The 242,942-nt window shown below is 40.5% G+C and overlaps 12 protein-coding genes across 18 annotated transcripts; 4 read left to right on the forward strand and 8 right to left on the reverse strand.

The window, feature by feature from the left end:
• The first annotated feature begins 35,400 nt into the window (after positions 1 to 35,400).
• Positions 35,401 to 93,825, forward strand: runx1t1 (RUNX1 partner transcriptional co-repressor 1). 5 transcript variants are annotated; one of them, XM_072370555.1, is made up of 11 exons: positions 35,401 to 35,994; positions 69,490 to 69,627; positions 71,433 to 71,674; positions 75,240 to 75,329; positions 78,844 to 79,025; positions 82,835 to 83,097; positions 84,381 to 84,469; positions 85,295 to 85,490; positions 86,073 to 86,141; positions 88,460 to 88,692; positions 89,532 to 93,825. In XM_072370555.1, exons 1-11 carry the CDS (start codon positions 35,967 to 35,969, stop codon positions 89,850 to 89,852), a joined length of 1,851 nt encoding a protein of 616 aa, XP_072226656.1. In that variant the 5' UTR covers positions 35,401 to 35,966; the 3' UTR covers positions 89,853 to 93,825. The 5 variants fall into 5 exon arrangements, with proteins under 5 accessions (XP_072226656.1, XP_072226655.1, XP_072226657.1 ...); XM_072370554.1 differs by having other exon boundaries at positions 35,402 to 35,994; positions 84,381 to 84,478; XM_072370556.1 differs by having other exon boundaries at positions 35,402 to 35,994; positions 84,381 to 84,478; positions 88,502 to 88,692.
• Positions 93,826 to 110,220: 16,395 nt separating this feature from the next.
• Positions 110,221 to 118,916, reverse strand: lrrc69 (leucine rich repeat containing 69). The gene is made up of 9 exons (XM_072370956.1): positions 118,585 to 118,916; positions 118,331 to 118,457; positions 118,183 to 118,255; positions 117,849 to 118,044; positions 117,500 to 117,571; positions 117,312 to 117,413; positions 117,034 to 117,213; positions 116,422 to 116,517; positions 110,221 to 110,822 (listed from the first exon to the last, which is right to left on the reverse strand). The coding sequence occupies exons 1-9, from the start codon at positions 118,777 to 118,779 to the stop codon at positions 110,808 to 110,810; spliced, it is 1,056 nt and encodes a 351-aa protein (XP_072227057.1). The 5' UTR covers positions 118,780 to 118,916; the 3' UTR covers positions 110,221 to 110,807.
• A 2,546-nt stretch (positions 118,917 to 121,462) lies between these two features.
• Positions 121,463 to 123,675, reverse strand: LOC140274705 (NAD(P)(+)--arginine ADP-ribosyltransferase 2-like). The gene is made up of 2 exons (XM_072370075.1): positions 123,604 to 123,675; positions 121,463 to 122,197 (listed from the first exon to the last, which is right to left on the reverse strand). Exons 1-2 carry the CDS (start codon positions 123,673 to 123,675, stop codon positions 121,463 to 121,465), a joined length of 807 nt encoding a protein of 268 aa, XP_072226176.1.
• Positions 123,676 to 124,454: 779 nt separating this feature from the next.
• On the reverse strand, positions 124,455 to 128,363 carry otud6b (OTU deubiquitinase 6B). Its single transcript, XM_072370741.1, has 8 exons — positions 128,103 to 128,363; positions 127,078 to 127,226; positions 126,671 to 126,769; positions 126,248 to 126,448; positions 125,941 to 126,061; positions 125,782 to 125,843; positions 125,584 to 125,690; positions 124,455 to 125,138 (listed from the first exon to the last, which is right to left on the reverse strand). The coding sequence occupies exons 1-8, from the start codon at positions 128,170 to 128,172 to the stop codon at positions 125,054 to 125,056; spliced, it is 894 nt and encodes a 297-aa protein (XP_072226842.1). The 5' UTR covers positions 128,173 to 128,363; the 3' UTR covers positions 124,455 to 125,053.
• A 918-nt stretch (positions 128,364 to 129,281) lies between these two features.
• On the forward strand, positions 129,282 to 136,615 carry LOC140275303 (ras-related protein Rab-5A). Of its 2 annotated transcripts, none has more exons than XM_072370742.1 (6): positions 129,282 to 129,541; positions 132,836 to 133,057; positions 133,302 to 133,453; positions 133,644 to 133,766; positions 133,981 to 134,074; positions 134,207 to 136,615. In XM_072370742.1, the coding sequence occupies exons 2-6, from the start codon at positions 132,892 to 132,894 to the stop codon at positions 134,320 to 134,322; spliced, it is 651 nt and encodes a 216-aa protein (XP_072226843.1). In that variant the 5' UTR covers positions 129,282 to 129,541; positions 132,836 to 132,891; the 3' UTR covers positions 134,323 to 136,615. The 2 variants fall into 2 exon arrangements, with proteins under 2 accessions (XP_072226843.1, XP_072226844.1); XM_072370743.1 differs by having other exon boundaries at positions 129,282 to 129,488.
• Positions 136,616 to 136,823: 208 nt separating this feature from the next.
• On the forward strand, positions 136,824 to 145,997 carry kat2b (K(lysine) acetyltransferase 2B). Its single transcript, XM_072370740.1, has 18 exons — positions 136,824 to 137,270; positions 138,226 to 138,352; positions 138,466 to 138,611; positions 138,706 to 138,792; positions 138,888 to 139,069; positions 139,156 to 139,347; positions 139,652 to 139,755; positions 139,837 to 139,962; positions 140,431 to 140,570; positions 141,652 to 141,860; positions 141,936 to 142,062; positions 142,144 to 142,254; positions 142,435 to 142,578; positions 142,671 to 142,785; positions 142,884 to 142,914; positions 143,237 to 143,300; positions 143,379 to 143,463; positions 144,735 to 145,997. The coding sequence occupies exons 1-18, from the start codon at positions 137,070 to 137,072 to the stop codon at positions 144,926 to 144,928; spliced, it is 2,385 nt and encodes a 794-aa protein (XP_072226841.1). The 5' UTR covers positions 136,824 to 137,069; the 3' UTR covers positions 144,929 to 145,997.
• A 437-nt stretch (positions 145,998 to 146,434) lies between these two features.
• On the reverse strand, positions 146,435 to 150,524 carry sgo1 (shugoshin 1). The gene is made up of 9 exons (XM_072370744.1): positions 150,372 to 150,524; positions 150,058 to 150,266; positions 149,862 to 149,914; positions 149,691 to 149,755; positions 148,019 to 148,855; positions 147,805 to 147,936; positions 147,189 to 147,359; positions 146,786 to 146,975; positions 146,435 to 146,700 (listed from the first exon to the last, which is right to left on the reverse strand). Exons 1-9 carry the CDS (start codon positions 150,514 to 150,516, stop codon positions 146,541 to 146,543), a joined length of 1,962 nt encoding a protein of 653 aa, XP_072226845.1. The 5' UTR covers positions 150,517 to 150,524; the 3' UTR covers positions 146,435 to 146,540.
• A 10,015-nt stretch (positions 150,525 to 160,539) lies between these two features.
• LOC140275290 (zinc finger protein 385D-like) lies at positions 160,540 to 177,370 on the reverse strand. The gene is made up of 8 exons (XM_072370724.1): positions 177,193 to 177,370; positions 174,912 to 175,027; positions 168,830 to 168,937; positions 168,061 to 168,229; positions 165,897 to 166,145; positions 165,632 to 165,813; positions 163,372 to 163,473; positions 160,540 to 162,999 (listed from the first exon to the last, which is right to left on the reverse strand). Exons 1-8 carry the CDS (start codon positions 177,200 to 177,202, stop codon positions 162,757 to 162,759), a joined length of 1,179 nt encoding a protein of 392 aa, XP_072226825.1. The 5' UTR covers positions 177,203 to 177,370; the 3' UTR covers positions 160,540 to 162,756.
• A 7,396-nt stretch (positions 177,371 to 184,766) lies between these two features.
• Positions 184,767 to 186,866, reverse strand: LOC140275271 (ras-related protein Rab-25-like). Its single transcript, XM_072370700.1, has 5 exons — positions 186,676 to 186,866; positions 185,975 to 186,170; positions 185,559 to 185,752; positions 185,344 to 185,424; positions 184,767 to 185,249 (listed from the first exon to the last, which is right to left on the reverse strand). The coding sequence occupies exons 1-5, from the start codon at positions 186,710 to 186,712 to the stop codon at positions 185,122 to 185,124; spliced, it is 636 nt and encodes a 211-aa protein (XP_072226801.1). The 5' UTR covers positions 186,713 to 186,866; the 3' UTR covers positions 184,767 to 185,121.
• Positions 186,867 to 187,746: 880 nt separating this feature from the next.
• Positions 187,747 to 196,391, reverse strand: ubqln4 (ubiquilin 4). 2 transcript variants are annotated; one of them, XM_072370027.1, is made up of 12 exons: positions 196,217 to 196,391; positions 193,794 to 193,945; positions 192,807 to 192,955; positions 192,446 to 192,708; positions 192,130 to 192,288; positions 191,763 to 191,988; positions 191,522 to 191,661; positions 191,139 to 191,222; positions 189,746 to 189,861; positions 189,479 to 189,647; positions 189,218 to 189,379; positions 187,747 to 189,009 (listed from the first exon to the last, which is right to left on the reverse strand). In XM_072370027.1, exons 1-11 carry the CDS (start codon positions 196,358 to 196,360, stop codon positions 189,227 to 189,229), a joined length of 1,755 nt encoding a protein of 584 aa, XP_072226128.1. In that variant the 5' UTR covers positions 196,361 to 196,391; the 3' UTR covers positions 187,747 to 189,009; positions 189,218 to 189,226. The 2 variants fall into 2 exon arrangements, with proteins under 2 accessions (XP_072226128.1, XP_072226127.1); XM_072370026.1 differs by having other exon boundaries at positions 187,747 to 189,379.
• Positions 196,392 to 200,334: 3,943 nt separating this feature from the next.
• Positions 200,335 to 201,709, forward strand: LOC140275155 (lens fiber membrane intrinsic protein-like). Its single transcript, XM_072370562.1, has 4 exons — positions 200,335 to 200,509; positions 200,809 to 200,958; positions 201,336 to 201,470; positions 201,572 to 201,709. The coding sequence occupies exons 1-4, from the start codon at positions 200,335 to 200,337 to the stop codon at positions 201,631 to 201,633; spliced, it is 522 nt and encodes a 173-aa protein (XP_072226663.1). The 3' UTR covers positions 201,634 to 201,709.
• A 3,357-nt stretch (positions 201,710 to 205,066) lies between these two features.
• Positions 205,067 to 228,091, reverse strand: tinagl1 (tubulointerstitial nephritis antigen-like 1). The gene is made up of 12 exons (XM_072370023.1): positions 227,920 to 228,091; positions 225,482 to 225,792; positions 222,242 to 222,308; positions 217,331 to 217,423; positions 217,105 to 217,219; positions 214,667 to 214,793; positions 214,380 to 214,530; positions 214,104 to 214,290; positions 212,866 to 212,911; positions 211,912 to 212,035; positions 208,288 to 208,333; positions 205,067 to 207,824 (listed from the first exon to the last, which is right to left on the reverse strand). The coding sequence occupies exons 2-12, from the start codon at positions 225,783 to 225,785 to the stop codon at positions 207,657 to 207,659; spliced, it is 1,428 nt and encodes a 475-aa protein (XP_072226124.1). The 5' UTR covers positions 225,786 to 225,792; positions 227,920 to 228,091; the 3' UTR covers positions 205,067 to 207,656.
• Positions 228,092 to 242,942: the final 14,851 nt, after the last annotated feature.

Below are 242,942 nucleotides of genomic sequence, written 5' to 3' on the forward strand. Positions count from 1 at the left end.
CCACTGCTTTGCTTTGCAAAATTTCCTTGCAAATATGGTAAGGGTTAAATGTTAATAAGTCACGCTACAACTCAGAAAAACAGATCATTGGGGGCTTGTGGTAAGTGCTCATGCTTGGACATCAATATACTAAAGCGGCCTCTTGTGAAACTAACACAGCCTGCTGATTATAAACTGAATTTGAATGAATGGCATGATTTCTACGCTGACAATGAATAAGGATGGGTGATAATTTTAACTCATAGAGCAATGACTGTACCTGTATTCAGAGTACTAAAAGAGGAAATACATACAGAGACAAGCTTGGATGGAGACACTGAGGGCATCAGAGGACATCATCCCAAACAGAGAGATGGGAGTCTGCCAGTGAGGTTACACCAACCAAAGAGAAAGTAGATACTGCCAGTAAAAAGAGTGATTTGTGGCTTTCTCATCCACTTTTGAGGACCATTTTAGATTTGAACCAGACATGCAAGTGTCTCCATTCATACCACAGTTTGAATACATGTCAGTCTACAATGCAGGAGAATTCCAGACATTGGAATTAGGAAGGAAAATGGTAACTTTATACCTTTGTGGCATGAAGAGGAACTCTTGTGCTGGGAGAAAAACAAGAGAAAGCAAAACCCTAACCCTTTTCTTCCAAAAATGAATAATAAAAGTGTGGATAAGGCAAACCACCTCACGCTGTCTTGTCAAAATGGGCTACAGACAGGTCCTTACAGAGCTGGATTTAATTTAGATCTCATTGACTAAATAGTACACACACATCTGTGATCTATGAACTATGGCCCTAGAACAGGAAAAAACCTCAACACTGTGCCTAAATTCCCACTATGGTGACATATGACCTCCTGCGGTCTCTGCTTTGCAAACTTACTCCTTTGTAAACAGTGTTAATCTCCACAAACTGAAATGCTGGCAAACCATCTGCATTTGTTTCCAAGACAAATCTCCAGGGAAACAGTAAACAGCAACTGATACAAATATGAACCCAGTCTTCACCCAACATTAAAGATTTAATCGCATTAATACACTGGATTGATTTAAATGTACCATAAACTGGTTGATGGCCCAATTCTCCAGTTAAAAGTTGGCTGACTGTAGCTCCTACGCAGTTTCAAACTGAAATTGGGTCCACAGCATTACTTATTTGAGAGGTGCATAGGGTGAGTGGAATCGCTTGAACAATGTTTCATCCAGCCTACATACTGGACGCCCAAATCAGATCAAGAGATGAAAGAGGGATATATTCCCACAATTGTTGTGTGCAAGGTAAAAAGAAATCAGAAATGTCTTGTTAATGATGCTGACACTGTTTACAATGCTCTATCTAATCTAAAGTCTGGAAATCACTGGATTTTTAAAAGACAGAACATTGATAAGGGGAGCAAACAAAAAGAGTTCAAGCAAAATTCTAAAAATGTCACAGTGCATACTGTGTATATTTCCTGTCGGTTTTTTGCATTTGCAGTAAATTGTGCAAATCACTTGCATATAGCATATTTCTAATATGAATTATAGTTGCACACGACCCCAACTTTTAAAAACACCTTTTTTTGGTATATTGCCATGTTTTTACTATTTTCTTGAGCGTGTACTTGTTTCCATTTTTGGCTACAAGCTAAACCAAATGCAACTTACAGATTTGAATTCTTGTGAAGCTGGCAAAATGGCAACTTGTGTCACGGAGATTTGAGTCAGATGCTATATGAGAGGTGCTGAAATGTGTGTGATTGGTGGTGAGAGGTGAGCAAAGGGCTGTGTGTATATGAATGTATCAGTGTTTGTGTGTTTGTGCATGTGTGGGTAGTTCCTGAGGTTTTACAGTGTTAAAACACTTTAAAAGATTGTGGCAGGTTATGTGTGTGTTGCTGAACACCGAATGTGTGTGCCCTCACAGCCATGTGTGCGTAACCTAACTGGAGGTTGGAGGCGATCAGTCTCTTGTGAATTCCTGTCAGCGCCGTGGAGCGGCAGTGTTTGACGGATCGGCCTCCCCCACACTCAGGACACTGCGTTCCTATACAGATGGCGCAATTAACAGGAGGCGAGCCAGGGAGGGAAATTTATCTTTGATCAGCACCTTCGCACCAGATTGTCTTCCATGTTAATATGATGATAGCATCAGAACGCACGTGTGTACACACACTCTCGAGCACAGGCAGCAAAAGATGGATGTACAGAAAAAAGATGCTAGACATCAGTCAGCCCTGAGGATATAGGGTTATATGTGCTGTCACACACACACACACACACACACACACATACTCACACATGGTCTTCTTCTAATCTTTTGTTCACAGCATGGTGCTGCACTCCCCCACTGTGAGGAGAGCTGGGAAGATCTTTGAAAGGTGGCGTATACAGAATACGTTCACACATTTTGAAGTATGAGTGCAATATTTGAGAAAATGTTACTAATTATAATGAACAACTGGGAAAGTGACCACTACATAGTTCTGAGATAATGTGTATATTAATGTGAAGTGAATGAAGCTGCAATCAAGACAGAAGTCTGAAGAAAATGTGATTTCATATGTTGTGATTCTACAAAGGTATTCTGATTTGAGAAGAATCAACCGAGATGAGGTCTGCCACGTACATACTCTCACCCCAGCGAGATATTAGGAGTAATGGTGTGTAGGGGCAATGGCATGTGCTGTGACATCTGGGCGTTGAGCGGCAATAAAGGGAAAATGAGAGAGATGGGGGGTCTACAAGTTCTCTAGGGACTGTAAGGGCTGTGGAGGTATAGAAGTACAGTTGATTGTGGATCTGCAAAGCCAGACAAGGACAGAATTACAAAAGGTGGGATGGAGAAGATTGTAAGAATATAACGCATTTTTAATGTTGTGTGGAAAAGGGTAAGATAAAGAGACTAAAGGAAGAGATACACTAGAAAATAAAAAGTAGAATATTTAGATGGAAGGCATGAGAACTAAAGACAGGAGAAAGGTCATGCAACAAACATGGAGAAGAAAAGAAGTTTAAACAGAAGGAGAGCATTTTGGTATCTCTAAAACATATCAGAACCAGGAGACAGGTTCACAGAAACGTAGGTACACATGCAGACAGACCGAATAACAAAAGAGACATACAGACATGCGGGAGAACAAAGGCTGTGTTCCTCTGCCTCGCTCCACTGCTCCCCAGTCCATCTGCTGCTTCTGCACACAGCCTCCAATCTGTTTCACACTCATTTTCAGCTCTCACCTTGCTCCATCCTTTCCTCCTTTCCCCTCTTTCACCTATTCTTTTTCTTGATGGTACCGACTTATAGTTTCTCTATGGTTCTGCTTCCATCTGTTATCTATTTTAGTGTAACAATTCAAACAGGTACGACTTTGAGAAGACAATGACCATCACAAGTCATCCGTGGAGAACATCTGTTGTTTTACAAAATTATTATCATTATTCAAAACTACTAGATCAGGCTGTACATCTTTCAATACATCTTTGTAGAATTCGGTATCATGACTGGAATAATTTGAGATTCCTACATGATTGCTTTAAGGCAAAACTAAGTTTAAAGTTCCCCATCAGACACAGATCTCAGCTATGATTAATATGATGTTGAAACACTGGTTTCTCAACAAAAGGGAGTGAACAAAACATTTTAAAGGGGCCTTGAACACATCTCCTTTTCCTCCCTCATTTCTGGATCATAATCATTTCCCACTTTCTACCGCTTCTACTCGGTTGCCAAGTAAAAGAGCACTAAGCATCAAGATGGAACTACCTGAGTGTCACCTGTCCTCATTGAAAAATTCAAATCAACAATCAACAATCCCATATGGGAAAAGAAAAGCCCCATGAACTTGTACTCTCCTAGTCACCCCATATAGTCTCCTGAGTGAAAGTCCAACATCTGACCTTTGGGACCAACAACCCCTCCCCTTGTCACTGTGGGTCGCCTTGCTCTACTTCATGATAATAAAGACCTAATGAACCTCCTATAAGGTGGAAAAGAGCACCAACTGGTCATATTTATGGGAGTGAAAACAGCCGTTTAACAGGCTGAGAGGCAGGTGAGATTAAAAGGTCTGCCGATCCTGTGTATCCGTAATTGCTTTTGAACATGTACACGGGTGAATTAGTACTGATATGCTTTTGCATTCATTTGACCTCTTGCATCATTTACTTGCTAGTAACTCTCTAAACAGGGTCGCCCCAGCTCATAACACAGCGAATAATAATGGGAGATTTGTTTTCATGAGCTAAGCTCCGGGAATGTTTGGACCTCCCATTAAGACTCAACAGGAGCTTGGCACAGGATCTGCACAGGTGCAGACTGAGGGAGAGATAGAGTGAATGAAAGGAGGAGGGAGAATTGGATCCTGCAAACAACACTGAACATCTGTGTCAGTGGCTGTTGCACAAATTTTTGCCAATAAAACGGAGAGCAAGGGAAAGGACAGAGTCAAACAGGGAGACAGGGATAAGGAGTAAAGCGGGGATTCAACATCTGTCACTGTCTGTTATGCTTTCTACTAAATTGAGAGAGAACCAAAGAAAAAAAGACGCATGAGCTTAAAATAGCAGAGCAAAATTTGGTGGCTGGCCAAACCTGGATTCCAGCTGTTTCAAAAGGAGGGAAGGCAGAGAGGAAAGAGTGGTAAGCAGATGGATGGTAGGTGGGTTGATTAAGAAAGTTGAGGTTAAAGTAATCTCGCTGGAGGTATTTACAGCACAATCATGTATAAGCACACACTTTTTTTCTTGTATATAGAAGCTGTATGTCTTGCACCTCTGGATGTAAATGTTTTAAATGCTGTCACATTCCATTTTTGCAAAGCAAAAATAAAGGGTTCCAAACTCTACTAGATGGGCTGCATTAGTCGTAGCACATACAGTCATTTCTCTGGTATAGACTCTGACTTCATCTACATCCTGGAGTTAACTTTATTTGTTTAACAATCAGTAGGATTTAACAGCTGGTTGAAAAATAATCTGCTATATGAATACTCTGGGAGAATAACCAGTTAGTCGGTGCCATAGATGGGATTAAAACTTTTGTAACGCTGTTGTCAAGCTGTTTGCTGTGAAAGAAATATCTCAGTGCCGCTCAAAACTTTTTGGCACTCTCTCTTTTGTGTGCCATTACACATCTGGCTCTAAATCAATCAGTGTTGGCGCTGATCTTTTTCTCATCTTTTATACATTTATCTTTTATAGTTTTAACATTTTCCGACAATCTTAATAGTTCTTTAAAATCTTTTACTGTTATGTTTTTGGGGATTTTGGGGGGGGGTTGCCCTCCTTCACTCTGCTGTAATACTACTTTCCTTCTACTACCACTACTTTCTACTGCCACTACCAGTACTTGATTTAGAATAGAGTAGTACACAATTAAATATTGTGTAATTCCTATAGGAAAGCTTTGATTCCATTTGTCCTATTGCCATGGCGACACAGATTATGATGTTACCAGAAACCCCATAGGTTCAAAAGTGACACTTTATGGGTATCCTTTGCATTCATAACTGACGCTTCTAACCAAGTGTTGGTATGAGACGAGTTGGGAGAGAATGGCCTGGTCTGACATAAGAAATGAATGACTTGATTCAGTTTAGGAAAAGACCATAAAACGACACCTTTCGTTTGCATAGTGAAAAACAACCCAGTGCATCACAGACTGATGCCAAAGAGTTCCTTAGCCGGTCCCTTTATACAAACAATAATCTATGATTTCTTTGGTGTGTAACAGCCCTCTGCATTCTCACTGGCCTTATGATGGCAGTGCAAGACTCTTTGGCAGGCGCATGGGTTCAATTGTTCTAATTTCCCTCAATGACTCCACCTGAGAAGGTATGCGTGCTTTGGCGGGAACAGTTAAACCCATCCACCACCTGAAGACTTCCCTGCCACTGCAAGGCTAATTAGGATGCATGCAGAGGGGCATAACAGGTGCAAGTGAATCTTTTTTTTTCTTCCCTTAACCACTTTCTAGGTTTGCTTGATAGATTCTGGAAGAGGCAGTTAAAGGGATGAAATGTTGCTCAGGCTGAAATCAACAGGCCTTTGAAATTGGCCAAATTGACAAGAATATGGACCGAACAGGTGGAAAGTAGTGCACTCGTACTGTGATTGCATGTGTCAGAATCAAAGCTCTTTTTATTTATTTTTTTGTGAAGAGGCAATTTATTTGAGACTCTTTATTTTATCGTCAAAAGGCTAAAATGAAGCAATTTACAAGCGGAGTAGACTTGAAGGGAAAAAGAACAGAGTAGCCACTGCAAAGAAGACATCTATAGACACAAACATAATAACGTAAGAAAGCATCCCCAGTGACATTATCTATAGGTTTTTATATTCACTATAGCATACAGCACTATTCATATAACAACAAATAGAAAAAAAATCGCTCTTGTTGTTGCTGTAAGATACCAGACTTATTTTCAGCAAAAGTCAAAATGCTGTCATTTGGTGTCAACAGTTCTCTTCTTCTAGTACCATTCATGGACAATACCAGCAAAAATTGGACTGCCGCAATGCTGTGGATTGCACCCAATGCATAGAAAGTAGATATCACTGTGTGCTATTTAAACATGCCTTGGAATCTGTCAACACTGAAAATGATGACTGATCCTTTGCAGGAGGGGAAAATGTGTATTTGTGTTGTTTTGTTTTTTTTGGAAAATATAGAAATCATTTTGCTTGCACCCAGTCTGAAGCAGACCAGCTATTGTGCTTTGTGCTATTGAAGAGCAATAAATCAAAGAGGTTGAGGGAAATATTATTTCAAAGATTAGTTTTGCATGGAATGAAATTGTAGTTTTTAATACCTTTTACAGTAGGAAAGTATGTTTACAAATCAAGTGTTACTGGGTGGTGGAGTTGCTGAGGGCCAGTGATTCCTGCATTGTGCAGTGCTTGGATGGATATTTGTGTTAAAAAATATTATTAAAAAATGAGGACATGCACTCACGCATTACAGAGTGAGTCAGTGTGATTACATGCACTGTTATGGTGGGCTGTGGGGGTGAGTTTGACCTGAACATTTAACTGGAACATCATCCTTGTAGCAGTATAGATGGTGAGGAGGGGTATCGGGAGTTACTGACTGAAGTCAAAACATACTGCGATTTCTAACTTTCTGTGGGAGATCTGGAAATACTTTAAATGACCACAAGATGACATGTTGTCTTAATAGGCTGGTTTTCAATAACAATTTTTCATGCCTTCAGCAATCTGACAAAAGAAACTGCGTTGTTCGGCTGTATTGACATAAACTTAGGACAGGAATATAGTTTTACTGTAATCACATGTTCATATAAGCAACTTGCTCATTAATGGGGGTAATTTTTCACATGTTTGCCTGTGTATTACACCTTTTACCAGAATTCCACTAAGGGCACAATCTAATTGGAGCATGTGTGAGCACCTTGTGTGCATACATGCAGGAATGATTCAAATCGAGAGGCATACGCAGAGGCACAAATTGTAAATGCCTCCTTCCACACACATCACCAGTTTAATGCATGGGTAATATTCTAAAATCAACAATATCAGGAAACAGGGCTCTCTTTATATGGAGAGAATGGGCTAAGTTTATTGTATTAAACTATGAAGAATCTAATGTTATTTTTAATGCATCTTCTCCCTCTGCATACTTCTATCCAATGTGTCTTTACCCTTTCACAAACAGTGGTCTCAGTGCACGCACTTTTCCAACACACACAATCTCCTGACTTCTTGTCAGGCTATTAACCTGTCTGCTTTGTGCAGATTCTCTATAATTTGGCCGTCAGTTTCTAAAATTCTACTGCTGGCACATGGAGAGAAAAGGGCCCCAGCATTCATTCTGGACACCAAAAGAAAAAAAGCACAAAGGCTAATGTGAGCGTGACATCCTGGGTACTGCCAGTTTGACACTGGACACATTGAGTGGATAATTGTAGATGTGATAAGAGGGGTGGGTGAGATGGAAGGGTTGCTGTTTGCTCAACAGTATGAATGTTGTTATCATAAGCCAATAAAATGGAAGGTAGTTGTGTTATTTTAATGAGTACAGACTTAATGTATTGCATACATTCTAAAGTTTTCTAATCAAAGCAAAGATACAGAAAGTCAGCGATAGAATGCGTTATGTTCTGAGTAGAACTGGTAGTTTGCACACAAAAAAAAACAGCCATAAATGCATTCATGCTCAAGTTACATCTGTAATCACTATCTTCTATCATAGAGAAAACATAAATATGTGTGCAATACTACATTACTTAGCTAAATTTACAACATGGGTCACTTTATACTAGCCCTCCCATTCAACGAATTTTCTTTAGAAAAAACTTTCAAACATCTGTATTTTCTTTCTAATGCTCTGTCATTTTTCAGCAGATTGGCTTAGATAGGTAAGGGAATAGTAAGGGAATGACTCATGGACTCAGAATGTAAAACAGTCCCTTTTTTCCCATTCCTAATGTGAATTAGTTGCCCTGCTGTGGATTGATCTCTACATGAAAAATCCAAACCGTGTGATGTTTAGCCTGCTGTCTAGTGCCTTATACCAGTTGCTGTTTTGATGTCCCTGAATAGAAAACATACATTGGGCATGTTTTCATGAACCGCTTTGGGACATCATAAAGTGTACATAACTGGTTAGGTTACGCATAATGTTAAACAGCAAAGACCACTATCTGGAAACAAAGACTTTTTTTTTTTCATTTCATTTCTAACTTTTTTTCATTAAGATTTATTGTGATCATTCGTTCATGTCAGCTCGTATTAGTCATGTTTCATCTCCTAAAGTGGAAGCAGCTGATTCTATGTGTAATCTGATGTTTGGAGGTTTGTCTCAGTTTAAGTCTGAATAATGCCAGTCAATCAGGTTTAGTGTCAGATTATGTACTGGCTGAGGCTTCAGATGGCTCCTTACATCATTTTGTTAGCGCATACAAAAGTTATTGTTAAATATGATGGAGCAAGTTGGAAAAAAAAAAATCAACATTTGCTAAAGCTAACTGGAAGATGAGCAAAAACATATCAAATTATTTAGGATTTTTTTTAACTCTACTTTCAATGAAGAAGTTATCGGAAGCTCCAGTTAATTCATGCAACAGCAGCACCCGTGCTAACCTTTATTGCAGCCACTCTTGTTCACTGTAGTCGCATATAAAAAAACTCACTTAATGGCCACCAGTGTCAATTATAACAAGGGTTTTCTCGAACTTACACTTGAACCTTTATGGATTGGCAGGAGCAGATATGTCTTTCATTAGCTGGTGAGTGGGTAAACAAACCTTGAGCTGATGTTGATGCCACAGTTGTCATGATCTCTAAACAACAAACTTCTCTCCAAAGAGTTTCTGTAATGCAGTTGCAAACTGAATTTGTGCCAAGTTTGAAAAGTGATTTAAACAGAAATCTAAAATGTGCACAGTGCATGAGGGCAATTTCAATTACTGTTTCATTTGTATACTGTTTACTGAACAAGATGTATAACATAATATTGTTTTGAAGAATTGGGAGTGACAGATCAAAGTTGCACAATAAGAAGAATCTCTTACATCAGAAACCTTATATTTTTGAGGTCAATGTGCGACCCACAGATGTGTGCAGGATTTTGTCATGTTTATTCACTGTGTTTATGTGTCTCCAAGTTTATACCCAAAAAAAAAAGAAAACTATGTACAAATCTTTATTCATTTTGAAAAAGGACTAACATTTCACTCTTTCCTTTCAGGCTAATATGAACCACATATTCCCTGGTGTCCACTCGCCAAGAACAAGACAGTAATGTTGGAACGTTGTGGGGGTGCTCTTTATTATTTATTTTTTGTTTCAACAGGGGAAACTGGAGCTCAGAAACCACTGTGTAGCTATGAGTCATAAAGCCTGTTTATTTAGAAACCAGAACTCGCTGCTCGGCAGGCTGTTACATCTGGTGGCAATTGTGTCATTCAACCCTTTATTCCAAATGCTGAATTTAAGTCGTATGCGAGAGTGTGTGTGTGTTGTACTGTATGACTGTGTGTGTTAAACATGCCTTACAACATGGCTTTATTTGTGATACAAAACATGTCGGTTCAGACACATTTTTGGCTTATTAAATGCAGAAGATTTTAAATCCAAACCGTCACGTTTTACGTGTTTCTGTTACTGAAAGATGAGTCTTTAATATTGACATCGATTTCACTGAGAATGCCCGTTTGTGTGATCTTCTGGGTCAAGCATGTTTCTGTTAACTTTTATTACTAAACTGACTGAGGACTGGATTTCAGAAGAATGGCAAATACTGTATTGTTGTTTCTTTTCTTATGGGCTCTGACTCAACAGCTGCTTCTAACCTTCACTTAAACTGGCTTTATCCCTTTAAAGGGAAAAGATCTTGTTTCATTTTAGCCGTTCTGTTGTTAAAGGACTTGAAACACACGCTCTCTCATCTCCCCACCACTCGTTCTTCCTGCCTCCCCCCCGACTCCCCTTTTCCTCACCTCAGGTCCTGTCAAACCTCTCACTGAGGGACAAATGGAAGGTGTGCAGCCACATGGTGTGGTGTGGGTTTCTGCATGGAAGTGTGTTTCTGCACATGCATACACCCTTGAGTGCATTCAAGTTTATTCAATCATGCGTGTGCATGTGCGTCTATGTGTCTCAGTATGTGCTCTGTTTAAACCCACTGTGTCCAAAGCCTTACAATGATCCCTGTGTATAATTGGTGACCTATTACTTTCTGCCCATTGCATTTGACAGTTATGAATTGGAGACTGCCATGCAGACATGCTGATTAATGACAACCACAATTGGTACCTTTTAATTGCAAAGGATGAGAACCCAGGCACGGCATTGAGAAAGAGAGTCGGAGTGATGAACATCACAAACACTTTTGCACACATCTGTGATTACAGGGTTGGTGTGTGTTTCTGCCTCATCTCTGTCTCTGTACATACAGGCCATTTATAGAGTGGAGTCCCTTTAATCAGCCAGTGGTACAGCTTGATGGTGCCAGCTGTTTGCCAGTGATGCTAATGTCTCTGTGTGTGAATGTGTCTGTGTGCTTTCTAATGTATGTGAACCTGTGAGGGGGGTTGGGTCTGACGGGGGGTGGCATTAGTAATATATGTGATTTAGCACACATCTGGTCATATGCACTCCACACAGGAGGGAAGGGTTATATTAGCACACAGCGCACACACTGGAGCAGATCTACACACTGCTAATTAACCTGGTGCTTCTCACAGCTGCTGGCCTCTGCTTTGCTCCTGCCAAGATGGACGTGGGTGGCTCCTCAACCTAAATCAATCTGAACTAATTGCTGGTCTGCGCTCCCCTGTGTCTTTACCTTGCTGCCTGTCAGCATCCTATCTACCTGTCTGATTTGACGAGTAACTCCCACATGTTTGAGCCACTGTGACGCTTTGGCAACTAAAAGGTCTCTGTGTTTGATTTTGCCATCATGTCAAGACATGGTACTGCAGAACTGGCCCCAAGCCGATCTAGGATTTCTTCCAGTCGTGCAGTAATTGAGTGAGGTAATGTACGGTTGAATTCATGCCTCGTTCCACTGTGACTATTCAACTTGCACGAGTTACTTTCTGTCACTTCACTACTGTGCAGAAATTTCTAACAGGAGTTCATGGTGAGGTTAAAGTCCCTTGTAAAATAGCACATTGATGCGGTAAAGCAATTTTTTTTTAATTAGGGTTAATGTTTGAAGAGAAATTAGGATTAGGACTTGTATTCAAAGGAGTCTCAACTCAGTTTTTTTTTTTACCTTTGTTAGAACTCTTCTGCTAAGCTAACTTATTCTTGTTACACATGCCTGTGATCAATTACTTCCTCTTAATTCACCACTTGCAAGCTAACTAGGAATGTTCTTGTCATTAATAAGCATGTTGCCAGGATCACTGGGCTGAGAATAGGACCAAGAATGGAATAGATTTATATTTACTTAAGCCACTCATAGCCACCAGAACCTTAAAAGGGAATATGAGGAGAAAGTAACTGTTCTTTCTCATTTCCTCAAAAGCAGACATCTGTCTTGTTTTGGCATTTCTCCCCATGCCGACACGGGTCAAGAGTTTATGTTGTGGAATCATGAGGATAACAAGTATTCTTTCAAACTCAATGGTATTATATGAATTTGATTAAAAAAGTAAATATTACAAATATAAAACAAGAAAATGTTGCCATTCTAAGCCTGAAAGACTAAAACCTAAATGTAAAATTTCAATTAAAAATGCAAAGAGATGATCAAATCAGCCATCAGTAAACACATGGCTGTGTTTAAATTGTTAATGTAGTTGCACCTGAACTGTTTGATAGCTGGTAGCATAGTAGCTTAGGATTGGGTGAAGATGTTTGACGTAGAGGAGGGTAATTATTGGAATGTATATAACAAAGGATGGCCTCTATGCCTCCCTCCCGAAGCCCTTCTCTCTGCTGTACTTTAAAGAGCTGGAGGAGGGTCACAGAGGGAATACTGAGGTGAAAAAAAACACAAAAGAAAGGTGGGGGTGTTGCGGGTGCTTTCACTCGAGCAGTTGTGTGAAGCTGCAAATCCATCTACTATGTTTTATGAGGCTGGTGGCAGTAAAAGACGCATCTGATTAATTTTTTATTAAGTGCATGATTTGTTACCACACGGTCATGCAGTTAAGAGGGAAAGTGTCAGTGTGTACATGAAGGAAGACTCATCCCATTACTCCAGAATTAATTGTACTGAGCAATTTTAATAGCCAAATCTGTGCAGGTATTTTGTGTCTAGGACAGTAAGACAAACATTTAAAACAAAAAAATAGAAGCTTTCTGGGAGAATTTAATTTTTTTTTCTGTCCTTTAACCAGCCATCTCATGATAAGAAAAAATCCAGATCGTACAACTGTTTCTATGATGGAGATTGTTGATTGAATATGAAATGCATTAGAGAAATGAATACACTAAGGATGGATATAAATTTGCATGTATTATGAGCACGCCTATGTGTATGCGTGAGTGTGTTCTCTCGGGTGGAAAGCATTACCATGCTGCACTTTTTCTGCCTCATAGACTCACAGCTGCTTTCTCTCATTTGTGGAGATTTGTCGAAACTGATACACAATCCTATCCATTTTGATTTTAACTCCTGGCACAGAAAGCGTTGCAAAAAAAAAAAAGGACGGTTGAGATTACAGATGTGTACACAGGAACACATGCACGCACACATGGAAGCTGTAAGAACCACTCTTACATGTACGAGCTCCTGCAGGAAACTGGGTCTTTAGGACATATTGTGTGTGCTTGTAAACATTGCATTCCGCTGAAAAAAGTACATGGTGTTGATGAATATTAAGGTAAGAAAACATACCCTCACTATTCATATAAACAGTAATTTTACAATTAGCAGCCTGATGATGGAGCCAACCAACTTGGAGTCAGGTAATGCTCTGTCTAACCACCTTGAGTCTTCCTAAGTCAAGGGGACGGGGATCAGCACGCTCTGGGGAGGTCATGGATGGCTATATACAGATTCTGTAGGATGGCTGGAAGGCCGAGAAAGACAGGCAGGCTTTGATGCAGACTCTGAACTGGTCCCTTGTTATCTAATAGATGGTGGCAAGAGAGAAATAGAGGAGGACAAGGGGGTGAAAGAGAGGGAGGAAGGAAGAGGAGAGAAGGCCAGGGGACTTTTTAAATCTAATGTGCTGGTATTGAGATCAAAGAAAAGTGGAAAGAAGGAAGGGAAAGGAAAAGACAGAGAAACCTTTTGCTCACAAGACTAATTTTATCTTGACTTTAACTCTACTAAGCTATAATACTTATAATACACAAAAAAAACTGCTTTGTGATAAATCAACTAAGCTGACTAGTAATTCAAAAGGGCTTTCAAGATATAGATTTTATGCTAAAAAACAGTTTTGCAGGCAATCAAATATCCCTCAAATATTTCATGTGGCTGTGACTTCAAACTGTGTGTGTGTGTGTTCTCCGTTAACCGGGTGCCAACATCTGTTTTGGGTGAATAAGCTGAATATGTCTTGGATGAACTTTGTGACTAACTGTCTGGCTCAAAGCACACAAATGCTTGACTCTGTGACCGGTCCATTGGACCAACTGAAAATATTCCATGCTAACTCAACTGTGTGTGTGGTATGTATTTATTACATTGTACTGGCAAATGTCTGTCAATGTTAGTGACTTACTTTATTTACAGCAAACTACAGCATGAATAAAACTGTATTTTTTACTTCCTTTTTACAGGAAGATATGTAAAGTTCTTAATACCTTGCTCGAAAGCAACTGTACAAAACATTACATGTGACATGATGGAAAAGAGGGGTTGCGGTGTAGAAACTGCGAATAAAAGGAACACTTGTTATCTCTTCATTGGAGTTGAACTTCCTTCTCTCTTGCCCCCTCTCTTATTTCCTCTCCTGTGCATGCATATTCAGTGTGAGTAGTGGTGGTGGGAGAAAATGTGATATCCAGATGCTAAACCTTCAATGCAGATGTGCTTATGTACAGACCAAGAAATGCTAAACTGTCACACCGTGCCCACGAACACACAAGAGCGAGAAACTGAGCTCCCACACATCACATGAACGCATAACTTAAAAAAAGAAAACTGCATGCACACTCATGGACAAGACTGCCCTTGACTTCAGAACAGATCAACAACCAGACAAACACAACGACCTAAAAGCACTGCAATCCCTGTGCATCAATGATTTTTGTACAATTACTCCCTGCTGCACTTTATTCACTTAACAGGACCGACCCCTTACTGCTTTCTGACCAGAAAAAAGACATATGACACACAAACACGGGACAAGCCTAATGGTTTTCTAAATGGTTTCAAATATTAATGTCTCCTCTGCTTACCGCTTACATGCCTTGTAGGCCATTACTGTAGCAACAAGCTGCATTCAGGAGACCTTGGTTATCCCAGTCCAAGGACAATGCTTATGAAATGAGTGGCAAATGGAAGAATTGAACCACTTTCATTAAGAGCATTCCAGAAATTAAATATGACAACAAACAGGAACAGGAGTCCATTTTCAACTGAAAACAGAGGGTGGATGAATAAAAAGAATTGAGGCAGTTACAGTGACCTCTTAAAATATCGTTTATTACAGTTAATAAAAAAATAAAAAAATTCAGACAATTATGACAAATTCACAAGCTCTATAAGCTGTGCAGATGATTCAATAGTTGTTTCTGCTCCAGTGTGCCGCTCATTGTGTAAACCATGAAAAACGACTCTGTTGTCATGCTGAAGTCAATAGACAGGAGCAAAACATTCATTTCTGTGTTAAGTTGTAAAATACTGAGAAGGGTAAGCACACTATCACAAAGAATGGATATATATGGATATATATAATGTATGTGCATTTATGTTAAATAGATGCTGTAGTAATATCCCCTGAGTCTGTTGGTTATTATTCTTCCTTGAGTCATCCCAGTCATTCTAAGTATTGGAGGGTCGATTCGATTATAATCACAGCTTCACTGGTGCTGCAAATTCTTGGCCTTTTTTTGAGAGGAGGCAGGGGAGGCAGACAGATGAGGGCAGGAAGATGTTCTGCACGTCCATGTAGGTGAAAATGTAGTAGGGTCAGATTAGAAGTGTCTCTACATGAGCAGGTGTAGGTGGGGGAAATTAAACTGTGTGTGTTAGAGGGACTCATAACTAGATTTGGGCGTGTGTGTTTTCATTTCTCTCACAGAGGCACATCAACAGATAGAGCTGCTTATGCCTACATAGTACTGTTCTTTTGTCTGAAAGAGGGCTGGGGGGAGGCTTTCAAATTTATCAAAACCCTGCTCTTTTCTGATTTTACTTTGTACAGTTCAGCATCCATTAGTCACTTGCGTAGAATAGGTGCCATTACAGTAATGACAGCATATAGAGGAGGTTAACCAGGGTAACTTGTGCTGTTATACTGACCTCCTGACTATTTCCAGGAAATGTGACAGTTGTAAGTGATTCACAAATGGTGAATTTTCTGTTAGACCATTTGTTCTTTTGATCTTACATTTTAGTGTCTTGTTATTCCATCTTGATAGCTCAGATATCCCAAATAAAATCTACATTAATAGAGAGCCTCAAGATCATTTCAAAGGAATTCACATAAATAGTAGACACATTTTCGACCTGCTGACTCACAGTCAGTGTCTTTCACAGCTCTTTAAAATAATCCCTGGAATCATTGTAATTGTATCATCTTACTTATCACATTATAACATACGTAAGACACGGGACTTATTTGCACAGGACTTTATTCATACATCTTTTATGGTCTGATTTATAGACCATTTATTCATTTCTAAAACTAAGTTTCTTTTTTGCCCACTGACAATATGAAACTGGATTTCTGCGGAGCATATATATGCAAATTATTTAATGCTGTCCACCAAAATGATTTTTTACATCCCTGTTCTTAACACTGCTTTTGTGTTCTGCTTTGTTGTTTGTGTTCCCTGTAGCTGAAGTGTGATAGGTTATGTAGCCATTTACAGATTCATGCATTGAATTAAAACTCTTCTCATAGGTAGTTTTCACCATTATTTGTAGTTACGTCCTCTGCTGTTCATCTTGCTTTGTCTCATCTTTTAGTTTAAAGCAGGTTAATGGATCTATTGTTACCTAATAAACCAATCCCTGCCAAAATCAAACCTGCTTTACGAAAACAACAACTAGCTCCTTAGACATCATGGCTATTTCTGCAGGGAAGGAAAATGTCAAACACTTGCAAAGGTGAGAGTACGATGCTTCTGAAAAACATAGTCCTCAGGCTCTGTTCAACACAACTACCAATACACAAGAATATGCATATATCTTAGAACAGGAGGGGTTTTAGTTTTAAAGAAATCCATAGCTCTACCCCTGCAGAATCTGTTCCTAATTTGCAAACCTAAACGTAAGCTCTCAATGGAATCTACATATGCCTTTGTGGCTTGATCACGATAGATAACTGCACACTTTTCCTTTTGTTGGTTCAGGAGTTGGAGTGCTGCCTGTTGGCTTGCATCAGTGCTCTCCTGTTTGTTTTCTCCAAAGGAGAAGATGAGTCAACTGATTGAGAGTCAGACGACACGCTAGATGATGCTAAACCTTGGCTGGGGTTAGCTGTTCAATTATATATACTGAAAGAGCAGGAAAGGCAGGGGGAGTGTGTGTCTCTTTGTAAGAAAAGAAGACAACTTAAGGGAAATAAAGAAGTCAAAGTGATCAGTTCAATTGGTGAAAATCATCTAATATTACCAACTGAAGAAGATTTACTTCTTATCATCACCCACCTTCAGTGGGAAAAGGACTGCCTAATGCCTTAATCTTGCTGCTAGCCACTGTCAGCAATGGCATTGTGGAGACACACAAACACAACAAGACAGCTCTACTGCCAACACTACACACATAAACACGCTGACACACACTCAAAACACGCCAGTATATGGGTCAGATCTAATCGCAATAATTTCATTTCCCCCCTCATCAGCTCCAAGCCAGATAGACTAAGTCCCATTTGTAACCACAGCAGCGCTACTGGAAGAAAATATGATAGATAAGAGGACTCTTGTAATAAGCCGGCTGTGTGGATCTGATAAATGAAGAGAGCTTTTGCCAGTTAGAAGAAGAAATATATTGTGGAAATGTGGAAACCCAAGTGTGGTAGCTTGAGGATTCATAAAAATAAATGGGGAAACAAATTAACTTTGTTGATTAGTGGCAAGACAGGGGAGCCGCTTGGGAAATCTTGCATGTACAAGACGGCATTCTGATATAGTGGAGAAAGCAAAGAAAAAAAAAGATGTGTAAGATACAGTAAATCCTCGTAGGCATCCTTTCAGAAGTTGCTCTTCTTTCAGTAATGAATCTACAGTATAATCATGCTGGCCCAAATACACGCTTCATGATAGAAAAAAAAAACCTTTTCCAGCTGTTCCTACTGTTTAAACACAGATATGCCACACTGCCTCTGAAGGAAATGTAACATTTGTTCTGAGCTCGGTCCTTCATTATACTCTTACTGCATAGAGATGGTGTTTTTGAAACATAAATAGAACAAAGAATTGTGGGAGGTCGTTAATTTTAGCTGTTACCATGGCAGGTAAGCTCCACTGGCAAGACTGATGTTTATTTGTGTGCAATTATTTCCCATCACAGCAAGTGGAATTATGTTTGACATGTTTCGCACGGTTTAAAAGTATACATAAAAAAGGATTGAATGAATCTGGAGTAAATGCGGACTTGCGCAGTGAGGAAATTGCAGCGTCGGTGATGGCTTTTAATAGGTGGATTGTTTAAACAGGTGAAGTTTTGCTCTGATGGAATGTTACCTGTATATTACGGTTTTGTACAGTCACCAAAGTGTCTGTCATGACGGAGACTTTCTCAATATTCATTGAGTTTTCATTAAGTGTATTTCACTCAAAGGTGTGCCAGGCGCTCTCCAGGGGAAATGCTTCAGTGCATCTACAAGAACCACTCATGCGAAACCCAACTCATAAACAGTCACCTTGTCTGCCACCTTGTGAATCAGTCGGTCGGTTGGTCAATAAGCCATTAGGCCAATTCACCATTCAGTCTCAAACTCAGTCATCCATCAGCCCATGAATCCAAGCCTGATTGTGTTTCCTTCTCAACTAACCACCTTTCATTCTCCAAACCAACTGAGCTCAATAGACCTGTAATGATCCAGCGTCTCCTCCACTTACTAATGCTTGGTCAGATTTCTTCCCCCTATACTTCCATTGTTTGGCCAAAATGTTTTTGTTTTTCTCTGTTAAATCAGTATGGGTTTTCAGATAAACATTCTATTTTTTTTTTTTTTTACTTAAACATGGTACAATTCTTCTTTTGAACTCAAAGAGCTTATAATATGCTTTTGAGACTTCCCCCTTACCTTCACTATTTCTTACAGTTTTGCATAGAAAAGGTCCAAAAGGGTTAAATATCCAAAGTCACAAGAGTTGCCTGAAATGCCTTGTTGTGGTCTTTTATTTGTTCAAAATTTTTTTCACAAGGCCATGTTACACAGATAGATAGTGAGCTGTTGTACAGCCTGATGGCCAGAGGGACAAAAGAGTTTTTGAGTGTGTTGGTGGAGTAGGATTGAAACAGGAGTCTGCCACTGAACACACTCCTGTTCCTGATGCATACTCTTGTGGATCCTTAAGAAAACCTCAAACTGAGAAAAAGAAATTGTCCCGTACTTTAAATTGTTTGATAAAACAGGGCAGATTGGGCCTTTCAGGAGTTGGGGACAGAGATGGGCGGCTTAATTAGACAAGAGCCAAAAGGACGCAACTCAGACAGAAGGTGAGAAGAGGTGTTTCAGCAAAAGATCCTTAAACTAAACGCACAATCCTCTAAAGGAGCATAATATGGGCTCTTTGATGGTTTAAAAGAATTTTAATTCCTTGTCAGGAACTTTTTATCCTTCAACATCATAGGAACAGCAGCTATGTTTCTGTTTCAATACAATAAACTACACGTTAGTTTGTTGTATAAAATAAACTACCACTGCATCTTCATTATTTAAAGCACTTTCCAAACTTTGCATATTGATTGAGAACCCAAAAAATTCAAATGAAGAAATTGTTTTTTGTCTCTTTTCTGAAAGAAAATTAGTGTGCTTTTGAGGCCAGTGAATTGGCATAATTACATGGGTTTAAATGCAAATTTACAATGTGCTTATTAATTCTATTCTGTTCATTTCAAATGACTGACTGCACTTAATTAAATCAGATTGATTAGACCTTTTCAAGACTTTCCCTTTACAACCACATAATTATGACAAATAGAGCCACTTGACACCAAATGCACAGGACTGGGCTCTCTTTTCTCTGCCATTCAGGGTCTTTCAGGTTATGCGTGGGGCTCTACAGGCAGCTGACCAGAATGTCGATATCAGTCGACACATTATCCCGAAGCAATGGTTTTTACTTTTATGGTGATTTAAGGCCACTGACCTGTTGTTCTCATTTTTTATCAAACCTTTAATGAAAGTGTTACCTCTGCCCACATACACCATCTTCACTCGAACACCTCCAGTCTCAATTCTCTTAACAGATTGTGCTCGTTCCATTTTATGAGTTTTTCATCAGCACACCCACATGTTCTGCAGAAAACAGTGACCACACCGGTTAATGAATATTGGTTACATGATGCTGACTCTGTCTATGTGTTATTATATTGAAACCAGGATGTAAAAACATCGAAGGATGTTCTTTGTGATGTCGACTGTCTGGCTGGTTGTACTTGGTCTCATTTTTGTTCCCTCCCTCTCTCATGGGCATGCATAATTTGTTTTCATTTTTCAGTGTCAAAACTCTTTCAGCCTTCATATTAATGGGGTTCTTTGCCTAATATAGGTGAGCAAGTTCATGCAAGAACTGACAAAAAATAACACTCTTTAATATTCTTTTGTCAAAGCGATTGCTCAGCTTGAATATCAATAATTCCAAAAACAATAGTGACATGAAGACAAAGAGAAATAGGTTTGATAATTAAGAGGGGGAAAAAAAAAACAATATGCACAAAACCCATTCAAGGAAATGTAATATTTAAAAAGCAGCACCCCAGGACCTGGCGAGTTAATGGCTGAAAGGGCTCCTGCTCCTCAAGTGTTTTTCTGAGCTTTGATTGCAATTTGGAGAAGGAATTATCTCGTTGGGGTGCGTGGGTGGAGGGAGGTCGGATCTGACTGTGAAGTGCTTGTCATTACCAGGAACTCTCCATTTCTATTTTCCCTTGTTTCCTTTGTCTAAATCTTTCCCACTCTCCTCTTTGTTGAAGTCTCTTGTTGTTCGGAAACTGCAGCTTGACAGTGTCAAAATATCGGTGAATCATGCAACACGACACACGTGTTGTGTTTACATATGCGACGCATGCAAAAGTGTATCCATGCTGTGTGAAACTATTGCACATTTCGTCTCATGGTGAAGAAAAACTTAAACATTTGTTCAAAGTTGTTGCTTCAGAATGTAGAAAAACAAGGCTATAAATCTGTGCATCTACACTAACACACACGAGTAAGTCCATTCACCTGTCTCTCGCATCACTGATGCTCTCCATCAAGACAGGTTCTTTCTCCACATTCCTTCTCCAGTTCTCGCCTCCACTGATTCAGCTGTTACTGTGTAATCATGGACTTAAATGATTCTTTTTAAAAATGCCATCGGCACAAGGGTCAGAATATTTCTCCTTAATTACTGTGCTGCGTTATAACCATAAAGCACGTCTGTTGCATTTCTAATTGCATTGTTCCAATTGCTCTGACACATCCCTTCATTTACTGATGCACTTTGCAAGCTAAGGCAGGCAAGAGCAGAAAAGAAGTCAAGAAAGGTCAGAAGAGTGAGAGAAAAGCTGCAACACATCCTTAATGATGAAATATTATAAATCGTTTCTACACTTACCACACATCACTATTCCCTCAAGGCCAGGACATTTAATATGAGGACTGCTTTCTATATGAACCGTCCAGCTTAAACACAGAATAAAGTGCCCACAAAACAACAAAGGAAGATGCTAAATACACAGGTGGAAATCACTGTAATCATTGTTCATATGCATAGCTGAATATGTGGCGAGAAACATTTCTATGCATATTTTCATTACTAGTACCAATGAATTCTTCCTCTTATGTATTTAAAACAGTTATAAGTCATTTCTCATACAGATGTTTTCTAGGCTTTTCTTCTTCAACGAAAAAATGAAAGGACAACGGGAATTACTAAAGATTTGGTATGAATACACATTTATAAATCCTGGTCTGTGACATGCCTGCTGCCACGCATTCTTAACATAAAGCATAGGTATGTGAATTAATGCTTGAAAGCAGCTCTGCTTCTCAGTGTAGTACTGAGTGGGGTTTTGCAGCCTGGTGTCTTTTGCATGTGATTTAATAAAAGTAAACACAGCCGGAGGTCTTGCTGCCTTCAGATGGCTGTAGAGATTTAATTATCTGGGGGAGAAGCCGTGCACACGATATAAAGCAGCTGTGCTTATAACAGGTACTATAAGAATAACATTACAGATCAATGCACACTGCTTCAACAACATAGCTACTTCAATCTTACTTAAGTGTACATCCGTCACCATCACTGAGCTGAGTAGTTTACACATACTGTTATTTTGTTTCAGCCAACAGATAATCTCTACAACTGTCTGTCTTCATTGACATCATTCATCATGCGTTCACATATGCACACAACTGTTTTATTCATTTTAACAATAGTATTCAACATTATAAATTGTATTTGACATCATCAAAATCCATCTTGCTGTCTTAATCCATAAATTTTTAACCTTTGAATGAATGTGACTGGTCATCACCACAGCATGTTATTATCATTATTATTAAGTATTAAATATGGTAGGTATATTCTTATTATCTGCTATATGGTCCTGAACTGGAAAAATAAATTAATTAAATTTATTCTTAAGCAACTATCTATCTATGCAACAATGGATGTGTTCCTTGTATGTAAAATGTTACTGAATAAAATTTTACAACACAGTTTTGACACAGCCAGTTTCATCTCCTAGCAGTGTTGTCTCACTGATATAATACCTAATCCCAGACAGAATGATGCAGATTGTTTAGTTTATTGTTACATTAGCATCATGGTGCTGCAGCTGGGTTAGAGGATTAGCTCAGTGTAGAATCATACGGTTTTGATGACAATGACTCTCTGAATGAGGCAAGTGATGACGAGGATTTCGGGGTTTTTTTGTGCCGCTCGTGGTTCAAATAATTTAAAAGTAGAACTATAGCAAAAAATATGCCATAATTCAGACTTGGCACAATTGTCAAAATGTATCCATTTACTGTCGTGGACTCAAGACGTCTAAACTATTCATACAGCAACTCCAACTACCTTTAGCCTGTTTGTATAAATGCACGATTACTGTAGTATTCCATGTTAAGTTCCCATCATCCTGCTGCTGAGGCCACAGATGGAGAAATATGTGCCATGACTTCCAAGTCCAAAAGTCAAATCCAGAATCAGATCGGCTTCAGCTTAAACACCAATACAAAGATTCTGGAGTTGCCCTCTCTGCTCATCCACACTGTACTGAAAAGAGGTAAAAGGCAAGATTTTTTTCGCCACTAGGCCTGTATGACGTAAGTTTTATCATCCTCACCAGGTCCAGCAGGTCCCCCCGCAGTGGAAAAAGTTCAGCCCAAATACCTGTAACTACACCTGTGCCTAGATTCATCTCCATTTTAAAAAACAACACACCAGACCACAAATAATGAGGAGCAAAAGATCAATGAGCTTTGATTATTTAGTGTTTTATTTAGGTCACTTCATGTAAAGAAATACACAATATACAGTGGTGACAAAGGACCATCTTCATCATTTAGAACCCCCTTTTCTTTGATAAATTCAATGTGTCATTGTGTTTAAGTTTCAGCACATGTTGCTTTATGACTTGACCAGCACCGCTTTTTTGTGTCATATTTTGTCCAAAGTAATTTGACATTTTCTCACATTTCTTTTTGTGAGGATTTCCATGTTAAAGAAAACACTCTCTTTACTGTTAAAGTCAACATGAAAATAAAGTCAGTTTATAGTTGTATAGAAGTAACTGGCCTGGGCTCTCCCATTTTAAACACTCTCTCATCGCCAGCCTATTTTACTTGTCACAGTGTTCAGTGCTCGCCATTACGGGCTATTTTATCAGGGTGTCAGAGTAGGATGGGGGAGGGCCTGGTGGCCACACATCCACCAGGTGGGCTCTTTGCTAAATGGCTGTTGCTCGTTTATTGTGCCTATTAAAGGCAGTGAAGTGGTGAAATTGTTGGACAACCCTTTTCCTGTGTGAACACTATTTGAACCCTTGTGGGTTTCCATTGGTGGTCTCCATTTCTCCTACTTCACCACTCTTTTTCTCCTCAAACCTCTATTATGTGCTAACAGTGAGAGCCCTGTTATATGATACATATCTCTTCAGTGCTTTGCATTTTACCAATGTGTCTGATGATCCACTGCAGAGAAAACTATAGTTGGCTCGTTTAGTAGAGACATTCAAGCGCAATCATCAAAAAATGTTTTTGTGACATTTGATTTATGCAAATGCACTGTTTTTAGCTTCCTCCTTCTTGGTATTTTTTTAGCTTAACATGTTCCTTCCTCTATGAGTTCCTACATTGGTCAGTACTGCAGTCTTCTGTAGTCTGGCAGACACCACGGTGTCTGGTTGGCCATCACCAGTTTATTGGCCTGGATCTAGAAGTGCTACAAAATCTTAGTCCTGCCATTCTGTACCACCTTTGGAGGTATCTCCCACTATGATTTTGGGACTTCCAGTCCATATTCTACCCTGAAACTATGTGTTGGACAGCCTCAGAGGCCTCTTTGCGCAGCCTGCACATGGGTTCCTGCCTGATGTGGTAGACCGCAGCCTCTATTGTTCTTGTGCTCAGGGCTTGTTCTGCCATGATTAGTGCCTCTGTACTGTCACAAACAAAGTCTGCCAGGTAATGATGAAACAACAGTGGAGGATTAAGTCACATGAATTCATGAGACCCAAGATTGAGATTAGGAGGAGTGGGGATATATACTCCCATTGATTATGTGAGTCACATAGTCAAGCACATTGAATCATGCACACAATACACTTTTGAAAATATTGTGATTTGATCTCAGCCAATAAGATCTAAACTTTATTGATTGCAAATTGTTATTTTTTAAATTATTTTTAATGATCCACAACTCCTTTTTTAAAATGTAATCTAATTGTCAAAAGAAAAATCTGTCTGGATCCGGCTGAAATAACAGTGGTTGTTTGGCGTAGCATCGATCTATGTTATGTTCAATTAAAAGTAGTCTGTTTTAGTTAATATGCTCTGAGTCAAGTAATTGATCTAAATATGACAGATGTGGATAAATCGATTTAAGCTCAGTATCTCTGCCTCAGTTTTTTTTTGTTTTGAATAATAATGAATGAAAATACAAAATGAAACATTATTATCAAAATTAGGAAGATTGTCTCAGGTAAATTGAACTCATACAATCTTTCTAATTTTGAAAAGATCCAGGAACTTATTTGAAGCAAAAATATTCAAGTAACCTGTATCAGCAGTTTGATAATCAACATTCATGCATTCCCATCACTGATTTGTTTTTCTATGTGCTATTATTCTCCTTTTGAATCGAAAATGAAGATGCACGGTCTTTCCATGTACTATTATAGACAAAACATTGAGGCCAACAGCCATGCTACTATGGTGTACTTATTAGATATCCGAATGCCATGGTTACTGTCCAAGGCCATTTACGGATATGCATATACAGTACATGCACAATATCCTCCTCATTAATATTCCACTTCCCATGATGGCTTGTACATGCTCCCACTGATGTAGAAAGAGATGAATTGTTTGAAAGGATGAGAAATAGATTAGTATAGCATGAGGTGGCAGGGTGTTTTGGAGTGTTATTGTCTGACTGTGTGGAAATGTGTGTGCATATCACTGCATATTGGAAGAAGTAAAAAGAAGAAGAAAAATAATCATGGTGTGTGTGAGCGGGTTGTGCGTGTTTTTTGTCCTTGTATCTGAATGTGACTTGGCTGTGAGTTGCTTTCAGCCTTTGATGACCTTTTCGTGTTGCTGCTGTGAGCAGAGTGACCCGGCTGTACTCATTAAAACCAATGGAACGGATCATTCCCCACTAATTGTTTTCCACTGACAAATGGCTCCTCTGACTCCTGAAGACTGCTGCGGGGGCCCTGCCTGCCTCGAGCACACCGACTTTACTAATGAGAACCGCCGATCTGTGTGTCTCTGTGTGTGTGTGTGAGTGGCAGTTTTAATCGAATGCCTGTCTTTGCGGCATGTGCGTTTGTGTATACTGTATTTGTCGTGCCAGTCTCCCTTGCTGTGCACCGGCATGTGTAAAGTCGGAAACACTGCTACATTAGGCTCAGCATAAGCCATTAAGGCATTTTTCTCTTGTCAATCATCCTAACACCATGACATTGTTAACAAGTAAAGTGTTGTATCTAACAGCTTAATAAGTCATTATTTACAACTGAACATGTTTCATACAAAGGTGTGGACGGAAGATAAAGCTTGTCGGAGTTTTTTCCCCAAATTATGTTGCTAAAACATCTCTGAAGTGAAGATTTAAGACAGTTGTTATAATATAATAAAAAAAAAACAAAAGAAAGATAAAAAATACTTTTCCTTAACCATCTCTCTTCTCTGTCATCCAATTATCTTAACAACTGTTTAATTCAAAGTCGTGCAAATATATAGAGGGAGAATTTTAACCAAAAGATTCACCAAATTATGTAAAAAGTACAACTGGCTACAACCGAATGATGCACATCCATAGAACCGTATGGTTTTGTGAAACACTTCCAAAATCATCACAACAAAAATAAAAGCACTCTCTTCCTTGTCACTGTAGTGGTTTAGCTTTGTTTAGGCTGGGTTCCAAAATGACACCTCCAAGTTTAAGAGATAAGGGATTGCCTTGCCTGGTCTCACCTGGCACCATCCAATATACCACACGCACTTCTCTTTCACTCTGTTGTCCCTCTCTCTCTGCTTCCACCTGTTCTATGGTCCACTGGGTGACTGTGAATCCTATTAGGGGACACCCCTCAGCACCCTCCTCCATCCCCTCCCCAGCCACACTACCTGGCACTAATCCATCAGATAGGTACTCAGGCTGTGCTTCACCCCACCGCCACCCATCCCTGATACCCGTCAGTGCCCAGTGCTGCAGCAGAGGCCCCAGCTGGGGGACCGCCAAAGCTTGGTCGTTATCAGATGACGGATAGCTTCATATCAGGTGTGTAATGCAAGCGAGCATTGGTGAGAGCCATCTGGGCTGATGATTTGGGGGAAGTTGGAAGTCAGGTCTGCAAGTGAGGCATAGCAAGGTGGGTGATGATGATGGATGGGGCCAGGAGCAACGCTGCCAATCATAGCAACCTTTAGCAGTACCTGTACATACAGTGTAGGTGTTTCACAGCTACATGTAAGCAGGCAGGGTGAAAAGATAGCCGTTGAGTATAGTTGCATACTCATTGTGTGGAATCTTTAATGTGTGTGCTTGTTCTCACTAAAGCCGACACAGTTAAAGACCATAAAAAAATTGTTTCTCTTCCTCAAGATAATTTCTACTATCCATGTCATATTTTTTCTTTTTCCTCCCTTTATTCTCAGGATAATCTGAAACATCACGATAACTCTAACAGATACGGCTGGGGATTGAACTGGAGTGGACAATCCGCTCATTCCCGCGAACAACTAAATACAGAATCAAAAACTACACACCAGTCAGTCAGAATATCAAAACCAGCTATCATTTGTCTCTCACCTGTTGGTGGAAAGACCTTTTTATACTGTTCCAGTATACAGTGTACTTTCAGTGTTTTAACTGCAGCTCAAAACTTTTATTTGAACTTGCTAACTATACCATCTAGATGAGCATTAAAACATATTCAAATTTGAGAGTAAGGCTGACATTTTAAAAGTGGATTCGTTGAGTCTACTCTGTACCTCAGGTGTTAAATGACTTGGCACATACTTACCTTTACCTAAATTTTAAAGTAATCTCAGTCTAATAGGATATTATGACATGTTTACGTGATGTGACCAGCATCACAACAAATCAAAGCCAACCAACAAATCTCACTGCCACTATCACTTTGTTCATAGGATTCTAATCAACTGACTCAAGTGTAAATTTGCTGCTTGCTAAATCATCTTCTTGTGTTCAATTCCAAGAAGTGACAGTAACATTACATAACTTATAATTACATAGTAACATACACATTTTGACATAAAAGAAAATATTTTGCTGTCACTGTTAGACTCATTTTTAATGAATGTTCATGAATAAAGTGTTTTATTTAATTAATCATGAATTCTAAAATAATAAATGTGACCTTGCTTGGTGAAAAAAAAAAAGTGAAATCAACAGGATGTCAAGAACACACAGGATGAACACGCATGTTAGGTGTTTAATTACTTTCTGAGTTGACAAGAAACTCGGTTGAATTCCAATGTAAAAACTTGTTGCCAATGTTAATGTGCTGCCAATGTGTTGCTAATGTTAAAAGGCTTTGAGCGGGATTTATCAGGAGCGTGACAACAAATGGATTAGATGCATGGATGGGATTAGATCTGGAATACAAATGGCAAAACCTTCACAGAAATGAAAATGCCTATATTGCATTTTTATAAATGCATTTCTTCTTATTGGATGAAAGCTATGAAGCTATAGTGGGAGCTTCTGTACAATTTATGTTTATATATGTATATACTGTAAGCTGTTAATGCATTTTTTGTGAGTTACTACACATATAAAAACCTAAGTGTATGCTAAGTAATCTGCCTCCTTAATATGCCCACGCTACAGGAAAATCCTCCAGAGTGTTGTTATAAAGGTCTCATTGACTGAGTAGTCTTCCAGTTGTTAAAACATGGTCTTTCCTTAGCAAATTAATTCACTCCATCATCCCCTGTGCAAAATCAGATCTCAGCTTTCAGAACTTGTGCTCACTTAAAAGAAAAAAAAAAAGACTTTGTGTGACTGCAGAGGAAAGCAAGAGAACTTTTCTTGCATCTGGCATCTCTTTTCCTTGTCCGACAACTTTTCTTTTTTCACTTCACGACCAGAGGGAGAATGAAGTGACGAGCAGGGGAGGAGATGGATGTGAAAACAGAAGAGGTGCGCTGGCAGAAAAGCAGGGGGATCAAATATGTTTGCAGGTTCAGATCAAACACACATGTGAAACTACTGCACCAGAGGATTATGGGAAATCCTCCAGAAGTATGATGGCAAACATGTGTATGTGCCATTATAAGATATGATGTGCACAAAGGGAATGTCCCTTTATTCTACGTTCTCAAAGGAAGTGTCTTGCTTGTCAAAATCTAATATACTGCTTAAGATGGCAACACTGCACATTTGAACATTCTACATTGAAGTTGCATCTAAATTCTACCATGACATAACAGGAGATCATTATCTGTTGTGTGCTTTAAAGTTGGTGTCTTTCAATGTTTGCATGCTGTCAGGGTATCTGGACAGCAACCTAAAAGTGGGAGGCACATTCTTATTCTCAACGAGTAAGGTGAGGCTGTCAGATTTTGCCCGCTTGCGTCTTCTTTGCTACAGGCCAGAAGTTGTGCTGAATTCTGTAGTAGCCTAGTGAGTGAATAAGATCCCTCTCTCGACACTGTAAATGTATAAGATGCCGCACTGCAGCTGTCGTATTGTGCATCTCAGTCTTCTTCTTTTTTTTTCTCTCCCCTACAATTAATTTCCATCTGGAGGGTTCAGGATAAGGTTTGAATGGCTAGATTTAAAGTAAGTTGTTTTCTCCTTGAGTTGTATAATAAGCATTTGGTGTCTCATTACAAAGTATTCTATGACTCCGTGACTTGAAATTTGACTGCATCTTATTAGCTACCGCATGTATGTGCAGGTTTAACTTAATATCCCAAAGAATTCATCCATGATTTGTTCAATGTAACCAATTAACCCTGCCAGGGCATTTCAAGAAAAGCCCGTGTTTTTCCCTTGACATCCTGGCATTCCTATCTCCATCAGTGCTCCTTCTCTTTCTTTTCTATCACAGATTCATCAAATAATCACTCCCTGGTGAATCACTGGAGGACAACTTCAAAAGTCGATGTTACCTTGGACATGACTCTAAAAAAGAATTTACTCGCTGGGGCACTTCAATTTTCTCTTGAGTAATGAGTTTTCAAAATAATTCAGTGTGCAGAGGAATTTTGCCGTTCAGGGCTGCACTAAAATGAAGGTCTTCTATCACAAAAGCACGCCTCTCCATTTGGTGATGTATGGAATTATATGCTCCATACAGTGCTGACACCCAATAACAGAGCGTTGATTCACAACCTTTTGTCACTGGATCGCATTTGATGCCTAAATTTACTACACCCATTTTCTTCAATACTTACAGAACACACACAGCAGTTCCCTTTTTAGTTGAGGCTTTCTAAAGGTTTTGAACAATTGGAATGTAGAACATCAACCAACAGCACCAACCAACAATTTTCATAGTCTCCTGTGTAGAGAGTTGTGTCAATTTTGTGTGTTGTAATTCCAGCTTCTCTCCGCTGACTTCATGGTGTGCATGCATCTCAGTACACAGAAATCTGACATGTCGCCTTATCGTTACATACATGGAGTATTTGGCTGCTGTTTAGCGGTAACTTATAAGCCTCCCAGAGTCAGGGTTGTCAATGACAGATAAGAGTATTGATGCAGTGAGATTAAATGTTTTTGACTGATCAATCATACATAAATCATTTGGATGCATAATGAATAATGTTGTATTACTATTTATAATTTAATTATTTTAATTAATTATAACGCCTGTGTAATAATATTTTTAGTTTTTTTAATCAAAAACAGTTTGACATTAATTTGGATGGCAGTTGTCATGGCAGTTGAAGCCTGAAATATTTAAAACAGACCTAGTTAATAGATTGATCTTTTTTTCTTTTTTTTTTTTTTAATTAACTATCATTTTGTTGCGGCTGCACGGCGGTGTGGTGGTTAGCACCGTCGCCTCTCAGCAAGAGGGTTCGTGGTTAATCCTGGTTGAATGGTTTTCTGTCAGAACTGACCAGCGATGTGTTGATCTGACTGAGAGCCTGAGGACACAATGAACATCTTTACACGGAAGCTGTGAACGAATGAGACAAATGTATGAGTAGTGACCTCTGGGCTGTTTTCATTTACGAGGTCATGAACACCATAAGAGGGAGGCATTTACACAGACTCTAAATAAGTTATTTTTTATTAGCTTTTTAACTTCAAAGACAGCAACAGAAACAGTGACAAAAAGGGGGCTTCGTAACCGGGGTATACAAAACTTCTTGTTATAGTCACACAATTTCTTTCCAACAATCAAAACATTTCAAATCTGGCAGTCAGTCAGGTCCTCTCTAATCACTGTGTCTGTTTTGAGAACACTTTAATTTCTAAGCTTATTTATTTTTTATGGGGTACCCTCTGGAAATTCTCTAACCAGTCCTCTTTGTATATTCATTTTGTAGGGAAGGTGGGTACCATTTCTTTTTTTTGGGGGGGGTTCTCATGTTTTTTCGCTTAAAGTGCCCTGGCCTAAATGCTACCAACAATCATAGTACTGAACAGAATTTCAGTTTTGTTTCATTTATTTATTTTTTTTTATTTGTTTTATTTGCATCGGGAAACAAGAGTGGACAGTGTGCTACATTGTGGTTTTTCTTTATCACTCTAATAGTACTGCAGGAAGGTGGAGTTGGACGAGGCAACTTCGCCCACTTTGGAAGCCAAGCCTACTAACCCATAACCCTTCCCCTAAACCCTAACCTAAATCTGTAGAATTTGTGTGGTTGGAGATGGACGATCCAGTCAGAGGTTGCGGTATCGCCCTTCGTATAATTCTCTTGTCGTCGCGGAACTTGAGCTAATGACATGTTACATGGTTTTTGAGCTGGACCAGGCCAGTGACTCAGGACCTCAAAAACTGTAACCCAAAATGGTTTCAATATTCTGTTTTCCTATATCTTCAAAAAATCTTTATTTCTGCAGCTCCTCTTAACTATGCATGTAAACGTATTCAGAAATTTAAAAGGGTCTCAGTTTGTAATGAGGATGGCAGGAATTTAGACTCTGTATGATAGACAAATATTACATGAAGTCTATGTTTTAAAATATTTTGATAGAAATAATAACATAGATCAATGCAGCCTATTAAGGTTCAGCTCCCCTTGCTCAACACTGATCTGTTTGTGTCGTTGTTTGACATAGGTCAGAAATACAACAATGCATAAGCTACTTTAATTGTTTCTCTTCCTCTAAACCTCTTTCTTTTGTCAGCAGTGGTATTGATGATGTTGATGGTCGGCAGCTTGGCCTCAAGCAATGTCGATCAAATGACAGGTAATTACAGGGATCTAAATGGCACTTGTTTACCGTCAACTCTCAACTTATATTTGCTGCCTCTTTATGCCTTTGTCCCACAGAATATTGTGTGTGTGTGTGGGGGGGGGACCATGTTACAGGTGGCCGCCCAGTAGGAGGGAAAATGCAGGAAGTCTGCTTGTCTGTGTGCACATGTATCAGACGCAGCATGTTTTTCCCTTTTAGAGGCGAGGTATCCTGTATGTGTGTATGTATGTCGCCGATCACACTGGCCGGCTGACTTCCAGGAACCCCTGAAGCAAAAACAGGCACTGTGTGTTTCCTCCGCTCACACACCATTATCACAGGACACACGCACGCACATACACGGATCATTGCCCTATTCTCTTTTCCCTTGCAGGTTTCCTCAACGCCTATCCTTGTGCCTCCGGCTGTCAAGATGTTTCGCTGTGATTGTCATGAGAGAACTTGCTCTCTGGGAGCAAACCAGAGGAAACAAATAGGTGAGGAGTGACGGCATCCTCACAGCTCTGCTGGTGTTTCTGACCACATTAGCTTGCTCACTTTGACTGGGGACATTGCTTCTGCACCTTTCCAAACCTCTCTTGTGTCCTACCCAGAGTCAATTTTTTTTCTCACATATGCACCACATTTCATCATGTGTCATTTTCTTTTCCACTCCTCTAACTATTAGATATTCTATCCTTTTCCATACTTCACCGTCTCTCAAATCTATTCACACATCCAGCCACCTATCTTGCAGCCTAGTGCCTTTGTTAGAGATTGACAAAAGGAGCCAGACAAGAAAATGTAAGGAGGGTCCAAGTGGTAGAGGTTGTATCTGTCCATATTGCCTTAGAGAGCACAATTTAACCTATAGCTGAAAAACTCCAAATAAAAGGAGAGAGATGAAGGAGAGAAACAGATAAGAAAGATAGAAATGCACAATGGCACTGTTGCAAACAATTGCCATTAATGGCATCATCCATTCCCCACAGAGACTGTACTGAGGGAACAATGAGAATTGTGTCGATGGTACACTAAAAAGGTCACTGAATGTCTACTGTACACAGGAGTAAAAAGTATTACTTTAGCTGTGACAATGCTTTACAAGCCTGAAACATCACATTCTTTAAATTAATATTTGGCAAATAAAACATTCACTGAAAGTTGGGATATTTTTTTTTTGTCTATTTCAATGTAATTTTGGTAATCCTAATATAGAATTACACCTATCAAACGTATTGTAGTTTGTTAATTAAAGAAAAATGACACATCACAACCTAAGTGAGGTTTATTTGTTTTTACCAAAATGACTTTAATGGTCACTTTCTTTAGACGAAAGCGCTACAAGCATATGACCAATAAAGAGCTGATAGAAATTTGAACACAATAGAATGTTTTATGAGATGTTATGAACAGGCAATGGTGCATAACTTGTTCAACCATGCAGTTCAAGTGGACCGGTTGTTATCACTGAGTTGTAAACGGAGCTTCTGCTCTGTGCTTTCACTGGCTCTGCGGGTGAGATGATTTCCAGATGGTCCAGGGAAAGTGTTTGCCTTAGGTTACTGCAGGCCAACACGCCTGTGCCTTTTTCAGCTGAGGTAAAGCTAGAGATTCTACAGAAGTGTGTGTGTGTTTGCGTGCAGACACCACGCATTCTTGCAGTTTTCTTTTTTCTTTTTGTGCAAACACCTGTACACAACAGTGTAGCAGATCCTCAAGCAATCAGCCGGTTGGTTCTAGTCAATGGCTCCACAACTGCGTGGGCAAGTGTATCTCAAAGAAAGATCTAAGGGTGATCACCTCAAGGGTGAAAAAACAAACTAACAGCATTACGAAATAATCTCGAAAGTAAAATGCTAATAATTTAATGTCACAATGCATTTTAGTTATTCACACTCCACTAACTTTTCCTAAATTTTCGAGTTAAACATAAAAAAGGTCTTGTTAATAATTTTTTTTTTCATTATCCAATTTTCATTGAGTTTTCTATGAATTTTCTGGGCCCAGGTCCAGTAATAGGACAGTTATACACACATGACATTTCATACTAATGACTTTGAAGACACCAAATTGATTTGTCCATCCTAAACCGCTGAAACCTATAACTGCCTGGGACACATGGCTGGATTATCCAAATTCGTCCACATCCAATATGACTGGTTAGAGTTAGGGATTAGTGGGTGTGGCCTCTAAATTGATATGAGAAACACCTTGGATGTTTGATGGGTGGATCAAACACCTGGCTGGATGGTTGAGTGGCGATGACTCCATGTTCCCACAGGTAGCAGCGAGAGGCTACTCCAAATCTGACTTCGACTTTGGTTAATCTTAAAAATGCATGTAATACATTATATGTTGGTAGCATGCAATGTGGGAAAATGTTGGTTAGTCTATACTCATCCATGGTTTCAAGAGACATTATATTGATTGCATGTTAAAACTCAGATTCTCTCCCAGATACAGTGGTGCTGGCCTCAGTGCCTGGGATGGGAAGTAGAACCCCGGTAACCAAGAGGAGCTTATTGTTTTTTGTTAGTGGAGCTGCAAACGGGCATTTCTGCATCTACCAATGATTTCAAAGTTTCTGAATCGTTGTTGACATACCAACAAGATAATTGGGGCACGTAAAGCAGAAACAAATTGTTTTGCATAGCACAGGAATGCCCACGCAGAGGAACATGACCTCAACAAATTGTGGACTTAGTTAACTAAGCTAACTGAGAACTTTTATAACATCTCTCACGAGTCAATCAAAGTCCAGTTATGACCATAATATAAGGGGATAATTCATTTATTTTGATGTGAGTGTGGTCTATAAACTACACAAAGTCACCTACAGTAGATCATAGTCAGCAAGCCCCCTGTTTTGCAGAAATATTGGACTGACAACCTCAGCAATGCTATAAACAACATAGCAAAACTTATTTTGATGACCTATAAGAAAAAGCCTGTAGTGAAATCTGTATCAGTTGAACCACATTCCATATCAAAATATCTGCTCTGCTTCACCTGCTGTCAGGGTCAGCCAGGGGTCCACTGACAAAATCTAGTATTGTGGGAAACCTTAGTTGCTGGTCTACTGCTGCCTTAATTGGTGTTTCAACATTAAAGTTTGACAACAGTCTAAAGTTTTAATGTTTTAAAGCTAGTAAGTCACACGGGTTGCAACATAGCCATGTGTGGGTTAAATTGTCCTCCACTTATACTGTAGTTGAATTGTAAAGGAATGTCCTCACAATTGCTGTGACCAATTATACTTTATTGGAGCCAACCTGCAAGCATATAAATATTGTTTCCAGAAACAAATGAAAAATAACTATCTAGCCTATGATTAACAGGTGAAGATGTATCTCTTAGAATAAGAACTCTGTGGTTATCCTTCTCACATATGAAAATGCTGCAGGATGTGAGAGGGATAAAGCCACAGGTACAAAAGAAAACAGCTCGACTTGCTCTGACCCTGATTTTTCCAACCTGTTTTAGGACTCGCAGATGCTGGCTGCTGCCCAGCCACCTCCTCCTCCTCCTCTTCCTCCTCCTCAGCTCATCAGTCCCGCCCATCGCCACCTGGCTCTGCTGCGCACCGCCGACTGGAGGCAGAGTACCGCTACTCCTCTTCCCCACGCCAACGGAGAAGCAGAACACAAGGACCCTGAGACCGAGGGAGTGTGATTCATCCTCAATTAAAACAACAGTATTTACGGAACCGAAACCAACGTTTATGGGAATTTGGAGGAAAGCACGAGGACCGGTTTAAAAAAAGAAAGAAAGAAAGAAAGCAGGCGGGTGCCCCTGCGCAGCAGCCTACAGCATCATCTCTTTGCATCTTTCTTATCTCTCCTCATTCTTTGCCACTGCGCCTCGACAAGACTCACGTCTTTCCCGTCCAGAATCTCCTCCGTGACTGATCTCTTAGTGCGAGCCGTGAGGTGCCCCTTTTTCTCTTGTCGGAGTTTGAACCCCATTTTTGAGCAGCTGGAAGTGTACCACCGCCACAGCCCCCGAGAGCTGTCTGGACTCTAGTTTTCGTCTTCCCGATATAGGCGGATCGTCGAGGGGACAGAGCGCGGAGTCAAACGGACTGGAAATTATTTATCCCTCTCAAATCGACGTGCCGCATGGTGGGAATTTCTGCCTCTTTTCAGTGTAAGTGTTCCCTCTCGCTCGAATATGTTTTCTATTTTTCTTCTCTGGAGTGTGTCCCCATGTTGGCATAATACGTGCCAAATAGTGGAAATATATATATATATATATATATATATATATATATATATATATATATATATATATTTAAAAAACAGGAAATACCTGCTGACCTACCAATCTAATTCATATTTGTATTTTCATTTTGTCTTCTTACATTGTAATACTAAGTAGGGTGACTTTGTTGCGCTCCAAAATACAAGAGCTGTAGGTTAGACTGCCTGCATTTGGACTGTATGATAGCCAAATATTACATGAAGTCAATGTTTTAAAATATTTTTATAGAAATAAAAACATAGGCTATTTTTCATTGCCTGACATGAGCTGCTATTGTACAAGAAAGCCAAGGGTTTGTGCGTAACAATGTTTCTTAGAGTATGGTTCCAAAACACTTTTTTTGGGGGGGGGGGGTATTGTTTTAATAAATTAACAGCCCTTAAATACATATGTTAAGAAAATTGAAAAACTTAACCTTTTGTTGAGGCTGGCCGGCTGCGCTCCAGAAGAAGAGTCCATAACTGAAGGAGACTGAATGAGCTTTCCATAATTTACATTTAGTTTAAATATTGACACCAGCGTGCAGCTGTGTGTGTCTCCTTAAAAGGCAGATGTCAGCTGATGTGAGTTAACAACCAGGACGCACAACTGTTCGTCGGCAACAGGTAATTTAAGTTTACGGATGGACTTTTGGATTAATTTCTAGTGGAGTAGCATCCACATCATATTCAGAAAATTTACACGCCAGCACTGGGCTCTCGCTGGAGATTTCTTGACAGAAATATTAGACGTTTTGTCAGCCCAAGATATTAGCTATAAAATGTAGCTGTTGATGTTTGCAGTTTTTTTTATGGAGATCTTTTTTTCCTTCCAACTCTGAAACTTTGACATTTCTCTGTTTTATGGAGAGCCGTCCGTGGCTCTCCGCCTCCCCGCTCATCACTGTTCGGGAGTCCTGGAAAGCATTGAGACAGATTTTGCATTTCGGAGTTTGCAGTCGCTGAAAACATCCCACGAAGCGCTGACAGAACTGTCAAACGCATCTCCTCAAAGTCACGTGAAGTTTCCATCTTCACCCGCTGCGACTTTGTCATCAAAACCGAAAAGCGCGGAGGAAAAACACAAGTGGCGTAGGGTTGAAATTAGAGGCTTTGGGCTATATTTTGCTCCGGTGGGAATCTTTTGCCCCGACTGGGAAAGGAGCAGACATGCGGGTTAGGGAGGGAGGCTGCCATGGCACAACCTGCTGTCTATGCCAGACTGTTCTCACGGCTCAGATTAGAGAGGGAGAGGGAAAATATCTCCAGGAGAACCACAGGGCTTTGGACATGTTTTTTTCTTTACGCGTGCCAAATAGTAAGCAAAGCTTTTGCAGGGATCCAAGAGAGTGATTGTTAACGCTTCCTAAAAACACGGCCCTTTACAAATGTCGTTGTAGATGAGTTTAAACATTTTTTCCACATGATAATATCTAATTCAAATCAGCAAAAAAAAAAGAAGCCTGTTTTTTCCCCTTATCAATGACGATCAGTCATCATTATTCATGATTAATTTACTACAGTGGTCGCACTTAGCAACATTAATATTCTCCCATCATTTATTGTGTCATATGTTGTTTTGTTTTACCACTGGGTCTTCCATTATAGTAGTGCCTTGACTAAAAGGACCATTACATGGAGTGCGCGCGCGCGCGTGTGTGTTAACAGAGATAAAAAGAGCAAGAGACAGGGAGAAAGAGGAGTAAATGAAAGGTAAACAAACCTGGTGATGAGGGGAGAGTAAACGACAAGTGCTGTTTGCAGGTTATCACTGTGTTTGTGCGCACGTGTGTGCACACTGTATAAACAGGCTTGTATTAACGATGGCTGCTCTGTGGTCCAGGCTCTGCAGCATCCGCTATAACTTCCAGGGGCCATCTGCCCAGCCACCAGCCTGCCTCACACCTGTTCTCCCTCCCTCCTCCTCCTCCCAGCTCTGAGGCTATGAGGTCAAATGCATCAGACCGCTGCTCACACACATGGATGGCCTTACAAAAATGATGGCAGCCATTTTATTCTCACCTTCACACACACGCAGAATTGCACAAAAACACTTACACACACATGCATATATATATATATGTATGTATATATACACACACATAGATATGTCCATGGCTGGTAATCTGAACTAGTGATGCTGAGAAAGACTGTGTTCTCTGCATACTCCCTCAATCTGGTGTGCAGATGACCCACTCACAGACATTCACTTTGGTTTGGTTATTTTCATTTCCCACACCCCCACCCCACCGCCACCATTGGCGCTTTTTGATGTTAACCACAGCTAATAGATTTCTAGTGGTTTATACTGCATCCAAACACAGCTTTCAGATTACAGCAACAAACAATGAATTACTATTATTTCTGGGTGTGGGGGGGGGCACACATTTTCCCTCCAGCACCGAGTCACATTGAGGCTCCAGTGCTGTCATGCAATTACAAAGCACTTCTTTTGAGTGTGACACACAGACATTTGGATACGGTCCAGGTTTGCTATACAGCGATTAGGCTATGTTGACTCTGTTAATCTTGAAGCCTGTTTGTATTTCTGTATCAGCTGTAAGGTTTTACTGCATCACATGTTGTTTCTCTGTATGGCTTCAACAACTTGTGTGATCAGAAAAGTGTATTCTTTGTTTGGTTGTTTGGTTATAGATTCTAATCAGAAACACAAGGTCTTTCATTTGTGGACTGCCTGCTACATGCCAGAGATTATGTATGTTCTCAAAACCTAGTGGTTGTTGGGTTATTTCAAAATTCATTTTATGAAATAACTGGTCTTCCTTTCATGAAAATGTATATGACTTCATCAATATGTCTTATTGGTTTATCATTGCTTACCTCATGGAAATTTAAAATCAGTTTACAATAATTTTTTTCTTTCATCTACATGTAAGACAACACCTTAGACTGAAGGATTGAGAAAGTTATTTTACATGTGCAGCGCACAGCTGCGGTCAGGCTGCAGCTGTTCTGCAGAGATGTGGGGAAGAAAAGCAAGTGCAGTTCTGGCGACCCTTTTGAAAGGGAACCAGTCAGGGTTTTCTCAACATATTGGTCATTTAAAACAAGTTGTTGTTTTGAAAAAGTAAGTGGACAAAGACGCAGAATTTCTGAAAATGAGGAGAAATTGTTAATAAGTTTGCAATGCAACCTCTCTCTGAGAAACACAGGAGGAGAGCAGGGCGTGGCTGCGTTGTGAGTGAGGAGAAATATTCTCACTAGCACAATCTTACAGGTTATCCAATGCAGCATCACATTATCTTGATACAAGCTAAATTGTATGATTGTCTATTTCAATGTAAGTGCGTTTGAATTAAAAGGTGGTTTTACTGCCCAGCCTTAACACAAACGCTGCAATTACATACAAGTGTATAAGAATCAAGATTGTCGAATATTTTCAATACATGTTGGATTTGTAGGGGGCCAGTTGTCATCTGCTAAACTGCATACTAAAACCAGTGTTCCATGAACTCCTCCAAGATGTATAGATCTGTTCTGATTATTCAGAACCGTCTGTTACAAAGTCCCAGAGTGAATTGTAAATGGAAACACGGTGTGTGTGTGTGTGTGTGTGCACACGCATACACACCCATGTCATTGTAGATCGATAAGTCCATTGATGGTTATCAGCGAGAGGGCAGTTCTCCTCACTGCTTATTGAATTTCATCACCCATGAAAGAGCGGCAGCGGTATGAAAAGGAGTTGCAGGTAGGTGTGTATGTGTGCCTGTGAATTCAAGAGGTCTTTATTTTATTGTGGTTGTGAGTTGGCCTTTTACGGGGGGTAATTTAATGTCAAAGTCAACAGTGAGCACTACGGACCGATTTTATCGGCCTTGTTCGTGTTTTTACTCCAGATACACGAGACTTATAGGGCATGCGAAGAAGAGGCTGAAAGGGCAGAGTCTGACGAGATGTCAAATTTCATGGAGGTTTTTATAAGTCAAGTCACTGAGGAAACAAACAATCAACCAGTCATCTTATTGGTAACTGATTGATTTCTGAACATGACCAAATACAATTTTTTATCTGAACAGTGCCACAGAGACAGCTGCACAAGCAGGGCCATTAAATACAGACAGCTGGGAAATGTAGTTTTTCAGCTAGACCACTAACTATATCTACCATTCTCGGGGCTAGATACACACTGATGGACGTGTGTATCGTGGACAGTATAAACACACATACTGTCTCACATTCACTGCTCATTCAGTCCTCTGTATATAGACTGGGATTGAGTCGCTAATTAACTTTACTTTCTCTCACTGTATCGCACACAAGCAGACTGTCTCTCTCACACACACACACGCACACACACATACCAAATCTCTCTCATAGCCTTCCTCTCACGATGTCTGTCCCCTAGCTCGCTCTCTTTCTCTCTCATCCACTGTTTATTTTCCTGCCTCCATCTGGAGTCGGCTGATATTGTAATCACCCTAATGCACATTGCCTTCCCCACACACACACTTGCACACAAACACGCACCCATACAATGTGCCATCCTGACAAGCCCCTTTTCTTATTTCAGAAGATAAGCCATTGGATGTGATTGTGTGTACGTGTGTGTTTGTGTGTATGTGCATGACGTAAGTGTATATGCAGGTGTCTATACAGTACAGTATGTCTCATGAATACAAAAGGACACACAAGAGTGTTTCTGGCTGCACTCTGCCACAGGTAATGATATTGAATAGGCACTCCGTAGTGATGTGGAGCGATGATAATGCGGTCGAGTGAAGATGTTACTCGTTATCGCTCGCCTCCTCAATATTCACCTGTCATCCAATTTACATTTAAAGATTAGACAGAGGAAGTGGGAGAGAAATTAAGGGGCAGTAGGGCAAAAAGTGTCTCTGTTTGTGTAGCTGCATAGCCCTCTGTGTGCGTTTCCGTTTGCATGCTTTTGAGAAGATTGGTCTGAAATGAAAAAAGAACACTATGTGTATAAACATGCTTGAGGAAGGAGATTACTGTGCTGTCGTCTCTAATAGCTTTTGTTTTTGTGATTCAGTGGCGGTTTAAGAGGTACAAAGGTGGGAAACGTGAACACTCACACAAATGCCACGGACACACTGGCAGGTTTGATTGATGGGAGGCGTGAGCTGTGAAAGGGTGCGATTAGGGGCCTTTTTTTTATTATTTTACTTGTTCATGAGAGAACAATTATTGAAGAATGGGCATGCTTGCTGTGCTACCAGTCCATAAAATCTGACCATAAAAGTCATTTTTGTCCTTGTTTGTGTAAAAGTGTGTGAAGTGGAGGAGACAGGCTCCCGAAACAAACAGCAGAAAACCAGATAAATTGACAAAGAGAGACATAAAGAAAGGGAAAGTAAGAAGGGGAGGTGGGGCGGGCCTCACCTCAGTCCGTCATGCTTTGATGGTTCTAATCACCTACACTAAGGTTCCTTCCTCCATAAAAACTCCATACTGTTCAGAGTAGACCTGCATGAAAATAATTATTCTTAAATCCTTTTCCTTCTGTCTTTTTTTCAAAAAGACTTCAATGCAATCACTGTCCCAGCTTATCAGTTTGAATATTCAAATTCCTGTTCTGATCACTCTCAATAATTTTGATGTATGGATTTGGATGGATGGTACACGTTTGTGAAAAGGGCAGCTGCACTGGCTAGCCTGGTAAAAAGAAGTGTAATTAAGAGCAGCAGACAGGGAGTGAGAGAAAGAGAAGAGCTTGGATCAATAGATGCAGACTGCGGACCTTCTGTTTTTTTCCTTCCTAGTATTGACATTTTCTGTCAATTACATCGAGAGAGAGAAGAAGAAAGGAGAGATGTGAGAGGCTGTGTGTTCAAAAATGTGTGTTAAAAAATGGGGCATGTGTTTATTTAAGTCATGTAAATCTCTACATGAATATCTAAAAATATAAGCAGACAAACAGTAGGCACGCATGAGACTTTATAAAGTGCTTCTTTGATATACATGTGGAAATCTAGTCAATAACTGCAGATCAGACACATCAACTGCTGTTTTAGTACTTCCAGTCGCTACAAGCCTTTTATCTACCATCAGCAGACACAATTAAATCATTGTTTCTTCTTCTTGTTAGTTAAAATTACACCACTATAGCCAAATAATAAGGTCCTTTTCGTTTGTGCTTCAATTTGACTTGCATGATGGGTGTTGTTGGAAGAGAGGGCTTCCAGCTGTTGTCATTTAGTGTCACAGACAAACAGAGAGCTGGGACAATGGGACGACGGTCGCTTGCTCCATCTGATTGTCTTGTTGTCAAACCGACAGCAGGTGCCCCAAGATGATAAACGCCGAGTGTCAATTATTTCGAGGAAGGGCCATTTTGGAAATTGGTTCAAAGAGAAAGAAGCAGAGTGGGAGAGGGAACAGCGGGGCTGTCAAAAAGAAATGAAAGGAGCTGCTCCATTTTCTCAAAATGGGGCCAAGTAAAAGCCCCATTTTGTTTAACTTATAGTGCATCCTGTCACAACATGTACCCCGTCATTCCACTCTCCAGTCTCCTGAATCATTGCTGGCCACCCTGCTAAGTGTTTGTTCACTCACAGTCAATATAGTCTTCAGTGGCGTCAAAATTACAGTCCATTTTTTCAAAACAAAATTGATATTTGATGGCATTTCCACCTTAAGAAAAAAAAGAAGACAAGATGCTCCAAACTATTACAACAGCTGTTATTTACTTATTTTATATAGAATTTTATTTTTGGTCGGAAAGGGATGAAAAGCCCAGATTTGTATCTATATATCCATCTAACCATCCAGCTATCTATCCATCTATCTATCTATACATATATCTTCATGTGTTACTGGTTCAGATTCATGCCCTGAGCTGCTCTTATGGATTTGCATATGACAGTCCTTTAATCAAAGCATCTGTTCCTTCCCTCTGCTGAGTTCTAACCATATGGACATGCCTTGCTCAACTGAGCATTATATAGTAGCTTCACTTTTTGAAATAGCATATGTATTATGTCTGCATTGTCTATATTGTAATGTAGCTTTACATTCACTGTGCTTCATTTGGAGTTAGTCTGCATGTTGGGGGATTTGTGTGGACTTGATCTCACCGCACCCTCTGAAGTTTTATGGCTCCTGCAGCGCACAGCAGTGTTTGTCTTCTCTGTGCGATAAAGCCATTTGTGGAAGAATCCAACTTTTTCCGAGAGTTAAACAGCTCCAGATTGTGGCGTAACTCTTTCGTCCTGTTAACACTGAGAGCAGGCGCAGTGCAGATGAGTGGGAGAGGCTCTCATGGAGCAATGAAAATCCATGCGAGAGAGAGAACATAAATCCATCTTTCCTTGTAAGGTCTGAAATTTTTCTGCAGATGTTTCAAGATGTTTGGCCCAAGAGATGGTAATTTCTTGCCCATCTGTCCTCTCTCCGCCCCCTATGTCTCTTTATCAACATCTGGTTTTTGGTGCAGCAGGGAAACAAGTATCCTTTATAAGCCAAGGGTTCCCAGTTCCCCCTCTGCTTGTACTATTAGCTTAACCTCAACTACTGCACTCTCTGTGTGCACACATATTCACATATGCTAACCATTAGGAAGTCATACCATTCAGAAAATGTAATAACTTTAAGTTAGAGGCATAGATAAAGTATTTTGGCTTTTTTCTTTTCACTTTTTCCATAACTGCAAAGAATTTGGGGTTCTGGTTTTTATGCCTCCCCTGCGAGTGGACAAATTACTACCTAGTTGTTAGTTTGAGGATGCTTTAGTGAGAGAAAAGTCCCCTCCCATCAAGCATTGCAGTAGAAACCCTGGGTTTCTTTCTTCTACATGCCTACGACTGAAGATGAAGATCAGCACTTCACTTAGCCGTCATTTTATTGATGCACGCAAACATTTTGCTGCACAGTTTAGCAGCACAAACAAACTCTTGATTCACCATTTCCTCTTTGGCAGTATTAAATTGTCCACAAAATAATTCACAGCTGCGAAGGGATCATGTGTAGTGGTGCAGCTGTGACTTTATGTTTGCAGATGTAACCATCTCACACATAAAACTGAACTATGATATATATATATATATATACACACATCTACAGATCCACAGTTGTGCACCCACCAAATTGGTCTCTCACAATCCCAAACAGAAGTTGGATATGCAAACACAGCTTTGCAGCACCATATGGCAGGGTTGTCAATCTAGAATGAAGAGCATGCTTTGAGTGTACCATGTAAGGTGGTGCACAACGATGTGTGTTTGATGGGCTGAACAGTAATATGAGAATTGTGTGGAATGGCAGATTAACAGACGGATACACACACACAAACACCAATTACGCATTTTTGCTGCTGTTTCTTGTATGCGTGAACACAACATACACACCCTCTTATTCTACCACATACCCATGTCCTACTTTTTGTCATTTAATCGCTTAGCAAAAGCATGCTGAGCTGATTGCTACTGCCAATTACGCTCTAAATCAGTTTTGTTCCTGTAACACAACAGTCTTGTAGAATTGTCAAATGTATTTTACAACCACAGCATGTGACTTTTTTTTTTTTTTACCATTTTATCAAAGAGAAAGCTTCTATACAAATTTAAGCAAGAGATGCTTTGGTTTTTGAACACTATATGCAACAACATTCAGCTCAGATGCATAAATAGAAAAAAGGAAAATAAGGTTGTCATTGTTCTTAATAGGTAAAACCTGACACGACAGAACTGGAAACTATTTGCATCACTTCCAAAGTCTCTGTATTTGGGTGGCAGCCCATTGTATTTAGCTTAGAATAAGAGTCGTTGTCTTTGCCATTTTGCTCAAGGCAACGAGATGCATTGAAAGAAAAGCATGTACCGACTCATGACAGATGCCCCCGACTACTAAAGAGACTAATGCATTAGTCGTGCACCGCCCCAGGCTTTGCCTTGTAGGACAACAACAAAACCAAGTCACCAGCTGATGAGGGTGGGACACACACACACACTCTTACATGTCTGTGTTTATCCTAATCTCACATTGATTTACCTTCATCCTATAAAAAGGATTAACACTAAATGTAGTCTGTCAGTTCTCCATCCTATAAAACATTTATCTGTTGTCTTTGTTCTTAGAACTCCTATATATTTCAGCTTGAAACGTTTGAATATGCTTTTAATTTAAGCGGTTGTAGTTGAAATGAATGAGCATGTTCACAGTCTGTTTGATCTAGCCATCTAGATGATTAAGCCTGCATGATGTATGGTGGCTTTTGGCCTCTGCTTGCTTGAATGTGGGTGTTGTTGTTGTTGGAGGCGGGTGGTATCGTCAGGTTGAATTGATTGCAAAGGATTAGATTGTGATTACAGAAGGAGAGACTGAGGAGAGAGAAAGGTGACAAGTGTAGCAAGGTGAAATTGGGAGAAGAGATCAGGAGAATAAGATATCAAGACAGGGGATATGGAAAATAAGGTGCAGACTGCAGACTAAAGCAGAAAAGACCAAAACCTTATTCTAAAAATTTTTAAAGAAGTAAACATTTGTATGTTGATTAATTTATCAGTAGATAGTCAGGATCTGCTATTGATTTGTCATAATTGTTGTGGACCTGGCATGTGACTTTAGGTACCCATGCCTGGTTAGAACAGTGGAAGCAATCCAAAATTGCATTGTTGTGTTTCAGATTGAAAACCACATTATTACACAGGGTGAACGAGGTCTGTAAGTTTGGGGCTCTGATGTCAGCCCGTGTGCCTGTGCCAGCTGGAGAACTCAACCCTAAAAATAGAGAAGGTGGGAAACTGTGCAAAGCTAGTTCATTTCTGAGCAACTCCTAACTGCCAGCGCCTGACACCAGATACCACAGAGTAAAGCGACCAAGATAGATGGAGGTAGTGACAGACAACCAAAGGAGAGGCAGCGGGAAACATCTCATATGTGATGCTAAATAACATTTTTGAGTTTCCAAGTTAGAGGGCTCTAATAGAAGCTTCTGCTTTTTGAGATGCCTCTTTTAGACAGTCGTTAACACAAAACTGCTTCTGTGGAGGAGAAAAGTAATATGAGTCTACCAATATTTAACTAGTCCCTGTCAAAAAGTCCACACTCCACAGCTACATATGAGCCAAAGTATATACTAAATATATAGCTACTCTACTGTAATAGGAAATTACAGTGCAACTGGGGATTATGAGGTTGGGAAAACTGCTGTATTCATGTGGAGGAAAACTTGTAAAATATGACAAAGCCTGCTGCTAAAAGAACTTCTTACTTTTCATATATGACAGAGTGAAGCTGGGTTGCTTCATGACACAGTTAGGAAAGACGTATATTTTTTTCCAGCAAATGAGAAAAGACAAATCAGCTCCGTGTTTGCACTTTGAGGGACGTGGTTTGGAATTTGATGCATTGATGCTTTTAATTCCAAACCTTTCATATTACATCTCGTAGGTAATGCCATTGACACATCCACATATGACATCCCTCCATCCTCTGAAAGCTATCAGTCTCTGTTTGTCAGTCTGTACTTTGTGGGATGGCAGCTGTTATGGTGCACCTCATACAGAGGAAGAGTAGACCCAGTGTTATATTTTGGCACCATGTGAGTGTGCCTTCAGGGCAAGACACATAAATAAGATAAGCTACTGAGAAAGTCATGTTGAACTTCAGATCTTTTGAAGTCTGTGTAAGTTTTATGAGTTACGGGACAAGCTTCCGTTTTGTTCCTTTTTGTTGTTTGCATTTGTCTTCTCACTTTCAGGTTTATTAGCATTTCATTATTGACTAAAAGAAACACCTAAGTTTGCTCTGCATGTGTAAAGTTGCATGAGCATTTGGTATGTGTGTGCCTACGTGTCCTTTGACGCCATCTCCTACACATGTTGTCATGGAAACAGTAGGAACCATCTCTATGTGTTTCACTGGAGACCCTCAAAATAGAGCATTGTGTAGGTCCGGTCAGGAGGAGCGGGACCACATTCCGACCTCTTCCTAACTCTCATATATTTCACTTCTTCCAGTTTGTCTCCATTCCTAACCCCCATCGTTGACTTACTGTTTGATGCTCCAGGCAGTGTCTGAGGAAGCCAGATAGGACAGTACACGTACCCAGGGCAGGAGCCAGGACAAATGGGGTCAGGACCAAGGCCACTGGTCCATCACCCTGCAGTCCTGCTTGCCTTATCTATCACTTATCCTCAGTCTGCCTTCCATCCCACAGTCACTGTTCCAGCTTTAATTACCTGAAAGCAAGTAAAAACATCCTGGCTTGGGAGAGAGGACTTGTGAATGTGTCTATAATGTGCTGCTGTGTGTGCTCGTGTGAACAAGTTGGAACATGTTCTTGCATGGGAACAAGACATTTATCCAAACAGCTCAATACTCTCTTCCACACAGACACAAACACTGTCCCTTTCACACACATCCTGACACCGACAAGCCAACCATACCCACCCTCCTCTCCCTTGCTGCCTGGGTTCCCATCCTCTGGGCTCCCACCCCCACCCCACCCTCAGGTTCCTTCTGGTTCCTGACCAGCAGGGCTATCTCTGGATGGCCGGCGGTTCCTCTCATTCTGCTGGCCCATTGTATGCTGAGTTGGGCTGGGCTCTGGGCCCCGGGGGCCGGGAGGGGAGCCAGGAATGGCCTGGTTCCTGTTGCTGGACTAGTTAAAGGAACTGTGGCACCATTTCCATTAGTCCTGCATAACTGCTGTGAAACGGATTTTAGAGCTATTTTTGCGGGAAATGTAAGCTGCTTCCTTCGTTTTAGGAGAACTGTTGCTTTGATAAGCGGAATTGGGTCATTTAATTGAATGCTACGGGTATTAAAATAACTTAATAACATATATTCTTCCACAAATGTTGCAGGAGAAATGTGTATCTAACATGTAAAAATGAACTTTCTCTGGGTCGAGATTTAGTGCGAGAAAAATACAATAGTAACAGAGTGAGAAGCAGGAATGATTACATATAATTCTAAATAATGTATATGTATTGAAAAGACGCTGCCTCTGTCAACATGTTTTCATATTATTTTAAACAAATCAAAGTATCAGCTTTGTCGTAGAAATAAATCTTACTATTTTACGATGAAATGCAATTTTCAATCTGATTCCAATACTCTTAATCACTAGCCAACACGTAATGTCCATCTTAAAGGAAGATAAAGCTTATTAATTTAGTTTTTAAAAAATTCCTTCATGTGTCATCATTCATTAAAAAAAAATGTGAAAAACTTGCATCAACTTAATTGTCAGTGTGGTAAGAAGCTGCTAACAGAACCCAATTTAACATGTGCTTCAAAGAGACCACACTGGTTTGGAGAAACACACACATTATTCATCACACATGCACAGCCATGACCATCATGCCTGGTGGCAGCTCTGTTCATGAGCAGTCCACTCTGTGGCTGTCTTGCTGTGGAGTGCTACACTAGCTAGTGCACCCGGTTAATTATGACTGCCGAGCCAGGCTGTCACAATGATTCACTATGGAAAGTGAAAAAGGGGGGGGGGGGGGGTGAGAGAGTTGGCATGTGTACAGATGCATCGCTAGCGCCACCTACTGATGCAGAGGAAGCTGAGTCACAAATCCTTGTCAGGAGAGGACTTGATTTTGACAAACTGAATGTCAATTTTTCTCTCCACTTGATTCCTTGTTCTCATTTGTTGTTTTTAAATGACTCCTCTCTGCTGTCGTCTCCTCTCTCCAGCTAATGTATTTCTTTTGAGTCTTTCAACACCCTGGCACTCCCCCTTGCCGTATCCTTGTTTTTTATTTTTTCGGCCTGTCATCGCATCTCCTACCAGTGTCAGTGGGGGTTTCTCGTGTACTGTTGTGAGAAATCAAGCGCCCCATTCATGTCATGTCATTTGTGTTTCCGAGAGCCGTAAATGTGCATGCGTTTCTTTCCTCTCTTCTGTCTCTTCTCCACTTTGTTATTACAAAATCAATCAGATTTGAACTGGTCTGGGTCACTCAGTGCTGGATAAATAGATGATGGCTGTGTGTAAGGACTTACAGTACTGGCAGAGGTTGCTCAAGCTGGAATGAAATGGTGTTGCCTCATATTGTTTTCACATACTTACTGTTAAAAGGGTTACTGGAGAGTTTACTCTTTTCAGTGCTCCAGAAATCAAGCATCTGTCAAATACATTAGATTATGTATTAGTTATTCATGTGAGACGACAGTTAAGCGAGTGCTTTGGAAGCTGGGATTGGAGGAATTCAGCTCACTCACCCACATGCATACATACACACACCAAAAGGCCCGGTACACATGCATGCACCCACAGCAAAAAAGTAATTTGTTCTACCTCATTAGCATGTATTGTGGCGAGCGGGCACAACACACTGAAAGGTGAAATGGGTCCGCCATGAATAGCACACCAGTCAGGAGAAAGAAGAAGAGGAAAAGGGGAACTTGGTGGGGAGGGGGGGGTGTCCAGATGGCTGGGGATCTGCTGCACACACAGGGAGTCTTGTTTTTTTTTTTCCTTTTTAACTCTGCTGATTGCACCTTTTTGACTGCACTCATTTTTGCTGGCTGTCTTTCTGCAGTTCCTTCTCCTTTTTCTCACTCCCGTCAACGCACACAAAGGCCAAGCCCATGTGTATCCTGCCTTCCTCTAGCGTTGCTGTTCACTTGCAGCCACTGTGCACATGCACACACAGTCACACGCTCGTTTATAGACTCTCAGAGATAATGTGGGACCAGGAGGCTGAGTGCAGTTGAATGCAGCCCAATGGAGCGGCTGGCATGGCCCACTGTGCTTCTAGGCAAGCTGGTCACCTTCTTTACTCCTTCTCTCTTTCAGTCACCTCTTCCCTTTCAATTAATTTAGTAATTTTGCCCTTGTTTTTCTACTCCTCTTCAATCCTTCTCCTCCTTCATATTGCTCATTTACTAAAATGACCCATTTGCAGACGCATCTACCACCATAAAGTACGAGACATTCTGTAAAGCTTTCGTACATGCCCCTCTTTTATTTTGATGACTGGACTTGGACTATGCTTGATATGGAGTACTGAGACTGTTTCTGGTGAGTTGCATCAGACTGCACTAAAGCCGAGGCCATCTTTTGTAGGTCGCTGGGAGGAAGAGTAGTGACGTTTGCCCTGATGTTCCCTTTCCATTTCTCTCAGTGTAACGTAGCGCTGCCAGAATATCTGCTCATTTATCTTCCATCTGTTTGTGTGTGTGTCTGTGTATCAGTGTGCCAGTCTGTCACTGACTGTCTCTTTCTGTCATCTGTCTTTTCTTGATTCTGCCCTCCCCATCCCTCCCCATCCCTCCCTCTCTCATCTATCTTCTCTACACTTTTGCCTCTTTGCCTGCATCTCTCTCAGACTGTGTCCTCCCAGAGTATCTAGTCAGGAATCGCTAATGGTCTCCACTGGGGTGAAAACTCTGTGAGGTTTTTTTGTCATTTGCATATTATGCAGAGACACTCACATATACTCATAGATGGCACACAAGCATGAAATAGAGATAGACATGTCTGGGGGTGTGCAGTGATGTGGGTTACTGCCATGTCCAAATGTAACCCTGTACTTCCTTGCATCTCCTTGCTTTTGGCATATCGCTAGTTCTTACATCCCTTCACCCTTTTTTTCTCTCACACATCACTCTGTGCCATTTAACCTGCACATTCAGAGTGACCAGAGGATGTCTCATGGTTCCTCAGTGTGTGTGTGTGTGTGTGGGTGTGTGTGTTTCATTTCATCACCCTTGCTATTCAAGTGCACCTCATTGACTCATCATTGAGTTGGCCCTCTAAAGACCCTTTGAGTTTACCAAGTCCTCCACAAAAGAGTCACTCCCATTCCTTTTTTTATGGACCCCCACCCCCCAACATGTTCTCACTGCATGATGCACACATGATGGCTCCTTCCCAAACGACACTGCCTTGGCGCTCCATTGAAATCCTCTTAGCAAAACGTTTTCGTCTCATCAGCATTGTGTGACTCTTAAATCTGTTAAAGTGCCTTTATAAATACAGCCGTTGATTTTGTCTGTTCAGATTTTGAGCATATATATTAACCTGCATACGTGAGATTTTTATAGCCTGTATAGAAGGGTGTTAGTAAAGAAGACAAAAGGAGAGAGATATGTGTGTGTTGCGCTGCAAGCTTTCGCAAAGCCACCGTGTTGCACCTTCTTGACAAGCTGACTTGTTTAAATCCTGAATAAAGTAAGCCCCATGATGCTTATTCACAGAGAGAGAGAGAGAGAGAGAGAGAGAGAGAGAGAGAGAGAGAGAGAGTCTCTAACGACTAACATTCAATACAGTTGCAAATGTGGTATTTGCAATGCTCGTGCCTCCAGTGTATTTGTCCCCTTTTACAAAAGTGTTCACATGGCAGGGAACACCATTGTAATAAACTGGCAAAATTGCAGGTATTACAAAATGTAGACCAATGCAAACAATCATTCACTATTTGGCTGTGCAGCTTTGCAGAGCTTTTGTTGCTGCCTGTTGGATTATGTATTTTGGCAAGCCTCTCCATAGAGTATTTGTTTGGTTGCCTGCGTCTGTTGCTGTTATTGCGTGTTTTTGTTGTGAATGAGATCGTGCAAGTGGGACTGATTCCAGACAATCTGGGGCAGAGGAGTGAGAGTAAAATGTTGTGAAAAGAGGCTTAAAGATCCTGCAACAGTGTGCTTTTACTCATATGAAGTGATTTCATTTGTTCTACCTGTGAGTCGTTAAATCCTTATGATGTAGAAGGCACTGCCACGCTGACAGATAAAGCTGCTTGACTGGCATGGGCTCATTCTGAGCAGCAAGGCAAGTCTTCCTGGAACCACTGCTGAACATAATCAATAATAGATCTCTGATTACAATAACTGAAGAGTGGGATATGAAATTAAGCTCCCAACTGTTTACTGAATGAAATAAATCCATTGTATCAATATCTGCAAATGAAACAAAATAGGGGCTTTAAAATAGAGTCTACATTTATATGAATGTGAGTAATTTTAAGGGCACAAGTCTCAGGGGAGCTTGTAAAGTTATGGCTGCACACACACACACTTTCAAACACACACATTCCCTCTCTTATCTGTCTTATTGTATTTCTTATCCTTTCCTCTCCCTCCTCTATTGCTGGCTTTTTAAGAGGCACACCGGGGAACATGAGGCTTGTTGTCTTGCAGTAATGTTAAGATGCTTTGTCTCTTATCCTCACTGTTGTGAGCTCACAAACACACTCAGACACACTCAGAGGGGGATGTAAATGCAGTTAAAAGGCGGATCAGGGGGATTTTGGTGCCTTTTTTTCTTTTTTTTTTCTTTTGTCCTTTACACTCCTGAACCTGAGACATGAGATTGTGTGAATGTGGGTGCCTGTGTGGGTTTCCAGATGCCTGCAAGCTGACAGGGAGTGAAAGCCCAGACATATGTTAATCAGATGTTGTGATGATGGCAGAGCAGAAGGAGAGAGCGGGTGAGAGCACTGGAGGGAGGAACGAGGAGTGAAAAAGAAAAGATTTTTTTACAGATGGGGCGAGAGAGGAGACAGAAGTGAGAGGCATAGTGCAGGAAAAGAGATGTGCAGAGGAGGAATGAGGAGTAGAACAGAGGAAAGGGCTGGAATCGCTGCTTAGATTAAATTCAGAACTTAAAAAAATGAACGAATCGATTAATCAGTTAGTTAAACTGGACTTTGAAGTTAAATAGTTTGAATAGCCATACACTCGTGTTTTTTTTATATCAGCATTGAAGCAGTTGCAATCATTATTTCTTGACAAACAGTGACAGATAAAATGACTATCACGTACATCTTCATTTGCCCTATCTATTTTAAGTGCTTAAGTGTGTTCACACTGGCAGATACAACCACATGCAATGCATTAGGTTCTCTGTGTGTTTGGTGTTAAACTGTTGGCTTCACTGCAGTATTAGATGTGTTGTCAGGGGCTTGAAAATGTGACAGCTTGCGTGACAATCAAGGTTAAATGTTGCTATCGTCTTTTCCGGCAAGTGTGAACTTGGCATGTTCGACTTGGGAAAACTCTAAACTGTCAAATGCACTCCACAGTGAATACAGTTTAATACATGCACATGCAGTGATGGGGGGGGACTCGAAATGAGACACAACCTATGCATTGTAACAGGGATGTCAACCACTGCTGAACCCATAAAGGATTGTCTCAACTCCAGAGTGTCCCTCAATGGGACCTTTAAGCATTTTCCCACACTATGTTAGGCTTCACAACCTACAAATTCATTACTGAAGCTCAGTCTCATAAAACTGTATCTGGAACTATCTGGTTTCTTTTTGTAAAGCATATGTAGAAAAAATATATATTGTCAATAGAGGTGGGAATCATTTTGAATATCTTCAATTTAGATAACATTTCTGCTTCTTACCATCAATTCCAATGCTAATATATATATATATATATATATATATAATCTCAAAAGATTAATTTTTTTAATTAATAAGAAACATCTTATTGAAATAAGATGAAGCATTTGCTGTTAATGTAGCTATTTACAATGTGCTGATGCATAGTGGAATCATGAAGGCTAGTCAAACAATAGTCTGCATCTGCGTCTTTGCTCTTATTTCTCTTATCCAGATATCTGCTTGCTACACAGGCAGCCAAAAAATGCTGGCTACAGAAGAAGGTTTTCAGCAATTGCTGGTAAACATGCCGAACCATTGAGGTGCCATGGAGCAGAAACGATCAGAGAGTGCTGTAGAGTTGAGATTGTACTTTCCTCCAACAAGTGAACAAAATCACAAATTCTAAGAACTGAAATGCTCTAGAGATATTATGGGGTTTTGCCATGTTAGAACGAAACTGTCCCTAACATTTGCTCCACTCGTCTTGTCGAGATTTTGCATCCAGCAACATCAGCTGGTGAGACGCACAAACCTAGAGAGAGTCATCTGCAATTTTTTTAACATGTTTAATAGAAAAAACCATCAATTTTCACTGACTAATGCGTCAAGTACTACCTCTTTGTATGCTTCAGATAGAAAAAAAACTCATCTGTCATAGTTATAAGCTAAGATCCTTCGAGTTGTTGTTTTTCAGTGTATTTCAACCTAACATTAGACACACTGAAGACTAAAGGTATCATAAATATGTTGGCGAAAGAGGAATGTGGTTGTTTTTCTCAGAAGACTGCTGTGTTTAAATTACTGTTGTGGATTTTTGTACATCATGTTTGTAAGATTGCATTTTAACATAATGTGAGTTGGCTGTTACCTTGGCCAGGTCTCTCTTGTTAAAGTGATTTTGTGTTGCAGTGAGACTTCCAAAAATCAAGGTGAATTGAGGAGATAGGAATGTTTGTGTTTTTTTGCTTATATTTTCCATATTGCCACGTAAAATGGTAATACACTTCATTTCAGTTTGGCAATATTGAGCCATGACCTGGTGTGTATAAACACAGATATGCAAACTGAGAAGCAGGGGAAACAGATAATATAGAGAAAACAAGAAATAGAAAGAAATTATTAGAGAGAGGGGGAAACCAGGAGGTAGTGGGGGGTCGAGATGTGGGCCATTTCCACTCAAGATAGTTCAGAGGGGGTCGCAGAAGCAGCGGACGGCTGCTCCAAATGGATTTTCCTTGTTTGTAATGAGGCTACTTCTTGCAGAGCAGGTCTTTCGGGGTGTTGGGTGGAAAGAAGGACAGAGAGGCACATGGAGATAGAGAAGTAGTGAAAATGGTTGGAAGTTGTATGAGAGGAGCATCAGGAGGAGGGAGGCAGTCAAGGGAAACAATATGAACAGGATTGGAAAAGTATCCAGTCATAGATCTTTCAGCTGGTGTTCTGCTGTTGCCAGAGGGAGGAAGGGAGTAGGAGAGGAAAGAAGATGGGAGAAACAATTATTGCAAGCAGAGTTGGTCATTTGGAGGCAAAGAAATGTATGGAACACAGAGTAGGAGGAGAGGGGAGATTTGTGATTCAAGATATTACAGCTGTTAATGAGTTAAGGAGGAAAATCATATCTATGCTGCATTCCAAAACTCAAGTTGTTAAACTGCTATATACACATGAAAAATATGAAGATAAACAGAACAACATCTGGAAAAGTATTTTTTTTTCTCTTTAAACTATGTTCATTAAATGATCTAGTTGCCTGAGGCACATATGAACCTATTCAGCAGAGTGAAAGCACAAGCTACATGCAGGGTACTTGTGTTCTTCCTTGGCCTTCATTTTCAAACAGTGGATCAGAGGGTTTAAATGAGAAACATATGAGAGAGAACTTCACCCAAGGAAAAACTCTGTAAAGACAGTGACCTGTTTTAGCTTTTCTTTGATGTGAATTCCACAGCTCTGCAATCATGTTACCTTCCTACTTCTCTTCTCCTTTCTTATTTTTCCTCTCTTGTCCCTTTTATTATGGTGAATTTAAAGGGCTCTCGCCACTATTTTCTTTCTTACATTGACTTTCACTCTTTTGTTCATTTCCTTTCTCTCTCCTCTGAAGAGGAACACTGTGTAATAAGATTGAGATGGATTTTTTTCTCCCCACTACCTTACATTCACTATTTTTTTTTTCGCTCTCTTTTCACCATTTTCTGGTTCTAGAAGTCCTATGAGGTGTGTCATGGGCTTTTATGTATCTGTCATGTGCAAATAATCAAACCTTTATTTACTTCATACAGATGTTTCAGTGTCAGTAAGGGGCACTTCTTAACTCATCTCATTTTCATATTTGAAAGGGAAGACTGGGAAAAACTAGGACAACTGGTTTATAGAGGGACTGTGGACACGCTCTTGTTTAGTTCAATGTAACCTGGAAATAAATGTAACACGTCTTCATCCTATATTTCATGATATAAAGACATATATGCTAAGCCTCAATCCACAGATGATCTGGACGAAACACTGAGGCTTTGAAATTAATACGATCAGATGACACACGATGCGACAATGTGAGTAAACTAGGAAAAGGACAGAGCATTTATGAGAGTGAAAATAAGGGCAGAGAATGAAGCAGAGGGAGAAGTCAGAGGCACCGCACAGATGGTGAGCTGTCAGTGGCCGGCTGTGTGTGTGCATGTTTGTGTGTGTGTGTGTATGTGTGCATTGTTCATACCGCACATATTTGTGGATGCTACATGAATGTGGAGTTGATGTCTGCCCTTGCTTTCTTGTGTGCATCCATGCATGCATGTGTGTCTGTGCCCTCTGAGCTGAGGAGAGGCGCTGTATGCGCGCAGAGCTGTTCTGCCCAGATGGCACAGGCAAACAGACACTGCAAGGCTGGTAGAGTTGGCTCGGCTACCCAGTGCACAGTTGGCACTGCCAGCCACCATGTTTCCCCTATGTACTGGGGCGAGAATACCTGCTGCCAGCCTCCTGAGCTCAATGACTGACTGTCTCACTACTGACTTACTTACTCCGCTGGTAAACTTTCTCTGTTTGTGAGGGCCCTTTGACCTTGTGCCAAGATTAAACTTTCTATTTTTTTTTTTTTAAATTCATTGTTCTGGAGCAGCACTTTGCGAGTAAACAGATGCATCTGCTCGAAAAGAAACTCACACAAGGCACAAAGCATCACCAAATTGCCTGTCACAAGAATTCACATCACATCTTACGCATTTTAAATGGTTTCAATTGTACACAGCTGCTTTTTAATTAATTTGGTTGCTTCTATTGTTCTGGCAAGAGCTTTCATATCTTAATTTCATTGTCAAATAACTAAATAGTGATGTGTCTTAACACGCTGCTAAGATGATGCTGATCTATAGGCCTTTCTCAATGCTTTCCAGCTGAACGGCTTGATGTTTTTACTCTGTGTGTGGAGTCAACAAGCTGAAACATGCATTACTAAATAACCATCAAGACAAAAGGTCTGCATGAGTGTGAGCGCTTGTTTGTGTCTGTGCAGCAGATGCACAGGAATGCATGAGTCTGCCTCTGTGTGGGCTGTGGTGATGGAGCAGTTGTGGTGGACTTTATATCTCACATTCAGGAAGTGTAAACTAACCAGAGATGCATGTATCTCTATGTGGGGGCGCGTTTATAACAGCAATCCTCTTTGGGTATGTGAGTCTATAAGTGTGTGTGCTTCTGAGAAAGCAGCTGTGCAAGCAGCAGCGTGTGCCAGGTCGGGAACACTTAAGCAGAACCAAGACACTATGTCTGTGTGTGTGTGTGTGTGTCTGCATGTGTGTCTCTATTCTGGAGCATATGTGTGCGCGCGTATCAGAGCATGCATGTGTCTGTGTTCCTGTGTATGGAGGAGGGCCGGGAGTGGTGAATTTGGCCACCCATCTGTGCTAGGCTATTTCGCTACTGTTTCTGCGGGCACTCACAGAAACACACACACACACACACATCGTCACGCTCACACAGGCAGAGCACTGTGCCAGGCAAGCTGTTCACTAGCTGGCGCTGGCAACGCTCCAGAGAGAGTGGTGGCATCCATCTGTAGCACCGGAGAGTGCTTGTGTGCGGCTGTGTATCTGAGTCTGTGTGTGTGTCTGTGTTTATGCTGCAGAAAAACAAAACAATGGATCTGTGATGATGCTATTAGTAGTATCAGTAGTGGGTGTGAGGACAGAGTTCAGAGTTGTGATGTTTGAAAAGCTGCTGTTGTTTGATGGATGGTGGGAGGTGGATGTTGGGAGGACAGTGATCTGAAGTGCCTCCTGGAGAACAAAGACTGCAACATGCAATGATACCACCCACTTTTTTTTTGATCGTCTTAGTCATTGTCGTAGATATGCAGCTGTTGCATATAACAAAGGTGACATATTCAGTTTTTCTTTACTTATGTCGTTCAAATCCAGAAATACTGGATATTTATCACATGTGGCCAAGGTTTCGAATTCTTTTTTTTACCATCGCATCCGACCCAGCATGCCAACAAATTCAAACTGCAGTCTTCTTGACAAATGCTTGTGCACATTCTCGCAAAACAGTCAACTGCAGCAGTATCGCGGGCATTTAATGTAGGCTTATTCCAGCTCAAAATAACATGGTGCAGAGGAATATTTTCATTTTCATTTTAATATTTCCAGACAGCATATGTTTCTCTCACGCACATCAATGAACAGACAAGCTTTGCTTGAAAGACTGTGAAATGTCACAGAACAAGCAGGCCATGAGTGTAATACTTACAAACCACATAAATTGTAATCTTTGTTCCAGTTGATGGTTCAGCTACTCTGCAATGTCTGATCAAGGGTTAAAAATCGTGTTACTTTGTAGGTTGACAGTTTTCTTTTGGAACTTATTTTGGAACTACCATTTTAGGCAGTAGCCGCCTCTCTGCAGGCTTCCAGAATCCGGCCAATCAGAAGAAAGTCAGCTCTGAGTATAATTTTTACAGATTAGTTTGATCAAAACAGAATCTGGGAAGATTGTTTTGTTGGTCGGGATCATTTGAAGAGGTGTGAATGCTGTAATTTATTTTCACGTTGAGACCTCTTGAATGTGGGTATTTTGGTCCTTTTCCACACAAACTCGGGGGCAGTTTGACATAAATATGATCGCAATACACAGCAAAGACATCCGAACATACAGTTGTGGATTCTTGTTTTCAAGATTGTTTACTTCTTTTAAATGTACGAGCTATGTTGCTCATTACAGCTAAGTACAGGTGTCGGATCCACTGTTTCCTTGCAGCTTATCTTTATTGCATTGTGTCGGGCATCTGTTTGTTTGATAGTAGGAAATGCCAGTGTGAATGACAAATCCAAAAAGGACTAAACTTCTGCTTTGGTACCAACCAAACTAAAGTGTGAACACACTATAAGAGAGGGTGATGCCTCAGAGCCTCGGAGCCACAAGCACAAGTTACTTGTTTTGGACAGAAGTTCTACTAAGAGCCAGCAAAAAAGGCAATAAACTTATGTTAGTTTGTTTTGTTTCTAACTTTGAATCTTCCAAAGGTGCCCTAGTAGAGTAAAAAATACTACATACAAGTAATATCGCTAACAGTCCAGTGTTTGATTAAACAATATTTCTGCATCCTGATTTGGCCCATTTTTTCTGATTGTATTTGTTGTTTACGGGTTTGAGATGTTAAGGTTGGAAAAAGGTACAGTTTTGTGTGTCACCATTGTTATTGCCATTATACGGTTTGTGTTTCTATCATTCTAGGTGTTTACCTTGTTTACCTTCTTTCTTCTTGTCTGTGAGTGGACTCAGACGACAGGGAGGTGAGACAGTGAAAGGAGGAATTATGATGGGAAAGAGCCGAGGAGAAAGCATGTAATGGGTAGATGAGAGGAGACAAGACGCATCACTGACCTGGGATGGGTCATGGTGGTACTGTGAGTGTGTTAGAGTGGCAAAGGCCATTCCTCTGCTGCCTGTGCCTCCGGCCATTCTCTACTCTCAGCCACTCAGAGCCATTAGCCAACCACTGTCACTTTGCCGTACGCAAAGCCACATGCACACACACACTATAGAAGGCTGGATATGCACAGATCCAAGGTCTCACCAACCACAGCTCTGACTCTCTGCTTACCAGATGTGACTAAGACCTTGTTTTTAAACATCTTCTCCTGCAGGGCAAAGGAGAGAGCAGTGGGGGAGAAGAAGAGGGAGTGTAAAACGAACAAGGAGTGTAAAACGAACAGGGAGTAGCGTTTTTTCGGAGAAGGGGGGGGGGTAAAGGGGAGAGGGTTTTTTTCTCTGTTTTACAAATCTGGTTCTACTTAACAGGGCCCTGGAACACATTTCATAAATTGCAGACATATTTTTTCAGAGCGGTTTTGGGGAAGATAGTTAACCGGCAGTAATTTCCAACACATGGCAGCCGTCATGTGATATTTTCAAAACACCAGGCCGAAGAGTTTGTTCCCTCCTTTACTGCCGCCCCAGGAACCCTTTCTCTCTTACTGTTAGCCTCGGCTCTCTTTTTTTTCTGGGCTTGTCCTCTGCCTCTCACATTTGATTTTCCCATCTGTCTTTCATCGGCACTTAACGTTATCTCTTGATTTTAAACTCTTCCTTCAGCATCCTCACTTCCCTTATCCCTGCTCTTCTCAAGCTCTGTTTTCCACATCTGTTTCAAACCATCATCTTCTCATCACTGTCTGGTTTCCTATGCTTCACACACAATAACTGCGCTCTCAGTTAGCCTACAACCATTAATCCTTCCATCAATCCTTCCTCTCTCTCTGTGCCTCCTGCTCTTATTTATATTAACTTAAGCATCTTTACTGTCTGTTACAAACTGATTTCGCTCCTGCAGACAGGGGTACAATTCTTTTACCACGGACATACAAAGTGGGTTCCAATGAGCATGTAGCCACATAAGAGCAACATTTTCAAGCTGAGTCTTTGTGTGTCAGTGAGTCTCATTGTGTTTTAGAGACTGAGTGGATGTACCAGCAATTTTAATTGTATTTATGCTGCAAAGCAAAGGTCAAGTTTGTGGAGGTTCTTTATCTAAGTCACCAGAAAATCTTTGTGTCTGTAGACACAGAAATCCATTTCCATAATGAGGTTGTTGTCCCAACCAATAGCGTTGCTATTGATACTACAGCAGCATTAATTCTCAGCCAGACAAGTATGATTTACTACACCAAAATGTGAACTAAGGTAAAATAACGACTGTGTGAGAAGCTTAAGAAAATAAAGCCATGCGTCATCGGCATCAGGATGTGTGATGAGAGTTTTGTGTGAGCCCTCTGCCGGCGTTGAGTCTTGACTGGGAAAATACCCAGACCCATTTGGGCTCACTTTGCTTTGTGTCAGCATGGCATTAGAAATGAACTAATCTCCGCAAAGAAAGCCAAACATGGCTTTGCAAGGCTTATATCTGCTATATATCTGCCTACTTTCCTGAACAGCTATATTATTATTATATCATTAGCTTCTATATGTATTGAGCCCTGCTTGGCTCTGGAAAACATTTCACTATGCCTATAACATTGGTACATCTCTGTGCCTCATTCTTTGCCTCACTTCACCTCCTGTTTCCTTTACCTCCCCCTGACCCTTTTCTTCTGCTCCCTTCACTGTTTTTCTGTAACTGTATTTTCTGTAACCCATTCCTTTTGTCTGCCTTTTTCTTTTACAAGACCCCATAGTTCAATTTTGAGTGGCAACAATATGTGGCAGGAGAGTGTTCGATTTGAGTGGATGCGTAACGGGTGCTGTGAATCATTTTTATTGTTGCTTAAACACTACCTTCCTCTCTTTCTGCAAGAGAGACTTTATTCCAACAGATGGATAAAACAGACATTACAATAAATCTGTTTTTTAACAGTTTTTTAAAAAAAAAAACACGGTCGGCTTCTAATGTTATACGCCACATATGTTTCAGTGTCCAATGTGTGTGTGTGTGTGCGTGTGTGTGCGAATGTGTTTGCAGCATTTTGCAGGATGCATGTGTTTAATTAGTGTATTGTTGTGCTTGTGTGCATTCGTGCCTGCGTGTGTGCGTCAACGTTTGTGTGCTTGAACAGATGGTGTTAAGACCTTTTTGTGCGACTGAGAAATCTCCTTATGTTACGCTGAGAGAGAAATGCAGATATGATGGGACATGCAGAGGACTGTCAGCATTGATCAGGACCAGATCTGTTCGGATTGTACCATGACTCTTTCAAGATCTGTTTCTGTGTCATCAAGACAAAAAACTGAGACAAAAGTATAAGACAAAATGAATGCAAAGCGGACTTCAATCTTAAGAATATGTATGAAAAACACAAATTTTGCATATAGCAATTTGTCATGCAGTCTTTTTCATTATATTATTGTATTATATTTCAGTTACTATACAGCATTCTGTTGTCTAAAATAAGAGAAATATGCGATTAAGGTTCCCCTCACTCATGATACCAAAGAAAAGCAACATTTAACCTAAAGTCAAAGTTCCCCATCAATAAGAATCTTCAGTCTTGCAAGTGATTAATAATTAGTACAATATATTACATATTACATACCATGTTACATACCATTACATACCATGTTGAGTCAGTGTCAGGCCCCAATATAAGATGGACAAAGTGGGCCTGCGCATCTCAATGTATAATGATGCTAAGCTTGCATATCCACAGTTACCATTACAGTGCATCCTTGATCCTCAAATAACCCATTAAACTATAATTCAAACTTTATTTTAAAAAAAATTAATATCGAGACATGTAAGTAAAGTATGTTCAATGAATAACATCAGGGAAAAAGCTTCCCATTTAAGCCTAGTTACATACGTCTGTTAGTCCTGGCCACTGAAAAAAAGTGAAATGGTGGCAACAAACATTAAACTCTGTATTGGTGCAAACAGGCTCATCAGAGCAGGCCCTACTTTACTTGTATATATAGTAGTTACACCTGTGGTTACTATGCACAAGATAATTAGCATTCATTAAATTAGTTCTTTTGCAGGAAGGCAACATTACAGAGGGAAGAAAGTACATTACATCCCACTCTCACAAGAAAACGTGTAACGTGTTTTTCCACATTTAAAGTCATTCTTTTGTATAGTGGGTTGTGATCCTGGAGCCTCGCATCTACCAATTTTTAAGCTTGACCGTTTGTTTTTATTCTTAACCCTAACCACTTATTTATTAATATTTACATATCACCACATATTTCTATGCATAATCCCAACCAGCTGTGACTGACAGCAAAATCCAAAAGTTAGAAGTTCTTAGGCTGTATAGGGTGAGATGAGACTCTTGGTTCTCTTGCATAATAGCTAATGGTGTAACAACACCATCAATCCCACCCTACCTCTTTATAAGCACTTTTAAACATGCAATACTTGTGGAATCTGACGTTTGTGACAACTTCATGTAATGCAAAACAAGCATGTTATAATTTGCAAAAGAAAGCATAGGAGTTGAATGCTTTGGGAGTGTTGACATTTTTTTTTTGGCAAGCATACTACAAAACGTAGGTGATCTTTTAGCCCAGGAAATGCACAACAGTTTAAAATTTTTTGGGCCTTTATGTTAAATTCTGAACCTGCTATATTTTGCATTGGGGACCAACATGACAATTACACAATCAGGTATTGAACATGAATGTTTGATCTATAAGAAGAGTTGAACATACACGTAAAGTAATGATATGATGAAATTACAAAGTCTGATACTGACTGCTAATACAGAATGCTAATTTCTCTGCAAATAGAAAGCACCCCGTGGCCAACGTCCCTGCATCATTCACTGTAATGTTACTGAGAGACAAAATGAAACAGCAGCCATGAATTACCTTTAGGGAACAAAGTATGATCACCAGCCCTTGTTCACAGATGGGAGGTGTGAATGTATAAAGAAAAGAGAGGAGAGAAAGGAAGGAGAGAGAAGGAGAAGAGGAACAGGAATGAGATGGTGAGAAGGAGTGAGAGAAGGGAAGAGCACTGATGCTTGTACTTCTCCCCTCTGCATCCCGCATCTGCTGGGGAGGGGAATAAATTTAAAGAGGATGGCAATTATATGTGTGTGTGTGCGTGCGTGTGTGTGAGAGAGAGAAAGAAAGTTATGTTGTTTTGCATGCAATGTGCATCCTTGCAGCTGTGTGTCTGTGTGTGTGTTTGTGTTTTTGTGGGCTTGCGGTAGGGCGTTGCATCCATACATCTTCTTGACAAGCGGGTGGAGTTTGACAGGACATGCTCTGCATACTGTTCCATCTGGCTGTGTGTGTGTATGTGTGTGTGGCATTCCTCTTGCATACAGATATATTTTTCTTCACTCTGTGTGGACTCGGTCTGAATCTCAATCATCCCACCTGTCCCTCAGCAGTGCTCTTTAACACACCTGCCCTTTCACTCTCTCAACTGTTATCTGTCTCTTGTGTCCGTCCACGGTCCCTCTCTCCACACCTGCACCCGGCACACAGGGCAGTCGCCACGAGCCACTATCACACCATCTCAGTATCGCTTTGTCTCTTCCATTACCTACTCCATCTCTTTGCACATTATTGCGTTCTGTGTGTTTGTAGGTATAACGCACCCAGAGGCTCCGCTCTGCACAGACACAGGCATGTTGTGGATGTTAGTGCTCAATTTACAGTCTCCCCGCAGCTTCAGCGCCTCACGGTTTTCACCTCACCACCTACATATCATCGTGTGCACAAAATGTGTTTGTTGCCTGCGTGTTTATGGCACAAGTAGTGTGTATATGCATTTTCCATTTGCCTTCATAATGATGGTATCTTTTGTCTGACAATCTAGTCTGATACAATCTGGAACTCGAATAGGCGCCAGCACATCGTAAATAGTTTGCCACAGTTGCCAGCTCTCAAAAATTCACCCAGCGAGACTGAAATTCATTGTCATTCTTTTGAAGAATGGTATTTGTCTATGTGAAGTACTCTCAAGTGGCGCCACCTTTATCACATAATTTTGTGGGTCTTCAGTGGTTTGACACCAGCGCTCACATAACAATATGGAGACAAACATATGTACAGGTAATTTAAGCTCATGAAGTGAAGCTCATGAGTTTGTTTGACTCTATCTCCTCATGATAGACTTTGAAGTCATCCTATCCTCGACGAGTGATCTAAAATATCAAAGTTAGGCAATGTTGTCTTCATTTCATAATGTAATTTGAATATGAAATGACCTCCTGGCTGGGTGTGTGATGATGAAATGAAAAGGATTTGGTCTAATGTTGCATTCTTGCTTTGAGCAGTGGGTTAGAAAAGTCCTCTCTGTGACATAGTGAACCGTTTCTCAGGGACCACGCTCCTCCTAGATATCGTTCATTGCAACAACCTTGTTTTAGGCAAGTGATGTAACTTGCATGTAACCTTAGAAAAGGCATGTATCTCAAGTCAGCGGGGGGATAAAATCTTCTTTCTTTGAGCTCGGCTGAAAGAGAGTACAAGCAACAGGGGGAGAAAGGCGAAGAAAGGGAGAAATAGAAGAAAGAGGGAGAGATTTTTGCAAACAGTGAGGATCACGTAATCATGGACTTTACAAATAGATGATGTAAGTGTGAAGACATACTTGTGAGTGGCAGGTAGTTGTCCAGGGTTCTGCCTCGTTACTTGAACTGATTAAAGAAGTAACATAACGGAGTGAGTCCACTTTTACTTTGTTAACATAACAGAGAGTCTTTGTGAGCGTCTTTGGAGAGATTAAAGACAGGTTAGTATTATTCAGATTCCTGTGTTGTATTATCAGCTGTTGACAGAGAGTACAGTAAAGCCCAAGATACCAGTGTGGTTGCTGGGAAGCTTTCTGGTAGGTCAAAAGATTAATTGAATAGATGTCCATCAGTCAGTGCATGACAGTGTAAGTAGGCACAGGGGTCACAGGCAAAATGCTTCTAAAGCTACGTAGTCAAAGCAAATACCAGTTATTTCCTTGTGGAATCTTGTGATTAATTCAGATATCAGTGTAATTACCTTTGACATATTCAATATGATAGCTGCGTAACAACATTCACTGACGTGACACCACAGCTCATGTATTCTCATGGGTTCCAAGCTAGCTCTTCCACGAGTATTTGCACTAAGAGCTTTTTTATGATGGTACAGATAAAAACATGCATGAAGTGGCTACTGTTAGACATTAATCACTGTCATCCACAGGCATAATCAATAGGTTTGGCACCTCTGCTTGCACAGAGTGAATCAACACACGTTGAAGAGGCTCTTCTGTTCCCTCATATCTAATTGCTTCCTCTTCAGCGACTGTTCTCATCCTCTTCAATCCATTAACGGCTGGACGACAGCACTTCTGAGAAGTCATAATGTGAGTTGGGTAAAGTCACAGCACTCATCACCCCCTTTTCCATTAAGGCTCCACACATCAATACTCGTCCAGTTCTGGAGTACGATTAACTGGCCGCAGATCTGCTGCTTTCCTTATGATTTTATGCAGGCAGGACAGTAACATGGATAATAAATGGACAATAGATGTGCATACAGCCATTAACTTTTAACAGATGTATTAGACTGGAGAATATGCCCTAGATTTCAAGGTTGTTTAAGGGTGCTTTTTGAACTGAATTATGCATGAGGAAGCAAGCAATTTATGTATTTCAGCTGTGTTCTATTGCTATAATAAAATGAGAGCTTTTCTGATTGTTTGTCTGCTCATGTGTTTTTTAGCTTAAGAAATAAATCCCATATTTACTCATGAAAATGGGTAGCAAACAAACATACGCTGTGGGTTGTTCAATCATATGCCTGAGTTGTAAGATATATATTTATTTTTTTCCAAAACAAAGTCATTGAAAAGGGAGAATTGCCATTGATTCAAGAGGCATAGCAGAGTTGCAGAGCAAATGGATGGATACAGCCCTTGCTGGTTAGTTTGAAACCATTGATTTTATTGTGCCTATATTCTGTGTGGCACTCTAAATCAAATAAGAAGCAGAGGCGATGCTGTGTATAAGTCACACACGTGTATGTGTGAGGGTTTGTGTGTGCAAGATCGTGTTTTTGTCTGGATGCCTGTGTGCATGGGTTTCAGACTAATTCATTCTTTATCCTTCATCTTCACCTGAGGGACTGCAGATGAGTTTCAAATGCTTTCAGGGTTTGTTTCTCTCATCTTCATCCAATCATAATTCTGACCCACGTGTTATTCCCCAATTACAAGCCTGTAACCAAGCCCAACTTTTCATACTACTGCAGGATCTGCAGTTGCAAGCAGGAGTTCAGGTGGATTTTAATTCCAGACATTCTGCTCTTTTTAAAAATATTTTTTTGACTGATGCAAAGCACTCCATATGTGTTTATATAGACTGGTGTAAAACAATGCCAGTTTACAGAATGATTTGAGGTGGGGTCGTCCTGAGATCTGATTTCCAATTGTATTGGAAATTGTATTGTTTTATCATTTGGTTTTGTCTGTTCGTTTTTTCAATCTAGTCACAAAGATTAAAGTAATTTCACAAGGATTTAAATCCTAATTGTATGTCCTTCTATCTACCATTTATAGATCATGTGAGCTGGACCAGAAATAACCACCTAATTACAAAAGGCAATATACACATCTAGGGAAAGATTGAGCTCAAAGATTCATTGAAACCGAATAAGCACAACCATGTGTGAAATGGTGACTTTACTCCATTTGATTTAGGCTTGTTGAGTAGAAACACCGTGAGATCTATGTGTTTGACTGGAAAATGATAAATTACCATGGCTTCTGTCACCCGGCCATCTGTATTTTCACAGATTATATTATAGGCAGGCACACAGGATATGATAGCTGGCAGCCAGAGGTAAGACTATGTTTCCACGAGCTATTCTGCTATGTCCTGAGTTTATAGAATAAATAGTTCAGACTCTTTTATGGTGCTGAAACTGGAGTGGTAAACCTTTCAGTCTGGCCAGGTTGGCAGGAACAGAGAAAGGTTCACTGTATTGTGAGGAAAGAGGTAGAGAGGGAAAGAAAAGGTTTGGATAGTCACACTTTTCTGTTTGCCCTTTTTTCATTCTGACTTGTCCCTCATCTCCTCGTCTATGCTTTCTAAATTACATCTCTCCACTAATCTCTAATCTTTATCCATTCACTCTGATGTCTGCATTTCATCCGTTTTTTTTTCCCCCAAATTCCATCCCTAGTCTCCTTTGCCAAACTAAAACCATGCATAAGTTAATGATAACCTTAACATCCATTAAATCTTTTTAACGGAGATAACTGAAAAGCATGTGAACATGTGATGTCCCAGTTAGCCTATCAGATTTTAGGTTCTACTTTTCAGTTGAGGTCTGCATCCCCCAGATCACTATAAAAGTCACCCAGTGTAGAATAAGTGCCAGTATACTCTGAGACTGATGAATTGATTCAGTTGCAGAGAGAGCTAGAGTGGGACAGTCGCTCATGGTTAAAAGCAGGAATTTGTCTGTGGAAGAGATTCAGTGATCATTTACCTCTCTTTTCTGGCAGTATGGATTGGCAACTTTTTTTTTCCATTTCCGTTTTTCATCATTTATACACCACAAGACAATAGACCAAGGGGCTCTCAGGCTGCCAGTGTCACTACATTTATTTGAATTATTTCTGCATGATGGCGTTTACCAATCCTCCAGCAGCAGCTCACAGGTCTTTGTCACCTCCTGCTTATCTTAAAGCTGCTTTAAAAAATAATTTCTCGGTGACGGTACAGTAACGATGGTAAGCCTTTAAAGCCCATAGAAGCTAATCATTACGGTTCTAGTATATTCTGTCAGTCTTGATGCATTGGACTGTAGTTGGTTTGGATTTACGTTGCATAGAAGTTGATTGTTTCACACAGTTACATCATACTCCCTCTGCGGTCTTCTCAAAGGGTGAACATCTACTATAAAATAAACAAAACTGTGTTAAATGGGATTCAGAGTTATGGAACGCCATATAGCGTTTCAGTGACATCTCCATCTCTTACTTGCCTGCCTGCAAAAGCCAAGTAAGCTTGACTAAAATTCTTAGTCACGGTGCACCTAGACTGCTGCAGCAAGGCAGAGTGATAAGGCCTAGCCTACCGGCTTAGGCTATCCTGTCTCTTTCATTTTACGTAAACTCTCAGGATGCTAAACAATCAAATACTAAAATGTAGGTTTTCTGTGCTTTACAGATTTGTATAGGCAAAAAAAAAATAAAGAAAGAACAATGAAAATTATAAGCCATTGCATATGCATCAGGTTTAAAATGCTCACACTCAAGGGTCCGGGAAAAAATGAACTACAGGCCCAGCACTGTTTGTGGAACACGCATCTTCACTACCCTGATTACAGAATGCCTTTGCCCTCACCGTGCAACACATGCACATGCATCCACACCATGCTTACACTAAAGTTTCCATTGTCACACACTGAACAGTTGTTTGCCTTGCAGCTCCTCCTTTCCCTCCTGTATCTCCTTTGTCCTTTCTCCCTCCACCCTTCTTCCTCTGTGTTCATTTTTTTTATAATCTCCTTTTTACAATGTGTCACATTATGTGATAATGGTCTGTTGACTCAGCGATAGACTTGTTACCGCTTTTGCTGAGAGAAGTTCTGTATCTCCTCTTGCACGATAAGGACTCTGCCCTTGTGCCACTGCAGGACTCTGATAATGCCTTGTTGTTGTTCCCGTATTTTTGATACGGTTGGTTATCTGCTGAGCACAAAGCAACTGAATTTGGTGAAAATAGGCCTATCATCAGAGAAAATGTTTTGATAAAATATTTTTATCTTGGAAATGTCTTCCTGTTGAACAGATGCGAATATAGTATCCAGAGATACAAGCATTAAGGTGTGAGAGCGACTGTGTGTATTCGTTTGAGTGTAATGAGCGCTGGAGTCATTAAGTCTGGTGACCATGTGGCTGTTCAGGGCAGCACAGATGGTTGTGGAATGAAACCAAGCTTCACTGTAGATTTACCATCCTGTGTCAGGTATCTGCTTGTGTCTGTGTATATGCAGTGTCACCGGGGCACAACAACAGGCATGCGCTGCATGTACATGTTCTGATGAGCCAACTATTTTCAGATCTAGTCTGCTCGTTACACTCTATCTCATCAAATTACACTTTACAGTTTTTGGTGGCACACACATGCAGAATGACTTTTCTTAAGCCCTGTTATTAAAATCTTTTTCTTACCTTCTTTGTCTTTCTTCAGATCGCACTGGGAAGCGCTCCACCATGCCCGACTCACCTGCGGACGTCAAGACACAGTCCAGGTTGACCCCCCCTACCATGCCACCCCCGCCCAGTACACAAGGAGCACCCCGAAACAGCTCCTACACACCCACAACATGTGAGTAAAGTAGGACTTTTGCTTGCCATCAGAGATGCACATAAACTACGACTCCTTAGAACCTGAAGAAGTCAACAGATTCCAATGCTGGAGACAAGTTGAAGAAAGGCACAGTTGTATTAGCTTGGCAGTAATTAAAGCCCTTTCCAGTGCAAACTTGCTGCAGTAATTACTGTGTGCCAAAGTGGATGAAAGAATGTAAATGACACTTGTTGAGCACATCCTGTGCCAGAGTTAATAGTGATGTCCTCACCAAAGCGTTATGGGTTACACTTTTGCCTGCACTCCATCAAGTCAGATGCTCAAAAAAATAGACCAGCAACGTTTGGTGATTTATCAAACAAATCTACGTAACGATTATGTGCTACACCTTGGTACGATCATTTGTTTTAACAGATCTAATGTTGAGACACACAATGACCAGTCCGGATCGAATAGTTTCTTTGTAATGTGTCAACTTGAAGAAGCATAACGACCCCAGGCCCCATGTTCATCCACATAGAACTATTGCAGTGTGGTATAGAGCTTTCAAAAGTGAAGGACTAAGTGTAAGCGGATAACCCTAAACCAGTCTTAAAGTAATGGCTAGACAGCAGTAAATCAGAAAACAGGGGTATAATTTTACCTCACGCCCAGAAGGAAAATATACACAGCAACTCAAGCCAAAAGAGAGCAGATCCATGAGAGCTCACACAAGGGAAGACTGTCACAATATGTAAATAATTAAACAAAAACTAAATGGGGAGCATCAGCATCACAAGACCCTCTTAACAAGTTGCATTGAGCCTTTCCAAATTGCAAACAACTCCCCCAACAAGTTCATTAACGCTCTTGCTTACAAACTATTTGAGCTTTGCCATGATGCGCACATTGCTTGTGATGAGCAAATTACACCCTAGTATTCTCTAAGAAGTAGATACTTAACCACTCGCATGAAGAGCACTAGAATCAAGGAAATCAGAGGCCCTGTGGCTCAGAATATTCAGAGCACTCAAGTTTGTCTTAGCGGTGCATTATTTTGTTCTTTTTCATCTGCATACTCTCCCTTTTTTCATCTCTGGTGCTTACTTTCTCCCTTTGTATCTGTCTTCCTCTTTCTGCTGCAAACACTCGTACTCCACAATTAACGTCTGGGCTTCCGTGCAATGAGGGAGGAAAGGCCCAGCTCTCTCATTACGCATGCCAAAGGTTTTAACAAAGCAGTATGCTTTGATTTCCATCCGACGTAATTGTTACCAGATGCAGTTTGAGTATCTCGTCTCTCTCCCCTCTTTACAGTGGCGGCTTTGGACGGCGGCCAGAGGGGGAGTGAGTGGATCGCTAGTCAAAACCTAATCTCATTAAAGAGAGAGCTTTATGCCGCCTTGTATCTCTTTGTACACTAACTCCCACAACACACACAGACACACACTGATCGTGTGCTCTTGCACGACGGGGGTCCTACTGTCCCTCCTTGTTTGGACTGTAGAGGAGAAGGGGAAAGGCGATGGAGGTGGAGGGAAGCAACGTGTCTCCAAACATAAAAATGTGTTTTTTTATGAGAGGATGCCGCAAGGGATCAAACGAGGCGCAACAATTGGAAACAAATGTGGAGGATGGGGAATGTTTTCAGGGGGAGTGTGGATCATTTCAAATCAGCTCTTCTGTCTCAATGAAGCCGATCTATGTTGCGCCTTTTGTTGGTGTTTGTTAAAGGGATTTTGGGTTATTTTATGAGTGGTTTCTTTCTGCAGAAAATAGAATATACACAAAAACTAAAATGTGCTAAAAATACATTTTTCTTCTTGTCATTGTTTCACACACAGTAACTAATGGAACTAGCCACTCCCCAACAGCCCTTAATGGCGCTCCATCTCCTCCAAATGGCTACAGCAACGGTCCAAGCTCGTCCTCCTCATCGTCTTTAGCCAACCAGCAGCTGCCGCCGGCCTGTGGCGCCCGGCAGCTCAGCAAGCTCAAGCGCTTCCTCACAACTCTTCAGCAGTTTGGAAACGACATCTCACCTGAAATTGGCGAGCGAGTCCGCACATTAGTGCTGGGGCTGGTGGTAAGTAGCTGTGGTATATATAAGTTTTGAATGTGTCAATGGGCTCCCAGAACACCTGTGTTAGCAAGATATCTGAGAATAATTCATTTAATGTGTTTAGCATTCCCAAAGAACCATTTAGAAGGAGTGAAGGGGAGGAGTGAAGATTCAATGATGTTATTTTACTTGTCAGTCACAGAAGAGACTGCTGCAATTACTTTGATGTTCTTATGGCTGAAAGTAAAAGTTGTTTTTTTTGTATTTTAGACCATAACCTTTGAGGAAGCTGTAAATTCTCTCCAAAACTCTGTAATTGTCTTCCTTCTCAAGAATTTAATAAAGTGTAACCTTTAAGTACGTTTATAGGTAGTTTACGTGGGTATTTCTGGTTCATGCTACGGAGTCCGTACACTGCATTTCAGAAGGAAATATTGTCATTTTTATGCTCTACTACATTTATTAAACAGCTTAAGTACCCAGCTACTTTTAAAACGTGGATAATATGAAGCAGAGTGTAGTTTGGGCCACATCTCAGACGTCTAAAAGTCGTTCTACCATAAAGTGATTTTTTTCTTATCTTAACCTGATTTCGGGACAGAATGTGTAACATCTATGTTGGCTGAAGTGCAAAACCTTATACTTTCCAAACTTAAAAGGCCTAAAAATTGCAAAATTACTATGCTCCCAACCAGAGATGTGTCTTACGCTGTAATATCATCACTTTGCCATTCAATGTTCAACATTTACGCTCAACATCTCACCATCATGTCCACTTTTCAGGCCTCACTTATAAGAAAGAAGGAATGAATGAATTGCAGAGGGTGCTATTTTGCAAACTTCCATGCAAGATGGCGCAATTTAGAGACCTATCCTGCACAATATTCTACACAGTCCTTTCATTTAGTTGACTACTTTCCTCTCATTCACAAATGTTTAGGTTTTGGGTTAGGAGTTAAATATACGTGGTTAGGATTAGAAAAATATACACGGTTACAACTTTGGCATTTTACCATTCGTGGATTGTGATTAATATTGTGTCACGGCTAAGAATCAGAAAACAAAGATATATCTGTTGCCATCTCACAGTTTGCATCCACAGATTTTGATACTCCCACTTTGCGTGGATGCAAATATACCCATTAAACCTTTTTTCTGGATCTGACTATCTCACTTTTAACCAGTAATTAGAGAAAAAGTTAAAATTTTAAAAAACCAAACAGTAGATTTGTGCATTAGAACCTACATTTTTCTTGTTTTCATATCATAACCCCTCAGATTTATCTGCTGTCCATGTATATAAAGTACTTTAAACTGTCTCTAGATCAAGCAGCAGATACAGATACTCCAATGTTATATACAATTATTTATCTAAAGGATAAATAACTAATCAAGCAATGTAGAAATACTTAAATAAATTCCACAAAATGTCCTTGTTCGATCAAGGACATTTTGTGGAATTTATTTAAGTATTTCTACATTGCTTGATTAGTACCGTTACTAAAATGGAGAATCTGAGCACTTCTTCTGTCACTGATACAACAATACCTGGCAAATCTAAGTCAGTACTGGTCCTTCTGTCTTTAGACGCTTGATCCATCATAGATTTAATGGCTATATATTTATTTCAAGGGAATTAAAACTACATTGGATTCATGAACCTCTTTATCTAAAAACAAACCATTGTTATGACTCAGCCTTATGACTTCCATTACTCATCTTATTGCATGTAAAATTTCATTTATTTATTTATTTAGTGAATTTTTAGATGCAACTGCAGTCAAATGATAATTGTAGCTTTGAGAAGCAAAAAATTTAGTTATATAGTGTTTGATAATCAACTGATGAATTAGAGTGGATGTAGAAGTGATCCAGTGCGTTAGCTTCATGAGCTGTATGACTGTGCTGGAGCCCGTAAATTGTCAAATCTTTTAGGTGCGATTTATTCTGCTGCAGAAATGTTCACATTCCCGATGCAACTCAACTTAAGCTGCAAACATGAAAATACAGTTCTTAATATTCATTTATTCACTTGATAAGACAGATGTGCTCTCCAGCTTAGCTGACATGGTTATGCCAAGGCTATAGCTGAAAAAATACATGTGTAAAATACATGTGCAAACCTGAAGATTTAGCACACATCTGTGTGATCAGAGAGAATTTGAGCCTAATGAGCAGGGGGATACAGAAATAGTGACTGAAAGTTGTGTAGAAGGGAGGAGGAGGAGGCTAAGAAGATGGAGGGAGGATTTTTTTTTTTTAATTAGTCACACAGAGCATAACCTGCTTTTGGCTTCACTATGTTTATTTTTCTCAGCGTCTGCATACGCACATGTCTCTCCTGTGTCCTTTTGGCTTGCACACCTCCCCACCATATCTCTCTGCTTCTCCCCCTCTTCCTCTCCCCTCCCACCGTCTCTCCGTCCCTCCTTCTGCCTTATTGAAAAGAGTGACACTGTTAATTAGCTAGTTGTGTGGAGGGGAGAGGGAGCCAGGGAGACTCAGGAGGTTTCACTAGCTGTCAAGAACAGCCCCGACACAATCTGGGCGAACAGATGTAAGACTGAGTGTAACAAAATTCAGGTCTGGGAAATAACGCGTAGAGTATGGGGAGGAAATAATAATAATAGTATCTGCTGCTTTTTTATGTTCTCTGTCTCGCTCGATCCCCGCCCCCCCCCCCTCATTTGTCTGTCATTTTTTCCTCTTTCATGTGCATGCTCAGCTCTTTGAAATGACGGAGGGGGGTAACATGTAATAGGCTCATGTACAGCACCATGCTGATAAATGCATAAATGCCAGCCACATCCAAATAGTAGCAATGGAAATGAAGAGAGGGCAATTAAGACAGAAATAAATCGTATCCTTTGTGAGATTAGGAGACTCTATTTCAGTTAAATAACCTTGACTTCACAAGATCCTGTTCAAAACTACAAGATATGTGCGGCTTTGTAAAAAAAAAAAACATGCATTTGGTAATGTGGTACACACATTAATTCACACTTATCTTTCAGATATGAAATATGTACAATTTTAGCAGGGTCTTGCTGGTATGAAATCAGACTGAAAAACCAACCAACTTGACTCAATAATGTAAATAAATAAAGGCAAGAGTCTGCACTCAGTCTAATTATCATGTAACCGAGACTTTATAAGAGAATCACAGCTCTATGCTACTTAAAGTGAATGAAGAAAGGATCAACTTGTAAAAATAATGACATTTTCTTTGTGGAGTACAGAGGAGTTCTTAGTAGTTCTTAGAGTGTAGTCTTAAAATCCACTTATTCTCAAGTGTAGCACACTTGTTAGAGCTTTATACATTCAAAAACTTAAAATGATCATTTGTTGCATATTTTACAACACGATAAGACTGCATGAGTGTTAGTTTTGTTAATTGAAGGAGATGGGTCTCCTTTTTTTTTGGGTAAGGCTCTTTTCACTGTGGCCTGCCACATATGGTTCCTATTACAACAGCCTAAACACTCACTCCAGGCCAGGATATAGCTTAGCTTCCAATAAGTAATATTATCGCTTAATGCCTTCCACATGGATTCATGTGTTTTCTCTCTGTCTCTCTCTTCTCCTCCAGAATTCCACGCTAACCATCGAAGAATTCCACTCCAAGCTTCAAGAAGCCACCAACTTCCCCCTGCGACCTTTTGTCATCCCCTTTCTGAAGGTAGATATTCAAATACAATTACAACAAATGGATTGCCTGCCTGTACGTCTGATCAGCCAAATCTGGAAAGCATTTAGTCAGCCCGGCTCCAGATGTGCATACTTATGTACATGATATTCGTCCTCATTTTATTCCGTTTTTGAACCTTTTAATCTGTTTTACGTCAAATAGTAATTTGCTGATTTCTTGCCTCTGTCTCAACAACAACAAAATATATTTTTTTCAATTTGGTAAAAAATACTTTTTAACACAGTAACAAAGCCAGCATCACTCTGTGAGAGCTAACAGCTGTGCCCAAATTATATTTGTGTCTGTGCAACATTTCAACAGAAACAAATCTGTTATTTTAAAGAAAATAAATCAATCCCAACAATTGTGGTTTCATATGCTCCTCTCCAGTCTTGTTCTCCCCTTCCTCTCATGCTTGTTTTGTCATTGATTCTTTATCCCTACCAAGCCACAGTTTCAGAAAGTACATCCCATTTTCAGCCATTAGAGCGCTGCATTTCTCGGGGAAGGGGCACTCTCCAAAGCATCCAGCCATGACCTTGCTTCAGCTCATTTGTCATCAGTTGCCTTGTTTCAGTCGTGACAGCGTTCCCCACATCTACTATCTCTATTCCAGTTTGGCACATAAAAAAATGAAGAGAGATGATAATACTTGTACCTGTTTGTACCTACAAATGGAACAGCGGCCATTTGTTTGTCAGATAGTTGCTTTTGCTGGATGTCAGTAGTTTGCATAGCTGCAGGTGAGACGGATGGAAGTGCTATGATTTATTTTTGGTAGTCAAAGATGACAAATGGGACAGGCTGGTGTTCAGATCATGTTATGGGGTTTAGGTGGAGCTAAAATCAATACCTTGAGTGGTAAGAGATAGAGTGCAGGGAGCAGTGTAACATTTAACACAGAGCTCATTTGTTTCTTTTACACACCTCTGCCAAGGCTGCTTTGCTTTCTTACTTTGTTTACTTGCCTTTTACTCTGTTTTATCTCAGTCCCATTCTTTATCTGTTCATCCACCTCTTCTTTATCTGTAGGTGTCCAAGTGACAGACAGATGGATGCTATTAAAAAGAACGCAATATATCACTTACACTGTCTGTGCACTCGCATATGTCTGCGTCTGCAGATGCGTGCATGTGTAAACTGACATTCACAAGCCTATATTATCGTCTAAGATCTGGCATAGTTATAGGCATCAGAAATTGCTCCCTCCAGAGCTGCCATTACTTGCTATTAAAGCTGCATGCCGAGACTTTGTGTTCTCCGTCTTTCCTTCACTGCATCACCTACTTATCCCTAACTTTTCTTCGTCTTTCATTTTGCCGTCACTCGCCTTCTCATTTTATCCCTCTGTCTCTTTTTCTTTCTTTGTGTTGTGACATTACTGCGCTCAGTCCCTCCATCCATCCTCCAGCTCTCTTTTCCATTTCTCGCCAGATGGTTAGTGTATCACTGGGATGGCTGTGGAATCAAAGATGCAACTCTCTTTTTTTCCTCCATCGCTCCTTCTCTGCCTCTCTCTCCCCAGTCTAATTTTAGTGTCTTCCCACTGCGGAGCCTTTAATGCCAGCTACCATATGGTAGCAGAGAGCAGTTGGAGGTGTGGGGAAGCTTTTATAGGTGCGCTGAAGCACAGCTGCAACAATGCACGTCAGGGCTTAAGGTTTCTCATTACATTTATGCTATACCAAGTCAACCCCACCAGCCCTCATACCCCCATTTCAAAACCGCTGGACTCCTTTTCCCTTTTCTCAATGCTTCACCACAAATTGGTTAGGAGTCTTTACTGGAAGGAGGCAATCACAAACCACACAATGCGTCTGACGTGATGTGCTGGCGGTACGCCCGCCTCGCAGTTCTTGCAACAGTGTTTTCTCTGTGTCCAGGGTGAAGTTCTGCTTTTGCTGTCAAAGTGCTTCACTCTTTCTGTGTCAAGCTTATGTAGAAGCTGTGCGGTGAGACAGAGGAGTAAACACATTTGGTGTCACGACTATGAGTCATGTACAATAGTTAAAATAGAAGAATTAAGACATTCAAAGACCGAGTCACTATTCTCCTCTGTTGGTAAATCACACAGAAACAGAAAGCTGATGGAGTGCAGCATATCCTCACTTTGGCGTATTCTGAATAGTTTTTGGCACCATTTGACAAAATGAGAAAATGAGTATTTGAACAATAAATCATCCTGAGCAGATTTTAGCTGCGGCTGCTGAGCACTGCATGAAAATCTCTCTCTTCTTTTTATAAGGTGCAAGTGCAGATGTTGGGTAACTGCACAGAAGCAAATCACTGCACTTTATCATATGAAAAATGAATCACTCTCTTCGCTGGTCCACGTTTCTTGACTCAGTCTTTTTTGTTAATGCCTCCCACATCGCTCTGGCAATTAGGATGACCTCTAATTAATAAAATATGAGTTCAGCAGGGTCAAAGCAATCTATTCTGGGCTCCTTTTTTTCAGAGGGTAATTATGATCATAAACCATTAACGGACCATTAACCCAGGCAGGTAAAGCGAAGGCCAGTGCATGGCATTTCTGTTACCGCAACCAATTACTGGAGGGAGATTTTCAAATGATTAAAGTATTAATATAAGTAAACAATTTGTGGTTGGATTCTACATTCTCTATTTTGTCTCTGGGGAGGACAAGGGTAAATGATCATAGAAGCAGAAGCAAAATCATCAGAAAAAGAATGAGAGCATAAAAGTTTATGGTATGGAGATTATAAACTGGGGAAAAAAGAAAAACGGATTATGTTTTTGAGGACAGAACAAAGATTAACTGACCTGAAATTTGCAAAGATGGCCCCTCCAAAGGCTCATGTGATGTACTTCGCTAAAGTAGCCTTCACTTTTAGTCTGAGCCTGCCTGACGCAACACTTTCATCTTCTTGCTCCGAAATGCACCCCATCACATGTCTTTGAAGTGGGTGCTCACATACCTGCCTGTCCCTGTAACTCAGCATAAGAAGGCAGACCCCCTTGTTGCAGGTGTGTCAAAGAGAATGAAAATTGCTGCTCTTCTGTTAAAAATGCATAAGGCATAGATAAACTTTATGGCTGTTAATGCACTGGGTCACAGGGAGCAGTGGTGTGTTGGCAGCAATGCAAAGAGGGGTGACATGAAACCGAAGAAACGGATCTCCTGTTACTTCAGATCTGTGCATTTAAATTCAGATCACATCACAACAAAATAAAGCAGGAGTATACTATAATTAAATTAAAGCCACAAGCACAACTAGTATATTCTAACAGCATATTGGATCTTCTGTAACAGCCTACGGTGACTTTAATTGCCTCAACTAGTTATTGCAAGGCCAAAGTTTAATTGCTATATTTTAATTTCAAGATGTAAGATTTTTTCAAAACTGCCAAGTGCAGAATCTGACAAATTGGTGTCACTTTTTCCCAAAGTAGCCACAAAAATTATAGACAACCTCTTCAAAAGATGTTAATTAGTGAAGTTAGTGAAACGGCATGATAATTCAGTGATGGTTTTTTCCCGTAGGCCAACCTGCCACTCCTCCAGAGGGAACTGCTGCACTGTGCTAGGCTAGCCAAGCAGAACCCGGCTCAGTACCTGGCCCAGCATGAGCAGCTACTCCTGGACACCAGCACCACGTCCCCTGTGGACTCCTCCGAACTCCTGCTGGACGTCAATGAGAACGGCAAGAGAAGGACACCAGACAGGTGGGAGAACCACAAATTCAGAACATCACTCTGGGTTATTTGGTTTTTGGTGAATCTTGATTTGATTCAGAATCGTTGCGCAATTACGGACAGGTCAGAATGTAGAGTTTCCAAATTGACCTGCTCTACATATAAAGTCGCTGTACCTTTTTCAAATTTTATATTTTTATTGTGCTCATGCATATAATATTATAATAATATTACTGTGCTCATGCATAAATCCCTTTGAGGCTGCCTGCATCACCATGAACTGGTACATTAGTCCACAGACATGAGCTGAGCCGATACAAGGCAAAAGTGAGGCATAAATGTATGTACGGGAAGTGTCTGTCAGTGCACCACCGGGCCTTGTGATGTGCTCTGCTGAACTTCTCAGCTCCTGGCTCCTGCTCTTAATGGGCCAGAACTGAGAAGTGGAAGAGATGGAAAAAGTAGAACCAGACAAACACTTTCATATAACAGGGAGAGAAAAAATAAGGAAGACAGTGGTGACTTTATATGAATCCTTCCACTTTGTATGCTTTTAATATGTCATACCATTTATGTCCATTTATGTATAACTATATTTATGGAGAATTTTACTTAGATTAGATTGGATTATTATCAGAGCCTATACTAGAGCACAGACTCATACATGCATTCTTCCATTCGACGTTATGAAGCATTTTTCTCAGCTTCTGTCACAGAACTTGAAGCACATTTATGTTATGTTGTGCATTTTTGTATGTGCTACAAGTACAATGTAAGTATTGTCTTTTGAGACAAAGTCCCACTGGTCTAGTTTTTTTTTTTTAATACAGGCAGGAGAAAGGAAAATTTACATTATTTGTACATTTATTTGCTGAGGGCCAAAAATGCTGAATGCGATATTAATAATTCTCACCTCTCTTTTCCCCCAACTGTGTGATAGGCAGACTTATTCTGTAATACCTGCATATTTGTAGGCCGTCTGGTGCATTGGGGAATGGGCTTAGGGGAAAAGATGTGTGTGTGAGAGGGAAAATATGTAGTGAGTGAAAAAGAAAGTAGGCACCCGTATTCAGTGAGAAAATACACTCTCCGAGTGTGAATATATGTGTGTGTATGAGTCTCTATCATGTGTGAAAGTGTGAGTCTGCTTCATGTATGTGAATCTGTGCGTCAGTGTGTGTGTGTGCGTGTGTGTGTATGTGGGTGTGTGTGTGTGTGTGTGTGTGCCCAGGGAGATGGGCTGATAACACATACAGATGAGGCTCCAGCATCAATATGGCTGGCTAAGCACCTCTTGTTTCTGCTTACCTCTGCTCTGCAATCCTACTTATTACAGTCTGTGTCAGAGTATTGGAATTTGAACAGGAATCCTTAATTACAGGCAACAATGCACTATCAATGCAACCTAATTAATACAACAGTTTGTTGAAAACTACACCACAAACAGCATGGTGTAGTGCGCATATAAGGGAAAGAAAAGAAAAGAAAAGAAAAGAAAAAGAGACACTGTTTAGTGTGTACGCAGAATATTCCCATACAAGGCAATATTTAAGAAATAGCTGATAATGCACAGTTAGTGGTACCTTTGCTATAACTGTTTGCATAGTAAATTCTGTCTAATTTAGCATATTTTAAGAAAAATTCCATCAGGAATATTCAATGTTAATGTTGAAAGTTAGTTTCCAGTGAATAATTAACTGAACAGAGGATGATCTGCTCTCCATCCTCCTTTTTTTGTTGGTGGGTTTTTTTGGGAGGGGAGTGGGGGGTTTGGTTTACCAAGGTGTCAGATTTTATTTAGCTTGTTAGTCTTCAAGTTGTTCGGAGCCATTGTAAGAAAAAACAAAGAGATAAAACATTCAATGAATATGAATATTCTGACTTCTCAAAACTCGTCTCATTAATAGGGAACCATGTACTCCTCTAAACACTTACTGTACCTATGGAAATTATTTCAATGCCCACTATACAGAGGCTTATATGAGGATAGAGAGTATGTGATGACCAGATGACAGTTAACATGAGCAATCAATTTCAACTTGTTGTTTGAAAGACCAATAAAACTTTCAGAGAGAACATCTCACTAGAAAAGGCAAATAGCCTTGCCTGCAGATATTTATTTTCATGCCAATATCTCAAGATCAAAAACAAATTGTTCTTAGGGGAGCCCCCATGTTTCAGAATTGTGTTACATTCAGTGGTGCCGACGATAAAAAAGTAGTCATCTTTTACTCCAGAATAAGCAAAGTCAAAATAGACTAACTTAAGAGGGGCAAACAACTGGTAGTCCCATGAACCCCCAACCTAAACATCATGAAAAATCTGTGGACAGACCTTAAAGAGCAGTACATGAAACACATCCCAAGAATGTCACAGAACTAGAAATCTTTTGCAGAAAGAAAGAGTGAAAATCCCACAAACAAGAGCCGAGGGACTCTTAGCTGCTACAAAAAGCTGTTTACAAGCTGTGATACTTGACAAAGGGAGTGTTACTAAGTAATGACCATGCAGGGAACCCAGACTTTTTTTTCAAACCCATTCATTTTTCCATTTTGAAACTGTGAGGCTGAAAACCTCATCCTACATAAAACATGAAACAAATGTGCAATCTGCAAGCCTTTTAGATATATGGCCTTCATTTGTAGCTGTTCGCAGAAACATGGCCAAACTTTTGCATGTCACTGAACACTGTATTTTACAGGCAGAAACTGTGAGTCCCATAGCTGAAAGCTTGGTGTCTACAGCATGTGCAGAGGTCCACACAGAAGGTTGTGGCATTCAATTTGTATCTTTATTTTTCAATGTGAACACAGTAAGTAGATAAAAGTATTGAAATGTCATAGTATTGGTACGTGCATGTGGATTGCAATGTGCTGTAATCATCGGTTAATTGTGTGCGCACACATCAGTGCTTTGCTGTGGAGACTGTGAATGTGTGTGCCTGTGTACACTCCGGTGCCTGTAGATATAAACATTGTTGCAGCAGCAAGGCCAGGGAGACAAGAGTGGGAGGGGGAGGATGGATGAGTCGAGGGAGACAGAGAGATGGACGGATGGAAGAAAAGAGCATATGGAGAGCTGTGGATGAGCATTAGGAGCCCATAAAAACAGCTCATTAAGAAGTTCAATCTGTTCATCGGAGAGAGAGATGGGAAAGAAGAGGAGTGAGACAGAGGGGGAGAGAGGAAACAGGGGGACTGCAGATAGCGGGGGAGGTTGGCAAGTTTTAACTGTGAACTGGCAAAGCTGAGAACACACACGCATACTGCAGAAATACAGACACACATGTGCAAGCATGCACACACACAAACACACCTGGCCGTATTAATCTGCGGAAGCAGGTGAACAAAAATCCATCTGATTCCCTCGAAGATGCTTGTGTGAGTATGCATGCGTGTGTCTGTCTGATGCGTGTGTGTGAGCGTGCACAGTCGAGTTTTAACTGTGTATGCATGAATGGGTCTGTTTCAGAAAAAAATGCCAGATAATTCTGGAAAAAGCAGCCTTTCATGGCAATTACTTTATCTGGTAGGAGGTTGGACTCAAACCACAGATAACAGCACCAGAGTGTGAACCACTTGTTGCGCTCTTGAATGAAATAACTGCAACAGAAAAATGTTGTACCAGTCATTTCGAGGAAATAGATGTGATGTAAACATAATCTGCACCTGCATCATCTGCTCTGCTCTCTTTTATTTCCTTTTACTTCCCCAAGAAATCTTATGTTATCTCCACGGCTATCACTCTTGCAAGAATATGTTGAAGACTGAAAACAGCAGCAAATATTTTAGCCATAACTGGTCTGGCCTCAAAACTCATCTTTCTGTATCTCCACTCAGAACCAAAGAGAACGGCTTTGAGCGAGATGGTGCCCTGCACCCCGACGTACACCCCAGCAAACGGCCTTGCACCATAAGCCCTGCCCAGCGTTTCAGCCCATCCAATGGCCTCTCCTATCAACCTAACGGCCTGCCCCACCCAGGCCCACTCCCGCCGCAGCACTACAGGCTAGACGACATGGCCATCGCCCATCACTACCGCGATACCTACAGACACCCCGCCTCCAATCATCGGGAGATCCGGGAGAGACCCAGGCCCATTGGTGAGGATATTGTGGTTACATGAGTGTTTTGGCCTCTGTCTATTTCAAAGAGAAACATGAGGATGACTTTATATTAAAGTAAAAATAACATACATCATTTCATGTACAGGGTTGATTTATAGATTTATTTATAGACATAGATAAGTCTTAAAAAAACACTGTTCTGTGGACAGAGGAAACCAAAGTGAGGCTATTTGGGAAGGCAGTGCTTCAGTTTTTATATGGGATAGTAAATGAGGCCCATAAGGAAAAGAATATTGTACATCAAGTCAAAGTCTGTGGATGTTCCTCTCTGCTGTGAGACTGCCTTGCTGTATCTTATACTAACTCCATTGTTTTGCGTCAAAGGAATGTTGAAATCAGACAATTACCAAGACATTTTCAAATCAGATGTTTAAGCCTGTGTCAGAAAACTGATTTGAGGTGATAATCTTGAGTCTCTTAGTAGAAAGACAGCAACTCAAAACACATTTCAGCTGCAGCAAAACAAAACAAAAAAAGGTTGAATTCGGCTGAATTAAATCATTGAAAAATATTTTGAGAGAGCTGAAATCTGTCATTGAAAAGGGATTCCTGAAAACCAAAAACAGATGGAATGCATAACAACGGAGGAGTGGCAGCAGCCAGTAACAGAGAGGGGCCAAGAAGCTTCTAGATACATGGCTACAAGAAACATTTCAAGTCTGTGATTGTTGCCAGAAATGTGTTGTCAAAGAACAGAGCTGTAATTTCTTTCTTTCTTTTCAAACCACTGAGATGTGTATTTATAAGCTTAATTATTACCCATCCCTGTCCATTTCAGCTTTGAGGATGCTTGCTGGAGAGCAAGAACTAATGCTACAACCGCTGATAGAAGTAGAGTGGTAATATGTATGAGCTCACCATAGATTTTGACACATTTTCGAGAAGTGTCAGATACATTTTCCCGAATAGACCAAGTCGTAATGAAGCTGTAATGAAGATTTTGGCTGTGTTCTAAATATAGGAGACATTTACCATGTCCCACCCTGTGATGGATGTTTACTGGGCTAAAAGTTCTGTAATTTGCCCTCGGGAGAGAGAAATGGATACTGCAGCGAAGAAGGCGGGAGTAAAGTAGGGGAGAAAGAAATGGATGGAGAGAGGGTGTTAAACATGGACCAAATGAAAGAGAGTGGAAAGAGAGAAGGAGGGAGTGATGGAGTAATAGTATATTTATACATCCAGTGTCACCCTGACTTTATCTTTGTCTTTTTTTTTCTCCATCTCTCCATTTGTTCCTCTGTCCATGTTTCTTACTATAGGTATGCATGCAGGGACCAGGCAGGAGGAGGTGATTGACCACAGGCTGACAGACAGAGAATGGGCTGAGGAGTGGAAGCACCTTGACCATGTAAGAAAAGTAATAACATTTTTTATTACTATACTCCTCTCTCTCTGTAAGTCACAGGTTATAGTAGTTATTATGTTATATTAAATGGTATATCACACAGTGACGTATGTTCATCATATATTTTAGATTCTGTTGTTATGGATTGCTTTATTTGTAAAAGTTTTTTTTTTAAATCATGTAAAAGGTTCACAAAGATGGCACACTTTGAAAAAATAAATAAAATAACTGCATTACAGTCGGCTCTTTTAGAACAGTTTTTTTAATTTAAAAATGTATGTTTATCAAAAAGAAAAGTTTGACATGTATATGTCAAGACTAACAATCAGACTTTTTATTCTTAAAAGAATTTGCAGACATGCATGACATGTGCTTGCGTGGTCGTTTGTTCCCTCGCCGTGTAAACTGAGAACGAAGAGTTGCATGTTTGCACACTGAGGCTGCTGTTCATAACTTTATCCAAGTTTGAAATACGTAAATTGTTCTTTTTCATGGCACATTTGTTTCACCTTGTTGTTGCTATGCAGCGATAATTTGATCGAGCAGGGACATAATGTGAACACAAATATGATGTCGAAGTGAAGCGATGAAGCAAGATGTTAGCTGGGAAGGTGTGATCTGACATACGTTTCAGCAATGAAAATTTGTCTCTGAAATATGCATCTATAATTCCACAACCACACTCTACAATAACATCCAAAAATAGCATGGCAGATGTTAGCTTTAATGTTCAACTCTCCACTATTGCATCCTTGCTGAATTTGAATCAACCCACCCATCCTTTCTACGTGTAAACTCAGCGTGATGTCTGCCTCTTGTCCCACCCAGCTGCTGAACTGTATCATGGACATGGTGGAGAAGACGAGGCGCTCACTGACGGTGCTGCGGCGGTGCCAGGAGGCCGACCGCGAGGAGCTCAACTACTGGATTAGACGATACAGCGATGCCGAAGAGCTAAAGAAGGGTGCTGCAAGTGGGCAGTCAAGGCAGCAGAGCCCCGCGGCACAGGAAAACGCAACACCAGGTGGGAGATCATATGTATCACATGCATGCTTTAGAGAGCAAAGGTGCCTAAAAAAAGCCGAAGAGTATTTTTTATTCTTTATTGTAGGTTTCTTTTTAATCCAACATCAGCAGCATATAATTGTTTAAAACTTTCATTTTCTCTTTTTACACTTCTTGCCACAATATAAAGGAGGTGGGAAGAGTGGTACTTTTCAAGTTTTCAAGCCCACTACTAAAGCAGCCAAATCCAAGAGCTTTGCTATTAATCCTTTAGCTTTCCCATTTTTATTCATACAAACTCTCCAGGTTTAATTTAGAGACCTCGTATTTTTCAGTTTGCCTTATAACACCGGCCATGTGACATAACTCCCTATTTTATCACACTATACTGATGGTCAGCACTTCTTTATGTACCATTAAAGCCATTTTCCAAAATATAGTTTATTATCCATGACAAATGATGGATGGTTGGCCTCAAGCCTTGGAAGAACTACCAAAAGGTTCTATATGATGTTAATTTGTTCAACAATATTTCCAGTAACCTATGTTGTGCAAAACAATGGCTGATTTCTTGTTACCATTGGTGTGTGTGTTCCCACAGAAATTCACAGGGAGCTGCTGCACAGGCCTGGGTCTGGCTACGTCCCTGAGGAGATCTGGAAGAAAGCTGGTGAGCAGCCGCTCCACAGCTTCAATCATCACATGTTCATCTCTCAGCAGTTTATAGGACTTTTTGCTTTGTAGAAATCAAGACCATCTGTGTCACCCAGATAACTCATCAGAGGAGCTCCTTCAAACCTTGAGCCCTGTTAAACTTGCATAAACAGGCAGGCAAATCCTTGGAAGACATGTATATCCGATAGAGTTACAGTTTACTGACTTTCACCACCACACTCCAAATACGATGTCCGCGATTTTATTACATCAGTCAAATAAGGAGCATGAGTGGCTTTTAAAGCTGGTCTTGTGATTCTGCTGTTATAAGTACAGCTGCAAGACATGGTTTTGACTTTGGCGTTTTAGTTTTTCCTTTAATGAGAGACATCTCAAGTACTGTACTTATGCCATACTTAAGAACTAGTCTTGAAAGATATCTATATCTGTAACAATGGTTTTAAAAGCAGAAGTTGTTATTACGTTAACACACTCAAACAACAGCCTTTAAACTTATTAGAGTTCTAAAAAACTGAAAAGAATTAGCTCTGAGAGTTCAGAGCTTAAGGAGTCCCTGTTGTATTCACCATCAGTGATAGAATATACCTGCCTTTTAAACCTGATGGAGAAAAGAAATTGTCTCTTTGCTTGACCAAGCATGATGTATGAGATACTCAGAACAAGTAATATGCATTTAAATTGAATTGAGTATCACCATCGGGACTCTGCCTACTCTCCGGTACTCTCCTTGTCCTCAGCAGCTTTGATTGATCTTCCATCTCAGGCATTTGGTGTGTAATCACAATTCCATGCACAAGGAATATATATCAAGGCTCCAGGGCAATTTCCATGACTTCAGTCAGCATAGTCGGTTAAAGACAAACCGGCCTGGTTTAAACATTTTTGCTCAGTCACAACGGAGAAAAAAATATCCCCGTTTTAATAGAAGCACACATTCTGTCTAATACTGAAAGCAGATTTTGCGTGTGTAATAGAGGTGTAATGTGTTCAAATCAAGCCAAGTGGGGCATATTATCAGACATAAAGCTGTATTTATTTCTGCTATTTTGCATTCTCCCTGCCTGCTTCTCGGTATTATCCTTTCCTTTTCAGTTTCTGAGGAGAGACTGATTTAAATGTGACCCGGGGAAGATTGCAAAATAGGATTTTTTAACACAATGGAGTGCAGCCGTGAATACATCTGTTTGAAAGGGGCAAAATGTTTACAGTTGGTGATAAATATTCAAGCACCTTGCACAGTGTCCTACCGCTTTCCTGCTTCCTCTCACCACATGGGCCTCTGGGATCACAATGGAAACGCATAATTTAAATGTAAATTGGCTGATTTGCATACGCAATTAGTCAAGTTACAGGCTTGATGGGAGCAAACAAAAAGCCCTCCTTTCGCTTTGACGTTCACTCAGAATTCCACTGCTTAATATCCATACACAAGGTCATTTATTCCACAAAAGTATAAAATAACACATTGCTCCAGCTTAAAAGCACAGTGTATGAGTGATAACCTGGAAGTAATTGGCTTATGCTGTTGCCTTCAGGAAATTCTTTATCCCCAAGTCAAATAAAAAGTAATTTTCCATTGAAATATCACATTCTCAACCACAGAACTGACTAATCATATTTCAGGAAATCATTTTTGCTATCACAGGCAAGCCCAATGTTCAGATGTCACTGTCATAATCTCCAGAACTGTAAAAAAATATCAGATTTAGTTTCAGGGGGGTGGTCTATGTCTTTCAGGTGTGTTCGATATTGAGCAAAAGAAACATTTCTGTTGATAATCTGTTGAAAGGCGCAACCTCAGAGTAATTTCAGTTTTTTTGCTGTTGAATACAGTTAAATGAGCCCAGTGTATCGATAAGCCCGCTTAATATGAGAGATAAGAATCCAGTCATATATTCATGGATCACAAGGTGTGTCTCTAAACAAGCCACTCAGATTTGCCACACTTTGTGATGTCATTAGGATGTAAGCGCTGCCTCCAATCGATGATCTGAGCAAGTAGAATCTGTATAAGCTGTATTGCTCCCAGTGGCTGCTCATCTCTATTACTTATTGAACTATAACTGAATGGGACGTGGGCAGCAGCTCCACTGGAAAAATAATCAAAGACAATGAAACCACCCATCTGAAACAAAGCTAAAGTCAGAGTGTAAAAGGAGTTCAATATGTACTCTTTAAAATTCAGATGTTGTAACATTTATGTCCCGAACAAAAGGAAAAACTCAACAGGGACACTTCAAATTTAGAAGTGCAATCACTAAAAAAAATAAAAAGACCCAACGACAGGTTGACATAATGCATACTACATTGCAGGTACGGCAGGCCTGACCTCCTCTGTCTCCACACTCTTTCCAGAGGAGGCCGTGAATGAAGTGAAGCGGCAGGCTGTGTCAGAGCTGCAGAAAGCCGTGTCTGAGGCTGAGCGTAAGGCTCATGAAATGATCAGCAGTGAGCGGGCCAAGATGGAGCGTACAGTAGCTGAGGCCAAGCGTCAAGCAGCTGAGGATGCACTCTCCATAATCAACCAACAGGAAGACTCCAGCGAGGTGAGAACATTAGCACACATCATCAGCTGTCAGTGTCCTCCTCTGGCTTGGTAGTTATGGCATTGTGGTTTGCTTTTCAGCATGTTCTCGTAACTCCCACAGCTGACGGCATCCGTGTCCTTTTTCAAAGAAGGTTCTCTTGTATTTCATTACCACCATGCATCAACTTTATGTGAAAGTCTGCTAATTATTCACAGCTTGAAACTGTTGCAGAGGATAGTCGAAAGTAGATCAGAATAAAGCAAAAGCATCACTGCCCACCTTTCTCTTTGTTCCTAACGCAGCAGTCAGAACATTAAAAAGGCTGTTATCAATTGAGCAGAAAGGAAATGAGAAGAGGAACTCTCATTGGCTAATGACCACTGGAAACCTTTATGTTTAATCAGCTAAGTGAGAGGGAAATATGTCTCACAGCTGACATTAATTGCAGGAGTTACGTTTGCATCCCAGAGGAGAACCTGTAGAGGCTGTTCATAACTTTGTTCTCCTGGTTTCTGCAAGTATCCGGCCTCCCTGTGATGTCCCTGATATATAAGAAGCCCAAAGTGTAATAAGATCTGTGGTATGGTATAAGCTTAAGGGCTGAATATAAAAGCAGCGGCTTGTTTTATTACGTGACCTGTACACACTGTATAAGTCAGTTCTATGTTTCGTGTGTTGATTTGTAAAACAAAATCAGAAATGACATCTCTGTGCTGTAAAATTATATAAACCAGGGCTACCAGTCACACCATAGTTCTATCGGTGAACGATGTTCCTAAACTGAATAATTATCTGTCTGACTGTGATTTCTTCCACTGTGTTTAATTGCATATTTCTGTCTCTGTTTCTCTGGTCAGAGCTGCTGGAACTGCGGTCGTAAGGCCAGCGAGACATGCAGTGGCTGCAACACAGCGCGTTACTGTGGCTCCTTCTGCCAGCATAAGGACTGGGAGAAACACCACCATGTCTGCGGTCAGACCCTCCAGGCCCAGCAGCAGCAGTCTAGCCAGCAGCAGGGAGGCATCCCGGGGTCAGAGACCCCTGCTCCCATCAGCTCCTCTGCCTGCACTCCAAGTAGTGGGACAGGGAGTCCAGCTGCAACCCCACCTGCTGCTACCCCACGTTCATCTACCCCCAGCACCCCGTCCTCCTCTGCCCTTGATGGCACACCACGCTAAGAGACACACAGAGAGTTTGGAGGCGAAAGCTTCCTGAGTGTTGTGGCCAGCCCTCGAACCCACAACTGTCTACATTGCCTTGCAAAGATGCTACGATAACATGGCTAACAGGAAGAGACGGCAATGCTTCTGTCTGTGTTGCAAAGAAGGAAGAAGACGAGGTCCATAATCAGGTCATATTGACTTGCCATGACTTTAAAGAAACACAAAGATATTCTTTGTTTTGAATGAATGAATTTAAATATTAACATCCTTTTATGGTTACACTTTCACTATTGTTGTTGTCCGTTTGTCGTTGTATCTGTTATTGATGATATTGTTGTCATTGTAGCTTATCTTGTTTTCTTCTGTAAATATGAAGACTCAGAGCAGACATAGCCGTGAACTCAAGAGAAATATGTCTGACCTTCCCTTTTTAAATGTTTTATTTTCGACTCTTGAATTAAAGCTTATTTCCCTCCTGTTCCTTGGACAAAAGCCTAGTCAACCTCAGACATTTTACCAAACAACATACCAAGGTAACATTACTAGCTAGCGGATTGACGGAACTCATCAATACTCATTGTAAGAGATTAGATTTAAATAACCTAAACAGCACAAAGACAGATAAATAAACAAGTTTCCTGTCTGCAGAAGGGAGAGGGATGGACGGAATCTCTGGCCCACAGACCGCCATGAAATGGGCAGATGCGCACCAGATTGCAAGCAGAGCCAGCTGTTCAGCTAATGTTATTTCCCTCTCACTTGTAATAATATCCAGGTCAGTGGGCTGGGAAATACAAATCCGCCCCCCTGAAGGATGTGAAAGGAAGAATTCTTGGACAAGATACAAAACTTTGCCCACGGCACACATGGAGGATGTACTGATTACAGTTCGCACATGCATGCTCAGTGGGTCACAAAAGCTCTCAAACAAACAGGAAGTAAGGTCATCATCCTGCCAGCGAGACTGTCAAATCACCTGGAAAGCAGCCGCTGGGCTGCTCAAGAGCAACCTACGGTGTGGAGGCCCCCCTTCTCTTTCATCTTTGAAAAACATTTTCATCTTTCTTCAGGTTCTTATTTGTTTTTCTGTAGATGTCACAGTGTTTAAGACTTCTGTCCTGTGGTGTCACCAATGGTTATTTATTGTATATGTGTTGGACAATTGTGACAATGCATAGTAATTCAACCAGTCACAACTGAAAGTCCTTCATAACTCTCTCCCTAGCTGGTGCAAAAAGAGATAAAAAAAAAGAGAAATGTTATCTTTTTTTCCAAGCTGCTTTTCTATTCTGTGTGTAAGTGGTAGATTCCTTGTAGTTCTATAAGTTTTATTCCTCCCCGTCCTCAAGAAAAGACACAAGCTATATCTCAGAGCTGCTACTTGAGTCCGACCCAGATCTTTTCTGAGAACTAGCATGTTGCGCGGAATGCTAACCTAAATGTTTTGTACAAGGGACATACATAAATGTATTTGCACTGTCACGGAGGTTATTTTGGCATGCTTCTTTTCAGCATATTTGTGTTGTCTGTATAGAGCCATAATTCATCAACCATTTTGTATGTAGTATTAACATTGTCAGTTTTTACATTCTTTTGAGGGATGACATTGGAAAAACATAGACGCACCGATTTCATGTTGTTTCTGTTTTTTTTCTACTCGACATGCGAAGAAAAGCAGCCATAAAGTCATGTTTTTGTTTGAATAGTTACAGACAGTGCATGCACATTACTGAACGTTTGTCAAATATTTGTTATTTTTTAGAAAAACTGCAAAAAACAACCAAAAAAAGTTAAAAAAAAAACACAAAAAAACACAAAAAAAATATTCTAACAAAGTAATTTTCCAAATGCAAAGGTGTAGACTCTGATTGACAGCTTTAACACTGCAAAGCACCAGGTAACACACACAGTATTAATACACGCGTTAAGCATGAAAACACAGAAAACAGCCAAAGACTGATACCAAGGACCAAAATCCCGATTTAAACAATTTCTGGGGAAAATAAAAAAGGTTTGTCTGCTCAAATAGTTGGTTATTTATTTCTGCAGGTTTTTGTTCGCACACAACCTGATTTATTTAGATCTTTTGTGGAAATCTGAGGCGCTCATCTTGTGTTGTGAAATGAGAAGGTGTCAGTTTGACATAAGAACAGCAGTGATACTTTTGAACTGGAGCAATAACAACTATTGGTGTGACGTTTGACATGATATTTAGCGACCTTGTTTGTGCACTTTCTCATTACACGGATGTCAGATTGAGTGTCCGATTCAGCTTGAACCGGTTAAGTTTTTGATCTGCGGTGAATGTGAGACAGGGCTTTCAAAATAGTGGGGTTTTTTGTTTGTTTTTCTTCTTTTCATTTGAGAAAAAAAAAAACGAAAAAAAAGTTTTGGACAGGTAATCAGTTGTAGCTTTGTTATAAACCTTCATTGTAAATCAAACCAACCTCTCATGTGCAGTAAGAGAGCGCTTATCCTGACACACACGAAGGCTCCTCACCCCATACACCTTGGTGCTACACAGAATTGCGTTACAAAAAATTCAGACCTCAAGGAACACGGGGAGGCCCACAAAAGTTTAGGGCAGTTTGTTCCCTCTAGCCTTCATCATCTCTCCCCTCTTCTCTAAACGACAAAAAAAAAACAACACACACACCTGCATTCTTGACTTTAAAGGGTTAAACAATCCAAAAAGGTGTCTAACACCCTACTTGCAACTTCTCAGAAGCTGTGAAGAGACAGCCAAGCTGTTTTAACACTAGTGTGTTTAGAAGTATACTACAAATAACTTGTTCATTATTATCAGGGCAAAATCTGGGTTTTCAAGACAAACACTATCGGTCAATGGCTCTTTGAAAAGCTCCCTTTTTTTCCCCCCTCTTCCCTCCTCTATGTGTGTTTTGCTGCAAATTCCTCGGTGGCAAACAAGTCTCACTCTACCTCTTACAGCACGATAAGAGCATCAGTCGTAGCGCTGATACTGGTCTAGTCGAAACCAAATGGGCACAAGAGAACAGGAAAATAAAAAAAAGTAAATAAAAAACCCAAAGTCGAAGCTCATACAGCTGCAAAACCATATCACTACTTGGTAACAATGCAGACCTCATAAGTAAAAGAAACATAAATGAACAGTAATGAGAAAAAAAAATGAAAAGAATGTTTTTGTTATGTTCCTTTATGCCTGTGGCGTTTCTAGAGTACATCAAGAGTTTGAATTGTTTTACCAGATCTAAAAAAAGTTGTGCTGATTTTTAGGTAAAGTGTCGTGGATTCCTATTTCAATGACACAAGCAAAGGTCACAGATAAGAAATGTTTCTCTTGCTTTTTCTTTCTCCGCTTTTTTTCTCCTCTTCTCTGTTGTGAAGACATGCTGATGTGCTTGTTGACCTGTCAGCTGGGGGATACACAAAAGGCGAAGCTTGTAAAAAAAAAAAAAGAATAAAAAAAGAATAAAAAAAATTGAACATGAAAATCAAGGCTGTGAATTTAGGCATGCCTGTTTTTACAAAAGGGGAAATCTTCTTTAAATGTCCTGCTTATTACGAAACATTGGGAGAATTGTCGGGGCCAGGAGTGAACAGCGTAGCATTAATCACAGGGAATGAGTTGAACTTCTGGGGTGGGTGGGGTTTTCTGTTCTTTTGAGAAAAACTATTGTGAAAAAAAGCTCAAATAATTTGAAGTTGTTGTGCAATACTTAATTGAGACATGAAAACCACAGGTTAGTGGTAGGCTGATGCTAAGTGGTCTTTACATCACTTAGGGTCAGTGAATTCTAGAGAGCTTTCCAGTCTACTATGTCAGAACTGTGGTTTCCTGTTGACTTTATTTCTTTTTGTTTCTTCTTTTGTTTTGTTTTGTTTTTTTGTTTTTTTTTTCTTTTTGGGCTGTAAACTATGATCTGTCAGTCTGTGAAACTTTGCAGTATAATTCTGGTATTGTTGTTCTCTTTACGGTGTAATAAATATGTTAATTCTTGCCCAGAGACTTGAGACTTGTATGCTTTGATTGCAACAGAAGATTAGCATTAGCACCGATAGCACTTCACAGCATGAAGTCGGCACTTAAGCGGACCGGTAGGTGAAATGCATTATGACATTAAGAGGTATAGGAAGGGTACAGCACTGCTTTGAAGCTTGACCCAAACTCGAAATTCAAGATGAACAATATTAGCTGCCACAATTGGCTGCCTAGATGGTTAATTATTGCTGCCTTTTGAAGAATCTGCACCAGTAATACATGCCGGTTAAACACATTTGTGATTTGTGATATCTTACATTCAATTACAACTCTGATAAACTATTAGGTAAGATGCTATGCAGCATTTACAGGCCAGCCCATCATGCTGTGAATCCTTGCGGAATTAGCATTCTCTTACTTTTAGACCAGTAAATTCAACTCCTTTTTTTAACTAGCAGATTAATACTGGGATGTTACTCAGTATGAATATCCCACCTATAAAATAATACATGGAGTGTAAAATTAGATCTGTACATGGATCAAAGCTGCTCTCTCCTACATTTTCTAGACAGCAGTGATTAACCCTACTTATGTTCTGTGCTCTTTTTTGCTGCTTTGCATATCAGACCACATAACAATAAATACAATAAAATGCCCAATCGTGTATAATTCACCAGTAAACAATTTCAATGTAGGCTATTTTTTCTCAAATTTGTTCAGCTGTTAGTGCTCTAAAGAGACACTATTAAAAAGTGAGGAATCAGTTATTGCTGAGTTCTGTACATCCAAAACCCCCAAATGACTGCTAAGTACATGCACAGCTTCTTCATTTTTCCAGAGTGATGACTATTCTTCCTGTTTCCACATGAAGACCTGACTTTTTTTTTTTTTTAAAGTGGCACTTTTCTTCTGGTGCAGTGTCTGCAAAATATATAATGGTTTGTCCAGTCTTCAGTTAAAGACACACGTTCCAATTTAGATTATATCTACAAACCTACAGTAAGGGACAGTTTTTGAAAAGGGAAACATTTTTTCAATTGATTTAATCTACAAAAACTCAAAGGTCAACATCGGAGGGCTTTAGTCATATTCACAGTCTACTCAAAAGACCTCCTCTATGCAGTACCCTCACAGTCATATGTGATACTGTAGAATAAAAAGTCATGTCGTCAAATGTACTTCATTCCTCTTTCCCAACACAGTGCTCACAAGTGTTGCAACAATTTAAGAACATGTAATAATCAAACATTCTCTTTCTCAGTCATAAATACATTCTGACAATATGTGAGATAAAGATTTCCAGGTGAAATATATTTGAGAGGTTTGGGGTTTTCATGGACTTGAACTGATGTGAGTATCACATATTTTCAACATATTTAAAAGACAACAACTCGGTGCACATGGACATGCAAAATGTTCGCTGACTGTGCTGCACTCTGGGCTAAAAGAGGGGCTACAGCTCTGGGGTTTTTTTTTTAACTGTAATATATAACATGGAGACTGTCAGCAAAAACCTGCCAAAAAAGACAACTAAAGAGGAAAGACTGACTGATTTCACCTGTCAGCAAGACAGCTGGCAACTCATTCTCAGTCCTGCTGTGTGTGGCTGACATCCGTGGTCCAGTCAAAAATAATGAACTGGTTTAATTATCGCAGTAAGTCATGATTACCAGAAACTGTGATTCCAAACACAGTTTGTAGAAAAGTTCTGGATATACTGAAGTCCCCAAAACACAGAGAGTAAACATACCACTAATGGCAAAGGGAAAGAATTGAATCAACTTATTTTAAACCAAAAGTAGAGAGCTTAAACATATTTTCAAGCATTAGCAGATCCACTGAAACAAGCTGAGTGAGCTGCCCAAAATGTCTTGCAAACAGATAAAGCTGATCAATCTCCTCTCATTTTTTTGGTCCTCGACTTGTAGCTGTCAGTTTCAGAGCCTTCGTGTGAGACGTTACGCTATGACGTTATGAGCTTTGACCAAAACTTTAGAACCAAAACAGCAGTTTGTGCAAAGGTGAAACCCAAAGACAAATGCAACACATTTGTGTGGACAGACGATAACGTAGAGTTTCAGATAAATGCGACATTGCAGTATAGGGCGATGAAACCCAAGGAAAAAAGCATACAGGCACCATTGTGGTTAAGAGTTTTCAGCGTATGCTCATTAAGCAAAGCAGCTGTGGGCGTTGCAGCTGAAACCCCAAGTTTGTGGTGTGCACACAGCTACACTGAGCAGTGAGTTATTTAAAATGTTAACTTTGGAAAGCATTTTTAAAATTCTTAGTTTTTTATGACTAAAAACACCATTTGCAAGGAGAAGTTCAGATGCAGCAGGAACGGGTTTTTTTTTTTTTATATCTGCGTTAGGGTGGAAAGGTCCTTAATACTGTCCTTAAACACTTTCTCAATGCCATCGAAAGTCAGAGGTTAGTATCATGGGATTTTTTTTTTTTTGACCAGAGTCAAAAGGGCAAATCATTAAAGGGTTGATGCAAAAAAAGTCTGAAATGCATTAATGTATATATGCCCATTTTAAGTCTAAAAATAACTTCCCTTCCAGGTAAAGTTGTTTGGGGGAGCCCAACCATACAGCAGAAATGACAATAGTAAAAGAAAAGTTGATCAATTGCTGTGCTTGTGTGAATGAAGTTCTTGTAAAATCTGTTTTCACAACAGCTGTGGTGAAGTCACCACCACCTGGGGCAGGATTCCTCATCTGGTAACCAAGACAACAGAGATTAAAACTTTTGTAAAAACATATTGCAGTCAGTGGTGCCAGCACTTTTTTTTTTCTTTTTGTGAAAAGATCATGGTAACTTTTATGTATGCCTATGATCAGACTGAGCTAGAGTTAATAATGGTTTTGTAAGCTGTGGTTATTATCATTTGAATGTATCTCTGGTATATATTTTTACTGCAAAAAAAAAAAACAGTTCAACCAACTCCAGTGTGTGACATGTAGTATCTCAGACACTTGACTAAACATCTGCCACTCCAACTAATTCATTAATATCACCAAACATAGTTACTGAGCTCAATGAACTGTTAGAATTAAGGAGTGTGATACATTACAACAAGCTGTTGAAGATATGAGCTTGTGATGGAACTAGTCATATGCTGCTCTGACACCAGTACAATTAACTCTCTCACAAACCTTTTTGCCAAACAAGATTGCGCTGATCCTCAAAGAGCTAGAATCAGCAGCTCCCATTCAAAATGAATGACAGTGAAGCCACAAAGCAGCTCGTCAGCTCTGGAAGCAATGCCTTTTTATGACCCCATCCCCTATCCTTATCTCTGTGTTGAACCACTTTGGAGTTGATAAAGCTCGGGGATGAGTTGGATGGCTGTGATATTCCTGCCACATTCTTCTACATAAAGTTCATTGTGACCAGGGCTCTTTTCCTCTTCTCCCCCTCATCTTCCACTTTCTTTGCGCCTGTATTTTCTCTCACTCTCTTATCAAGCCCGGCAGAAGGAGACAGTGACTTGAATTAAGCGCTACTTGGAAGGGGGGGGTGCTGCTTGGAGCTGATAACAATACAAAATGGATTTTCTCAAACAGAGAAAAACAGCTGTCTCCATTATTTGAATGCTTCACCTTTCCCCGCTTCATTAATTGGCTCTTTGATCAGAGGCAGAGGTGCACAGTGACTGATAAGGAGTAGGTTATTAGTAAAGTAGCCCGAAGGACCGAGAGCCGGCCGTCCGTGGCGGGCTGCAGGAGATGAGATAAAGGCATAGTAATGCTGGTGTGAGTGAGTGCCGGTGAGTGATAGGGCTGTGCCGTCTGGCCCTCATGCTAACGCCGCCTGGCTCACGGGTGGTGGGAGAAAGAGTAGCAGCAGGACGGAGGGTGATATAGCTGCTAATGCAGGATTGTGATTCAGCTTGTGGGGGATAGAGCGTGGGATCTGACTCTATGACGGCTTGCTCATTTAAGTGGTAGATCTCTCTCTGCCTTCCAATCTGTTCATTCCTCTCTCACCCACTCCAACAAAATCAAACTGTGTGACAGGAATTTCCTCTGCGCGTTTTATATTGGCCCGATATGTGGTAAACGTTAGGTCTATGATAGCCTGCAAGGAGAAGAACTAGAGGCAGGGGGAAAATGACATTACCCCATCTAGAAAAGATGTGCAGCTCCTTTGATGTTGTGCTGAGCTAAATTTACTGCACTAAATCTGATGGAATTTCCATTATAAGCCTGTTTATGTATTTTCTCACATTCATGGACAAGGGACGATTGGCCACACTTCTCTGCAGAGGAAAGGAATCTTTAAGAAGTCCCTATCTTGTAATCCCCCCCCTACCCTTATAGCTTCCTCTCTCCCTCCCTCATTTTTAAAAAGATACGACTGGAGGGGACAAGCGGGGTATTTGTGCGTTGTAAAGCGTGGTAAGAAAAGAGGGGAAGTGTTGATATTAAATTACAGAACACAAGGTTATCTAGTTCCTGCACATGGTTAGGCTGCCCTGGGCCAAGGGTAATCTTCTAATAGCTTTCACAACGAATGACATTATTAAGGAACTGGGCCTCCATATGTGTCAGGCCTCTCTCTGTCTGCCTCTCTGTGAGACACACAGCAAAACAGTGGAGAAGAAAAAGAAAAATAGCAAATGAGACTAGGGGTAGAGATGAATTAACACAACTGGTGGAGGAGATAGGAGTTGAGGAACCAGAGATTGAGTGGAAGGGTGAGGAAGTTAGGGATAAAGAATATGAGGCTGAAATGCCCTCCTTTTATCAATGACATTTGAAAAAAAAAAAGAAAGAAAGAAAAAGCCCTGCAAATATCAGAGTTCTAAATGATTTATGACTCCCTGAAACCACTTTGATTCTCTCTTGATCTAAGGAGAGACCTGCATCCCAGTTGTATCAGAGCAGTCAGTCCAACAGAATAGGATGGGGAGAGTCCATTCAGTTAAAATAGAAAAAAAAAATCATACCAGTTACAGCACAAACACTTTTTAGCCAAACCACTCAACAGAGTAATGGCTCTTGTTTGTGATGTGCCCTCTGTTGGGTTGAGTTCATTGTTTGGGGGAGGAAGAAACTTTGGACAGAAAATAGCTTTAACTTTTTTTTGCGGGAGTCACTTCATAATATACTGTATATTGTATTACAAATGGCCTGTCTATAACAGGCAGTTAGATCGCACCTGTTATACCCATTTAACCTGTTTCCAAGATGAAATCCAACATTCAAATCCAAATCCAAAACTGTGTTAAATAAATCAGGAGCAGACATAGAGTTTAACCATATCAGCCCTCCTTCATTCATGTTGGTTTCTGTTGCCTGAGGAGATATTTGTCACACTGAATGGCAGTCTGACATAAACTAAGTTTAACTTTCACCACTGCCTATGATAGTGTCATCCAGCAGCATTCTACTTTCTGCTTCAACAAGGGACAAATTGTCATTACATGGCACAAACTATTTGAATTAATGGGTACCGCCATGCTCTTGTCACATTTGGTGCAAAAACGGCCATTAAGCGTTGCTATTTTATATTTAAAGAAATAAAACATACATGTATAATCTCAACACTGTCAACCAGAATAGTCCAGTTTGATTGCTACGGCATGTTGTTTTGTCAGATATTTCAGGGTTCTAAAACCTGATGATGATATTTTTCTTACTTAGCTTTGGTGCCTAAACTGTTTAAACAAACAGTGAGGGATTGTGCCACTTCCACCCCTCCAACCTCAATATAATAGAAAGTGACCTCAGTTCAAATACATCCCCATGGGGCATTTTGCTCATTCAAATGAATATGCACCCTCTCATGGTCATGTCAGCAACAACATTTTTCAAATGCTGTCCATGGCTATACTGTTGCTTTGTCAAAAGTATGTATTTTAGCACTAACCATGATTGCTTTCTAACCCCAACCATGTGTTGTTGATTTCTAAACCTAAGCAAGTGACGTTATTGGCTAAACCTAACCAAAAGTGACAGATGGTTAGCATTTTGTGTTGTGTTTACATGTAACCAAGGAACCCTGCAAAATAGTTTCCATTAGGGATGTTATATAGTGTGTGTTATTAAGTAAAGGTCACCCAGAAGGGAAAAACACATTGTCATAAGCTGGTGTTGAACTTGTGACATGAATCAATGAATGATTAAAAGCCCTGAACATTACCTTGCCATCCAATCTCCTCCTCCTTACACCTTATGAAAATATTGTGGCTTGTTGAAGAAAAATCCATGCAAATATCTTATGTGGAAATGTTCATACGGATCATATTTCCTACTTGTAAAGGTTGTACTTTACAGGATTCCACTGTGGGTCATTAGGATATGAACAAACAACTGATATGATTGTTTCAGTTGGAGGACTTATGTGTCAAAAAAACAGAAAAATGCCAATTTGTCACACACTGATGTCATACAGTATATGATCAGTGATGTCTGTATGCAAACATTTTACTTTGTGACTGAGTATGTAGATATGAGAGGGAGCACCCTGCCCTCGTGTCTCACCATCACTACATTGTGTTCAGGCCAAGCACAATGTGGCAAACGTTGTCAAGTAATGGCCACCGTACACTTCCCAGCAGATGAAGTGGAGGAAAAAATATGCAAAGCTTCCTTATTACCCCAGGGGATAATAAAAACTCAGCAAAATAATTCAAAATCTCATTCAATGGAAGAAAAAAGAAAAAAAACGTTTTTCTTTTCATTACACTCAATCCCCCCTCCTCCTCCAAAACCATGGCAGTGTCCTGCACTCCAAAGTTTAGTTGTTACATTTCAAACAGCCAACTTTTTTCCCCTTCAAATGAAAGTATACATAGCTCCCAATCATATCCCACAATGCAAACGGTGAATCTTACAAAGTTCTTGCGCCAAATCAGATTACAAACTATAGTTCTCCTTATCGAAACTAGCTCAAAAGTCATTTTAAAATGGAAATGGCTGCCCTTTTTGCAGTGCTTGTAGTGCTGTCTGAGGGCTCCCCTTGACATTTCCAAATCCTCATTGAACTGTGCAGGATAAACAAGCAATTTAACTTCAAAAACTGGCACACCTTCATTCATCAGCTCTGCAATCTCACAGCGACTAACCTCTTAGAATCTAAGTATGTCTCTGAAGCTCCGTATTTGACATTGACTTCATGGTGTGTCTAAGTACACGTTATTACGACTATGCAAGTGAGTGTGTGCATTTGTGTGTGGATGAGTGTTTAAGTGCCAAAATGAACATCTTGCTATGATATGAAGTCAGGAGGTCTCTTCCCAAGCAGGCAGTCAGTGAAGAGGAGGTGATTGATGGCTAATGAGGGCTGAACGAGGAGCTGAGGCCAAACACACAGTATACTGCCTACTGTGGCTTTACCGCATGATGGATGGCACACTGAGATACAGTATCCACAGATACACATGATACTGTTCAAAGTGTGTGCAGTATGCTTTCTTGTGTGGTCTGACTCTAAGTGTTGCTGTAAGTCATTGAGACTGATCCAAGAACAGCTTATTATGACACACAGTGGGACATCACAGTCCATCAGTCACCTTGAACCCCACCGTCTTCCGGCTTGTTGAATCCATCCCAGATCACTCAAATACGGCACAGACCTCACCTATAGAAGCAGCACGAAGTCTCATATAAACCCTGCAACATATGGATAGCGTGGAAATTGTGCTTTATTCTCCAAGTTAATTTGATCAGCGATTAATTGGTCTGTATGGAGTTGATTAACCTTGACTGAGTTGTTTTAACTTCCAAGAAAACAAAAGTGCACATCCATGCCTTAAATACGTGTAATCAGGTACAATATTACCAGTAAGAAAATAATCAATAAGTAGCTATTATTGGCAAATAATTCTTAGAAAAACTGATCAAAATTATTCTTTTCAAATATAATGGTTTCAAATGGTTACATGTAAACACAACACAAAATGCTAACCATCTGTCATATGGATTTACATATGGATTTACATAAACACTAAATAAAGAGATCAGACGGATTTACAAAAGAGCATTTCTGCTCTCCTTTAACTGATGCCGCATCATATTACATTTTTCTACCGTCTGGAGTATGAAGCTTTTACTTGTGGGAGAAAGGTGAACGTAAGCAAAACTTCCAAATGACTCAATTGTCAATAATAGAATTCTTCACAATAATTGTGTGGTGCATTGCCCGAGGACAGATGGTGACCACATTTCAGTTCCTCTTGCACTGGGCAAACGTGCACAGGTAGAACTTTTATTCCAACAGCCCAGTCGTACCAGAAAGCATGTGGACAAATTGTCCAACGTAGCGGTGGCACAATTCATGGTTGCAAACAGTGTGATGGCTATGTAGAACTTGGCTGTCAGTTTCTGTTAATTTTTTAAGATCAAGATCTAAATATGTACAATAATCATCAGAAACTTTTGACTCCTATACCTAACTATTCACAGGAGAAGGGAAAGAGAAAAGAAAAGAATTACAGCTGGGAGGGAAGTAGAAAAATGTCACACTAACGATCTCTTGCATGAAGTTTTTTTTACCTAAAAGAAGAACAACAAGACCTGTAAAGTGGACGTCATCATGTAGGAATATGTGACCTTTGATAAAAGCTGGGCTCACCATCATAACGGCATCAGCGATTAGTTTTGTTGTCTGGGCAGACCACGAGTAGCCATTAGCATCCAAAGCACTCCAGAGGAAATTTATAACTAGTTCCTGAACATCCTTTACATCGCCTGGCCCTGCTTCCATCCACCCTGCCTCTCCATCCCTTCTCACCCAACACCCTCTGACTGGCTTCTCCAGCTGTTATGCACCTGGAAGCTGGCCGAGAGGAGAAATGGGGACACACGCCATCCATCTTTCTGAGAGAGCAGATGTGGTGTGTGGGTGTGTGTGTTGGGAGCAGAAAGGCACGGTTGGAGATGAGCTGCAAATTAAACTAAATGACAAGGTTTTAACTCGGTACTACTGCACTGTCCCTACATTTAATGGAGGTTTTCAATCCAAAATATACGTCATGACTTGACAAATAAAACAGGCAAGGTATGACAGAATGCTAAAGCAGTATTCACCTCCAGTTTAAGTAATATGAATGATTAATATTAGTAGTATAACATGCAGAAAATGTCCAACTCAACACTAACTTGAAATCAAACTGAACGTATTGTCTCAAATTCAGGCCTTAGATCCTGTTGCCTGCAAAAGACATAAAATAACAGTTAAGGCAAACTGGACTATCCTGTTGACATCCAAATATTTTGAATAAGATAATGTTAGCCACCTGGACTGTCTCGCAGGGCGCAGCAAGCCTGTTTCCAAAAGACTTGCGAGGCCATGAGAATGTAAATAAAAACATCATGGAATGATTTGCACATAATTCAAGCCAAGTTTTTTATTGTAAATAGAACATGTCAAATGTTGAGACTAAGAAAGGATATTGTTTGTATAGTTTTCAATGTGCTCAAATGTTTTCCAAAATGTTGACACATAAATAACCAAAAGATATTAAAAAATCTTTTTTAAAAAGACACTGATTAACCTTCTCAAATTCTGAGCATTTGTCCTAAAATGATAGTTTTCACCAATTCTGGAGATATTTGCTTCCTAAAAGAGAAATTTCCAACATCATGCACTGTATTACCTCTATTTGTCGTGACTGTTGTGAAAAAAAAAGCTTTAAAAGTTGCCAAAAGCTGAAAAGCATGATAAGGCTATTGAAATATTAATAGTTGAATACTTGATGAGGTTGTCTCTGTGGACAATACAAGATTAAGCTATTTCAGAGCTATACATTAATAAAACCATTAAAAGCGATAGAAGCACTGCAGGGATGTCAACCAAACATCTTAATTAAAAGCAATTTATTCGTGAAGGGCTTGTTTGTGAAATCAATTTTTCATTCTAAATGTCACATTGCTCCAAGTTTTGCAATGCAGATTGGCTGAGATATGCTGTTGAAATATACATGGGGACTTCTTTGCTCTCCCATGGCACAAGCATTTGATTGGTTTAAGAATGAAGGAAGATGGATAGAGATTGTCCGGGGTTAGTCGTCAGGGGAGCAGGAGAGGTTGCAAACGTTGTTCTTTATCTGCATGAAATGTCTCAAATCAGAAATGGCAGGTCCCATATGGATTTGAATCCAGACGCAAGCGGCATTCTAAATAACAATGCACGCGCAGGGAGAGACTTTCAGAGAGGACTTGGAGAGCAGTAAAACAGGAATTCTCTAACAAAGACATATCTGTTGTTGCAGTAAGCGTGTGTAAGGTGTCTGAAAGCAGATTTTGATCAATATGGGTTTAAACAGTCTGTTTGAATGTACATTAAGATGAATAAGCCGTTGGCATTTTTCATTTGAATATGAGATTTGGTCAAAAGCGAACAGGTTTTTTTCAGCAACTATTTCAGCATGTTGCTTTAACGTTCACCTTTAGCCCATATTTCATGCTCAGAAAAACTCAAATATTATAGAGCAGAGCTTATCATTGTTGGAACCAATATACATGTCCAAAGCTACCCAGTCAAATGTATACTACAGCTGTCCATTAATCATACTGAAAAGGTTAAAGAAGTTCTTATTTACACAAATGTGTACTACTGCTCGCATTCCTGAAATCTTCTTAGTGACAGCTCATAGTCTATATGATGCTATATAACGGAAATTTCTCACGAAAAAACAAATCAGTTTAGTTTTTACTCCAGAGTTCGCCGAATACGGTTTCACTTTGAAGAAATACCTTCGCACTTATCACTATCACCTCTCTTTGAGAAAAATGTTTTCACTTCTAACAGAATCAACTGACGTCCAACTGACGTCCACTTGAATTGGAAAAAAAAAGCAGCAATCCGTGCAGTTAATTTGCAGATGAAATCATGATATGGATGCATAAACTGTTAAAGCCAAAGGGACTTTCAGGAGGGGCTGTAGGAGAACCTACCGTTAAGTGAATACTGGACTTGATGGGAAGCAAGAAACGGAACTCCTGTGGCTTGTTTGTTTTACTCTGTTTCTGCTGAGCTGAGTATACGACATTAGATGTTTGCAGCATAGTGGGTGTTTTAGACTCAGCTCAATGGGAAATCAAGTCATAGTGAACCAGAGTTACGTTGCTACTTAGATGTGTTCAGAGCTATGTTCTTTTCATTTTTCCATATGCATTTGGGCATGGCACACTATTTAAATCACCAGTTTTTCTTCTATAGCCTTAGGATGTGATATCAAGCATTTTCAAATGCCTCAAATTACATGCCTTTTTCACTACAAACTGTTTATCTGATAAAGGGGAGAAGCACGAAAATGTTGCAAATTAATGTTTTATTGCAGGATGCATATTTTTTTTTAACCGTCTGTTTTACATCAATCTGCACAAATTGAAAAAGGCATACATTCAAAACCATATTTCATTAAAATTTATGTAATATTTTGTTTAATGATTGTTATGTTCCCTCCTAAAACAGGCCTACTTGTCAAGTCAGTTTTTGGCACTTAAACTAAACCATCATTTCACAGCAGTATATCTCCTGACATGTACCCATATACGCCACTATATGAGTCCAGCAACTCACTGCATCCCTGGATCAGGGCTTTGCAAATTAACATAAGGGTGAAGGCTTCATATAAAATACAGCTCTATGTTGGTAGGCTACAATTGTCTGCTGTTACTGGTTAACAGAATTCAGTAAATGTTTATTTACATTAAATCGATTTAATGTACAGTCATCAAATACAGTAAGACACTGTTGTAAATCTATTGTAAATGTCTAGCAATTGATGACAGTATACTAATTGTCCGTGTATTTGCCAAAAGCTGTTTATTGCCGCAATCATGAGTATTGTACTTTAAAATCCAAACTGTCAATAATGCCGTTGCTATTAGCAGGTCAAACTAAGTCTAATGTACAGCACTGAGGCAGAATGCATGAGATCAGTCTGAAGTGTGAATATTATATGTGACAGCATTAGATGTTTGCTCGATGAGTTCACTGAGCTTACACACAGGCCAAAGTCCCATGCAATTAAAAACCAAGAGGAAAACAGCATGTTTTCCTAAACAAGGAGTCCTAACCTCCTGTGTAGTAATTAAAGACACAGACATCTGAAGCACATCTGAAAAATAAATCGACCAAGTCACACAACTTTTCCTCTGCTCTTTACCAAACACACACACCACAGTGCACTGCTTTCACAGTTTTATCACAACTTAAGATCACTTCAGTACACCACTTTAACTTTGCTCCAAATGGTAATACCTGGACAACGAGATCAATTTAGATCCCATTGTATCCTGATTCCACTTCATCTCCTCTACACAGAGGTGGAACTCCATCAGTGTGAGGCTGCATTAGGTCAAATAGTTGCTGATAAACCATCATGAAACTATTTTCTCCCACAGACCCGTCTGGCTTTCTCCTTTCTCTGACATCTTGGATTCATTTTGTCTTTGCCGCTCGTCTTTCTCAGCAGTTCTTCTCTCTTCGGTAGCATCTTGTATTCATCATCCGATATGCTGATTTCTTTCTAACTGTCGTCTTATCAAATGGTATCTTGCATTTATCAATCCAGCACTCACTGGTCCAACATGTGGGATTCATCTATCCTTCATCACTTCCCTCTACAACAAATGTTTGACCAAGCTGTTCCCCACTGTATTATTCAGCGCTGTGTGTGAGCTGGTGTCAACAGAAATGTACGGCTGACATGATGCATTGGCTCCGTTTAATTATAGAGATACTGAATAAATATTTACAGATGGCTAATCTGTCTTCTTCAAGATGAATCCACAAGTGTGATTTATGAACTGTCAGTTAATGCAGAAAAAAAAAAAAAAAACGTCTGTCATTTCTTTATGAAGGCCGAATATAATACACAACATGTTTCATAACTGCTCAGGTCCAGAACGCTGCATTCAAGGAGCTGCTGGCTGCTGGATGGATTTTTCTCTGACTTGAATCAGGTTCTTGAGACAGCATTAACCTATGGCGGTACTGCCATGTTATTACTTTGAAAAGCTGCCAGGCCTGGTGAGATATGTGGACCTACAGGCAAAGTAGAGGAATATATTAAGGTTTTAAAGCTGTAATATAAGCCCACTCAACCCGCTTAGGATTCCATTTGAACCTGACCTGAACTTTATTGCAATAATATGTCACAATAACCCCGATTACAATAAATGACTGCAAAGTGATGGTTATTTCAGAGCGGAATTGAACGTGTTAGGCGACATCAGATTAGAATGGCTGTCGTATCTAAACTGTATTTCTATTACTTCATGAATAACTTTAAACAAAATAGGTTCTGTGATCTGGTTTAGGACGGGAATATTAAAATAAATTAAACCTGATCTAATTTGAGTTAGAGGGAATTAGATCCAGATTTTTTGGCTGAGATTGAAATCATTTAGCATCGTTATGCGTATACCAGACCTTCACATACAAGGCTTTCATGTCTTCAAAAAGCATGGCTTGGGGTTAATGGCCAGTTAAGTAAATAGAAGCAATTACAGTACGTGTCAACCAATCCTGACGCACACACATGTAGGTACATCAAAATAAAAATCAAGAAAACCTGGAAAAAAATGCTTCACACTGTATATTACTGTCTACACAATAACACATGCTATATGTGAACATATCCACATATAAACCCATTTTAGTACCTTTAGTGGAACAGTGTTCAAACTGTTGCAAAACTTTCCATTTGCAGCTTGACTCACGTGCCAAATTTGTTTTCAAGCAGCAAAACTGGAGAAGCATAAAGTTAAAAAATTCATGCTGATGCAGTCCAGCTCCGCAGTTTGTAAATGACATTTATGCGAGCTCTGAGGGGGAGAGCGTTGTGTATCGCTGTGTTGCGCGTGAGTTCTACCTCTGCTCCTGGGAGAGAGGTACAGTAAAAACACATTAAGCATTTCACTTACAAATTCACTGGAGGGCTGCAACGTTTCCTAATGCGCTCTTTTTTATTGCACACATCAGTGTCAGCATGCGTAGAAAAAGTAGGAGCGAGTTGCATGAGTAACTGTGCGTTCTCACATGTGTGTGTGTGTTAGTGTACTTGTCTGCCTGCTGCTGTTCTAAAGCCATCTGGTATCTGGTCAGTCTAGCGAGCCTCTGGAGGGCACCTGGCCAGCAGCTTGCTCACCTGGCTCTGCAAGCCCGTGCCAACTACAACACCTGGCCAGGCCAGCGCACAGGGAAAGCGAGCAGATTGCACAATGTAGTGAAAAGTGGTCCAGCGCCGAAGTGAGAAATGATGCTGTGATGCACTTGCAGCTTGTTATATAGTGCTGTAAAACTTCTGAATAAATGGCTCATAGAGAATATGTGCATATCTCAATATCAAAGACAGCATTGCCACACTCCTGGTTTTGCATTTCAGTGACCAGTAAGACTTCTGCACCTTAAGAAATGAAAAGCTTTACTCAAATCTCAGCATAACATATCCTCGACACACATAATGAGTAAAGTTGACTCTTTCTGCATTTGTTCCAACCAATCTGTGCCAAACCCATCAATTTAGCATATGATGGCACTCCCTTCCTGCAGGTTGTCCTCTGCTATCAATTACACCCTCCTCTCCTTGCAAGAAAGATGCTTTTTGTCCCCTTTTGGACACACACAAACAAGTGTGCACGCACACACCGTGGACACAGACACCTGCAGAGTGTTTGTCACCTCTTCCGTTGACATCTGCGACCGCATGGCATTGTGGGAGAGACGGCCATCTGTTGTCGGTAAGGCTGGATTAGAAGCGGGCAAGCGGGCGCGATGCATCCTGCTGCTCTTTTCTGTTGGTCTGAGGTATGTGACGAATTGTCCTATAATAGTGTTAGTTTTTGCTCCTACTGGTGTTCATACTCAAGCAAACGGGAAAAGGTGAACTACATTCTGCAACAAAAAGATGCAAATGAACTGCACTGCTGTTGCCACAATGTCAGAAGTAGCTGTAGCCAGTGATGAGGATATTTCAACCCTTTTTTTTTTGGTAATTCAACACGAGGTAATTACAGAAAGCAATATCCTATGAAGAATGTTTTGAGTTAATTAAAACCCACGTGTGAATGGTTGCTTTTTATGAAATTGAATTCTTTCCCAATTACCTTGGGAGCATTTACCCTTCTACGCTTCGGGAGAGCACATGAATGCTTGAGTGACTTGATAGTGACTGCAAAATAGTATTAATTTATCTCATCAAGGTTCAGGTGGCTGGCTCTGGTTTTACAGCAGGCTCTTGTCCTTCTGAATAAAAAGATGGGACTAAACTTTTGTCTTTCAATGCAGCTTCTGAAATGTACTCCTTTTAAATCTGTTTTGACTGTATATACATAAGACAAGAGCACGGAGTCTGAGCCACTGAAAGTTTTATTCAAAACGTGTTGGCCGAGCTTTTGTTGGTCAGTTGAGGACATCTCAGTTTACACTGCTCCTTAAAACTTCAATAACAACTGCACAGACAGGTGGGAAGTTTTGTACACGTTCCACAGAAGACAGATCCTTTTAAAGTAACTCATCGTTTAGCCGCGCCATCAAGTCACAAAGTTAAATGTTAATTATATATTTTCAGCTGTCAGCAGCAAACAAGTACTTGCTATTTAAAGATTTAGAGGAAGTCATTCTCCCATGTCTAATCCAAGCTTTTCAGTGCTTTTTGGGTGGCAGTTGGAGCACATTCCTGTTTGCGCATGAGAGTCTCTACTTTGCACTCCAGAGCGGGTCAATTTACGGGTTTTCCCCCACTGTGTTCTTTAACTAAACAGCCCCATAGGGGGACAGGACCAGGATCAATATTGTTTTGGTGTCCTATAGATCTACAAGTGGCTTGAAAGGCTAAAAGTTAGATTTCTATGATGCACAAGTTTGTTTTAGAATGGGATTCTGCCACTGGAGTGTGAAACCAAGTTGGATTTTAAGGTTGTATACTGCACCTTTAATTTGTAATTCAATAACAATGTTACACAAAACTGAAAAAAAAACATCCAAAATCAGTCACAGCCTTTAAGAATTGTCACCAAATAAAATGCTTTTAGGCTAACATGCTAACATGTAAGATCAACAAGGTGAGTGCTATAAGCTAACAATATGGGGAAGTTAGCTCATACTATAGGATTATTGTGCCAAAGTACAGCCAGAATTAACTGCTTGTAAGATTATAAGCATATGATTGGTACCTAAGACAGGAACCACAGACATGCAAATAGAATCATAAGAATTACCCACTGCAAGAAGAGCAAAGGCCCTACACTGGATTGTCCTAATTAACCCTGAACTGGAGCTGGTAAAGAACAAGTTTTAAAAAATGTAAAATCTTTCTAGAGTGCTGCATGTATGTGCAGAGATTCAGCAGCCACATCCACTGTGAGTCAAATTTGTGTAATGGCTCTGTCTACAACACTGAGTGTGCTTAAAAGGAACCAAAAAGAATAGAGAATAGAGTTTAGCAGCAGAAGCAACTTTTAAAGTACAATTTATTTCATTTAAAACATATACATTGCATCTTACTATGAAAACAAATAACTGTCTGAAAGTAGAAAGGAATAAAAGGCTAGAAGGTTAGAGGCAATTGGAGGATGCAATATCAAATGTCAAACTTCTTCAGGAATCACTGGAGAAAAAAGATGAACAATGGCAGCAGCTTTGGCAAAAAAAACGTCTCACAGACAGAAATAAGTAAAGTCCGATTAAGATAACAGAGACATTAACCCACATATTCTGAAGGACATCCGTGTGCGCTGGACGTTCATTTGGCTGGGTTGTGGGTCTGCTCATCCAGCCGGCCTGCACACGGCAGACAGATGTTCTGCAGTGCCACAGGCAGTGTGTGTTCAAGAAAAACCCAGAACAGATGCCGCTACCTGGTGTCCCACCCGCCTGGTGCTCAACTAAAGTGGGCATGCTCCAGTGGCCATCACATGACCTCAAAACTAGGTTTTGAGATTGTGAGCTGTCAGTCATATATGGATGATGGAGTGGAGCTGAAACTGAAAGACTTCCCGGGGACGAATCAGCATGTTCGTCACGGTTTAACTGACAGGCTGAATTCATTTGCCAGGCTGCTTTAAAAAATGGATGGAATAAGGAGGATATATAAGAACGTACCAAATCACATCAAAACAGAAAAATACCACATGGCATCGCACAAACTGAGCTATCTGTAGTAACATCAAAAGACATAATGCAGCATCTACAGACCTTTCAGCTTCATTTTCCCTCCAGTTTTGTTCCAGAAATAAATAAACAGCTACTCGCAGACATACACAAACACGGATTCCTCATCCCTCTCCACGGTCCCTGTTATTACCAAACCCGAGGAAACTTTCCAAGAGTTTCAAAGACACCCAAGATGAAAGATTTATTTGTTCTTTTGAAGTTACGGCAGCGTTTTTGCTGTATTTCTGCAACAAATGCAGCCTGGTAATGGTGTTTGCAGTGTGGTTGGTGGTGACCCAGAACTGCCAGAGAGAGGGAGCTGGCCTGACAGTCGGGCTCCTGTCCCCTAATGAGGAACGTTTCAGTAATGGCACCACCTTCTTTGAAACCTCAAAGGACAGTCAGTTTACTCGCCTGTTCTAAGACAGTTTTTTATATATATATATATAATTATGATGTGAAAAGCAAAGACTGAGAGGAAGGTAGGTTATTGCCTCTGGGTAGCTTTGTTTTGTAGCATGCTTTCATAGTCCCACCTCAGGTCAGGCATGTCTAGATTATTTCTTTATTTCTTATCTCTATAAGGGAAGCTCTTTTGTTCCATTGTGTTGATTTTGACGTAGAGATTCCACAGTTATTGTCTTTCACATCTGGTGCCTTGGCCCTCTTATTTTCTACTGATATGCAACAATGAGTATAATGAAACTTTCCCCTTCTTTTAACAAGAAATCTTTTAACTGAGTTAAATGGGCAAACGTATCTTAGAATGCTTTGATCTGATGCTTAGATTTCAATTAAGCTTTGATTCCAATAACAGCTCTTTGTTCTCGCTTTTATTAACTGCTCTATCTCTTAGATTCATCAGGCATATCACAGTGTGCTGTGCATCAGTGCTTCTTATTCCCATCTGCTCAAAGCCAGCAGAGAATCACACTGCCCCCTAGTGCCCACCGCCATTAACAACACAACAGAATTGACTGTGCAGCTGCCAACCAGACAATACACTGGTACTCTGCCAGGGGCTCGATACTAAGATCTGTCCCTAGCAGCGATGCACTACAATAGATTCAGCTATGTCACTGGCCTCCTATTGGCTTTCGAATGGCCGTTTCTCTCTCTGCAATCAATGCATCTCATTTTATTAGGACCGTTGCTGTTGACCCGAGACGAGAAGAGGGGGAAATCAGGGTGAGCTGGTGTCAAATCATTCCTCTGAGGTGAGGACCGCAATCATGGATGTCTGAAAATGACTGAGCGCTCTACAGTAGACACGCTGTACTTTGACTTCTCTCGACGGCATCAGTTGGAAATATTTGTTTAAGCACAATTCTGTGAAGCTTAAAAAGTGGCGTCACATTCAACAGGAAGCATTTTAGTTTCTGACCTACAGTATGTTGGCAGAACTGTGCCAGTGTTTTCTGTTTCGTTGCTATCTTTTGAGTTTTATACTTGTGTTCTCTGTTTTGTTGAGTTTCAGATTTTTTTTTCTTCTTTCTTTTTCTTTTTAAATGTCGTGTTACGCTGTCATTGCACCTCGGGGCCTAAATTCGGGGACACAGAGACTTGATGATGATGATACTCAAAGATAAAATGAAAGAAACCTTAGTTTAACCTCAGTTTAAAATAAGACCAAATCAATACAATAAAAGCCTCCAACCAGCTGTCCTCCTAGATGACACATCACTTGTCTTTCCGGCCTGAAGATGCAGTGCTAGCTTAAAGCAGCCAGTATCTCTGAAGACATCCTAAATGATCCAACTGACAAGACAGACTAAATACCGCCTTATACACGATATAAGACTGCAGAAGGCAGTGATGAACCCAAGGTGTCTTCTCCTCCATATATCATCCTGAGTGAATTTGCCAACCTCAATCTCTTTACTTACAAGGATGGTAAATGAGAACTTACGTACCCTCCATTTCATCATTCTTTACTTTTTCCTCCCCATGAGGTAGCCGTGCCATGCGAGACAGATATTTTCACCAAAGGCAATATCCCCTCACAGTAATTATATCAGAGTGAGAGAATGGCTCATTAACATATGTTAGGCATGTCAGGAATTTACAAGCGCCTTTCGTAGACGCCTCTCGCCAGCGTGCTTCTCCCATCCGTATGGTGTCTCCTTTGAGGATGGAACCTTCTTATTTCCATATGTGTCAATCATATTGTGTGTGGTTTTGAGAAACAGTTTGTAAAAAAGCAAGAAAAGAAAAAGGAATTAAAATAAGGGGGCTCTCTGAATGTGGCAGTCATTAGGGACGGCTCAGTGATGTGGAAAAAGTGTGTCTGTGCACGTGTGTGTGTGTGTGTGTGTGTGTGTGTGGGGGGGGGGGGGGGGGGGGGGGGGGTGACTTTGTGCTTATCAAACCAGCATAATAAAACAACTTTGACGACGTAGCATCAATTTCAGATCTGGCGAAGAGAGGGTTTTTTGTTGTTGTTGTTGTTTTCCTTTGCATTACAGATGTAAGTCCATGTGTGAATACGTGCATAAAGCTCGACATCAGACACCAGACCGACTAAAGTCCTGAGGCCGCTGAGCTGGTGCTGCCGCTGCTCAACTGCTGCAGGACCCAACATCTGCTGGCTGAAAGAAGGCATGTACTGTTGGCCTTTCACCCATCAGTTAGTGCCAGTGGAATGGAATGACCCATTTATTAGTCATGCTCATAAACACTCAGTCGGTTCACATGACAGAAGTAAGAAAAATGAACTAACGAAGATGAAATAACCCGACAAGATAATGAATTTTGGCTTATCGTGTTTACAGAGCTGTAGAGGGTGAAAAAAAAAAAGCTAAAAAGAAATCCCTATTTGACCTGGCACTTATTTGCCTAAGAGGAGTTTAACTTGCTTCGATCAAGAAATCAATTTAGCCGAGCTAAAACCGCAGCTCAACTTAACTGTAGATAAAAACATCCTGACTCCTTAAAAATAGCCATTGTGAGGTTGTGCTATATAAAGTCAGTGAATACTATGCGAAATCGTGCTTCATTTACGGAAAATCTAACTACGAAGGGAAATCCTCTTTGCTACGCTAACGTATTGTTAGTGGCACTTTTAAAACATTTTAAGTACATTTATGAAAATGAACTACTTCCTCGTGTTGGTAACAGGAGAGCACAGTCACTAGTGATGTAACCAGGCAACCGTTGCCTGTGAAAGACTGTATTTATAATTAGCCATGTTTGGACTTGATGGATTAATTAGCAATTATGTAACCCTTTTTTGTGGGTCTGAGAAAATGTGGATGCAGTCAGAAAGTTTCAATGAAGAGCTCATAAAATGCTCTTTAGTGGGCTGAATTTATCATTTTCATATTCTTACACTCTTCACTGTTGCAGTTAACTTTTCTGTGTGAAATGCTCAGGTTTTTGCGCCTATCTTAGCTTGCTGAACCTGATTCAGTCACATAATGATTTTTTTAAACATTACACACAGTGCTGACATCGCATTATAGCACTTTTTTTGGTGGAGCTTTCGATATCGATTGAACTTTTTGCTGAACTAATGAACACGAACATTTGGCTCTCACAAGAACTTCCACGGCTGCCAAGACACCCACCCATCACACAAAAACACCCACGGGCTGAATGAATGCATAGCTTTAAGCCTTAAGGCAGACCTTGGTAACTTGGAGTAAAACTAACTTTTTTAACATTACTCAAACTGCATGCCCTGACAGTAAGAGGCTTACATCAGACAGACGACCTGTGATCTTTTTAGTTGAAGCTGAAGCACAGCAGAGAGGTAACAGGAGGATTTCTGCTGTAAGTTGTTTAAATTTTAAAACCCATTTCTTATTCAAGGTTGCTGAGTTCATGAGTTCAGCTGTAAGACATTTTTAACAAGGGAATTACATTAAAATTCACCTTCTGTATATCACCGTGAGCAGGCTGTTTACAAGGATGTGTATTTCCTACAGTAAGTCTGGTATTTCAACATCAGGGTCTGTGAGGATGACTTCTCTTTTGGAGCCAGTCCCAAGTGGCCGTTCGCTTACCTGCAGTTTTTGGTGTCGAGGCTTCATTTTTCAGCCGTGGAGGTTGCTGCCTGATTGTGTTCTAGTAGCTCTGACTGCTGTTTCCCACCACATGTAAGGTGGGCTGCTTAGCTGTTTAATTCTGTAGCAGTGGCTGACTTTACCAGAAACACGTCAACTTAATTAGCTTCACCTTTCTGTCTGTCTTTCTCTCTTGATTTCTTTTTTTCTTTCTTAAAACAAATAAGGTGAGTGAAAAAAAAATCGTGAAAAGAATACAAATCCACTGGCTGGGAAGAACAAGTGACATAACAGTAATATAAAAAGGCTTTGGGCATAAATGAGAAGTAGATGGAGAGCAGAGTCATTTTATCCAGTCTTTCACCCCAGCAAAATGTCATTCCAGTGACTGAAGACACAACATCCATTTCTAACACCATCCACTCTCTGTATCTATCCCTCTTTCTTTCTCATTCATTGTCATTGCCTTTTCCCTTTAAGTGCACTTTCGCCCACACCACTTGGAAATTGATTGAAACAAAATGTCACAATTATGCCCTGTAGCTCGCCGCTTCAATTATTCATCAATTAGGGGCTAGGCTCCTTTTTTTCTTTCCTCTGAGCTGATTTTTCATTCAGTTTGCTCGAGATGTATGGCTCCCCTGCTGTTAACCAGTCCAAAGTCATTAGTTTCTGGGTTTGCAATTAAACCTGATGCATTATGCATGAGGCTCCGACTCAGCAGACACACGCAGCAGCGGCGGCCGCAGCAGCTAGCGAACGAGCTGGTAAGCTCTGGAGGCGTGGATGAGAAATTAATTTGCTCGCAATGAAGTTCTCTCTATCCCTCCCTCTCCCTGTCTTTCTCTTGTCTGGCAGGTTGGAACAGATGCCACTAGCTGGAGATGGAGACAGGGAGAGAGCAGGTAAGAGGACAAGGGAGGAGTTTCTCCCAAGTTTTATAGTGTCAAAATTTCAAGGATTCTCTCAGCAGTCGATTTACGAAATATTGGATTACTATATGTAACAGTTGGTCAATACGTTGGTCGAATGTTGAGCAAATTTGGTCAAATTTCCACCAGCAGAAACCAACAAATGTAAAGTAAACATCTGGGACATTTTCCAGTGCAAAGGTCTGTGTAAATCAACTCTATGAAATAATGGATCTTTAGTCAAACACCTTAAGCTTCAGTTTGTTCTATTATCAGGAACTCTAAGAAAGCTATTGTTGGGGGAAAAAGTACCAATTTTCTGTTCAGACTTCGGTCAGGAATAAGATGCCTTTGGTTCAGCCAAATGCAGAAATTGTTACGATCATCTGCTGCCACCCAGTGGCCACAGAGTCAAACGTCACATAAACGCATCTAACTCGTGCTAAAAGTGTCTTCAGAGGTTTATAGTAAAATGTGTGTATAAACAGATACAAGCAGTTTCTATGCACAAAATGACATGGGCTAGATAGAAGGTTTTCAAATTGTAGATGGTCCCTTTTAATGTACCATTAAAGGTGCTCGTGTTTAACGACACCGTAGTAGCCGTGTCCATCTCTATTAAAGCACTTGTATGAACAGAGCAGAGCCCGCACTGGAATAGTCTGCAAACTCTTCACCTTCACGTCCTGGAACACACAAACACGATTCACGTGGCACGCTACATACTTATCCTGCTTCAGATCAGTAACACACAGAGCAGGGTGTGTAAACTCTTCTGAATCTTCTCGGTTCACAGACACATCCCTGTTACACTATCCTCACATACTGGGGAAACGAGCCAGTATTACATATCTGTGACCGGTATGCGAAGCGTTTTGAAGACTAAATTTGACTCTATCAATGGGATGATGATCAGGAGACGCCCATTTGGCTGTAAAAAGGGACAAAAGCATCTCCAGACAGTTTGGATCGTGGAGGGAACGGGTTTCGGTGGCAGGACAACAAACATAATCACAAGTTTATCTTGTTAAAAAAAGAATAAAGTCAATATTTCAAATGAACATAGCGTTTGTCTTGTTATTCGATGAGATTTTCGATATCTAATTCAGTTATATATGCTTTACAAGGTGTCCTAGTGTTTGTGCAACAGGTTTTAAAGGAAATGTAAGCTGAGAGTAAGCTAAAACAGAAACGAACCTGACCTTTTTCAGATGTACAAAATGCACACACTCCAGCCAGGTGGTGAGAAAGGGACTCCTGCAAACAGCACAACAGCTGGCGCTGGCCAACAAGGTGGTCAGGTGCGGGTGGTGGGGAAGCATCGTGTGAATCAGGGAGAACTTATTTCTGTCCTCCTGCAAAACAAATCTTGCAACTTGTTCCTATTGAGAAGCAAAGGAGACACGAGCGCAATGGAACAACGGTATGAGAAACAGAACATTCATTATGACGGACAGAGTAAATATTCGGTGACACTTACCTTTAATGTAAGAACCTCAACGTCCTGCAGCGAAGACACCGGCTCACACTGCACAAATCTGTTCCCCTCGCAGTACAGTTCCTTCAGTGGCAGCAGGTGGAACTAGACGGTCACCACAGATAGACAGTGAGGAGGCATTTCGATTGATTTTGGTGCCGTTTGATGAAGGTAATACTTCACATTTGTACCTCAACAGGGAACACGGACAACTTGTTCCCAGCCACATCCAGAACTTGAAGTTTAGGCAGCTTAGTGATGCCCTGGACGAGAAGTCGAGTAAGTGTTTTTCTGTTTGCTCCTGAATAATTCAAAAGCTGAAGGTGAAGGTTTTAATTACAGATGTTGCTTAAAGTCTTAAAAGCTGCCGTTTTTTCTGGGTGTTACCTATTCGTTTAATGGAAACTAAGGTGGCTGAACTCATAGCAGCACATAAAATCAATCACTTTGCTCAAATGAGATTTTTTTGTTTAAAAAGAGAGACAGAAGGAGACCTATAGAAGTGTTGTCGCCCTAACAATCACATGAGTGAGGACCCACCTCGGGCAGACTGATCAGCTTGTTTCTGGCTGCATGCAGCTTCGTCAGCTCTCTGCACCGGTAAAGCTGCTGAGGTAGGCAAGGCAGCTCGTTGAAAGTTAAGTTCATCTCCGACAACTCAGTGAGCTGACCGACTTCGTCAGGAAGTTCCTCCAGCTTATTGTCCAGGACACTGAGGTGCTGGAGCTTGCTCAAGCTGAACAGGCAGACAGATGACAGAAAGGCATCATTCTCCATCTGCTCATCTCACAGGAGTTGAAATGTCTTTCTACCCATAAGCCCATAAGTGAGGGTGTGGAGAACCACTTTAGAAACCATGTTGCCAGTCATGTACCTGTAAATTTCTGGTGGAAGTCTTTGAATTTTGTTGTGATTTAGATTGAGAACAACAAGGTTCCGTAAGCGACCTGCAAAACATGTATATTACTACAATTGGAATCATTGAAGCTTTGAGTTAATCATGCAAAACAGTAAGAAGCTACCCATCACGTCGGGTGGCACCGCTGTAATTTGGTTTCTGAACAGGTACAGTTTTTTCAAGGACTCCAGATGGCCCAGAACAGCAGGAACCTCCTTCAGGGCGTTATTCCCCAAATTCAGTTCAGTCAGCTTGCAGGCGGTGCAGAAGGAAAAGAAGCGTATTTAATCACAAATCCGCGCGATGAGTTAAACATTTCAAGTGCTAATTTGGCAGTTTTCCAGCCAACGGATGAGCAAACAAACGAACAAGACTCACTTGTTGAAGAGAGAGCAGCTTGGCGGGGAGGCCACTGATGGAGTTGTAGCTCAACGACAGGACAGAAAGGTTTGTTAATCTGCAGACACACTCGGGAACATTGCTTAATTTCTTCGCATTTAAATTAAAAGACGTTGATCTGCCATATAAAGCTCTAACCACTTCGTCTTTGACTGAAAAAGGTTGATACGCCATTTTTCCCGACGTTTATCAGGTAGCCTACTCTTACTCTGTGAAGTTTCCATGGGGATGAAACGCTCTTCAACCCGTCAAACATGTACACAGCTAACGTGTGACCTCTAGTGGACAGTTGTGAGAACAGCAGGATCCACGTGGATTCGCTTTAATGATAAATGTTTTCATTTTCGTGTATATTTTTGATGCGATATGAGCTTGCAGTGTATTTTTTATAAGACGTACGCATGCAATGTATTGGTTATTTGATTAAACAGGTTTGATTTTTTTATGCTGTACAACAAAGTTATCTTGAATTACACTGAAAATAGAGCTTATGGTTGAAACATCATGAACATCATGAAACTTCATGAAACATGAATAAATAAAAGATGTTTTGATCTTCATGGTATTTATTCTTAATGGAATTTGGTAAATGTCTACGATTGCCTCCAAGATACAATCCTGTTTCCAAGCCAGCAACACAGAAAGGAAAGGTTGTGTAAAGCCTAGTAATGCATTTGTGTATAGTTCAACAACTTCAAGGTTGTTTTAAATCAACATAAATTCACAAATTATTTAGTCATTTTGGTGTATCAACAAATGCACAGAAAAAACTAACAAACTCCAGAAGCACTGCCACCTTTCTGAGCTCAAGCTCATTTAGGAACTGAGACAAAAAGGCTGTCTTGTGCTATGAAATTCTTCTTGAGAGTTAAAAAGTAAAGAGAACAATTCAGTTTGTCATCGCCTCAAACACCTATTTTTTTCACACTGCCTTGAAAGCTACTCGAAATTGAAAAAATTGAAAACACACAGCTTTCTTCAGAGTTTTCTGAAGTTTGTTGTGAAATGTACAGCAGGGCATCCAGCTTTAATCACTTCACTAACTGAAAATTGGGTGGATTCATGACCAAATAAACTAGGGTTTATTGTTTAGCAGCTCTTGTAGCAAGCAAAGATTAATATTTCACCTCCTCATGGTAAGGTTGAGAAATATGCAGCAACAGAAATATGACACTTTTCAAAACAAGGCAAACTTAGATTCTATCCGCCAGGTGAATCAATGGGTTATTGCTCTCCTGTAAAGTTTTAGCTTTGCAGATTCCCAACTTTTCCAGAAATAGAGTTACTATTTGCAAAATAGAATTTAACTGTATAAGGCTACTGTGGTTGACAGGAATGGCCTCGTGGCCACATTAAAGAAGAGCTGAAGAAGGCTAAGCATTTGTGGTGAGGTCCCTGCATGTTGCTGCATGTGTGGAAGCACATATATGAACATGTGATCAGAAGACTGCTGTGTAGCACAAGTGGTAAGTGGTGGAAGTACCCCTGGGAACCCCTCAGTTTAGTCTGCCTCACCACAGACAGCCTCTGTTTCCTCCTTTTATAGGTTCGAGGGCTATTTTGATATATTTGAAACATTTGAAAAACATTTTGAGCTTACAAAGGCCTTGTTTTAATTGTAGTAATAAAGATAATTCTAACTTCTTTTTTTTTTTTTTTGGTTTCTTCATTTTTGTTTTCTTTCCCTCAGGAGCTCCAGCCCAGATTAATTTATTTGTTTGGAATAAAAATCTTGATTTTTTTTTTGTGAAAGTACGTCTTTGCCTCTTCGGTGTGCCTTATTTTATACCAACCGGAAAGTATTTTTTGGGGTTCAATTCTTAAGGTGGCGTTGTCGACCCTGATTATTCTTACTGAATTACTTAGGTGGGATCGTTTCTCCGGGATAATCATTATGTGAGGTTTTAGGACAACCAGTCTAAAGTCATCGGGTGCAGATGGCTGAGATTATTTCAGGGACAAGACAGGCAGTCTTCCACAGCACTTGAACTTTTTCCTGGCTCAGGTCAAGTAGTGCTGTTGAAGCAATGGGTGCAGTGAGGGTGTGAAGTCTGTGTGGTTAGGGTTAGAGAAGGAGGCTGCTGAGCATCGTCCTAAAGAATTTAATGGAATAAATATTCGATGTAAACGCTGCATGGTCATGAAACAGAAATGTTTGTTTGTGCTGATGAATACAATGTTACCGGTTGGACATCTGCTTTTTATATGATGAGCCAAAGAGGCGGAATCAGCAGCTAATAATCCAGCAAAAGGATTTTTGGGTACAGTACATATTTAGTGTAGGTTTTTAACATGTGCCATGTTTAATGTTAACATTAAACAAATACTTTATGTGTAAATCAAAGTTACTGTAAAATGTAAGTGCTCAGGATGGGTTTTGAAATTAGCTCATCAGCTTGTATGTGTCCCTGCCAATCTGCCCCTCCAACCTGGAAATAAAGATTTTTTACTCAAATGTCATGTTGAATATTGTGAAACATGACTGGATTTTTTTTGGGGTTTTTTTTCACAAATTTTGACACAAATAGACTCAATTTTTGTGACCATTCGTAATCTTTTGCCACGAGGCTGCAGTTAGCTTCACATGTTTACTTCACTTCCATCCTGAGATCTTTTCCATCCGTAACAAGGCATCCCACACATTGTTTTGTTTTTTCTGTTCACCTCTTTGGTCTCTCTAGCTTTACTTTAATAACTTCATTATTTTAAATTTAGATGCAATGTGAAGACTCCAGACCCTTTTATCAATCTTGAATAAGAAATAAATAAATAAAAAGAAGAATACAAGCAGTCATAAAGCTGGTAATTCATGTTTATTGTTGTACAATATATGATTTAATTTTTGGTAACAAGAGATTTAGAGTTTAGCTTTATCTAGGAACTGGTTACAGTTATAGGTACTCTTATGCCCTGCACCCTTCAACACATAGACAAGTTTACAGTCTTTCAGTTCCTCAATGTCATGTGGATTTTTAACTACCTTTTCAATAGTGAATTTCTCATATGGTGGGATGAGCACTTCTTCTTCTTCCTCATGAACTGAATATTTTTTCAAAGATGCACCTAAACAGGTCTTAATTTTAAAGCAGGTCTTCGTACCATACGAAAACTGGTCATTTCTGAAAGAACTGGACGCAAACATACCAAATCGAATCTCTTCGTTGACTTTTCCAGAATATTCTCCATCAGTTCTTCTATAGGTAATGTAACAGACATTAGAAGGGTTCAAGATCTGAATGGCTGATGTCAGCAGGAAATGCAGTATGTGAAACTGGAATTCTTTTGTACCATATTCTTTGCCCTGTTCTCTGACTGCTTTGTTGAAAGCTGGATACACTTTATTTTTGTTTTCTGTGTACACACAGATTGCTTGCATATGATCTTTAGTCAGATCCTTGTTCTCCTTGCTCCACTTTTTAAAGTTTTCTGTTGCACATGTCTCTGCATTCTTCCAGGCTTCTGCAAATAATCCCTTTTTCAGCTCTTCCGGGTACAGACTATCCAGCTCCTTCATTTTTTTGTAATTGCAGCCATGGTACATGTCATCAACTGAGTCATCCATCATGGTTAAGTGCCTTGCGTCACGACGGATCTATGAATAATATAAAGAAAAAGAGAGATGTCAATGAAATTAAAAAGAGATTGTTTGATAAGTTTGATATTTCCAGTGTCTATTTAGAAAAGGGGTCGCTATGTTAAAAGTAAGAGTGACAATTTAGGTAAGAATCATTGTTAATATTAATGATACTTTCTTCATCTTCTTCTAAAGAAATGTTTGGGAAATCACATTTTGAGTTACAATGTTCCAGTTATCACGCTTAGAAACATATGGGGATTTTCTATTTATGCATGAGGCTTTGGTCATTTTTACAAAAACAACCAGAGTGCAATCTCTTCCTCGGGTACAACAGGGTCAAGCGGGTATGCATGGGAGGAAAACATGTCTCACATGCTCTCTTGACAACTGTGCATCACAAAGACTTTTTCGGAGTGGAGGGCAGTTTCTCCTGATAGTGTTTGGTAGACGAACTCAGGCTCAGTCATGTAGCATTTCCCAGATCAACGAGCAGAGTACTGGTACCAGATTACTTCAGTGAGTGAGTGAGTGAATTTATTTATTTATTATGTATTCATTACTTTATACATTAATTAATTCCCAGACAAAAGGAATATATATCATCAAATATATCATATCCAGAAGCGGATGTATTCCTCAATCTTTTTCATCTATGCCAAACAACATCCACATTGATGGAGTTTTAACAAGTACAACAGAAAAAAAATACCATATATCCCAGAGCAATGTGGAAAGAGAAAGTAAATGACAAAAAGATATTTAAGTTTAAAAGTAAAATGAGACCTGAACAACCATATAATGTTAAAATATTGCTTTAAATACATGGACTTTCTTCATAGAGCAGCAAAATCACCTAAATGAAATGTATAATGTGTCACAAAACAAAACAAAAAAATGGTTTAAGAAATAACCAAAACAATATACATATATAGCTATAGCAATGGAAATAGGATGCATTACAGCCAAAACAGAACAAAAAAATAACCTTGAATAGTGAGACCTTTAAAATGACCAAAATGAGACAACGTTAGCACAGAACACACATTTAAATAGACCAAATAACAATAATTACTCACAGACAAGCTGCAATTAAAAAAAAAATCAGTTAATCAAAAAAAAGAGATATAAAACCAACAAAACTAGCCTACAGAAAGCAAGCAGAGATGTGACAAACCCAAAAGATCAAATTAGACACATGATGACCAAATTGGGACAAAAAACAGCTACAAATACAGAGAACATTGACGGAGAATGGTAAGTCTAAACTGACAGGTGATCCAGAGTCCATATATCTTTGGCCATTTACAGCTATTCCCGGCTTGGTGCCGGTTTGGTTCGTTTGTTGCTCAAACCTAATTTGGTTAGGTCTACTCATCATCAACTACTGGCGAAATTTTGGGAAAGTCTTATGTTGCACTCACCCTCATGGAGTCGACAGACAGCAACCAGCAAAGGGTTGGACACAGCAGAGTGTAGATCAGCCCGTTCATCATGCTGTCAAGAACACTGTTCCAGAAAGTGAAGTTCTCGTGCAGAAGCCGAGTTTTATGCAGTACAGGAAATATGAGTCATAGATTATGTTATCAGACACGTTATGATTTTATCAACTACCGTTAGTAATCGCTCAGTTTTCAAATGCAAATGCAATTTGCATGACCAACTTATCTCATCTGCTTCATTGCTTATACAGACTCATTCTGTATATGGGCAGGTTTCTATCGTGTGGAAGACTTTTCCCTCTTCCACACGATAGAAACAAACTTTGTTTTACAGAATGTAATAATTGTAACGATTATTTTATCTTTTTTGCAGTTTTCTGATGAATTTTGGAATATGAAGTTGAAATATGTTCATGAAGACAAATCCATGAACATCTATGCTCCGATTCTCAAAATATTGCCACCAACACTGAAAAAAAGATGCAAGTATAAAACTTTTATGTATGATTCTCAAGTTGAAAATAGAAATTTACTCAGTTAAACTCAGGGCTTTCTCTTTTAAATAGTTAATCTGGTGTATATGGTCACTTAATTAGAACCACTTTTATTTATTTACTTTTCTTTGTCTTTTTCATTAAAGCTCCAGGCGGTTATGATAAGACCCTGGCTCCTTAGCACCAGTTGAGTAGTGCTATATTCATCCATTATGTTCATTAAATAGGATAGCTGCAAATTGCTCATAGGAAAAAAAAAAATAACTTGTAACAGTAGGAGTCAGTACTGATGTGTAGATCTGCTCATGTCTGGACAAAGTATGACAAATGGGGGACGGATTGAAGTTTAAACCATCAACTGTTTATTGGTGATTTGTCAAAACTGTCAGCAACAACATGACTGAATGATGAAAACAGGTGTAGTTCTGATAACTTTGCGTTGTAACAGTATTAGATGAGACCAATAAAAACAGTAGTCATCCTGGTTAACTCTCTAAATACATAACTTTTTGTGAAGTTTGGGCCCTGGTTCGAGAATGCTTTCGGAAAATTCCGGATATCAAGCAAGTCTAAACCAAATATGGTGAGAGCTGCAACGGGGATATCAAGCCAATTGGCCACACTCATGTCCAAGACCCATAAAATATAAAGGCCTAATACGTAGTGCACGAGGCTGAACTCCTAGGATCATTATTATAGGCCCGAGTTATTAAATGTGAGATACTTTGTCAGCTTTATTTTTATTTATTTTCATTATTTCTTCATGAGCACAATGTTTTCCGAAGAAAGGAACTCATTTTAATTTACAATTCCTGCTCAGTTTGGTTTTATTTTGAAACAGAGAAGTACCACACAAGCGTAACACCCTCCAAATAAGCTGATGTTAGTCCTCTGGTAGTCCTCAGTTGGTTGGTGTCACAGCAAAACTGCGCCGTTTCTCAGCTGTCCTCAACGCTGACTGGATCCTTTAGCCGCTCCACACTGTTGTAGTGCTCGCCTAAACCGTAGGCATGACGCATATATCTGCAGAGAAATACAGAAAAGGAACTGATGTTTCATGACTCAAGAGGTCTGAGAAAAATAAAACAGTTTATGCAGATAAAAGGGATAAAAGTATGTCTGTTTGTGGCTGTTTTCATCAGTTTACATGTGGTTAAAGGACGGTCCAAACTGTCACATGTGAATAATTACATGGTTGGAATATCCTTCACTCCAACTGGCACTTATCTCAACTGGTGAAATTGATAATACATGTTTAAGAGAAGAGTCTTTTGTTGAGATCAGTTTGCATGAATAGATTACATTACATTTGAATCATTAGTCAAAATCTGCTGCCATGAATGTCTTGGCTGAAATGGAAATCCAGTCATACTGCCTGATCTGAACTTCAAGTCGCTTCCAACCACATTACCCGTTCTTTTACATTTTACTACAGCAGATATCAAACCACATACACAGATGTTCTTACACTAGAGTGACGGGTTCACTGTCATATTCCTCGCCGATTTTTATAGAGGGGGAGTCCGCCTGGATCACTTCCATTGGCAAATGTAGAACCTGGGTCAAAGCTTGCAGCTATGAAAAGAAAACGTGGGCTTATTAAAAAGGTATTGTAGAAAAAGGAAAAACACCAGAGTGAGTATGGAGCAACTTCAGAGACACTCACTTCCAGCTGGCCACCCCAAGCTGCTGTGTGCTCCACATCGCTGCAGTATTTCTCAAACTCCTCTGGAAGCAAACACATTCCTACTGTAAACACCGTTACCTTTTCCACTCACAGCCGGGGCGGTTTGTTTATGGAAACCGCTATGAAAGACAGCTTTACCTGGCGTGAACGTGTCGCCAGTGCTGGGGTTGGTGAGGAAAGGCAGGAAGTCGTCAGCGTGGCTTCTCATGCGCTCAGCAGCGCGGGACCGCAGCTCCTTCACGCTCATGCTTAACCCAGGCTAAAACCGAGCAGAACACCACAGAATTTGAAGACTATGTGTCGAAAGTTGAAGTGTTTCATTGCCAAAAGCAAATGCGGAAATTCCGAACGGTGCAGGTGCAAAAGAGTGTTATCGATTTACGTTTTCCCATCACACCTCAGATCAAGCATTCAAACTATGACAAAACTCTTGGAAATGAGACACCTTTGATCGCTGCGCCAGCTGGTCTTCAATGGCACGATACATGCAGTGACCATCAGAGGGGATCTCCTTGATCTGTAGCTTTTGCTGGGCGAGCTTCTTAGCCAGCTTCAAGCCCTCCTGGTGCCTCATGCCTTGCAGGTTCTGCACCTCGGCCTCAGCTATCCTGGTCTCCCTCTCCTTCTCCTGTGCAGCCTTTTTGTCCTGAGAACCATTTAAAGAAAAAAAGATCGAATCGCTGCCTATGATAACGAGACGAAATAACCAACAATAGTGTCGCTGTATTTGAGTGACAATTGGACATGATTAAAAATGTGTGTTGTGAATGAGAATTCCAGAAAAGAAGGCTGCTTCATTTTGTACAGGAAGTGGACACATCAGGTACGCTGTTGGTGGTAACACGCTGCACTTTGAGCTGCGCCTCACCCTTCTCTTCTGCGCTTTGGTTACTCGTGGCTCCTTCACCTCTTGTTGTTCTCCACTTTCCATCCTCAGGCTCTCCACACCATTCACCGCCTCCTCCACCTTGCAAGATTGAGTTAACGGTAGCAATGGTTATGTTGCTGAAACTGATATGGTACAGAGCATGAAAGGTGAAACCAGTCATTTAATAAAGGCAAAGTTTGCTGTGTGTCACGGGGCATAACAAGTTACCTGTTCAATACACGCACATCTCTGCTTTAGTACAACAAATATATTCATAATTACACTCTCTTTAAATGTTATGCGAAGGAGAATGTCGAAGTTATTTGATTATTTGCAGACTTTCCTACTTTTTTCTACAATTAGTGAGCATCAAAAATAAAACCAGGTTATCGGACCATAAGCATTACCTCCGTGTCAGTTGCAGGTTTGAGCTGCCTGAACTCCTCCTCGTGTTTCTGATTCAGGTCAGCCTCCAGTTTTGCAATCTCCTCCGTCAGCTGCTTCCGTCTTTTCTTGTCATTCTTGGGGACCGCGTTTTTCATGCTCTGGATTTTACCTGAAAAACAAAGCAAAGGAGCAGACTGAGTGACAAAATAATATATAAACAAACAATACAGAATGCACAGCTCTCGGACGGCTTCTGGGCATCAGTTCGAAGAGCAAAGTCTTGTTGGCTTACCAACAAAAATATTCACGGCATAATGTTTTTGAAGGATTACTTAAATCCTAAAATGCATCTGAAAGAGAGAAGAGTATCCAGGAAAGAGGAGGCTTGTTGGAAGTTAAATGATGCAGTTGTGTAACACGTTATAGTAAGTTGACATCGGTTTGAAACGACATTCTGAAGCAAGGACATCTCATTTTGTTAAATGTCTGTGACTTTGTCTCCTCCCTCCAGTGTCTGAAGTATCTTCCTCTGCTCACATCTTTGGTGGGAAGGACCAAAGGACTAAGACACAAAAAGAGGAGTCAAGTGAAGGAATTCAGGATGTGTAAATTGGGCACTACTGGATTATGTACATCAACTGTAAGTGATTTAAAACATCCAGAAACGAGCTCTCCTCTGGCTAAACGACAGTTTGTATTTTAATCACATTCACATAAGATTTTGACATCAGTGGCCACAGAGAAAGGATCCTTCAAAGTTTCAACCAAACGTGAGCTGTGAAGCAGTGGTTGTATGCCCGCTTTGATGCCGTGCCAATGTCACTAATCAAATGCAATCGTTATGAGTTATAAGTGTGAAAACAAACAGCGCTGCCCCCCTTCAGGGCTGTCTCTGTCAAAATGACACCAGCCTTCCTGCGCTGTTAGCGGCCACATTTGGCTAACCCTCTAAATTATAACACAACATATGTGAATGCCAGCTTGCTGGTAACATGCAGGTAAAACTGTCACAGCACAAAGAAAGAAAGCAGGTAAAGGTAGATACCCTGCAGGTCCTTCTTCTCTTTGCGGTGCTGCTTCACCAGAAGCTCCTCTTGTGTCTCCACCTCCTCCATGGCTGGATGCCGCTGTTCACTTTGTTCAGAGAGCCTCCGTGAACTGCATGAATCTGACTGTATGTGTCGCGGGGTCACTCTTGCAACTTCCTGAACATTTCTACCAGAAGACCGCAAAACTATTGAGACAACCGTAAATAAAACGTGCTGTCATGGCCTCCGGGGGATGCGATGGGGTGTTGATGTTCTTCGTCGCCAGACCAAAAGAAACGACCGTTGGACTACAGCGACACATGCTGGCGGGTTCGTGTACTACAGCTCCACCATCACAGCACCCAGGTGTGAACTTTCACCCTCATCATTCGCATAACTATTTTCTCAGCCCATGTGATAAACGGAACACATGTAGCTCTGTATATAGAGGATTTGTATTGAGTCGGTTAATCTGAACCTTTTTATCTGAGATTACATTACACAGCGGAGACGAAACGTGTTTCACTTTTTCCTTTCTTCCTATCTCGTAGATACCCCCGCATTTCACAGTTCTTGTGATCACTGGTTTCCTACCTGGGTAATGCACAGCCCAAGCAGTCCCGAGAAGAAAAGGTTCAAAATATGATTTTAAAATAGGTATTAGAAAGAAAACAAATACTACCACTTACACAAAATTAAGTTTCCTTGTTCTGACTTAATTGATATGTATATTTTTTTCTCCTGTAAAATATTGGATCCAGTTTAATAATTACAAAAGTCAAATTTAAGAGGAAACCCACCCAAACCCTAACCCAAAAACAAACATCTTGGTTTGCACATCTGTGCGGGCTGAAAAAATTGATTTGAATCCGTTTCAGGCCAAAAAGGTGTTTGAGGACCAGGGCAATATGCACACACAGGGACATTTTGTCTTCACCATAAAGTCCAGATCTGCACTGATGTCTGTTCACGGACACATAACAGAGTGCTCCTATTCTCATATTGTTTCTCGTAAACCATGGTAAATGTGTATATTGTTCCAGAGAAAGTTTGTCCGATTTCTTGGACTCAACTTTTTATCATTTCAGCTGTTTAACCTAATCAAGTTATATAATGAACGTGGCCTCGACATAAACGTTCGGTTTTAAGTAGAGTATTATGATGTGTAAAAACCCTTGTGGCGTTATGACACGGCCTGTTTGAGGGGTCCTGTGGGTAGCTGGGCAGCTCATCCAGTTTGGCCGACGTGCCTTGTGACGTGGCACGGAGAGCGGAAGAGCTTGTTTGTGTTTTGGTTCTAAGGGGGAAGTTGCGAGAAGAAAGAAAGGAGGAGACGTGACGGGATTGTTGAAATTATTTTCTTGGCTGCCCACCACCTCATCCCAGTGCCCCCGGTTAAGCGGGTAAATACTACAGCGGTGATATTAGAGAGATCACCACATCGTCTGGTTCTCAGGTAGCGTACTTGTCAAGTTATCGTTTCCAGCTGGCTGAGTGACTTGCGCTAACGTTTGCTCAGTGGTCATCGGTGACTTCGTTAGCCAGCTGTCGCTAGCTGACTCCAGATATGTTGGTGATCTTTGATAGCTATGGGAATAACTACAGGCCTGTCATATTCCTCTGTGTTCGACTGTTTCTCCTCTGTGGTGACGGTGTGCTGTTAGCAAGCAGCTAAGGTTTCGCAGGTTACATGACAAGCACACTTGTTTAGCCGCCAGCTAAATGGGTGGGTGTACTGCTAAGTGCTAACAAGCTAATGTTGGTGAATTAAGGGTTTGGCTACTCCCCTTTAAGTAACATTGGTAAAGTGAGACTTGCAGCCGACATTCAAATTTTAAAAAATGATCTGAAAACGAGGACACTTAGTCAACGGGGTGGCTGTTCTTTTGTTTTCGTGCTTTTCTTGCCGTGGTTGTGGGGCTGTTTTTACTGAGCGTTTAAAAGGCAAAGGCTGGTTTGTAGCACTTTGGCTAACCTGCTTCTCAGTAAATTGAGAAGTGGTGCATCTATCCCGCTTAACACAACAGATGCAAGGCCACAGCTAGCACGAGTAAGTGTGTTTATGGTCCACAGATGATGATATATCCAGGTCTTGTGTTGGCATCGCAGCCATGGAGTGCGCAGTGTTTGTTGACAGTCCGGGTGAACACGGTGACTTCTCGCTGCACTTCATCATGTATCTTTGTGTGTTTTCTTTTCAAAACTGTCCATTTTTTTCACGAATCAGGGTAAGGGAATTTGCAGTTTGACTCCTTCTTCTTTTTTTCTTTTTTTTTTTTTTACCTTTGTTGTTTTCATGTGTCCTAAGTTCTTTTTCAGACCTTTAATTGACAAGATACCCTATGATTTTATCATTTCTATTCAGTGGAAAGTTTATCTGCATGGTAGTTATCAAACTCAGGCCGTTGAACATCTATAAAATCTACATCTACAAAATAAAGCGCCCCTGGTCTCTGGACCATTTGAAAATGAATGGCTGTATATCCCACTTTATCTAGAATGGAAGTCACAAACCCACGTTTTTTCATGTCCTGCACATTAGTCAGTTTGCTTTGATGCAAAATAGTCTGTAGTCCATTGCCTACATTCCTATAGTTGGGAATTTTATCATTTGTGGTGAACTAACTTTTTAAGCATGTACTTAGTGCTGCTGGGAGATGATGGAGTAAGCTCTCAGGTCTCTCCTCAGTCTGTGGTGAAGAACTTCAGTGCATTGACTCGTGTCCCTAAGGGTTTCCTGTCAGTGTTGCGTCTGATTTGATTAGTGGTTTTAATGTGGCCTGCAACTTGAGTTAAAGAGATTGCGCCGGCATAATCTGGCTACATATACAGAGTGTGACCATTTCATCACAGAAGTTTGCTTCTCAGTTGTAAAACTAAAGCTGTCTTGTTTTAAAAAGCCTATATGCCAATGCTGCGACGAGTTGAACTTGTGTAACGTTTAATTAACGCTCTTGAGCCCAGAAGCTGACAGATTAGTGAGTTTCAGTCAGTTAAAGAGTCCTGTAGTATGGAATAAACTTTAAAGAGCTTAAAGTCGGGTCAATTTTATAGACTTTACAAGAATCTGAAGTCTTTGTTTTTCCATGCACAGATGAGAACCGGACAGTTACGATCATTCCTCTGCTTCTGAAAATAAGGACTGTTCTAATGTTCTAATGTTTAGAGTTTTGTCAAAGCGCATTAGGTTTGTATTCAGTGATAGGAGTCCACAAATCCTGATATGGACAACATTCTCCTTCTAAAGCCACACATAGGCTGTTATTATCTCTCGACAACAGCCATTTGTCTGGTTTTTTTTCTTCACAATTCATTCCTAAATAAGTCGGTATGCAATGCATAGAGCAGCTCTGGCAGCAGTAACAGGGCTGAGTTATGTGGGCGGGTCTTCGACTCGTTCAGTCTTGTCATAATTCAGTCGTGGTTAATGACAGGACTTCTTTAGCTCTCTGTTATTGGATGTGGTTCTGGTGGGCTTTCTTTGCCTCTTTGGTAATTAAATCTGTGCTAAACTGTTAGAAAGATGTTACTCCTTGTTGGCCGGCGAGAGATATCTCTCTGATATTGTTTCTTGTTATTTTGCTGCTCTCTGGCTGTTTTGGGGTGTAGCCTTTGGGCAGAAAGTGAGTAGAGAGCGACTAACTGCAGCGTGCTGGTGTGAGGAATGAAAAAGGATCATGTCCGCATCAAGCAGACATGAACACAGAATCTGGCAAAGCGGCAGCTTCCCACTGGGCTGTGTTCTTGTTTTTAACCTGAGTTTTTAGAATTAAATAGTTCAAAACTGGAGGTCAGCCTATAGACTGTGGAGTCGAGGCAAGTTAACTTTTTTTTATGCAACAACAAGGTGATTCAAAGTGCTTTACAAAGAAAATAAAACCATTTACAATAAAAAGGAAGATAGATGTGCTCAGCATTGTGGAAATGTGAAGCTGCTGCAGCCATGAAGCAAAGTATCACTGACCAGAGATAAAAATGTCAACTTCTCTCTGGAGTCAATAGATTCAGTCATCAGTCGTGATCATGTTGGGACTGACTTCATTCACTCCTTTTTCACAAATAATCGCATATCAGCCTTCAAAGGGAATAATTCTTATCCCGTCATGTTTCCTGTGTCGCTCCATTTCCAGCCTCTTCTCCAGTTGGGTTCAATTCTGGTTCAGAAAAGTCAAGATTTCAACAGAACCTGAGCCTTGAAAGCCTCACTTCTACGGATGTCTCGATGGTTTCTCCACCTTTTCCGTGCGCTCTACGATCACGCTTCAGTTTATGTGAAATGGCGCCTGCAGAACTGGTAGAAGACGCAGCATAGAGAAGTGATACCACCGGGCTGATGTTTGACTTTGTTGTGCGAGATGCATCACTTTTCATGTCTGTTCTCTGTTCATTACGAACAGACAACAGGGGCCACTATTTTTAATTTATTTTTAATAAGATAGATTTTTCAGTCTAGCTGCAGGTTGAATGCTTTTTGAGGTCTTCTCAGACCTTTCGAGTACTTAAATGCAATAGATCAGTCTTGCCACTGTTTTCAAAGTCAAGTTTTTGTGCTTTTTATGCACTTGTCAGATCAAGTGTTTTATCTTTAATTGCCTCTTAATGATCTTTGTTTTATTTTTAATAAATAAAACACTGGTGTGTCACATTGCAACGGAAGCTGCTGACTCATTGTAAGCAGATGTTTTTTTAGATATGGATGTTTATTACTATGTAATAAATGTTCCGTTTTTTTTTTTTTTTTTTCCTGCAGCAAAAGTCCAGATAGTGAAGTTTGGCACAAAGGCTACCATCTGATCTGATTAGGTCATGGCCAATCGAGGAGGAGCTACAAGACCCAATGGACCCAATGCAGGGAACAAGATCTGTCAGTTTAAGCTGGTTCTGTTGGGGGAATCGGCTGTCGGGAAGTCCAGCTTAGTGCTTCGCTTTGTCAAGGGTCAGTTCCACGAATTCCAGGAGAGCACAATAGGAGGTGAGCATCGTGTCTTCGGACCAGTCTGTTCCTCAAAAGAGGTTTTGTGTTGTGATCACCGGAGGCCATTTGCATTTTGATTTGAATTAATTTAAATGAATTATGTAAATGTTTGATACCTGGGGCATTTAGACACTTAACTCTGTCTTTTGGGGTATTCCTGACCTGTGTTGTTTAAATGGCTGTGAAAAGAGAAAGTTTGGTGTGGATGCTGACTCACTTCCTGTCTTCGTCCTATCCGCAGCGGCCTTTCTCACCCAGACAGTGTGTCTAGATGACACAACAGTGAAGTTTGAAATCTGGGACACTGCTGGTCAGGAGCGTTACCACAGTTTGGCCCCCATGTATTACAGAGGAGCCCAAGCCGCCATCGTGGTCTACGACATCACAAACGAGGCACGTTCATAGGTCACTGACTAAGTTTGGTAATGCTGTTTTCCCAATACATGTCTGGCTTCAAGTTGGATTGATGACACCGGCTTTTATTCAGGCCTGCAAGATGCCACTAGATCACATGCTCAACGAGTCGCTGAATGCAAGTCATCGCGAGAGTATTAACGAGTGGCGCGTCTTCTTCTTTTTGCAGGAGTCTTTTGCACGGGCAAAGAACTGGGTGAAGGAGCTCCAAAGACAAGCTAGCCCTAATATAGTCATTGCTCTGTCTGGCAACAAAGCTGACCTAGCCAGCAAGAGAGCTGTTGACTTTCAGGTTAGTCTGTTTGTTTTTGAACGTGTTTTGCCACTCTTATCGCTGTATTTTGTTTAATGTGATCCCATGCAGAACAAACATGAGAAAGATGTTGATTATTAATCTGCAGCCTTGACTTTCAGCCTTCTTATAACCTCTGATGGTCTTGCTCGTGTGTCTGCATGCATGTGCAGGGATGTCTCGAACGTTCACGCTGTTTACACTGTGTTAACAGGATGCCCAGTCCTACGCAGACGACAACAGCTTACTTTTCATGGAGACGTCGGCCAAGACATCTATGAATGTGAATGAGATATTTATGGCTATTGGTGGGTAACTCTCAACGCGTGTTTATAGGCTTTGCCCCGTGCATTTGCATGGAGATAATCAGTCTCCTCTGTGTTAAGGATTTAAACTGATGAATCTGCCCCTCATATTTTCATATTATATTTTCCCCTCAGCAAAGAGATTGCCAAAAAGTGAGCCTCAAGCCCCAGGCGCCAACAGTGGGCGGAACCGGGGAGTGGACCTGACGGAGGCCGCCCAGCCAGCCAAGGCCCCATGCTGCTCTAACTAACCAGAATGAAGAACACACTTTTTCCAGACCTATATACTAGTAACTAATGTGGTCAATGCCCCCCAGATGCCACTGCAGCTACTAATGCAATGTGTCACCAACCAAAACAAGAAAAGATGCCCTGTGTACCCCCCCCCCCCCCTTTTTTTTCTGCAATAGAGAAGTCTGGGTCATGTCGCTGATCTCTCTTCGTGGCTCTGCCTCTTTTCCTCCATCATGGTTCTGCTGCTACCTGTTGAAGCCTCCTAACCACTCTGTCTTACTTTCTGCCATCCATCATGTTACATCTATCAATTGTTATTGATAGATCAGTGATTGCAGGTGGTAGAAGCATAAGTACAACCTCCCCTCCGTTGTTTTCGTTCAAAATGTAGATAAGATAGAGTTTGAGTTTGAGGCGCTTCCCTTTTCTGAAATAGCTAAAGACTTTACGACTGTTTGTTTCGGGGGTTTTTTTTGCTATAATTTTAGTGAAATTATGGATGCACATAGCTGTATACTTACATGGGCTTGAATAGAATGAATAGTCTGACCTTTGGTCTGCAGTAGCACAAAAAAAAAAGTCTGTTAGAGATAGGGAGTCTGTGTTTGTGAGTCTCAGAGAAAGGAAAGGCAGAGGGGAGAGAGACGGAGAGGAATCCTTAAACCTGCACCCCTCTCTTGTCACTGGGACCCTTTTATCTTCAACTTAAAAAAAAAAAAAAGAGAGAGAGAGAATTGTGCACTACAGCCCTTTTAAAGTCTCTGCTATCCATCTCCTTTCTCCCCTGTTAAGCCCTATAAGCACTCGTGTACATTCTCCTTTTCCACCTGTGGGCTCCGCTCCGGGGGCCACGCCTGCTTGTAGCTGTCCATAGCGGCATCGTGCAATGTTTTTGCAGTCTGAGGAGCAGTGCATATCTCTCCACCCAGCTTGGCGCAGAGGTACACATCAGTGATGTGTTCTGTCCTTTCATAAATCACGTGTAGCTCATCCCTTTTTGGTCAGGGTTTTTGTTTTTGTTTTGGAGGTCTCTGCCATTTGATGATCACTTCCGTCGTCACCTGTTCCATTTTGTCAGCATTGCTGGACAGCTGCTGCGTTTGCACCATGTAAAAAAGCAAAGGTGAGATGGTCGTGAGTGGGGTGTTGCAATATGTGAGGGGTTCTTCATAATGATGTTGGCATTGTGAGTATTCGACATCTTCTCTTAATCAGATAGTGCTTTAGAGACACTTGTGTGTCAGTATGATCACTTTGAGCCTGGGCTGGCCGCTGACTGATTTCATCTGTGGACTTGGTCACATGCACATTGGAGTGTGTGTGTGTGTGTGTGTGCATGACTGAACACACATTTGCGCAATGATACACGCATTGACTTCTTTTTCCTCCTTTCTGACCTGAACTTCACTGTAGATCAGCGCACACGGTCTGTTACACCCCATCCACTCTTTTTTTTTTTTTTTACTCCTATGTCTAACTCATGCCTTGCACTAACAGATGCTCATGAATTTTTCTTGTCATAATTTCAGCCAGTGTGATATAAATATATACATAATATAAATATATAAATAATATACTGTAAATATGGTGTTGCAGTGTAGTCTACCTTTTTTGATTTACCTGTGACAGGACTAATGCTTGCTAGGGAGTTGTCTTGATAATCATTTATAAAAATTAATTAAAAAAAAAAAGAAAACTGTACAGTTGGCAGGAAAAAGGCCACAATCTGGGTTTGGAGTTTTGTTTCTGTTCCTTTTTTTTTTTTTTTTTTTCTCCCCACACATACGGTTGAATTATAATAAGTGGTGGTCTTTATAAATGTATGTAGTGTAATTAACAACAACGACAACAAAAAATCTAATTGCATTTATTTAGATGTCTCGTCTTGTACCTTTTTTTTTTTTTCTCAACAAAAGAAAAACTTGTTATAGACTTTTTCTTATTATTTGGTATGGACAATGATGCCTTGTTACTTAGTACTCCTCCTTGTTAGTAGCCTGAACGTCAACTTCCAAACGCACTTGGCGGGGAAAAGTTCCAGAGGAGTCGGGCATCCTTTAAAGTGGTCGGAGAATCAATATGCCTGCCTCTGCGCAACATTTCACATTTAGGAACAGCTGTCAGCTGGCACAACGGTGATTTAAAATGAAATGAGTTAACACATACTAGGGATGTAAATTGTATTGGGTTTTTTTTTTCTGCGTGAACACTTATTTGCAGCAGGAAACATTTAAAATGCAAACATTTTACAGTACTGTTATGTAATGACCAAATAATTACTGAAATAAATTTGATCATTTATCATTGTAATCGGGCTGTTGATGTGTGTATGGACTCACTTGCATTTTTCTCCAAACTTTGCACAACTTCGTCCGTTTTTATCTTTGTATCTTGCCCTCTTTGTGTCGTTTCGAGGAGCGAACTTGAAATATTAACGTGTGTCTCGTGGTGTCACGTCAAATAAATGTGCGCAGCCTGTTTGTAGCACGGTGTGCTGCGTTCAAGATGTGGCTCCGCACAACAATTTTCCCACTTCGTTTGACCTTGAAATTTTTGCTCCAATTGGTTGCATTTTGTGACCTCTCTGAATTATAGTTGAATTGGCCTATCCTATATGAGTCCCCTAGCGGAGGAAAATGGGCCTACAGCGAGAAATTGAAAATAAGGATGAGCGCCATGTCTGATCCTCCGCTTGTGGAATAGAGCGGACCGCGGGGCGAGCATTTCCCGGGGCCTACGGTCCCTTCGGGTTTCGGTGCGAATCATGGCCGACAGCGCTGGGATTCAGCAAGGTTCGCCGGCCATCGGAGCTGCGGGCCTGGTTCCGGCCGCTCCTGGAGCCGGGGGAACGGAGGGCTCCGGCGCCGCTGGAGGATCCGCACGTATTGCCGTGAAGAAGGCGCAACTCCGCTCGTCACCACGGCCGAAGAAACTGGAAAAACTCGGAGTGTATTCATCCTGCAAAGTATGCGCATTTTGCAGACGGTGTACTTTTGAAAACTTGACTTTTGAGGGCTGAATGTTTGTAGAGTGTTCGCGGGGCTTGCAATAGTTTTCTAAATGCAAGCGCAGCAAAGGAAGCCATTGCTGCGCTTCAGTTTTTTTTTTTTGTTGGGTTTTTTTTTTCATTATTGCTCGCGCGAGCTCGTTTACTGAAAATGCTGCGTTAATTACCAAGATAATCGCAGTGTTATTAATGCGCCAGGACTCTTACGCAAGGGCCTTCCAGCTGCAAACTGTCCAGGTTTTTCACAGTGTTACTATGTTTCTGTCAAGGTGGGGGTGGTGAGCGTAAACACTGGCTTGGCGCTGGTTTTGGGGAGTAGCTAGCTCCGAGCACGGGGTTGTTCGCGCGCGGTCTAACGCTTCCAACAGGAAAATTTCACAGTGTCTCCGGGCCATTTGTAGGAGCACGGTGGTTGATACAGAGGAGTTTATTCGGCATATGCAGCGTATGATCCGCAGAGAGGGATGGGGTCTTTGTTTTGACAGGGTGACAGCTGCTGAGGTGGGCGGAGTTTGTTGTTGTTTCAGTGCGCATGCTCGGAACAGCTCCTCCAGCTGACAGCGGTGATAAGACTCTTGATTCCAACCTGAGTGTAAAGCGCAGGTTTCCTTCAAGTTTTGTTATGTATGTTTGCCATTCTTGCCCGTTTATAACGAAGATTAGCGCCAAAACTTGACTGTTCATTTTAAATGATTGATTGCACTTATTATATTGTAATTTCACTTTACAAACGTTTTTCGGAGTTTGTTATTTTTTTCCTCAATCAAAGCAAGCTGCATCAGTTTATAGTAAGTCATTTAAAAAGCTAACTATATATATATATATATATATATATATATATATAAATATTTTAAAAGGTGTTTATGTTTGGGTTTGTTCTTGCTTCTACTAATTTCTGCTATGTTTTTCATAGGCTGAGGGAGCTTGTAAGTGTAACGGCTGGAAGAGTCAAAACCCCCCTCCTACACCGCCTCAAACTGACCAGCAGTCCAACACAGTCAACCTGCAGGAGCCCTGTCGGAGCTGCTCTCACACTCTGGGTATGCCAACTTGTCACGAAAGACGCTTACAGAAAAAAAAAAAGAAAAAAAAAAAGCACTTAACAAGCGTCCACCTCTTGTGATTGAAGAGCTGATCATTTTCTCTCTCTCAGGTGATCACGTGACCCATCTAGAAAATGTTTCAGAAGAGGAAATTAACAGACTTCTTGGTATAGTCCTGGATGTGGAGTATCTGTACACATGTGTTCACAAAGAGGAGGATGCTGACACTAAACAAGTCTACTTTTCCCTCTTCAAAGTAATTTTCTGCATTTACTACGTTTTTTTGTTTTCTTTTGTTCAGCCCTGCATTGCATTCAAGTGAACCTGTACATTTTCTGTTTACCTCTCAGCTGTTAAGAAAATCCATCCTACAAATGGGGAAGCCAATGTTGGAAGCACAAGAGAGCCCTCCATTTGAAAAACCCAGCATTGAACAGGTAAAACCCATGACTAATGGAAGAAGAACCTTCTTTTCCAATCATGCCTGCCGTGTGTCCTCAACTTTTTCCATTTCCACGTGTTTCCCGGAAAGGGAGTAAACAATTTTGTCCAGTACAAGTTCAGCCACCTGCCGTCTAAGGAACGTCAAACCATAATGGAGCTTGCTAAGATGTTCCTCAACCAGATCAACTACTGGCAACTGGAAACGCCCTCTCAGAGACGTCAAAGGGTGCCCAATGACGACGCAGCTGGATACAAAGCTAACTACACCAGGTAGCAACACTAAGCAGATAATCTATTAACCTGCTTTCAAATCATCTAATGTACAGTTCCTAAAGATGTTTCCGTGCTCTGTGCAGATGGCTCTGCTACTGCAACGTGCCTCAGTTCTGCGACAGTCTACCCCGATACGAGACCACTCAGATCTTCGGCCGCACACTGTTGCGTTCTGTGTTCACTGTGATGAGGAAGCAGCTGCTGGAGCAGGCCAGACAGGAGAAGGACAAGCTTCCCCCTGAGAAGCGCACTCTCATTCTCACACACTTTCCCAAGTAAGACATCCAGAGACGCATCAGAGTGCACATTGAAGAATTATTCAATCTTTTTTTTAAGCTTACACTGGTGTGTGGAGGCCTTATTATCAGTTAAGCTAAGTTGGATAAGAATAATGTTATATAGACTGCATTTTTGTGGTTATGACCCCTTAGTGAGGCAAGATTCCTGCCCATCTTTAGTCTCTAATCAGGCCTGACCAGGTTCACCTGAAGAAAAACAGTAGGCAATACTGCAACCAGGTCACCAGCAGAGAAGAGCATGCGACATAGTAACGTAGTGGTTGTGTTTTCTTTTGCTCAGGTTCTTGTCTATGCTGGAGGAGGAGGTGTACAGCCACAGCTCTCCTATCTGGAGCCAAGACTTTTTGGTAGGAGTTGCAGGAGGGCAGATTCCCATCCACACAGGTAACTACACCCCAACAAAGTTGCTTGTTAAGATTTTTTATTTTTTTTCATGGTATTAATGTTTTCCCTCTCTCTCTGTAGTGATTAGTGCTCCCCCGGTAACCAGGCCACTGTACTATAGCACCAGTCCTGTGTCAGTGGACCCGTCCACTTGCGGCAGTCTCAGTCCTGCCAGGAAGCCAGCCTCGGTACTGGAGTCAAGCCCAGGTATTACAAACTGACCCAGAATTACTCAAAAGGTTACAGTGTTGCCAAGTAACTGCCTAACATCTGTCAGTAAACAATGAGGTCGAGGCTGATATTAGCCTCATGATTCAAATTTAAATCACTGTGTTATTGTTGCATATTAATCTGCCCATCTTCCCCTGACTGCTTTAAAACAAGATACAACAGAATGACAAATGGAATCTGGAATTAAAGAAAATGGTAACTCAGTCAGTTCCTAAGACTTACTTGAAGGGTGGGCTTAACAGCAAAACTGCGGCAAAAAACATCCCAGAATAGTCCTTTCATATTAAGGTGGCTGCTGGAGATAAGCTTTTAGTCAGCCAACTTCAAATGGAGGTTAAGTTCTTGTTTGAATTTGAGTTGAATCTGATTTAGATACACTTATGTGCCTTGTGAGAAGGTATAAAAGAGACGAGTGATGATTTTACTTTCTGTGTCCACAATTAGTCATAGTTGGAGAAAAGCGTAAACCCTCAGAGCCTCTTCCCCATGAAGAAAACAAGAGACCCAGGGTGGTGGGTGACATTCCCATGGACCTCATCAATGAAGTCATGGCAACCATCACTGACCCTGCTGCCATTCCAGAGGTAACCTCTAACTCTGTATGTTCTATATCTCCATTGGATTAATTTCATCTCTCTGAGTCACTGTAACTACAGAAAACATTGCTAAAAACTACTTTTTAAAATGGGCAAAGCGCAGTGCTTTGAAAGGTAATTCTTACATCCAGAGTGTGCTGTATCATCTCTGTGCAACACAAATCTATTAATCCCGGTAAGGACAGTTGTTTGCAGCAGCTCATCGCACAGATCGGAAAAGATGCTAACAGCTGAAACACTGACAGTTTCTGTGACTTTTAAAGATAAAGAAAAGGTTAAGTTTCGCCTAAAAGAAACTCTGATGATCTTTACAGATCTTTGCTACTACTGCCCATGTTGTGTCTGTGTCTCACTGGCAAACAACCAAACCAGCTGTAGGGGGAAATCTGAAAGCACTCTGAATGATAGATTGAGCAAACAGACACAGATTAACTAACATTTTCAGAGGTTGTGATGTCTTTGTTGGACATGATAAACAGTGATATGTACATATATATATCTTTATTATGTTGTGTAGTGCTTTGTAAACAAAAGCTTTTTCTTCCTTGGAGAGGGGACAGACGTAAGCTTGAGCTTAATCCTGAAGGAGAGGCAGCACTGCAGAGTTGTGTCAGAGTTTGATAAAATAGCTGCCATCTTTATGCTTCTGCAGCTGATGGATCTGATTAAATGTGAAAGGGCATGTCACCGCAGTTTGTAATACACAGTTGCCTACAAACCCCTGCTGTCTGTCTGTCTGTCAGGAAGGCTAAATGTTAGTTATGTTAGTGGTCTAAGTAGTCTTATGTCAGTCTTTAACCCAAGCTCCTCGGTCTTCCTTGGCTTTGGAACTTGTACCACATGGGGTCACTTCCATATTCTGAAAATATGACCAGAGTTATCTGAGATTTAAAGAAGAAAAATAGTGGAAGATGCTGCAAAGTTGTTCTGTAGACTCACGATATGCAAGTCTACAAACATCTTCTGAGCTGTGTGCTTAATTCTAACAACAAGAACACACATTCAACACATTTTCTGAGAGGAACAGAAAGGTCATCGTGGTTATATGCCTCCTTCCCTCCCTGCGCAGACCAGCCTGCTGTCGGCTCATTCTGCACGTGATGAAGCCGCCCGTCTCGAGGAGCGGAGAGGTGTGATTGAATTCCACGTCATTGGGAACTCCCTTAACCAGAAGCCCAACAAGAGGATCTTGATGTGGCTCGTCGGCCTTCAGAATGTATTCTCCCACCAGCTTCCCCGGATGCCCAAGGAGTACATCACACGGCTGGTCTTTGACCCGTGAGTCCATAACTGTACTTTATCAGCACTCGTGTCGCAGCGCCACACTGAATACATTTGTTTGTTTTCTGGCAGGAAGCACAAGACGTTGTCACTCATCAAGGATGGTCGTGTGATCGGAGGGATCTGCTTCCGGATGTTTCCATCACAAGGCTTTACAGAGATCGTCTTCTGTGCTGTCACATCCAACGAACAAGTCAAGGTGGGAGCGCCCCCTCCTTTATTTCTTAGTTTGGTGTCCGTTTAGTGGGGTAAAGTCTAACCTATGGCTGTTTGGCTTCAGGGTTATGGAACTCATCTTATGAACCACTTAAAGGAATACCATATAAAGCATGAAATCCTCAACTTTCTCACTTATGCTGATGAGTACGCCATTGGTTACTTCAAGAAACAGGTAAAACAGGTTTTGTCCGTCAAAACGTGCACTTTGAACAAGTGATCCAAATCCCTTCCCAAAATCTATTTGTTTTGGTTTTATTTGCTTGTTTGAATTTGAGTTGCTTAATATTTGTGGTGTTGGCCCTGTATACGGTATAGAGCTGCAAGAAAACAGCCATCTCCTAATTCCTCTTAGGGTTTCTCAAAGGACATCAAGGTTCCCAAGGCCAAGTATGTGGGCTACATCAAGGACTATGAGGGAGCCACACTCATGGGCTGCGAACTCAACCCCAGCATCCCCTACACAGAGTTCTCTGTTATCATCAAGAAGCAGAAAGAGGTACGTGGGTGAATTTTAATTCAAGTCTTTCATGCTTCTCCCTGTCCCCACTCTCGCCATTTCTTTATTCCGTCGTTATCGATCTCCTTCAGATCATCAAGAAGCTGATAGAAAGGAAGCAGGCTCAGATCAGAAAGGTCTATCCAGGGCTGTCCTGTTTTAAGGATGGAGTCCGACAGATTCCCATTGAAAGCATCCCTGGCATACGTGCGTTACCAGAAACTACACAACATATTCTGCAGAACAACACGCTGGCGACTGTCTTTCATGCATGATTTTGACGATGAGTTTGATTATATCAACAGGTGAAACTGGCTGGAAGCCTGTGGGAAAAGGGTAAGTGCGTTAAGGTTTACTATGTTATTACTTTAACGTATGATGTGTTAAATAGATTCTCGACACTGGGAAAAGGCGGGATTTCTAATAAAGAACATGGAACAGAAGTTGAATTTCTTTCCTACACAACAACCGTATGGACTTAGAGTCTGACCTTGTCTGGGGTCTTTTCTTAAATTCATTGGAATTAAAACAAGAGGAAACTATAGATTAACTGATGGAATGCACACACTGTTCATGTACATGACAAACTAGACCACGCTTCTGCTGTCTTTGTCAGTCTCATAATCTGAATGCCTTCTGTTTCTTTTGGTGTTTTTAGGAAGGAATTAAAGGACCCAGACCAACTGTACAGCACTCTAAAAACTATACTGCAACACGTGAAGGTGAGGAACAGACACGCATGCACACACCATCTGTATGTGACTCACGCCTATTCACACAGACGGGTCCGTATATTTTAGAGTCACCAGAATGCCTGGCCTTTCATGGAGCCTGTAAAGAAAACCGAAGCGCCTGGATACTACCAAGTCATCCGCTTCCCCATGGGTATGTATGCTCAAGAAAGCACTTATCTACAATTCAAGTAAGTTACAAACGCCAGGGACCAGATGTGTAAACAGATATGTAGATTGTACTGAAAACTGTGTGCATGCTTTTAGCAAGATTTATAAACCCCTGTGTGCGAATGGTTCTCTTTTACAAACCGTACAGCTCTGTACATCTGTAAGTTCAGAGCAAACTGCCCTGCAGAGGTTAAAGGATAGAAATGGTGGGATTATAAACCAGCGGCTCACACGTCACATCAGGGTGAGGGCAGAGGACCGACAACTCCTGTTTTATATGCACTGGATGGTTGCTCAGCCTCTACAGTCTGGCTTAGAAGATGATTAGGAGGGAATCACAGATGTACGAATGGCTCACGGTGTGTTTGTGTAACAGCCCCACAGAAGCCTACGCAGCAGTTTTAGGACAGAATATCATAACCGCCGCGACTTGTCTTTTCAAAGTAATATAATATATATAACACATAAAAATAAACTGTACATAAAAATAAACCCCTATTATGGAAAATGATGATGAGAAACATTTTAAAAAAGAAGTTCAGTGAAATATTATGGTATAAATGTGTCCTCTTTACATTGCTATAAACACGTGCGCGACTCTTGCTTTATAAATACCAGTTTGTTTGGAGGCAAAGGCCTACCTATGTTCTTTATGTGTACACGTTGTTCTGCGTCTGGCCTCGGGCCTGAGAACCTAAAAGAGGTGAATAAAAGAAATGAGCAGCTTGATCTAGGAGAGACAGTTGTGTTGTCTTTGTGTATTAAATCAATTAAGGAGTCATTTGAAACTCATTTCTCGCATTTTCCACCAGCTAACCTCGTGGATTAAGTGAGAAAATTGCTATTTTTATGTCATAAGCGTGGCCTAAACTGGTTATAGGTTGCAGGGGAGTAGGCCTTTGTCAGATTTAGGAAATCAGTTTTGATTAAATTAAATAACATGTTACTGTAGGATTTGGAGAAGTCGATTTGAGCCGGATTGTTTTTGGAGCCCCAGCAATTATCAGTGGTACTGCACCATAGGGTTTTTGCATAATTGCTCCCCTTCTCATCTGTCTTTTATATACAACCTATGGCTCAAACATCCTCGATCGTATAACTTCTCTACAACTCTTGGCTTGTTAGTCTTCTAGCACATAAAGAACACCTAACAAGGTCCCAAGCTTGAGTTGCATCAGTGAGTCTTGATTTAAGAGCATGTTTAAGTCCTACAGTTTATATCTCACATTCACCATTAACATTTTTCATCCGCAGACCTCAAGACGATGAGTGAGCGTCTGAAGAGCAGGTACTACACAACGCGCAAACTGTTCATGGCCGACATGCAGCGCATCTTCACCAACTGTCGTGAATACAACCCCCCTGAGAGCGAGTACTACAAGTGTGCCAACTTACTGGAGAAATTCTTCTACACCAAGATCAAAGAAGCGGGCCTCATCGAGAAGTAGATGAGAGGAATTAGTTTACCCCTCAAGGATGACACTGAAGTTTTAGGCGATGCAAAGGACAAGCAAAGAATAGGACTACTGATAGTGGGGTGGGCAGGTTTTAGAAACATATCTTTTGTTAAAAGTGCAAAAGGGTCTCAGATCAGCGCTCTTATATTTGACGAAGGCTGACCCAGATCCCGAATCAGCACCTTAGACAGACATTTGCTCTGAAAGATGGGACATGAGGGAGTGCCTCACTGCAGCACTGAAGCTGCAAACAAAAGTATTGTGTCTTGGTGTTTCATCACATATCCCAGAGGCTCGCTGAAAGAAAAGGACAGTGAGAGGTGGAACACATGTTGAAGGGGGACAAAGGTTCCGTTGTTGTACGAGACACCCAAAGGCATCGCAGCGGGACGGCTGGGAGTTTGTCTCCTTCATTTTCACACTGCCTCTTGAGCGTCTGCCTTTTCCTCTCAACTCGACTCAGGTAGACGTCACGTGAAGGAACCGCGTCTTGGGTGGGTTGAGTCTTTTTTTTTTTTTTTTTTTTTGGTTAAAAAAAGTGTTATCTGTGAGGAAAGTGACTGGGAGTTGAAGTTCCTGTCAGTGTTTGTGAGCATGTACGTGGATAATGAGGTCAAAGTTTGTGATGAGTTCATCCTGCCAAAAGAGGAACGCAAATTTGTATAGATTTGAATGATTTTGAAGCACTTATGCCCACTGTATATTTTAAATGTGTATACATACAGTATATTTTTTTTTCAGAACTAAAAAGAAAAAAAGAAAAAAAACCTTTTTCATCAAGCCACAAAGGGGCAGTTTGACTATCAAAAGGCACTTTTATTTTTCCAAGTATTAGTTCACATGAATTAGAGCCTCTTTTTTTTTCTTTTCTTCTCGTTTTAAATATAAATTACACTGTCAGCTGAGGACTAATTTAATTATTTAGTTTATTCTTATTTATGTGCTGTAATTTAGGAGAATCATGCTACAGAAAAGGTCTTAATTTATTTCTTATTTTTGTCCTGCGGATGGAGATTGAGAACTTTATACTATGGAGATAAATGAAGATTGTGCAATACTGTGTAGTTTTGCTGTTTTGTAAAAAGGTGTTTATACTTTCCAAACTTTGGGGGGGGTGGGGAGAAAAAAACCTTTTGTAATATGTCTGGGAAAATTATTTCATGCTCTTTGTACAATTGGTTTTAATGACATAGAATTATCTTATTTTGTAGACTTAATAAAAACAAACCTAAGGATGATTTTGTGTTTTTCAACTCAATGTTTTTTTCCCCCTCCAGCCATCATCTGCTACATTATTTAGTTGCAAACAGCCTTTATAGGATCCTTTAAGAATAAAAACTTTATTGGTGCATACAATTAAAGATACACAGTAATTATACTCAGATACAGAATTTATTAGACGCTTATTTACAATCCCATAATGGAAAACAAAAAAAAAATCTGTCCATATTTAGGAAATATTCACTTCATTAACCTAAGAAGAGTACAAATTAAAATGATCTGTATCTGTTCACAGTTGCTCATCACAAAGAAACAGCACCTTGAGTGAGATAGAAACCATCCAATATACAACATATCAAAAAGTCAAGTAAGACAGCTGCTTTCAGCGACATCCAACAAAAGACTCATTGTATTTCTCAAATGGCTGCTGGCCGCTCATGGAATTCCTTGAATTCTGCCCCGACCTCCTACCAGAGTTCTGCTTGAAAACAGGAGAGCGGAGGAACTGCACATCTGTGAACTTGTCTCCACGGCGAAGTTTCCTGTCAGGATGTGAATAGCAACAATAAGCCTGCTTGTAGTGGAAAGAAAACAAAAAGAATGCAAACTTGGCGTGTGTGAACCTACGCATTTAACGAGGGCTCCTTGTAGTCTACAGCCATGGTGCACCGCCGCTTGCGAGCGGGGACGGGGGTGGAGCATCGGGCATCTGAGGAGCGTGAACCACCACAGGAGAAGTTGCGATAGGCTGCGGGGGACAGATTGGTCACATCACATAGACTCAAGCCCCTCCCTCCTGTCCTTACACCAAGCCCACCTGTAGAAATGTGAAGAAAGATGTAAAAGAGGAAACGGGAAGAGTGTACATTTATGTGCAAAACACCAGTAAAGACAGCAGAGAGGCGGAAAGATAACCAAGCCATGTGTTCACTGATGTTGGTGAGGAAAGGATTTCATCAGCAGGACGATATTTGTCACAGCAACACTTAATTCTGACGTACGTCGGCAGCAGGATCAAACTATGACTTACGCTTTGTGCACATTTTGTGTCTCTGTGGCGTTTGGTGGCGTAAAAGAGTTGGCGCTTCACAGGAAGTATCTCCGAAATTGGACAGGACACTGTCTATTCTCATCATCTCGGCCTCAACCAGAGGGCTGACGGGAAGCAAGCGGTCCTCCCGCATCTCCTCCCCATGTGGCTCTGTAACCCACACACGGTCCAGTTTTATCCAGAACCGTCCCCAATAAGAGACATTCGTGTCATAGAGAAGAACAGTTTATCAAGCTTCTAAACGATCAGACAACATATTTGTTATAGGCGACACAGAATCTAATAAATCCATGAGTACAGGTAGAAATGAGCTTGTTGAAACAAACACCAATGCCTCTTTTCTCGTGTCAGTGGTGTTTGGTGACTGACATATCCAGCTTCCAACAAATGTATTCCATCAGAACGAGTGCATTTACACTGTGCTAGTATCAAGAATAACCATAAAAAAAACCTCAATGAACCAAGTTGAGTATAAAGGAAATGTTTTGCTTTTAAATACTCGTGATGCAGATACACAGCATGTCAGCTCCATGTTTTCTTAACAGTCTTCCCTAAGGTATTATAATCTGCGAAACAAACCTTTACATTTACTCACCTTTGGGATTTTCCCGCTCCAACCCAACAGAGTCGGGGCTGTTAGAGAAGCTTAAGTCAGGTGAGCAGTGAAGATCAACTCCACCCTTTGCCGTCTCTGCTGTTTTGGGGGTTGATTCTTCATCTCTGAAGACTACAAAATACAAAATTCTGAAGACATGGTTGAAAAAGTACAAACTAAACTGAAGTTGAGAGGGACAAAAGTAAACGTTCACCTGCCATCTCCTGTTTTGGAGGGACGTTTTCTTTTTGTCTGACTACTTTCGAGGGCCGGCCTCTACGAGTAGTGATGGCTTTGCGCTTGTCAGGAGAAGCTTGTTTCCGCCTAGTCTTCTGAGGGACATATAGGCTGTCCTCGGATTCAGAAGAGGGTGATGACGAGCTTGTCTCACTCTGTTTGGAAACTGCAGCTTCAGCTTGGGCCTCTTCACAGACGGGTGTGGCTGGCTGATTGTCCTCTGCCCTGGCCTTGAATGGTGCGACGTGGACCGTCTCTTCACAGTCGAAGTCAAAGGTGTCGTTAAATCCCAGTGAGGTGTTGAGCTTGTTGCCCTGCTGTTGAGGTGCTGTTTTGGTCCTTGCAGCTGACCGATCCCGACTCTTTGAGCGGGCTCTGGGTTTGGGATTCTCCCATGGTTTCTTTAATGGGGCACGTTCTGGTTTACGGCCTCTCTCGGGTTTCCGTGAAGCTGGTTCTGGTTTGGAGCGGGGCTGCTGTTGGGCCTGTTTCCTGCTTGCCTGCTGCCGTCGTTTCTTGGGAGGGGCAGGTTCAGGAGTAGAGTGATACAATTCATCAGTGTCACCATAACCTGCCACCTCTGGTTCTGCTGCTTTCTGTGTTTGATTTGGTTTTGTACAGTCACTGAGAATAGGACTTGGTATTGCAGCCCCCAATCCAGCTTCTCCCTCAGGCAACAGGCTTGGTTCCTGCATGCGGTTAGACCTCCTCCTGCTTCTTCTGTCTGTGTGTCGGCGCCTCACACCTACTGTGGATGGCAATGTAACCGCGTTGTCACTATGAAGTTCTCTATTCTTTTTAGAGGGTTGAGGATCTATCAAGATAAAATACAAAAATCAAGATATAAGGTTATGATAGACACCACCTCTGTCACTGAGCAATCTAAAGATCTGATTCGCAGAATATCATCAGCTATACTTAAAATTGGCTAGAAATCATTCTTAGGATAACTTTAATGGCCATCTTTGCAACTTGTGACCTTAGCAAACAAGCAAAACGGGTATTTTTATTTTTTCTGGGGCCTAACCTAGATCAGTAATTTTGCTTTGAATTATTCTTAGTTTAGCTGATTGTGACATGTATACAAATGTCTGGTCATTTCACCATCCGGTTACGATTCGGAGGGCTGCCGTGCTATTGTAAAACAATTATTTTTAACCTATAACGGGAGATGTCAACATATTCTGAATCACTAACAGATTTAACCTAACCAACATCCTTCTGTTATGTGAAATTAGCAATTTATTCACTCATTCGTTGCTCTTGTTCAGAGCACTACTGACAATTTCATTGTTTATTGTCTATGCTTATTAGAGAATGGGGTGTTTGACTTGCTATTTTGATGGCAATGTTGCATTTCTGAAAAATGTATGTCTATTAACGTCAAGTAAAAGGTCTAACAATTCATTTTAAACTTTGACTAACTCAGGTGTGCTTACATTTATTTGTTATTTTTTTGTTGGTAAATGTACATTTTTCATTAGTACATTAGCATCCTACCAAGCATGTCTGGCTCCCAGACTAATCTACATGATAAAATCTATTAAATGTGGCTTACTGTTATATACATTAAAATACTGTGGTGGAGATATGTTAGCTATTATGGCTAATACCCAATAAATAGTTGGAATAACCGAGTAGGTTTTTACCTGCAGTAATTGGTGAAACTTGGCACAGAATACGCTTGTTGAGGTTCTGGCTCGTCCGCTTTCTTCTGTAAAATCAAAGGTAACACATCCTGACAGTCAACTCAGGCAAAACGATATGATTGAAATTTTCAGAAACATTTCACTTTAAAAAAAAAAAAAAAAAAAACTTGCCTTGCTGAATTTAAAGGATGCTGGGATTCAACAGGTATGCCTGTAGCTTTAGTCTAGATCAGCACACAAAGAAATAAAATATTGCAAAGGCATTATGCATCAGTTATCGAGGCAAGGTGTAGCAGGACTTGGAACCACCTGATTTAAGAAACATGCATCTGACAGACATAAACAGGAAACATGTCTCAGAGTGTACCTCTGAAGCATTCGCTGCTAGAGCCTCCTGCTCTTTCAGCTTCCTCTTGAGCAGAAGTAGGTGAAGAAACAGGGCTTGCTGCTCCCTTTTCAACTGCAGAATCACAGCGCTGTGCTGCCTCACTTTCTCCTTCTCAGCTTGCAGGGCCACAGCTAGCACTTTGTTGTTCAGCTGCACACCCTTAAGGATTGTGTGTGTAGAATTAGTCCCTGGGGGGGATACAGGAAGGATTTTGTTTATTTTGTGACAAAATGCCATAATTTTTAAATTACTGACTGTCAAAACTATTATGCTACATAAGTTCTATCACTTACCACTGCTTTTGTGCATCGTTCTGCGGAGTCTCATGCCCGGAGCTGCAGCACTGGCCAGCCGTTTATTTCTCTTCTCCTTCATCCTTTCCTTGATGTCCTCCAGACTCTGCTGGAAAGACTTCTTCTGGGCCCGTTCTTTCATCATGGCTCGGGATCTGTGTTCATGATCAGAGAACACTCCATTTCAAGGTGTACAACAGCGTGGCATAATAACACATCTTAGCAAAACATGATTACGAAGCTAAAGTGTTAGCGCCTTAGCTAAGTTAGCATGCACGTCAACGTTAGTTGGCCAGACCTCTCGGTTATTTTCAGTAGTTACGGCCCGACGTGATACATGAAAACTGCGTCTGTTTAAACCTACCAGAAATTGTGTAGCATTAGTTATTTGGTTTGTATTCTAACATCAACACAACACAGGCATGAGACTTAAGTTAGTCCGCAAAATAACACACTATTAAAGCATATCATCCCCCAGAAGTTGACGTTCGAATTGAGAGCCGCGGCTGCTGATTGGTGGAATTTCCAGAAACGTCACTTCCTGTAAGGGAGGTGACTAGTCGCTAGATGGCGCAATAATAAAGACAGTAAAACTTAAGTCCTCCCTGTAGGGATGTATTTGTTATTCTTATCCTTTGGGAACGAAAAGCAGACAGCCTCAGAGCTCTACAATTATTATCTAATTATAATTCTTGGCGTCTCAATCAGTCCCTTTTCACCCTTTTCCTTCCTGTCAATTAGAAACAAACAAAGCACCGCTGGAGACTGCGCACCACTGGGAATGACGGCCAAATAAACTCATAGACTGCAGTCCATGAATCAACTTTTTAAAAAATGTAAATTGGATTAAGACTCATCAAGGGTCAGGCTCATTCAGTTCCACCAGAATAAGTGTTCATAATTGACTGCTGTAGATAAGAGCTTACGCTGTGCTCTATGAAGCGCTGTGCTGCATGTGGATGGAGCTGATAATTGTGTTAATCTCAAAACCCTCTGACAAGCAATGTTTGATTCGTGTTCCTTGAGGTTTATAAAACTCCCAAGGCATTTTCAAGCTAAGATTGCACGACAGCTCAGAAAGTTGTTCAGTTACAAGATGAATGTGAATTTTAAATGAGCTAGTTGGTCTTTTGGCACTCCTCTCAAGTGTCTGGACTCTTATCCCTTTGCTTTCGACATCAGGCCTAAACAAACACCCATATGAGTTTATGCGCTTAAAGCTGTCTCGTTTATAGCCACTCTGCATTCATAAGCACTCATTACTTATGCCTCCCTCCCTAGGTTTTGCTTAATAAATGTTCTGTAAATATTGGGTTACTTGATATTACATTATGACTCACGATTTATTTAACTTTAGAGGTCAAAGTAACATATGATATGTTTTACTTGTTGGGGAGAAAAAAATTTACTTACAGGGCCCAGTAGCTAATAAGATCCAGTTGGACCTTTTGTCAATGAAGGAAAGTGTCGAGAACAACTAAACAAATGGCACAGTAGTGTTTTGTGTGCACTTGGAACAATACGCTGTGAAGACAAAAAATGACATTAATCATACTTGTCATTTTCAAAATAACAGAGAGAACAAATGGCTGGTCTTAAAAAGGAAAGTATTTATTCAACTGAAATCTACAATGGCACTCCGTAAACATTTTTTTTCACATCTGCAAGGAAATGAGACAGTACTCAGCAGTACCTTCTCGTTTAGCTTCATGCTGTGAACCAAGGTGCACTCTGGAAGGGAAAAAAAACAGAGACTTGTCACAACCCTTTAGGAGAACGCCATTATTCACAAGAATTCCCTGTAAACTTTACTACAGTATAAACTGTTGAGCATCTTTAAGTCTGGAGTCTGAAACGTAAGCTTCCTATTCCTTGCTAAAGTTTGTTTTTGTTGCTTATATGTATTTTTACTGATTTAAAAATCAGTAAAAATCTCTCTGTATTGACCATATGATGGACTGGTGACAGGTTCAGGTTGTAGCATGCCCCTCATCTGATGTGAGTAAATTATGCTCAATCCTTCTACAACCCTCTGTGGGATAAATTGAGATCAGCTGGCATATTAACTATTATTATGGCTATATTACATTAATTAATGTTTTATTATCATTACCAGACAGAGCTGTGTAATTTCTATTAGAGAAATGATCAAATACAGGATACATACTGTAGACTCAAATGCAGCTCAACCACTTTAAGTGTACAAACAGTAACTTACTGACAAAAATGTTTCTTGTATCGTGTGTCTACAGGAATGCAGTAAAAAATAATTAATTCATTTCCAGCGACCAAAATGTAGTCATAAATACAGTTAGGAACTACAGAGGAAAAAAATACTTTTTCTTTGCTGGTGAAGCTGCTGACAGTAATTCAATGCTAATGTACAATTAATCTTTTTTTTTTCAGAATAAGATAGAAACAGTTCGATGACAACCAAGTTACAAGCAGTCAGGATAAATCAGATAAGGTTAGGGAAATTCTTTCAGATACCAGCAACAGCTTAATAGTTATTCTATAATACTATGTGGTAAAAACTAACAGTAACATTAACTTATTTGAACACCATGCATCTTCATGAGCAGAGGACTGATGGCTGAATGCTTGAGGCTGAAGTTGATGTGGTGGTCAGTTAAAGGCTCTCTGCTCAGAACCAGATTATAAATTCAATCACATGAAGGAGTGCTTTGGGATGCCATGCCACGACTCTTAGCTGTTTATCAAAGTCTCAACAGACGTTGCCACTACACTGCACAACACTACTGGGTGTTCTCTGACAGTTGTCAAAGGTGGACTAAAGCACATTTGTGTTGTACTTTGATTGTCGCTGATGTTGGAATAAAACTTTTCTTTTACTGCCTTTAGCTATTTCTAGATAAACGTGAAAGGAGTCTGCATTGGCCAAGCCACAGTAAAACTTTCATTATCCTCAGACATATGAAACACTTTGTCATCCAGAGTTCAGAATTGAGTTGAATTGGTTTATTGGAAACAGTACATGTGCAAAGAGATAAAAGTAATATCAAGCTAAAGAGAACAAAATAAATGACTTGCTGCAAAAGCTGAAGTTATTCTTTTAACACTCCTAAGCAATGATAGTAATATGAAGGAAGAGATATACAGTAAGTGTGAACTTCTTAACAGTATATCAGTGAAATATCAGAAGACTGCACAATTATCTAATTGAAGTCTGCAAGAGGAACAGCATATTTTGTGGGTTTGTGTGTGTCCATGAGATTTCCTTGCAGTACTTTTCAAATGTTAAAGGAGGAATAAGTACCAACAATCATCCACTTGTGTGAGAAATGTGAGAGTCCTTGGCCCTTTGATGTCGTCCTCTACTGTTTGGGAGAATACAGTTTTCAGTGATTAACTGTATCTTATTCAAAATTTGAGGAAGTAAACCTGCTTGAGCCACCTCTACCAATTGGTTTAGGTATGTAATACAAGAAGACCATATATTTTACGTTGTTGTGCTTTAAAAAAAAATTTCTTGAGTTAGTTCTCAGAAAGAACATTAATTGGTTAATAGTAAAGCTAGATTTCAGTGTCAAAAGTTAAATCTTTAGTGGGTGGGACAGTTTATAGATTACAGATTTAGATACATTTCCCTGTAAAACATAGTCTCAGTCTAGTAATTGTCTGAAAGTGCCTTTTTTTTTTCAAAGTTACCTCAGAAAGCAATATTTTTGATGTCCTTATTTCACCTTCTGGCATGCTGCATACACAGGCAGATGTGCTGCAGCACGTTGAGGCTACAGAGGGGTTTAGTAAAGCTTGAGCGTCGTCTGTGTTGCCCACTGAAAACAAATGATTTCAGCGGGGTGTCTCATCCGTGAAACAGGCCTGCACTTTCAGGGCAGACCAGGGTGTACCACACATGATTAGTTTTTCTTTGGCACCACACATTTGGCACTTTGTATGCTCTCGGTGGACTTATTTCCCCATTGCTTACATGAGGATATGTAAGAGTTAAGCTATATTATGAACAAAAGAAGGAAAGAAAAACATCGAACATATGTGTGCTTTCATAGTAACAGGTGTGAGTTCTGGGACTGAGTGAGCACTCAGTGAGCAAAGTGAGCCACACAAACCAGTAATGACTCACTGTTTTAATAATAACATCACTTCTGTTTGCTTAAAAGCTGTAAAATTCTCAATAAAAGCAAGCAAATGTTACAGATGTTCCCTCACAGCAGGGAAATACTCAGTGATGTTTTTTCTGTGTTTTTGCATGCGTGTGTGTATGTCAAAGAATGAAAGAAGAAGACAAAGATTGAGGGAGAGAAACATATGAAGTCAGTAAGCCAGAGGGACTCCACGGCTTGATTTAATAGACAAATCCATCACACTGTCTTACCACCCCATATTCGCCACATGTCAGCAGCCTGGAGAGAAGCTTATTATCGCAGGTAGGAGAAAAAGAGGAGCTCACTGAATTAGAGATAAAGAGATTTTCATGAAAAAAGATAAGACCTCTATAGACATGTGATTGTAAACAAATAGATTGCCTTGTTGGTACAACAGTTCAATCGTGTTAACCTGTGGATGTGATGTAATGATATCATTATTGAGAGATCATGAATTCATCTCTGTCCAGTCAGATGTTTTAGACACACACCCCTGTCCAGACAGTGTGACCAGCCAACAAAATGATCAGCAGCTTTGCCACCAGATGAAACGTATTAACTCTAATCTCTGTTCTGGCCTCTGCTGGGGCCAAAAATACACAGCCCCCCTTTTTAATGTGGAAAATGTGCATATGGTGCCACATTCACAATTTATAGTAATGGAATCATAACACTGACCATGTAATCAACCAGCAACACTGAAGTGTGAGACAGAAAAAGCCCAGGAAATGAGATTATAACTTGTTTTTTTGTGGAACTTAGATCAATAAAGAAACCGCAATACATTACGTGGCCACCTACAGCAATGTGAAGATGAAAGTAAACCCTCTTTTAGTTCTGAAGGTTTGTATATCAGGACAAAATACAAAGTCATCTGGTCATTATAGACCTCAAAAGCCGGCAAATACGACCAGAGATTAACAATAACAGCACATGACATATCACACAGTGTCATTTTTCATTAAACAAAAGCCAAGTGAAAATGTAGGAGCAGCATGCTGAAAACTAAGGACACCCTTACCGCCTCAGAAATTAAAAGGGTCAGCAGCAGTCAGGTGCTGCTAATCCAAACCACTTGATTAACTGATCATCAGCAAGAGTGAGCGCCTCTATAAAAGCAGAGGTTTTGGCAATTTGCTGGTCTGGAGTCCAATCACAATGAAAAGGGTCATAAGGCCATCTCCAAACAATTTGGAGTTCATTGTTCTACAATAAGAAAGACTATTTGAAAGTTAAAAATATTCAAGATAGATGCTTTATTTCCAAGGAGGGGACCTCCCATTAAGTTCACCCCAAGGTCGGAGCCCAGAGAAATTGAAAAATAACCCAAAAGCTACATTTCAGACTGTACTGGCCTCAGTTACCATGTAGAATGTTAAAGCTAATGTCAATACAATTAGAAAAAGACGTACAAGCCTGGACAAGTAAGGCTTGTTTGGAAGAATTTGCAAGAGAAAGCTTCAGGTGTTTCAATGGTCCAGTCTTAATCCCAACGTCAACCTGATTGAAATGCTGGTATTTGATCTTGAGAGAGAAGTGCATGAACGAATGATCCAAACAGCAAACAAATGGAATTTGGCCAAAATTCCTCCACAATGATGTGAGACTGATAACATCATACAGTAAACAGTCACTTCAAATCACTGCCACTAAAGTTGGTTCTACAAACTACTAGATCGTGGGGTGTTTTTCACACACTACTTCTGCTCTTTGATTTAGTAAAAAATAAAACCTCTGTAAGATAATGCAATATTTCCCATCAGATTTACCCAATTTTAAGACGTGGCAAGGCACCAGAAAGTGCACCTTATATTTGAAATAAGGTGCACTTTCTTTTAAACATGACTGTATTTTTCAATTCACACACACACCTACAGAAAATGTAGAAAAATACATCTCTGTTGATGTATTAATGTAAAACTTATTATTCTCTTTTATATACTAAAACAGTGCAGAAAGGCCATGTTATGACATTTTCCCTTCCATGGATGTAAAGCCATTTTCAGGCTGCACTGCCAACAAATCCAACTGAAGGAGCACTCCTTTGCCGTCACATTCATTTCAGCCCAGACAACAGCAGCACTGTGGGTTGCAGGTTGGTCAATATGCCTTCCAGCTTGCTCTTGAACACCCTGCTGGGCCATTTACTTCACACCCAACCCCCCTCTTTATACTGATCTGTTGCTCCATGCCATACCCACCGCGGTGCCTCCTGCGGGACCGGAAAGCCTCACAGTGCTTAACAAATCCTGTCTGCTGCTGCAAGAGCAAAAAATGAAACTCAGGGAAGAGGTGGAATTGACATTTATGTGTGAACTTTAAACTCTTGCTCCCTGTATAGCTTTGGAAGCATGCTGATGCAGACAGATGGTGGTTGTATCACGGCTCCTCTTTACTAAAACACCTTCAGTCTGCTCACTTGAGCTGGAGAAACAATGCTCCCACAGCCTCAATTTGCTTCAATTTGTAGTGTCAAAGTGCCAACCTTTGTAGACTACTTTCATCACGTTTAACGCAATCCGGTTTCATGTGCCAGGAAGTTTTTGTTTCGGGCCAAAACGTAGTCCTTTATAAACCTCAAAGTATCCATTGTATAACCGCCTTCCTTACAACCCCATTCCCCATAATTACCATTTTCACACTTAAACTTTGACATGTGCTGGTAGGCAGATTTTTTTTTATGTTACCTTTAAACCAAGACCACTGGTGAAATTTCTGTATATGGGTAGAAGTCAATAAAATCTCTGAGAGGCAAACATTCCTTTAAAAAAAAAAATATATATATATATTTCAGGCAAAATTTGTGGGTACTTTTCTTTTTTCCATAAAGGAACGCAGCAACAAGTAAAATTTTTTGCACTCCAAGAGGTTTAACCTCTCGCCTCTTAATTCGATTAATTGGTTAAGGTTTGAATTTGCTTGTTGTGCACCATGAAAATCCAGCTGAAGCAAGTTTCAAAGTTGTACAAAGACTCTGACTTCCCAAAATCCTTAATCTTGTCCCAGTTATCAGTATTCATGGGCTTATCTAAGTAGACGCCCACCTCTAAAAAAAATTAATCAATCAAAGTAATTAATTTCTGCCCAAGAGGCATTTTCAGGTTTCTGTAGGTCATAAAGTAATCAAGAAGCTGCAGTTAACAGGAATTATGGAGGTCAAGTTGAAGTCTGAAAGAAGGAGAAAACTTTCAGAGAGAACTGCCTGTGGGATAGTCAAAAAGATTAATCAAAGCCCCATCTGATTGCAAAGACCTTCAGGAGGTTTTGGGAGACCGTGGAGCGGCGGTGCACTGTTCTCTCACGCAGCCACACCTGCACAAATATACCCCTGCCTGGAAGGATTTTCAGAAGAAAACCTTTCCCAGACTTTCACCACAAACGACAGCGTCAGAAGTTTGGAAATTACCATCTGAACGAGTTCAATGCATTTCGGAAAGAAAAACTGTGAGGTGAGGAAGTTAAAACAGATCGTTCTGGCAGCAATGAAAAAGGAATTAGACCAAAAGAAAGTGAGAGGAAATAGTGGCAGATTGTCTGGACAAAAGACATTTTCTCTCCAAACTGAAAGGTGAAAAGCTTTGGGATTGTTGCTGTCAGCAAGGACTTTAGATTACACTAGAACAAAAAAAAAACAACATGTAAACATATTTGTCCGACCAAAATTGCTTGAAACTGAGCTTCTCAAAACTGGGCTAACGTATCCCAATAATGCAGTTGTGGGCCAAATCAGTTCTGTGTGTGTGCTCAAATACACTCAAATGGTCTCAGGCTCTGCACATGCTCCTTAATTTCCATCGCTTTGCATCTTTTTGTGGGAACAGTAAAGTGTAAATGTATATGAACACAGCTAAATCATCAATAAAGCTGCTCTCATTCATGAATATTTTTCTTTATCTTTATTCAGACCGCTCTTCGGAAATTGTAAAAGACAATCGACCACTAACTCGCATCACCTTTGCGGTCTCTCTACTCTAATAACAAAATCATAATTCTATAACCACAGCTTAATATGGAAAACTTTCATTTTCTACAAGTAACTTAGAGACAACACTTCTGCAGTGAATTCAGCCGTACTTACATGTGCAATGATCTTGCAAAGAGAAAGTTAGAATCAGCAGAATATCTTGAAGGTTTGGTCAACAGTGCTGCGGTCTTTGACATTCTACAGTCAATAAGTTAAATCGGCCATTCAACCGAAGGAGGTGAACCTGTGCATGTAAATTGGAACAGGGATTGTGGTCCAGTTGAATGTCCAATTCGAACGATAGCCGGAGCTCAACACAACTGCGCAAGTAAACGTGCAGAGAGGCCCAAGGAACCTTACGGTGATAGATTGTAGACTGGATTAATTAAATAGCAGCATTTTACAGCAAAACCACAAATAAACTGTAAAAGCAGTGACGATGAAAAGAGAATGGCCTCTATAACAGGTAAACATTTTTAAACACACTTCTGAATCAACTATGGACCACTTCAATAGGCCCAAGTTTAAGGCTTTACCAAGGCCTTTACTGTCTTTTACTCACTGAGAAAGAAACGTTGAATATACTTTTTCTCTTGTGTTTGCAGTCATTGTGTGAGAATGCAGTCAGTTTACATATAGAATGTTGGATATGTCCTCCAACTCATAGATAGAAAGTAAATATGTGGACATTATATATCGATACATCTTTGTCTTTATGCTTTTGGCTAATATTGAGCGAGTTATATAGCTTCAACATTTCCCTCAGTATTTCTTTTTATTTGACTTACTTACTACACTTATTGCAATGTAGACTTTACAAGCAGCTTGTAAGAAAAGTTTTGCAATTGTACATTTTCCATTATTTGAATAAAATCCTTTCTTTCCATCCCTCATTTCTGTTGTTTGCTGTCTCGTTGCATTTACCCATGACCACCTTTTGTTTTATGATTTGGAATAAAATGCAATGTGCAGAAGTCAAAATGTTGCGCCCTCGTGCCAAGAGCTTATTACAGTCTTTTGTCTGAGTGAACAGCAAGCAAAGCTGCCCTCACATGACATTCACAAGTCAGCATTGTACCTTTGTAGTCTCTCCAGGTAGAGGAGAAAGAAAAATTCCCTGAATGCCAAGTTAGGCTTTTGTAATACGAACACGTTTATTACTGCATGTACGACTGCCTGCCATGAACTTGATGGTGGAGAGAGAGAGACTGAGAGCTGTGGAGAGAGAAGCCATGACTGTATTGTGAGATAACCAAAGAAAGATGACATAAAGCGAAGAAGAAAGGGGAGTGAAGGCTGGCGAGCGAATGAGCCAGGGAGTTAAGAGGCCAGTGGAAGTTTGAATTCCAGCATTCTGTGGAGAATTGAGCATCCTGCACAGATGTTGAAAATCATCAACCCGGACGATTAATAATCATAACGATAATGAACCCTGTTCAGACTGGGAGAATCAGGAGAAAATGATTGATTGGATGCTAATTCTATGAACTGGGCCTCTGAGCTATTTACTCTGGATTGACTGCGGGAGACAGAAGTAAAAAATATTTCGCTGATTAATCCAGTTTGATGTCAGATGGCTGCTAAAAGAACAAAACAAGAAAAAAAGGGTGCAGGGTCATGCAAAGTTGAGAAAGCAGAAGTCATACAGTCTCTGACCTGACTATGACCTCTAAAAGCATATATAAGACCATCATTTAGATAACGTCAGTACAGGAATGCCATTAGCAGTCGCACACACTCATTTCATCAGGTCTGCACTTGTACTGACAGGCAGCAGCACACACTCACATCTTTTAGAACAACCTTTCTTAAAAACACTAGTACACCAAATTGACCACATTGCTAGGGGCTCCAGTGTAAAACGTCATTAGAGAGGCCGATAATAACATCGGGCAGAACATTCCTGCTCTGATTTATCACAGTGAAGGAAGTTCTATGGGTTTTTTTGGCAATGTCTAAATGAGCTCATATACAAGCAGTTGATGAAAAAAATCATAAATATTTGTTCAAGCATTCACTCTTTCTGAATGAGTCTCTTGAACAGATTTCCATCTGACAAACAGATGACCAGTATCGTATGCTGATTCAATTTTGCCCTTATCTATTCAATATATTACACATAAAACACAACGTTAGCCATTTTCATTAATGACTCTGGGAGAAAGCTTTTAGCCTCAGAAAGACAAACAAGAAACTTCTGCAATCCTTTTACGTGTCCACAGCAAATGTTTAATGAAAAATAATAAAGTGGCATTCATACTTTCAGTGATCCTAAGAACTTGGATAAGGGCAACTGGACTTCTTCATCTCCCATTCGTAAGGCCTCTCAAGTTTTAAACTTGGTGGTGGGGAGTATCGGCCTATAAGCCGTAGAGGAGCAGTCCACATTTGGTGGGTCGTTAAGGTCACTGAACCACCTGACCAATGTGTGGGTCGCCATTCTCACCTGTGAGTTGTTGACCTGCCTGAAAGAGCCTGTTTTTGTCACAGGATCCAAGCTGTGAATGGTTGTGAAACCGCCTTGGGAGGAGAGTCAAGGCTGCATTGTAAGTGCGAGGAAGTGATACCTGAGACCAGCTCCTCTGTTCAAAGATGATTATTCCAGTTTAACATAGATCAGCTGTTCACTTACATCTGAAGGAGAAGGGACACTCTTTTGAGGACTGTAATCTACACATTCTGGACTGAGAAGACTAATGGTTCGAGAGAGGAATCAATGCAACTAGTTTAGAACGGAAGAAGCCTTTCGGATGAGCTGTAAAAAGGTCTTCAAGAACCAAGATGTCCAGTGGCTCTTTTTCAAGCTCTTAGCATCACCATGACCTGGATGGCTGAGAATACAAACTTACAGACTTTCAGTGACATGCAAAAATGTGGGCACCCTTGGTCGAAATCCTTTTCACTGTGAGTAGCAGATGAAATTGTTACGAAGTTAAAGTTTCAATATTTTTCAATACATTTGAAGGAAGATTCGTGCGTCATATCATTTAGAAGGAGTGAAGGAGAAGCATGCAAACATTTTGGCACCTCAAGAGATTTGAGCTCCTGATCTTAATAGAATTAATTAGCCACAGTCTGAGACCTTTATTAGCTTGTTGGTGTTATACCATATCCACAGTGATGATTAGGAAAGGCCAGATGATGCAAATCTGAAAGCTTTTCACAACAATTATTAGGCATGAGCTCCTCTAAGCAGTTACTTTGTACTGTGATCAACTGTCTAATCAAAAAATACCAACTTTGAGACCATGAGAATGAGAAAAAAGCACAAAAACAAAGCATCTCTTCAATCTTCACAAAAGTCATGACCAGCAGTAAGCTATCCAACAAGTCTGACATTACTCCTGATGGACTCTGCGCCACAATGGATGTAATAATGCAGCACAATTAGGACATTCTTCAGTTGATTAAATGGCAACAAAATAAATAACAGTCTGATGTAAAAGTGAAGTGGTGTAAAAATCACAATATATAGTGTGCGTTCAAACCTCTATGAAATCCTTGAGGTTTGAGTTGTTGTAGATGGGGATAATGTCTATAGCCTCACCATGAGTAGCACTTACACTTAGCTCACCAGCCACAAAACCCTCTCATTCAACAAGGTGGGAGCATTCTCACAGCTCTCTAACAGTTATGACACTGACTAATCATCAGAACTTTTAAACAGCCTTTAAAAGGTAAAAATCTACCAAAACAAGTTCCCGAAAGCCTCTATGCTGGAGCAAAAAACTATTCAGAGGTTGTGAGACTTGCCAAAGTGCAAGTACACACAACACACGGTGTCCAAATGTTTGCTTCAACCCTTTTCCTTTCTTATCTTGAATCCATAAAAGATGGATATAAAAAGTAATATTTAAGAGTTATCAGAAAAAAAAGACATGTTTCGTCTTGAACCTAATCCCTTTCAGAAAAATCATATTTTACGTTATCATCAATTATAACCTGGTGTTCCAAAATCTTGCAAGCCACTGTTAAAAGAAAACACAGTTATAGTCATCATGGAACAACACCATTCAGTATCTTTGTCATATATATTCAGAAATAAACTGAGAATGCTGCACTTCTCTGACAACTACATCTGTGCATGCACCCTTACAAAGTCACACACATGCTTTGTTTTCTCTCATTTGCTGCTTTAAACGTCTTTTATCATAACTAGTCCCAGCTCTTCAGCTCTGCTTCGTGACACCCTGTTGGTATGGAGACCATAGGGAGCACAGCTCTGTATCACATCTTGATCAGGTCCTGTGTCTTGCTCAGCTGTTGTTCAGAGCTGACTGAGTCATCGACGGGGTCAGTAGGGGGAAAACAGAACTGATGTGTGTGTTGAACAGATGGGTGAGGGGGCCGGATGAAGCAGCGCCTGAGGGAGGGGCTGACTGTGAAACAGGGAGGGGCTCGAGTTTGCAGCGGGCTGGAGGGGGAAGGGGGGCAACGATGCCATGGCAGCAGCAGCGGCAACAGAGAGCTGACGTTGCAGCAGACAAGAGGCCAGGGGTTTGTTCAGGTCTTGGTTCTTCCGTAGAGTCAGCCTTATCTGAGGGCGAAACACAAACAAACAAACTGCTATACAGTTTTTTTTTTCCCTTGAGGACATTGAACAATTTAAGTGGGAAAGTGGAGAGAAATAAGAAAGTACGAAGTAGTATGTACTTGACCAACAGAGGCATAAGCCATCCCATTAATTCCAATGAAATCATGTCAATAGTTTTACACAACCTGAAACCCATCCACAGGACTAGAGCAGTGCAAAACATGTCACTCTTAAGTCCATATCACTGATCATTTCTCACACTTGCAGCAGGGAGTGGAGCTTCCTGGAAGAGGCTCCTGAGGATCAGCTCATGAACACACAACACAGTGATGAGGGGTGAAAGAACGGTGAGTCAAGAAACAGCAGAGTACTCACTGCTTGGAGACCCTGGTGACGCTGGGTGGGAGAGTAAGGGCTGAACTTCGGCTTGGCTGGTTTACCTGCTGCTCTGTCCTTGTGTCTCCTGCTGCTGATGTGCTGGAGCGGAGAAGAGAAACTCACAGATAAACAGACAGGAAAACAGTCTCAGACAGACACACGCAGCGGCATAAAGAACGCACGGACAAAACAAGAGGGCAACGGTCGCTTTTGCTTGGAAATTTCGATAATTTGTGAAGAGGAAAAGTAAAGGAAACTTAATCAAAATTCCTATGTTGGCATTTCAGGCCGAATGCTTGTAATCTGTCGGCTCCGACTTTTAGATTCAAAATATTCATGAGGGGCGGGTTTGGATCTCTTTTTGATTTGATTGACCAGCACAAGCAGATGGCTATAGCCAGCATGGCACACAATCAGCAGTGAACTGTTAAATATTCATGAGCACCTGGCCAGAGTTAACTTTTTAACAATTAGGTGTGAAGACCAAGGGTATGCATTCCTATCACGAACAGAGAGCCAAGCGTCAGATTCAAATGCTCTCTCAACTAGAAGAGCCTTAGTAGCTTTGTACTAATTATCTCGAGGGAGCATGGATTTTAACTCCCCTGCAGTGACAGGTGTGAGATGTTCACACCTGAAACCCAGTAAAAGTAAAAGTAAAAAAAGCATGATCCTGTATTTTCTCTTATAGTGTACGATGAATAAAGTGACGATGGCTATGTTCAAACGTTTGAGTAGGTGATCTTAACTTATCCGAGTGAAAGTTGACCTTTTTATAGCTTTACACGCACAAAAAGTGTGATGAGCCAGCATCACACTTCCAGTTACCTGGAAGATCTTACTGTGTTTTCTGTCTCGAGCCCCGAAAGGTGCAGAATAATCGTTGAATCACACAAGAAGCAATAAAACATAGAATAAACTTTGGTAGCAGCCAAGAAAGGAACAAAGCCTTTTCTGTTCACGGAGAACATTAAACCTCGATGTTTTTAAAGCTAAAGGTTACAGAACATAATTACAGGATCTCAATCTTTCATAAATTGACACTAAATTTTCAGGAAAATCTGCTAAATAAGACGTGAATTTATGCGCTTTTCCAGTCACCACCATTATGTGATTATTAAGACTTGGATCACTGCAATAAGCTGTAGATGGTGCCAATTTGCCTGCCAGAGCTGCAGAAGAAGAGCAGAAACTGATAAACCTAATACAAAGGAGAACAAATTGTAAATGAACAAATTATGTTGGAAAACCTGGCAACAGAGAGTGGGAATTCAGACTTCTGGACAACCTATATGACAACGAAACGAGGAAAGATTGATGGAAATTCAACAAATAGCTAAATATTTTTAGTTTATGTTTGCACTGAATATCAGTCAACCATCTTTTTTTAATCACTGTTAGTTAGTTTTAAGTTTTGAGACAGAAATATTTAAAATACCTTGGCTGCACCAAGACCACCTGCCATTTACACTGATCAACCACAACATTAAAACCACTGATAGGTAGATGATGTATTAACATTGTTCATCTCAATGCAATGCTATGTTACACCATTAAACCTTTGCTCTTGGTTTTCATGTGAATGAGGTCCAGTCCCAATTCCCTTCCTTGGCCCCAACTCTTGGCTTTAAGACTCTTACAGGGATAAGGAGTCCCTATTCTTTTTTTAAATCAAGAAGAGGTGATCATCTCATCCTTCAACCGGAACACTGGGGACCATTTTGGGTGGCTTATTAACCACTACCTTACCCCTGTAAAACAGGTGCTATGAGAAAGTGGTAGGGCCAAAGGGACGAAGCGGGATTGTTTTTTTAAACGTGATTAACAACCCTTCCCAATCGCAGCAGACGGTCACTCGAGCAAGACAGTTAGCTCCTCCAACGCTGCAAAAACTACTCAGGAACTGTTTGAAGAACCACGGAGCCTGAGGTGTTGACCTGGCCTCTAAACTCACCAGATCCCAATCTGATTATTCAGACCAGATAGGGATCAGATGCATCTGTGTGAAAAATGAGGCCCCACTCAGTAGCCCACAGAACCAAAAGGATCAACTGTGGATGTCCAAGATGTTTTAGCAGTACAAGAAGGGCATAAAAAATACGAGGCAAGTTGCTTTAATGCTGTTGGTGATTGCTGTATGTATCAGAGTTTTATTGGAGTTTTATCAAATCTTGTATCAACTTGATGGAATAAACAAATACAACAACCTGCCCACTCCAAATCTTTGCTTATTTGCTGAAAATACACTCCGACTAACCTGTTTGAGCTGAGTCTCAGAGTTGACGTGCACATCGCAGATCTCACAATGGAAAGTTTTGTTCTGGAGTCCAGTCGGTGGCTCAGATGGAGCGGCCAACTTAGCTTTGACCCCCATTCTTGGGAAGGACTTGATGGCTCCATCGCCACTTCTGGCCTCAAGCATTGTTTTGTGCTTAGTACCTGAGCATACATAAAGTCACATCACAGAAGTTCAAATACAGGACATATAGGCTCAGTTTGACAACACATCGACAGTTTCTCACCACTGTTGTGGGCCTGGAGCTGGGAGGCTGAGTTGACAGCCACCTTGCAGAGGGAGCAGTAGAGGAGACGCATAGCTTTCTCTTCCTCTGTCTCCCCTTCTGGAGCCTCTACTGCCACATGTTTTTGTGTCTCTTTGTCTGTGGTCCTCGGACTGGCAGGCAGGGCGAGGTCAGAAGACTCTTTGAAAGTTTCAGAGGGGCTGCTGGTCGATGGTGCTGTCTCTGAGGTAGGGTTTGGGGCTGATGGCTCTAAGATGAAGGCAAAAAAAGCAGTAAGAGATTAAGTTACGAAAAGATATTGTAAGAAAGGAAAGATGTGGGGAGAGAAAGAGAGATGGTCGCTTTGTAAGATGATAAGCAGACACTCAATCTCTCCAGCGTGTCCACCATCTGCCACCCAGTAGGACAGGTCCTCGTCAAACGCCTAAACCACTCAACCTGTATCCTTCTGATTCAGAGAAGCAGCAGCTCTACTCTAAAAAGTTTGTCAGTAAGTCTGACAAACAGTTTCTAAGCCAAGATATTTATGTTAAATGATTTAGCAGAACTGTAGCAGTTTACAAGTGACTCTCATACTAATGAGCCCAAGAGAGAGGTTGAGTATCTTGCCAAAGACACTTAGAAGCCAGGAGTCGAACCAGTGATCGTGCCAATTTCTGAGCACCAGCTCAGCTTCTTGTATAGCTGATCTTGTCCTCTTGGTCATCCCCCACTACATGTGACCAAAGATGAAGGTTGGACCTAACCCTAACCCTGGACAGACCAAGACAGACAGCTTTTGATTCAGTTGTTTCTTCACAGATCGATACAACATCCAATTCAGAGCAGACGATGCACTGAACTGCCTATAATTATCCTGCTCCATTCTCCCCCCCTGTCATGTAAAAGTCCCAAAGCTACCTGAACTCCTCAACTTGAGCCAGCAACTTTTCCTCAACAGCCCACTAACAATCCATCTTTTTTCATCTAAGAACCAAGACCTCAGACTTGGAGATGCTAACTCTCATTTGGAAGCAAACAAACCCTGAAAAAGCTGGGGGTCACTGTGCAATGAAGCCAACAGGACTACATCATCTGCAAAAGCCAAAGACGTGATCTTGAGCTCACTGAGCTGGAGAGCAGCTCAATCACGGCTTTGCCAAAAATTCTGTCAATAAACATTATGAACAGAATTGTTGAGTTCATCACCCACTGAACCATTTGAATGTTTCTTGGATCTAAGGGAAACATTTTCCCACTTCACTATAGTTCTTGCAGCTTACAGAAGCACTAATCATCACATTTTTAGAGTAATCAAACAAAATCTTCACCAAGCCACAGGTGACTGCCAACGCTATTAACTTGCTTTCCCCTTCTTATCTGCCTGCAAGCACTTCAACCGACAGTCTTTAGTAGAGATGATCTGGCTCTTTCATCTTTTCGGAGACAGACTAACTTGCCCCTGTAGGAGCACATGCTTTGCGCTTTGCTCTTTGCTAATAATAATGATTAGCGCTGCCACGCTGAGTGGGAATCTGTTTGTCGCCCTCTCTTACTGAAGTGATCCTAAGAGAGCTCTCGTCTATTTCCCTGAAACAAACTCCAAACTAAAAATGTTCATAATGTTTCTAACATAAACAAACTGGGATATCAGTGGTGTCAACTAGAATCTTTCAATACTTGTGTTTTTGAACTGTGAAATGTGTATTTTTTTATTTTTTTTAAATGCCCACACGCACATAAGAGTAGCACAATGACTGTAGATATATATGCTGGAAAGCAGTCGGTGTTTTGACCCACCCCCACACTAACGCTGACATGCCTCCAGACACATGCTTCAGGCGCATGAAAACACTCACACACGCGCTGTACAGCTGCCCACAGATCACATTCAAAGCATTTTCAATGTGCGTTTGATCTCAGGAGGCCACTGAATGAGGTCAGAAAATGTAGACACGAAGAAGGAGCGGAGGATAATGCTCAACCTTTAATCTATGCACTGAGCAACCCAACGCAGCAGGAGGGTTATCACATCAAAGAGTTAAAGTCGTGACTGGGAAAAAAAAAAGAAAAAAAGAGATGTATGTTCATATATCCTAACACTGTCATGCATCTGAAGTCTGCACACACACACACACACACACACAAGCTGTGTGAAAGCATGAGTGCCTGCACAGACACACACCTTCTGATGTTGTTTCAGAGCTGCTGGGTTGCGAGCAGGGTGACGAGAGGATTTGCGATGTGGTTTCCTTAGCGACTGGTTCAGAGGTCCTGATCTTCGAATCTGGGGCGTCCAGAGCTTTCAGCCTTTTTGCATGCCTTGTGCCGCTATAATGGGAAGAGGCCTGTGCCTGTGTGACAGCAAACACCAGTGTAAATTGAATGTGCACCAATACAAAAACCTGACAGATTTGATTTCTTTTTACGTTATATCACACAAAACTGAAAAGGGAACAGAAATGTAGCCGCAGCAGATTCAGAGGCTTCTGTGATTCTCAGAGTGATATGCAGTTGTTTCAAAATGCAGAAATAGGGCTACAAATACCTCAAAGTTGCAATATTCCATATGTGAATGCTTGTTAACATCGGTTTTCAGTAAATTGCATGGTGACAGTTGATCATGTTTTTTCTAACAGCATGTATTATTTCTGACAGCAGCGCATTAAGACTTTATCTCATGTTTGAAAAAGAAGTAACGGCAATACGTTGCAGTTCTGGCAACAACAGCCCTTTCTGTGAATAAACTAATACAAACATTAATTCTTTTCAGAGGTCAAATTATAGAGGCGTTTCCAATTCAGCCAGTTCTGAGACAGCTCAACCACCTCAGAACCAGTCAAACAGCCAATTACTAGGGCAGGTCTTCTCAGCCATTGAACTGCCAAGAAAGGGTGTGTGAAAAACCTTGAGAGAAAAACAATTCAGTGTGTTTCCGAAGTGACAGCGCCCACCTCAGAGTTGAATCTCAGCCGACAGACACCACAGGAACTGGCCTTCCTTTTCAGGGGTGGAGTCAGCCCAAACCCAGGGCTAATCAGAGCTTTGTGGATGTGATCCATCTGCAACAAAGGAAAAGGAAAGGTCATGATTTGTGTCTTACTGTATAACAAAAGACTGTGTTGGGTTGTGAAAATTATCTCTTCCTGTGTCAGTATGTTAAGCATTTCAGGTTAATCTATTCATGACAATAAATTAACCTTGAACCTTAAATGACATGCTGGGAGCATGCTAATGTTCTCCTTTCAGAGCTCCCAAATTTACACTCAGCACAGCTGCATGCACAGTTGAGCCAAGCTATATTGTCTAAATTATGTCAGACGCTGCAACTCTGGGCAAGCACATACATTCCAACTTTCTCTGTGGAGATCATCATACATGTAAGCACGGCTAGTTCACTGCACAGATGGTATCTTTAAAGTACTTGAATGGTAATTTTGTCATATGACACTTCAGAGAAACTCATAATTCTATTAGAGCATAGCGACAGTCTGGGAATCCTTTAAGAGACCACAAGCTGACAGGTCTTAACAGGCTAATTTTCATTCAAAATGTCTGACGTGTTTACCTGTATTACAAAAGAAAAATGTGACTGAGAGCAGCTTTACTGAGAAGTCGGTTGTATAGATATAAACTTTACTTTGTTTAGCATGTGCCTAGGTCCATTTGAGTCTTGCTGATTGTACATATAGATTTGTTAGCCTTATAGATTTTGATTGCGTTGATTTGATTTCAGATGATTTTGGTTGGACTAACATGTTTAGATGCATTTTAACAGTCTGGGTTTGGTATTTTTTTTCTAGTGTCATGTAAATTTTTTATCACGAGCGTTGACACAGCAACAGGGTTAAAGTGACTTAAAGTGACCCAGTTAAAACGTATAAAACATCCAATACCTGCAAGCTGGAAGAATGGCAGTCAAAACTGGCTTGTAGAACAGAAAGTTATAGATTCACATCAGACTAATTTAAACTTAATGTTTTCATGGCTGAAAACCAGCATAAAAAATTTTTAAACTCTGTAAACACTGCATACTCCACATCTCATCTAGCTTTTTTTTCAGTAAAATATTCCTAAGTATCTCGCTTCCACCTCTAGCTGGCAAGCACGGTTTATTCTGTGATTAAAGGTACAGAGTAAAACATTCAAAACCACTGGTTGAAACGCAAGCATCTCAGATAAATCCAGTGGAGCCAGAGTAAATCTGGGGCCTTTTAGGAGCCCATACGGCTGTCTGTCCTGGGAGAACATTACCAATGTTTACTCTGGTTTTGCCCCTCCCTTTGAAGCCCTTTTAGCTTAAGGATGTGGTTTCTACCTTTGAGAAGAATCATGGGGATTACATCCAGTTGGAACACTACAGACTAAACCAATGGTCATTCCTGTTTACAAAAACAGGGAGAGCCATCAGTTTCAAAGGGAGCAACTCGCATACACTAACATGCAGGCATTGCAGAACCGGCTACCAAAACATAGATCAGCTCTGATGGCAACATACACAGAGAAAGCGAGATTCTCTGGAATGGCACTATTAGCAAATACTGCTGTAGTAATCTCTTTCAACAAGCTCTGTTCCATGGTAACCCACTGATAGGTGTCAGATTACAGAATCTCAGGAGAGCGCAGCCTACCAAAACAACAGAAAAGTGCAGCGAAGAGCACCAGCTGAGAGGTCACTTTCTATACAACCTGCTTATCACACATGCCAAGATTTGTGTGCAACATGATGTAAACAGGCTCTGTTGTGAGCTCTCATATTGTAAAAGCTTGTTTACACCAGATTAGTGTTGTACCTGCCAATACAAACCAAACAGATTAATTTCTTATCGTGAGTAATAACATGTCACCCTCAGCATGCTTAGGGCTATGCACACACTTACAGGAGCTGATTAAATCCAGTAATTATCATTTCTTCTCAGGGACAGACACTGTAAACTACTACAACAGTAAGGGATGGCATTACACTGTATCCTACAGGCTGTGCAGGCTGTAGGCATGTTTTTCAACTGTCTGCAGAAAAATTGGAGAAATGTAAGAAAATTAAAACATCTTCAAGATCTCAGACTTCCGGTGGATCAGTTTGGGGCATGTATAATATCATAAAACGTAGTGACTTCTATTAATATTGAATTAACCTCTGCATTGTTTAGAGTACTTGGAACCCTTTATTGAACCATGTGTTGATCATGTAGTAAACTGTGTAGAAATGTTCCATTAAAACTAGAATTTTTTATTTTTTAATGGATAACACCATAGTTCTTTACCTTGAAAATGCAAATGGAAGGATAGAAACTGGAAGAGGCAAGTGTTGAAATTGGATTGGGACTAAATGTTCATAATATCGTACCAGAGTTGGTCAAGCTTCTTGCACTGGTCACAGTGACTCAATCCTCACTAACTCATTGGCTGTTCTGAGGCAGTGTGGAATAAGTTATGTAGCAGAGATTTTTTTTATTTTTTAAATCCTCTAAAGATATTCTGATTGCTTTTCCTCTCTTCATTAGTGGAGTCCATTTGGACCACCATGAAGCCATGTTGACCGCAGCCTCTGCTATCCATTTTAAACAAACAACAAACTTTTTACTGCCACCTTTAAAACCCACAGGGGTGACTCATCCAGGCATGTTCCAGCAACACTCCGTTAGACTGACAGTGGTAATGTCTTTCCAGCTCAATAGTTACAAAATAATTAGTTCTTGTGCTAAGTTTGTGCTTAGTTTCACTATCAAACAAGTTTTCAGCATCAGACCACACAACAGCACACCTCAGGACATACCTGTAAACTGTAATGAGCATTAATACTCAGTGTAATAAAACCCAACTGGACTGTGTAGAGCAAAACAAACCTTTAAACGGCAAATTAAACAAGGGGAGTCATATAAGCAGTCACAGCACGGAGGCTGGCACTGATGTAAAAATGCAAGTTGTAATGGGTCAGCCAGCTGGTTCTGTTAGCCTTAGAAAGGGGGACATATAGCCCCTCACAAGAGATTTTGCATTTTTCTTGAGCGCGAAAGCTAAACTCCTCTTCAAACGTCAAAAACAGAATCTGTGTATGTGTGATCTTTCACTCTTTCTTTGATCACTCAAGGCAGCAGCAGCAGCACAGGAATGCACCTCTTCACTCGCTGGTCTCTTATCTTCCTTCTTCCCTGCAGCTGTTTGTGTATTCTGAAATTCAAACACACCCCCATAACAATATGCACCATTATTCTGTGTATTATGTGAAAACCAAATCTAATCAAGAGATAATGTGAAGGAAAACATCTACAACTTTGTGTTAAAACATTTCTAAGAGCAGTTTTATGCTTCTCTGGATAAGACTGCATCTTAACATCAGTTACAGGCTGCCTCCCACCCTCCTCAGCCCCAGGGCTCCTGTATTGCCGTTTGACCTTCCATCACACGTTCCTCACTCCACCCCTCCATCTGCTTACCTCTGAACTCTTATTTCCCTCTTCGTCTTCATCTGATCAAAGTCACTTCCCTGCTTCCCCAAGGACTCACTTTCTTTCCCTTGACTCCCACTCTGCACTTTAAAAATCGACTCGCACCTGTGGCAAAGTCAGCCTGCCCTCTTTACTTATTTCCTCTCTTTCCTCTGCACACACAGACACCATATGAGCTGATGAAACAAATCTTACTCAGTAATAATACAACAAATAAAGACATCACATACACCACACAGCATCAGTTATAATCAGCATATTTGTTCTGGAAACTTCCTCACACTCAGGGGTGGCGGCATGTCAGACATGCTCAGCTCCAGTGAGTCATGGTTGAGACGTATGGCCAAGGGAAGCAGAGTAGACATTTACCTGGATCATTATCAAGAGCGTCAGCATTTATGATGATGAATATTCGTTGATTTACTTTGTGTACCAGAGTGACTGCTGTGCATGAACGCATGACGTCAAGAACCAAAAAGGAGAGAATTTGTGATGAATGAGCTGCTGCTTTTGGTTCTTTGTCATTTAAATGACTTTTTTCTTGGAAACGCCATTTTTCACTTTCCACTTATGAAGCAAAAACTGTCAAACTACAAGCCAAACTAGCTGGGGGAAGTTTGAAGATCTGGATCATGACAAACATCGGCACGCACGCAACCCTGTAACCGTGACGATGCACATGTGGGCACCAAACAAACTCCTGTGCGGCGCTTTATGGAGGCAGATGCACACTGCATCTACTAAAGAGAGAATGTCGGCTTATAAACACACACAAGAAAAAGAAAAAAACACACATGAAAACACATGTTCCAGGTGAAAAGGCACGCTTCCACAGTTCAGCTGTGTGCCTACTAACCACACACCAACAAGTTCAATACGGAGTCTCCGACAAAATAACTTGAGACAATATTCTATTTTCTGCCATTTGTTTCATTTATACAATAAAGTCAAAACAAACCAATTGTTTTCTTTTATGCAAAATGGCGAAAGATTCCATGACTATGAATCATATAAGACTGAAAATCAAATATTTAGTGGATTTGGCCTGTGTAACAATTTTCTGACATCTCACAGACAATATGGTAATCATTAATTGAGATGACAGCCTGATGTCAACAGCAGTCTATGAGTTCAAAGAAGTGGCAGGAGGGGTTTATGATTTGGCTGTTTATTTGATGCTTTTGAACTTCATTGTAGAAAAAAAAGAGTTCAAATGTGCAAAAATGTAGATTTCCAGAACGCCGTGGTGACTTTTTACAAGCTTGACAATGTTGCTGCAGACTGGGAGAAGCAAGGGAATAAAATGAAATAGATTTGAAGGGCTCAGTAGGGAGAGATTTTTAAAGAAATGGTTTAGGGTCATCCGGTACAAGAAAGCTTTGGAAAGGTGAAACATGCCAACATATTGAAGAGTAATATTTTGAATTGGGTTTGTTGTGATGAATGAAGAAGAGGGAAAGGTCAGCAGAGAGGTGATGGAGAGGAGAGGAGCTAAGAGCCACAAAAAGGGAGAAAATGAGAATGTGTGGTATGAGACAGATGATGGCAGGAGACAAAGAGGGAAAAACATATATGACCACAGAGCTGAAGTAAAGAGGAGAGTACAGCAAGTGTAAAGCAGAAAGTGGAAGGGGTGGCCGAGAAGGATGGAGACGAGAGGAGAATAGGATGATATAGAGAGAGAGGGCTTACATAGACAAATGTCCCATTTCTAGGCAGTTTGGCTTTTTCACAAAGGCATTCAGATGTAGAGCACTGCACTCTGACAGCCCAGAAACTGTAGACAAACACATGCAGTTCTGTTTCTGGCCAAGCTTTCGTGTCTATCCGAGCCTCTCTTCCAGAAATCTAACAACAGATTATCATTTAAAAATGAGAAAAAAGTACAAACGTGAGAGGAAAAAAAGAGGGTCAGTCTCAGTGATGGGTTTTATGAGTGACTTTGTTTTAGCTTTTACTACATTTCAGGTTTAACCTCTCTGCTTTATGCATGAGGCCGAATCAGCAACATTAACAACAACAACAACAACAAAAGAAACGTATCACAATTTGTTGGCTTGAAATATGCACACACAAGACTGCTCCATTACTTCTGCTACACTGATTCAAGCCAGAAAAAAAAAAGGATTTCATGTATTATGCAGCGAGGATTTTATAAAGAGATAAGACATGACTCGCTTGTAAACCATACATCAGCCCTCGGCCACTCCTGACACATCAGCTCTCCTCGGGGATCGCTTGGCCTGCATTAGTTCCCTCCACCTTCACCCTCCTCAAACTACGGCAGATAGCTCTAAGAAAAGCACTGCATGAGGAATACCAAAGAAGCAGCTCCACCCCCCAGGTTGTGTGGAAATGTCACTGCTCTCTGCATCACAGGTGATATATTTGGAAAGGTGTAGGCAGTGTGCTCATACAACCAGCTGGGTATGGAACATTTAACTCCACACAGCCACAACATTCCGTGAAATTAAGTCGTCCACTTGCAGCAAAAACTGGTGCGATAAAGTGAACAATTTGGGTTTTGATTAAAAAGCGTGGCGAGAATTTGGTTGCCATGACAGCCTTGATGACTGACAGTACTCACGTCGGCGAATCGAGGCAGCAGATGGAAGGGGAGGAGGGCTTTTGGGTCAGGGGAGGGCTGGGTCCTGCCCAGCGTGGGACGAGCCAGTGGCAGCACAGCGCTGTGACACACATTACCTGAGAGACAACACAGCAGGGAGGACAAAGGCAGCTAGATGAACATGTGGAGCAAACAGAGATTACGTGAATTCATTTAGATGATGATAATGATGATGAGAGCTAACAGAGCAGAGAGAACATCATTTTGTGCTCAAAACTTTATTGTTTTCATCTAATTTGGATTCTGGCTTTAAAAAAATATGGATGAATGTGTGATGTAACCCGAACAATCACAACAATCTGAAGCCCATTCATACGGGTAAATATTAGATATTGTTAATCTGAATGGTTTAACACACCCACTCATCAGTTACTGCCCACCTACCTGATGAGATATAATATGTAAGAGGAATACATGACCGTCAGCTGTCATGAGAGCAACTGCTTGCGAAGTGTGAAATAACAGGATGACGGCTCCATTGTAAAAACAATATATTTCAGTCTGTCCATTCAGTCCACGATCAATTTCTAACCCTAACCAAGTGATATCATTGCCTAAATTCAACCAGGACGTTGTGCTTACGTGTAACCATTACGGCAACCAGTGAAATGGTGTCCATGAAGAAAACAATTACGTTGTATCAGTTGTTATACGTTGGTCTTGAGCATTTTGTGGCTGGTTAAACGAAAAACTTGAGAATGACATGTGCTCCAATTTGGAAATGCTCATATGAGTTGTGTTTCCTTCCTGTCACATATATAGAGGCAGTACTTTATACAGGACTGCCTTATGGGTCACATTTAAGGATATGAACAGATGACCTATAAGGTTGTTTTGATTGAAGAACTTGTCAACAGCACTGGCAGTGAAATCAAATGAATCACACTTAGTGTAAGAATGTAATTCTGTTTGCTGATTAAGATTGGACCTTTTAAAATAACATGAGTCTCTGTTATCTTACAGAATTAGGTATGACTTACACATAACTTCATTATACCCATTTATTAGATGCTTTTATCTGGAGGGATTTACAACAAGCAAGAATCACATTGTTCCCATGTGGGATTCAGCCACTTGCTCAAGGATACTCCAACATGTGGACAAGGGAAGTTGGGAGTTGTACCATCAACCCTCTGATTGAAAGAGGACTAATCTGTTGAAAAGTTCATGTAAAACTTCACATTTAATATTGTTTGTGCGCATGTTTCACTCATGGCTGATAACAAAAGCATTCTATGGGTATAATCATTCAGGGTAGCAATTTATTATTTCTTCTTCCATCTGTCCAGTAATTTTTTCTTTTTTCTTTTCTTGGCAATCTTTTAAAAGAGCACTTCAGCAAGAATTTTTTCTCTCACACACACCTAAATAACAGACCACATCATCTAACACAATAGATCAAAATTGAAGTTCCACACATAAGCGCACACACACGCGCGCGTGCGAAGCCTATCCAGTCCTTTGTGAAAAGCGCCCTGTTTGTGTCGTCGAGCTCTGATTGAGGAGCCTTTAGTTTGCATGTCCTCTGATCTTGATTACAGCTTGAATCAGAAGCCGCGCGAGTGTGTAATCATCATAATCAAAATCAAACAACACGCCCATCCGCTCTGCCATTAGTCTTACTGCTTTTGGCAAAAGTCGTGTGTGTTTGTGCCTGTGCGTGGCATGCAACTCTCATGCGTGGTTGACACAGGTATGGCTCTTACGAGAAATGACTTGTGAGGAAACTTATGAGATGGCACGAAACACGTGGACGTGAGAGACTAGACCACGACACACACGCGCGCGCGCGCACACACAAACACTCACGAAGTTAACGCTCGATCATGTCAAATTTCAAAATTATCCGTAGCCAGTCGTGATTACTATATCTTGCATTTAAGGTTCAAACCACTATTTTTTTCTTAGCTTTAACTGCCTTGTGAGAAATATTGTGAGGTACTCAAAGCAGAAGAACGCGCGCCTCTGCCATCATTTTCTGCATGTAGTCTATCTCTGCTGTTGCACCCTTGCATAACTATTGTTGCACAGTTCTTCATCTATTCAAGACAAAGATAAAGACTAAACTGTGATGTCCAAAACCACAGTCTCTAAGCTTAAAAATCAACGTGCATCACAGCTGCCTGTTCAGGTGACTGACTTCACAAAGCTCATATCTAAAATGACATGGCAACAAGTGACTCCGCTTTTATCAAAATTTTATCAAAACTCCCGTGATATTAAAAATGCTGCGTTTACGTACCAAAATACATGACGGCACCCAATGAAGTCCGACAGATTAGTGTTTGATAAAAGTAATTTTCATCTCCGGGCAGAGATGAGGATTCTCGTCTTCTCCACTGGTGTCTCCTTCTCTCTGCAGCGGAGCCGCGGGCTGCTCCTTCCCATCTGGATTCCCTCCTCCTCCGCCTCCTCCTCCTCCTCCTCCTCCTCCTCCTCTACACTGCCCACCGTTCCTCCTCCTACTCATGTCTTCAAGATTCGTGTAAAAATCTACTCCTGTATCTCCATCTCCCACAAATCTGGTTTGAATTCCGTTAACAGACTGAAATTACCTTAATGAGTGTGACAGTGGAGTACCACCCAGGGTTAGTTCAGCCCTCAGTACCAACACCAGAAAAGCACTTCTGGATGTAAGTAACACAGGCAGCGTGGCGTTTCATTTTTTTCCCTTTAAAAAAAAAAGAAAATCATTATTTTTATTTATTTATTTTCCAAGCATGCAGCTCACAAGAACAAGCCAGTAAGATTGCTGGCCACCCTTCCAGGCTGCTGTATTGGGGAAGGAGTGATGTGTTCCTCTTATGCATCTGTAAATGCTTTCCCATCCTCACTTCTTTTCCTCTTGGGCTCATGGTATTTTTAGATGCATCCTGGAGCTTTCCCCTGCATGGAGAGGAAACTACACAGGACAACTACAGTAACCGCACAAACCAGCTGAAAACATCCCACCCTACAGGCTTACAAATATGCATTCAAACGCGTAGCTTTTCAAAGAAAGAAGAATCACTGTCAGTTCAGATGAATTGTATGTTTTGGCAGCGTGGCCTCGGTTCAACTTTCCTGTGTGAAAAGAAAGTGGGGGCAACAGCAAGTGTTTTCCCACAATCCAAAACTCCAGGGAGACTTATCTCAGACAGGCTGTCAAATTCAACAGCTGCTGTCCTCTGCACACACATGATATCTGCATACACTGAGGCCTTGATCAGGTTCATTCAGTAAAATGACAGTATTGATTCAGTAAAACATCACTGTATTTTGCATTCATCTACAAATAAATAGAGTGTCGTCATATCTACTCGCTGAGCCATTTCATCTGGACTGCACCTCCATTCATGAGCCACATGGAACAAAAGCGAAGGGGGAGAAAAATACAGACATGGAAATATCTACTCATAAACTCAATTTCACGCCCCTTTTGTCACTTAGTGTGTTGCCAAGTGTTTTGTGTTCCTCTGAGAAAGAGCAGAGCACTGTGTAGAGGCTGTGTGGTATTACTGCCTCTCCCCTCTTCTTCGGAAGGAGAACCTGAAAAGTTTCTCCTGCAGGTTTTTTTTCTCTCTTTCACACATCTGGGAGCTCTGAGTTTCATGTTTTAGTTTTAGCTACCTCTTCGCTTTCAGCGTGTGTTGTTGAGCGCGACGTCTAAAATGTTGCAAACCTTTGATGCAGTGGGCAAAATGCAGTGATCCTGAGATGAAAAGCACCACAAAGCCAATGGCACCAATGCAATTAGAGAACAAAAACGGAAAAACACTGCAGCAAAAAGCATGAAAGAAAAGAGCACGTCCCAAAACACAACAAAACAGAAGTGCAACTTCACGGGATCGGTTTAAACTTTGACCGATATAACGACTGTAATCTATGCCTAAGATGTTGATTGATTGACTGATTGAGACCAAAAGTAAAAGCACACCATCTGTTTTCCTCAACGCTGTAGGACGAGTTACATAGTGAATTTTTATTTAGTGTGTTTGTTTAGATTTTGTTTTCTCTTTTGTTGTCATGCTTTTTTTTGGTAATATTTTTCTCTTAGACTGTTGCATGTTTTTAAAGTAACGCCAGAGAATTTGGTATTTTTGCTCTTTGTCTCCCCCTACAGTCATGCAAATCTCCATCAGCCTTCGCACGTGTACAGCCATACACATGAATTTGTTGTTATGTTGACGAGGCCACAAAGACACCATCCAAAATCCACAAAAATTGTAAAGCAACAGTGAAGCAAAATGGTCTAGGAACCCCGTAAATCTGCCCCCGTGTACGACAAAAGTTAGTGTACGACAAAACGAGTCAGATGCTTATAGTTTTTAGATTCACAAACTTCTTCAGTGTTGTTGGGGTTTTTTTTGTTTGTTGTAATTTGTTCAATCGTGTTGTATTTCGCACCTCAGAGCCACTGCAGTCAAATGTTGTAAGAGTAGTCAAAAATTACATGAGTGTGGAAATTTGTGGTCAGAGCCGGCAAACAAAACCAGGAAAAAGTCGAGTTCTGACTGTAAATGAAAGACTTTACTGCACTTTTGTGGGTAGGAAAGTTGCCAGTCAAAGCCTAAAACATGATCTGCCTCAAACTCTCCAGATGTCATCACTCAGACAACAACATAAATTCAACAGTGAGCAGAAAGCTCACCTGTCTCAGTGGAGCTAGCTCATTAACAGTTTTAGTTAATGCTGTTTCTGGCCTCAGGTTTCAGCTGACAGCAGCACTCAAATAATGGTTCAGTGTATCATCTTTACACCTGCAGCCTTTTAGCTTCACAGACTCACAGACAACCACCAAGGCTGTCATGGCAACAGGCGTATGTAATGTTATGTCATGCGACCTGATGCTAGGGCTCTCGGATCTGTTGGTTGCTGGCAACCTGTTTGATTGGAAACTGGGAAAAAAAAAGAGAAAGATGACCCCAGCAGGGTGTCGAGTGTGGACAGCAAAGCACTCCGTTGTGAAATTAGACGCTTCCGAATTAGTTAGTTGACTTGGAGCTGTGTCAAAAACAGAGCGGTTGATAATTATACAAAGAAACTGCATTGAAAAATGATTTTAGGCACTTTATAACGTCATACCAAGCTGAGCTGTGACAAGACAGCTCCAGGGTTCAAGCAGGAGTGATAAACACTTTTCGTCTCACAACGTCTCCCACAGATCGTTTTCAGTTCTCTTTTCACTGTGCATTTTTGGAGAAATGAGAGTCTGAACACACAACCACCCATCAGCTCACCTCTCCTTTGACTGGTCGCCATAACAACATCACCATGGTAATCAACGTGCATTGACTTTGATTCTATTTATGTGATGTTGTGAGCTGACGTGGAAATTTTAAATCTGTGTTATTTGCTGACACGCACTGACAGATATCAGATGATGGAGAGAGGAGGCATGGCGGGGTGTTGCACTCTTATGCTTAGCCTTTGGTTTCCACGCACAAACGGAGCACCATGCCTACACAAATGAATACAGTAACACAAAGCAAATGTAACTGTGAGTTAAAGAGCTACGTATTTTAACTCGACCCTTAAGTATAGCTGTCATGATGAGGCAATGCAACATTTTAATGCCCCACTCCAGTAGTTCCTGATCCCCTGCCTCATCTGTAAAATTTGAAGTTTTTGCCACAAAAAAACTTATGGTCTCAAAACTGCATGGAGCATGATTCCAGCTTCTGTGATGGAAATCTGCAAGTATGCTAATAGGCTCCACCCACATCTCCATCTCTCAACCTTTTCCTCTGACTCTGAAAACTCACTCACTCAATGATGAAAAAGATGTCCAGGTCTTCTAACTCTCAATCATTGAGTGTCTGAATCATAGACTTTTCACTTGATATGCAGTGACAGTTTTTTACTTAGTTCATTTTCAGCGACACAGCAGTACACCTGTGCAGGTCTGTCTGCCCAGGAAACAGAGGCAGTCCAGTCCAGGATTGATTGCTCCAGAGCTGTATGAGAGGCTTGACACCACATGCATTCTGCCTTCGTGGGAAAAGCCTGCTTCTCTGTAGATTTTCTGAGCTGCGTGCCACAGACACAGTGTGTTTTCCTTGGGAAACGTTGGACGCAGCCTTGAAATGCAGCATGGATACACAGCCTGTTCGCAGCCCGGCTGATGTTAGTCCCTAGCGACATGAATAGCAAACAAGAATGAATGGAGAAAGAAAACACATTAGAAAAAAATAAACTTACCAACATGCCCTCTCATACTTGCAGTGCCTCGTAGATAAATGAGTGGAAGAGAGTCTGTCTTCATGATATGTTTAGTGCAAAATCCAACTGTTTTTTAGTCAAATTAGAGAGTGGGGGAGGAAGGAGTCACAAGTCCCATGGAGTTGATGATTGTTTTTGCCTGTGAAATGTCCTATAATGCATAACAGACACCATGAGAACAAGTTAACAAGGTGTACATTTTGATATTTAGCTGACTATATATTTGACAAAAGCACAACACTCAGTCCAACTCAGTCACTTTTGAGAGCAATCTGTCAAGGAGATGTCCGGGTGGTTTGATAATTACTACAGATCGTTTCTGCTTGTTGCCTACAACCCAACATCTTCACAAAACATTGGAGTTTTCCCATTTTCATCTGATTAGCTTTTTTTGCCACCTCTCTGCCACAATAAACATGGCTTCCCTCCTGTTTGGAACCACATATTGCCAAACTCCTCTCCGCCCATCTGGACTTTTGTGGTCGTGGTCCTAGTGGAGTTCGACTTGTTTTGTGTGGATGGAGGCAGGTTTGGGAGCATATTTAAGTATATATTTAAGCAAGCTTCCTTGCTCTTAACTTACGACATCCATCTGTTGGGTAAAAAAATAAAAGTTTATTCATTTACTTCCTTTAGAAAGAGATGTCGGTGATGGTTGCGACTTTGTTGGGACCAAGCTGGGACACACCAGTTTGAAATATTTCCTCAGTTTAGATTTATCTTAAGTTTTGGCCAAACTGAACGGCGCTGTAAATATGCCACACTAATCCACTGCTATAAAGAAAAGAAGGAAACTGAAAAAATATGGGCTGTGGAACATTTTAAAATCTATTCTTTCATGCTTTCACCACTCAGTCAACCCTACAGTATCCGCATATTTTCACTAAGTGTCCTGCATTTGATCACCACGGCCAGATGAATGGCTGTGAGCTGCCATCAAAGGTGGTAGTCTGACCATCAGGAGTAATTTAGTGTCCAGTTGTGCAAAACGACACTGCAGAGCTGGGGAATTAAACCATGAGTCCTTTGATTGTTTCATGATCTGCTCAGCCCTCTGAACCACAGCTGCCTGACTTATATCAGTTATTTCTTTTTGTTTTTCAGCTATCCGGAAGTATTCTTTAACAAGATAAATACGTTTCTTCTTCCTGGTTTCTAAACTAAATGGAAAAATTGGGGGTTTAGCTGAAGTATAGCCTTTTTTTCTTGAGAATATGATAAGCAGACCGTCTGAGTTTAGTTGTTTTTTGAGATGACGTACATGTGAATGGAAGTTTGTGCCGAATGGCGGACTTTTATCTCTTGTAATCACATAAATACACAACAAACCCAGGAAGCAGAAATAAACAACAGAAAATGAGCTCTGTAAATATAGCTTAGAAGCTGGGGGGAGGATAGAAAAACCCCACAACCATAGGAATGATGGATTTCATAAGTACTGCTTTTAGAGAATCCCTTTTCCGTGGGGTCAAAGGTCACATGAAATATAAAGATCACAATAAAACCCATACAGCTGTGGTTCCGCAGCTGTAAATTCTTGGAAGATAAGACTCCCCACAGAAGCAAAGTGCTAGAGGCGGAGAAATCATAAACAGTAGATAAACAGACCCACGTTGGGGTCAGAGGTGCCAGCACTTTAACATCTGAGTCCTGGTTTTAGATGCACTTTTTACAAGCTACACATGTCTAGTAGCATGGCGGTAATAGCCATCACATGTATGTGTTAAATCCAATTCTTTCCAACCACAGCAAGAGCCTTGCCTTTAGGGTGAGGTCAGAAAGACATTGATAGAGGAGGAATTTGTGAGAATCTGTGAAGTGGTGAGAAACTGTTGCTTCATTGCTCAGTGCTCCTCCACTCACACAAAGAGCGGAAAGCTTGTAATTTTTTTTTAATTTCCAAATTTTTTACAAACACATCCTTTGACTCCAGGCTAAAGAGGACGAAGCGAGATTTAAAGATTTCATGACCAGGATTTCAACCTGCACGGCCTGCTCAGCATACATGGATTATTACTCCAGATGTCTTTACCCAGCCCATAAAAATATCTTCATTCACAGGATATAATTAAACATTTACTGCCTGCTGCCGAGTCTCCCTATCATATTTTCATAAGAGAGACTTAATAAAAGCATTTGTGGTCATTTCGCTGTGGCAAAATCGTCTCCGGCAGAGAAATCTTGCTTGGGGGAGTCTGCGCACACACCCCTGCATACACACCAAAACCACAGCAAAGGCTCCTCGCGCACATCTGTTCGCCAGAGATAGAGCACTATCAGTCCAGAATGTCATTAACTAGCACTGCTGTAGATATACGTTCGCTGAGTTGTGCCATATGAGCCTGTCCTATCACATCCAAAGTATGGAGATCCTATGTGTATGCACAGACTCAGACATAAATGAATTTATACTTTGTGTGCAAAAATGTGACTTAATTCCCTGGTTCATGGACTCGTCTGTCAAGAGGGCGCAGAGGGCTGCTACCATGAGGAAAACCCCCCCACATGAGCTCAACATCATGATCATTAATGAAATGACCAGCAGGGGTTTAGATGGTTCTATGAGACATACTGGAGTCAATGGGTAAATTAGATCTGGAACAAATGCATTTGAACACTGCATCATCAGGCGTCAAACATTTCAAATTCAAAACACCAGCACTGCCATCTACAGGCTGAGAGGAGATACAACACTTTCAAGACATGCCTGGACACCAGGTTTTGGCTCCAACACCTTTAAAATGAAGCTGTCTCATCATCACAGGGAGAGCATTTCACTTGTTATGATATGCAAATAAAACCCAAAGATCATGATTTATATGATCTGAACTATCCAACTATAACAACTTATAAATCAGTTCAGATTTGCTGTGTCCCATCAGGCTACTACATCAAATTATTATTTTTTTATTACTGATCAAATGTTTTGGTACATTTTTCCAGTTTTTATGTACGTTCGAGCATCTAAGTCGCCAAAAACGCATACATCAAATCAATCCCATATAAAACAAAGCTTTTCAGAGATTAAGACGTGGCATAACTACGTTTATAAAAAGGCAACAATACGTACAGATGCCAAAAAAACTTTTAGCGATAAACCTACAAACCTTTTTTTCTGTTCTCTGATGCATTTAAGGTCAATAAGGGACTGAGGTAGTGTCGTCAAATATTTATCTCGGACTGGTTAGGAACAAACAGATAAGTGAGAAAGGACAGACTGGTTTGTTAGGCTTATGTTTGCTCCTAATACGAGAAGAAAATAACTAGATTGTAGACTCTATATAACAGAAGACCGGCATAGTCTTCACACTCGATGATATCTTGCTGGTTTGGTGTGAACTGAACAAGGAATAAAAGAAAACATAAGTACTCGAACAAAAACTGTAAATGGAAGAAGGGATTAGTTGGAAAAAAACTCCAAGGCTTTCTTCATTGCTGTAGGAAAGCTGGAAGTCAGTCAACTTAACTGGACCTGAAGCAACTACATTTCGATATAAACTGGAAAAAGTTTTAGCAAACTTTAGACCGCTCAAGTGTATAACAAAAGTATGTAATGTGAAATTAGAACACTCTCTCTTACTCACTCTACTGCTTTATGTGTGTAAATAATAGTAATTAGATTCAGATTAATTGACATAGTGGAATTTATTCCAAGTGAATCCCAAAGTAATTATTTTATAAAAGCAATAAAACTTTACAAACCATCTCAAAAAGCATGAAGAATTTTTTTTGTTTGTTTTTTTTAAAGCCAATAAACCACCAAAAGAAGCACCATGTATAAATTATGATTTACTTTATGTTTGCAACACATAATCAATGAGTTATAAACTGTACAGCTTTTATATTTAAAGCAGTTTAACTGTGACTGCTCTACCTCAGTCCTCAGGCTGAATTTAAGGCTGCTTTTAGTCCAGCATGATGCTGGCTCAACAGACGGCAGAAATCTTTATGGGGGCAGCAGTCAGTCAGATTAAGAGCGGCTGCAGCAGCTTTTTCGCTCCCCCTCAGCCTCGCTGGCTGGTCCAATGGGGCTGGACAGGGTCACAGCGCTGATGGAGCCACGGGTCACCTCTCTGCTGGCCACTTTCCTATGGATGGCTGGAAAGAACAGAGACAAACATTTCAGGTCTGCACCCGACACTGTCAGTACACACAAATCAAAGTGAGGATGTGTGTCTTTGTTGCTTTTTACCCATAAGAACTTCGTTGAAAGCAGCTTCAACGTTTGTAGAGTCCAAAGCCGACGTCTCCATGTACATGAGCCCTTTTTTGTCTGAATTGGTAGAGATGCAAAGATCATAACCAACAAACACAGAGTTTTGCTCACATACATTGGATTATTTTCACAAAAATAATGGCAAGGATTTGAAATGTAAACGCATTCTACAACAAGAGTAGCTCATCCACCTGCAAAGGCTCTGGCCTCATCTGTGGGCACGGTCCTGAGGCTCTCCAGGTCTGACTTGTTTCCCACTAGCATCACTACCATGTGAGGATCTGCATGGTCATACAGCTCTTTCAGCCACCTCTCTGCACTTTCATAGGTCAGGTGCTTACTGATGTCAAACACCAACAGTGCTCCAACGGCTCCTCGGTAGTAGCTGAATCCACCAAACGACAAAAACCAAACAAACGAGTTAGATCTTGTTTTCAGATTGGGTGCAGTTATGATAATGTTTGATTAACGTGGAAGAGATACGACTTGATTACATGTACTGGAACATGTGTCACTAAAAACTGCCATTGAGTGTGAGCCAGTCATCTTGAGCTCATTCTCACTTCTTTTGAAAGCATTCGTGGTGTGTCAGAGTGTGTGTACCCACGCTGAGGTGATAGCCCTGTAGCGCTCCAGCCCTGCTGTGTCCCAGATTTGAGCTTTGATGGTGAAGTTGTCCAGCTGAACAGTCCTCGTGCTGAACTCGACGCCAATGGTGGTACGGCTGTCGTGATTGAATTCATTTTTCGTGAAGCGGGAGAGAAGGTTGCTCTTTCCCACACCAGACTCCCCTATCAAAACCACTAAGCAGACGAAGAAATCACATATGATTACATTTAAAGAGAACCTGTAAAAATGCAGAAATGTGAACGGGCTGAAATGGTAGCCAATCATATCTTTAATCTCATCTAACAAGTGCAGACTTTCTGTCACACAAGACACCAGACATCGTGACATCACACAAATATGGCAGACGCTCCCTGTGAATGACTTTACTTTGGAGCGGAAAATCAGCAGTGGTTTATTTTAATGAGGAAAATAAGGACACACACACGTTACACGTTCCAAGTCAACGGTAAGAATGTATGCGTCGCTAACGGGTCAAAGGTCAAATAGTTTGCAGCCTGCTGGTCAGGAAGCAGTCACTTCCTCCTTTCCTTGCTCCCTTTTTTTTTCCTTGAAAAATTACAGCAAGCAGCTACTATTATAGTTGCACTTGACAACTTCAACATGCACAAATACACAGTAGAAAAAAAACACCGCACCACGCTATCTCTTCCTTCACAACCACAGATAAGCATGACTCACCTTTAAAGACAAAATTGTACGAATCATCAGTCCCCATGCTGCATTCAGTGGCGACGGGTCTCTGTTCCACTTAATGAGTATCCTGAAGCCACTTTTGGAGCTTTTACCATGAGCAGAGAAAGCAATTATAGCCTCACTCCTCCAGTACAGAAAGAATGAAGGCGAGAATGGAGAGGAAAAAGAAAAAAAAAGAAAAAGAAAAAAAGACCTCCTTCTGTGTCCGTGAATAGGTGCAGCTCCTGATTGAGGGTAAACGGGAAGTGCCAGGAATCCCTGATAGCTCATCAGCTGACACCCAAAGGAGGGCCAGTGGAAGGAGAGCAGGTGGAACAGGTAGAACCACTCACAGGTGCAGGCTCCACCCTCTGCTACGCTCTTTTCACTCTGGGATTCTGATCATTTGTAAGACAAAGAGACCTCACCCAACAGGTAAATCTGTGCGCCGGAACATGTCGCCCTTTCACCACTAGTGTCATTTTACACCACTGGGGAGATGGCTTGAATTGATCCGATGTTCTAATTTTCAGCTTTAATTTTTTGACAGTTATGTCGTTCCAACACTTTGTGACACATAAGCAGTGCAAGAATTTCAAAGGTCAGGCTCACATTAAAAGGATCGAAGGCCGTCAGGAAACACTAATGATTTATAGTGACATGCCCTTCCTACAACTACTAACTGGCTTTGTTCAAAATGAACCGGTGTAATTATCTGACGGTGTTCCTGATAAGTATTTATGTACACAACAGAGTCAATATTCAGAGGCAGGTGTTTGAATTTTGCCAATTGCTGCGACTACTCTTTAGGACCAAAATAAAGACAATAGTCACTGAATAAAGGCAGATATGCAGATCTGCGTTAGTGCTTCTGTGTACAAACTTCACTCGTGTATAAAACTAAGATCTCCTGCTCTGTATTATTTGTTTATATCCATTTGCATTATATCCTGGAACAATTTGAGGAAAACACATGCCTAAATATGTTTGCACACAAATCCAAACTCTACTTGACATATTTTTCGAATATGAAACCCCCCCCCCCCAACAAAAAAACCACACCAAAAAGCACATTGATTGTTTTGTCTTTTTTTCTTTCCTTTTTACACAAAAAGAAGCAGAACCTTAAAACACAGTACATCGTTTAACCTTCACCTGAAACCATCGCCAGGCTGTAATCAAGTGACACGCTCTTGGTCCATTTTTAACCATGATTTATTACTTTTTTTTTAGTACAGTACTGTTAAAAGTTAGTTCCAACATTTTCAACTGGGAGATGGGTTTTTCTTTTCAGCTGAGGTCAACAGACAAAGCAAAGCTATTGAAGCAGTTGCCAAGGTTACCACAACTACAATGCTGAGAATTTCAAAAAGGAAAATAATAATAATAATAATAATAATAATAATAATAAAACAATCTAGACTTATGATTTAAGAAATGTATGATGTCACCATACCAGAATTGTTTTTAAAGCCTCCCCTTTTCTCATTATTTTACACATTTGATTTCCACATTAATGTGAAACAAATCATTCTCATCTCTAGGTACTAAATGCACCTCAAAAGAAAAAAAAAAGAACAAATAATCAGATTAAAATGAAAGGAAAGCTTGTTTGTATCATTCTTATTCATACTAACAGCAACCTCTGCTTCAGGGATGCTGCGATGTGAGACTCAATTATGGTTAAAGTCCTGTATGATGATGTGAGAAGTGGAGAGGGGAGGTGTCTAATTAACCCACTGAGTGTGGCTGTAGTTTGCTGACAATGCTCTCATAGGGCAGAGTGGGACAGCAGGTGTCTCAGAAGGAAAAAGACACTGTGCACTCGTGGGTGGGCACTTTGATCTGGAATGACAAATTACAACTTCAGGGAAGTGTGCAGGGTGTCATATCATTAGCCGCTTGCAATAAATAGTGGAAGCTGTTGGGCAAAAACAGCCGCGCGCGTGTGTGTGTAGACTCGATAACCCGGGAAAGGGGGAGGAATGAGGCTGAACATCTGTATGGACATGGAATCCTCCTGTTCACGTTCAGGATTACTTCCCGTCTACCAGGAAACTACCAAACTGTCTCACAGTAGCCATAAATGACAGAGCTAACTGCCAACCCCACCACACAAGGCTCAATCTGTATCACATAAACGTTTGCCTACAACGGTCTACTCCAAATTTATTTGAAAAAAAAAAAAAAAAAAAAACAGAAAAAAAAAAAAACAATGAATGAAGAAAACGGTTGGCAATCCCTCTCCAAGACAGGTTTTAGCTCCTTCTCTCTACATCAGAGAACCCTTCGAAGTGAGAGTGGTTCAGTCCGACTTAACAGCAGAATTCTGAGACAGACCTGGTAGGATGGTGCCAAAAAGAAAAATAAGGGGAAAAAGGGAATGATGTGAGAACAGATGAAGAGTGAGGGTCTTGCAGTTCCTGCCCAAGTGTCTTCTGTAATGTTTGGAACAATGCACTTAAATTTCTCTTGGTTTTCTGTCGATGCTGGGTGTGTTTATGAATTACTTATGTAATTATGAGCGTGTCTGTGTGTCAATATGTACTGTATGTCTTTACGAGGGCTGTGAGCCCAGCAGTCTCTCAATAGCGGCGTTGATGTCTCCTCCGGTAGCGATTAGGGCCTGCAGGTTGGCCTCGCGGTTGATGAAGCCCATGGCGTTAAGCTGGTCCAGCTGGGACTGGAACCGGACCTCTGGTGTCTGGGTCTGCGGGGAGAAAAGTAAGAGAGGCTCAAAGGGAAAAAAGACAAAGCATCATATAGGTTTCAATAATTCGAGTCCTGTGCATATAGGTGGATGTGTTACCGTTGCGCTTCCACCTCCTCCTCCACCTCCTCCAGCAAACATCTGGAGCATCTGTTGCATCAGCTGCTGCTGGGTGGTGTTTGTTCCAGCACTACTGGGAGGGGAGGCAGGGTTCTCTGTGGACATGCCCCCTCCTGTGGGTATGCCAGGAATCCCACCTGGCACCAAACTGGACCAAAAGGAAACGTGTTAAAATAAATCCTTCTATGAAAATGCAACGTGTGTGTGTGTGTGTGTGTGTGTGTGTATCCGTCTATGGAATCAGACCTGGGCATGAGGCCTGGGGCTTCTGTCTGCAGCGTCTGTAGACCCTGTTGGATCTGCATTAAAGCTTGCATGGCCCTGGGATTGGTCATCACGGACAGAGCCTCCGGGTTCTGCATCTGTAAGCCAACAGAAACAGGGCTCACAAACTAACCACAGAAAAGAAGCTTTAAGAAATACGGTATTTTCTTTATTAAAAGTATAAGGAGCCGTTTGACGTGTAACACAAACTAAATACATTCCCCCTTACAAAGCTGGGGTTTAAAAAAAAACAAAACAAACACGAGAAGCAGGTATGAAGCCTCTGTCGACATTTATCATGTGGACCCCACTGGAGGCTCAGTTGCAAGGTTTGACTGGTTCGAATCTGCTGGTCGCAGATTACCAATATTTGTCCAATCGTCCCGCCATAAACTGTAATGTGCTATTGGTCATCTACGACTGGCAGATTTTTAAAAAAACAATCTCATTAAACAAATTTAGGTTCAACTTGCTAACATGTAAAGGATGCCTCCAAGCAAAGCAAAGTCTCACTGAAAAGATTTGGCTCTCAATAAAAATAAATAAAAGTCAGAGACCAAATGACACGTGTCTTCACTAGTTGTTGTCTGATTAACGGCCGCTGAAAGAAATGTCGATTCATGAATCTCTTTTCATCTGTTTCATCAGGCACCGTACTCATCTACTTGAGGCAAGCAAAGGTGTCCATCAGCATTATATGTTTGCAATGAGGGCAAACTGAGGCGTTCAGGTCCACTGGTTTAGCCCGTTTAAAACGCAGAAAAAAGTGAAACTCTGTGATGACTGAAATAATCAATTATGCATTACAGAGATTCACAGACGGCTCTTTATGGAACACAAACGCCTAGATGCAAATAGATAAGAAGAGAATGGAATAGAATAATGCATTATTAATCCCCAAAGGGATATTATACTGATGCGGCATAATGAATGATTGATGATTTAGACAAAAATAAACAAATAAATAAAAAGAGAAAGACCAAGAAGACACGAAGAGCAATTGTTTAATGCCACTGTTATAGGCAGGAATGACCCAGAGGGGTCTGAAGCTGAAGAAGCCTCTGACTAAAGTCACTATCGTTTGATCACTATGTCGTGTAGAGGGTGTACATATATGTTCCATGAATAAGAAGCAATCACCAGTTGCTGGACTAATGGGGCCCATATGGACAATTTGATCAAATCACAAAACCTGGTCATTTCAGGTGTGGCTTTAGGACAGAAGCAAGCATAAGATGGTTGAACACTGAGGAAAGGACACTGTAAAAGTGGGCATTGTTTGTTAGTAATCTGTGTCTTTTTTTCCCCCCTCTCTTTCTATTTTTTTAGAGAAATCCAGAGCTGGGAATAAGACATGTGGACAAACATGTGGTACCTGCTGAAGGAAGACAGGCAGCTGAGATCTGAACTGTTCCTGCAGCTGTGGGTTTCCAGCAAACAATGGATTATTCATCAAAACCTGGGAGAGGAAAAAGCAGGGTTATTAGTAATTCCACGCAGGACTATGCTGTTTATGCACCAATATTGATATTTAAATTTCATTTGCTTTGGCATTTTGATGAAAAAAAAAAAGAAAAACTATTGTTGAAGCACAAAAACAACGGGACTCTGAAGAATTAGTGACCTTATCGCTTAGAAAGCGTTCCAGTGTAAACCAGTTCCAGCTCGAGTTTCTATTAACTCCGTAATAAACAGCAGATATTTCCTACAGAGCTGTGTATGCATGTGTGTAAATGCTGTTTTTTCCCTGTTCCTTACCTGGGAAGCTAACTCTGGGTTTTGAGACAGTGACTGCATCATGCTGCGCATGTAGGGAGCAGAGAGCATGTTCTGCATCAGCTGAGGGTTTTCTGAGATCTGTTGCAGTAGACTCTGCATGCCCGGACTGTTGAACATGCCTGACCAAAAAAAAAAAAAAAAAAAGAAAAGACGATGTACGCACAAGTTAATAAGAGTAACTGAATTATGTGCAAATACACAAAAGCCTACTCTAGCTTACCATTCCCCAGATTGCCAGGATTAATGCCAAGAGGGTTGGACACACTGGGGTTGGTGGTACCCCCCGTGGTACTAGTGCCTCCTGTGGTTCCCCCTCCACTCTCAGAGGGGTTCGAAGAATTTGGTGGTCCCCATGGGTTGGGCAGGGGCTCTCTGTTCTCTGTCCGCGAAGGCTGGACACCAGACTCAGAACCTCCTCCAAGAGCTGAGAATGGGTTGTTCCCAAACTACAAGGAAAGAGTTTGAACACATTTGGAAACACAGAAAAAGACCACATTTAGTTACACGTGCAAAACTGGCAAATGACACCACAACAAGGAACAGTACGCAACAACGGATTCAAAATGTAAACAATCTCTCCTGGATACCTGTTCCCTGGCAGCGCTGAACATGGGTTCCTGGATGTCTGTGTACATCCTCCTCAAGGCATTGTAACCTCCTGGGATGCTCTCCAAGTTGCTCAGAGCCCGGTCCTGGTTTCGCATCATTTCCTGCATCATAGCTGGGTTCCTGGCCAGCTCCATGGTCTGGGAGGCAAGATAAAAAGGGAAGAGGAAGTGTGTCTGTTGAGGTTTATTTCAAATACAGCAAGCCAAATCCTGAACGAACCACAGTGGGAACTCACTAAAATGATGTTTCTCTTAAATAGAGAATTGCCTTTCAGTCCCTCTTAATTTCTTTTACCTGTCGCATGAGCTCAGGGTTATTAAGCATGTGGGATATCTCCGGGTTGCGTTCCATCAGCTGTTGCATCTGAGGATTAGCCATGATCATCTGTCTCATCAGGTCAGGGTTGGACATCATGTTCTGCACCAGTGGGTTCTCCATAATCTGAGAAAGCATCTCCGGGTTTGACATGAGTTGCCTCTGCATCTGCTGCTGCAGTTCCATGAAGTTGGCCGAGCCCATGCCCATTCCAGCCAGACTAGCCAGGTCGCCAAAACCAGCTGAGGGAGGGTAGGTCGGTAAGTGGTTGTTAAACACACAATAATCCCTGAGTGTAAATGGTTTTAGAATGCAAGTAATTACACACAAATGGACTCACTCAAAATGTTGGGCGTCTGCGTGGATGGTGGTGCTGAGCCAGTAGAGCCAGTTGTGGAGGTGGGGTTGGTGCCCGGACTGGAGGCGGAGGTGCTGCCTGCCTGAGTGGAGGCTGAACTTGAGGCTGAGGTGCTACCGCCATCTCCTGACCTAAAGAGATTTATTTGTAGCCATGTGAAAAAGTGCTCATTTCAGTTCATACCATGTAAAGCAGTCCTAGTTCTGAACTAGACTTAAAACATGTTTTATGTGTTTCAACCGCCAAAGTTCTGGCTCCAGCACAAAAAAAATAGTTCTACGCTGGTACCAACTCTTTGCCAGGCGAGGGCAAAGAACTGCAAGCACTGGGGGGCGGGGTTAAGGAGACCAACCACACTACCTGAAACGGAGTGACCGCCATGTCTAATAATGCAGAGCCAGTGTAGCATGTAGTCTGCCTAATTCAATGGAGAGCAATCAAAAACTGAGTTTAAGCATGAATGTGGAAGCAGCAGTGGAACAACATGAGGTCTCATTATCCTGCTGTTTTATATGGTCATCTGTGAATGTAGCCCAGTGCGGCGAATAAAATGGCATTCACCATCACCATTTACAGCTAACAGTTTCGATAAAGTCAGCTCGTGTTCGTAGATTCTGCTCGAAACAGCGTACATGAATCCCATTTATATAGCCGTTCATAAATACCGGTTAGCATTTGGAAACATTGATCCGTGTTGCAGAGAGCAAAACCAACACAAACACCAACTGTTGTTTAAAAGCAGCATTTAAAATCTAAGCCGGGCATACTGAGACATTAGTTTAGAGCGGAAAACAAGGAAAACACTAATTTGTTAAACTTGTCTTAAACTGTTCTTCTCGACTGTGGAAAACCAACTTAGAACTGGCTCCAGCACCAGCAGTCAACCAGAACTGAAACTGCTTTGGTTGAAAAGGGGCAGCGATAAAGTCCTGCTCAACCAGCATGCTTTGTGTAAAACTGTAGCCTTACTTGTGTGCCGTCTTTATAACTAGATGAACTGTCAGGCCATCTTTGATGCCATGTTGGCTGAGACTGTCGCCATCTTTCAAGATCTTCCCGGCAAAAATCAGAACCAACTGGTCCTGTTTGGCTTTGAACCGCCTCGAGATCTCTTCTTTGAACTGTAAGACAGAAAATACGCACATTCAAATACAGATGCAAATAGAAACTGACACCAAAACACTGGGACTCTTTCCAAGGAAACAAAAAGCAACGGAGACTGGCTTGTTATGCAAGACTTTTTTCCTTTTAATCAACTGAAATTATATACTTATCAATGGCGTATAAATATTGAGCTCGTGTTTTATGCCTTTTCAGTAAATTTCAACATTATGTTTTTTCGTTTTCGTCCGTCGCTTATTTTTCCCGTACTCCTGCCATCTGTGCTACTTGAAGCTTGTTCCCGTATCTACGTGTGTTGCAGGTTTTTTTGCAGGGCCCAAACTGCGAGCCTGATCAAACTGTTACCTTGTTATAGTCTGGCTTTGTCTATTAACACTTATTTTCCTCCGTGCTACGCAGCACTGACACACAAAATAGGTAGACAAATGGGAAAGGATGCAACAATTTGAATAACATTCATGAAAGAAAAAAAAAAGAATATCAAATGAGCGGAGAGGATTTGGTGACATCTAGTGGTGAAGTTATAAAATGCATTCAAACCAAAGATCCTCCAATAACCCTTCCATGTCAGAGAAACCCTCAAATTAGCCAGTGTTGGGGCTGTCAATTAGTTTTTTCTGTAGAAACCAAGCAAAGAAGATTAAAGATATCAATTTTACAGAATTCTTAACCCTGATGAAAAGCTCATTATCGTTGTGAATATTTCAACACAACTCATACAGTTTAAAGAAGAGGTTATTATATCTCCCTTGTGCATGCTGCTCTAGCGGGGTTTTGTTTTGCTTCAATATTAAGACCGCACAGATTCCATTCCCACAAAAGTCCTTTTACTTATCCTATTAGCAGTGGCCCTGCACTAAATCTGCCAAATTACCATTAGTCTTTGACTCTGTTCCAACAGACAATTTTAGCCTTGATATCGTAAGTCACTCTTATTCGTGTCATTTACATACTTTGGATGCAAATAAGTTGAATTATTGCATAGTGCTAGCAAGAAGGTCTATGGCCTGAAACGTGTTAGACAGATTTGCTTCCACTGGCTTAATAGAAAAAAAAAGAAGCTAATATACTATGTACTATGGTGTAGTAGTTTAGGTTGCAGTGGGGTCATTCTGTATAAAACTAGTGTAATCATTAATGAATAATAAATATTTCTTATGTACAGCAGTGCCTACTTGCCAAGGAACAGCAGGTAAAAATTAGCCAGTAGCTAAATAAAGTGCAATCCATCTCTTTCAGTCTTAGATTAATATTTTTGTATGTGATCCTTGAAAAAATAAATGAGAAAAAAATTCTATTAACCCATTTCAGTGTGTGTGAGTGTGTGTATACCACCGAAGATAAGCAACTGCTTTGAAAAAGCTACCACTGAATTGGATAGTAATAAATGTGGAAAATTAGCCTTGTTCATGCCGGTTCTCAGCGGTCGGTTCATACCGCTACTTTTTCTATCTTAAGCTCAACAAATCCAAATCACTGACATATATAGAATTTGTGAAGCTGTGTATATAAAGAAAATACAAGTTCAAGGTTGGAATAACTAAAACGTGGAAAATAAACCATGAGATACATACAGTCACTTAGAATTTGTAAAAAAAAAAAGTAACCAGCCAACGCAAACAGAGCTAACTAAAACTCTGAGTTCAATCTGGTTACATAAATTGCGTTATGGTGTCATTGCAACACGTCACCTAGACGACTGTAGCCCTGAGAATACTAGAAATCCCCAAGAAAGCAGAATGACTCAGGGGCAGCAGTGAGAATGTTCTAGAGTGATAGCAAGCTTTGGCTTTTTTAAGCGGTTGAGATGAAATAGGAAACGAAAGCGATACAATACATCAACTGTCCGTAACCACTTCCATGGTTCTATCAGGTTATTATTTCTTGCTGCAATGATCACAGCGAGAACGTAACCGTCAGCTGACACTTGTTTGGCTACATAGTTGCTAACACTGGGTCGACTCGAATGCTGAGTTAGCTCACTAGCTACCCGCTGCCTGGCTAGCCGGTTAGCCATTTCAAATCTTAGAGCGGTCATATTTCTCTGTTTAATGTCAACAACGTTCATGTCGCCGACTAATTGTTAACCTAAGCAATATTTCTTCAATTACACACAACCTCTTTATCCCACACACTCCCAGTTAGCCGGTAAGAGTGGCGACAAATGCTAAAAGAGCTAACGAGTTAGCTTCCTAGCTGAAGTTGTGGGTAGGGGCATGACGTTGGAGCACGGCGATGAACAGCACGCGTCAGCTGAGAGATCGACAAACCTGAGTAACAGAGGCATCTTCTGCGATGGCGATTTCTTCCTTGTCTTTAGGGGTTTTCACTGTGACCTTAATAATAGTTCCCTCCGAGGCTTCAGGTTTATTATTGTTGTTGTTACCAGGATCTGCGGCGCCTTGGTCAGCCATCTTTACTCCGCCGATGGAAAAGCTCAGGTCTAGCGTCAGCTTCCGGGTCATAAGAGGTCAAACTTTTTTTTTACAAAACCAGCCTTGGGAGTACTTATATGACAACTGTAAGACATAATAAGTGGTTTATTTTGTGGGTTAATTTACGGTGTATTAAGTGATGATAAGTTAACTATCTTTTAAAATTTTGAAATCTGGTTGAACAAAAGACAAGTCGTGGTACATTTGTTCATAAAGCACAATTCAGCAACAAGGTGACTTAAACTCACCTTATAGAAAAAGGTCACTTATAGAATGCAATCAAACAAAATGTATCAACAGAAATCCATTCAACAGAAAAAGTTAGTGGGGGGGGTGGGTGGATAAAACTGATTAAAAGATATGTTGCAGTCACTTTTTTGCTAATGTCCTTCAATTTCATTCAGTCTAAGAAATGCAGTGGAACACGAGTGAGCCATAAGGTCTTATTTAAGATAAATAAGGGTTGCAGCAGACTTTCAGCTCTCCAGAAGTTTGTTGCACAAATATGGTGCATAAATACTGAAGGAAGCCCTACATTTTTTTGTTTTAATTCAGAGGCAGAGTGAACAGAGGATCCATGGTTCATGAAATATTCATTATATAGAAAATACAGAAAATATTTGATCAATTTTGATCCTGCATGCACGGAGCAGCTTTTTTAAAATCACTTTGAGACATTAGTAATTTAATCCTTGAATTATCCTTGTGGTGACCACTTTTTTCTCCATTACAACATGACATTTTCAGACTGAATTATTCACCGAGTCTAGTCCATTTTTTTGTAGCACAATTTTTTGTGTTTACTTTGAATTTGACTGCTTTACTGACTTTATATGGCTCTTAAAATTCATGTCTGAGTCTATAATGACAACCAGGTTTCCAGACTGTATATAAGCATTTATTTCCAGCTGTTTTCCTTGGCTACAAAGATAACTATTTGAGTTCTATTTGATTAAAGAAAATCATGTTACTACGGTAACATAATTTGTTGCTTTGTTCAGCTGGGGGTGGCAGTGGCTCAGGAGGAATCATCTATCGATCAGAAGGTCGGTGGTTTGTCTCCAGGCTTCCCATGTAGAAGTGTCCTACAGATGCATCCATCAGTGTGTGAATGTGTGTGATGGAGGAAAAAAAATATTTTTTGTTTGTACTTATTTTTTTTCCGTAAGTATATTAAAGATAGAACATTTCTCTTCTCACCATTTTGGATCTATTTACCCTCTCTTTCAACAATCTAACCCCCCCCCCCCTCCGCATGGATCATACCATTATTCGGTCTTTCCATGTTCACCACCTACCTTGCACCCAGAAGTCTTTTCATTTGCCAGCCCTCCCACTCTACCCCACTCCGCATGTACACATATGGTAATCATATCCTTCTTTTTATTGTTGATATCCTGACGCCAACAACATCAAATTTATCACAACAATGAGAAGACAGTAACTGTTCCACAACGACCACACGAGGAGGAGATAATGGCTTGATCAATAATGAGAGCAGCTGCCTCTAAACCCTATCAGTACACATAGTCAATCCAGATTACTCAGTCTACTGTATCTCTAATTTGAGCACTCTTGACTCTCTTTTAAAGTATCCTGTTATATTGTGCAAATGATTTAAATAACTGTGATGAGATGGAGGGATCCTGCTTTTCAGTATTCAGTGTCATTATTTCTCTGACAGCTGCCGACAGGAGAAAAAAAACATGATGGCTCTCTGTGGATCTCTGGGGAGCTAAGTCAAATATTTCTCTTCAAAATGTAAAATCCCCCACACACACAGCTGTTACTGAATCTGAGGAAAAAACACATCCTGTCTCATTTGTCTTTAAGCTCATTTTCACATCCCAATGTCATCAGTTGTCACACGGCATCTAGTACGTCATTCTTTGGCTGCTTCTGCCGAATTAACTTCAAAAGTCGAGGTGTTGCAAAAGTTGTTGTTTGTTTCACATGGACTGAGTGATTAAAATATAAAGTTAAGCACACTCCTACACTTGAACACACGCACAAAGCTCAAATAGCAAACCTACGAAACCCCCAACCTTGCTTTCTAATTCAGATTGCAAACACTATTTATGAAAGTTGATTTAATTAGATATTGTTAATATAATTTTGCCACTTGCCGAAGTTTCTGTAATTGCCTCATTGTATGTAAAAAGTTTTTCCAATAGACAAACATGACACTGAAGAATTTGAGGTTTCTACACTTGGTTGGCTCGATCTGTTGTTACGAGTTTACTCAGCAGCCTGTAAACTGCCTTGTTGCCTTGAATGTTTGACACTAATGTACAAATTGCTTCATGGTTTGTATGCTTCTCTGTTTTTCAACAGAATATAAGATTCTATTGATTAAGTAACTGAGTCTCCGTCAGACGAAGATATTTGGACAAAATGTCTACAAGCATCACAGTGAGGATGCTTCTGCAGTGTGAGGACAACTTGGTTTGGTCTTCACAGCTTTAAAGAATTTGAGGGCGAAGTTTTTGCTTCCAAGTTAAGGTTAGATTTAAGATGAGTAAGCGTGAGTAAGTTATTCAATTTAATGTCCTCGCAAAGACAGAAGGACGCATAGCACTTATTTCCTCGACTCATCTTGGTGGCTGAAAAAATTATTTTGATTATTGTATTTAGGTTTTAGCTTTTAATGAAACATATATTCTATTAGAGCTGAGGCAGTCCTGTTTTAGACATACACAGGTATTGTCTCTATACTGTAGAGCACCCCCTCTATATGTGGCGCCCCGGTGGGACAGCCCTGAAAGAGAAGTGTCTGTTTCAGCATGTTGCATTGACACAGACAGTCCTGCATACCTATGCATATCCCCAGTTCCAGAGTACACCATTTACAAACAAACAAAACCCCCTAAAAAAAGAAACATGGACCACTACCCCTTCTCTGAGGCCCCAGTAACCCCGCACAGGCACATATACACATCCCAATGTACAGGGTCACATGCACTGTAGGGTCTCTTTCAGGTGCAACCCACACAGGGACACAGATGACAGCAAAGGATTTTGCTTTCATCAACAAAAAAGACTAGGGGATGCCTTTTTGGTTGTAGTGTTGTCTGTGACTCTCTCTCTCTCTCTCTCTCTCTCTCTCTCCCCCGCGAAGTGAGCAACAGTCCTTTCTGTTTTCCATCCACCTGTTTTCTATCTTTACTCTCGAAGGTGGGCAGAAGAGGCCGTGCATTTCCAGAAACAAGGTAAGGGATCAAATTTCTGGGTCGCTTTTGAGTGTATCCCCGATAGCGATAGAGGCTGGCAGAATCGGATATAACCTCGTTTCTGATATACGAGTGCTGCTGTGACGTGAGGATTTGGAGAGGGGACGACTACAAACAGCAGCATCACAAAAAATAGCTTTTCAACAGGTTTTGCTTTAGACGTCCATTAGCCATGTCCCAAATAAAGAGGAGGTAAATATGTTTTCTTTCAAATCTGTAAAAAACTATGCTGTTTTAGTACAAAATTGTGGTTCGCACAGCTTTAAATGTGCTTGTAACAGGTTCATATACAAAGTAACATTTTTCAGTTTTGACGCTTTTTATATATATATTTTTTTTTTAATTGGATTGGCTCTGTGATAGGCTAGTACCAGTGTTTTCCAAACAGCTCTCCAGAATTGTACAGGTTAACGTCTATCAAACTAACTTTCCCTGTTTCCACCTTTTCCTGCAGTGCAGGCAGAATTCCCACGAACACACCTGAATACATTCTTTAAGTTCTTAATGGTCTTCTTTTGAAGAAATGTGTAGTATTTAAGTCATCAAGTGTATGTATGTCTAAGTCTTTAAAAGTTGCATCACAGATCTTGATCAAACATGAAGTGTGCAGTGTCTTAAATCTCAATTCTGACCCTATTACAAAAATCCTTCTTTTGTGACACCTGTCGTATGTTTAACCTTTTTAACAGTTGCTCTGCAGCTGCCCCATCGTCTCAACTCAAGATGTATAGCTTCATGGGAGGGGGCCTGTTTTGTGCTATCGTGGGTAATATCCTATTAGTGGTCTCCACTGCCACGGATTACTGGATGCAGTATCGTCTCTCGGGAAACTATGCCCACCAAGGTCTCTGGAGGTACTGCATGTCCAACAAGTGCTACATGCAGACGGACAGCATAGGTGAGATTCCCAGTGTGTCTTTTAAAGCGTAAAGTGACTGAAAATTATGACACCACAAACATTTTCAAATGCTGCAACTGTTTTCTTCAATGTCTCAGAATATTTTAGGGCTAATCAGTTAATGCTTGATCAATTGTGAAATGGGATACTATCAGTAGATATATAGTCTATGTGAGCACAACAGGGGAATCCAGGGAGCTGAAGAGTGAAAATCCCAAACATTTTCCAGCACTTTGCATCAGTAGTGTTAAAACAGGTTTTAAAGATGTCATTGGTTTGTTCGACCTGCTTTCTTTCAGCTTACTGGAATGCCACCAGGGCCTTCATGATCCTGTCGGGGATGTCGTGCTTTGCAGGCATCATCGCTGGCATAATGTCCTTTTCACACTTCTCCTCATTCGAAAGGTTCAACCGCTCCTTTGCAGCAGGAATCATGTTTTTTGTCTCCAGTGAGTGCTTTTTTTTTCGTCTTTTGACTCGATAAACACTCAAACAGAAACACATACATTTCCACTGATATAATCAAAGGAGGGGAAGGCACTCAGATCTTGTACTTAAGTGAACATATCAGTGTCCAAATGTTGAAAAAAATCTGTTACAGGTAAGCATAATAGTTATGGATTTAATTTTTTTTACTTAAGTGAAAGTGCAGAAGTATTACAATTAATATCTAGCAGCAAAAGTAAGAGTATTCCATATACATAATAGCAGAAATCACAATGAAAAGAAGAATAAAACAGCAAAAAATGGAGGTACATCACTTCAAATTTACCTTTGAATGCTCCTCACAGTAACTCTGACATGTCCCTCCTCGTCCCCCTTTCAGCTTTCTTTGTTCTGCTCGGTATGGCGATCTACACTGGAGTGACAGTCAACTTCCTGGGAAGGCGCTTCGGTGACTGGCGCTTCTCCTGGTCCTACATTTTGGGCTGGGTGGCCATGCTCATGACATTCTTTGCAGGTGAGAAATGTCAGGGGGGCTCATCTGCACCCATAACATCAACACCTCATGATGCAAGCATTACTGTGAAATATCCAAACCATTTTCTCTGTGTATTGCAGGTATTTTCTACATATGTGCCTACAGAATGTGTGAGCGCAGGAGAGGAACTGGCCCACGCTAGAGGAAGACAGACAGCTTGTTTACAAAAAAGACACATGACACTTTTAATTTGGATAGAAGACAAGCAGAAAGCATCAAGGCAGTTTGACTGATCTACAGAACAGATGACATCTGCTGCCGTTACTGGAAGTCTTTGATTTATGTTTTTTAAAAAGTCAGTGAAATATAGATTTTTTTTTCTCCTTGGATTGGTCATTACGTTATCACAGAAAAAAACAAACAATAATCATGTGGCTAATGTTTTCTTTATCAGATCATTCTAAATTTTTAACTTGGAGCACTCAATAAAGTTGTTTCTCAGTGCTTATGTAAATTTCCTGCTTTTGTGCTCAAATACACCAGAAGATGGCAGCACTAAAACATCTCACTACAGAAGAAAATAAATTTAAAAAAAAAAAAATCCCACTGATAATCACACAACTAAGCATTTATGAAGATTTGAATGAAGAATGTGGAAGTCACACTGATACATATATATCAGGGATTGAACATTGTAATAAGGAAACATTTTGGTTTATCATTTATCTGCATCTACAATCTTTCAGCTCCTTATAGTGTGGGAAATTTAAGACAAAAATGAAACCATGTTTCCCTTCAGGAAGTGCTTCATAATAGTGGACATTATATACTGTGGAAGGATACATAATGTAAAACTGTGAGTTAAAAAGGCAGTGAGCAATACTTCAAAGCTGTGTGGCACATATACTTTTCTCAAGCCACTCTTGAAGAATTTCCCTAAACTAATAGTAGAATTTGTGTTCTTTGTTGGCTTGTTTTAGGAAAGGGCTTCACGTCTGGCTGCCAGCAAGATATTTCGTAGCATTTTTGTCAGCAGATCCTGACTTCAGTCAAAATGACAGCAAACAGAAAAGTGGGTAGATGCTGTTTGTGCTTGCTTGTGTTTGTACCACGAATGGTAGAAACATCATGCACTTGGACCGGGGGACCAGGGTGGGTTCAGCCGCTGATTACCGATCAGCCACTGATTGTTCCACTACCGATTGTTCTATTGCCACTGATTGTTCCACTACTGGTTGTTCTATTGCCACTGATTGTTCCATTACTGATTGTTCCATTGCCACTGATTATCCCACTGACTTTGCCATTGGACATGATATCCTCTTTTTTTTTCTTGGTATTCGCCCATCCTTGTCCATCAGCTGGAAGGAGAGGACAGCGGTACCTGCTGAGGTAATGAATGCTTTGGCTTCTCAGTGAAGCAGAAACAATGATAGAAATGTAAACAGTCAGTGGACAGATCCCTTGATCCAAGTTTCCATACTGGGCTCTGTGGCTGCTGTAAAGAGATAAACTCTCCAATAATGTGTGCTTTTCGCCAGATTCTTTCCTAACCCTCTCTAAAGCTTCTACTAAGGTCAGGTCTTAGACAATAGAGAATAGAGACTTTTTCGTTTATTCATTCATTTATTCTTATTTATACTGTGCTCAGAGCAGAGTTCTAGTCAATGAAAAATGTTCTCACATAACAGTCTCTCTATTCCAAGTGGTTGAGGGCTGTGTGGACTGCGCTGTTGATGGCATCCTCTGTGGATCTGTTAGCTTTGTACGCAGACTGGTGAGGGTGTGATGTGAAAGGGAGACAGACTTTGATATGAGGTAGAACTAGTTTGTGTGTGCAATGGACCTGTAATCATTTAGGTTCTTCTGAGGGGGGTGTATATGGGGAACCGGAGTAGGGAGAGGTGATCTTACGGCCCTAAGTAGGGACAGGTTACAGTCTTGTAGCCATATTTTATGTTGGAGTAGACATGGTCTAACTTACATTTAAGAGTACAATAGTTCCACCTCAGCTGTAGCTTTTAGTGTATTGGTTTTGAATTTAGAATTTGATAAACGATGAAACCCTGGCAATCTTTCCTGCATCTCGCCCATCGGCAGCTGGGATAGACTACAGCCCCTGTGCCACCCTGAATAAGATGCAGTAGCTATGGAAAATCAATCAATCAATTAAATGATGAATCAAATCAAAATAAAACCTATAAACTGCAAAAAGAGAGACGAATTAGAAATAGCAGATTTTGGTGCTTACAAATATCACCACACCGATTTTAGGAACTTTTTTACTTGACACAGCAAAATGGGAATTTGATCAGGTCGGCCCTCTACAATCTCTACATATATACATACTGAACTTGGCTTGAACCAAATATTCGTCATTTATCTGTATTTGAAACTCATGTGACAATGAAATAACAATTAATCAACTACAAAGTAGGCTCAAAGGTCGCTTTGTTAAGAACATACAAGACATCTGCCATAAAATGTATTAGTTAGATGTTGGTTTTTTATCATTTTGTAAGGCTTTCATTCTGATTGAAGTAATAGAGGTTATACAGAGTGGAAGTGATTTTAATATCTTTTCTGTACCATCACTATACATCAGAGAGATAAAAGACCAGGCATCCATTGTATAAATCCACAACAATAAATGGATTCATTGACTAATTTAAGAAAAATATTGTTTATTATCTTTCAAGTATGTTTTCTATCACTAAAAAAATCTTTATTCATCCAGTTGAATGCAAACTCAAAGAGTTATTAAAAATTGGTTGTAAAGAGGGAGCTAGAGGACGGGAGACAGATGTGTTTGACACAGAAACGTAGTGTGTAAAGGTACACATTAGTAATGAACAGAAGCTGACCAGCATATAGGCAGGCACTCACAGCTTAATAAGTAGTTTTATAGGTGAGTGATTCAACACAGGAATGCAAGGTAATGGCCACCCCTCCAAGTGTCTGTGCTGAAAACAGCAGGTCTGCATCCACATTTTAGTTGCTGTCAGAGAGAACATCTGGCAGTCTTCACTGACAGACCCTGCTGATTGTGTGAAGACTAGCCCCAGATGGCTAATTGTAGACCTGTTATTTGTTTCACAGATTTTCACTCACAGATTCACACACCGAGGCGAAGATATTCAAAACACACTAATACCCTGTTCTTACAGCACAATAAATTTAAAGGAATAGGAATAAGATAAATATATGAATAAACATTTTTATATACTTTCCACCTCAATGAAATCACACTCACACACTATTGATTCCCTAAATACTTTTGAACTTCTTCGCCCTAATGGTCAGATCATTTGCTTGTAATTAAACGGGATGCAGCGTGTAATTAAAGTCAAATCTTTGCGACATTTAAATGCATTTACAATCCTTGATGCATATTCACGTCCTCTGCCACTGATTAATGGCCAGAGTTATTGCTCTCGGTGATGGAAAGGACGCTGACACAGCAGGACCTTATAAAAACTGCCCTCATCCCACCCGACTATTCTGATCACCCAGCGCCCCGTCCCTCACGCTGCTGCTCACTACCAAAATCCATTCATGCACACATAACTTTCCTCTGGATCATTTCTCTTTGTTTGAACGCATTAAACTAATATTCTAGGTGCCAGTGACATGAGTCTGGTTTTGGAAAGACTTTATTGTGGAAGTGAACACTAACATGGCATTGTGTTTTGCACACACCATACAAGAGACAGAGATAATGACACATTGCACATGATAACAAAGAAAAATAAAAGTATATAATTTACACATCTTGTCATAAATAAAGCCTACACGAGTGAATATAAAGTGGTTCATTTTACACTAAATACACAATGTTTGAGTGGATGTCTGCTGCAGATCTTGAGGGGTTTCTGTTCGATTTGTTCAATTTGAAGGGAATCCTAAGTAAAACAGGTGTAATTGGTCCCATTCTTGGTCAGCAACTTAAGGATGCTAAAATATTTTCTTGCTTTGTTCTTTATGTTATTTAGATCAAAGACAACAATGAACCTTAATGTGCTTTAACTTGTATGAGAGTAAGATGTCAGCAGAAAAAAAATCCAGCTTTCGTTTCCATTTCAGGCCTTTTACATTGTTTTTGCTTCCACACCACTTCGGCGACCTGTTTCAGAATGGTAGCACCAGCAGTGAGGACTACAACACAGTAAAATAATAAAACAACTATTTATTTTCTTATTTTTTTGTCTAGTTGACTTTCCTCTTTGTTGCAAAGAAGCTAAGAGCAGATTGACAGCAGCATATCTCTCTCTCTTCTGTAAAAGGAGCTCAATCTCCCATTTTCCAATCGTTTATTACTGTAAATATTTTGTGAACTTTGTGTTGACTGGCTGCTGTTGATTTGTTTCTTCCTTTGCTTACTTAAAAATAGAAGCAAAGATTCAGGACATCGCATGCAAGATGTGCAGCAGCTGCTCCAGTAATCTCTAGCCTCTGCACCACATTGCACATTGCTTGTCCATGCAGACATTTTTCTTTGCTTTTATATCTTTCTGCCTCATCACGCCTGAAGGAAACGGTGGAAAGGCCTTAAAGATCACAAGACATGATGACAGAGAAATGAAAAATTCTTTTGAAGCCATAACTGAAGCGGGCCGGGGTATAATCTAAGATACGTGGTAATAACAAACTGAGTTTTCCTTTTCAAGTGAGGCTGAACTAAAATGAAGACATCTGAAAAAAACATGATAGTCTAGCAAAGATCTGCATGGGACTTGGGGAACATGTTAAAAAGCACCTTTTTAAAACAACAAAAAAGAAGAAAAAATTATTCATACAGCTCTTTTGCAGCCCATTTGAATTGAATATTTGTTCGTTAGAAGTGGCTACCGACGTTCATTACAAACGCTTAAAGACAAATATTGTGGCACAGACTGGACATTAGCAGCAGCAGTATCCCAACTCTCATCCTCGTCAATGCGTTAAAACACTAACAACTAAGCAGAAAAGATGTTATGAAGGTTTCTACACACCTTACATCTAAAACACATAGTAAAATATAACTTTAAAACATAACTGCAACAAAAATAAAATCTTCAACTCAAATTATAACAGTGTACACAGAACAGAGTAAATTAAGACGACTATACATACTTCCTTTTACAGTGGTCAGCTCTGTTTCATTAAGGCTTTACAGTCTTTTCAACCTCTCAAACGGATCGGTGATACAATGTTAAATCTTGGGATTGGGCGTGGCAGCATGGCTTTTATTTCTGTCTTTATCATTACTTGCAGAGACTTCTATACGTCGCATTCTTTTTCACCTGCAGCCAAGAGCTAATGATATGTGAGTAGCTAATATTATGACATCTACTGACAGTGTCTGCTACATTGTAGACATGTAAAAAAAGAGCTGATTTGTAACATCCAGGCAGAGTAGATGGGGGTGGGTGGGGGTTGAAGTCTTTTGGTATTAAGAGAATTTCTATTTGTAATATGGCACTACACTATTTTGCCTTGTGTTTCCAGTCTCACAAGCTATATTTTTACTGAAATATGTAAGAAACTCTGCACAGGTGTCCTCTATAAGCTGAGGGTACAGGTAAAACTTCGCCTTTGCAAAGACGGCAGGTAGATGTCAGAAGGTCATCTATGATATATTATCGGGTTACACTGTTCAGCAGGTTGTGTCTCTCTGAAAGGGTTGGACGTCGAAAAATTTGGCTCTCAGATTTCCACTTTTCCAAACCTTTCCACTAGTAAATGGTCCATCTGATTGATAGATTTAGAGCTAGGAAAGACTACAGTATAAAAGGATCAGACTGAGCGTCTCTCTCTATCATCACCCATCTTTGACATGAACTCGTTCTATCAGAAATCCTTCTCAGGATTCTGGGAAGTGTGATCTTTGAAGCTGTAGGTACCTGAGGTGCCTGAATGTGAGGCAAAGTGAAAGAGCTTTAGCTTAGTTTTTCTTTGTTTTTTGGTGCAACAAATTCTGACTGACAGTAAAAGAGGGGTGGGTGGGGGTTATACAGTTAAAATGGTGGAGAAGGTGGAAAGAGGGGGTTGTATAGATGCCCAGCATGAATTGAGGTGTAATAAGCGAAGGCTCTGCGGTTGATTTTGTGGCTGTCCCTCTGCCAGCCTTGTAGGTGAAGAGATGTGATGAGACTTTCTGTGAGGTTATCTTCTGCGTTGACTAAACCAACCAAAGTAGGGAAAAAATCAAAGGTCACTGTGGGGTTTGTAACATCTGCAGTGTCTTTAAATCTGTCGGCGACGATGCTGGTGATGATGATTGTGCATGTCTTCCATTGTGATTCTTCCCCACACACCAATCACAAATGTTTCAATCTCGCATTCATTGTCCCCCCGAGCGATGCGGAAGAAGCCATTCTCTCCCCAGTTCTTCCCCCAGGAGTTAGCAGCAAGCTGGACATAAAATTCATCAGACAACTTGTCAGTTAAAATCAAACGGAAAAAAAGTTGCATTGCTCCAAAATAAAGTTTTTTTAAAAATCCCAATCCCAAAGGAAGTCATGACAAATATCGGGTCATGTTAAATTTGACGGCAACAACATGTTTTATATGTTTTCTATCTTCTATTATGAATGAAATGTTGTTTTTTTATTTATTTAGATTTTGCAAATCATTGCATTGTTTTTAATTTACATTTTACAGTGTCAGTTTTACAAAAAAAGGTGTAATTGTGGTGATACAAAATAGTTCGATCCTCCAGATAATGCACTTGTTAAGTTTTCAAATAAAAATTGAATCACTAATGTATTGAGAATCCTAAGGAAGAATAAGTCAGTATTGTTTTTTTAACATGCTTGTCGAGTTGGGCAAGCAGAATAAACTAATTTTTTTGTACTGGTAAAAAAATTAGACATACCCAGTATTTTCTTGGCGTCCCATTAAAGTCTCTGTCTTCTCCCCACCTGTGCATAAAGCAGAAATGATAATGAATCAGATGAGATTAGAGTGAAGAGAGAATCAGCTGTGATGTTTCTTATAACAGAGTTATTTAAAAGTATGGATTCTTTCAAACGACACTTGTCAGAAATATATTCCCCGCACAAACACTTTGTGTTATTAATAGAAAAAGCACTAAGGGTTATGAGTGGTGTTACGGTGCTAGAAAATAGCTTTCAACATCCTGAAAACAAAGTATTTATAGCTGGACACCGCCTTATTGCATTCCTACAGTATTCAAAACTAAGGAACACAGAATTCCCCATTTCCTTCTGCCACTTCCACCCTCCAGATATTAAACAGGAAGGAGAAGATAGGCTGCTAGAAAGGGAACACCACCTTAGTCTACCAACATCAATACAGGACAAAACATTTATAAACATATTCAAACACTATTGAAAGAGAACCGCATCCTTACTTCTCTTGCTTGCCAGCAGATTTGTTCTCAAGAAACCTTGGCAAATGCCCACAAATTCCCATCATGCCATGCACTTTGGTCTTAGCTTAGCTGCAACCAGTCTCTGCTGTCTGTGCTAGTCATGATCAAAACATTCTCCCAAAGCCAATTCCCATCCTGTTTTTGCACTCCAGGCCCAAGAGACTTCCAGTGCCCAATCGCTTGTTATCTTTTTATAAGGGAAAGGAATGCTGGGAAATAGACTGGATGGTCTCCGTTTCTGTCAACCAGCCCTCCATCAGTGAGTAAGTTTTTCTTGAGTCCTTGAGTGGAGCCAAACGTCACAGTGACCAAGAACAGACACTTCAAAAACAGCTATATAAACAACAAAGCTTCTGAAAAAGCCCAAAGAAAAAGAATCCTGTATGCAGGCTTGCCAGCATATTTATTGGTATAGACAGAACCAGACAGAGTCAGAACACTGCTGATCTCTTATCAGGCCCCCAATAAGCTCACTTGCTGTAGGAGACAATGATGGGCATACTGTTGTGCCCACGATCCCGTCCCTTGCCCAACACCCCTCATCCCACCCCTGACCTCCTCTCCGGGGATTGATCCCCCTCTATCTGTCCGGTGCAGTGAGGATCAGCGAGCCAGACAATGCCCTTTCCACCACAGTGGATCTCAATACTCTTTCCACAAACTTTCCCAGACCCTGGGCTTAAAGGAACGCACAGCTATGGGATTTGACCTATGTAAACACATTGATGTCTGTGACTAACAGGTTGGAGCTCAAAACACAGCACCCTCCTCGGCTCAGCACCACCTCCTCTGTGTAAACCCGTATCACTGCTACATCCACTCATCAAGAGTTGTGAGGAATCACAGCATCAGAAGCTGGAGGAAGCAAAACATTCGGCAATACAGAGAATCACCCTCCTCAGAATTATCTCTCATCATCTCACACTTTAAATAACTACAGAGTTGGTTGACTTTAATGATTTGTTATTGTATGAATTAATGTTAAATTTTATTTATGGTCACAAATCTTGTCACAGGGATTTCAGCAGCACATATTAATGGTCTGCTATCTCATGGTATCTATTTCAGACACTGAAATATGACTTTTCTTGGAGTCTGTAAGGCAACCCTGGGCATTAAAGGCTGACGAGTTATTGGTGGGAGAAGGTCAGTTTATGAAAAGGTTGGCGCTTTCAGAAAATAATTGAACTATGTCTGTCACCATTTCTCAGGAGTGAAACCAAACCAAACATATCAGCAAAGCATGACTGGTTGTGTGATCTGTTAAACCATCTGGTAGCAAAATAGGTTCATCGCATGTTTTCATGTCTGTAGTCTGTCAGTTTTTGAGCATCCATCTGAGCTGCTTTTGTCTGTAAATGGATGCTAATAAAAGAATAAACAAATTGTCTTTACTTTTAAACCCCCAAATTCGGCAAACCTTGCAAAAATGAGCGAGTCCAACCTGACGTTAACATGTTTACAGCCCAGCCAATGACAGCTGGAACCGATAAATTAAATAAATGCCGGTGCACCAATACTGAGGAGAAATAAGTGAAATTTCATATTTGGGCTTGAGACCTGAAGGGGCTCTTCTGATATTAAAGGTAATACAATGAATGGTCCTCAAGGAAATTGATAATGTATCGGTGCCCAAATTCTCCTCTAATACACTCTATCCATAACTTAGAAACTTGCAAGATAAATGATCATGTAAATGTCATCTTCTACACCTGAAGGAACATCTAGCTGCCTCACAAAGCAAGTGAAGCTGTGTGTGCACACACAAGAAGTTTTCGTTTATGCATGGTGAACAAACATGTGACATTTGTTTGTACAAGACATGTGAATTAAACCAGCAAAATGTTTTGATCCTTTACATGTCTTTACATGATGTCAAGTTATGAAATTAAATGCCATGAAACAAACAGAAAGTGTCGATGAAAGTAGCTTATGAGCATGTTTTGTTCTGTCGATGGTTAACCAGATAAAAGTAGAGGAGCTGCTTCGGTCCTCATGCTAAACGCGCACATATGGAGGTGTTTTTTTTTCCAGAAACTGTCCGTGTGACCTGACTCTGACTCTGCCCAGGTCAGGGCCAGGTCACAGACTGATGCCTAAATACAAAACACAAATTCCTTGACCAATGTGACATTCATTGCGAGGTAGCTGTGACACTTGTGAGTAGCAACATATCAATGTGACGACAGACACAAGTCTAAACCAGCACGATGAACCGCAGAGACCAACCCTGTCACATATTTAAAGATAAAAATATTGTTTATGACACTTCACAGGTCAGAACCTCGCCTGACCACTTAGTGTCCTCCGAGACAGCACATGAAACAGCATCAGGCAACTACCTGTCTGTCTGGGGATAGTCAAAAGTGATAGCGAGTGTATTTTGGTTTGGACTCGGAGAGAAGAAAAAAAAAGGGGGAAGCGAAGCAGACAGCCAGATGAAGTGAGATGTTGGAGACACAACAGAGCGGGAAGAGATGGGGCTGGAAAGTGGGAGGACAAGGAATAATACGAGACAGAGGGTGGGGGTGCGCAATTCCAGGTGTGTCGGCCGTCTACCTGCCTGCATTTTTGTGGTCGCCAGAGTTCCTACATGGGGGAAGGGGGGGGCTCTGTCTGGGGTAGATGAAAGAGTGGAGCCAAGGCGTGTCTCCCAGGGCAATAGTCTGGGAGGGGAAGCTTATTCACATGTTCACTCTTGGCTGTGTGCAAACACACGTGCATGTGGAGATTTGAATCAAACCAAACCTAATACCAGCAGCTACTCTATAAAGCCTTGATTCATCCTTTATCACCACTGAGGCATCTGGTGAGCACGAAGAAACAGTGAAAACAGACACATGAAGATTTTTTTTTTTTCAGTAAAAAGAGGAAGGATTTTCTCCAGACACCGTTCAGTTTGTTTGACATGGTATGTGTTCTCCCTGTCGATAAATCCAATGGAGAACAAGCTTTCATGCTTAAACACAAATACGGAAACTCTCAAAATCCGGCATGTTTATGTTGAGCCTAATCACTTTTGTACAATCAAACACGTTGTGACTAAGCTCACAAAACTGGGCAAAACAGACCCGATATGGACTGATACTGAATACAGGATCTTACCCAACGATCCTGACGGAGTGTGTGCCATGTTTGCGGTACTGTGGCTGTTTGGTTAAGCTGACGTCAGTGTGTTTGTAGATTCCACTCTTATAGACAAAGAAATCTTCATGGACCTCCATAATAGCTGCAAGAACAAACAAGCATTGAGAATTAGTTGGCAGGTATAAGCTGCTAATACACAGACACACACACACACAGTAGGGCTATTGTTTCTTGGATCTATTGTAGAGGGGCGAGATAAAAAATCTTATCAAAGCATTGATTAATCTAAAAGCAATAAGGCAATCCCATGACATAAATTCAAAACTTTCCAGGACAGGTCTGAGTGTGTGTGAATGCATGTATGTGTGTGAGAGAGAGAGCTACACACCGTAACATTGAAGGGACTTTTCTATGCCAGAGGCTTCGTCTTTGATTAACTTGCACTAAATACAGTTTTCCCTGTCTAAGAACACTGCGTGGACCTCCACTCTCATCAACACTCACAATGGCTGAGAGTTCATATTCACACGCTAACACACGCACACACACACCCACCCTCATACATCTCATGTGACTTTGTATCGAAAAAAGGAAACTTGATTTGAAGCCAGTGAGTCTTCCTGTTGAACAATACTAGAAGAAGCTGGCACAAGCTCATAGTGCTCACACCCACACACACACACGCACACACATGTGACTCCACTGAGTGTAATTGACAGTGGTCCAGATGAGCAGCAGACAGTGAGGCGGGCTTGTAAAGGAAAGTCAGTTCAACCCCACTTACATGAAAGCCCATCATTTGTGACCAGGTGACTGGGGTCAGGGTTGAAACCCCGGACAAAAGCATTAGAATGAGAGGGTCAAACATGACATCATTGGAGTTGTTTAAAAAAAGTCAAACTCATAAAGAAGCTAATTTTGAAATTAGAGTATTTAGATGGTTACTGCACATACATCAAGGCATCTCCTTACCTTGCACAGGGCCATTATCCATGATCTCCTTCATAATCTCATTTTCCTAAGAGAGAAATGAAATGGAAACCATTTACAGGCAAAAGACAGCAAGACAGACAGATCATTACATGTCAGTGAAATAAACAGGATCAAAACAACCCCCACCCACCCCCATCTACTCCGCCTGGATGTTAAAAATCAGATAATAAGGTTGAGTTCAGCAGGGCCTGCTCGTCTTAATGCCTTCCTTATTGACTTCACAGGCTATCAAGAGACAGAAACAACAGGCTGTAATAATTTTGAGTGGCATTAGCTGCCATTTACTGCTGACGGATACTGGCTGATAAAACCACATGTTGGCTGCAGCTCAGTGGAGATGAACGCAGCAGAATGCAGAGACAGCTTCTGAGGCAGTTTGAGTGAATTTTACAAGCCAGTACCATACTTTTTTCGTACTTAATTTTTATTAACTTGAAAATAAATTCTATAGTCTTTCAACACTTTCTTATCTTTAGATAACCATAACCAAATAGAGTCATTTCTCTCTTTTTTTTATCATACCTCTCATTCACTGGTAATAACTGTACTGCTTTCATAATATGATGAACTCCCATGCTTATGTCGTTATGGCTGTTCTAGCTTACTAAAAATACATTATTGTGGCTCAATATGAGTCGATTACTGGTAGAATCACTGGAGTCATTTGATAAAACATAAACAAATCAGATTTCAGATACACTTCTGAGTCTTAGAGGACAGCAGATCATGATTATGGACACAGATTTCTAAAGTGCAGTCTGTAGTTTGGTATTATTTACTCATTACTTTTTTTTTTCCAGTATCTTTCAAGGCAGATACTTACAAATCATTAGAATTGTTTAAATAATTATAATACAGTCCTGAATTAAGAGAAGAACCCATACGCTTTCCCTGCGTATTCAGATTAATTCTGCACATTCCTGTGTTCATTCATGGTGAATCAAGTATGCATGCTAAAAGTCTGCTTAAACACTTACAACACATGAGATACATTGTGTGCACAGTGTGAGGAAGTGATGAAAAAGCACAGGAAGCTTACATTAACTCAGTACTTACTGCAGGCTTAATGTGCAAAATGTTGTGCCGGTTGAATATTTAGCTGATGTGGGGAGCTGTGTGCATGATAACGCCTGTCAGTAGATGTTCATGAATGCATTTACGCCTCTTGTGTCTGGCAGTGCATGTGTTTGTTTTGTTGGTGTTCGTCCAATACTTACATTGGATGAGAGTCTGTATGGCGGCGTGGACTGATAGATGTCATTGTGGTGGTTGTAAGAGTTGGGGCAGCGCTGCGTGGCTTGTCTCTTCCCCCGGCCAACTGATCGACTCTGCATCATGCAGCGTCCGCCGTCTGCTGGCGTTTGCTCTGGAGGCTGGAATGGGTAACAGTCCTCCGTCACGACTCTGTTAGACAGATAGAAAGGTGTGAATCTTCAGGCGTTTATTTGCATGCCGCAATGGTAATCTTGAGCGTAAAAAAAGGAGGTGTTTACCCACGACGCCGAAGATACCACCAGGCTCCATCTATGCGTCCTCCAACACAGCCACCCTGATTGCGTGTGTCACAGGAGATGAGATTTTGGGGTGACAGCTGAGGAGTCATGTGACCCATTGATTGGATGGATATTCTGTCTGATGCCACAGCTAATGAACAGGAGAGAATATATTAAAATGGAGCAGAGCCAGAAAGGGAAGAGAATAAGACATTATGATTCTTAATCTTTCTGACACTTTTTGCTCCTGCAACTTCCCCTCAAAGTGGATTCTCTTTTGGACCCACCTGCAGTTGAGAAAGCCCAGGAAGCAGCACAGTTGCCCTGATCCAGCGGTTCATGAATTTTTCCTGGCCACTTCTCTACTGAGTTGAAGTAGAGCGGCAGACGTTCAGTCTGAGGATTCATATTCATCTGTATGAAAGACAGAATGAGAGGTTTTTTTTGTTTGTTTTTTACAGTCTTCTGTGGTTGATTTGAGATTTTTCTTCCCTGCACAGTTTTTGAGATCCTGTTGACTGCCACACCTTTGAATTTGTGGAGGGAATTTTACCTTTTACCAGTGGATAAAACTGCCAAATAGAAATTACTAACATAATTGGTTAATCATTTTAGAGCACACTCCTCTACATAAAGCAAAAATATATTCCTGTGAAATAATCACGCACATAATTTGAAAAAAAAGACAACAACAATGAGGTCATAGCCACTTGTGTTATCATTGTGCATTCAGAGTAGAGACAGCAAATAAAATACTTTTGAACAACTTTGTATGGGCACTTTGGAACACAGGCGGATTACATAAGTCTCCTAATCAGCTCGACAATAGAAGTATTTCTTCAAAGGCAGTTAGGGCCATTTGGCCCAGGGTCAAATGAGAACCTTTGATCCCAATCCTCTCTGTTAAACCAATGTGCGGTTACATCAGTGTACATTTGATTGCATTTGCTGGGCAGCCTAGTGCACATTCACTTGCAGGAAATTCTCAGATGCCAGACATGCTCCGTCTATTAATCTGCACTTCAGGTTGGATGCCCTCCTAATCTGCCAGTGATGTGTGATAATAGAGCACACACTTCTGTATAACTGACTTCCCTCTTTCTCACAAAGACCCAGACTGCCTGCGCTGCATTCCACATATTAATAGTGAGGTATTCAGAGGACAGACTGCCACCTGATGAATAACTATGGGCTGCTGGCCCCTAGAGTTGTAATTCTGCAGGGTTGACGTCCAAAAAGCACCTTGTGTGAATAAAGGAGTCACAATGATGCAAAAATAAGGTGGCATGTGTGTTTGTGTGGAAGTGGGTTCTTAAATAAATGTATCCATAAAATCACTGTTTTACATCTTTTACAAAGCAGTCTATAAAAAAGGGAGGGGGGGGTAGTCTGAACAGACGATGTTCATGTTTGTGGCACAGGTAGGGACACGCTGATAATGGAGGAAAGCCTCGTTTTGGGTGGGGAATGACGGATGATGGATTGAGGAGGGGAGGTGTGTAGACTGAAGGTTGATCTTTATTCTGCAAGCAGCCACCATACCACCCCTCATCTTCTTTGTCCGATGTTTTGGTTCCGTCTTATGTAATCTGTCTGGGTAAAATGCAAACAAAGATTGAGCCTATCGTTGCAGGCTGAGGCTCCAGACGGAGCCACTATCACATACCGACAAGCCACCATAATTAAGTGAATGTGTTTTGATCAGCATTCACTTGTAATGCGTTTTAAAAAACCCTCATCACACCTTACAAATTCACAGAAAGTATGCAGCAGCTTGTGAAGAAATGAAAAGTCACAACTCAGCTGAAGCAAGTACACCTTTTTGTTTACATTCTCACCTGTTGATTAAACTTCATGAGCCCAAAACCCCCCACCCCACCCTTGGCTCACGTTTTCCTGGCTCACATGTTACCATGGACTGCATGTTAAAGACAGTTTTCCTTGGTTGTCCTGGTAGCCAAAAAAAAAAAAAGAATAAATGAAAAAAAATATATAAATAAAAATAAAATAAAGATGTTTTTTGGCCAGTCCCATCATGGATTTTTTTTAGGTCAATCAAGGAGGCCACATCTTTAAGCATACCATGCTTAATCATCTATTTTACCCTAATAACAAAATAAAGACCATCCTGCTTTAAAAAAGACTTGAAATTCATGTTCATAAAATTAACAACAATTTCAATAACGCTCTTTGGATATTCATGTTGTGTTTCTTGTCATTGTATAATCACCGGTTGGTAAATAAAGAAACAAGAGATTTACCATCGGGGCCTGAAATCAACTCGTAACACCGTAACTAAAAGACATAAGGTCATTTGATCCATCTCAGTATTGTTCATTTTAGAAACAAGTATGTGTACTGTATCCTGTAATTTTTGCTTTATTGAACAATTCGTATTAATAGTTTTACCTACGAACATTTTATTGTAGGGAATTATAGCTGCATAAGCAGTCAAACATTCATGCAACTCTATTTGCAAATACGCTGTTATGTTATTTAAAAAAAAATTATTCTTATTTCAAATTTGAGGAGGAATTTCTTAAAACTAAAATCTGAAAGTTGTGGAAAACAAGCCTAAATTTTGTACCTTCATACTGTAAGAAGAGCATATGTCAAACGTCATGTGACAGTATGCGACTTTTAAAATGTACCGACACGGACATCTTTAGCCACCAGAGTCCCTGAAATCCAAAGTTTATATACAAGAATGAAGGCTTTCCTGTACCTGTAGCTCATTCATGTTCATAATCATTCTGGAGGGTCTCTGTGTGCCTAGGCGGTAGCGGATGCCTTCATCCAAAGTCATGCCGTAGAACTGACTATAGTTAGCTGCTTTCCACCTTAAAGCAGAAAGAATGACATGAAGAAAAAGTTTGATATCCATGAATGTCTGACAGTAAACTCTTAAACTCTGCCAGTGACATGATGCTTTGTGAGTGTCTGTTCCTTACCCATAGTTTCCTCTGTTGACACTATGGATAGTATCAGACTCAATCAGACAAGCATTCTGCTCACACTCCCAGCGCCCGGTGGTCCCGCATGTGCTACAAGATGACAAAACAAGAGAAGTGGCCATTAGAGTGCAGTAGCAGCTACGCAGAAACATCCTCAATTTTCATATTGTTGTTGAGGCCCTTAAAGTCAGCTGCTATAAAAGAAAGACCCCATCAGAGACCAGTATGGCATGCAGAGGCTTGGTGGAACTCCAAAATCAGAGAAAAATGTCAACAAAAGACTGGAAAAAATGAGAGAAAGACTGAAAGGTTCAAGGGGACTTTAGGCTGCAGAGCACTGTACCATTTTTAGACATAAGATAGCAAGATAGCAACTGGATGATGACGCACAGAGTTTTAGTTTGAGAAAGCTCTAAAATAATCTACTTGCTGATGACTCACTCTATAGGAGTGTATGTCTGCACTTTAGTAGTGAAAAAGGCCATACGATCTTCAGCTAGTACTGGCAACAATATAACAATAGAATGCAGGGGCTTTTTATAAACAAGCATGTCAAAGTAACATTCTTTAATCATTATATACCTCTTTCTTATTTCCATGAAACTTTGCAATATAGCTCTGATCTGTATTTCTGTATTATCATTTACACATTTTTTCAGTGATCTAAACACAGAAATTCCTACTTACTAACCCCTTCAAACAAATGTAATAAAGCAAAAAATGCTTTACATCTTTCTGAAATATGGAACTGTAATAAATGCTTCAGCGCTGTTCAGGAAAACTGTACGTGACAGAAACTGAACCACACGGCTGACTCACTCGGGTGAGGCATTGACAAAAAGCACGCACACACCTGACTTCAGTCCAGCCTCATGCTTAATGGTATTAGTGAAACACCTGAGCAACATTTACTGTCCAATCAAAATCTTCTAAACTTACAAATGAATTATTTCATTTAAAATAAAATATACCATTCCATTATTGCCTACAAAAGGCTGTCTGTTCTTCATGAGACATGCCCAAGACAAATATTAAACTCTCACAGTGATGAGAGGGGTCAAATTCCCTGTTAGTCACACAGAAGCCTATAGAGTGTATCACATCTCAAACTGTATTCTGCAGCTGCATCTCATTTCCGGCTGGGTGTCTCGGGCACATGTGCAAATACAATGCTCAACTGCACAACTTCACATAAATATATTCACACTAGTAAATCTAATGCCAGCAGGTATCTGTTCAGCATCCCGCTAGGACCAGCTGAAAAAGTTTGATTAAAGGAAAGCAACAATGACCTTTTCCCTCTTCCTGCCTTCAGCAGGAGTAGAGGCAAGCAGCACAAAGCCAGGAGGTCAAAAACAGCTGCACGCTCACACAGTAAGAGCACTGGGCACACAGGGACACGCTTAACAACAGATTTATGGAGATGGTGCATGAGTGAAAATAAAATATGAGTGCTGAAGAAACAGTGGGAAGCCGTATTTAACATTCCCAGTGACATACTCCCTGTTCAAGACAGAAACCCTAAGAGTGAACATACACAAACAGCTTGTTGACATGAGGTGCAGTGTCTCACCACCCTGAGCAGTGACTGTAGAGAAATGTTTGTGTGTGTTCACATATCTGCGCCATCTTCAACAGCTTAGACAGTCCAAACTGACATTGGCTGTTGTCCAATCAGACAACAAGCTGTCAGTGCCGAGCTGCTGCCAAATCAAAGTGCAGATAGTTGCACCTTCAGGCTGTTCAGATTCTTGGTACAAGTAGGAGGTGCTACGTTTCAGATAGTTCGGGGCAGATAGCGATGTTATCAGGGAGGAAAAGGCCTCAGCTGGAAATCACATTAAAGCAACAAAAGGCTGCCACACATTGTTGTGTTTATTTACACAAACCCGTTTGCAGAACCACTGCTTTGACTCCTCATGCTTGTTCAGGTTGTGTTGTGTCTAGAGATGAGTTGTTTCAGGCCTTATTTGTACTGAAGAGACAGATAATGAATGCTGAGGTACATTTTTGAGTAGGTGCTATATATTGTTGGCACATATGCTAGGCTCTCCGTGTTCTGTTGAAATTGGTTAATGGGAGAAACAGATAAGAGCATGCAAGGTCTCGGCCTCTGCTAATGAGGCACTTTGGAGGCAGATGGAGGAGAACTGCCTGTTGACTCAAAGCGGAAGTTCTGCTCTCCACCCTGTAAAGCTGGGAGGACGCTGATTTGGCACAATAATAAGTGCAGAGAGTAGGAGTACGAAAGGGGAGTGTTCATCTCCCACTTTGCCAAAGTTGGGAATTTTTTCAAGTGCCTATGTATGCTGCTACAGCAGGCACTTGTGAGAAAGCATTTACATAAGAACCTTTTGTTTGTTAGTATGCACATACTGCCTTCTAATATGACCTGGAACACCGGAGGGTACTTTTACCACACAGCAGATGTGTTTGAAAAAACATGTCTTTCAAACCTATTCATTTTCAACTGTCATCATGCCGAACACTCAACACAATAAATGATTCATCTGCAATCGATTGCAATCAATTACTATAAAAACAACCATATAAACAACAAAATGGAGCACATGGATTCAGGATCAAAAACAAAACAGAAAGATGTAGTGGTGTTTCTGAGAGTATGACAACATTTCACAAAACAGGAAGGATAATTCTAAAGAAGCAAAGTCTTTTGACAAAGCAGAACTTAACTAAAAACATTCTTTTGTGTGTTTATCTATATATTTGTATATATTTATATATCATATGTCATGCTTTCTTTTTTAATGTGTTTCAAGAGGTTTATTTTCATTTTGAGTTTTGTATGTTTTTGACGAGCTGTTCTAAATCTTGCATCTTAGAGCAACTGTACGAGAAACTTATCCAAAATGAAAATGTATCCAAAACAATGTAGATGTAAATGAATGCATGTTAATTCAACATGAGAGACATGTGAATGCATGCTCACACAAATACTGTGACTTTGAGGAGCATCATGACACAGATGTGAGATACGATAGTCAAAGACAGGTGATAAATTCAGATTTTCTCTCTTCCTGCCTACACTGACTCATCCTATTCCAACCACTGCTCCTCCCTTCACTCCTATCCATATCATGCAGAAAAATGACAACACCCATGTGGACCTGGATGCCCTAAGCATGTGAAATGTCACCAAGATTAAAGAAAAAACATTTTGCTGTCACTCAGAGTTAATTGAAAATATTGTTTTTAGTAACTCTTAACTCCTTGCCAGTGTCATAAAGTTTAGAAATGTTTGTAAATCTATCCTCAAGAATCACGGAACTGGGAGAATAAATCAACATTATCAAAAAGACACACACAAAGAGTCAAAACAAGAACAGAGCAGCATTGTGTTCCAGGATCCAGGCTCCTTTTTGTGCACTGATTGAAGTGTGTTTTTATCTACATCAAAGTAAACTAAACAGGAAAACTGCTTCAATTACGATCAAATTTGCCATGTCACTCATTTGGAGACATAAAAACACTTTTAGCAACATAACCATGCTACAAGATTGAGAAATTTTCTCAAGAGGCCAGTGGTGATTAATTTCCAGTTATGCTGTTACTATTTTTCCTACTGAAATGTTTTTGTTTTTTCATTTTGCGTGAACATGTTTACCCGACAAGAGCCACTGCTGAAGCTGATAGAACCAGCAGTCATTATATTCTGACGAGTGTGGAGCTCAAGAGGGATACTCGAATAGAATAATACTGAATAGTAATATCTGTCATTAAAGCCTTGTATCTATGAAAACATTACATTTTTGCCATCTAAAGTAACTCAAACCTTAACAGGGGATGGAGTGCACGAGATAATTTGTGATTTTTTTCTACACCTTGTCCTCACTACTGCATCACAGAGTGCAGAATAGCCATGTTGCAACATGGATATTAGATAAGATAATGTAGTGACAAAGTAAATAATCATCTGTTGCAAAAGTGACAAAAGGTGTACTTCACACGAGCCCATCTCGAAAGCATCAAAATATTCCTTTAAGGCACTTTTAAAGGCATTTTTTGTTGGCTTTAAAGAACAAATAAGGTGGCTAGTCATGGATTGGCCTCATTTTACATTAAAAAAAGAGTTTCAGCTTAGAAGTTACATGGCATTTGTAAAGTGAGGGTAAAATATTGTCTGTTTAAAGTCCTTTATTTCCTTCTTAAAGGCTTAAATGAATGTTTGTCCTGTTTATGTCTCATTGTGTCATGCTAAACCACCCTGACAGCGAGCCAGCCTGCATGATACCACAGCCCTGAAACCAAGGCAGCTAAATGGCATTAAACTCAATCCTAATTGTTTCATCTATACTGGTGCAGTTCCAATAGGCATTTTAAACAACTTACATGGAAATGGTGGAGTAAAGACAAACAGTTGAGGAAGTGCAAGTGAGGAGGGACAGTGGGTGTTTGTAAGTGTGTGTGTGTGTGTGTGTGTGTGTGAGTGTGTGCTGGGTTCATGCAATCAGAGAAACTTTTTCTCTAAAATTTGAATATGAAAAGTAAACATTACTTCGTAAAGCCAGTCGTGGGTTTCTTATTTGAAACACATGCTGAGCGCAAACACAGACATTTTGCAACCCGCACAATTTGTTTTCAAACTGTGCAAATCCCACAGGTTTCAAGAGTACCAAGTACGGCAGTGAGTCAGGGAGGAATTCAGAGAAATGTTATACACGCGGGATGTTGTAATGGTGTATCCTCGTTTTAAAAATGCAGTCTTCCCCCTGTTTGTTTTCCATATGAAACGTTTGCACAAGCAGAAACGGAGCACATGGAAAACAAATCAATTAGATGGTGGAGGAAAATGTTCAAACTTAAGCTACTTAAGGGGACATTTAGGAATAAGGTGTAGGATTTATGTGGCTGAAACAGAAATGAATGAAGAAAGAGGGGTTTGCATACCATAAATTGCAGTTCTCCTTGTACGTCTGCCCTGTAAAGAACCTGTTCCCGTTTCTTTCACAGACACCTGAGAACAGACAAAGAGGGGTACTTTAACACACATGGGTCTGATGTGGCTTAACACAAAGGATCCTGCCACTAAACTCAAAGAAATCTAGGTACAGCTTCAAATATAGATATACAAACATACAGAGTAATACTATATACAACACTCACACCTAATATAATGCAAACAAACTTGTAATCATATCGAAATTGTTAATAGTTACTTGCTTGTGTGCTTCTTTGACACACACACACACACACACACCTACACACAGATTATGTCAGCTCTAAGGAGCTCTGCGCTCCAGTAATCCAGGGTAGGAATGTAGTGTTAGCTTCTTTCCTCCCTTCCCAGGCTTCTTTTGCTGTGGTCATGCTTTAACCAGCTTACACTCCACTTCACCACATCAACTCAGATAGAGGGAACCCCCCCCCTTATTACATAAATAATTTGACATCAAGGCATGTGTACATGTTTCCGAGCTGAAAGTCAAGATAAAGTCATCTCAGTATTTTCACAAACAATGAAATGACGGCAGTGAAATCACCTCAGCATTCCTTTTGAATGAATGTCACCTCTTCCACTTGAAGTTACAATTTACAATGAGTTTTATCTGCCGCCTGCTTTACAGTTGAAGGGGGGTGTCAGTGGTGATTCCATGTGGAATTTAAGGCATGAGCTGGCTGAGAATTTACAGTCGGTTGGCGTTAGGCCCTGAGCTTATGGTGTGATTTATAACTGAGGCCCTTTGACAACCGTCTTCAACTTAACAGCTTTCTAACTCAGTCTGTCATATCTCGCTTACTTCAGAGCATCGACAAACAACAGATTACACATTGATACAGAAAGAATGTATAGACTAAACTCTACTTCCCCAACGTGATTCAATATAAAGGTGTGAAGGAGTGACACAATCGGAACAAATGAAGTCTGCAATTAAGAGGAATGGCCTATTGTTAAGCTCTGTCATGTACTGTCTTCTGAAGTGACATAGCTTTATCCAGGTTGGATGCGGTGGGGGATATGTGCACATGCATGTGTGTCACACCTTCCAAGTCCCCCGCCTTGTCGACCGGAGAACACATACCTGCATAGACCCCCCTACCTCCCATTGTCTGTCTCTCCACCCTCCACATAGCCCACATTCTTTCTCCTGACCTCCACTGGTCCCTCCTTCCTTGCAGTGTCTGGGTTAATAAAAAGCCTACTGTTACCTACTCTGCTCTCTGGTCGTGACGCCCTTTGCTCTCACTGGTACATTTTACACCTCCGCATTGAGACAATGACGATATACATATGAGTCTGACTGTGGTCAAGTGATCAGTTTTGTATCTAAGGGGAAAATTGTTCAATCTTGTCTACTTATGGCTTGTGTGGAGATCAGAGAGAATAAATGAAGTTTTATTCTTAGAGGAGCTTAGTCCTATTTACTTGGCTGAGCCCCAGATGGACCTTAATATTTTACCAGCTATTTGTACCTTTTTAAAGCCTTTACTTGTCAGATTAACTATTGTGTATTGTAACTATAATTCCTCAATCTCCTTTTTCTTCATTAGTCAATGCTTTTGGTCACACTTTAACTCTAAAGCTAAGTTGTACGATTGTTTTAAAGAAATGAAGTTGTTAAAATAGCTTCTTTGAGACATGATTTTCAAATATTTTAAGAAAGAACAAAAACTATTTGTAATATAATCAGACCGGCATCAAAAATACTTTAATCATATGAGGCATTCATCACAAAGGTGCACCTTGGTATCACAACTTTATTTTCTTTTTAATTTTACTTTCAAAGTAATGAAACAAGTTCCTTATAGGACCATCTGGAGCTCTTAATTGTGGCCACTAACTAAAAGCTATTTCTACCCCGGCCCAGGGAAAATGCATGATCTCTTAGCATCATTTTTCTTGAGTGAGGCACTGTAATGTGTAAAAATTACAGAACCACAGAATGCAATAAGCTAGTTCACCAAGGGGACCAGGGTTCATAGAGGAGTAGAATAAGCTGCCCAAACCCTATAAACTCCTAAACCTAACCTTTTCTTTTTTTTTGCCAAAACCTAACCTCACCAACAAGTCCCCGAATCTAGAGTCGGTCATTAGTTCATAACCCTTAACAACTGACAGTTTCCATTGAAAAAGGTTAAATGAGAGGCAGGCGGGTGGGTGGATGAATGGTGCGATTACATGCATTGTTCTAATGGAAAATAAGTTGATATCCAGATATGAACACTGTTTTTTTCACTGCTGGGTTATGTTCAGTCAATAACATGACAACACATTATTGAAATGTCTTTGCCACTATCTGATTGCATTTCATTACTTGCTTAGTTATAGAAATCAAGACTACTTGGTTCGAGTCTTAAAAAAATAAATTCCTTCAACTACACCAAAGTAATTTTAATGGAGGTAATTTTGACACCTCTAAAGCATTTGCTCTCATAGTCAATAAAGACTAATTATGGGTGAACAAACAACCCATCGGGTCACTTTTGGGAGGAGGGTGGTCTAAACCAAACACAGTCTGAGAGATACAATAAGAAACTTCCAGTAAAATCTTCCCCAAAACTAAAGTAACTATACACTGAAGTATGAAGAACACTCACTTTTGAGCTTATCAGCTTCAAAAGTGTGCTATATTTTACTGTAATTGCTCCATCCAGGAATCAACCAGGGTGTTTTGGTTAATAGTCTTTTAATTGTGCTGCTTCAGCAACATGCCCTCCAACCCTCAAATTTGGGCTTTTGTGGTAGTTATACTACCTCAATTAAGCAATGGACATGACAATGCCAACTGATTGTCTTCTGGCATTGTTTCTGTGCTGCCAGACTGTAATTTCAGCAGATGGGATGCCACCACCACATAATTTGGTGTTAAAGAGACTGTGCTCTTTTTACGTGTTTTCTGTGAGATCAGGCTGATACGGCATCATAACCAAAACATGCAGCAACAGCAGCCACACTGCTCCCTGAGAGTGTTTGTATCTTCCCATTGTTGTTGCTATGTCATTTTCAGATACTGATGGAAGTTTCTTCACTCCCCAAAACAGTAATTGTGACACAGCGCCTTCCCTGAATAAAAACATACAAAACAACGCAGGTATGTAACAGTTAATCATTTTCAGCAGTCAACAAAGTAGCCCTTAAAGCGCTTGCATGTGTTATGTTAAACACATTTTTACCCTTACAGTACATACCAATGAAAGGTGGCTGAATGCCCAGACAATGGCTCCAGAAGTCGGGGCAGCAGTCAGAGATGGTGCGGTTGCAGAACAAGTCACAGTAGCAGATTGTGTCCAAGTAAGGCACTGTGCACTGGTCGTTTCTGCCTGGACAGCAGCCTCCTCTCCTCTGGCAGTATGAACCATATGGGTCTCTGATGCCGCCAACATGCAGTGGGCTTGCAAGCTCCCTCTTGGTTCTTCTGGACAAGATTCTGTCTGCGGTGCCCTCTTCCACCATCATCAGCAGCACCAGCACAGTCAACAGGATGAGCCTCATGATCAATCTGCGACGGGAAGTGGAGATCAGATATTAGAGTTTTATGGGCAAACATTATTTTATTTGTCTTTGAAAAGCACATATTATTAAAACAGACTCGTCTGCTTCTCAATTTATCTTCCCTACTTTCCTTTTAAGCAGCCAAGATAAACAGTGGCTAAATATGAAAATACACTCAGAAAGAAAGAGAATGGAAGCAACCTTTTAAGGACAGAAATACTGTGGGCCTTAAATGGGTTGGATGATGAGTGACGGGGTCATTGCAAGTGTCTTGTCAGAGCCTATATTCCCTCTTAATACTGTATATAAGTGTGTTTCTGTTTTAACTGTCACATCATTCATTCAACACCAAGGTACAGTGTCCCTGTGTGGGCATGTTGTCACTCTCAACTTCAGGCTTACCAAAGGTCAAATTATCATCCATTTGAATCGTTATTTGTATTTGTGTATTGGTCTTGTATATTTTCCAATTAGATCTCTGCTCACAATGAACACAAACGCAAAAAAGTGAGGCTCCGGAAAAGATCTGTGCTGTGCTGTTTTCTGCATGACTGCGCCTTTAGTTGAAACAAACACACACTCATATGCACACACACGCACACACAGATGCACACAAAAGCATATGGCATCATGGGATGGGCAGGTCCCCTCCTTTACACAAGTGTTTTGTTGTGGCTGACTCTAAGCAGGAGTGCAATAAAACACCCACCAGACTGCTTACAGAGCTGCTGCGGCCTTCAGGTCAAACTGTCAGCGATGATCAAGTACTTTAGCCTCTGTATGCAGAGCATCTTAGTTCCTGTAAGGCAGCTACAATCTCCACAAATAAGTATTATTCTTCAGTTTGCTGCAACATAACATGACTGTTTTCTTCTACAGAAAGACTTTTTTTTAAACTTTGGTCCATATTCTAAGCAAAAATATCTTGTGAGACTCAATCTTACATAACAACTTATAATGTCCAGGAGAAATTATCTTAGGGCGTTAAGATTTTTCTTTTTAATCAATAAAAAATTAATTTTTCAGCTCATTTGTCTTGTATAACAGAAGGTGCCATATGGGCCATCGGGGCTCAGGACAGCTGAAGCCAAGCTACTGATCTAGCACTGCAGCTACAGGACAGATGAACCCTCAGAAAACAAATATGCTCACATCACAGGATAGCAGTTGAGACACAAATGGACTTTCATCACAGCTTCAGCACCACAGACGTGACACTAAACAAGTGTAGTTTAGATTTAAAAGCACCTTTGTGTTTTTTTTAAGAAACTGATGGTAACAATATGGGAAAAGCTTGGAAGGTTAGGAAGGTTTACAAGAGCATACTGATTTTCTAATGTAATATTTCCCATCATTTATCCTAGTGATTTCAGTTATGTTAAAAGCTATCAAATAAACTAATTTAACTTCACAGTAACAAATTACAGATGAGAAGCTAAACTTTATATGGTAACTTAGGTGCACCAAACCTTTAACTACCCCTGCTAGTGCATGTCACTCTTTCACTTTCCTTAGCACAGATGAACTTTTCGACAGCTCTGCACCACCCTCTAGATAATTCCTTCTATGCTCAGTGTATCTCTATAAAAGCCCTTCCAGCTCCATTTCCCTCTGAGTCATACAGGCCTTTACTATTTTCTGTTTAGCTCCAGCGAAGGTAGTGGAGAGCATTCATTGTGAATTTCAGCTTTCTAATGAGGCTCGTACTACAACAGGTGAATGAAGGATTACTTCTTTCTGTGTAGTTACACAAGAGGACAAGCGACACGCTCACTGTGCCCAATAACCTTCTGGGGAAAAAATCTCCCCAGTTTCCCACTCATATTCTTCATTCTGCTGACAACATCTTGAATATTGTGCCCAGCAATCCCACAGGCAGACGTTGAATGTGCCACAACAGCAAAGACTTGATTAATATGTAATAAAGTGATAATTCAAATCAAGAGATTAAAGGAGAAAAGAGTTTATCAGCTTCAAAAGTGTGCTTATATGTTTCCTGAAACTCAGAAAGATGTTTAAAGTAACTTGAGAACAATGTGAGCCATGATGACAGTCAGGCTGCACCTGCCTGGAATTTATCATAAAAAGAGGGTTGCTGTTGAAGAGCAAAGACAAGAAAAACTTGTGTTTTTACCTCAGAATGAAAGAGAAATCCTGGTTTTGTAATCCAACAGAAAACTGTAGAGCCTTGTTGATGTGTTGCTCAGGGAGTCGTTCACAGGTAGCGAGAGTCTGTCTAAAAGGTCAGTCTCCCTTCTCTGTTCCTCACGCTCTCAAAGGATCTACTCTGTCAGACTGTGCCTTCTCTATATACAGGCAGGCAGCTCAGCTAACCACTCCCCCGACCCCCCTCCACTCTCTGGCCTGTCCCCTGCTTCCCTGATTCCTGCTCCCTCTGTCTCTCACACACTGCTTTTCCTCTTCTTATCATACTGGAACCGTCAGAGTGAAATGCACTCAGACACATCTATATTCAGATAACCGTTTCTCTCACAGTTTCTCTTTAATGATTCTTTCACTCTCAGCCTTGACTTTCTCCTCCACTATCTTTAGTTTTTCCCAAGCAGAGTCATTCGTACTTGAGGTAGAGGCTATGACGAGCACTACTGACCTCCTGCTCCTCCTCCTGGACGCAGGTTGCATAACTTTACCTCAGTTGGCCAGGAAATCATGGGACGGACTGTGGAAGATCTTGCAGTTTCTAGAAACTTACAAACAAATCTCCGGAGCTGAAGTTTTGGCAGGCGTTAGAGAGAGAGAGAGAGAGAGAGAGAGAAAGACAGAGAGAGAGTCAGAGAGTGTAAAAATGATTATGAATATATTTTTCTGCGTGTTCCTTTAGTCGAATCTGAATCTGTTTAAATCATTAGCCTCTGTTTTGTAACATCTTCTTTCTGAGCTGAACAGAATTTAAATTTACTAAATCTGTGAAAACAACATGTTCAATTCATTTGAACATTCATTCATTGTATCTATAAGCAGCAATGTGCAACTTTAAACTTGAAAGCTGATACTGAGTGTTTTCATCCTTTGATGAGGCAGAGATACATTATAATCTCAGACATAATACAAGTATGACCAAAGTCATAAATAGTTAATCCCACACATTGTTCTTTTTTTCAGATTTTTTTTTTTTTTAGTGTCTCTGCCAAGAGTTACGTTGATAACCATCTTGTAATCATGTGAATCAAGCTGAAAAGGTGGCTGCACAAAATTAGTTTCAACCATCTTCTGCTTGACACGAATGGGGGATCCGGGAGAGTGACATGGTGGTGCTCAAAGACACAGCTGTGCCTCGAACCCCCCACCTGGCTTGATCAATAAGCTAAAGGCTGAATCAATAACTGGAAAACAGCAGGGTGTTAGACAGGGTGGGCAGAAATTTAGAGCAGAAAACAACACTGACCACATAAAGGTACCACTCTGTCAGTATGATTTATTTCCTTTTCATCACTAGAACTTAATATATTTGTAATGTTATTAAGAGGCCTAGTGTCCTTTTCATCACTGCGTAGTATTGGAAAACCACAAAATAGAATAAGATAAGTGTGTCAAATAAACACTTTGATCTTTTCGATCCATTAGGCCTCTTTACAACCACTGTCAAAGATGGCCTTTGAGTTGTTTAGCTTAAATGTTGTCGCAGTCTGCTGTTTTTGAAAAATGAATGAAGTGTTATAACACTTTTCATGTATCTTACGATATGTTGCAATATTCAGTATATTCTAATACTCTGACATATCCTGGATACATCCAAAACTCCAGTAACAGATTGAATTAAAGTCGGATTTAGCCATCTGGTCTGAGAAGTGAGGATACAAAACACTTTAAAAAAGTTTCAACTTCTGTTTTGAAGTATGCAGTTATTATCAGTTCATAGATAAGTAGAAATAGTGTCTTGCTAACCAATCTAGAGCTACAACAGCAATTGCAATATCATCGATGTAAAGTATTTCACTTTTTGGCTTTAATTCAATATAGATATAAATAAGCAATTCAAGTTAAACACAAGTTGGTTGTTTAAATACAAGGTACTGAGTTTATATTTAATATATCATTATATTCATACAAGTCCAACCTGTGAAATAACATGGGCCAGACTTACATGTAGGTTTTTACAGTTTCTTTTGCAAAACCTTGCTGTAAGAAAATCTATTCTTTCAACCATCCTTGGCATGTGCCAGTCATCTGCAAGATTCCAAACAAGGTCTTTAAATCACACAGCAGAGACGAGAAGCTCGCAGACAGCTTCTTTTAGTAATGTGAGCAAAGACGAGGCAGTTCGAGGTAGCAGGTTCGCTTTTCAAACCACACTATAATTATGGCGTTAACACCTCTTTCACAACCTCCCGAAGCAAGGCGCCCTGAGCCATGTTTACAGTGTTTAATTGTCACCACCTTTTCAATTATTACATACCTTTACTGTACATGCTTCAGTTGTGCTAACATGAATTTTGCACAGTTACTGGCATGAGATGGTTCACTCATAGAGAAGAGTGACTTTGATGACCGTAAACACACAATAACTTGATTATTTCCATTTGCATGAGACACGAGACCCCTGAATCAGAGAGGGAAGTCACCGGATGAAGGAGTGTGAGTGATTCACTCTCTATGTCTAAGAGAGTAAATCATCTTGGATAGTTATAAGGAAATACGTCTTACAGAATCTGTAGGCGGTGTGTTGTAAGACTCATGTATGGGTGTACATTTGATATTAGGGCTTGAACGAGACTGCTGTGAGTCAGGCCTTAACAAGCCCACCAGATGTTTAAACATCACTCTTAATTCACCAGAGCAAAGGCTGAAAAAAATCTGATATCATATCAGCAGTGCTTCTGTTTGAGAGGTAATTTCCTGAAAATAGGCTGAATTTGCAGAGGCTGAGGGCACACATGGCAACAATAGAGCATAAATACAGATAAAGAACTGTCAGGGGATGCAGTTTAGGAAAAAGCGACACATAGACTCACACACATTCAAATACACCCTCTCAGATGTCTGTGCATTAATGTGAACGGGTTTTACATTTATTTGATATGGAACATTCAGGAAAAACAAACAAGTATTGAGAATGGAACTGGCAGGCGCATGGTGTGGGCCAGTCACACAAACACATACGCACACAGTCATCCTGAAGAACAATCCCTCTCTTTTTCCTACGTTGCATCATAATCATTCCACGATGCTACACAGCAAATCCCAGCTGCATCACGTCAGGGTGGAGGTCTGTTCTCCTGAGCCCGTGGAGGAGTTGACATGTGTCCATCTCCATTTCTCTGGAGCATTTCCTGTTCCAGGAACATGCAGGACGGGTGCGATTGATAGTAAAAAGGAAGAGGCGTGTTGGCAGCACACATGTGGACAGAGAGCAGAGTGTGTCAGCAATCCCATCTAGATGTTTCCAAGGCAGCCAGCCGCAGGTGTACAGAAAAACACCCACGTTATTGTTGATGAGAAGCTGTGAGATTTGGGAGAATTAGTTCGTACTGTTTGTTCTTCTTTGCAGCTGGAGCTATGGCAGCAGATGGATTTTCATTCCTTTAGAAAAGCAGAGGCTCCACGACTCAAAGAAAACAGCTCACATCACTTGAATATGAGGAATTTGCATTATAACCACACAATATTTTTAATATAGTTATAATCCTCATGTTCAGATCTGTTTTGGTTTGGAATTATTTTTAACGCACAACCTCAATCTCAAAAGGGTGTAATAAATATGGGATGCAATGATTTGTGATGATGATGGTTTAGTTTTTATCTATGTTTTTACACAGGGTCCTTATCTTCATTTGGGATTAGCATTAGCATTTTGTTCCGCATGTTTCAGGAAGAGAAATAACTGTTTCACAGTCCGTCAGAGTTGGACAAAAGCGAGTTGTGGTAGATGTGTTACGCCACTTTGTTGTTGTTTTTTTTTAGAAAAGGTCATCAAAATAAAATCTGGAGGATGCAAAAACATGAGAATGACGAGCTGGAACCGCAAGAGTGGTGAACCCATCCTGACTAAACAGTTCTTTGATCAACACCTTCACAGGTATAGCCAGTTTCCCCATTACTTGATTAATTTGTATACACACAGAATGATTTGCTTGGTGTCATGGAAGCTAAAGAATCAAGATGAACTGCATCATCTCATGTTTCCAGAGACTTTTGTTACATCACTCTCTATGTTTCTCTTTTTGTGGGTGTCTCATGTTCGGTTCCTGTCATTCAGCCTGCTAGCAGTTGGTAATAAGAATTGACTATATATGTCAATACTGTGAGAAGTTCCATTTAAAAAAAATCAAAGGTCACATTTCAAACACTGATACTCCTTGAGGAGGAAATGCATTTCTGACAACTCGCAGCCAGTAGCCTTCATTCTCAGGCCACCAGATGTACAAACAAACAAAAAACGTTCTGTAAATCCATTCGATTGCTGTCAAGGCAGGTCTTTGAAATATAAAGGGAAAGACAAGGTCTTTGCTTTACTCTTGTAATGTCAAAACAAATCATCTCGTTGGTAATGATATAATTCAGCCTGAACAATGGTCGAGAACAACAAATTGACCAACAAGAAGTAAAGTACACTGAGAGATCTATTTGTTTATAATGGTTATAATACTTTGTATAAATGTATAAATAAATCCTAATTCTACTAGACCTAATTCTACTTTTTATCCAAAGTGATTTGCAAATGAGGAGCAACATTCAAGCTTCAGTACAGTAAGAAACCCTGGTGTAAGTATCAAGTACTAAATCTGTTCCAGATGAGGGAGTGAGTGAAACACAGCGAGTACAACAGATAAACATGTAAGAGGGTCATTTTTCATTGTTAGGGTATAAAGTTGTTGGGAGAGGAGATGTAAGATATAAGTAAGATACAGTAAGATATTAGTCTTCAAAAGTTTTTTGTGGGTAGAGATGAATTTCAATCAGTTAATCTTAGACTTTACATAGACGTTTGTGCTAAATTTGAAGAAATTCCTTCCTGATATACCCCTGATATACCATATTCATGAGAATAGGGATTGATGCGTGCATGAAATGAGCACAGCCTGTTAAACACAATATTTACATGGAAGTACAGAGGTCTGGAAAAGTCAGTAAATGGTAAAGTCAGTAAATGGAAAAATAATTGCCTTTCTCACCTGAGGCAGTATCAGAATCCCCAAATGTCTGGACAAAAGACATCTGTGTTTTTTTTGCTTTTGTTACTTTCATTTACTGCTGCTGGTGCTTAATTATGATCAGGCACACGCAATTTAATTTTGCACAAAGTCTGTGTTTGGTTAGACTAAAAAAACTAAAATTATGGCTTGGAAAAAAAAATAAATGGCTTGGGCAGCTACCTGAAAACCAACCAGGATTTTTGCTCTCCACCGAGAGTCCATTTAAACTCTCCATTTGTGTAACAGAAGCGGTGGTGGTCACTTCTTTTTGGGGCAAGACTTGTGACCCTGGTAACCGAGTCAGTACCAGCAGTTCATTTTAACACATTATGTGCCTTTACCATGTGATGTGGTTATAAGTGGATATGCCTGTCGCCAGCACTAAGACATGGAAACAAAATGTAGTAAACGTCAGTCAGTCTGTCACCTCTGCCACCCTCACATGTCTGTTACCCCAGACTCATATTGATTGTGAAACCACTGACTTACAGAATGATCATTGCTTTCTGCGAAGATTTTGAATGATTCAGCCATAAAAAGAACCAAACTGCCAAAACCTCTGCTCAAGTCAGCAAAAATAAATACTAATTCTGCTTGATCAGATTCAGTAGTGCAGCAGTTGCAGTATTAGTCATTACCATCATTTTTCCACTACAGTTTTGAGGCGTAGAGCACACTCACATACACATACATAAGGAAAACAACCCACTGCTCATGAAAAGCTTTCTTCTTTATCACAAGAAAGATTGGAAAATATCAAATAATTTCTCCTCACAAGACCAGTGATTATGCGTTTAAATCAAACTGTATGGCATCCTCAGAACAAAGATCACACAGAATGGAAAAAAGTCTTAAGGTGCCTGAAGGGTCTTTACTTGCCTCATCAAGTAAAGACCACAGGTAGATGTCACTGTGTGGCATGCAGGGGCCTGTCTTTGTATTGTGTATTAATGTATTGCAATCAGCATGCCTTATGTAATAACAAACATTAATCAGAAGACTCAGAATTCTTTGACTTTTAAAGGGAGGGGAAAAAAATAATTGTACAATGAAGGCAACACTTGTATCAGGAGCTGGCCAGGGGCTGAGATATGAGTCCACTGGGGAAAGACAGGAAAAGCTCCTCACAGATTCTGCCTTTAATGCACACCCCTATTTCTGGTTGATGATGTCACCTCTTCACTGTAAACAAAAAGCGTACAGGAGGCCTCAGGTGGTCTTGCATACACGTTCCCAGTTCCATTTATCTATCAGTGCATCCCCACAGGGACTGACCCAGGCACGGTGGTCTTAACACCCTTGCTCAATACATCCATGCCTGCGCTTATCCATCTATCCACTCATGGTACTTTTCTATCCTAACAGAGTGTGAAACATCCATGGGGCCTTTTCTACTGACCTCTTTACACTTTTAAATGTTGGTGAGGCAGGAACTTTAACTCATTTCAGTCCAACGGTAACTTGTAGATTTCAAAGTACATTCATACAAAGTGTTTACGTCAAGAAAAACCGTAGCGAGCTGTTTTACATAAACTAACTACTGGACATGTTTTAAGTAAACTGTAAAAATATATCATTGTGTTAGCTGGCTTATAAACCTGGGTTACTATCCATAGATGTTGCATTCAAAATCAGATCAGTTGTTTATTTGATCATAAATCCCAGGGTTGAGTAACAATGGATTACATTAGATCAGGATTACTTTTCTAGATCACAGGAAATTAAGTCAACATAATCAACCAATATCACATTAATCTAATAAATAAATAAATATAGATTATAGTTACAATGTCAAGGATCACTTGATGAAAGACTGATTACACCTTCAAAATTTGACAACAATAATATAAACAGAAGAAAGTAATTTGGTTTCACTAAGGCCCAATCCCATTTACCCTCTTGGTCCTACCTCTAAATTTTAAGTAAGTACGTTGCCACTTTTCAGTTGAGGATTAAGTAGTGATCATTTAGCCTTTCAACTGTGGTATTTGGGCCATTTGTATGGCTAAATAACTATTGATCTCGAAAAGAAATTGGCCACATTACCTCTTTAAACTTGGATGGATGGATGGATGGATGGATGGATGGATGGATGGATGGATGGATATAAAAGTGTCTCCCTTTTGAGTCATTGGTGGCAACTAATATTTGCATCTTAATGGTTACTTATACATAACATAGTTTTATTGCTTTTTGCCTACATTAAAAATGAAACATTAACATGGTGAGAAGAACAGAATTAACATGTAGATGTTGCGTTATCGCTGGATAGTTTGTGTCTTGTGATCAGTCGAGCAATCGGTGACGGGATTTCAAACTGTAAACCTAACCTAGAAGTTTTGATACTGAAAGCTATCCAAACATCAAGTGAAACAGCGAGAGGAACTGATAGTAAAGAGTGAATTAAAACAATTTAAAACGTGACACAAAAACGCTCCCAAAGTGGTCTCAGAGTATGGTTTTATTATTCTAAGTTTCATTACTTTCAAACCAAGATGTCATTTTTTCATTCATTTTGAAGGAATTTTGATGAGCTTGTGTTTTGTGATGCATTGGATTTTGCTAAAGGCTGCAAAAGTTGCTTTCTGATTTTTATTCAGTTATTGATTACGCTTCCAAGTATTCTAGCAAAACTCTGATGTGTTTTATCGGCAAAGCAACGTTTCCCACTGTTTTAGATCTGAAGAGGTTGTGCCTCTTGACAGCACCTTTTATAGAAAGAGACACAACTCGACTTCTCCTGTCCAAACTGCAAGATATAAATCGTTGCTGAATTGATTTGTAAATACATAGTTTAGGTATTTGTACGAGTCACTGCAGAGTGACACGTGGATAGCTTGATCCCCTCACAAGTATCTTCCCTGCTAATAAATAAACTGAAAGTAAGTTGGCTCTGAGTTTTATTTTATTTGGAGCAGAGCAGACTTAAGAGGGCCAGCTCTGAGCCCCGGGGGCTGTAGCATTAGCAGCATTCAGCATATTTTTGTGTCTGTTTATCCTATCTCGCTCCCACAAGTATGACACTAGTGATCCACTGAGCTCCACAGAGATTGTGTCTTATTAAACATCCCGTGGTTTGGAACAATACTGGTGTCTTTACATGAATTAAGATTTTAATGGACTTGGTGGGTGTTATTCTAGGCCAATATTAGATATCTTCTGGTTATTCCATCTCTGCTTCCTTCCCCCTCTTTTGTCTCCCACTTATCTCCCAGAGTTAAGCCAGTTGTCTAATGGTTTCTATAAAAGGGCAACAGAACACTTGCTTTATAGGAAGTATGTATGAGCGTGTAAAAAGCACACAAATGTGAATACACTAACAGGAATTGCTGTATGAGCTAGTTGATTATTGCCAGCCTCACAGGAGCAAGACTGTCTCTGTCAGAGGCTGCAACAAGCTGGCAAAGACTTAACGTAACATTCCTGGATGCCTGGGGAACATTCAGCATCATGTTCCATGGCAGGCGTTTGTGTGTGGACTGTAACCACGGAGACTGGGACAAAAAAACAAGCAAAACATAGGGGTCGCAAAGCAGGGTGAGAAGAGTGTTTGGGCTGTCTCTTAAACAAGATTAGAGCGAGTTTGATATGAAGAAGTTCATTCATCAGCTTGGAGCCTGAGAGTATAAATGGAAAATGTTCATATGAAATACATAAAGTATAAAATGTTCTGACATCAAGTGTCTTTGTGTTCACGTCAGTGTAATAAAACAAAGTATAATCCACCAATGCTTCACTTGATCAGGTTCCAGACACATTTTTAAGCTTTTATCCAATGTGATGCATATTTTGGCTCTTTCATGGTGCTGAAAATCAGGAGCAATTTTGTGTTCACTGACTTCTGTCCAAAGATATGTGACACATGGACAAGAGAAACAAACCACTAAGGTACCAAAAAGTATGTGGACAACGTGTACTGCATATGACAAATAAAAACGATCCATTTATTTGTGAACAGCTGTTTTGAAGCCTGTAGTGTGTCATGTTGCCATTACTCTCTTGTTATTCTGGAAAAGCCAGATGTGACATGTAGGGGATGAATCTAACTGGGATGCCAAGGACACCATGTAGCAGTCTTGGAACTCACTTTTCAATCAAAGCAGCTACATCTTTAATTATGTAAGCCTTAATGGCATTTAAATTAGTCATTTGAAAATCTACTGTCCGTTCAATTGCCATTAAAAGACAATGAGCCATAGATTAATCTGCTGACCTTTTTCTCTTCTGTGCCATCATGCTGCACTGCTTATACTGAAGAAGTGATTCGCTTAGGAAGTGGCCCCCAGTAAGTAATGAAGGTACAGGTTCACTTCCTACATTTTCTTAGAAATCTATAGGGAACCAAAACTATTCTCTACTTCTGGCTTAAAACTTGTTGAGTTCTGCTTTAAAAGTGAGCATTTGGGGGATCTTTATAGATCAGTCTGGGAACTCACTGACAATTGTATGAAGGATGTTATCAACTTAATGCAAGTTAACTGAGAAAATCTACTAATAAAAGATAAAAATATCCACATGCAATATAAGGAGACACCTCTTTGTTTTGTTTGTAGTCAACAGCCATCAAGCTGGGGAAACGCGATTATGTTAATCAACTTGCAGTACAAAGCGCATTGGCCACAGCATGTAATGGTTCTGACCTTTGACCCCTGCAGATCTGACCTCAGCTCTAATCCAGTAAGAAACCCATCAACAATCCTCCCTAAAGGCCAGCACTATCTGATGACACCAGTTGTGATCCATCGATAAGCCTTACTCTTAGTTGGCAATAGCTTTAAGTTAATGAGGCACATTGTGGTGAGGATTTTCAGAGCAGAGAGGCTCAAAGACATTATCACATTACAGGATGATAGCATCACTGAGGGTTTTAGAGAGTTTTTCTTGGCTGCTACTCCTCCTCCATGCCTCTTGTCTGTCCCCTCTCTCTGCCTCAGTCGTCTTCCTTGACATGTCCCTGCAAGGCTCCTCTAGGATTCCCAGAATATCTTAGATACACTATCGCATAGTGCAGAGGGGAAATGAGTAAACAACAAAAAATGGAAAAAAGAAAGTACTCTCAGTGGAAGACATAGCAAGGTTGTTCTGGTTTCTGATACCCTTTTTTGGATCGGCCCAGGTTGGATGCTTTCAGTGGCAGAGCGATAAGACTAAAGATTCCAAGGAGAGAGTGTACTGATAGGATTCTGCTCCTTGCATTCATCAACACAGAGGTTCAAAAGTTTTGAGACAGCCATAGGGGCTCTAACAACAAGTCTGATGGGTCATGAGATAATCAAATGGATAAGAGAGAAATCCTTCTATCACACACATTTACATTGATTTATTTTTTGGGCATCTTTTTTTTTTTAAGAGCTTCACGTTTAGAAATGTGTTATTTTCACTTTTTCATCCCTCTTAACAGGCCCTGTGATGGACGACCTGTTCGGGGTGTACACTGCACCCCCACGACCCCCAATTGGTTAAAGCGGGTATGGAAAATAGATGGATGGATGCCTTTTAACAACCCCGGAAAGAATGCTTCTGACAGAGACTGATTGCTTTCCTTGGACTCGATTGCACAACTCCACTCACAGATTATGAGACTCGGATGCGATCATGGAGGTGATGAAGACTTGTTGCCTCTGTGAGTCATTTCTGTAATTTCTTAAAAAGATAAATATGTCGGCCGCCAAATGCAAAAGAATTCAAAAAAGCAGTTCACAAACCATTGGGTAAAGAAGTAGCAACACACCTCTTATACACAGTCTAAAGGGAAGATGCATGGAGAGCAGTGAAAGTAAAATATTCCTACATTTCATCATCTGTTTAAGGGAGATTGTCCACAGCTCAAATATGTCCTCATGAAGCTTTCGTTCATCCAAATCAAAATGGCCTACAATTAAATCAGTAGAATATGTGATCTCAAGTGTTCATTACAGCAACTGCATGAGAAATGTTATAATGACATTCCCGAAGGTGACAGGCGCAGTCACAAAAAGAATGTATATTAGCCCTCACCATGATTTCTAACTCAAAGCACGGGATGTTATTGACCTAACCCCACATGACCGTTTACATGTATCCAAGGAAACCAGCCAAATAGAGTCCATGAAGGTGACGGTAACATTTTTAAAAGAATTTGTTTTAGTTCTGCAAGTCATGTTATCACATAAATCAACGTATTAAGTGATAAAAGCTGTCGTTATGTATTGGTCTTGAACTTGTTGTGTCATGAATGCATGAATGATTGAACAAGCTGCACGTTGCCCTGCCATGCAGCCTTTATTGCCTCTAAGGTGGCTTTTAGCATTTCAATGGAAAAGGTGTAAAAAACTTCAGAAGTGCTTATGGGAGCAGCAGCATAGTAATACATGTGATTATTGGAGATCGGTGTGGGTAATTTGACTGATGTGTGTTCTCTGCAGGGTTTGAAAAGAAACAAAACAGAAAAAAAGTAATAATTTTAAAAATGAATGTACTCTAACACCTATTTAAACATTTGCTATAAAACTAACTCACTTCCTGTGAAAGAGACGGAAAAAAAAGGAACAATACACAAACAAAGACGGGGTACATTTATTTTTGCGTGTGCTTTGCTTAGTCTAAATGCATAACTGACAGTTATGAATCGGAGTGCATGGGTCTCGTCTTTGTGTTGAAAGTTGACGTGACCCACACTGCTCTACAGCATCACAATACGTCAGACAAACACAGGAGCTGGGTGTAGAGTGACTGAAAATAACTACACTCCCAAGCCGGCTGACGCTGAACTGAAAACATCAGCAGTGACAGAGTTACCTCTCCCAATGACATCATAAGGAAAAGTTGCAGATTCTGATTCATTCATTATCACAAAATACCCCATCGAGATTTTTCCATTGTTCTCCAAGTCTAGGCACAGCTCTCCCTCTGAGTTCCTCAGGTGTAAAAGAAAAGAGGCTCTGTTTCATCTGTTTGTACAACTCTGCTCTTGAAGATGCAAGCTTCCCTTTGCATCTTCAACCTTTAACCACTTTTTCCATTTCTTAATGACGTGAGGTAAAGAAAGGTTTGACCCCTTCAGGGTATTAATTTTGTGGATGATTTTCATTCTAATTCCTCTGAAAGATTCCTCCTGCAGAAATCTCTGAGTGGATGTTATGAGCTGGAGCCACATTAAGACTCTTGATCTTGTGAATGAAATTCCGGGAATGGGAAACACAGCCTGCACAAACAGTGTCGAGATCAGTTTAGCAGCACTTTCAATCCAAGACTGAGTGCTGCACTGCCACAGGGCGCCTTAACCCCACAGAGAATTTATTTGGATACCGTTATCCTTCCAAGCTCCAGACCTTGAATGTTGCCTCTCTGGTTGTGTCTGCCATGCTTTCCATTATCTCACTGTTGTGCAAAACTGTGCCTTGGCACAGCTGAATAAGGGGAATAAACATAAAATCTGCAGCCATTATCTCTAGCTGTTAATAGCTTTCTTTTCTTTTCCTTTATTGTAAGCCCATGATTCACCTGTAAAAACAAGTGGTTAGTTTTTAAAGTGGGTAGGCTTCAGTCATCTCGTGAACAGTGGTGCAGGCTCACAGTTGGGGACATCATAAGAATATAAAAGCAGTAAAAGCTTTCTGTTGATGTTACAGTATTCGTCCTTTAAAAAAATTTGAAACCGTCCCACAGCTGTAAGGCATGAAGTTGGGATATATGTTGAATATTTTGCTTGTTTCCTGTTTACTGATCTAAATGCAGGAAAGTTAAGTCTAAAAAAAAGAGGAAAGAAAAAATAAATAAAAAGGAGGCCTCTTATTTTTGTCTTTAACAAACACAGTGGCATCAAAGGCAGTCCAGGCTGTGCACGAGCTTGTTCCTGAACATTTTCCCTGCAGCGTGTCTGGAAAGAATCTATCAAGGGCACTTCTTCAGGCAGAGATGCCCTTCTCATGCTGTGATCATGAACAAACAAAATTATTACAGAAAATTTGGGAAAGGTTCCATATCTGCTATGGAATCTGCCAAACCGGCATGGAAAGATATAATCAGACCGCAATCATGTCCCAACATTTCTCAGCTGTTACACATTCTCACCTGCATCACCTTCCTGCCTTCCAGATTTCATTTTTAACCCTGATGTTTCTAATGAGCTGCAATAAAGTGTAATTCCCTTGAAGCAATCGGCAGAAACTGAGAATACATCTTTATTTTATTGAGCCTTACTCAGTTATGTCATAACCTGGTGCGAGACTGTCAAAACATCCATTTTCTTCAACCTTCAGTCAGTTCTTTGGGATACAAGTGGTCCATCTACCCCCATTTCGGACCCATTATAGACCATTTTTGTGAAGGTCTTTACTGTTGAGACACACTGATTCATCCCGAGAGACATTTTTGTTTTCATTGTGAGAGCATGACATCTAAATACAGTTCAATTTGACTCTCCAATTATCATCAGTATTTTAAAGATGTGCATTTTAGGTGAATAAGGGGACACTTTGTTATCAGGATTAGATCATTGGAGAGTGTGTCATATATTTTCGTTTGCAGAGAAAGTGTGAACAGACTTGATTTTAACTGCACTGTCAGGATACATGACTTGATAGGTTGTCTCTGAAACCAACTCTGCCCCATGATGATATCTTGTCTGTCTCCACTCATGTCATCAGATGAGATGAGATTACCATGAATTCCAGGTTCATTTCGGAAAAAAAACAAGATTCAAGCTGTGTTCTCTTTATGAATGGTACAATAACCCAGGATGATGCACTGCAACATGTTCTTCAATCAGATTGTATGACTCTAATGCAACTTCATTCAGTCATAAATCCAAGTTGTGCTTTCTGACATGCAGTTCACGACATCATTCTCAATGTACATGCATTTATGAACCCAAAGCCAATGAAAATAAAGACATGACTTCAGGGTGTACCTTTGTCACACAATTCTGGCTTCCTACATGAAGAATGTCAGGGTCTGGGTGTCCTTAACTGTAATGTGCGTCAAAAGGATTCCACACTCACGTCCATCTTGGAATGCTGAGAATGAGAGGAATGACATGAGTATTTCAGGAGGGGAACATAAATATTTGCAGGGGTCTCTAGGAGCTTCCCAGAATAGGCTTTGGTTGTAATTCTTGCATAGTTTGTGGATGTAGAAGAAGAACAACAACAACAGGAGACGGTGAACTACTCAGAAGATTTGGAGGACCAGCACTTTGGATATGGCATTGATAAAGGTTATCTATAAATCTGATAAACATTTTAAAAGACCTGCTTTTGTGCCGCAGGTGCTTCTGCCTGATTGAAAATTTTACAAGAGAACATTTGGTCATTTGGTTTAGTCTGTGCTTCATACATTATGTCAAACACGATGGTGGAAGGGAAGACCCAGATGCAGAACTTCTCAAAAATCAAAAAAGGTTTATTCCAATAACGAAGGTAAGGTAAGAACAGAGGGCGCAGCAGGGCCGGATATCAAAAACACTTAACTATGGCAAAACAAGAATATGATAAATAACAAACAAGAGTATGAGAAAAACGTGACTATGGCACTGTGAAAAAAAACAAGACTAAGCAGCATAACCAGACTTAACTTTCAGCTTGAGCGTGGAAGGGAAAGTGGGGATTCTGCAAAGACTGTGACTGAACCTGGAAACTAAATGCTGTGGGGAAGTGATTGGTGATGATGTGCAGCTGTGAAACGGAAAACAGGTGACATGAGTGAACCCAACATGACGGGGGAAAAAACATGACAGATGACCTGAAAATAAGAATATTAAAACATAAACTGTGACACATGAGTTCTCAAAAACAAGTCCTGATACACAATGATGTGCTTCAGTGTTATTTTAGGGGCTTACTAGTTATGATTAAGTAGAAAGATACAAGGAAGTAAAGAGAAAGACAGAGATTCTTACTTTTTTTATGGTAAAATGATTTCAAATTAATCTCTTCCTCAATAGCTGTGAATGCACTCTGTATTTTTTCCACAGCAGGTCTTCTCATTCGTGCTAAAGCTTTCTCTTTTTTGTCATTAATAAGCT

This window comes from Leuresthes tenuis, unplaced genomic scaffold (assembly GCF_036924035.1).
Source record: "Leuresthes tenuis unplaced genomic scaffold, fLeuTen1.0.hap1 SCAF_18, whole genome shotgun sequence".
Lineage (NCBI taxonomy): Eukaryota > Metazoa > Chordata > Actinopteri > Atheriniformes > Atherinopsidae > Leuresthes > Leuresthes tenuis.

What these genes read in the sequence shown, in the direction of transcription:
- runx1t1 (XM_072370554.1), top strand. Translation starts at nt 35,967, where the DNA reads ATGGTGGGAATTTCTGCCTCTTTTCAGT. An exon ending in CTCCTACACACCCACAACAT is followed by an intron (nt 69,628 to 71,432) that starts GTGAGTAAAGTA and finishes TTTCACACACAG; the next exon opens with TAACTAATGGAACTAGCCAC. An exon ending in GGAGAGACCCAGGCCCATTG is followed by an intron (nt 83,098 to 84,380) that starts GTGAGGATATTG and finishes TTCTTACTATAG; the next exon opens with GTATGCATGCAGGGACCAGG.
- lrrc69 (XM_072370956.1), bottom strand. Translation starts at nt 118,779, where the DNA reads ATGGCGTATCAACCTTTTTCAGTCAAAGACGAAGTGGTTAGAGCTTTA. An exon ending in TTGAGGTTCTTACATTAAAG is followed by an intron (nt 117,214 to 117,311) that starts GTAAGTGTCACC and finishes GCTTCTCAATAG; the next exon opens with GAACAAGTTGCAAGATTTGT. An exon ending in ATTTTGTACATCTGAAAAAG is followed by an intron (nt 116,518 to 117,033) that starts GTCAGGTTCGTT and finishes TGTGTGTTCCAG; the next exon opens with GACGTGAAGGTGAAGAGTTT.
- LOC140274705 (XM_072370075.1), bottom strand. Translation starts at nt 123,675, where the DNA reads ATGATGAACGGGCTGATCTACACTCTGCTGTGTCCAACCCTTTGCTGG. An exon ending in TGTCTGTCGACTCCATGAGG is followed by an intron (nt 122,198 to 123,603) that starts GTGAGTGCAACA and finishes TATTATTCATAG; the next exon opens with ATCCGTCGTGACGCAAGGCA.
- otud6b (XM_072370741.1), bottom strand. Translation starts at nt 128,172, where the DNA reads ATGGAGGAGGTGGAGACACAAGAGGAGCTTCTGGTGAAGCAGCACCGC. An exon ending in AACCTGCAACTGACACGGAG is followed by an intron (nt 126,770 to 127,077) that starts GTAATGCTTATG and finishes CAATCTTGCAAG; the next exon opens with GTGGAGGAGGCGGTGAATGG. An exon ending in AGTGAACCCGTCACTCTAGT is followed by an intron (nt 125,139 to 125,583) that starts GTAAGAACATCT and finishes ATTTCTCTGCAG; the next exon opens with ATATATGCGTCATGCCTACG.
- LOC140275303 (XM_072370742.1), top strand. Translation starts at nt 132,892, where the DNA reads ATGGCCAATCGAGGAGGAGCTACAAGACCCAATGGACCCAATGCAGGG. An exon ending in TCTACGACATCACAAACGAG is followed by an intron (nt 133,454 to 133,643) that starts GCACGTTCATAG and finishes TTCTTTTTGCAG; the next exon opens with GAGTCTTTTGCACGGGCAAA. An exon ending in AGAGAGCTGTTGACTTTCAG is followed by an intron (nt 133,767 to 133,980) that starts GTTAGTCTGTTT and finishes CTGTGTTAACAG; the next exon opens with GATGCCCAGTCCTACGCAGA.
- kat2b (XM_072370740.1), top strand. Translation starts at nt 137,070, where the DNA reads ATGGCCGACAGCGCTGGGATTCAGCAAGGTTCGCCGGCCATCGGAGCT. An exon ending in TCATCAAGAAGCAGAAAGAG is followed by an intron (nt 142,579 to 142,670) that starts GTACGTGGGTGA and finishes GATCTCCTTCAG; the next exon opens with ATCATCAAGAAGCTGATAGA. An exon ending in TGGAAGCCTGTGGGAAAAGG is followed by an intron (nt 142,915 to 143,236) that starts GTAAGTGCGTTA and finishes TGGTGTTTTTAG; the next exon opens with GAAGGAATTAAAGGACCCAG.
- sgo1 (XM_072370744.1), bottom strand. Translation starts at nt 150,516, where the DNA reads ATGATGAAAGAACGGGCCCAGAAGAAGTCTTTCCAGCAGAGTCTGGAG. An exon ending in AACGATGCACAAAAGCAGTG is followed by an intron (nt 150,267 to 150,371) that starts GTAAGTGATAGA and finishes TATCCCCCCCAG; the next exon opens with GGACTAATTCTACACACACA. An exon ending in TAGCAGCGAATGCTTCAGAG is followed by an intron (nt 149,915 to 150,057) that starts GTACACTCTGAG and finishes GTGCTGATCTAG; the next exon opens with ACTAAAGCTACAGGCATACC.
- LOC140275290 (XM_072370724.1), bottom strand. An exon ending in GGCTGAGATTCAACTCTGAG is followed by an intron (nt 168,230 to 168,829) that starts GTGGGCGCTGTC and finishes GCTGTCACACAG; the next exon opens with GCACAGGCCTCTTCCCATTA. An exon ending in GCTCCAGGCCCACAACAGTG is followed by an intron (nt 165,814 to 165,896) that starts GTGAGAAACTGT and finishes ATGTATGCTCAG; the next exon opens with GTACTAAGCACAAAACAATG.
- LOC140275271 (XM_072370700.1), bottom strand. Translation starts at nt 186,712, where the DNA reads ATGGGGACTGATGATTCGTACAATTTTGTCTTTAAAG. An exon ending in GTACAATTTTGTCTTTAAAG is followed by an intron (nt 186,171 to 186,675) that starts GTGAGTCATGCT and finishes TCGTCTGCTTAG; the next exon opens with TGGTTTTGATAGGGGAGTCT. An exon ending in TGAGGCCAGAGCCTTTGCAG is followed by an intron (nt 185,425 to 185,558) that starts GTGGATGAGCTA and finishes CTACCAATTCAG; the next exon opens with ACAAAAAAGGGCTCATGTAC.
- ubqln4 (XM_072370027.1), bottom strand. Translation starts at nt 196,360, where the DNA reads ATGGCTGACCAAGGCGCCGCAGATCCTGGTAACAACAACAATAATAAA. An exon ending in TGCCTGTCTTCCTTCAGCAG is followed by an intron (nt 189,862 to 191,138) that starts GTACCACATGTT and finishes GTTGGCTTACAG; the next exon opens with ATGCAGAACCCGGAGGCTCT. An exon ending in GCCCCAGGCCTCATGCCCAG is followed by an intron (nt 189,648 to 189,745) that starts GTCTGATTCCAT and finishes CTTTTGGTCCAG; the next exon opens with TTTGGTGCCAGGTGGGATTC.
- LOC140275155 (XM_072370562.1), top strand. Translation starts at nt 200,335, where the DNA reads ATGTATAGCTTCATGGGAGGGGGCCTGTTTTGTGCTATCGTGGGTAAT. An exon ending in CATGCAGACGGACAGCATAG is followed by an intron (nt 200,510 to 200,808) that starts GTGAGATTCCCA and finishes GCTTTCTTTCAG; the next exon opens with CTTACTGGAATGCCACCAGG. An exon ending in AATCATGTTTTTTGTCTCCA is followed by an intron (nt 200,959 to 201,335) that starts GTGAGTGCTTTT and finishes TCCCCCTTTCAG; the next exon opens with CTTTCTTTGTTCTGCTCGGT.
- tinagl1 (XM_072370023.1), bottom strand. Translation starts at nt 225,785, where the DNA reads ATGAGGCTCATCCTGTTGACTGTGCTGGTGCTGCTGATGATGGTGGAA. An exon ending in AAGGAGAACTGCAATTTATG is followed by an intron (nt 217,424 to 222,241) that starts GTATGCAAACCC and finishes GTCATCTTGTAG; the next exon opens with CACATGCGGGACCACCGGGC. An exon ending in TGAACATGAATGAGCTACAG is followed by an intron (nt 214,794 to 217,104) that starts GTACAGGAAAGC and finishes TCTTTCATACAG; the next exon opens with ATGAATATGAATCCTCAGAC.